General features: G+C 52.3%; 3 protein-coding genes across 25 annotated transcripts; 2 read left to right on the top strand and 1 right to left on the bottom strand.

Moving 5' to 3' along the window:
• The first annotated feature begins 54849 nt into the window (after positions 1–54849).
• CKS2 (CDC28 protein kinase regulatory subunit 2) lies at positions 54850–59995 on the top strand. The gene is made up of 3 exons (XM_023627568.2): positions 54850–55705; positions 58291–58418; positions 59667–59995. Exons 1-3 carry the CDS (start codon positions 55500–55502, stop codon positions 59717–59719), a joined length of 387 nt encoding a protein of 128 aa, XP_023483336.2. The 5' UTR covers positions 54850–55499; the 3' UTR covers positions 59720–59995.
• Positions 59996–61578: 1583 nt separating this feature from the next.
• SECISBP2 (SECIS binding protein 2) lies at positions 61579–101157 on the top strand. 3 transcript variants are annotated; one of them, XR_011431226.1, is made up of 17 exons: positions 61579–61766; positions 62740–62885; positions 68395–68644; positions 68869–68992; positions 70178–70407; positions 72917–72995; positions 74938–75143; positions 76575–76697; positions 77972–78061; positions 79399–79531; positions 89485–89648; positions 90350–90488; positions 91967–92120; positions 92802–93022; positions 98904–99331; positions 99676–99868; positions 100290–101157. XR_011431226.1 is itself a non-coding variant. In XM_023627565.2 (17 exons), exons 1-17 carry the CDS (start codon positions 61731–61733, stop codon positions 100391–100393), a joined length of 2547 nt encoding a protein of 848 aa, XP_023483333.2. In that variant the 5' UTR covers positions 61579–61730; the 3' UTR covers positions 100394–101157. The 3 variants fall into 3 exon arrangements, 2 of the variants coding, with proteins under 2 accessions (XP_023483333.2, XP_023483334.2); XM_023627565.2 differs by having other exon boundaries at positions 99177–99331; XM_023627566.2 differs by lacking the exon at positions 77972–78061 and having other exon boundaries at positions 99177–99331.
• Positions 101158–102202: 1045 nt separating this feature from the next.
• Positions 102203–213808, bottom strand: SEMA4D (semaphorin 4D). Of its 21 annotated transcripts, none has more exons than XM_070248348.1 (19): positions 213608–213800; positions 183886–183958; positions 138944–139302; positions 137331–137476; positions 134773–134835; positions 133050–133148; positions 129644–129737; positions 128887–129000; positions 127968–128119; positions 126762–126937; positions 126525–126681; positions 125013–125235; positions 124100–124215; positions 119567–119739; positions 119420–119463; positions 115886–116095; positions 107526–107735; positions 104431–104525; positions 102203–103730 (listed from the first exon to the last, which is right to left on the bottom strand). In XM_070248348.1, the coding sequence occupies exons 3-19, from the start codon at positions 139041–139043 to the stop codon at positions 103704–103706; spliced, it is 2199 nt and encodes a 732-aa protein (XP_070104449.1). In that variant the 5' UTR covers positions 139044–139302; positions 183886–183958; positions 213608–213800; the 3' UTR covers positions 102203–103703. The 21 variants fall into 21 exon arrangements, with proteins under 21 accessions (XP_070104449.1, XP_070104453.1, XP_005605149.2 ...); XM_070248352.1 differs by having other exon boundaries at positions 183735–183958; positions 213608–213793; XM_005605092.4 differs by lacking the exon at positions 213608–213800 and adding an exon at positions 208212–208438.
• Positions 213809–286041: the final 72233 nt, after the last annotated feature.

The raw sequence follows: 286041 nt of genomic DNA, 5'->3' as shown, positions 1-286041 counted from the left end.
ATCACACTTTGTTTCCAGATTGTTGATGGATTTAAGAATATTTTATATTAATAGTCATTATTTTTAGCTTTTTTCCCTGATGTTCCTCTTCTGTTCCAGGATCCCATCCAGGCTCCCATATTAAGTTTAGTTGTCATGTCTCCTTGGGCTCCTCTTGGCTGTAACAGGATGGTTTTCACATTTTTAAATGGTTGGGGAAAAAAATCAAAAGAATACCATTTAATGACCTGTGAAAATTACATGAAATCCAAATTTCATTGTCCACAAATAAAGTTTCTCTGGAACACAGCCATGCCCGTTTGTTGACGTGTTGCCTTCAACTGCTTTCCTAGTACAGGACAAAGCCAATAGCTGCGATGCAGAAAAATCTACTATTTTTTTAAAGTTCTTTTGTCTCAAAAAAAACCCAACTCCTTAAATGATTAAAAAAGAATGGGACAAGTATTACTGAAACTAATAATCCAGGTTTTTTTTTTTTTTTTTTGAGGAAGATTAGCCCTGAGCTCACTTCTGTCTCCAATCCTCCTCTTTTTGCTGAGGAAGACTGGCCCTGAGCTAACATCTGTGCCCATCTTCCTCTACTTTATATGTAGGACGCCTGCCACAGCATGGCTTGACTAGTGAAGCAGCGAACCCTGGGCCGCCGAAGTGGAACGTGCGAACTTAACTGCTGCACCACCAGGCCAGCCCCCTAATAATCCAGGTTTTGATAATGTCAGTTGCAGACTTCTGGTTTAGGAAGAAGATGGCACAGACTCATACAACTAAAAACCCTGGAAATAATTGAACAGCTAATGATAAAAGGACTCTGAAGGCAGGAACGAAGACAGCAACTGACTATTTGGACTTGAGGACGTGAGGAAGGACAAACTGGTGAGTTCCACGGGTTTTCTTTCTATGGCCTGCAAGCTGGACCAACAGTCACAGACTAAAGCAAAAACAGGGAAAGCCTGCTCTCTCTGGCCAAAGGACCAGGAAAGGAGAAGCCCAACAGAGACCTGGTGGAGAGCCCCGGCAGGGAGCCCTGTGGCATTGCTGGCTGATCTATACGGAGTGGCAGCCTTGGGGTCCCAGCAGGTGATCCAAACCCTGTTCCACAACCAGGCACAGGCAGCCAGGCCATTCCAGCTGCAGGGCCAGCAGCAATGGAGCCTGGCGTCTCCCAACCCTCCACCCATGGGCACAAGGAGACCCAGGCCCAGTGGAGTCCACCCGTGACCCACAAAGTGGCCCGGCCACCCCAGGAGCTCGTGGAAGAGACTTCTTCCCCAACAGGCGACAACAGCTGCATGTGGGAGCTCCAGCAGCACCACAAGGCAGACCAGAAGGCCATCGCGAGGGCTCTGAAAACTGAAGAGCCCCTGCAGCCACAGCCGCCAAGGTGGGCAAGAGCCAACTCATGAGCCTGAAGGGGGAACCACCAGCTAAACAGGAATCTCAGACCCGCCTGACAGAGTAGCCAAAAGGTTCCCACACCATCAACCTTCACTTATCACACAAGAATAAGGAATCACAGTTACAAACTATCTCAATACAAGTTTAAAAAGTAGAAAATCTCAGCAAAGAAATAGAAGTTATGAAAAAAAGTCAAATGGAAATTATACAACTGAAAAATACAATAATTGAAATTTTTAAAAATCTCACTGGATGGGCTCAATTACTGGAGATGACAGGATAGAATCAATGGACAATGAGGACAAATGAGTAAATTTACTCAATCAGAACAGCAAGATAAAACAGACTGAAAAACAAATGCAGAGAGTTCTGGGATCTGCCGGCAGCAACGAGAGTTCCAGCGTTCATGAATCAGAGTCTCAGAAGGCGGGAGAGAGAGTGTGAGGCTCAGTCAAAGGCATAATGGTGAACAACTTCCCAAATCTGGCAAAAAAGTATACCTCCAAATTCAAGAAGCTGAGGACACCCCAACTGGGTAAATCCAAACAAGTCCACACTGAAACACATGCTGATCAAACTTCTGAAAACTAAACACAAAGAAGAATTTCCTAAAAATAGCCAGAGAGAAATGGCTCATTTCCTGTAAAGAAAGACCAGTGCAAATGATGGAAGCTTTCTCACATGGAAGCATGGAGGCCCGAAGGAAGTGGACACATTTTTCTTTTTCTTTTCTTCTTCTTTTTTTTTTTTTTTGGTGAGGAAGAGTGGCCCTGAGCTAACATCTGTTGCCAATCTTCCTCTTTTTGCTTGAGGAAGACTGTCACAGAGCTAACATCTACACCAATTTTCCTATTTTGTATGTGGGATGTCAGCACAGCACAGCTTGATAAGCAGTGTGTAGGTCCACGCCTGGGATCCGAATGCACGAGCTCCAGGCCGCTGAAGTGCAGCACACAATGGGGCCAGTCCCAACATTTTTCAAATTTTAAAAGAAAAGAACTGTCAACTATGAATCAAACATCTGGCAAAATTATCCTTCAGGAATGAAGGGAAAATAAAGACATTCTCAGATGAAGGAAAACTAAGATAATTTGTTGCCAGCAAAGTTATCCTTTAAAAATAGGTCGGAAAGCTCTCCAAAAAGAAAGGAAATGACAACAGAAGCAGGCTGGGACCTTCCGAAACAAACAAACGAGCAACAGAAGAGCTGGAAAGAGAGGTAAGCATCACAGACTGTCCTTTGCCTCATGAGTTTCTGTGATTTTATGTTTTGTGGCTGAAGCGAAAGTTCCACACCGTCTGAAGTGGGACTCGACGTGTGTGGAGGAAACCCTCAAGACAATCACACTCGGAAATTGAGGAGGGTGAGCTATGGCCCGCTGGTGCCCTGGCAGCAGCCCCTGTGCTTCAATCCTGTCTTGAACACTTCTGCTGCGTCTCCCTTCCTCCCTTGGGCGGGGTGGGGACGCGCAGAATGAGGAGCCTGAGGCTGACGGCCAGCCGTGAACAGAGCTGTGGACAGGAAGCTCCTGAGGGAAGCTGCGGCTGCAGCCAGTGCCACACTTCCACTACCAGACGCAGGACCAGGACCCCTCCAGGATGCCACCGTGCTCTCTTCCCCACCCCAGAGTCCCTCCTCTCTTGAGTCTTAGTTGGCCCACTCTAGTTTAGTACCTTGGCTGATTCCTCCTTCCACATGACCTGTGATTAGGGAGGGAGGCATTAGCACCCTGGGCCAGGGCCACTTATAATGAATGACTCTCTGGGTGGCCAGGGCCCAAGGCCCGACAGACAGAGTGCTGGCTGAATTTCAATCCCCACCTCTCTTTCAGCCAGGTGCTCTTGTGCAGTGAACAACCCACCCAACAGAGCGTGGTGGCTCTGTCCAGAGGAAGACCCAGGCTCCCATGGGTCACTCTATGGTCACTCTATGTCCAGAGAAATCACAGCTAAAGATTGCATCCTGAGGTGAGGACCACCTCTGCTACCTGCCTTCTCACCTTCTCTTCTCCAGAAGATAGCCTTGCAGGGCCTTCTGCCTTCTACCTGCAGGCCACGTTCAATTCCTGTGCCTAGCAGCTCTCTTGAGACCCTGTCAACTACTGCATTCAGGACCTGCCACTCTATGAAATTTCAAGGAAGGAAAAGCCCTTCGGCCCACTGGAGTCCCCAGTACGGAATCCGCCTCCTCTTCATGTAATCTATGGTAGGTAATGGAACCCTTCGTTGGCCTTTCAGCACTGCTCAGCACCTAAAACGTGTTAGCTTGCACCTATCACGTGAGTGTTCCCCCAAGTTGTTTTTAGTATCAGCCTTCCGCATTTCTACAGACCACAGCGTACGCAGCTCCGCGTGAAACGTCGCTGGAAGGAGCACAGACAAGGCAAAGGGGAAGCCCAGCCTCAGGAACCTCGTGGACCAGACGCTCACATGCCGTCGCTCATAGAGTGACTGTGTGGTCCTGTTTTCTCAGCCGTCCTGATCATCTGCCAGTTATGTCCCCCCACCTGCCTTACACCGCATGTGAGCACCTTCTCGGGGAGCGGGAATCACGCATTTGCTCTGAGGTAGGATCCACTCTCTGCAGACGACAGGACATCGGACCCCCCCTCACCCCCGCCACCGCAGGACTGGAAACACCTCCACATTTCCATAAGGTAGCGCAGGTTTCTAAAGGCCCTGTAATTAAAGTGGAAACCAAACCCAGAAAGGCAAGTGTTGGATTTCAAGAATTCTTGTTTATTTTCTAATAAACACTTTTTAAAACCTGTGCTGTGCCTCTGTGTTTAAGGATGCGCTGATGATGTGTAAGAGAAGGTTTCTGCACACACGAGGCGGACGGCAAAGACGCGGGGCAGCTGGGGGAGGCCAGGCCAGGGAAGTCCTAGAAAATCGGTTAGCTAAAATTTAACTTTTCTCATATTATACTTAAAGACATTTTAAAAAATGTTTTTATCCACACTTTAGAAGACGATCTATTGTCTTATTTGAAAGATTTTTGTGAGATGAAGAATTTTAAAATCCTCTGACATTGTAAAATGAGCCCAAAAAAGAGACTCATAGAAATTAAGAGGAAAAAATGAAAATTTCCATTCAATAGAGATTGGTTCTAAACACAGATTGAGGGACCAGGTTAGGGCAGCCACGTGGTTTTCAGATTCTACCCAGACATTGAATTTCATGTGAATTTTGCTTATTTTAATATATCACTTATTTTCTTCCAAACCAACAAACTAACCTCAAGATTATAATGAAAATATTTTTCAAAATTACAAATAACTCAAAAACCTATTTGTTGCAATATATTCTAACACTGTTGCATTGAGCATACTTTCTGAAATACATGCACAAAACAACAATTTGTCTTATATTTTTAAATCCTTGTTGAATATGGGTTTACTAACCTTCTCATTAGGAATAAAAAACCCAAGCCTGCAAAATAGTTCAGCTTTGAGGCTGGCCCGGTGGCATAGTGGTTAAGTTCACATGCTCCACTTTAGTGGGGGCGGTTCGCAGGTTTGGATTCCAGGTGCAGACCTACACACTGCTCATCAAGCCATGCTGCAGTGGTGTCCCACATACAAAACAGAGGAAGCTTGGCATACATTTTAGCTCAGCAACAATCTTCCTTAAGCAAAAAAGAGGAGAATTGGCCACAGATGTTAGTTCAGGGCCAATCTTCCTCACCAAAAAAAAGTTTAATTACTCGCAGGAAATTTGAACTGTTTCATCCTGCTCTTAGCAGCCTTATACCGTATGTATACGTAAATGTACGTTGATTTTAGTATATTAATTACATTTTGGAAGAAGACAGGAATGAAAAATAAGCCAATTTCTAGATCTACGCTGCTTTTTCTAATCGATGCTCGTACACACCATCCCTGGTAGCCAATTAAGGCCATATTTCATTGAGGAGATTCGACTGAGTTTTTTTTTCTCATTACTGCACCATTATCTTCTCAAAATGTCACTGCTCGTGTCATTGTGCAAAGCAGGCGAGGAAATGTTTCAGCATTTATTGTTTCCAAGTTCACGTTAGTAGAGGATTAAATCAATTTCCTCATTCTATATTTAAACGATTCCAATTCGGCCCTGGGTGGTTGTCACTTTAACGGCGAACATGTGTCACTTGCACACACACCCGCCTCTCCAGGTATGCTTTGATTTGGGTTGTTATGGAATGGAGCCCACCGGGTAGGGTTGACCTGCTGAGTGGCGAGAACTGCTTGGAACACAGGGAGGAGGCTGGGCATACATGGTGGCTGTGGGCTCAGGGTGGCACCCAGGGCTCACAGGGAGCATGTGGGACTCAGGCACACCTGAGCCCAAAACCCCAGCACTGGTTACAGAAAGCCTTGAAATCCTAAGAAGTACTCTAACCGAAAGGCACAGAGGAACAGTTTCATCGTCCTCCGCAGGGAAAGTAAATGTTACGGATGCAACATGGCCAGAACTGTGACACAGCGGAATCTGTCCCGTCATCTCCTTAGTACGTGTCCAAAGAGTAAGGTCATCGGTCAAGACTCACTCCTCCATCCAGGAGCCAGGCAAGGGCCCCGGAGGCAGGAATCAAAATCTGCCTTTTCTGTTTTTAAGGAGGAAAGGGAGAGGAGCAACCCTTGGGTGTGAGCCAGCGGAGAGGCAGAAATAGACCTCTGAAGTTGTAAGTGGGATTCCATTCTCAATGTTCCTCCTGGGAAAGATGGCGCCATGTTCCACGCTGGCTTTTCCACTTCACGTCCCCTTCTAACAGCTCTGATATGGTGTGGTTCATTTTTTCAAATATTGTGTTGCAGGTACTTCAAATCTAAAATAAAAGTCCCCCAATCTTAATAGTTCACACCTAGAGACGGCACCTAGACGGAGAGGGCGTTCTACCCGGTAAGGCAGAATCTTCAGTGTAGAGTGAACACGAGGTGGAAGGCTGCTTCCCGCCAAGTTTGGGGAGATCCATCTCAGACCTTTATCGTCATACTTGGCTTCGTCCCCATGGATTGCCCACAGGGCAAGAGACAAAAAATGCAAATTCCTCCATCAGAGTTTTCCGCCCGTGGAGACATGAGTTTTGCATCCTCATTTATCAGTGACGTTATTTGAAACACTTGAATGTTGTTACAACAATCTCAGGAATCCCCAGTACCATGAGTTCTGTTAATTCTAAGCACCGTAAGGATTTGATATGCAAACATTCAATGCTTGAGGAAATGGCAATGCAGAGCAATACTGCATCACAAAGCTAAGTGTGTGGACACTAAGGCAAATCGTTTTTCCCACCAGGATTTTGAACCCCAAAGGTGGGAAATGGGGGTGGGGGGAAGAGAGACAAGCCAGGATGCAGCCTCGGGGAGGGAAGAGAGGGCAGGGCTGCATTTGTTGCTGAACCAGGTTCATTTTGCCCATTGTCCAGAAAGGCGATCACCGAGATGACGAGATTGCAGCAGAGAAAGCATTTAATCACAAGGTGGCCAAGCAAGGAGGCGGAAAAACAAGTCTCGAGTCCGCCTCCTTGAAAACGGGGGCTCAGGGACATTTATGGGGTAGGGGCAAGCTGGTCTGAAACGTGGAGAGAGGTGGTTGCAGGTGGACAGGTGAGGGAATTGATGGTCTGCGCAAGCGTAGTCAGACTCCACGCCTCTTCACAGGACCCACGTTCACAAAATGGTGGCGTGGGCCGGATCTGAAGGCGGATTTTTTACCCTCTTGACGTCAAAAGTTCACTTATTGGGCATCTGCACAGGCCCAGTTGGCGGGTTAGTGGTCTCAACTGCCTGAAGTGGACAAGGAGTGCTAATTCCTGGAAAACAGCTCACACACCCATTACCACGGTGACCCAGGCTCCAGGGAGATGTTGTCTATAGGAGCCTAGTGGGAGTCAGACAGCATATTGCCCAAGCAGCCAGTTAGCAATGGGCAGGGAACAACTAAGACGCTGCAATCAGTAATTGCAAAACAGAAGAAACAAATCCTTGGTTACTAGCTACCTAGTCATCAACGGCTGTTTACCAGTTTCACGTTGACAACGCCATCCCCACTGTCCGACGTTTCGCCTCTTGGAGTTTTCCTTGGATTCCCGGTCCCCACCATTGCCTTGTCAACTTAATTCTCACGAGACAGAAGTAGGCTTTCCCAGGAGGGCTGTCTTAGGGAGCAGGAAATACAGCAGCTGAGTGCAGCTCTGGAAACAGCTCCACAGCGGGCCAGCCCGGCTCACCAGCCTCAAACACAGTTCCTCGCTCTGGGCCCCTGGAGTCACCTTGCCCAGAGCATATTGACACCGCATAGCTTAAGCTGTGCCAGTCAGGGTTGCCTGGACCCGGTGTTTTGGGTTCATGCTCTCAGGGAGGATGCCGTCTTCCTCGGAGCTCACCTGGGCAGTTCTTCTCCCTGTCTCCCTTCTCCTTCCTCAGAGGCCTCCTCAAATCACCTGTCCACCTCTGAGGACATCTTCTCCTGGTTCTAGTGGCTGTGAAAGGTGACAGGAGTGGAGCCATATTGAAATAGGGCCGGAGCAGCCATTTCAGAGGAACTGCCTCGCACGTCTGTGTTCTTTATCTTCCAAACTGGACCAAACCGCCAACATTCCAAGAGTCAGTGAGGACAAGAACATCCTGGCTGTAAGGACTGAAGGCGCTGGACTTTGATGACTGGATTGCTGACCAATCCGTGAAGCATAAACCTAGCCTGACGTCATCCAGCCCCAGTGACCTTTCCTCAACACAACTCACATCCTCTGCCTCCCTTTTTCCAGTACAAACCCTAAGCCCCTCCTGTGATCGGGAGACTGTTTGGGTTTCTGCCTGAATCTGTGCTCCCCCAGCTGCAACGCTTCGAACCCAGATAAACGCTCTGCCTCTCCAACTGGTTTCTGTTTTTGTAGGTTGACATGACCCACTGACATCCCCGCCCTCCTCCCCCTGATAATGGGAAACAGACCCAGCATCGTCCCTACAGAGATGCCCTATCATCTGACAGTCAAAGCCGTCTGCACACGAACAGTGGGGGTGGAGAATCGTCAGAGGAAGATATTCTCAGCCAGTCGCTCCTGTGCCTTCCTGTGCAGCCCTGGGTGGACAGGAAGTGCCTTCCAATAGTCCTTTGTGTGTGGAACACTAGGGACCCTTGGAAAACACATGTGTTGTGCATGTGCATAAAATATACCCAACAAGCACAACAGGTCTGATGTAACACAAATGCAACTTTATCTTGCTTTCTTGTGGCCTCTTTAAAAATCTGCTCAGTGGAGGATGTTCGTCAACATTACCCCTGCTCAGGTAGGCCTAAAATTTGCCCAAGTTAAAAAAAAAAGAACTCTTAGGTCATTTTCAGTGACCGACACAGTCTCATTTGGTGGCTCCCTCGTCCACCTCTCCCTGAGCTGGGCTCCGAGCTGGGCGGCAGGGAGCGAGAACCCGTCCTGATTCCTCTTTCTTGCCTGTCCCCCCCCGCCTTGCAGACTAGCTGCTCTTTGTGGTCTCTGGGCTCAGGGGAGAAAGGACCTGGGGACACAGAGCCCTTGCCTGACAGAAACTCCCGCCTGCTCTGGCTCCCGGGACGGCAGCTGACACAGGCCAGCTCTTCTCCCCTTGGCACTTTCACGGCGGGGAGGCAGTCCCCTGGCCAGGTCCCTTCAACAGTGACTTCCAAGGGTGGGGTGTGGGCAATGCGTCCCCTCCCCAGGCTGCTGCCCCCCCTCGGCGCCTGGTTTCTGGTGCTTCCCCCTCACAGCCTCACCCAGGGGAAGGCCATTGCCTCCCTGAGGTGGGTCGAGGGCTCCAGGCGCCCACACTCTCTCGACAGCAGCCTAATGTATCGCCCTGCACCCCCTCCCTGGCGAGCTGTCATGGCTGCTGTTGCTGCATAAGAAAATATGCCAAGGCTTAGCGGTACAAAACAACATCATTTTATCCTTTATTATGATCATGATTTTGTAGTTAGAAAGAAACATCCTACAGAAAATGCGCAAAAGATTAGAACAGATCCTTTACCCAAGAAACATAAAAGTGGCAGATAAGCACATAGGAAAATGCTCAACATTATTGATCATCAGGGAAACGCAAATTAAAACTACAAGATGTCACTACACACCTATTCGAATGTCTCAACTTAAAAAGGCTGGCCTCGCCGAGTGCTGGTGAGGAAGTGGAGAAACTGGAGCCTCACATGCTGCTGCTGGCAGGGTGTAAAATGGGACGCCCCTCCTGAAAACACTTTGGCATTTGATTAAAAAGTTCAACGTGCATGTGCCATGTGACCCAGCAACTCTCCCTAGGGATTCACAGAGAGAAATGGAAGCAGACGTCCCCAGAGCACACACGCAGCACAATGTCACCTCGTGGCCAGGGGCTGTGGTGTTCCTGACATTGACCCCACGGCGCTGGTCGAGTCCTTTCCTGTGGGCTGGCATGTGCTCAGTTTTCATAATTCTTCTTCATGTGCTGAAAATGGCAGTTACAATAGAGTTTAGCACAGGAGCTGGTCACCTACAGGCCAGGTGCAGTCAGCTGCCTGTTTTTTGTAAACAAAGGTCTGCTGGAACACAGTCCTGCCCCTCACTGACGTATGGTCTGTTTCCACTACGACTGCAGAGTTCAATAGTTGGGACGGAGACCATGTGGCCCACACAACCCAAAATAGTTACTCTCTGGCCCCCTTGGGTGAAAGTTTGCCAACCTCTGGTCAGCAGAGAAGAGCTCGCGTTCCGGTATCAGGTAAGCGCAGAGCCAGTTCTGCTTCTTTCTAGCAGAGTAATCCTGGCCAATGAGCCACCTCCTCTCTGCCTCAGTTTCCCCCTGTTCTGAGTTAGCAGGAGTTGGTCACCTAAAGCGCTCCAAGCACTGCCTGGCACACGGTAAGCACGTCACACGTGTTAGCAGTTATTGCTATTCGTCTGGCACAGGGTCCTAAGAATGTGCTTTATTCTCAGCTGTTAGTTCTGTTCTTCAAATATTTCCTATCTTTACTAAATATTTGTCTGAGTGATCTGTTCATTTCTGGAAGAGACGTGTTCTGCCACTATCCTGTAGATTTTTGTTCTATACGTGTTGAAGGAGGGTTGTTAGGGCATACGTACAGCTTTGAGATTATTCTATCTTCCTGGTAGTTATCCCCTTATCATCAAGCAGTGACCCTTTTTAATTCTTAAACATTCTCTTCAAAGAACCTAATTTCTCTGAAACGTGTGCAGCTGCGCCATCTTTCTTTTGGTTGCTCTACCACATCACTGTCGACATTTCTTGGTTACAATGTTTTAGGTGTCCCTCTTATAAATTACAGAATTCTATTTTTTTCTTACTCCTAAGGAAAATTTCTCTCTTTTCCTGGATGTGTTCAGTCCATTTTCGTTTATTATTGTTACAGATATATTCGGTTATTTCTTCCACCTGATTTAGTTTTCTATTTACCCTACTTTCTATTAAGTTGATAATATTTTCTTCATGCTGTTTTTCCTCTGTATTGGTTTAGAAGTGATATTCTGCTTTTGCTGAGACAGAGATAGAAGAGAGAGAGAGATGTTTTTTTTTAAAGATTTTATTTTTTCCCAAAGCCCCCCGCCGTTACATAGCTGTGTATTCTTTGTTGTGGGTCCACCTAGTTGTGGCATGTGGGATGCTGCCTCAGCGTGGTTTGATGAGCAGTGCCATGTCCGCGCCCAGGATTCGAACCAACGAAACACTGGGTCGCCTGCAGCGGAGAGCGCGAACTTAACCACCCTGCCATGGGGCCAGCCCTGAGAGAGAGATTTTTTTAAATAGGTAACACACCACAGGGATTGAAAAATTCCACCTTGAATTACGAGTCCCGTCCCCCAGCCCCCTCCCGAGGGCCACCAGCTCTTACCATATAGTTCCCTGTGGTTCCTTCAGGGACGGACTGGGCTCCAGACAGCGATCTGAATCCTGGCCCACGTTCCTTTTCAGTCTACCCTCTGTCTCTCCCCTTATTATATTCCTCCTTCTCCCTTGCTCCTTCCCTCCTCCCACCAATCTCAGCAGGAGGAAGCCAGCAAGCAGAGACAGGAACGGGAGAACAGAATTTGGAAGTGGGGGAAGGAGGAGAGAAAAGTTATCAGAGAATCTTAAAGCTCAAAAAAAAACTTTAAAATGACTAGTCCAACCAGAGTTCCTGTGGTATAATAAAAATATATATTTGGTCTTTGTCCCCTGTCCCCAGCTCCTGGCAGAGCTCCAAAAACGCCCTTCGTGGTCTACCACCAAGTCGACCTGGTGGTAGAGCTACGGGGAAGAGCCCAGAGTCGTCATGGGTGCCCTCCCAACGCTGTCCCCCTTTGTCCTGAGCACCCTACCGCACACAGATCCCCAGGCAGGGAAGACATTGGTGAAGTGCAAGTGTCTCTCCTGTTTCTTGGTCAGGATTATCATTCGGAAAAACATTTTTTACTAGAATTTGAAAATCCGATAAACTAAAGTTTTGTTGACTTGGTTATAAGATTGTCAAGGGGAATAGCTTTAAATTATGCAAATACATTTGCTAAATAGGACATGTGTTCCATATTTAAGAAAAAAGTTAAAACACATTTTATTTTCCTTTTGCCTGGTAAATTTAAATGACCAATAAAATATAGCATGCATACATTCATAGATATACACATATTTTTAAGCTACTCACATTGCTAAACCTGTTATAACCAAAGAGAGTAAATTTGTCAGGAATTTTTCTGCTGCAAGTGACAGAAACAGAATTCAAAACTGACTTAAAACCCAGAGAAGATCTAAATAAATGGAGGGGATGGCGCGTTCAAGGCGGGAAGACTCCACACGGGAAAGAGGTGAATTCTCCCTGAATTGATCTTCAGATGTAATGCAACCCTGTCAAAATGCCAGCAAGGGCTTTTGTCTACATAGACAAGCTTATTCTAAAATTTATATGGAAAGGGGAAGACTCTAGAATAATGAAAACAATTTGAAAATGAGGAATAAAGTGAGAAGACCACCCTTCCTGATTCTCATGGGCTGAGCTGTGTCCTCCAAAATTCACCCCAGGAAGCCATGACCCCCAGCACCCGAGAATGTGGCTGTATTTGGAGACACGGTCTTCAAAGAGGGGATTAAGTTAAAACGAGGCAGATGGATCATGAACTGAAATGTAAAACATAAAACTATACAACTTTTAAGAAAAAACGTAGGAGAAAATCTTTGGGATCCAAGACTAGACAAAGAGTCCTTAGACTTGACACCAAACACACAGTCCATCGAAGGAAACTGATAAACTGGATGTCATCTCAATCAAAAATTTTTGACCTATTAAAGACCCTGTGGAGGATGAAATAATTAGCTACAGACGAGGAGAAAATATTTGCAAACCACATATCCAACCAAGAACTAGTATGTAGAATATATAACCCAACTCGAAAATCAACAATAAAATAATTTCATTAGAAAATGGGCAAAAGACATGAAGAGACATCTCACAGAAGAAGACACAAAGATAGCAGATAAGCACACGAAAAGATGCTCTATTTCATGAGTCATCAGGTAAATGCAAATTAAAACCACCATGAGATATCGCTACACATCTATCAAAATAAAAATTAGTGACAATAACGAATGCTGGTGAAGAGGCAGAGAAGCTGGGTCACTCATCCTTTGCTGGTAGGAATATAAAATGGTACAGCCACTCTGGAAAATAGTTTGGCAGTTTCTTAGAAAACTAAACTTGCAATTGATGGGGGCTCAGCGAGCCGAGGAGTTGAAAGAAAGATTTCTTGAACTCTCAAGTTCTGGTAATAGTACTCCTTTAGTCACAGAATAGCATGGGGACAAGACCCATGGGCAGTCAGAGCTGCCGCATGGGGACAGGACCCGTGGGCAGTAAGAGCTGAAACATGGGGACAAGACCCGTGGGCAATAAGAGCTGCAGCATGGGGACAGGACCCATGGGTAGTAAGAGCTGCACACGGGGGACAGGACCCACGGGCAGCGAAGAACTGTGAAAATGGGTTGAGGGTAGGGCTAAATTTATAAAGTATAGGTATGTGAGTTATCTCTTTGCAAGACAAAGGAAAGATTATGTAAAAAAGTCATTAGAATGGTATCAGTGTAGGTGGGGTCTGGTTATCTGGTGGTCCTATAACTTTAGATAAGAATGAGATCGGATCAGGTCAGGACGTCCTATGCTTCCTGGAGGGTGATATAGATCAGTACGTAGGGCAGGAAGCCTTGGGCTTCTCCCTGGGGCAGCCTTGGTCCTCATCGTAATTACCACATGACCCACAACCTTGTATTCTTGGACACTTTTCAGAGAAATGAAAACTTGTGTTCACATCAAAACCAGCACACAAATGTTTAAAACAGCTTTGCTACTAACAGCCAGGATCTGGAAACAACCCAAGTATCCTTAAGACATGGCATTTGTGGTATACCATAGAACATTACCCAGTAATTTTTAAAAAATGAATTATTGATGCAAGCAACAACCAGGATGAATCTCCAGAGAATTATGCTAAATGAAAAAGCCAATCCTAAAAGGCTACCTATTGTATGATTCCATTTATATAACATTTTTGAAATGACAGGATTACAGAAATGAAGAACAGATTAGTGGTTGTCGTGCATCAAGGACAGCTGGCGGGGGGAGGCGGCCAGAGGGAAGAGAGTGTGACGAGACAATAGGAAGTGTCCCTGTGGTGATGGAACTGTTCTGTCCCGTGACTGTGATGTGGATACACAAATCTACACATGTGAAAAAACTGCCTAGAACTAAAACTAACCACACACACACATACACTCACAAATGAGTGCATGTCAAACAGGAAATCTGAATAAGTTCAGTGGATTATATCAATGTCAACATCCGGGCTGTGATATTGTACTACAGTTTGCAAGACGTTACCACTGAGAGAAACTGGGTAAAGGGTATGTGGGATCACTTTGTATTAGTCTCTCAATTGAATGAGAATCTACAATTATCTTAAAATAAAAAGTTTAGTAATAACACCCATATGCACAGCAACATTGAAACAACCCAAGCACCCATTGACAGATGAATGGATAAACAAAATGTGGTAAATACATACAATGGAACATTATTCAGCCTTAACAAGGAAGGAAATTCTGACACCTGCTACAAAATGGATGAACCTTGAAGACATTACGCTCAGTGAAATAAGCCAGACACAAAAGGACAAATAGTATATGATTCCATTTATATGAGGGCCCAGGAAGTCAAATTCACAGAGACAGAAAGTAGGACGGTGGGTCCCAGGGGCTGGGGAATGTGACTGGGGAATTAGTGTTTAATGGCCACAGAGTTTTAGTTGGGGAGGATGAGAAAGTTCTGGACGTGGATGGTGGTGATGGCTGCACAACACTGTGAATGTACTTAATGCCACTGAATTGCACACTTAAAAATGATAAATTTTATGTTATTTGTATTTTTATCACAATTAAAATTTTTACTAAAAAAATGAAAAAGACAACCAGCTCAAGTAAAGGAAAACCAGAAGTGATTCACTGGCTCAGGTAGCTGAGAACTCAAGGCTCGGGTCTGGGTCCGACCGTAGTCGGTCCCAGGGCTTCAGACGGGGCATCAGGACCGTCTGCTCCATCGCTGGGTCAGTGCCCTCTCTGTCACATCTGTCTCAGGCCAGCTGTCTTCACTTGAGAGCAAAGATGGCTGACGGCAAGTCTAGGCTGATACTGCTTACAATTAATGACATCCAGAGAGAAGAGTGGAACCCTGTCTCTCCCAACAGCCACGTCGATTTCTGAAAAGGACTTGGCTTGGCCGGCCCAGGCCTCAGGCGCCCCAGGGGCGGGAAAGGAAGGGCCCGTGATTGACGTTCCCTGCCCAGTGTCACCTGGAATGCATCGGGGGTCCGTTTCCAGAAGGACCATCTGCAGGCGCACTCACCACAGTGAGGACACAAAATTTGTGACATTGAAATTGTACCTCAATGTGATGGCATCTTAGTCTCAAGAGACTTCTCCCAGAGTACAAAAATCCTGGAGTGTCTAGACACAAAAATGGCAAAAGGGGACAAATTTATAGAAACAATTCTCTGATGATAACTAAACCACTAGGATTATGCAGTATTAAGATTTTATATTGTGAAGAACATGAGAACTTATAATCAGTGGAGATAAGGAAAGCGGCTTAGAATTAGCAACAGAAGTTTTCTGAGCTATAATAGTGCATATATCTGCTGTGTTTGGCAGGAAGCTTCGTTTCTATTAAGATTCTCCTTTCAGTTTTTCTAGAAGGCCTCCTTGAAGCTATCTGCAGGGATTGCTGGGCTAGGACTCAGGGGACACACAATGTGACACCGTCTTTATTCGACTTTCTGAGTGCAACTTCAGCACTTCTTTTCCAAGAAAGGACTCGAGTTGAGCAGGCATTTGCAGGGCTTGTGTGTTGAGTGTAGAGACGAAGGCAGAACCAGGGACGGTGATGGTGGCTTTGGCTGACTCTGAGACAGGCGGAGGAGCCCAGGCGGCTGGTGCAGTGGCTCGGCTCCCTTGCAGCTCCCCTGCCCTTGCATCCTGCCCTCCCGTCCAGGGTGTGGAGTGAGCGCGGTGCAGGGTGCGTGTCCCAGAAGGCGAGCGGGCAGTTCACGTCTGCGCCTGGTACCCTGGGCTCATTCTGTAGCTGCCCTTGTCCTTGCCGTGCGGCAGCAGTCACGGCCTGCCCTGCCTCCGCGAACTCTACCTAATACCCTGAATTTACACTCACTCGAGTGGCTCCCCTGTCTGCAAGAGGCAACAGACCCTCGAGGGTCCGGATTCACGGCCTGGTTGCGGAAGGCAGCATCAGGAGGGGGCCCTGGGGCAAAACATTACTGAAGTTACCCTTAGACATACAGTCCGAAGCATCTACATGTAGAATGACCGTTTTCTGGAATCTGCTTTTAAAACAGTCTACCCAAAAAAAAAAAAAAAAGAAGGGAATGTTAAAACAGTAGAATGTTGGTAACTGTGCAGCTGGCGATGGAGATGGGCGGGCTTACTATGCTCTTGTCTCTGCATTTGCGTGTGTTTGAAAAGCTCCACAATCACCACAAATTGAAACGTTGTGATCACCTTAGGCCACCTGGAGCGAGGTCCCTAGCAGGTGTTGGCAGGCCGAGTGGGGCCCCGGGTCAGCCGGCAGGAGAATGGCATGCTGGTGACCAGACATGGCAACACTTCCAGGCCACTCTCCAGAGCCCGCCAGTTCCCTCCCTGCCACCTGAACGCCCCCCGACCCTCCACAGAGACCCCAGAGCTCTCTGGGTCCAGCAGGTGAAGGAGGGACTCAGGGGGGCTCCACTCAGCTCTCTGTCTGACTTTCTGAACGGCCGTTGCCGTTGCCATAGAGTTACTAACATTTCCGTGTGGCCCCTGAGGATTATCAACAAACTGGAGAAGGAAGGTGGGGGCAGCGAGGGATGAGCCACTGTCTCTTCCCCGGGCGAGGGTTTCTAGTCCACGAGGGGTCCTTGTGCCAGGCTGAGCAGGAGCGTGCTGCTGCCAGGTTCACACACTGGGAGGTGCGGTTGAGGGGGCTGAAGGTGGGCATCGAGGGGCGCTGCAGGCGGGTCACTCAACGCCAGCTTCCTTCCAGCAGGTTCTCCGGCACTGCCACGACTGGACAGCTAAACCTGCGTGTCCCAGACAGCCCTGACACCAAGACTCTGCGTTCGTCCAGGCAGAAGGGAGACATGAGTGGGGACAAGTGGCATGGGGAGAATGAACTGCTGGAACAGCTGCCGCGGAGGCTCTAGAAGCAGGCAGGTGAGCGGTGACACTGGCATGGGACTCCCGTTATAACAGTCCTAAACGCTTCCGGTTCCCCTCAGTTCCTCCAGGAATTTCTTGAAGGCAACTAACATCCTTCTTGCTTAAGAATGAATCTCTTTTTGCTTAAACCCACTCAAGTGGCTTCTGTGCCCACCTCGAATAACAGTACAATGCTGGAAGGCCCACAGTTTTCTTAAGAACTGGGGGGAGAGAGCGCTGTTCTCAAAGGGTAAGAGATAAAGAGCTCCATGGAATGAAAGACCCAGGCTCCAGAATGCACACCTCGCCTTGAAGACGTGGAACAGGAGCAGGAACTGACATCCGATGAAGTCCCAACTCCCCACGGGGCACTCAGGGCCCTTCACTGGTGGGGTACCCTCGCCTCTTTAAGAGTCCAAAGAACCCCCAAGAGGAAGCTGGAGAAAATGTCAATCTGCTCTTAACACACCTGTGTTCACTTCTCTCCTATTCCATCCTGTCAGAAAACTTTTTTTTTTTTGAGGAGGATTAGCCCTGAGCTAACTTCTGTTGCCAATCCTCCTCTTTTTGCTGAGGAAGACTGGCCCTGAGCTAACATCTGTGCCCATCTTCCTCTACTTTATGTGTGGGGACGCCTGCCACAGCATGGCTTGACAAGAGGTGCCATGTCCACTCCCAGGATCCGAACCGGTGAACCCAGGGCCGCTGAAGCAGAACGTGCTCAATTTACCGCTGTGCCACCAGGCCGGCCCCTCAGAAAACTTTTTAAGAAATTAAAATTAAAAACACTAAAATTAAGAAACTATAATTAAGAACAGTAAAATGCTAAATATCAATAGTAAAGCCTAAATACTAAATTTAATACTAAAGTTATCTCCATAGACCGACAGTCCTAGTGTTCTACCCACTTGCAGGAATAGACACTCCTGCCGCTGGACCCTCGGGTGGCTAAAACAAAGCATGAAGTACCCACAGTGATCACCTTCTCCCGGGAGGAAGCGATCTGCCCGCCTGAGCTGTCAGCCGGCGGCTCTGGAGGACAGGGTCCTAACTTGTGTGAGCTCACAGCATCCTGACTCACTGCTCGTCTTTAACAACATGCATGTTTTCACAGACCCACATAATTTATGAGGCTATGTTATGGCGTAGCTGAAGAGACCATTCATGGTGTCAGCACAGGGCGATGGCCAGAGAAGACGACAGCCATTCCTCCCGCCCATCGAGGGGACGGGAAGGTGCAGCTGGTCAACGGCCTCGCAGGGTCAGTGTCCTGCAGCCGTGCTCCCCGCCCCCGGGGATTTGGGGTGCCCGGGTTCATGAGAAGATGAGCAGGTGTGCTCCCATGTGCCCGACTGTGCGGCTCGGTGACACACGCCAGCAGCGGGCACCTGCTTTCCCAGCCCGGACACGCCCCTTCCTGATGCTGGGTGAACGGACGCCTCAGGGCCTCCTCCTCTGCGATGCAGGAGCATCAGGGGCAGCCTGTGGCACTCCCGCTAGGGCTGGACCTTAGGGGCAGTGGCGGGACCCAAGGCAGGGCCTCCCATCAGCCCCCAGCCCCAACGGAAACTGCGAGTCGTGGCCCATTTTTGAAGCCACTGTTGTCTCCTTCGCTCCCATCGGAGGCTTCACCACCCGACACTGGTGTCTCCAGGGGAGGGCTGCATGCGCTCCACAAGGCACCCACACCCCAGCATTCCCCCAAATATTCCCAACACCACAAGGTCCCTCTCGGCAGGCGGTCTAAAGACATCGGATCGCTTCCTTACAACGCAGAGACAAAAAGCTGGAAGAACAATCTCGTTCTGACAGATTCCGTCAGGAAAAGCTCTCACGTTCGCTTTCTCTTTCTGTGAATAGTTACCTCTTTTAAGTGTTTTAAATTTTCCTCATTTGGAAGCTAATTCACATGATTCGTGCATGTTAATTACGCTCCTTGTTCTTCTCCTAGCTGAGACCCTTTCTAAATTTGCTCCTGTTTCCAGCAGGCGGAGGAAGGGTGTCTGCAGAACAATTCAGTGATGTTCTGGTGGGAGTCTGCACCCCGGGCGCCTGCATGGAGGAAACCCGTTTTCCCGGGAGAGAAAACATGAGGGGCAGGGGCTGTGTCCCAGCTCCTGCGTCCTTTCCCCAAAATCCCCTGGGGGTGGCGTGCTGAGGCTCTGAGGTAGGGGCTCCCTGGGCTCAGGCTGAGCCCTGGTCAGGGCCCAGCCTGGAGGTGCATCCCGTCAAGCCCTCTGAGAGAGGCCCATGGTCTCATACACCATGCCTTCCAGAAACGTCTGCATCTTCACAGGGTGGCCATCAAGGCCTAGAGCTGCACGTCCTCAGCGAGCTGAGCCAGCTGTGGAACAAGTGGAACGCGCTCGCTCACATGCACTTCTGACAAGCCCACTGTGACCTCAGGCAGCTCTCTCCTTCACTTGAACACGTGGTCATCTGGGCTAGGCCTCTGGTGAGTAACGGGTCCCATGTGCCTGGGATTGTCCCTATTGTAAAACCAAAAGTCCCATGTCCCTGGTATCCCCTCAGTCCCAGAATCCAGGACAGGTGGTCACCCTGCTTAAGTTCGGGGGGCATCCGGCTGAAGCCAGGTCTGAGACCCTCAGAAGGTGTGCACAAAATTCCTAACAGGCGAAAACAATCGATGCTGTTAGAAGGTCAGGGACGCTGATGAAGCACGAAAGATGCCTGGGGTCTCCAGGGGGCTGGTCAAGTTCTAGTTCTTTCTTCTTTTTGGTGAGGAAGATTGGCCCTGAGCTAACATCTGTTGCCAATCTTCCTCTTTTTTTTTTCCTCCCCAAATCCCCAGTACATAGTTGTATATCCTAGTTGTAGGTCATTCTAGTTCTTCTACGTGGAATGCCACCTCAGCAAGGCTTGATGAGCGGTGTGTAGGTCTGTGCCCAGGATCTGAACCAGCAAACCCCAGGCTGGCGAAGTGGAGTGCACAAACTTAACCACTCGGCTGTGGGCCGGCCCCAAATTCTAGTTCTTTACCTGGTGCTCATGGCATGAATTTCCATTTGTGAAGATGCTGTGAGCTGCTCCGTGTGACATGTGTACTTCTCTGTACGTGTAACACACTTCAATACAGAAAGAGACAGAGATGGAAAGATGGAAAGACAGATGGGGGGAGGGAAAGAGAGAGAGAGGCGGAGAAAGACAGAAAGATAGAAAGACAGATAGATAGATAGATAGATAGATAGATAGATAGATAGAATTTATAGCCTCATTCTTTCAATCGTTCCATTGATTCACAAATACCTGATGCATATCTGATGTGGGGCCAGCACCATGCAGATGCCAGAAATCTAGGGAAAGTAAAGGGGGCCTGCTCTTCAGAGGCACTTGGTCTGGTGGGGGGCATCCTTCACCAGTCCAGCAAATAAGTTGCATCTCCAATAGCGCCACTGAGGTTAGTAAGTGCAGGGACATCTGTGCTACCAAAATGGGGTGGGAAAGTATCTTCAAAGGCGCTTTCAACAATAATTCCCGTTTCCAATGGCTCCTCCCAATATTTACCTGTAGTAAAATTCTGATATTAAATGGAGCTTTTTATTATAAGCTGCAGATATATACCCACTGGATATACCAAATTGTATTTTCACAGTTTACCAGCTTGGTACAGTTTGGGCCTGACATGGCATCGTCTAGCTCCCTGACACTGCAAATACGGAGGGCAATGATGATTTTAGTGATTGGTGTCATTCCACATTTCTCAGACAAACATCTCTCTGAGCACTAAGTGCCTGGCTCTGTGCTATGTACCAGGAATAAAATGAGCAAAGACTGACACAGCCCCTCCCCGAAAGCAAATGAGCATTGGGACCGCACCTCATCTGCAGGGATGGACGAGGCTCCCTGAGGGAGCCATGTGGGCATTGAGACCTGAAAGACATGAAAGTGGGGAGGCAGGCTCCTGGAAGAGGGAGCAGCATGTGCAAAGGCCCTGCAGCAGGGGGTGCCAGGAGCACAGAGAGAACTGAAAGAGGCCAGTGTGGCTGGAGAGGAGAGAGGAGGGGGAGAGAAGGGCCAACAGATCCCAGAGGCCAGTAGATAAGCCACACAAGTCCTTCTTGGACATGGGAGGATTTGGGCCTTGGTCCTCCATGGAAACCTCTGGAAGCATTTGAGCAAGGAGTGACATGGTCACCTTGCACTATGTGGAGACAGATAGAGATGGACAAGAGAGGATGCGAGGAGCCTGGCAGGAGGCCAGTGCCCTAGACCAGGCAGGTTTCTGGTGCCTCTGACCAGGGTGTGACGCGGAAATGGAGAGAAGGGGTTGGGTTCAGAGGGTAGTCGTGGCGCGGAATGGGAGGACTTGTGACTGAGAGTGGCACCTGGATTTCTGGCTTGCCTCCCCAGATGAATGGCCGTGGCTGCATCAGAGAGGCAGCTCTGGAGAGGACCAGGTGGAAGATGATGCTTGGGTTCGGGATGCGTTAAGCCTGGCTGCAGCACTGCAGTGAAACAAGGATTCTGCGATGACAGAGTAAGGCGGGTGTCGATGGAGTCCGTCGAATGCAGAAGATTCCTTTTCTAAATGGATCCACTATGACACAGATGCATCTTGATCATGGTCCTGACCCCAAACACAACCACATGAAACATGAGCTGGTGGCCTCCTCCAGGCTCTTGGTGCCACACTCTGTAGCCCCACAGTGGTATCGTGAGATGGCGGGAGAATAGGATACAGTGCCAACTAGGCGTCTTGAGTGTCACGTTGACACTTAGGGCCACAATAGGAAATGTTCTCTTCCGTGAGAACTTGTCAAGTACGCCAGCTGCTCCTTCAAAATCTCAAACCTACTGAGTTTATGAAAGAACTTGCAATAGTGAGAATTAGGCACCTCTGCGAGCGACAGACTGCAGAATGTTCCCACTTGCCCTAAGTAGAAGGTGATTTCTCTCACACACGGATAAACCAAGCCTGGACGCTTTGGCAGCATCCGTATTCCAGAAAGCAAGGAGGAGAAACAAAGAAAGTGGAGGGTCCTGGTTGCTGAATCTTAAGGAAGGCTCCAGGAGACCAAGACAGTCTTAGCCGTGTTGAGACACAGTCATGTGACCACGTGCAGCTGCAAGGGATGCTGGGAAGTGAAATCTTTATTCTGAGCAGCCGTGATCTCATCTAAACTTATACTGCCATGTGGAGGACAGATTGTGAGCAAAACAAACCCCTGACTTTATATCGCGCCTCGTAATTTCCCAATGTTTAAAATACTCCACAAAGATAACATAATTTAAATTCTGGTGATGATTTAGATGATCTCCGTTGTTTCACTTCAACATTTTCAAAATGTTTCAATAGTTTATAATTATCCACAGTGAATTCTAAATAAGTTCCTGTATTTCATCTACCTCTATCCAACATTCTCCGAGTTTAAAAATATTATTGATAAAATAAAGAATATTGTAAACTAAACGTTGGTACTGAATTTGCTAATTTTCACGATATATATATCAATTAAGAATGTTTAACACAACAATTAATACACCACCATACCATTGGCAGTAATTCATGATGATTCTAGATGGTAGGACTTTTGGAAACGTGTTTATTTTAGCCTCAATTCTGCTCCAAGTTTCTACACCAATAAGACAGTTTCCTCTCAGTAGCTCCATCTGCTAATTGAAATTTTGTTTTAAGAAACCATGGTAACACATGTTTTGCCATAACACAGAGTGAAGGAATTAATTCCAGGTCCTTGGGCAAAATCAAGCTTCCTGCAAAACACAAAGGCAACAAAATTGCTGGGAGAGATATGTCTTAAGAGCTCCATTCAGAGATTTTGTGCACCACCACAGAACAGCAGCAAGCAGCTACTGCACCTTTATAAACGCACTTTTAACCTCGGGGAAAGCAGCAGAGTTCATCACATTCATTTGTAGAATACAATTAGCATCATCCTGTGCAAGAAGCTTCTCTTGTTTTGTTCTGCTCTCCCTTCAGAGCCCCTCGCCTCTCCATTTCTTCCTGCCTTCCCCAGCATCGCACCCTCTTGAGGTGGTGTGTATCAGGCTTCGAAGAGCTGGCCCCGTTGGAGTGTTGTTTTGTGTGTGTGCGTGTCATAGGTCACACAAATGGTTCTGCACTTTCTCCCTCTCGTTTTCTCCCTTCAACACCATGGGTTTTTAGCTCTATCCATGCATCTCTGAGCATGCACCCGTCTCCTTTTAATTATGCATTCTCCCCCAGATCAGCATGTTGGCCGCCCCCACTCCCTGCCACACCCCACCACCATGAGTATTGTGGTGTACGTTCCTGTCAGCCTGCATGGGGATTCCCAGGGACACACAACTCGAGGTGGGTCTCAGAGACAAAGCCGGCTACATCCTCATTTCATTAGTATCCATCAGAGTCCCAGCAGGAAGCAGACGAAAAGTTATCCACTAGGGTAATTGGAGGAGGGTTTAATAAAGAGATTCTGTGAAAATATGGCACAGGGGATCACACGGGCTAGTGACAGTGGAGCTGTGACCACCCCTCTGGCCTGTGGTTCCAGGGGAAGGAGTCCTGCGGAGAAGGCCATCTTAACAGGAGCATGACCACCAGCAGAGGGACCCAGGCAGCCTGATGCCCCTCACCTGCCTCCTACCCCTCAGAGCTCCCCACTGGAACCCCCCACAGGGCAGAGGGCAGGAGTTAGAGGGCAGGACCCCCGCAGGCAGCTGTGTAGCCCCCATATGCAAAGGTAGGGACCCATAGGGGAGCCAATGGAAGAGGGTGGCACAGCCGTGTCCTACCTGTAGTAAATCCTATCATGACAAATTCACTTCACCAAAATGTATAATACACACACACAACCAAGTGGGCTCCTGGGAGGCCACTGCCACTGAAGACAAATTTTTATAAGTTGTAGGGTCACCATTTAACATTTACAGCTCCACAGCCAGAAGATACTTCCCTGTCAATCCGATTCTGAAAAACGTTTGTAAACGATGTAAAATGTTGCTTGTCGTAGGGGTGTGCCATGAATCCGTGTTCATGGTTTTGAAGGGTTTTTTGTTTTTCATCTGTGTTTAGTCTAAAAACTTAATCATACTGAGGCTCCACTCCAGACCAATGAAATTAGAATCTCTGGGGCTGAGGCCTGGCATGGTTGCGTGTGAGTGTGTGATATGTGTGTGAGCCTGTGTGCACATGAATGTGTTTGCATGTGTGCACATGTGTATGCACACATGCATGTGTGTACATGTATGGGTTCATCTTTAAATCTCAAAGGAAAAAATATGCAATTTCTAGAAGTGTTCAGTGGCACTGAATTACCATCACAGGCCACCTGGAGAAGAATGAGGACAGAAGGAAGGGAGACCGTGGCAGCCGCAGCACCTGGCGCTTAACAACCCCTCTCATTTCGGCTCTTCTCCCACATCAAATCAGCTGCAGATGAGAGAATCCAGCTCCAGAGTGAAGAGAGGAGAGATGTGGCCATGTGGCCAATGTGTGGCCTGAAACCCCAGGCACCCTCGGCTGGCGAGCCATTGCTGCCCCTACAGAGAAGCCTCCGGGACTCGCCCAGTGGGGAGCGGAGACGTTATCAATTACTGTTCATCAAGGTGTCCAATTAGGAATGTGGCGCAGCGCCAAACCTCCACATGGCTCCTACCTCCAGGAGCACTTGTCCCCCGTGGAGGCAACAGACTGGATCCAAAACTGAAATTCATTACCTTAAACAGTTTTAATGAGTTTTCTAAAGTGAGATTATTCACTGGAACTTTTTGAACTCTGCATTTCAGCTAAATCAAATTATTCTTAAAACAAAGATGCTTTTAAAAAGCCTAAATCAAGATTCTCCTCTACCAGCTGCACAGGTCCATGTTCACCAGAATACCTCAGATCCGTGTGGCGTTCACGGGTCTCCGTGCTCTGGCCTGTGTCACTGCATGCAGTCTGGGGGAGCATTCATGGAGCACGCAACCTGGGCCGTGCACAGGCCACAGGCCTTCTCAGACTCGCTCTTTCTAATTCTCCCAACCTCACTGAGATGCAGCCACTGTTAGCATCTTACGACTGAGGAAAGCACGAAGAGTGACTTCAATGCCTTGGCCTGAGGTCCCATCTCATGCCAAGGCTGTACCGGAGTCCAGAACGTCCCAGGCCAAGCCATGTGCTTCCCAACGCCTCAAAGATGTCCACCCCCTGATGCCCAGAACCGGGGCCTTCTGGCCTCCATGGCAAGTATGATCAGGGCATGGGCCGTGAGACAGGGAGAGCAGTCTGCCTTCTCCAGTGGGGCCCGTCTCGCCACATGGGTCCTTCAAAGAGAACATTTCTGGCTGAGAGAGAGGGATGCGAGGATGGAAGAGCGTGGGGCAGATGCGACATGAGAAGGACCTGCCTTCGCTGGCTTTGAAGGTGGAGGAAGGAGGTCGGCGCCAAAGAATGGGGGTGCCTCTAGAAGCCGGAAGATGAGGAAACGAACGTGCCCAAGAGCTCCCAGAAAGGATTGCAGCCCTCCCCCGCAGCACCCCCCCGCCCCGTTCCAGCCTGTGGGACCCATGTGGAATCCTGACCTGCACGACCATAAGGGAAAGAAAGCGTTTGTATTTGTTAAGCCAACAAGCCTGGGTGACTTGTGACAGCCGCCATAGGAACAATGCACAGGCAGAAGCTGCCACGGAGTTAACCAGCTTAACCTCAGAAGCCAGTTCACCCTTGCATGGTCTTTCCCATGAACAGGCGCTAAAGACAGTTCTCGTCCCCGGAACCAAGTGCTGGCAATGACGGAGAGCATGATGGGCAGACAGAGGAGCGTGGGCGCTCAGGACCCACGTTAGGAATTCTTTCCACGCACCGGCTTCAACCACGGCAGCCAGCAGCTGGCGCCACTGAGCTCCGTCCCTGTTTGGCTCCTGCCTCAGGGCTCCCACCATTTATCTCACGACCACCTTAATGGGACACACATTGTTATCATTCCCCCATCTTACAGACTGGGAAACTGAGGCTCAGAGGCAGTTAAGTAACTTGCTGAGGGTCCCCCGGCCAAGCAGTCCTGGAGGGGGGACTGGGTGCCAGCACCAGTTCAAGCCCCACCCTGGTTCTCCTGATGGGGTGGGCAGGAGGTTCCAGTTCCGGCCCTGAGGAGCAGCCTTTGTGAACAGGGCACTGCGTGCCTGTGGACGCTGAGAAGTCAGATGGCCTGGAGCTCCTCAGGTCCAGAGTCTAACTTCAGGCCCATGTGGGGCCCTCCCCAGGAGACCCTTATGGCCCCACCATCAGCAGCCCCAGCTCTCTTCCTGGGTCACCCGCAGAGCACCACGACAAAGAGCCCAGCTATCACTTCAGGCATCAGTCATTGGGAAGGGTAAAAAATTAAGTCGTTAAATTAAACAAAATAAAAACAAACAAAATTTAAAAACAAACAAGATCCATTCCTCTTACTTCCTTCTTCACCCGTAGGGTATTTTCTTGTCTACCTAGCAGCCCCCATGGCTTGTCTTCATCTCTTGTTTCCTCAAAGGATGGAGGCAATCTGCTGGGTGGAGTTTGAAAACTCCAGCAGTAGAATTTCACTGCTTTAGAAAGTTCCCTACCATAAATACCGGTTTCTTTATTTTGAAATTTCAGGCCACACCAAGGAGGGCACAAGATTTTCATATCTGACACACGGATGCACGGGTTGATGGTTGAGAAATTTGCCTCAGGTTTGGATCTGCTCTTTGAGAGTCTAAAAGGTGAGATGCAAAGTGATGAAGAGTCACATGAGCTCACACCTGGGGGCACCCTAGGAGTCATCGAGAAAGTCAGGTGAAAGTCTTACCACTGGTGGGATCCGCAGCTCTGTCTCAGGAGGACTCACAAGGAGCCCGTGGCTGCGGCCACCTCTGGGGACAAGACTGCGATGGGGAGTGGGGCGGGGCAGGGTACCAGAGGGGGCTCGTTCTTCATTCTATACGCTTTTGGACCTTCCAGAACACTGAGCAAGCACAACTCAGGGTGCAACAAGAATACAACGTTATTTCCTGTGATTTTGCCTCTCATCACAATTTCTTCCACCTGGGCAATCCGCCTCTGCCTCAAAAGCGCCTGGCTCCTCCACTCATCCTTCACTGCTGGGCATTTCCTGCTGTCACTCGAGGCGGCAGACATGATCTCGATTTGGAAGTTGAACGTCCACTCCAAGAACACAGACTTGCCCCGTGCTGACCTCCCTCGCTCAACTTCAGGCCTGCTGTGCCCACAGCGGGAAAGCATCCTGGCTAGCTGCCTTGCGCTCTCCTCCTCCCGGCCCCAGCCCCACCTTTCAGCTCATTTTCAGGCCCTGGGGATGGAGAAGGGGAGGGCAAGATGGGTGGTGGGAGGTGAGGGGGGTGGACCCATGCTGTTGATGGTGGAAGCGGGCTCCCTGGCCTGGCTGTGACTGGAACTGCCATCTTTTCTCAAGGACCTGGAGGCCTCCTGGGTGACCCCACCACTGGGGACCTCTCTCCTAACATTGCACTGATCTGGGCAGATGAATTTCTAATCTTGTGATTCCTTTCTACCTCTTCCTGGGGCTGGAGAAATCCAGCACTCACCTCCAGCTTCTAGGAGAGAGCTCCCCTCTACCTCCAGGTGGGTAAAGCCCAAGATGACCCCACACTGGCTCTTACCTGGGGGACCCTCTCTGGCTCTGATAAACCCTGAGAGTGAGGACCCATCCCACCAGCCCCTCTATCCTGCTCCCACAGCCTCCTGAGAGTTCCCAGGGAAGCCCCAGGCCCGTGTCTCCCAACCTCAGGAAGCATGTGGTGAGGTGTCCCTCCCACTCCAGTTTGTAGGAGTGGAAGGGGGTGACTCACAGTTAACATCAGCACTCATCAAAGGGTTTTCTTCACAAACTCTCCTGTCCTCCTCCCTCTTCTGCCTTTTATATCTTTGACAGGCTGAGGGGTCCAAGAGTTAGTTCTTACATCCATGTGCTTGGCCAATTCTGGACACGGCTCTGTCGTCTATTGGGTCTAGCTGTCTTGATCAGAAGTCTGTTTTAACTTCCTGGTAGATGTGTTGCCTGGGAAAAATATATAAAAACAACCTCACTTTAAAATAACTCATAATCCCGTAGCAGAAGCTACATGGCCTTCACAGAAGGCTCTGATTTGAGCCAGTTCAATGTACCCTTCTTGCACCCAGTCCTGCAATTCCCATCATCGCCCTGGACGCAATTCACGATGCTGCCTCTAAAATGGCATCTTTTACCTTGGAGCTGGTGAGTCATTTGGGGCTCAGCCATATTTCAAGCTGCCCTTCCTAAGCCCCCACACCTAATCTCCACTCCCCTGCTTGCTACATGGTTTTATTGGGAAATGGGAAAATCAGTGATACAATGAAGTGAGAAAAACTAATGAGCAGAAAGGGTAAGATCAACAAGAGGAGGATGTCTGCTCTTGTCATGCCTATTTAACATTGTACGGTAGGTTCTAGCCAGAGCAATAAGGCAAGAAAAATAAATAAAAAGGCAACCAAATTGGAAAAGAAGAGGCAAAACTATCTCTATTCCCAGATGACATGATTTTGTATATAGAAAATGCTAAGCATCCACAAAAAAGTTATTAAAGTTCAGCAAGGTTGCAGGATACAAGATCAATATATAAAACTCAGTTATATTCTATACACTTGCAATGAAACAGCCAAAAATAAAATTAAGAAAACCATAACATTTATAACAGCATCAAAAGAATAAAATACTTAGGAATAAATTTAACAAGAGAGTATAAGACTTGTACACTGAAAACTACAAAACACCACTGAAAAAAAATAAAGAAGACCTGAAAAAACAGGGAGCTATCTTATGTTCATGGATTGAAAGACTTAATATTGAGGCTGGTCCTGTGGCCGAGGGGTTAAGTTTGGTGCTCTCTCCTTCAGCAGCCTGGGTTCGGTTCCTAGGCACGAACCTACACCACCTGTTGGTGGCCATGTTGTGGCAGCAACTCACATACAAAATAAAGGAAGATTGGCATAGATGTTAGCTCAGGGTGAATCTTCTTCAGCAAAAAAAAAACCCCAGGAAGACTTAATATTGTGAAGATAGTAATACTTCCCAAATAGGTCCACAGATTCAACACAATCCCTATCAAAATTCCAGCTTATTTTTTTTTTTTTCAGAAATTGAGAAGCTAATCCTAGAATTCATATGAAAATGAAAAGTACTCAAAATAGCCAAAATAATCTTGAAAAAGAAGAAAGTTGGAGGACTCACACTCTCAATTTCAAAATTTACTATAAATCTACAGTAATCAAGACTGTGTGATACTGGAATAAAGATAGATATATAGATCAATGGAATACAATTGAGAGTCCAGAAATAAACCCACATGTTTATGGTCAATTAATTTTCAGCAGGGGTACCAAGACAATTCAATGAGGGATAGAATAGTCTTTTCAACAAATGTGCTGGGACAACTGGATTGCCACATGTAAAAGAATAAAGTTGGACTCGTGCTCACACTATACACAAAAATTTATTTAAAATGGATCAAAGACCTAAATGTAAGAGCTAAACTATGAAACTCTTAGAGGAAAACACGGGTGCAAATCTTTGTGATCTTGGATTAGGAGATAGCTTCTTCAATGTGACACCAAAAGCAAAAGCAACCAAAGAAAAAAATAAACAAAATTGACGTTTGCCAAAATTAAAAATTTCCATGCTTCAAAGACACCATCAACAAAGTGAAAAGACAACTCACAGAAGGGAAGCAAATATTTTCAGTTCATGTATCTGATGAGGGTCTGGTATCCAGAAGATATTGCAAGAACTCTTATAACTCAACAATAAAAAGACCAAAAACGCAATTTAACAAATGGGGAAAAGATCTGAAGAGATAATTCTCCCAAAGATGACATAGTCATTAAGAAAACGCAAATCAAAACACAAATGAGATGCTACTTTACACACACTAGGACAACTAGCATCAAAAGTCAGATAAGTGTTGACTAGGAGGTGGGAGTGTAAAATGGTACTGCTGCTTTGGGAAATTGTTTGAAAGTTCCTAAAAAATTGAACATAAAGTCAATATGTGACCCAGTAATTCTACTCCTAGTTATATATCCAAGAGAACTGAAACATACGTTCACACAGAAACTTATACATAAATGTTCACAGTAGAATTATTCATAATAACCAGAAAATGGGAACAAACCAGATATCTACCAACTGATGAATGGATAAACAAAATGTGGTATATCTTCACAATGGAATAGTATTCAGCCATAAAAAGGAATAAAGTACTGACTCCTGTTGCAATATGGACAAACCTTGAAAAAATTACATTGAGTAAAAGAAGCCAGACAGAAAAGGCCACATATTTTACAATTCCGTTTATGTGAAGTGTTTGGGATAGGCAAATCCACAGAGACAGAAAGCAGATCAGTGATTGCCAAGGGCTGGGGGAAGAGGATGCAGAATGACTGCTAATGGGCCTGGGGTTTCTTTTTTGGGTGATGAAAATGTTTTGGAATCACACAGTGGGAATGGTTGCACAACCTGTGAAAATACTAAAAAGCACTGAATTGTACATTTCAAAAGGATGAATTTTATAGGATGTGAATCATATTTGAATTTTTTTTAATGGAAAAATGGAAAAGATAACATTGTGCTAGCCCTCCAGGACAGCACATCAAGTACTTGACTTCAAAACTGACAAATACTTGATGACAGGATAACAGGGTTCATGCCATTGCAGGTAAAATGGGAACATCCTCCCTTTGAGCCCCAGCCCCGTAGCCCTTGGCTCTAACACACATGATAGTTGACAGCGAGGGCGCACTTTTCCTCCTGACAGCTCGGGCCCCCCCAACACCTTGCACAAAGGCTGCAGAAGCAGGGAGGCCCGGAAGCTGGTGCTGAAAGCCCAGGCACAGAGACAAGAGCAGAGGGCTGGCGAGAGCAGGGAGCCACAGGCAAGGAGGCAGTTATACTCTAAGGGCCCCACCTGCCAGCTGAGTCACAGGGTGAGGAGGCGGCAGCCATGTTCAAAGAACAGGGGCACAAAGGACAAGAGCAGGACTAGGTCAAGAACCCCAACAGTCCTCCTGTGAGATCTAAGGCCTTCTTTGATAAGGCCTATGTACACACTGCAGTTTCTTCCCAGCCTGGGCACCTGCACAGTAGCTGAGTGCCCCAGATGTCTATTCAGGATGGCTCCCCGTGTCCTCAACACCCCATAGAGGGCTGTTCTTGTTCAAGGGCCACAATCCTACGACTACTTTAGCAGAACCATTCTTTGCCTCCTGAGCAGAGCCTGTTTCTCCTAGACTCACTCACGCCAGGCTGACTTCCAGGAGTCACCCATCGGGCACCTCCCCCACCATGGTCCTTTCCTCCCATCCTCCAGGGGCCCACTCCTCTGTAAGACACCAAGCACCCCGCTATATCAAATATGATTGTGCACCCAGGGTCAGGGGCGTAGGAAAGCCACAGAGGAAGGATGGCCTGGTGGGGGGTGGGGTCAGGGAGAGAGACAAACGTCCTCTTGCTCCGGACACTTGCTCTTGGAATCCAGCCACCATGATACAGGGAATCCCAAACAGCACCGTGGAGGCCCAACTGGGGAGGAGCCAAGCCCCCAGTAAGTGCCATATGAGCTACCAGCCAACAGCCAGCACCACAGTGCCAACCACTGAGTGTACGCAGTCACCCGGCTCTAGCCGACATTGCCGGAACAGAGATGGCAAAGTCTTGCCCAATTTCTGATCTGGGAGCAAAATAAATGATTGGTATTTTTAAAGGAAAAATGAAACACCTCCCTGGAACTTTAGAAGATTGATTCTAATATCCATTTCTCCGACAAAGAAACTAAGACTCAGAAACACTAAATAACTTACCTACGGTCACATATGGTGGTGGAACTAAAATTCCCACCCAGTCTTACTGCAGCCCGTGTGCTGAGTGTGTGATACCACACTATCTGACATGTCACTGTCCCCCCACACACCGTGCTCAGGAGAGCACCAGCTCTTCAGGGAAAGGGTGTGCTTCGGGTTCCTACTGAGCCATCCTGCAGGTCCTTCAACGATGTCCAGACAAGTGTGTGCAACTGCACTGGGCGAAGACACACATGCCCCAAACTCACCATCCACCTCCAAGTCGCCAGCCCTCCCTCTGCCCAGGGTGTTCTCAGGCAGGAGTGTCTCCCGCTCCTCCTTGCCCTTCAGAGCCCCACAGATCACCCAGAGTCCTACTGAAATGCCCTTATTTTTGTGACTTTTCTCCAGCCAAAATCGATTTGTCTCAAAATTAATTGTTCTGTGGTACCCAATCATTTTGCCTGTACCTTTACTAAAACTTATCTCATCCTGCCTCATAAAGGTTGTTCTTCTCATTTAGAAGTAGTGTTTATGATATTTGATAATTAAAATATAATCTGGAGGGGCCGGCCCCGTGGCTGAGTGGTTAAGTTTGTGCGCTCTGCTTCAGCGGCCCAGGGTTTCGGCGGTTCGGATCCTGGGCGCGGACATGGCACCACTCATGAGGCCACGTTGAGGTGGCATCCCACATGCGACAACTAGAAGGACCCACAACTAAGATATACAAGTATGTACTGGGGGGATTTGGGGAGAAAAAGCAAAAAAAAAAAAAAAAGATGGCAACAGTTGTTAGCTCAGGTGCTAATCTTTAAAAAAAAAAAAATCTGGATTAATTTGTCTGTCAAATAAATGCTCTTTTTAAAAGAAGTTCATCATTAGAATATGACAGCTCCTACCAAAGGTCTTGGTGTATATACGAGCGGCATGTTGTTTAGTATAGCTGGTTGTTTACCTGTTGGAGTGAACACCTGTGGGACTGTCTTTCCAACCCCTACTCTAGGAATCTACCCTTTCTTCTCCATTCTCATGACTTTTAGAATGAAAGTTCTCTAAGGACAGGGACATCGCTTTGCCCACTGCTGTATCTCTGTGCCTAGAACCGTACTAGGTTCCTGGGAAATGCTTTGGAAACATTTGTTGAATTAATGATTTTAGCAGCGAGCCCTCAGTAGTCAAGTGATCTCAATCCTCTGGCTATTCAGTCAATAAGTGGTCCATTAAGGTGTCAATATTTGGGACTGGAACAAGAAAGAATGGTTGTCCCTGTCCTATTGACTAGACCCGTAATATGTACCCTCAGGAGCCCTCTTTTCTGTCATGTGGACCCAAGATGCAGAGGAAGCTTGTCTTCAAAGAAGACAAATATCACAGGAAAAGGACAGTCTTTTCAATGAATGGTGCTGGGAAAACTGCATATCCATGTGCAAAAACAACCAAGGTGGACCCTCACCTTATACCACACACAAAAATTAACTCAACCTGGATCAAAGATTGAAATGCAGGAGTTAAAACTATAAAACTCATAGAAGAAAACATACAGTAAAATTCATGACACTGGACTTGACAATGTTTCTTGAATACAACACCAAAAGCACAAGCAACAAAAGAAAAAAATTGATAAATTTGACTTCATCAAAATTAAAACCTTTTGTAAAAAAAGGACACTATCAACAGAATGAAAGGTAACCTACAGAATGGGAGAACATATTTCCCAAACATATATCTAATAAGGGATAAATATCCAGAATATACAGAGAACTCGTACCACCCACCAACAAGAAAACTAACAACTCAGTGGAAAAACGGGCAAAGGACTTGACTAGACATCTCCAAAGAAGGTATGCAAGTGGCAAATTAAAACCACACGAGATATCACTTCATACCCATTAGAACGACTATTATAAAAAAAAAAAACAGGAAGTAACAAAATGTTGGCAAGAACATGGAAAAAACAGAACCCCCTGGGGCTGGCCCCGTGGCTGAGCGGTTAAGTTCGCGCGCTCCGCTGCAGGCGTCCCAGTGTTTCATTGGTTCGAATCCTGGGCGTGGACATGGCACTGCTCATCGGGCCACGCTGAGGCAGCATCCCACATGCCACAACTAGAAGAACCCACAACGAGAAATATACAACTATGTACTGGGGGGCTTTGGGGAGAAAAAGGAAAAAATAAAATCTTTAAAAAAAAAAAAAAAAACCAGAACACCTGTGCACTGCTTGTGGGAATGTAAAATAGTGCAGGTGCTATGGAAAACAGTATGATGATTTCTCAAAATAATTAAACATAGAATTACCCTATGATCCAGCAATTCCACTTCAGGGTATATGCACAAAAGAACTGAAAGCAGGGACTCAAATAGATATTTGTACACCCATGTTCATGGAGGCATAATTCACAATAGCCAAAAGGTGGAAGCAACCCAAGTGTCCATCAGTGGAAGAACTGGATAAACAAAAGGTGGTCTATCCATCCAAAAGAATAGTATTCAGCCTGAAAAAGGAAGGACATTCTGATACCTGCTACAATGTGGATGAACCCGAGGACATTATGTTCAGTGAGATAACCCAGTCACAAACAGACAAATATTGTCCACTTACAGGAAGTTGCTAGAGTGGTGAAATTCATAGAGACAGAAAGTAGAATAGTGGTTGAAGGGGCTGGGGGGAGGGGAACGGGGAGTTGGCATGTACTGGATACAGCATTTCAGTCTGGCATGATGAAAAAAGTCTGGAGACGGATGGTGGTGATGGTTGCGTAACAACCTGAATGTACTTAACGCTACGCAACGGCATACTTAAGTTGGTTAAAATGGTAAATTTTATGTCATGTACATTTTTCTATAACAACCAAAACAAGGAGTTACAGGAAACAACAAAGAGAAGATGAAGTTCTGAAGCATTCAAATCCTTGGTTCCAGCTGCATCCTGACCCCCAGGTTGCACACTGGTTTCGCTAGTTGGTTTCTGTTGCTTGAAACCAAAGTAATTCTAAGACCCACTCTGAGATGATAAGGACTTGGAGAACGTGGTCCTACCTCACTACTGAAATGAGAAGACTACTGATGAAAACTAATAAATATATAGACAGAGAGGGAAGAAAGATCATCATTGTTCGAAGTCCTCTGTGTCGCTCGCCTTTGTCTGCCCCACTGCAGCTCCAGCAGCACCTTTGTGCATGGTGAGTTGGTTGAATCAAGGATGCGAAATAGGAGATAACAAGCTCTCCAAATTCATCTAGGATGGAAAAAAATGCTTTCCCTGAAAACTAGTTACTGTAATGCTGTACTAACTGAGAGACCGAGCCAGGGAAAGCGTGCCAGATCCTCTGCCAGTTGGCACTACCTGGACCCCCTCAGTAACCATGGTAACTACTGATACATGGGCAAAAATGAAACAAAAAGGCATTAACTTTTAATGCCCCTATAGCTAGTTTAATTAGTCTTTGCCTGAGCACCAGATATTTTTACCAAAAAAAAAGGAAAGAAGGACTGAATCATAAAATTTTAATGAGGATATTATGAATTACAACAAAAATTGGAAGCTGTGGATAATTAAAACTAATATGTTTCAACCTTGAAACTCGTCAATAATGTAGACTCTGAAGTTTACAAAAACAAAAAATTTTTAAAGAACTGACTCACACAGAACATTAATGAGGATACTAGAAATGAGAACACAAATTAGAAGTTATGCATTAAATTAGTTTCATCCTTGAAACGGTTTGTCTAACTAATACCACGGACACTGAAGTAATAAAAAAAAAAGAAATGACATTAAAAAACTAGTACCTTATTGCCCAGTGCCCTCTATCTCAAAAACCAATTGCTTCGAGATGCATCTGGAAGTTTTAAGTATAAGTAATGTTCTAATTCCTAAATTGAGTGTTGATTTTATTATTCTTATTTTAATTTTACATACACTAAATATCATCTTTTGCATCTAAAATTTATTTGATAATGAAATTTTATATAAAAAAATAGGTAGGAGAAGAAGCCCCCCTTTCAAATCATCAGGCCTGTGTCTCAGGCCAATCTAGAGGAGAGGAGAATAAAAGTTGCAGCTCAAAGGAAAAAAAACCCTGTGAGATTCCATGGCTCTCAGACTCACCAGAGACCTTGTTAAAACACTGGGTGCTGGGCCCACCCCAGAGTTCCTGACCCAGCAGGTCTGGGTGGGCCTCAGAATCTGCATTTCTGACAAGTGCTGCAGCTGGCTGCTGCTCTGGGCCACTCGGGAACCTGAGCTCCGGCCGAACCATTCATTCTGACGACATTCTGCCCCACTGCCTGCACGTGTTGCACTCTGTCGTTACGCAGGTCACACTGTCAGGGGCCACAGAGGTTGACTTCTACTTTCTAAAGCAGTACGCTGTTTTGTGAACTATGAAATTAATAACTTGATTTTCCTTTTGTTCCAATATTCTTCCCTTTATTTTCGTTTTCATTTTTAAGTTTCACAGGCACCTACTTAACAGGGTCAAATCACTGAAAAATCAAAGAATTAAGAGATTTTCCTTTTCTCCCAGCAAACTGAAGATCTTTTATTCATCCTGCAATAAAAAATATATGTAACATACCAAAATTAGACATTCATTCTCTGTAGTTCTTCCATGGATTCAGCTACGTATTGAACTACTAACACAAAGACTGAAATAAGCCTAATTATGACAAGTTAAAACAGTGTTGTATCTCATCAGAAGTCAGTGTTAGGTGCCCACGATGCAGGCTGTCAGTAGTGCTTGCTCCCAGGAAGGACACATCATTTCCCGGTAAGTGTTTTTCATACTGCGTTCAGGAAAGGCGTTCTCTTATTTTCTTCTTTCCTGCTTCCTGTTACCTATCTTTTTTCTATTTTATTTTCTAGTTTAAAAGGTAGTAATGAGAAAAGCCCATCTTTCAGGAAACCCCTTTCCAGCGACCTGCTCCTCGTCCTGCCTCTCTCCCTGAGTGGCCAGTCCCCCACCCCAGCTGCTCGCTGCACCCTACAGCGGCCACGTGCTGGAGCTGGCCCCGTGCTTGGTTATTAGGAATTCTGTGAACCCGTTGCTAAGCAGTTGGAGCTTGAACTCTGGCACCGGGGGAGTATTTACACGGAGGAAATGGGCAGACGCTGCTAGAGCTTCCTCTACTCCAGAGCCGGTTGTTGACATTTACCTAACACTGCTGCCTACAAACCTACAACAGCAAACCAGGAGTCGGGTCTCCAAAACGACCGCTTCTAACAACAGAAGCAGCAGGCCCTCTCGTGGCTGCGGCCAGAATTGCAGAGGATGACCGGAGGTGGTAACAAGATCAAGACTCCATGCCAAACCTTTGGCAAGGGGCTCTAGGAGAGTGTTGATTGCTTAGTTCGAGGGCTTCTGCCTCGGAGCACACTTTCCTCAAACCACCCGAGGACGCCACGCAAATATCTCTTTCTCAAGAGTCGAAAATACCTTCTTAGGAAGAGCAGGCTTTTCTTTGCGTTAGTACAGAAGGACTACATTCTTTCTTTTCCAGAACATGCGTTTTCCATGGGCTACTGTGGGCCTGTCTCAGGGAAGGGGGTGTGCCTTGAAGCTGTCTGAGTCCCTTAGCCATCCAATGAATCCACGTGAGGAATGCAAACCAGTCAACACTGCCTCTAAAACACAAACCCCACTGGGCCACCTCCCTCCTTAACGCCCCCCACTGGCTTCCTATTGTATCTACAATAAAACCTCAATTCCTCACAAAGTCCCACAGCTGGCCTGGCCCGGGGGCCACCTCGGTCCCACAGTTTCCCCAGCTCTGCTTCCACCGTCCCTCTCCCCCAGCTGCCCCTTTCTGTTATGCAGGTGTCAGCTCAAAGGCCACTCCTCAGTGGGGCTTTTTCTGGGGGCCTGCTGTGAACCAACGCCCACCCAGCTGTCCATCGGTTACCTCACCAGGTTGGTTTTCCTCTGACCACCTGTCTCTACTCAGAACCATCCTGACTGTTTCTGTGTTTACCATCTGGCCACCCAGTAGGATGGAAGCGGGAGCTCAGTGTGAATAAGGCCTTTGTCTGTCTTACTCACAACGTTTCCCCCGTGGCAGGCCCCTGGTGTGAATCCTTGGGAAGATGACAGATGTCCATAGACAAAGTACTGAGAGCTCAGCACCCACCAGCCTCCCACTTGGGTGTAGGGTGATGGACTTGGCCCTGTTTGCCGGGGGCTGTCCCTGTTTTGGCACCGAAAGCCCTCATCCTGGGAAACCCCGTAGCCCTGATCAGCCTATCACCGGGGTTATATATGTTACCTAGAATCACCTTCTGGAATGATTGTGAAGAATAAATGCCCCTAAAATATTTCTGTATATATAAAAGCTTCCTCTGAATTAAACTTGCACATTATCCCTAACACTCTGAAAAGTAAGTAGCATTAGGAGAATTAACCTCTCTGAGCATATCCATTTGTATTTGCCTTACACTTAAAATATATAAGCAACACATTGTTAAAAAAATAGGATCCTATTGCATTTCGCAGGTAGTGTTTTTAATTTTAAATGTCACTGCAGAAACAATGTGTTACAAACTGCATGCATGACTCATTGGTGGTGGGGTTCGAGACTTCCCACTTGAAGTCACTTTGATTCCTAAAATAAGTTTATTATGTGTTTCTTTTACATTACATCTTCCTGAAGAGAATTCAAAATATTGAGTTTTTCACGTTTTAGTTTCAAAAGGAATATTCTTCGGCATTTCTATTTCTCCCTGACATTGGAGGAAAGACCACTGTTAGACGTAATTATGCTGCTGACATGGGCTAAGCCATCTAAGTCATCGAAGCTGGGAAGGGATTGGCTGGCCTCCTGTTTACCTGTACCAGAATGGCACCAAACACTTCCAAGCTAAATTTTAAATCTCTATTCTCTGAATTAAAATGCATCCACGTGCAACCTGAAACCACCCACAGTGTACAGAAGAGCTTCTGATCTCTAACATGTTGCTGAAAACGTGTTAGAGGCCAGCAATATATTTCTGACTGCTGTTTGTATTATTCTGTTGTTGAGAAGACGGCTGGCAGAGAGAGAGCGGAGGCCAGGGGCCGTGGGGACATGGGGCAGTGACGGGGATAAACATCACCCTCCCCCTTTCCAATCCTCGCTCCCGCCCTTATCAGGACTCACCTGCCCTCTGAAATCAGGAAGAGCCAGCAGAGGGGAGAAGGTGTCGAGGTGGCACATGAGCTCTGCCAGTCTACACTGCCTGCTGACCTTGCAGAAGGGGTTGTGGCTCTCCACTCCCTTCCCCACCTACTGTCGATCGTACTCCAAGGCCAACAAGAGGTTCGGTGGACAAAAGTCCTGAGTACAAATCTGTTAGGTCTCTCCCTTCGGTCACACCCACAGCATTTCTCACCGTGTGATCCAGTGAACACATGCTCCAAAATCACAGGGGGTGCTCCTTAAGAACGCAGGTTCCTGGGCTCTGCTGAATCAGAAGCCCTGGGGTGGGCCCAGGAACCTGCATTTGCAGCAAATCCTCCAGGGGTTCTGGTGCACACCAGGGCTGAGTCTTGGTGACTCTTGGTCTTCAGGTCATTCCTCCCCAAAAGACATCTCTCGAGGCAAACTGCCATCCTGGTCGTGCCCATGGGGAGGCCCGTTCCCAACACCCTTCTCTATGGAAAATATCCCTGGGTCCTGAGGACTTGGAATTCAGCACACACAGAAGTGCCCCCTGGCCTCATCTCCTGAAAAGCAAAGAACGGCCCTTCTCCTGAGAAAAGTCCCGTGTACAAGAGCACGCTCAGTCCTCCTCGTACAACTTGGGTGTCAGGCGGACCCTAGAGGCCAAACTCACACTCGCCTGTCTTTGAGCCGCGTTTTGTCGGGCAGGCAGACAGTGAGCCACCCGGCAGGTGTGGGATCTGAGTCTCCCCACAAACTCCCCTCCAGGCGACGAGCCAGACTTGGAGCTGCCCACGGGCGCCTCGCTCTCCTGCCCTTGCTGCCGTCTTCGCCTCGCCACGCTCCGGGAGGCGTTTTTAGAAGTAAAGTTTCACTGGCTATTCAAAAAGAGCAAACCATTAGAGCAGAACTAAGTTAGCAATAACTAAGCTAGTCTGCGTAACTGTGGCACAGAATAATGCCTCATGTGTTGGAATATTATATAGCAGTGGACTTGAAAACACAAATACAAATTCAGATAAAAACACTGCCTAAGTGCAAATACATTTCTAAATATATGTAATTTAAAATACTATATATGTATCACTAACGATGAAGTAGCAGAGAAAGAAATTAAGAATACAATACCATTTACAATTACATCAAAAAGAGTAAAGTATCTAGAAAGAAAAATAAAATACTATATAATAATTACAAATAGGAATAAGGTATTTCTTTATAAACAGTTTCTACTTTCTCTTTTTCCTGGTTACCAGAATCACGTTTTGGTTCAGCCCGTTTTGGACTACTCTAAATGCCACTGCTTCTACCTGAAAAGCGCTACCAACTTTAACTGTAAGGCAAGCATCACTGCCCGGGGTAGAAATCAGCCCCAGGCTGAAATCGGAGGCTGCCCACCTGGAATTGATTTCCCATTGACACCACCTGGGAAAAGTCGTTGATCTTCCAGGGTCACTCCAAGGAGAGGGCCGTCCTGCCCACATGGCACCTCTCCCACCAGCTGCTCAGTACCCAAACCAGCTCCCCCAGCTCTAGATCAGCCCTAACAATATTCCATCCTCCCAGAAGGTTCTAGTCTTGCAAATCCGAATTAACCAGCATGCTGGTAGAAATTCAGAGCAAAAGGTATCTGGCCAGTGAAAATAAAAACCACAAAATTCTTGTACTTAATCTCCTAAGAGTCCCTCAAAACCTTCCTCGGAGCACACTCACTGGTCGCCTGGTCTTCTGTGGCCCTTGCCCATCACAAGCACCAGTAGAAGGAAAGGCAGCGATGGGAACAGAGGCAACCACTGAAGTAACAGACAAGTGAATTTGCCAACGATCAGACAAAAAAACCAGCTAGGAACTACTCAGGACCTGCTACAAACCAGGCATGGTGTTGGCCCTGAAGAAACAAAAATGAGTAAGACTCTGATCTTCCCTCATGTTATACACAATCTGTGTGTTGAGACTAATACGTAAAGGTTTAACTTTAATATAATGAAAACAAAGTATCAATTACAGTTATTTGGTACAGGTATCAGACTAGTCCTAACTTCAGTGAAAATGGCATTTGCTGGAATGGTGTTGGGTGACTCATGAAACTCTTGGTCAATCTGGACAATCAAGTCTCAAGAGGGACAGAAACCAAAGCAACCCCAAAGATCTCAGCGACAAAATTCCTACACTGTCACCTAAGGTTGCTGTCATTCCAACTGCCTGCCATCTCTGGGCATCTCTGCTCAAGAATCACTTTCCTGCGAGAAAAGATGTCTTTGTTCTAACTTGTGTTATCAAGCCCTGTGGTCAGGGGGACAAAGTCCCATGGGTTGCAGCCCAGAAATCACATCCATACTGACATGCCCAAGAAGCCTCTGACATTTTGCAAATACCACCAACACATTCACCTGTTCTCCAACGGAATCCAACCAAGACGACATCTAGCAGCTGCAAACAGCAGCAAGATACGGTGCCGAGTTGGAACTACACATTGGATTATGCTGCTGGCAAACCGGATACGTGGTTGTGGAGGGTGGTTGATGAATATGTATCCTGGGTGTGTTTAATGTACGTTCTTTGTTCTAAAAAAGGTAAAAAGTGTACTGAAAACCACGCTTCTCCAGAACACTTTCTTTCTTTGTGGAGAATGCCTTCCCCAATTATAGTCCTCAGCCTGGCTCGAGTAAAACTCATCTTCTCTCATCTATAGAATGGTTATTGTTTATTTTACATCAATAATACAAAAATAGAATAAGGTTTATATCTTTTAAACAAAAACAGCAAAAATACTAATTACATACAAACTAAATTAACTTCAGTTTAAATACAAATAGACTTAAATTTAATGTGATGGATAATGTTTTGCTGAAACCAATCATGACTGTCAACATAAATGGTAGAGAAGCCAGCTTAAAGATGGGCTTTTTGATACTTCAATTTGTGATATTATGATTTATAATAAGAGATATATTTGATCTTAGTGCCTGTTTCTGGCACAGAGCTCCAAAGACCCTCGGAATTTCCTAAGTTTAAGAATGACAAAGGCGTCTCTTGTGTTAATGAGGTGACTTTTGGAAATCCCCTGGGTCACCTAAGGAGGGGCTGGTTGCCAGGGGAACCAACCATGTGATTAGAGGGTTGGAAGTTTCAGTCCCACCCCTTGACCTCTGGGGAGGGGAGAGGGGCTGGAGGTTGACTCAGTTGCTAGTGGCCAATGGCTTAATCAATCATGCCTATGTAATGAATTCTCCATGAAAACCCAAAAATGGACAGAGTTCAGAGAGCTTCCAGGTTGGTGAACACATGGAGATTTGGAGAGTAGTGTACTAGGAGAGAGCACGGATGCTCATGACCTTCCTCACACCTTGCCCTATGCATCTCTTCCATGTGGCTGTTCTTGAGTTATATCCTTTGTAATAAACAGGTAATCTAGTAAGCAAAATCTTTCTCTGAGTTTTGTGAGCCGCTCTAGCAAATTAATTGAGCTGGAGGAGGGGGTTGTGGGAACCTCTGATCTATAGCTAGATTTGGTTAGAAGTATAGGTAACAACCTGGATTTTTGATTGGCATCCCAAGTTGGAGGCGGTCATTGGAACCCCCAATTTGCTTCCAGTGGGTCAGAAGCACAGGCAGCAACCTGAGCTTTTGATTGCTTGGGGCAGGGGGCCATCCTGCAGGACTGAACCCTTAACTTTGGGCTCTGATGCTATCTCCCAGTAAATAATGTCAGAATTGAGTTGAATTGTAGGACACCCAGCTGGTGTTCTGAGAACTGCTTGGATGTCGGGGGATACTCCCCTCCCCAAATGCACACACGCTGGAATTGGTGATTAGGGGCGAAAGACAAATCCTTTACTACTTTATTCTAACGACTGCAAACCTTCCTATGGTGCACCTTTTGTTTTCATTTGACATATTAAGTCTAACCCTGTTTGTTTCTCATTGGCCCACAACAATTAAAGGAGGACCAATAGGAACAAAAAAAAAGATTGGGACCTGCAATTAAGAACTCATACAGATGACGCAGAATTAATTTGTTCATGGACTTAAAACACAAAATTTAAACCATCTGGCGGTGAACTTGAGGACTCTTCAGATCTGTGGAACCTAATCTGAGGAACACTGCTCTTATAAGCTATTTTCTTTCACAGCTGCTTCTCTTCTTCCATTCACATCTTTTGGTAACTGTTCTAAGGAAGATTCCATAGTCAGATAAGGAATCGTCAACGAAAATAATCCATAACCAATCTATAAATGAAAATTTGGGTGAGTTTACTCTGAGCTGAAATCTGAGGACCATGGCCCGGGGCCTTTCTTCCCAAAGGAAGAAAGGGCACCAAAGAAGTGAGGTGTACAGAGTGGTTATATACCCCTGTCGATGAAAATAATCCATAGCCAATCTATAAATGAAAATTTGGGTGAGTTTATTCTGAGCTTAAATCTTAGGGTTATAACCTGGGAGAGTCTTTCCACAAAGGAACAGAGCACTCCAAAGAAGTGGGGGTATAAGGGTGGTTATATACCCTCAAAGAGGGTGTTTCACATATGATTGAAATGTCCCTCCCACAATAGTCACAAGATTGCCCTGTCGGCACAGCACTTGATGGACACAGCAGGTAGTGGGTCTGCTATCTCGGTGGGCGTAGCAGGAGGCAAGTCTATTGTCTCGAGCTGGGCGGTCACAGGTGCGCGCAGCAATCAGCTTCTAGCCTAAGGAAAGATACTTAATCCTTAAGGAGACGCCAACGTTGGGAGGGGGAGGGAAGTTGCACCTTTATCTCAAGGGCCTTTGCTCTTGCCATAGGGAATATCTAAAGCAGATATACAATGCATGCTCAACAGCCAAGGTCAGGCCCTTTTGGAAAGACAAGGTCAGGCCGAATTAGGTTTATACCAAATGGCTTCCTCATATTCTCCAATATATCCTATTGCTTGCCATTTTTATTTGTCATAATTAATAAAAATCTTTAGCAGAATCCAATTTCATACCTATGAAAAATTAGCAGAAAATGTTTCAATAAGAATCGTAACAATCTGCTCAAGTAAATTCAGAATGTTATATAGTCAGACCTTCCGTTTATGGGGAAAAAAAATTTGTATGGACCAGACGGGTAGAGAATTGAGTTAACCACACTTCTCAGTTCATGGAACAGTGTTATCATTGGCCCAGGTAAATCCCCTTCATTGTATTTGTTCTCTGTCATCCACTGTCTCTATTCCCACTGCATCCTTCATATAGTACCAATGGTCATGTTTGATATAGATCCTGGGGATATGAATGTACATCACATTTTAAAAATATATAGTTATTTTCCATATACTTCCTGTATGGAAATTCTGCTTGTTTCATTTATGTAAATGATATTGAGTTATGAATTTAACTCTACTTTTTAACTTTTTTGCTTAACAGTTTCTAGATCTAATCATGTCGACAGAGATAACATGGACATAAATAGAGATATATGACTATTTATATATGAACCTTATGAATCTGTGTGAGCTATTTTGGGGGACATAGAACCACTGGTGGGGTTGCTGTGTCGTAGGGCACACACATAGTCATCCCTTGGTATCCTTGAGGGATTGGTTTCAGGACCCCGCAGACATCAAAATCCAAGGATGCTCAGTATTTGCATATAATAATGGCACAGTATTTGCATATAACCCATGCACATCCTCCTGTATAGTTTAAATCATCTTTAGATTACTTATAATACCTAATGCTATGTAAATAGTTGTTATACTGTATTATTTAGGGAATAACGACAAGAAAAAACATTTGTACATGTTCAGTACAGACATAACCATTGTTGGCCTTTCAATCCAAGGTTGGCTGAATCCTCAGATGTGAAGCCAGAAGATATGAAGGGTGCATGGTACTTAATTTCAATTATTAAGTACGTACTGCCAGATTGCTTCCAGAGGGATGTATCAGCCTATATGGACTCCACCAACAGACCATGAGGGTTCCCACCCCTAATGTCCTCACTAACACTTGATAATATCTGACTTACTAATTTTTCCCAAGCTGATGGGTGTAAAAAAGCAGCTCGTAGTTGTTTTGATTTGTATTTCTCTGATTACCAATGAATTTGGTCATCTCTTCATATACTGTTGGCCTTTCACATTTTTACCTTCTGTGAACTGCACTATATCTTTTGCCAAATTCCTGTTGGATTTCTGGTTTTCTTAAGATTTTCTAGAAGTTCTCAGTAAAATCTTGATATTAATTCTGTGTTGGAATTATATTGCAAATATCTTGGATCAGGCACCTGATAATGTTGACTGCAAATATATTTTGTCTTCCAACTGATATAGTCTACTCTATGGTGGTCCCTGTTGAACAGAAATATTTGCATTTCTTGTAGTCAAATCCATCAATTGCTTGCCTAATGGTTACTGTCATGTATAGATTCTGCCTCTTATGATCCCAAGGTCACAAAGATATTCTCCAACATTTTTATCAGCCTCATAGTTTAATTTTTTCACATTTCCTCCATATATTGGAGAAAATTTTCTCAACTATATACTTTCTCCACTGATGGATGGTGCCATGCTTATTAGATGTCTGTTCCCCACATATACATCCATCTACTTCTACATTCCTCATTCTGTTCCATTGTTCTGTTTGTTTTCCCCACGTTCCCTCATCATTTCCAAAATTGATGTAGCTATTTGTGGATCTTTTTTTTTTATTTTTTATTTTTTATTTTTTTTTTCGAGGAAGATTAGCCCTGAGCTAACTACTGCCAGGCCTCCTCTTTTTTTGCTGAGGAAGCCTGGCCCTGAGCTAACATCTGTGCCCATCTTCCTCTACTTTATATGTGGGATGCCTACCACAGCATGGTGTGCCAAGCTGTGCCATGTCCGCACCCGGGATCCGGACCGGCGGACCCCAGGCCGCTGAGAAGCAGAACGTATGCACTTAACCGCTGCGCCACCGGGCCGGTCCCTATTTGTGGATCTTTATTCCTCCATATAAATTTTAGAATAAGTTTTTCAACTTCAAAAGGTCCCTGGAGTTTTTATTGAGATTGCAGTGAAGTTGTAATTTTATTTGGGGAGTACTAACACCTCACAACATTACATTGGCAGTACCATAAATGTGTCCTATCTTTCCATTTGTATAGACCTTCTTTTGTGGCCTTCAGAAAGATCCCGTGCATTCACTGTGAGGTCGTCTTAGATACTTCATAGCAGTGCCTGCACTCTTGTTCAAATCTTGGTACACATAGGAAAAGACTTTGCACATGCTGACTGCAGGCATCTTTGTACTCTTTCCAATCTTACAGAGCCATGATGTGTTAAAGCTTCTCTTCAATACGTTTTTGCTTTAGGATTTTGGTATGCAGCCTCTATCAAGGAAGAAAATTCTCCTCTAGTCTGATCATGTTTATTATAGACCATAGTTCAACTTTATGAGATGCTTTTTCTGCATGTATTGACATGGTATTTCTTTTTCCTTTTGTCCATTACGCTTGAATTACATTGATAGACAGGCTCACTTAGCTAAATTCACATCTGCATTTAAAATGGAAATGACTCTAATTTTGCTTTTCTTTTTCTCTTATTCCCCTTCTCTCATTCTGGTGTAAAAGTTGTTAGTCTCATGAAATGAGTTAGACTGTTTTTCCTCCTTTTCTAGTATCTAGACCAACTTGCTTAAAGATCTCTCTTACGTAGGTTTTCAAATTAGTATATAGATCAAAATTGTGTCTCGTTCATGATCGATTCCAAAGCCCTTCCACTGCAACAGAGGCTGGAAAACTGAAAGCATTTCATGGATTTCATTGCAGCTATGATTCTGAATGTGATTAAGTTTTCCCCAATCAGATATACTTCTCTGAGACTTGAATTTAGATCAAAAATAAAAGAGGGGTGTATCAGTTGTCTATTGCTGCATGGTAAACTACCCCCTCCCCAAATTAGTGACTCAGAACAACCATTTATCCTTTCTCATGACTCTGAGGGCTGGCTGGGCAGTTCTTTTCCTCATATTTCTTGGTCTCACTTCAGCACCTTAGCACTTTAGCACATGTTTGGTGCTAACTGATGGCTAGGGAACTTAGCTCTCCCCTCCATGGCCTCTCTACCTTGTGACCACGTTCCAGGGAAGCATTCCTAGAGGGAGAAAGCAGAAACTGCAATTGTGTAGTGTCACTTCAGTATATTTTGTCTGTCAAAGCAAGTCACAAGACCAGACCAAGGGTGGAGAAACAGACTTCATCTATTGATGGAAGGACTTGTGACTTCACTTTGCAAAGGGCACACATAGGAGGATGGGAGGTATTTGTGACAAGTTAAAACTTACCCCAAGGAGGGATGTGGTACTTGAAGCGTTTTATTTTGCTACTGCAGATAGTAGCAAGAACAAAGTGATTGTAGCCGACAGTTCTGGTGATGGATCCCTAACCTCTCAACTTCCTAAACTTATCAACAGCTGCAAAGATAAGTACCTCAGCGTGCACTCCATTCCCTCTGATCCTCCCTATTCTAGTCATGTTTGTTCTAAATTGTTAACAATAAACACTTGTTTAAATCCTCGCTTTTCTAGAGAACAATAAATGTTCAAAGTCACTTTGCTTTATATCCAATATGTTGTGAATCATTGTTTTCAATCTATTTGTATTCTTTCATTCAACATTTTGTGAACACTAACTCATTTTCTACTTGAATCCAGTGCTGCTTTTCAGATTGCCATTGTCAATCTATTCTTGTTGCTTTGTAGGGGTGATCTGCAATTTCTCCCCGGAAGCTTTTAGAACTTTCCTTTGTTTTTCATGTTGTTGAATTGCACTATAATCTCTCTATGGTGAGATTTTTCTTACCTATACTATTCAGCACTCTACAAGCCCCTTCCATCTGAAATCTTTTACTTGTTTTAAAACTGGGGACTTCAGAGCCATTACTTGTACAAGTATGTCCTTTCTTTACTTTTTCTCTCCCTTTGGGAATCTTTTGCAACAACAGTTATCACTTCTCTTTCTAGTCTCATGTCTTCTTACTTCACATTTTCCATCTCTTTCTCCCTTCCTGATGCTTTCTGGAACTGTTAATCATACCATCTAGCTCACTAATTTGTTCTTCATTTCATTCAGAATGCTTTCAGTTTACATTTCAACTGTTTAGTTCTCAAGACTATTGCCATTTGACTCATCCTTAAGACTGCAGTTACTAACGTATTCTCATCTCATTTACAACTTATATTCATAATCCTAAAAAATTAAATATAAGAAATAAAAACTTTTAAAGTATTTGATGAAATACAATTTCTACTTATGATAAAAATTTAGCAAACTAGGAGTAGAGTACATCCTCCAAATGATAAAGGGTATGTACAAGAACAAAGCTGCAGGGGCCGGGGCGGATCTCATGGCCAAGTGGTTAAGTTTGCGCGCCTGGCTGCGGCAGCCCAGGGTTTCGCCTGTTTGAGTCCTGAGAGTGGACATGGCATCGCTCATCAAGCCACGCTGAGGCGGTGTCCCACATGCTACAACTAGAAGGACCCACAACTAAGAACATACAACTACGTACTGGGGGGCTTTGGGGAGAAAAAGGAAAGAAAATAAAATCTTTAAAAAAAAAAAAAAAAAGAACAAAGCTGCAGTGAACATTATATCAGTCTGGCTATTACATCCCAAAGTCAGGTTGTCTATCTAGTACCACGTTATCTTGATTTTTACAAGCCACTGCTGCACTGTCTTAAATACCATAGCTTCTTAGTAAATCATGATCTATTAGAGTCCACTGAAGTGTCTTTGGTGTTCTTGGCCCCTTCCTCATGCATACATATTTTAGAAACAAGTAAGTTCCTTGAATATGCTATCTTATTGGAATTAGACTGACTCTATGGTCAATTTGGAGATAATTTATGTCTTTACCATACTGAGTCTTCCTAAGCATGAACACAGTATCTCTGTTTATTCAAGTCTTCTTTTCTCTTGAAGTTTCATAATTTTGCTTATCAGGGCTTTATGTATCTTTTGTTAGGCTTATTCCTAAGTACCTCACATATGATGCTAATGCAATATTTCTTTTTATGTTTTCCAGTTGTTTATGGTGTATAGGGATACAACTGACTTTTGTATATTGATCTTATACTCAGATATATAGATAATTATATCAGTTGCAAATGAGTTTTATTTCTCCCTTTCCAACTTTTATGCCTTAAATTTCTTAATTGTGTTGCATGTGGCTTCCAGTACATTGTTCAATAGAATCGGAGATAATACAAGATTTTAAAGAGAATGTTTCTAACGTTTCCCCATAAGAATTCTATTAACTACATTTTTTAATAGATCCTTTAGAGGTTAACAAAGTTTCCTCCTACTCCTAATTACTAAGAGTGGTATCACCAGTGAGTGGTTGGTTTACTAAGAGTTTGTATTACAAGAGTGGGGAAGTTTATAAAAATTTTTTTCTGCATCTGTTGAGAGGATCAATTTTTCTCCTTTATACTGTTAGTGTGGTGAATTACATTAACAGATGTTCTAATATTAAACTATCTTTGCATTTGTAAGGTAGTATATTATCCTTTTTAAAAGCACAATGGGATTCAGGTGACCAAGTTTTATTTAGGATTTTTTTTCTTTTTGGCCAGGAAAGATTTGCTTTGAGCTAACATCTGTTGCCAATCTTCCACTCTTTTCTTTCCCCTCCCCCAAACCCCAGTACATAGTTGTTTATTCTAGTTGTGAGTCCTTCTAGTTCTCCTATGTGAGCCGCTGCCACAGCATGGCTACTGACAGACGGGTGGTGTGGTTCTACTCCTGGGAACTGAGCCCAGGCTGCCAAAGCAGAGCACACTGGACTTTAACCACCAGGCCATCAGGGCTGGCTCTTTAGGATGTTCACAAGTATCTGTATGAGTGAAAGGATGTGTACCTTCTTTTCTCATATTGCCCTTACTTGGTTTCTGAATCAACATTATTCTTCTCTTAGAATAAACTCCTCTGCTTTGGAAGAGTTTATCTAAGAAATAAACTCTTGGTAAAACTTGAAAGGTTGGTAACTCTTCTGTAAAGCCATTGGGTCTAGTGGTGTCTTTAGGAGAAGACTTCTAATTACTGTTTCAATTTAATAGTTATAGGACTCTCCAGACTTTCTCTGGCTTCTTGAACTGGCACAGGAATACAGGCAAGGGGAAGCAGATGAAGGACAAACAGAAAGACCAAGGAGAAAACAGATAATAAAATGGCAGACTTAAATCCTGACATCAATAATTACATTAAATGGTCTAAAGAAAGCCGGAGTGATTATATTAATATTAGACAGAGTAGACTTCGAAGCAAATAAAATAACCAGGACAAAGAGGGACATTACATAATGATAAAATGGTCTATTCACCAAAAAGACATAGCAATCCTTCATGCACCAAATAACAGAGCTGTAACATTCATGAAGCAAAAACTGAGAGAAGTAAGAGGAGAAGCAGTCTGAGGACCAAACCCCATGGTATTACCACATTTAGAAGAATCAACAAGAGACCCAAGAAGGGCCCATTAACCACATCAGGGGACAATCTTGAATATCCTTTCAACAAAACACTAAACACCTCAATGAGATGTAGAAAATGATCATTCACGTCATGGGAGTACCAGGAGGAAAGAGAAAAAAGCGAGCTGTAGAATATTTTAGAAAGTAAGAATATACGTGTGAACCCCTAGTTCTGATAGTGATCCCTCAGTATCAAGTACAGGAAAACGTCTATGTGGATAACGCACCACAGTGTTATCAATGGTTAAATCTGCGATATGGGGTTGTTGGGAAAGGAGCGACCAGACGTCTTACTTCTAAAGTTGTACCTTTCTTTTAAATTATTAAGAGTAATTTTTATTGAACTTTGTAATTTTCAAACATAAATTGAATTAAACATACTAGCAAGTGTGCTGTGAGTTTGGGGAGGCCGAACTAGGTCATTAGGCTAAAACCAAAGTGTTGGCAGAGCTGTGTTCCTTCTGGGGACTCCAGGGACGCATCCATTCCTACCTTCTCCAGCTTCTAGAGGCTGCCTGCATTCCTCGGCTTATGATCATGCCGTTCCCACTTCCGCTGCTGTCACAGCACCTTCTCTGACCCTCCTGTTTCGCTCTTATACAAACCTTTGTAATACCAGGGGGCCCAGCCTCACAATCTAGGATAACCTCCCTATCTCAAGGTCATTAATTACATTTGCAAAGTTCCTTTCACTACATAAGGTAACCTATTTGTGGTTCCAGAGATTAGGACATGGACATCTTCGGGGACATTTTTCTGTATACCACATCAACCTTCCTCGAGTCACTTCCCATAACTTTCCTTTCCAGGATCTCCACTCTAAACCAAACCCATTCAGCGTCCTTTGCACATACCACGTGTCCTCACACCTTTGCAGACACCAATCCCTCTACTGGAAAAGAGAGTATACACTAGCAGTTCAGAGGTCTGATTCTGGAGTCAGACTGCTTGGGCTCAAACCTGTCTTCCTTGCTATACGGATTTGGACCATTTTTATTTCTTTATTTATGTATTTATTTGAGGAAGATTAGCTGTGAGCTAACATCTGCCACCAATCCTCCTCTTTTTGCTGAGGAAGACTGGCCCTGAGTTAACATCCGTGCCCATCTTCCTCTACTTTATATGTGGGATGCCTGCCACAGCATGGCCCCCTGAGGGGTGCCATGTCCACACTCGGGACCTGAACCGGTGAACCCCGGGCTGCCGAAGCAGAATGTGCGAACTTAACCACTGCACCAGGAGGCCGGCCCCTGTGAGGCGGGGTCGGTGAGCCGAGGAGTCGAAAGAAAGATTTCTTGGACTCTCAAGATCTGACAGTAGTGCTCTTTTATTTAGAGAATAGTGTAGCATGGGCACAGGACCCATGGGCAGTCAGAGCTTCTGCTGCCCCAAGTTGAGGGTTAGAGCTAAATTTAAGGCATAGGTATGTGAGTTATCTCTTTACAAGACAAAGGAAAGAATATGAAAAAAGTTAAAATGGTATCAGTGCCGGTGGGGTCTGGTCATTGGGTGATCCCATGACTTTTAGACAAGAATCAAATCGGATTAAGCAAAGGTTAGAAAGGTCAGAAGCCACCACCCTAAATCAGTTACATGAGATTGCCAGACAGCAACCAACTTAAGTTCTTGCCTTCCCCATTAAGAGTTTCTAGGGACAAGGTCATCTCTCTTCTTCTTCTTCCTGGTACAGAGAGGGAGGCACCTTTTACAGATAGAGATTTACCTTACAAATGTAAATGTGTCCCAACAAGGGCAAGTTCCATTCCCCAGAGCCTCCTTCCCTGTCCCAGTTTATCAAAAGCTATCAGCCCAAAACAATCCCGATGCCAAAGAGTCATATCTTGGGGTGGCCAATTTCAGGTCCCTACAAGGTCATCCCCCTTTCCTTCACAAATGCAAATATCTCTCAAAAGGGCAAGCAAAATTCCAGTCCTCGGAGCCTGCTTCTCATCTGCAGTTTTAAAAGTAACCAGCCTAAAATCCTCATCACCTGGACAACTTTTTTTATAAACCTAGATCTAAATAATCAGATTACAGGAAAAACAAATTAAATTACACAAGCAAATAAATACCCAAATCCAGACTGTGAAATGTGGTTTCTCTAATAAACCCATATTTTAAAAGGTGGCATGGGATGGGGGTCGTTTAAAGACTAAAAGAGGCAACAACCAAATTACACGTGTAGGCCTAAGTTTGGGTGTGGATTCAAAGCAACCAAGCATAGAAAGGTGCCTGTGAGACAAGCGGGGAAATCCGAGTCTAAACTAGCTACCAGGGAAAGATGAGGAACCACAAGTCTAACAACCACACGGTGCTCAGTATTTTAAAACGTTTCTTGAGAAGTACACCATGCGTACAGACTGACACACAAGTATTATTTCAGAGCGACACGACACACTTGGGACTCTTTAAAGACACTGTGGGAGGAAAAGGAAGAGGGGAACAGATGAAACACGATGGGCCCCCCACACGATCCGCTGAAGCTGACCGGTACACGGGCGTTCATGACTGATGAGGATTTTAGGCTGGTTATTTTTAAAACTACAGATGAGAAGCAGGCTCCGAGGACTGGAATTTTGCTTGCCCTTTTGAGACATTTGCGTTTGTGAAGGAAGGGGGGATGACCTTGTAGGGACCTGAAATTGGCCACCCCAAGATATGACTCTTTGGCATCGGGATTGTTTTGGGCTGATAGCTTTTGATAAACTGGGACAGGGAAGGAGGCTCTGGGGAATGGAACTTGCCCTTGTTGGGACACATTTACATTTGTAAAGTAAATCTCTATCTGTAAAAGGTGCCTCCCTCTCTGTACCAGGAAGAAGAAGAAGAGAGATGACCTTGTCCCTAGAAACTCTTAATGGGGAAGGCAAGAACTTAAGTTGGTTGCTGTCTGGCAATCTCATGTAACTGATTTAGGGTGGTGGCTTCTGACCTTTCTAACCTTTGCTTAATCCGATTTGATTCTTGTCTAAAAGTCATGGGATCACCCAATGACCAGACCCCATTTTAACTTTTTTTCATGTTCTTTCCTTTGTCTTGTAAAGAAATGATTCACATACCCATGCCTTATAAAATTAGCCCTAACCCTCAACTTGGGGCAGCAGCAGCGGCTCTGCCTGCCCATGGGTCCTGTCCCCATGCCAGCGGGGGCAGCAGTGGCAGCAGCAGGAGCTCTGACTGCCCGTGGGTCCTGTCCCCACGCACCAGCTCTGCCTGCCCATGGGTCCTGTCCCCATGCCAGTGGGGGCAGCAGCAGCGGCTCTGCCTGCCCGTGGGTCCTGTCCCCATGCCAGCGGGGGCAGCAGAAGCGGCAGCAGCAGCTCTGACTTCCCGTGGGTCCTGTCCCCATGCTATTCTATTCTCTAAATGAAAGAGCACTACTGCCAGATCTTGAGAGTCTAAGAAATCTTTCTTTCGACTCCTCGGCTCACCGACCCCGCATCAATGACGCTGCTCTACTTTTCTGTTTGAAACCTTCCACAAAACGCCTTTGAAAATACGTCTCCTGGGAAGCTTTTCTTTCCCAGTTTTGCCAGAAAAGTGATGAGGGATTCCTTTCCCAGCTCCCTAACTGCCCGTTCACGTCTTCAGCTCGCAGCACATCATCATGGCTTACCATTCCGGCCGGCCGTCTGCCCGCGCGCCCAGCGGGGGGACGGGCCAGGAGCGGGGCGGGTGCAGACCGGACAAGACCGGGGCGGGAGGCGGGGGACGGGCCAGGAGCGGGGCGTGGGGGGTGGGGCGTGGGGTGGGGGGACGGGAGAGGAGCTGGGCGGGCGGCGGGACCGGACAGGAGCGGGGCGGGCGGCGGGGGAGGCGCACAGGTGGCCGGGACTCGGGGACAGGGGTGTCCCGGCGGCCGGGCGCTGCGTGCCGGGCAGGAGGGGCTGTCCCTGGTAGAGCCGCCTTCCCAGACGGCAGCTCACGCAGAAGGGCCCCGCGTCCCCCGCAGAGGGACGTTCTCGGAGGCAAGCTAAGATCCAGGATGCGGAGCCCCGGGTGGTTCCTGCTCCTAAGGACACATGGCTGTCCGAGGGCACTGGGGAGCGCCCCTACAGACACACTACAACCGATCACTTAAAAACTGTCACCGAGCGCTCATCCTGTGTAGCGCCCGCGCTGCCGCTGACGGGCTAGGGCGCGGAGGGCAGACAGCGAGCCGTCCGGGGGCAGCCTGGGCGCAGCGCCGGCGTACGCGCTAAGAGGCGGGCTCGTCGGGGAACGCGGCACCGCCAAAAGTCACCTTCAGCGGTCACCGCGGCCACCCCGGCCCGGCCCGCGCGCCCGCCCGCACCGCGCCTGCGCGCACGTGCTCTCGGCCCGGGTCACTGCGGCAACACCGAGCGCGCAGGGCCGTCTGGGAGCCCCTCTGCCCGTCACCGCGCCCGCACACACCAGAGCCCCTCGCCTCCGCGCTGGGCCGCAACTGGGAGCAGACGCACGGGGGACACCCACTACGGGGGTCCCGGGCACGACCTTCGGGCCCGCCTTCTGGAAGCTTCCCTGCGGCCGGCCCTCACACTCGCCTCACCCACTTTCCCCGGTTTGGGGCGGCAGGCCAGCTTCCCTCAAGCTCCACAGACCCTGGGCCGGGGAAGCTGCGCCTGCGCAAAGGCGACTGTTCGGCAAGGGGCCAGACCCCGCGATACCTCGCCCCTCCCGCAGGTCTACCGCCCCAACGGCTCCGCCGAACTGGAAAGTTCTAAAGCCCCGCGCACGCTCCCTGAGGCCCTCAGGATCCTGGCTCCGCTCCTCCCTCCGCTCCTCCCTGGCCACGCCCCTTCCCCTCAGGAGGCTCCCCGCCTCCACGCCGTGCCAATCATCCATTTCTTCCCTCGGGCAACCTCGCAACAGGCCTCTGATTGGCTGACCTTGGGAGCGAACGCCGGGGAGGGGCGGCGACGATAGGCTGGAAGCCGGCCCCGGCCGCCCCGCAGTGTGCGCGGAAGGTGATTGGTCGGCGCCGCCGTCCAATCAGCGGCGGGATGTCGGATTCAAACGGCACTCGTTGGGCCTGCGGTCGGTTTGTCGCAGTCGAGCCGTTGCCTTGGCCGGACGTCGACGTGCGGCCTGCTGCCCCGCTTTTCGCGCCCCGTGTCCCGCGCCGCGCCGCGCCGCGCCCCGCCCGCAGGATGGCCCACAAACAGATCTACTACTCGGACAAGTACTTCGACGAACACTACGAGTACCGGTGAGCGGCCGGCCGGCGCCTGGGGCCGAGGGCTCGGCGCGCTGGGCCGGGGTCACAGGCCGGGGGTCGGGGAGCGCCGGCCGCCGCCGCCGCCGCCGCCCTTTGTCTCGGGGGACGGGGACAGGGCGGCCGGGGCCGGGTCCTCGGCGGGCGGGGCGGGAGCGCTCCCGTGCTGCGGCGGCCGTCGGGGGAGCTGGGGTGCCGGAGGGCCCGACGGGCGGGGTGGTGTGGCGCGGTGTCCGGTGAGGCGGGTCGCGGCCCGGGTCCTTCCCCGCCGGGGTGTGTTGGCCGCGGACCCCTGGCATGGGGTCGGGGGGGTGGTCTGGGTGCCGACGTCACGTGACGCCGAGCGGCGGGGCGAGCCGAGGCCGCTGAGCTGGGGAGCGCGGGGGCGGCGGGGGCGTGGCGTCCGGGGGGGGCGGCCGCGGCGCCGGTTTGCTGCCCGGCCCTGGGGTCCGGCCTCCAGGAGGCTGGTGGGGCGAGGACGTGACGGCGGGCGGCCTGCCCGGTTTGCTTTCGTCCCCTGGTACCTTGAAGGCCCACGTTCGCAGGAGAAAAAGTAAAGATTAGTAGTAAGTTAGTGTTATCTGCCTGGTTGTCATGTTCCTGGCCGGAGAAGCGCCGTGCTTTTCTGGCTGTGGGTAGACGTGCAGTCCATCTTCTTGTGTGTGGTCACTGCGCACTGCACGGTCCTAGGCCGGTCACATCGGGGTGATGTGCAGTCATGTGGTTTCGACCCCGAGCCCGGCTGGGGGCACCGCGTATCGGACGCAGTGGACGTCACGGCTCTCCAGACTGGAGGGCCGCTCGGAAGCGCGTCTGGCTCCAGGCGGACTGAGACGCCCTGACGGCGTCGTTGATAAGCCCTGGCCGTGCCGCCTGCGCCGTGGGAGCTGCAGCCTGCGGGACTGGGTGGCTTGAGTGTGGCGGTGTGTGGACGGGAATCCCGTCATGTCTGAAGTCGCATGTTGGAATCCAGTCTTGGGTAGAGCTGGTCTTTCCTGCCCAAGCCCCCCGCCGTCAAGCAGGACAGCGGTTGATGTCCAGAGGCGCTCTTAGAGGGAGACTACAGCGACAGACCCCGCCGGCGGTGACTCTAGGGTGGTTCGTATATAGTGGTGCGGCGTGCACTGTAAATGGCAAAAATTAGTATTTGTTTTTGCCAGTAGGCATTATCTACATCTTTGATTTCTCTTTTGTAGAAACTTAATTTCCTATTCCTTTTGCTTATGCTGAGGTTCCTTCGTGAATGGACTTCAAGAATTGGTTCAAATGATTTTTGCCAGCTATGATAGTAAGCATAATTTGACGTGGTGGCCTCCTGGCAATCTAGTGACATAGTAAATGTTGTTCTAAGGGTCACTTTTGTCCTGCGAATTAGTACTTAACTAACCAGCCACTGACTAGAACCTAAGTTGATGACAGCTTAGTGCTTACAATGAGTTATGGGTGCAGTTTTCCTGTGTGCCAGGAAGTGTGAGCAGATTACACCATTCTCCCCCACTCCCCGGAGAGACTCAGAGGTCGATACTATACTGGTCACAAAATTCAGTTGCTGGTTATGGAGGACTCTGCGTAAACTATTACTGCTACTGATAACGATGAAAATGGGGCTGGGAATTGTGATTTTATAAAGATGATTTTTTTTAAGAAGCGGAGGGTGCAGATTTCAGGAATTTCACAAACCTGCAATTGTACATATTTTTGATGGTTTGACATTGAAGAATATTGCATGCCTTCCTAAAAATCTGGATAAAGTGTTAGAGATAGGTCAGTAACTTACTGGAAAGCTGAAAGTCTGTGTGTAAGGTTGCAGGTACATGTATATGTGCAATTAGTGTTTGCTTTTATTTTTAAACAAAGTATAAAGCAACTTCTGGAGTACACAAGGACTTGTATCTACTACAAATGTATGTTGAGTAATAGGAAGCCCAAATTAATTGTAACAGATTGGGTTTTTGCCCCCTCCTGAAAAAGGCTACATGGGCTTGGGATGACAGCTCTACAGTCAGAGCCCATCTGAATTTAATAATTGTGTCTGTGGTCTTAGATGGCTTCTCTGTCTCCCTGATCACGTTAGTCTGCCTCGTAACCAACAGAAAGGAGAAAAAAAGAAGAGTTGGGCGTGTTCTTTTGAGTATACTTTCTTTAAGTTGCATATTTTTGTTTATGTCCTATTGGTCAGGATTTAGTCCTGTGACCAGAGGGAGCTGCAGGGGAGGCTGTGATTTAGATTCCATGTGCCCCAATTCATTTTTGGGGTTCTATTCCTGAAGAAGATTGAGACAAATAGCAAGGAGCCTCTGCTAGGGGAAAAAAGTTAATCCTAAGTAAAAGGCCTTCTGCTTTTGGACTTCATATTCTTCTCTAATTTGAACATAGGCCATCAAAAATCAGAAGTAAAGGTATAGAGGATAGTCTTCAAGACTGACACCAATGGTAATGTAACGGAGTTGCTTTAAAGAACTTTGTTTTGAGGACAAAAACTGTCAATTTTAAGTATCCTAAAGATGCATATGTAAAGTGATTATAATTTTAGGAAAGGCATATTTACATAGAGCACTAATATTTCACTCTTTTAACAGGCATGTCATGTTACCCAGAGAACTTTCCAAACAAGTACCCAAAACCCATCTGATGTCTGAAGAGGAGTGGAGGAGACTTGGTGTCCAACAGAGTCTAGGCTGGGTTCATTACATGATTCATGAGCCAGGTACGGTCAACTGAATTCAATAGTAGTGGTTGTGGTTGTTGAAGAGTTTTAGTAGTACTGACATTGAATAAAATCTCAAAGTAACTGATAAGGTTGACTATCTTTGAATGTCTGATTCCTTTCTTTAGAGAGGGTTCGGTTCCAATTTTATAGTAAATAAAATACCAAAACTGAAAATAGTGCATTATTCTACCTGCAAAAATAGCAAGTCAAAATATAGGCTATTTTGTTGAAGTTTAAAATGTATCATTGTTCATAGTATCTTAAGTATTTTACCATAAGTATATTTAGAATTCTGGTGTCCCCTCTTTGAAAACTATAAATTTATTTTAAGACAACTTAAGTGTTCTTAAGTTCTATGTGTAGAAATTGATGCAATTTGAAGTGGTTTGTCTTTTCCTTTGGCTTTCTATTGAAGGATAATTGGTATCTACCACGTTAAGTTTAAATGAGATGACATGTGAGTGAACTCAAATGTGCTACTGTTATGCTTTATGAGTGCTTATGCTGTTAGGTGGTATTTACCAGAGAGTTTTACCAGGTACTAAATAGTAAACTAGACTAAACTTTGTGGGCTTAAATTCTACTTCTGGGTTATCATTACATCTAACTTAGAGGATTTATAATGCTTAGAACAAAATGAGAACTGTAGAAGCCAAACTAGGTGGAACTAAAGCTATTTTGCTTTCTGCTCTTGTTGAAAAAAGTAGCAGCAGCAGAAAACTCCTAACTTCCTTGGGATTGGGTCAGTAATTGTATTAGAGTTCAAGAGGTCTTTCTCTAGATAACACAAAAGCAACTTGAGGAACTTAACTGTAGGTTCCTGGCCCCAACCTGCTGAAACAGAAACTATGGGGGTGGACCTCTGGGACCTGCATTTTTATAAGCTGGTGGTTTTGGAATGAGATGTTAGGTGTCTTTTCTCCACAGTTACCCTTCTCTTTGCTTTTCACTGGAATTGAGGTTCTAAAGGTAGAAACCATTCTCCCCAAAGTAGCCTCTCTACTTAGCATCTCTTTTCTCCAGGTGAATAAAACTTAAAGCACTGGGGGCATAGTTTCATCCTTAGGTTGCTTTCTTTTGTTCACTGTTGACAGTGACTTTGAAGCAATATTCATTTCAAACACCTCAATAAGTAACATTGACCATAGATTTATTTTATTTTATTTTGGTCCAATTGAGAAATCTTTGTTGAATGAATGAAAATTAACATACTTTAAAATGATATAAAATATTTTCTTTCCACAGAACCACATATTCTTCTCTTTAGACGACCTCTTCCAAAAGATCAACAAAAATGAAGTATATCTGGGCATTGTCAATTAAATCTTTTTCAAATTTAATGTATATGTGTATATAAGGTAGTATTCAGTGAATACTTGAAAAATGTACAAATTGTTCATCCATACCTGTGCATGAGCTGTATTCTTCACAGCAACAGAGCTCAGTTAAATGCAACTGCAAGTAGGTTACTGTAAGGTGTTTAAATTTCTTCTGGTCGGTGTTTCTCTTAATGTAAGTGCCTGTTTGACTTTACCTGTTACTTCTGTTTAAATAAAGTTTGTATGTTGCATTTATCCCTGTTTGAAGTTATTGAGGTTTATTAAGGATAATTTGTGACTGCTGAGGTTGTTGGTTGGTTTCAGTTTTACAGTTTTACTCAGAAGGAAACTTACGGTAAAGAAATGTTATTAATTGGGTTTAAAATAGCTTGGTGTGATGAGGGTACCATTTAAATTCACTTATGAAGAAACTAAGAACCAGGGATAAGTTTAATAGAACCAAAGTTGATTTTATAGCTCTGTTGTTAGTCTAGTTCCTAGAGAATTGTCTAGAATCTCCACTTGAATGAAAGCTGAACTTAATACTCTCTGGGCTGCTTCCACTTATCTAAAAACTGCCACATCTAGGGCCTTGGAAGAAACCACTTAACCCTGTTTCTCCTTTTCTCCATGAACCAAGTGGGGATAATGTTTCTTATAAAACATCACAGCATTTTTAGAAGTCCAAAAGCACTGTAAAGCACCCTTCATGCCATGTATATTTTGTCTGTTAAATAGCCTTTTTAGCTGCTGGGGAAATATTTTAGAGTTAATGCAAACACAGGCAATTTATCCTCATTGCTATGCTGGAGAAACCTTTTAAATGAGCTGCCAGTAAACATAAGCACCCGCCAGCGCCTCGGTCTGGTGGTCCTTTGTATGCCCCTCTCTTTAGAAAGGGATGCCTTTACACATACTGAGCACGATAAATACTTAAGGGGATAAATACTTAAGGGGATGAGCAGCGGCCTAGAACTTATCCCTGCCCCGGGGACCCATCAGCTAGAGGTCTAGGGTTAGCAAGCCCACAGAAAGGTGCCTGAATTGTTAAGTAAACGTCATCCTTTAGGGTACACCGGAGAGTGTTGAGAGGGAGGGGTGACGTCCCCCCTCAATCTTCAGCATTGATTACTGCCAGACTCCAGGCCTCTCCCCACCCTGGAGGTGGGTGCTTCGAGGTGTGTTTAATCGACCTGTGCGACCCGCACAGAAGGAAACTTGGATAACTGGAGCTGCCTGCATTCCGTTTGAAATACCTGGTAGTCACTCTAACCAAGTCTCCCGGCAAGAGACCGAGGAAACCTACAATTAGCCCCGTGGGTCAAACAGCCTACACTGCCCGCACCTTCCCGCAGACCCACCAGCCAGAGGATCGTCGCCGCCGCCCCTCCCCTACTCAGAGTGCTCGCGTCCCTGTGCCTTCTCACCCTGCCGTTACCACGCCTCCTGCCCTGTGCGCTGCTTCCCTGCAGCGCGAAGCCCCACCACTGTCCATCTCCCTTTCCCGGCACATGCTGTCCAGCTGTCCGCTGAGAGGACCGCGCAGCGCTGAAGGTTTCCTGGGCTTCGCGTTCCCGCAAGCTGAGCACTCCCTGTCTGGCTGGCTTGCCAGGTCGCAGGACCAGAGGGTACGCAGTCCTCCACGTCGCCAAGCCGCCCCAGCCCCGCCCCGGCTCCAGGTGCCCGCCACCGTGCGCACGGGCTTTCGTCCAGGCCAGCGTGCCGCCCTTCCCGACAGTCCCGGAGAACCCGCGCTCAGCACACCGGCGCCCCCACCCCCCGCCCACGTGGGCCCAGAGCGGCCGCTGCGCGCACTTCCGGCCGGAAGCGGGGCGGGCCGGGGCGCGGGTGTGTGACGCACTTCCTGGCGTCCGCTCCGAAGGCGGAAAACCCGGGGGGAAGGTGCGGGGAGGCGGCGCTCCGCGCGTCTGCGCCGCCAGCCGACCGGGGCTGCTGGCCTCCCGGGCTGGGCTTCGTCCGAGCCGCTGCCATGGCCTCGGAGGGGCCGCGGGAGCCGGCGGGCGAGGTGAGGACCGGAGCCCGGAGTGGTGGGGGGCGGCACGGGGCGCGGGCGCAGGCGGGGGCGGGCGGCGCGGACTGGCCCCGGCGCGCCCACCCCCCGCGGTTAAACGGGCGGCGGAGGCCGCGGTCGAGGGGGCCGCTCCGGTCCCCAGGCTGCGGGGGGCTCTCCGCCGGGCCGGTCGCCGCTGTCACGGGACGGGAGGCTTGTCTGAAGTCGCTCGTTGCGGTGCTGTGAGGCGGCGGGTCCGCCGGACGGGCTCGGTCCCCCGCGGAGGAGCCCTGGCGAGCGCGTAAACGGGCGTCCACGTGAATTAACTGCCGCGCGTGTGAGACGGCCAGTGGGAGCAAATCTCTTAGCACGGATCTAAAGGAAACAGGAACACAAAAACACAATTTTAAGTTAAAGTTCCAAGAGCTCCTGGCGATAGAATTATTTTCCGGCAAAGCTAGCTTTTGCTTTCAACAAGATTCTTAGTGGGTCAGTGAGTGAAAAGCAAACGTTCTGTAAGTTTTTCGAGAAATCGAGTGGAAACAGACTTCCGCAGTGTGCGGTGAGCGCCCCCGCTGAGCCTTGCGCGGGTGTCTCTGTGTATTGACTTCCGGCAGCTCCGCGGGTCCCAGTTATCCCGAACCGCTGCCCGAGAGGTGACATGCCCGTGTTCCGAGTCAACGCAAGGGAGCGCTCTCCGCTGTGCTCCCGACTGTCTTCTGGCTGGGAATTTACTTCCACTGTAACTAGTCCTCCTTATTTCTCACTTCCAAAATTTGGTAGACCGCTTTTCCTAGTAAAACAAAATTCACTGGGGGAGAGACTGTCAGCAAACAGGTTCTTGTCTTTATGAGGCGAAGCGTTTGAACAACAGCACCGTGATTAGCCTTTCTGAAGCTGCTAGAAGGGAGCGACTCTAGGTTTTTTGTTTGTTTACATTTGGTCAATCTCAGAATGTGTGTATCCACAACCCGCTTTTTTCCCTCAGGGCATCAAGTTGTCCGCAGATGTCAAACCGTTTGTCCCCAAATTTGCTGGGCTCAGCGTGGCATGGTCAGAGTCTTCAGAAGCACGCGTGTTCCCCAGCTGTGCAGCCACGTACTATCCGTGCGTTCAGGAGCTACCAGTGCCTGAGTATGTATCCGTCCACGTGTCCCGCCCTACCTGGGGACTTTGTTTCTTGGCTTCAGTGGTGATTAGACTTTGAAATGTGCTGCAGCCAGCACATTAAAGTTCTCAGAGCGATTAGAGAAGATGCTCCTCAGTCAAGAAGAGTCTGAGCCAGTAGCACAACTTAACTGTGTCATGGACCAAAACTGGAGCTTCAGCTCTCCTTTTCTTTCTCCGAAACCTTTTCTTTCTCCGAAATCTTGCAGTTATTTTGGGCAAGGAAAGTACGGAGACTGCGTTGAGTTTATTAGTAGGAAATACAGTTTCCGGGTTCATTTGTGGATACGGTTTAAAACTATGTAGGATCTAACAGGAGCTGGAATGGTAAGAAGGGTGTGGGGAGGAAGTGGGGCAAAGGACAGCCCAATAAGCAAACATGCCCTTGGGTCTTAGGGTGTGGCATGTACAGTCTTGCTCCGGGAAGGAGTGGGGCTGGCGGCCACAGCTGCCACTGTGTGTGGATAATAATTTGGAAATGGCTGGGTTTGCTTTCACCCTATTTCCTGTGGAGATGGATTCTACAAGTTTTGATTATAAATTTTTCTGAATTTGAGTTGAAAGAAGGTTTTTGTTGTCCTTTAAATTTTTTTTTTCTCAAAATTCATTCTCTAGGTAATTGCAAAATGGTTTCCATTATTAGTTGAATTTAGAAAAATAAATGTTAAACCTTTTACACAGTTGTGTAGATTACTTGTGGATTTATTTTTAAGGCATGAATCACCTTTACGCTGTGTAAGAATTCTTGTCATTATTGATGTTTCTTTGATGTGGGTCAAACTTGTTTCATTTTTCTTATGCCTGTGTGGTGTGATTGAAAATAGTTTATACTTCATATAAAGCCTAGAACTGTATTCAAAAGAATGAAAATTGGAAAGAATAAGAAAATCATTGAGTTGTCTGGTGTATTTAGAGATTATTGAAAGTTGTATTTTTTGACAGAAGTTGAAGTCTTGCCTGTATATGCTGGAGGTCTTTGGTAAGCATACCCAAGTCTCCCACTGTAATTTCATCTTTTGTAACAGGGAGCTTGGCATGGGTCTCATTTAGGTGGTTCCCAACCTTGGGTGGTTCACGTAATAAAACACAGAATACACCTCACTCAGTGACAAGGACTCTGAGCTGTCTACTGGGTGGGATTCCAGTTACCCAAAGTAAAGGTGGAACACGTTGCTATAGCTAAAGCAGTATTCTGGCAGTAATATGGATGGAGACTACTAAGCAGAGCCTCAAGGATGTGACTGTAAAAATTACGTTTCTTAACTCTTGATCCTTTTTTAGCTTTGATTTTTTAAAACTGTTTATAAACAAGGAAAAGATTGGCGACAGTATTCCTGTCTGACAAGAAAACAATTAAGGATAAAGGAGGCATGAAACAGAGGGGCAAGGTTAGAAGGGACAAGAGCCTTAGAAGTAGGGATGAAATGGTGCGACTTTACACCGTTGAGAACCTATCGGCTAGTGAGTCCTAATGTAAGTTAAGAATTGCATTGCTGTAGTCAGATTTTGTTGAAATGGAGCCCTCTTGCCGCCATGAAAAATAGGAGTAGCATTTTCCATAACAAATGTAGCTCCTCTTCCCTGCTCCTTCCACTCTAGCTCCCTCCTTCTGTGTGTCCCCTTCCCTCCTCTTCCCCTAAAGGAGGAGGCAGCCTTTTCCAGCCTCTGTGGACCTGCAGTACCTCCAACAGTGCACGCCAGAGGACTTCATTTATTCACCTGCAGTTGATCATTGAAAGGCTACTATATGGAAAGCACTAGATGCTAAGGGGGATTGAAAGGCTATTCTCACGAGCTGTGTTCCTCTTTTTGTCAGTTGTATATAGGCTTGAACTGATGGAGATAGAAGAAAATGTACCAGTCTCCTCCAAATTCATCTTTTAGACAAGTATTAATAGAAGTATTCTGACATAGAGAATTGGCCGTGTTTTGAAAGTGTATTTACTGGTGTAATGAACAAATAGAAGCTATGCCAACAAAATAAGTTCTCTGTTCCCAGTGATGTCCCTGGACAATGACTTTGTTGATTGTCATAGTACATGCTTTGTGACAAATCCTTTGCAACACATGCATGAGGATGTGTTCATTTTGTTTGAGTATTATTGTATACGTTCATTTCTTTCATGCCACAGTCCATTAGGTTGGCAGGGAGGTGTAATGTTATTTTTACACATGAGGAACTGAGGCTGGAAATGTTTGTTCAAAGTCACTCAGATAGGTGGTGCAGAACCAGAATTAGCATTCATTTCTTCTGACCTGAGTTCAGTCTTATTCCCCAAAGCAACTATTGCCGTTGGCAAGAGTTTGCTGAGTATTTTCAGCATCTTGCAATATATTGTGAAATGTCACAGTGCACCAATGGATGCTGTTAAAACCTCTCAGCTGTGAGAACTAGCAGTCCTAACACAATGTGGCGCAGGTCTGTGTGGGTGGAGGAGTGGCTGGATCCCCGACAGGGCTTGGCCTGATGGAAGGGAGACAGTAGAGGAGTAAGGAAGGTGCACTTGCTGGAGGGAAGCTGTTAGCCTATTGAAAGCCTATTGGTACAGCTGAAAAGTTAGGTTTGCTGGGTAGGAAATGGGAGCTTTTGGTGGTGTTTTGAGTGGGGTCATGATCATCACGCTAGTGACGCTGGTTCACCTTTAAGGGAGAGGGGCTTGAAGGCTTTGACTGGCTTCCTGGCCTTCGAAATAGAGAACAAAATATGTGGAGACCAGCTGCAGGAAGGCTCCTTGGTTGTCCGTATGGGTCTCAGTGGGAAAGATGCTATCGTGGTGTCCAGCTGAATACCTGGGAAGAATTGTGGCATCATTCATGAGAACACAGGTGGGAAGTGGGGCTGGTTTGGGGGCCAGATGTTCCATTTTGGACTTATGTGTGCCAGATGGGGGAAAAGCGAACTATTAAGTGGAGATAGAGGCCTGGAGGTGGTGAAAGTGCTCGATTGCAAGTGCATATGTGAAGTCTTGAGGAGGACAACGAGAGGTTTGCACTCAGAACGAGTCTGACAGGTGAGATAGGGAGAGTGCAGAGGAGGCCGTGGCCTGGAGGAGCCTTTGGAAGGTGGTGAGAGCAGGGAGAGGGCAGGGGTTGCATATGCAGGCCAGCGGAGCTTTCCAAGTGATGTGACAGAAGGGGCGAACTCTGCAGACGCCATGCAGAAGAGGTGGCTGATCTGGGCAGGAAGGAGGTCCCCATAGACTCAGGGGCCTTTGGTAGGGATGGGGCAAGGGGAGGTGGAGCAGCGAGAGCAGTGGATACGGCACAGGTACCCCAGGGAGGTTAGCTTTAGGAGGTGAGCTGCTGATATCACAGGGAGGGGCAGGACGAGGTGCTGGGCACGAAGGAGGTGTGTTACTGTGCTTGAGAGCTATCTGCTGTTCATGGCAACTGGAACTTTACAGACAAGCCATTTGAATCCCCTATAGATGCTGTGGGGCGTCCCTGTGACATTTTGTGTTGTGTGTTGTTCTCTGCGTATAATTATATTCGCCTTGGATGGAGAGGAAACTCTCCAGAGGAAGTTCTTCCAGAGGAAGAAGGACCGAGATGACTTGTCCAAAGTGGACAACTAGATTGTGATAGAGCCGCGACCCAAACCAAGGTCTCTGGACTCACGGAGGAAAGTTTTCTGGACGATAACAGCCTCCAAAATCACCACTCGGTCCTGCCCCCTTTTCTCTTTACTTGGATTTCATTGGTCTGTTCATTTATCCATATTTTGGACTTGGGATAATCTTTTTTTACTGCTTTTTGCTGTCAACCCATCTTCCTTGCCCATCTTCTCTTGTGAGGAACAGGTTCTTCACCATCATCTGCCCCCCATTGAGTTTTCTGAGTATCACACAGTAAAGCAGGGATTCACAGGGAATGGACGAAGCTTTGAAGCTTCCTTTTCTCTACAAAGAGCAGCACTAGGGCAGGTGTTCTGAGGGGCAGAAAAAGGTTGATAAAGGGGGTTTTGTTTGCCTTTTCATTAGGAATATGTCATTGTTATTCCTAATTGCCTAAAAGTAAAAGCTCTTACCAGATCTAAACTTACATAAACATAATTTATAAATGTAAAATGTTACAAATTAACAGACAGTGATGGCAGGCAGTCTAGGATTATATGCGGCCTCGAAGCGAGAGCAGCGAGCAGCGAGCATGCCCATGAGTGTTAGCAGTCAGGCCTGTAGACGGCTCCCTGTCTCCTTCGGCGCAGGCTCCTACCTGCAGCAGAGGAGAAGTATGACTTCTAGTCAGTGGGGCCTCTGCCTGGATCTCCCGACAGCTGAACGGTTGGTAGATCATATAGGAGGTCTCGTCATTGGCTTTGGATTTCCCTGTCTTTCAGTGGACCAGCTCACTTTGGGATTTCATTGATTTGCTACAAGAAAATTTTCCGCACTGGAAATGCGCAGAAACATCTGCTGGTGCTTATTTGTGGGCATGAAAAGATTGTATTTTATGTACACAAATGAAAGATTTGTGTTTTAACTCCGCTGCTTAGCATTTGTCATTGTATCAGCTTTCATCGTAAAATGGTTGAAACCTCTGGCCATATACTAAATTTGCTAAAAAAGTCATTGTTAAATTATATTTTGGTTTAGCCTAGCAGCTTGAGCAAATGGAGGCAATAGCAGTGTTAACATATGGTGTTCCTCTTGTCAGCAGCGTGTGCAGTTCCTGGGCCACCATTTGCACAGCATCCCTGTTGCAGCTCTGGCCCTGTGAGTCAGCAGAGCACAGGATGTGGCAGTGGGCTTGGAGCAAGGAAAGGGCTGGGTAGGCCGTCTGCAGGTCCCAGAGGCCCTGGGACGGCGGCCCTGCAGATTGTTGGGGTGGAGGTTGGATTTGGGCTTTTACAGAGCCCCCTCTGCAGAAGGAATGGTCTGCATGGCCCTTTTGACCAGGGTGGCTGAGAGAGGCTTCCCCACGTATTGGACAGCGTGAGAGTGGAAAGCTGCTGGGGCATCTTCAGGTTCGCCTGATGCTCACTGTGATCCAGTCCTATTGTGGATGTTCTGGCTTAGTAATGAAAAAGTAGAACTAGGTCAGCATCTTTCTTTGCAGGTTGAGAGAGAAATACTCAGAGGTTTTATTGGCTTTTTTTTTTCTTGAGGAAGATCGGCCCTGAGCTAACTGCTGCCAGTCCTCCTCTTTTCGCTGAGGAAGACTGGCCCTGAGCTCACATCCATGCCCATCTTCCTCTACTTTATATGTGGGACGCCTACCACAGCATGGCTTGCCAAGTTGTGCCATGTCTGCACCCGGGATCTGAACCGGCGAACCCCAGGCTGCCCAGAAGGGGAACGTGAGAACTTAACTGCTGTGCCACCGGACCGACCCCTATTGGCTTTTAATTAGAGATATTTCAATGTGAAAATGAATGAACTCAAAAATAATAAAAAGCTTTAATTTATTTATTACAAAATATTAAGCTCCTTGGTATGTGGTATGAAATCTGTGACTAAAATTTACACTTTTTATTTAGGCAGAAATTCTATACTGAAGATATGGCCTTTGGAGCATCAACTTTTGCCCCTCAGTATTTATCTTCCGAGATGGCTCTTCACCCGTATTCCTATCCTCCTTACACCCTGGAGTCTGCACGGAGTGTCTGCCCAGTGCCTGGCTCCCAGTATGATTACCACCAGCCCGGTTGTTACCAAGGTTTTCAGACCATGAGGCCACGGAAGGAGCACGTGTGCCCTCTTCCACAAGACACAAAAGCTCCGCTTAAGGTTAGCAAATGCTGTGGTTTGGTTGGTCGCTTTAGTGTTTAGAATGCACAGGACTGGTCAGTTCTTGCATGATGTATAAGCACTGCTTATCTTTTTTGTGTTCATTGATTTGGTCTAACCTTTTTAAAATGGTCAAATTGTGAATACTAATGAATTTTCAATTTTAAATCTTTTTTATAGTGGTAGTTTTCTCAATATGTATTACTTTTTTATCTTTCCTGCAGAAAAAATCGTATGATGAGCAAAAGTTTGACCGTAAGAAGGTGGAGGGAACTATGTCATCTGATATAAAATCAGTTAAAGGTCCACATCAGGTGTCCACTCATGCTGCCACCGCTTTGAAATCAGGTAAAGATAACAGACTCTGTAGTGTTGTGTCAGTCTGCCCTGTCCACCCCAGAAGTGTCACCGCTCTGTACAGTTGTCTCTGTGGGCTCGTTCATCATGCAGAGCTGACACTGTCAGCCTTCCCGTGGGATCCTGGAGGCCTTTCCTCCCGGAAGGGACCTGCTGCCTGTGGGCTCTGTGATGGGCCCTCAACGCGTTGCTAACTTGTTTTACACAAGAACTTGTGTAAGGTCCCTGGTACTGTAGTTGACCATGTTCATTCCTGAAGTTGCTTCTGTGATATTCTGTTGGGATACTTCTTAGAGGTGAGGTTGTCTGACTGTGGCGTGAATCTCGCCCTAAACAAGACCAAAGCTGGGGCAGATAGTTACTCAGAAGACGTGTCTGCTCTGGGCTTGGAAACTCATTCAGTCTGTGGTTGACAGTTAGTGAGTCTGCCTGGTGGTGTCGTTTTTGAAATAATTTATTTACTAGCACGGTTTGATCACAGACATCACCTATTTATGTAATGACTTAAAACCTTGTAATAGTGTACTTACTGAGAGTGGTCTCTAAATTCACTAACATGGATAATTTATGTTACTTGGTCTATAAAGTTTCCTCTTTGCATTGACTTCACCCATAAACCATCTGGTACATAGAAATGTGAAAGGAAGGTCGAACAGCTAACTGTAATAACTCTGGACTTAGACTCAAATGCAGAGGCTTTATGGCGTTGTAACCTACTTCTTATTCGTTTGCATTTGAAGGAGAAAGATGGGAAAGAGTCTATAAGTTTAATTCTACTTGATTTCCTCCAAAATTCTTCTAAAATATGGAAAATTTATTACTTAAAGGAAATTTGTTGGAGTACCTTTAAATTTACAAAACTCTAAAATATATATTAAGATACCCAGCTACACAATCAGGTTAAGGTAACTATTTTATCAGCTTTAGAATTACTCATAAAATTTGCATGTGCTTTGGTTTTTCTGCTTGATGGCCCAACCAGGGCAATTGGTACTTGTGGTCATTTATGTTTTCCACTGTTACGCAGCAGGTTGACAACACTAGCAAAGCTGGGCTGTTTGGACAATAGCGTGTTGTTGCATCAATAGCAGTGGACTTTCTGCTCTGCAATTTAAGTGTGAGTACAGGTCAGCACACTCTAAATTTTCACCCCTACTTTTAATTCTGTAAATACAGACGGGTGTCATAAACAGACAGACAGGAAATCCAGAATCGTTGAAGACAGTGGATCTGCCTCCAAAGCTGAGTTTGAATTTACCAGGTTGGATTTTCCTGAACTGCCGAGTCCAGAGAACCGTGAGATGTCGCAGACACAAAAGCAGCCCACTTGGGGGCCTTTGCGCTCCGCCTCAGCCAGTGTTTCTCTGCTAAGAGAAGGGGGGAAGCCCACTCCAGTGGTATCAGAGGTGAGTGCAGCTTCCTCCTCTCCGTGTCCTTTCTCTTCTTCCTTCCTCGTCGGCATATGCCCTTTCACGGGCATCGCTTTAGGCATGACACCTGATGTCTTGGTGCGGGAGAGTCCTCTCTGCACTTACAGGACCTCCTGTGTTGTCTGAACTGTTCACAGCGAGGCTGCAGCACCTAGTACAGCTAGTGTCCTAAAGGATCATCTTTTTATCCAGTAACTAGAAGGTACTATAGTGCCTTGGGGAGAAGATTCTGTCTGAGTCCAGCTGCTTAGCCCGTTGTGAACATCTCACATCTAGCATTGCGTTCTGACAACACTTTTTCCAATACAGAGAAAATACTATTTTTATCAAATAGTAATATTTAAAACTGCATAGTGTAACTTCCTGTTTTTTCAGGCTTTTTATCTGCACCTCTCACTTGTTAATGATATAGCAAATTCAGCAAAAAGTAATTGCAGTAAATACATCGTTTGCTGTTTAATAATTTTAAAATTATGCTATATTCAGTATTTGGTCAAAGTTTAGTCCATCAGATTTAGGCATTTTCCTCTCAGGTTGATTTGAGCTTTTCAGGAAAAAATGTAATCAGATTAGTAGTCCCTAAAATGGCTTCTGACAAATTTCTGCTAAAGTGAGGATGGGAAGGCAAGGAGAAGGAGCCAGTGAAGAGAACAGAGCTCACCATCTGCCTGCCTCTTGAAGGATTTCCGTTTTCTGTCCTAGCACTTTTGGGTGCCTGGACGCTGTGGCCGGAAGGCCCAGTGGCAGGGCTCCTCGTGCAGGTACGCCATCCCCGTGCATGGACCCTTCTACAGTTCCGCCACAGTGTTTTCCTGTTCCATGGCTGTGACGAGTGAGGCTGACTGATCCGGAAGAATCACGGTTTCATTTGGCAGATGTGTGACCCTTCTGGTCCCCGGCTGGGCTCCATGTCTTCATCACAGGTGGTCACTGGATAATTCCCAGCCCCTGAGTGCTGCACCGAAGTGGGAGCCAGGGCAGGTTGGGGTGTGACTGACACACTTGATGTGGCCCCCTGTTAAACTGTGTCGTCGTATGTGGACACGAAGTCAGGCCTGTTGTGCCGTGGCGGGAGACTTACATACATGTTGCCTTAATGTACGTTCACACTCTTGAATTGTGTGGAGTTTCTTTTTTTAAATTTTCTGTCTAAAAGAAACCTTTTTTCCTAATTATATCAGTAGTGTCTTGAAACATCCGAAAAATATTAAGGAAAGAAAAGAAAACGTAGTTGTCTGAAATTGTACAACAAAGAGAAAACCATGCTTATTAGCAATCTTTTTTTGTTTTTTTGAGGAAGGTTAGCCCTGAACTAACGTCTGTGCCCATCTCCCTCCAGTTTTTTCATATATGGGGCGCCTGCCACAGCATGGCTTGGTAAGTGGTGGTGTAGGTCCGCTCTCCGGCTCCAAACCACTGAGCCCTGTGCTGCCGGATCGGAGCGCGTGAACTCAGCCACTGCGCCACCGGGCCGGCCCCTGGTTAATCTTTTTTTGTATTGATACATTGTTGGAATTGAGGGGGATTTCCCTCAGTTTGGAATTATGCATATCTAAGGGCTTGTGTTTAAGTTTTTAAAAGCTTTTTTGGCATTTTTTCCATGTCATTAAATATTTTTTGAAAACGTAACTGTTACATTGAATCTTTGCCATTGGTATCTATCATTGACTTAACTGTTCCTGAATAGTAAGCCATTTCTAATGTTTCATTGGCCTTGGTGAGCATGGGTATATTTACAAAAAGAATGGGCTGTGTTTAAATAGTTTTATTTTTTATTACTGGGCTCAAATGAAATGGCAAAGTGAGTAAATTTAAGAAGCAAATGAGCTTTAGAGTTTATGTTAAATCCATTCAAATTAGAAGTTTTCAGTTTTCTTTTACCGTGGGTGCTGCTGGTCACTTTGAGGTCTCTCCTGATGTCCCCACGGCCCCCAGTGCTGTTCCATGCCTTGTGCTCCATGCATCTGGCACCTTTCTGTGCCTTTGAAAGGGCACACACCTTACGATGCTGATGTTTATTACCTTTGTGGACCTTTGGATGGATTTTTTGGAACTGTGGTGTGTGGGCATGGTGAACAAGGGCTTTCACACTCACTCAGGAGGCAGTGCAGCTGTAAGAATGGTGTAGGCACACCTGTGCTGACACGAATGTTGCCTGATAGATTGATCTTTTACAAGTTGCATGCTATGTGTGGCGTGATTGCATTATTGGAATCTGTATGAGACCGATCCACAGATGTTTGTCTTGTAGGCAAAGAAGTGGGGGGATGCTTGCCAAGCTATAGACAGTGGGTGGTTTTTCCTCTAGAGAGTGAGATTGGGCAGAAGGGAGTAAGGTAACTTCTCATGTTATGTACTTACACATTTGGAAGTTTGATTAGTATATGTTTTGCAGGTTTTAAGGATGGCAAGGGAAACTATATTTAAAAATTAAATGATTACTGTCAATTTGAAGTAGTAAGAACATAACTGGTTTGCTTTTTAGGGTGAAATAGTGGTGACGAATACTAATCTGACTAAGTCTGTAATTGATGCTGCCGCCAGTCCATCTTCATGTACAAGAGGTAAGCGTGGCTACCAAATCTTAGTTTAAAAATCAGTCATCTATTTCCCATGTTCATTTTCTGTCCAGTGCAACTGAAATGTTTCTGTCTTGAAGCCTGCCTTAAGACAGCTGATGGGTTGTTGATACACTAACCATAAACGCCATCCCACCTGTGAGCACGGGGTGTAAGAGAGGAGCAGAGGGGCTAAATGAGATGGCCTGTCCGACTAAGCAAGAGCTTTGATGGACTGCCTTCAGTAGTGCCTGTACCAGAAGTCCTCAGAGGTTTTGGTGTCAGGACCCCAGTACTCTTTAAAAAGCCCCAGAGATTGGGGCTGGCCTGGTGGCACAGTGGTTAAGTTTACACACTCCACTTCGGTGGTCCAGGGTTTGCAGGTTTGGATCCCTGGCACGCACCTAGACACCGCTCATCAAGCCATGCTGTGGCTGTGTCCCACATATAAAATAGAGGAAGATTACCGTAGATGTTAGCTCAGGGACATTCTTCCTCACCAAAAGAAACAAGCCCCAAAGAGCTGTTTATTTGCATTATAGCTATCAATATTTGAAATTAAAACTAAGAAATTTGAAAAATACTAATTTGCTTAAAAGTAACAATAATAGGGGCTGGCCCTGTGGCCGAGTGGTTAAGTTCGCACGCTCCGCTGCAGGCGGCCCAGTGTTTCGTTGGTTCGAATCCTGGGCGTGGACATGGCACTGCTCATCAAACCACACTGAGGCAGTGTCCCACATGCCACAACTAGAAGGACCCACAACGAAGAGTATACAACTATGTACCGAGGGGCTTTCGGGAGGAAAAGGAAAAAAATCTTTTTAAAAAAAAAAAGTGACAATAATAAATCCATTACATGTTAACATAGCATATTTTCATGAAAAATAACTATTTTCCAAAATTAAAAATCTATAGCAAGGGGGGCAGTCTTGTTTCACTTTTTTGCAACTCTTAAAGGTTTGCCTCAGCATTTGGCTGTTTCACTGTCCTGCGTCACACAGCCTCTGGAAAACCCCACTGTACGCTCAGGAGCCTGAGAGTGGGCAAGGCAGATGGCGCGTTCCTTCTATCAGGAGCACAGTTTTGACCCTGAGGACCCCAGAAACGGTCCTGGGAGCCTCATAGCCCACTTTGAGAACTGCTGATGTGTCTTGGCCTGGCCCAGAAGTAATATATTCAGAGAGAGTTCAGTAGATTCTGCTTTTGAAATTTTTATAAGTAGCTTGTCCTAACGAAAGACATTTTTACAAAATTATTCCAAATACATTCAGAGTGTGTTTTCTCGTGTGTTCCCATGTTTGGCCTATACGTGGCTCAGTAAAGATCGTCAGTGTAGAGACGGCGCTAAGGATGTGCAGCTCTGGTGACAAGGACGGTGCACCTGACCCTGTGGGATAGCTCCAGGCTGCTGACATGACCTGCCCGGGTCCTGGCAGACGTCCTTTCCTTTTGTCTGTACATAGAGTTTCTCGGGCATCTAAGGAGTAGTGCTGCTGTGCTTAAGGCTGTGTTCTGAAAAGAATGCTTTACCAGTTATGTGGTAGCTGCAGTCTATTGACCTCTGACTTCTCATGTCAAAGGGACACATCAAGGTCAGTAGGGCTAAAATTTGATCTTGAGCTCATTAATTCTGTGTGTATGCCACGGATGTAATTGTGGATTGTTGTTTTTCAACTAAAACTATTGTTTGTCTGCCCACCTGCACCCCAAAGTTAAAAGACTAGTTTTCTGGAAAATCAATTACCCTTAGAAGTTAATTCAGCATGCATGTCCTAAGAAGAAAAGCAGATTTAGTGAATATTGTAGTTTCCAAGAGAATGTTTTGAACAATAGCCTAAATTTAATTATGCTCTAAGTAATTACCTCATGTGATGCATGTTTGGAATTTTTTGAGGAATTTCTATTTAACTGTTGAGATTGTTCAACACTTTTGGTTGTCTTTGAGCAGAGTTATCTTGGACACCGATGGGTTATGTTGTTCGGCAGACATTATCTACAGAACCATCACCAGCCCCTAAGAATGTTACTTCCATGATAAATCTAAAGATGGTTGCTTCGTCAGCGGACCCTAAAAATCTTAGTGGGTCATCTTCTGAAGTTTTACCTTCGGATCCTTCCTACAAAGAGAAACACGTTGTCCATCATACCAGAAAGGTACTCATCACACTTTATGTTGATCTTCTCTACCACCATATAACCTTTTTATTTTTTCTGAAATCCTAACTGAAAGTGTTTCATTCTGTACTGTAGTCACTAATCTGAGTTGGTTGTACTTGCACCTTGAAAAAAGAACAGGACCTCAGAACACAAGGAGCGGCTTTCATACGTGAATGAGGACATACATTGTAGCCCTGTGGTCTTAAGACTTCTGTGGGCCACTTGGAGTTCTTTAAAGGAGAGATGCTGGGAAAGCTTATGCTCTGCTGTGTAAAGTGCTGCATTTCCCCCCCCCCGTCTTTTTTTTTTCATGTCTTTTTTTTAATTGAGATAACATTGGTTTATAACATTATTTAAATCACCCCTCCCCCCCGTCTTTTACCTGTTGAATTTACGTTGCTCTTACCTACAAGGGTACGTTTAGCGAAATACTGAATTCCACATTTTGTGATCATCTTGCATATGTTACTGATTCTTGGTTAATTGCAATTTACTTATTATAAGATAGCATTTCAAAATCCATTTTTGTCTTTCAGTTCAAATTATTTAAGCTGTCATTCTTATCGATCCCTAGATTTGTTTCTTGAAGAACCTTTTTTTGTCTTTGATTTGCATTGTGTACTGATAGGTTATTTTAGGTTGAAATATGGTCGTATTTGTCTACTGCAGTTGTTGCCTATCTTTTTGAGTGTGAGGATCCTTTTTGATATCCATAGTGTCATAGTCCATTCCACACAAATGGGAGCTGTGTCTTTACTCTGCATTGATTGAGGGAGAGTGTGCTGGTGACAATTACAGTGAAGTCAGGCCTGCGTTCCTGTTTCCCACAGCTTTATGCATGCATTTGAGGAACACAGGAGGTGGTAGTGAGACCCCTTTCGAGTCATGTGGAGACCGCCAGCTCTGAGACCCTGCCAGCATCTGGGCGCTGGCTGCACAGCAAGCTGCTGGCTGGTTCTGTGCTGTGGCTGCTAAGTTGCCATCGGAACCAGTTTTTCTAATGTGCGTTTAACACTCTGAGTTAATAGATTTTGCTTTATTTTCTCAGAATCCTTTTAAAAATTATTTTTAAGGGGCTGGCCCTGTGGCCGAGTGGTTAAGTTCGCGCGCTCCGCTGCAGGCGGCCCAGTGTTTCGTTAGTTCGAATCCTGGGCGCGGACATGGCACTGCTCATCAGACCACGCTGAGGCAGCGTCCCACATGCCACAACTAGAAGAACCCACAACGAAGAATACACAACTATGTACCGGGGGGCTTTGGGGAGAAAAAGGAAAAAATAAAATCTTTAAAAAAAAAAAAAAAAAAATTATTTTTAAATTACAGGTATAAGAAAAGTTTATTGTAGAAAATGGAATTAAACATCCATGGAATTAAACACTCTATTCAGTGTCCTAAAAATCCATGATTTTTGCTTTGTTTTTTTCCTAGTCCAAAGCATCACAAGGTGGCAATCCTGAACAAAATGAAGCCTCAAGAAAGAATAAGAAAAAAAAAGAAAAGTCTAAATCGAAATATGAAGTCCTGACTGTGCAAGAGCCACCAAGGATTGAAGTACATTTACATTCATTACTCCCCTTCTGTGACATCATAAATGGGGCTGTCTGAATAGAAATTTGGGTTCGCACTGGTTTCCTAAGTGAGCACCTCAAAAACAGTTTAATAACTATTTCCCAAGGTTAGAGAAAATAGCTGTCACCCGTTTTCTTCATCTCTTCTTCATTTTGGGTCCCAGCACAGTGCCTGTCTCCTAGCGGGCACATGGTGGACATGTGAGTGAATGAATGGTCTACAGACAAAACCACTTGTCCTGCCATCTAATCATTTGTGTGCCCTGGTACTAATAGTTACCCCTCAGCATCGTCATCACCTGTTTCTTCCTTGCTTTGGCATGCTGGCTTGTGCACGGCCTCCTTTTCTATCCAGAAATCTTACTGTAATGAGCTTCAATAGAGAGGGAAATTTAGAGCACTGTAGATACATCGTGGGCCCTGGCCAAGGGACTGTCATGAACTCTGAGAGGGCTCTTTAGATTGTTGTCCCATGGGACTCCAGGAACGTTCCCTGTCCTTCAAGGAGCCGTCCTGGGTTCTGACAACGTTTCTCCTGGGTCTGCAGTGCCAGACTCAGCAGACTGGCTCCTAGTGCCCGTAGAAGAGTTCTTAGGGCTGCTTCCTGGGCCCAGCTTAGGGTCAACCTCAGGGCATTCCTGCAAACCTGGGGCCTTCCGAGGCTCTTGGAACATTGCCTTGAGAATAGCGGGATTGTGTGTTTGAAGATGAACAACTGTGGCAGAGTGTTACGGTTGGGACAGTGCACATAATTGATATTTCTGCCCCTGTTTCCCACACAACTTCTGTAAGGCACCTAAAATGTTGACAGAGGCATTTTTAAGTGATTTTAACATTGTTGTGTAGAACCTGCTGCCCTTGCCCTTCTTCAGCCTGGGGTTAGCATACATGACAGGATGCTTCCATTTTCTGAGTCTAGGTTGACAGTTTCCCTAAGTCAACACAGTTGCTGAAGGATGTGTGCTTGAGCACTCGTGCCAGGGTGCTCGGGGCAGTTCTGTGGACTGCTTGGTGTGCCCACACCCTGGGGCCCCTGCTGGCTCTCGGGGGCAGGGGGATTAGCACTGTCGTCTTTAAATTTGTTCTAAGAGTAAAATAAAGCCGAAGACCAGTGTTACAGGTGTTTGGGCTATCGTACATCACCTTGAGAACTTTTATGGGACTTAGTACAGAAAGAAAATATGAGTGAGGAAAAGGCGCCTTTGGGCGTATTTGCTTCTCTGATTCACAGAGCTAAAGGGTGTGTGGTTTACTTAGGATGCCGAGGAGTTTCCCAATCTGGCAGTTGCATCTGAAAGAAGAGACAGAGTAGAGTCTCCGAAATTTCAGTCTAAACCGCAGCCACAGGTAATTTTTAGATTGGAAACACAATTGCTTTGGGCTTAACTTTTCTTGCTGAACTAAACTCTTGAGAAAAACTGCTTTCCAGCCCTGTTTGTGTACCGAGACACGTGGTTTTGTTTTGATTCATTCCTTCACTGGAGAACACGTCCAGTCTGCTGAAACAGAATTGCTCTTAAGCTAAAATGTTTCGTCACTTTTCTAATAAGACTGTTGGTAACTGCCACTGCTGTATCAGAAAGGAGGGGGACACAAACTGCCTCTGGAACTTTGATTTAAAGAAAAAACGTTGAGTTAGTTTATTCAGGAAACAGAAGAATTCCTTTGTGAGGCAGTTATATCTGACAGAAGGAAAATAAGAGTCACCAAAATTTCACTCTGTAAGTGGTCAAACAGGGTGAAGAGGGGATTCTCCTTGTGCTCCAGCCCCACTGTGGGTTCAGGAATGACTTGTGGTTCATGTCTAGATGGAGAACCCACATACTTCTGGCTGTTTCCTCTCGAGCATGTGGATTGTCATGTTCCCTTTCAAAGTGGGGTAATTATTTTCACATTGGTGGAAAGTAAAATTCCAAACCCTTGGGCGAATTAACTTTGTGTTCGCATGTTATAATTTAGTCGTCCTCCATCCCTGCAGAGGTCTCTGTTGTCCGCCTTGCTGCACGTAGGCTCGGCCTTGACGTGAGCTCTCAGCCAGTGGGGCTTTGGTGTCAGGGAAGAGAGCAGGGGGAGGAGAGCAGGATTGGAGGTGCTGAAGAGCTGAGACAGCGTGCCCGTACGACCCTCTGTACCGTCTCAAAACCCAAGTCACAGCTCTTACAGGAATAATGTTTAGAGCACATCAGACTTCGTACCTAAATTTAGTACTCATCTGCTGGGTGTGCTTTGGACCTGTGTAAATTTTTGGCCACCTCCGCATGATTTCCTGGTAGGCTGCTGTCTCACTTGGCAGTTGGAGAGTGAATGGTGCTAAGGAGGCAATAATACCAACCACTTAGCCTCACACACAGACTTTTATAGCCAAAGACTTGATATAACCTTGGTTTCTTGTCTGTAGTGTACACTGTTATTCACATTGGAGGTGTAGACAGACTCGTAGGTGGTTTAATATAAACGTAGACTTACGAAAGGAGGAGGAAGAAATAACCATGGTGGTAATATTGGCAGATAATACAGGATTGATTGGGTTTTTTCTTTAATTACTTTAATTTTTTTTATTTTAAGATTTTTATAGTCTCTAAGTTTGTTTCATTTTATCTTTAGTAATGACTTTTTGTCATAAAGTGAAAGGCACAGTTTGTAAAATACAGTATTGTAAATAAACTAATTTTTGAACTTTTTAGAATAATTTTAAAAATAGTGGAAAGAAGAGCCAAACTCCAGTGCAGTTGGATTTGGGGGGAATGCTGACAGCACTGGAAAAGAAGCAGCACTCCCAGAATGCAAAGCAGTCCTCCAAGCCAGTGGTGTTCTCAGGTAAGAGTCCTTTCTTCTCGGACAAGTGGTTGCAAGTTCTTTTCAGATACACTATTTTCTCTTGTCATCAAAAGTCATTTACATGTAATCAAAACAGTCTGGTACTGGCATAAAGATAGATATAGACCAAAGGAATAGAAGTAAGAATCCAGAAATAAACTCACATGTCTATGGCCAGTGGACTTTTGACAAGGGTGCTAAGTTCATTAAAAGAACAAAGAACAACCTCTTCAAAAGTGGTGCAGGGACAACTGTATTTCACGTGCTAAAGAATGAAGCTGGACCCCTGCCTCACACCATATGCAAAAAGTAACTCAAAATGCATCAATGGTCTAAACATAAGAGCTAAAACCATAAAACTCTTAGGAGAAAACAGGGGTAAATCTTCATTACTTGGGATTAGACAGTGAACTTTTAGGTAGGATGCTGAAAGCACAATAATTTTGCAAAATATTGCAAATCATATATCTGCTAAAGGTTTAATATCCAAATATATAATAACATCTGCAACTCAACAACAAAGACAAACCCCCCCCATTACAAAATGGGCAAAGGACTTGAAAATACATTTCTCCAAAGAAGGTACCCAATAACACGTGTTAAATCCTCAACGTTAGTCATTAGAGAAATGCAGGTCGGAACCACAGTGAGACACTACTTCACATCTGCTATGATGACTATGATCAAAAACAAAACAGCAAGCATTGGCAAGCATGTGGAGAAGTTGGAACCCTTGTACTGTGTAGTGGAAATGTACAATGGGGCAGCCACTTTGGAAAGCAGTCTGGCAGTTCCTCAGCATACTATGTACAGAGTTATCATATGGCCCAGCAGTTCCACTCCTCTGTCTTTACCCTAAAGAATTAAAACCAGACTCAGATTCTCGTATGCCAGTGTTTATAGCAGCATCTTCACAATAGCCAGAAGGTGGAAACACCTCAAGTGTCCATCAACACATGTATAAATAAACAGAATGTGGTATATGCATACAATGGGATATTATTCAGCCTTAAAAAGGAGGGAAATTCTGACACATGTTACAACATGGATGAACCTTGAAAACATTGTGCTTAGTGAAATTAGCCAGTCATAAAAGGAAAAATACTGTATGATTCCACTTACATGAAGTATCTAGAATAGGTGAATTTGTAGATAGAGAATAGCTTAGAGGTTACAGGGGCTAAGGGGAGGGGAAATGGGGAGTTACTCTTTAATGGGGACAGATGTTCAGTTTGGAGCATGAGAAAGTTTTGGAAATGGATAGTGGCAGTGGTTGCACAACATTGTGAATGTAATTAATCGCACCGAATTGTGCACTTAAGAACAGAATAGTACATTTGATGTTAGGAATATTTTGCCACAAATGTTTGTGGGTTTTTTTTTCCTTAAAGATTGGCACCTGAGCTAACAACTGTTGCCAATCTTCTTTTTTTTTTTTTTCCTGCTTTTTCTCCCCGAATCCCCCCAGTACATAGTTGTATGTTTTAGTTGTAGGTCCTTTTAGTTGTGGTATGTGGGATGCTGCCTCAACGTGGCCTGATGAGCCCTGCCATGTCTTTACCCAGGATCCGAACCAGCAAAACCCTGGGCCGCTGCTGCGGAGTGCGCGAACTTAACCACTCAGCCACGGGGCTGGCCCCTACCACAAATGTTTTAAAAGTTATTTAAATATGATGACTTTAAGAAATAGATCTTATTAAAAGATGAGTTCCTCATTTATATGATGACATTGTGTACCTAAAAATCTTAGGGTATATAAGTGTCCTGTATAGTTTAGGAAGCTGCATCTCATAGAAACGAATGACCTCCTTGTGCACGGGGACGCAGCTCATTGCGTAGGCTCAATGCTGATGCCATCATCCTCTCTTCTGAAACAGCTTGCCTTAGAGCCAAGACAGGTGAAATTGGCAGTGTGTCATAGAAAGAAACATGCACATTCGCCAGTATAGTCTTTTAAGTATGTTTCCTCCTTCTGAGGCAGTTTATTTATTTATTTGAAATATAACTGCATTTTTTTAAAAAAAATACAAGTACCCAGGGAAATGGTAAAGAAGCTTACTTTATTCTTTTTCTGAAGCATTTTAAAGCAACTTGTAGGCGTCCTATCATTTCGCCTGTAAGTAGCTAAGTCTGCCTCCCTAACTGGTGGTGTTTACTATGGCTTTAGTCTCAGGACTGCTGAGCGTGATCTGTCTCTTCAGGGGAGGTGGGATCTTTTTTCTCTCGAAAGTTTTCAAACATCCAGAAAAGCCGAGTAAATGTATAGTGAACTCTGTACTCACCACCTACGCTGTACGATTGCTAGCTGTTTCTTTCTGTCACATAAGCATCCCAGGGGTCAGCAAACTATGGCCCACTGGCCACCTCTTGTAAATAGAAGTTTTATTAGAACACAGCCGGTACCTCTTCATCTGATTATCTGTGGCTGTTTGGGAGCGGTAACGGCAGTCAAGTATTGCAGCACGCATGTGTTTATAAGCCTAAGATAGGTACTGTCTGGCCCTTTAAGGAAAAGTAGGCTGACTGTGATCTAGCCATCCATCAGTATGTTTCAGTTCTCGTTTCAAAGTAAGTTGCACACTTCAGTATATTTTATATCCTGTGTGTTGCAGCATGCATTAACTAGAGTTCAATATTTATCTATGGTTCTCTTATCTTTTCCCTCAGAGGTAAAATATGCAAATGATGAAATGCATGGATCTTAAGTGCACCATTTGAAGAGTTTTGGCAAACAGATAACTCTGTGTAACCCGAGCTCCCAGCCACGTAGAGCCCATCAGTGCCCTTGACAGTTTCCTCAGGCCTTTTCTAGCCCATCCCGGCTGCTGCCCTAAGCACCCTTGGCTCTGATTTTTTTCTGCCATAGGTTAGTTTTTCCTGTTCTAGAAGCTCATAGAAATGGAATCTTACAGTGTACGCCCCTTGGTGTAAGGCTTCTTTGACTCAGCACAGTATTTTTGAGATTTGCTCCTGCTGTGTATGTGTGTCAGTAGTTGCTTTTTGTTTTTTATTAGGTGAAATTCATATAACATAAAATTAACTATTTTTAAAGTATACAATTCAGTGGCATTTAACACATCACCACCACCTCTGTCTAGTTCCAAAACATGTTCATCACCCCAAAAGGAAACCCTGTACCCATTAAGCTCCCATTTTCCCCATCCTATCAGCCCCTGGTAACAACTGGTCTGTGTTTTCCCTGTGGATTTGCCTGTGACATTTTGTATGAATGGAATCATACAACATGTGACCTTTCATGTCGATCTTTCACTTAGCATGTCTTAGATTCTCGTCCGTCTTCATGTATAGTGTTTCCCTAGTTTTTATGGCTGAGTCATAGTCCATTGACCACAATTTGTTTGTCCATTCATTGGTGGATGGACATTTGGGTTGTTTCCACCTTTGGGCTGTTTTGAATAATAATGCTATGGATATTCGTGTACACGTGTGTGTTTGAGTAGCTGTTTTCAATTCTCTTGGGAGTGGAATTGCTCGGCCACGTGGTAGGTATATATCTAGTTTATAAATTTGCCAGATCTTCTTGCAAACTGCTTGTGTACTGTTTTACACTCACTAATAATGTATGGGAAGTTCTGGTGGTTCCACATCCTCACCAATGTTTGGTATAACTGTTGGTCTTCTTAATTTTAGCTATTGTGGTGGGGGTGGAGGTGGGATATTTTTGAAGCTGAAGATTCTAAATGCTGTTTCTCCCTTGGATCATTTTATATGGGTTGCTGAATGATATAGTGAGCAATTTCCTAAATAGCCTTAAGGGGCTACAGCAGAAGCAAGTTTTATGTGACACTGTCATAGTGATCTTTATTAAAAGCCTGGAGTACAATCTTAAAATGTCTGGATGTAGTTAATGTCAGCTGGAGTGCGGTGGCTGAGGCACCAGTGGACAGTGTATTCCTGAACCCAGTGTTGTGTTGTCGCGCTGTCTTCCCAGGACCGCCTGCAATGGCCTTACCTGTGAGCAGGCTGAAAATGCAGGTTTTGGGCACGCCTCAGATGCGGTATGTTAGACGCGCCAGGCACAGGATCTGGGAATGGGAGTTTTTCTTTTCTTTTGTCTTTGTTTTTTACTTCTTATTATGGAAAATTTAAAACATCATTAAAAGTGGAGAGAATATGATGAACTCTGCCACCATGTGCACCTTCCCCAGCTCCAACGATTATCAGCATTTTGCCAGTCTTGTTGCATCTGTAACCCTACTTTTTTTCCCCTGAAGTATTTTAAAGAAACTTGTAGGTCATTTCATCTATAAGCACCTCACTCAGCATCTCTAACTGATGGTGAGTTTATCTTTAACTGAATTACCCTGCCATCCTCCCATCTAATAATATTAATGATTATTTCTTGTCATCATCTTGTTTCCAGTCTCTATTTAAAATTTTTTATTGTCTCAACAATTTTGGTCATTTTATATCAGGATCCAGTTTCACATCACGTGTCTGAGTAATTCTTAGATGCACCAGAGCTTGAGACCACTGCCCCCTTAGATAGCGTTCCCTCCGACTTGGTTTTCTCAACTTGTCTTGTCTTGGCAAAAGCCTGGAGTGCTCTTGCTGTGTATCACTGTTTTCAGACCAATCCAGGTGCTTTGGTGGAAGTTGATAATTTATGGATTGTCTATGGGCCAACTCAGCTTGTCCTCAACAGTTAGCATTGGGCTTATTTTGTACTTTTTGGTGAGATGGTCAGGTGTAGTCATGAGAGGACATGGGAGGGACTCAAGAAAAAAGAAAAAGCTTATTTTACCCCTGGGTTTAGGCCAGGGCCTTTTTTGGGGTTTCCACTGGAAAGGTGAGGCAGGGCAGGGCAAATGGTTTGGGATTGGCCAGTTTGAATAATCTTGGTGAGTTCTAGGTTTCAGGGTGGTCCCCAGTTGTCTGGTACCTGGCGCTGGGGTGATTAAGACAGAGGGTACTGCCTCCTGGGCACTGGTCATGTAGCGGAGGTCTGGCTCTGGCTTGTTTGGTTTGCATGTCACAGGCGTGCTGTTGCTGTCTCTCAGAGTGGCTGCCTCATTCGGGGCAGACTGTCCCTAGCTAGAAAGGTTTTAGGATGTCAGAATGTCATAATGTGTAGAAAATAAGTATATACACACACACACACACACATACATATCCATGCACACTGCAGGGCTTCACTCATTTCCCAGCAGACATTAGCATAGCCTGGACGTGTTTCAGAGCAAGTGTTTCGTGTGTACCCTGTATCACCCCCAGAGGAATCTGCACAGTGCCCTGCCCAGCCTCTGATTCTGGAGTATAGCAACCCGGGGAGCCTGCCGGGAAGTCTTTTGTTGCATGAGGGTCTCTCCATACTTCATAGAAGTATGTGGTGTTGACTAGTTGGAAATTGAGGAGGGGCGGCCACACTCAGTGGCGATAGTTCTGTCATTGTTGGTGTTGAATCGTAACTGGAGGAGGAGAGGGCAGTGCCAGCAGTCAGCGGTTTGAGGTCCCCTGTTGTGATAGGACTTCATCGCGAATGCATGTGAGAACAGGAAAGGGTGCTAAAGCGGAGCCTGGTCTCACACCATTCAGCTTACGTCTTGTCCCATATCCATTCTTGTGTGCTCTCTTGAGTGTTGCAGTGTACCAGTATTGCACTACAGTGTGCACAGTTCAGCACACCCCTCTTCAGAGCCCAGCAGGTCAGCTCGCAGGGACTGCAGTGGTGGATGGAGGCAACCAGGTGGTCGTGTCAGGCAGAGGGATCCATGAAGTCTGTAACAGTATGAAGTGGAATAACTATGTCTGACACCTGTTTATTCCACATGTAAACTATGGACTGAATGTTCCAGACCTCCAGTCAAAGGTGAAAGCAGGAAAAGGGGAGGAACTGCCTCTGAGGGGGTAGGAGGTGGCTCTTTTGCAACTAGGTTCAAGTTGGACATTTTGGGTGAAATCATGTATGAAGTAAACAGTTTAGTGAAGCGTGGGCGAGGAGTTCCCTCACATCATATTTTTAAGTAGTTTGAGGCAGCTGGATTGTGAGGCTGGGATCTTGACAGTATTGAAATGATATTTTGACCAGAGATTCCAGGAATGCCCAAATCCTATTACCTTCCCTTTTGACATCACTAGTGGAACCGTCAGAAGTAAAAATTAACCAAATGGAATTCAAAATTCCTCTTTATTTTTAGCTGACAATGCCAAATACCCCTCTGCAGGCTTTGTGGCTAGAACACAATTAACTCACAGGTCTTTGGGGTCTCACGTATGTTCTGGAGCCTGGATCAGGTCTTCCAAGCTGGCTGGCTGGGTTGAGGAGGGGGAGAGGCACACGTTTACCAGCAGTGTGGGGAAGAGTAGCCCTGGCCACTTAGCTGACATTGTCATTAAACCTGAGATATGCTTCTTGTAGACAGCAAAGGGTCATATCTTTCCTTTATGCAGTCTGGCAGTCTCTGCCTTTTGAGTGGGGTGTTTTGTCCATTCACATTTAATGTAATTGTTACTGTGGTTGGATTTATTATGCTTTTGCTATTTTATTCCGATTCTGTCTTATTTGTTCCTCTGTTGCTCCTTAACTGCCTTCTTTTATGTTGAATAAATATTTTTAGAGTATCATTTTGATTCCTTTGTTGATTTTTTTCTTTAGTTTTAAAAATTATTTTCTTTGTTTCTCTAGGAATTACATTGTAAGTCTTAGTTGATGTGTTGGAGAGCCTTTACTCCAGTATGACTGTTTCCTTCCTCCTCCTTTGGGCTGCTGTTGTCATAGGTTGCAGCAAACATACAGCGTTGTAATTAGTGCTTTATGCAGTCATATCTTTTAAAGAAGTTGAGAGAAGAAATGAGGAGAAAGCTCACATTTACCAGTTTTATATTTGTGATTTTAGTGTTTTTGTTCCTGTGGATTCAGTTGCCATCTGGTGTCACTTCTTCCGGTCCTTCTTCTGAAGCATTTCCTTTCGTATTGTCTGGAAGCTCTCTAAGAAGCAGACTCTCTGTCTTTGTTTATTTAGGAACATCTTTATTTTGCTTCCATTTTTTGAAGGCTAGTTTTGCTGAGTATAGAATTCCTCATTGACAGTTTTCTCCAAGACTGAATGTCATTCCACTGCCCTCTGGTTTCCACTGTTTGCAGTGAGAAGTCAAGTATGACTTGAATTGTTCCCCTTTCTGTGACACGTTGTTCAGTCTCTTCCTGCTTTTCCATAGTTTCTCTTTGTTTTGACCATCTGCAGTTTGACTGTGATGTGTCCAGGTGTGGAGCTCTGTATTTATCCTACTTTTGATTGGTTGTAGTTTTTGGCTCTGTAGATAAATGTTTTAATCAAATTTGGGAAGTTTAGGGCCATTATTTCTTCAAAGAATTTTTGTTGTTCCCTCTCTCCTCTCCTGATACTCCCATTCTATGTACAGTCACGTGCCGCATAATGATGTTTTAGTCAGTGATGGACCGCATGTATGATGGTGGTCCTATGAGATGATTGCTGTGTGGCTGTTAGGTGTGTAGTGGGCTCTACCGTCTGGGTTTGTGTAATTACACTCTGATGTTCACACGGTGAAGGTGCCTAATGATGCATTCTCAGAGGGCGTTCCCGTCGTTAAGTGATGCATGATTGTGTATTGACAGCCTGATGCTGCCCCACAGGTCTCTGAGGCTCTGCTCATTGTTTTCAGTCTTTTTAAGTCTTTCTTTAAATGGAATATTTTCTATTGATTTATCTTTGAGTTCCCTGATTTTTCTACCATCTCAAATCTGTTCAGCCACCATGCTTTATAATTTCTATTTATTGAAATCCTTTGTTTAAATCTGTTCTTGTAGTTGCCTTGAAGTCTTGGTCTGCTGCATCCTGCAGCTGGGGACACTCAACGACAGTTTCTGTTAAGTTCTTTTTTCCTTACTATGGATCACAATTTCTTGTTTCTTTGAAAGTCTCAAAATTTTTTGTTTAATACTGAATGTTTTGATTAATATAGCAACTCTGGATTATGATTTTTTCTTTCTGAGAGTAGTGATGGTGATGGTTTTCTTCCTTTTAAGTAACTGCCCTGATCTGAATCTGCAGGCTGTCTTCCCCGTGGTATGTGGTTGATGATGTCTCTGCTTATGTTTTCTTGTTTTTGTTTTGTTTTTGGCTTGCCTTGCCAGGCATCACCCCTGTGTCTACAGAGCACAGATGGGTCAGAGGTTGTGCTCAAACATCTTGAGTCTACACAACCTCCACTGTGTGTTCACAGGTCTGAGTGGGCTCAGAGCTCGTTCGGCCCTCACGCCATGGTCAGGTCTGCCTGGCGCAGTTTCTGCTGGGCCTCGTGTCTCCTATACATGCACGTGGGCTCTGACATTGCCTAGGAGTGTGTGGGTGGCCTGGCTCTTGCCTTGCTGCACACGCACAGAGCCAGCCCAGATGTATGGGGTGTGCATCTCCCTGAGGCTGCTCTCCTCCTGGGAATCCTGGAAGGCTCCAGCTGGTCTGCGGCTCTGTGCTTGCCCACAGAGGATGGCACCCCAGGCTGGCTGAGCTGCTGCGCCCTCCCTGTTTGCCAAGATACCTCTCTGAGTGACCACACTCTAAATCCAGCAAGCCCCTTCTAAAGGCAGAAACAGTGGAGCTGCTGGTTTTCCCCGCCTTTCTGCCTGGGTCGAATTAGCAGAGCAGGGATAGGATGAGAGCAGCCCAGGCCAGACCCCTGACCAGGCTCTCCTCACCTGGAGTTAGTGGACGCTCCTCAGTTTGTGGTGGGCCTTTGGTCACTTTCTGGAGGGCCGACATGATTGTTTTGGCAGTTTTGTCCAGCTTGGTGGCTGCTTTTGGGGGAAGATTGGTTGACTCCTCACTCTGCCTTGGGAAGGGACTCCCCAAGACCCACTGTTAACGCTCTGTGAAGAGTTGCCTGGCAGTGGGGTGCAGATAGGAGGGACCAGGGCTGGAGGGCCTGGGCGGCAGGTGTTGCAGGAGGCCAGTTGAGGTTCTGATCTTGGAGGTGGCATTGGAGTTGGGGTGAGTGAGCAGATGTACAGGGCTGCCTGTCAAGCAGAGCTGATGAGAAGAACAGAGACAGTCACCTGTACTTTTCAAGCATAGCATGGGAGCAAGGCTCCAAAGATGAGCTCCTGTGCCATGGCCACCGCTAGAAGCAGCCTGGAGCAGGGTGTAGAGGGCCTGCGTGCTCTGAAGCAGGGAACTGGGCAGGTGAGACTTACTGGACATAGGCAACTGACAGAACACCAGCAACTTAAACGGGCTATGCCAGAATTAGGGAATGCAGGCTAAAGAATGTTAGGAAAAATATTGATGGTTGTTCAAGGTGGACAGTAGGTACGTGGGGTTTGTTGTTGTACTGTTGTATTTTCTTTGGTGTGTGCTTGGAAGTTTTCCTGAAGAGTGGGAAACACATGCACAAGTGAACTGTTTCCTTGGAGCAGGAACAAGGTGGGAAGTGGAGCAGATCCGGAAGGTGCAGTGGAAGTCTCGGGTAGTAGTGGTGACGCTGTGTCGACTGTGTGCGGGGATTGCCACCTGCTGCATGTGAGGGGATTTGGAAAGTATGTTTATGTCTGGAAAACTCAAGAGAATCAACCAGAAGTAGTATGAGAGTCTTGTAAGGGCTAAATTTATAAGGTAGCTAGATAGAAGATAAACATGCGAAACTAGTGGCCGACTTCGGCAAAGGCACTGTCGCTGAAGGTGGTGGCGGAGACTTACTCAGGAGAGCTGGCCTAAATACGAACTACCTGAAAATATCCTTGTCCAAAAGTGAGATCCACACCTCAGCAGACTACTGGGAACCAGGAGATTCGACTACAGTTAAGCAATAAATGTTTTAGATCTCTACCAAAAGGTACTAGATTTTATTGAGAACCATTGCCAATTGGAAGAAGGTCTAGGGACAGTTTGGTGAGGATGAGGAAGGTGGGCGGCATGGGGCCCTGAGGCGGGCGGCCCACAGGCGCGGCCTGAGGCCTGTGTCCTGCTGTGTTGCAGTCGGAGCGGTGCCGGTCCTCTCCAAAGACGCCATGTCCCAGAAGGGCCACCGCTTCAGCCAGGTGAAGACCCCGCACAACCCCCTGGACTCCAGCGCCCCCCTGATGAAGAAGGGGAAGCAGAGAGAGGTCCCCAAAGCCAAGAAGCCCACCTCGTTGAAGAAGGTGTGTGGCGTTCATTGAAACGGGGCGCTGGGAGGCCGGCTCACTCTCCCTGGCCCTGGCCTCCTTTCAGCTCTTAGGCTGTTCGAGTTTAACGTTCGCCGTATTTGAATGTGCCGCGTCAAGATGCGTGCACGCCTCTCTGCAGAATGGTGCCTCGCTCTCCCCACGTGATGTGGTGGAGTGTGTGAAGCAGGGTGGCCTCGGCTGCTGGACAGGGAAACCCTTCTGTCCTGTGCTCTGCAGTGACATGGACAGGAAACCAGAAATAGGAGTCTGGTTTTCCTCATTCACACTGTCCACCCTCACGCTCCCTCAGTGATCTGTAGTTTAGATTGGGCGAATAGTGGGCGCTTCTGGTGGGCCTTCTGTTAGGATGGTCACACACATCCTTCATTCACTTCTCAGCAGCCTGGGGGTGTGGTTGGTCTCAGCTGGGGAATGAGTGTCTTGCCTGGGGCCAAGTGGCTGCCGAGCTGCACACTTGCATCAGTGCCCAGGTCTTGGGTGCCCTGCTCTGTGCACCAGGGGGACTTTCTGCTCCTGGGTGGCAGGTAAGAGGGCTGGACCAGCCCCCGGGGGATTAGGGAGTAAGGGCACAAACAGGCACACTGCTGACAAGCTGAACTTGGGTGGCTTATTTTGCAGAAAAGCTTATAAAGTACAAGGATTTAAGTGTTTTAATCGTTTATTTAATTTTAAAGATTATTTTGAAAGAACGTCAGGAGAGAAAGCAGCAGCGTCTCCGGGAAAATGCTGTGAGCCCAGCTTTCGGCAGTGATGGCACTCAGGATGCAGAGAGCGGCGGTGATGACCGTGCCCTTGAGCAGGCAGACCCCTCAGGTACCCGTTGAGGGTTGCTTCTTAAAGAATTCTTCATTGGGGGCAGCCGTACGTGCAGCAGCCTGCCTGGAGCTTTGCCAGCCCCTGGCTCCTGTGTGGGGAAAGCACGCGGCGTCGAGGCTCAGGAATGCAGAAGTGTTCAGGCTCCCAGCTTGACAGTGAGAGGAGTCCCCGTGGGTGGGCGGAGCTGCTGGTGCCTCTGCTTGTGGGAGTCTGAGGGACAGGAGTGAGGCTCCAGAGATAGATCTGTGTGTCATTGGATGGTCCTCGAAACTTGAAGCAGCTGTGAGATTTAACACCATTGGCTGCAGAGCTGCGTTCCCACGAGTGTGCGAGACACGGTGTCATAGAAAAGTACCTGTTTACCTTGAAGTAAGCTTTTTATTTAAGAATACGTTCGGGACAATCCACAAATCACAGGTCGCAAGGGTACAGTTTGAGGACTTTTACAAAGTGAGTTCTGCGCCCAGTTGAGGAGCAGAACGGCTCCACGGTCCCCGCACCCCCGGCCTGAGGCCTGGCCCCGACCGCAGCCCCACCAACGAGCCTTTGGGTGTTGTTCCAGTGGAATCTGGCAGCGTGTGCCCCTCTGGCCAGGAGTATGTCTTTGGCCTGTAGGGGTAGTTCCAGATCGTCATTGCTGCAGAGCATGCCAAGTGGTGGGGGGCGTTCGGGGAGCTTCCATGGGGGCCTTTGGAAGCAGGATGTGGGATGTGAGCACCCTCTCCTGCCTGGCATTTCCCAGGCACACTGAGGGCCTGGTCCGCTGCCGTCCAGCCTTGGCGGCTCCTGCCACACAGCCTTCCAGGGGTTGTACAGCTCCGCCCGGGGTGGAGGCTGGCCCACGGGCTGTTGTCTTTGTGCTGTTGGCCATCCTGGCGGGTGAATTCCTTCTCCTGGAGGTCTCTTACCTCACTTGCACTTGGAAGTCTCTGGAAGTAACCGTTTGTAACTGTAGGCTATTACCAAGTCCCGTCTGGTGTGTAAACAGGTTGAGGCACCCCTGTAGTTCAGGGGTTTGAGTTCAGCTCTTACTTGCTACAGGAACGGTCTCAAGCGTTTCAGTGCAGAAATTCAGAACTAACAACCTGATTTTAAAACTTCCTGATAGGAACTTGTTCTGGTTAAATTTCAAAATTGGAAAGTAAATTTTGCTACTGAACTGCATACTAAAAAATTGTTAAAATGGTCAATTTTATAGATATTTTGCCACAGTAAAAGTAACTAAATTGGGGTTGGGGAGGCATCTCCAGGCAGAGCAGGAAGTTGCTGGGTTCTTCTGTTTTTCCCAAGCCATTCCTGTCATTCTGCTGCCGGCTGTGACACTCAGCAGCGATGTCTGACTGTGACGGGTGTGTGCCCAGGCTGGCTGCTCCCATGACACCACCCTGGGAGGCGCCACCAGGCAACCCCGCCGTGGACCCCTCCCCATCTGCGCTGAGCCCACAGCTGCTGTGTCATGACCTCTTTCTCTGAAGCTCCAGCGGGGATGGAAGAGTCGGGGTCCTCCGCTCCTGTGCTGGAGAGCAAGTCAGAAGAGCCGCTGGGAGCTGGGCTCCAGGAGGTGGAGGCCTGCCACCTGGCCCCCGACAGCACTGCCTGCCCCAAGATCCACAGCCGGAGGTTCAGGGAGTGAGTGAGCCGTGGCGCTGAGCCTGCTGCGCGACTGGGGGCGGGCTGTGCTCCTGCTGGTGTTGAGCACTGGGTTCTCCCGCCTGGACGTGCTTGCTCCCAGAAAGCTGAGAGGCTGGGCCCCCGGGTTTTCATCCTCTTGGTGGGAGACTCCGGGTCCCTAGTGATAGTACATGTCAGGGTTGCCTGATCTGCTGCTGTGAGGGCTCTGTCTTCCTGACGGGAGTCAGAGGTGCCCTTAAATCCAGGTTTGTGGTTGGGGAAATGGGTGGTCAGGTGACGGTGCATGACATCTGTGTTCCCTCTCGTGGTTTAATTTCTCTGTAATTTTTTGGGGAGCTCTGCGTCCTCCCCTCCCCTCCTGTGTTCTCCCTCTTTCTCCCAGGGTAGACTCTCTGGATGTTTGTGTTCATGAGGAGAGGCACACAGCAGATGGCCAAGAGGGGGACGCGTGGCAAGCCGTGGTGGAGGGCGGGTGTGGAGGTGTTTGTCCCTTGTAGCTGGGAGCGGGGGAGGGTACCCCCATCCTTACCTGCCGTAAAATCCAGTCAGGCAGGAATCCCGCCTTTTTGACCAGTGGGGGTGTTGAGGTGCGCGCTCTTGAGAGGGGCCGTGCTGTCCACCCTCCCGTCTGCAGCATCACAGCCAATGGGAGCTGACGATGTCTGGTGTTCCTTTCAGTTACTGTAGCCAGATTCTCAGTAAAGAAGTTGACGCCTGTGTCACGGAGCTGCTGAAAGAGCTGGTCCGTTTCCAAGACCGCATGTACCAGAAGGATCCAGTCAAGGCCAAGACGAAGCGCCGGCTCGTGTTGGGGCTGAGGGAGGTCCTCAAGCACCTGAAGCTCAGGAAGCTGAAGTGCATCATCATCTCTCCCAACTGCGAGAAGATCCAGTCGAAAGGTAAGGTGCCCGGGGTCCCGCAGCGCGCGCCCTCCAGCTGTCAGGGCGCCCCCGGGGCCCCAGCAGGCGGCTTGTTTTGTTCTCTGTTGAGTATCTTGTTTCCAGAGTTGATCTGATCACCAAGTGCCTCACTGAGGCAGCCAGGCCCCGTGGTCTCCACGACGTGGTTCCAGCCGGCGGTGCGGGCCTCGGCAGCAGGACAGGGTGTGTTCTGTAACGCTGTGTGCTGGGCGCAGAGCCAGTTTGCTCAGAGCTGGGGCGGGTCACTGGTCACTCACGCCACAGGGTCTTTGTGACTGGCAGCCAGGTAGTCCCTGCATTGGGCTCTTGTCCATTTCAGATTTCCTTGTTCAGTCTGTGTCCACTAAGTAAAGCCGTGGGTTTGTCCGAGCGCTAGGCCGTCTTCCTGATGCTGGAAGGTTGGTTATTTTGTGGGATGTGATAGGTTGGATGGGGGATCGACAGTGAACTCCCTTCTGTAATGTCTCCCAGGGGCCCTCAGCTTGCCCATTCGATGTCGGCCTGGGCTGTGCAGTCGGGGGACTGGTGGTCAGGTGGTCAGGGGCCAGCACTCAGACACCGGCCCTCCTCTTCATCCAAACACTCTGAGTCCTCTCGGGCCATGTCAATCAACTCGGCTGGACTTGCACCTTCAGTGAACCAGTCCAGATCCTGCACTGAGCTTTTCCAGCTGCCATTTTACATCTGAAGACTTGAGGGGTCCTGACTCATCTGTGGCACCCAGGGGCCAAGCAGCTGGACCTGCTCATTGCCAGCCCAGCTGGCTCATCCCCGTCATCCTCACTCAGGGCAGGTCCAGTCCCTGCTGATTGGATAGGATAGAAAGGAGTTTCAGGGGACCTGCCTGTTTGGTTGTGTGCTGGCAGCATCCCCCACCATGATCGATGCTGGGCTTAATGTGAGTCACCCCTCAAGCTCATGGCCAGCCACCGGAACCTCCTGTCGGCAGTTGGTGCATCAGGCACTGTGCAGCTTTGCCCTCTGTGCTGGTTCTGGGCTCCCTGTGCCTCCTGTGCAGCTGTCGTCCTGGGGGTGCCCTCCCTCAGCTCCCGTGGGGCGTGCTGTTGGCTCCCGCTCGATCCCTCATCTTGGGGTGCACACGTTCTTCAGTGGCTGAGACAAAACAGGGCTGTGGGGGCCCGTTTGGGAGATGGTGCTAGAAATCCAGTCTTTCTGACTTTCCGCCTTGTTCCCTTTGTTTCCTCCTCCCTGGAAGCTGTGGGAGCTTCCTTGTGCCCAGGGTTCCAGGAGGGGGCACTTTGTGTCCGATGCTCTCAGGCCTGTCCCCAGTTGCTGGGTCTGTGCGTTGAGCCCCTGCAGTCGCCCTCCGTCAGCCTCCAGGCCCCTGTGCTCGCTGCTGGGCCTCCTGTGCCGTGGCCTCTCGTTCCTTGTCTTCTTCTCACCTCTTTCTTTTGGTTCTGTTTCCTGTACGGATTTCCCAGCCATGTCTTGTAAACTTCTTAGAGAATTTTTCCTCCCTGCGCCTGTTGTTAGATTCTGGGCACTGTCTTTGTTGTTCTGAAGATTGCGCGCTTGCCGCAGCTGCTGTTGCCGCGTGGAGGGAGCGGGCTCTGAGCACAGGCTTGACGAGCAGCTTCCTGCTCCCCGTGGAGCCCGAGGCCTCCGCCTCGTCTCGTGCTCTGGGCTGTCTGCTGACCTCAGCAGCTCCTGAGAAGCTGACTTGGAGCCTGGACGTGTGGCTGCCGTTTAGGCCGGAGCTTCATTGTACAGGAGGGGTGCTCACACTGCAGCGAGTGTCAGGCTGCCCAGAAGGCTGCTGAAGACAGATGCCAGAGTTTCTGCTGGATAGGTCCAGTGCGCCCCAGACCTTGCATTTCCAGCGAGTTCTTGGGGATGCTGCTGCTCCTGGGACCCCAGTCTAAGCGCCTCTGCTGGAGCCTGGCTGGTTGGGCTGCTGCCACTTTGGAGAGCACCCCGAGGGCCATGTCTCTGACTCCCCTTGGGCTGGTCACGTTCCCAGGGGAGGACTCTGCCCCGTCCTGTGGGATGGGAGAAGGGCGGGGCCTTGACCTCCACCCTGGGAGCATGTGGGGACCGGTGTCCTGCAGTGAGCTGCGCCTGCCTCTTTGGGGTCCAGTGCCCTGCGTCACTGGGTGAAGTGGGTCTGGATGCCGACTTAATGTCACCTCATCAGCACCTCACCCCATTTCCGAAGGTGCCCAGTGCGGCCGGTTGCTGAGCTTTGGGGAATCGATCCTAGGGTGCAGATGGCTGGTTCTAGCCTTCTCCCCACTGTTGCCTTAGGTCGGCTAGGTCACTTGTCTGTTTGCATTTTAGCTTCCAGAAATGTTTTTGCTCTCATCTCGCATTTTCCTGTGGATTTGTATCTTTAGAAAACAAACAAATGGGCATGCGTGTATTCAGGTGACGGTCCAGCTTCCTCTTCCCTGGCTGTGCCAGAGAATGGAGCTGCGATTTAACCACAGGCGTCTGCAGGATTTCTTGTGTTTAAATACGTTGTTTAATCAACGCTTCCTACAGGTTTTTACTTTAAGGCATCAGGAACTTGATTACATGTCTTAGAAATGTTTCTTCCTCAGCAGAGATAGCCTGTGGCTTACTGTCACCTTAAAGGTGAGCTTCAGATCACGGTCTTGGGTTGTGTTACAGTACTCCACTTGCTCCACGTGGCGTTTGACCTGCTCCTTCTGAGGGTCAGCTTTCAGTGGGAGTTGATCGGGTGGAGCCTTCTGCCCGTTGCAGGTTGTCTCATCGTGGCATGTTGAGAAGTTGGCACTTGGAGGTGCTTTCAGCTCTCACCAGTGACACTGGCTAGGCGGTCAGTTAGCAAAGCAGTTGGACTTTGCTGCTGTGTCGGGGTGCCCAAGCCCCCGCCCGGTTCAGAAGTGCCCTGGGAGTATTCCAGGACTCCAGGAGAGCCCTCACAGCTGTGACTTATTGCAGTGGAAAGAGATGGAGCAGGATCCGCCAGGGGGAAGGAATGTGGGGTGGAGTGGGGGGATCCAGGCACACATGTCGAGTCCTCTCCTGGCAGAGTCACACAGGACACACTGTGACAGCACTTGTGGACTGTCGTCTGCCAGGCAAATGCGTTAGAGGGCATCGCCCAGGGATTTTATTGGGGGCTGATCACGTGGGCAGCCTTGGCCCAGCATGCACCACAGTTGCAGACTCCTGGCAGGCAAGCCGGTCTCAGTGCAGGCCTCACCACTAGTAGGGTAGGCACCGTGGCCACTCTTCACAGGTGGGGCAGCAGGCGCCCCCCCATGAACCCATGTTCCAGCATGAGGCCTTTCTGAGGACAGGGCTGGGCCAACCACGTTTGCTCTTTCCTGCACGCTGCTTTCCTAGCGTTGTGGTCAGCTCTGGGGTTGGGGTGGACATGAGGCTGAGAGACCCCTTAGTGAGAGGCGATGCAGCCAGTGTTTGGGGCACTTGGTCAGTCTCCTGTGACAGGTGAAAATATATCTCAGGAACACACCCTTCGCCCCACTGCTGCCCCATCCCCCCTTTTCCCAGACTACCCCCACAGCTGGTGTTTTTCTTTGAAGTTTGTTTATGTCCCCAGAAGTGGCCTCCTTACCACTTTCCATATTTTTCAGGTAGATCTGTGGCAGGGGTGGGCAGAATTAAGGGATGTGGGTCTTAAACCTTAATCCCCAATCAGACTGGCTGCAGAACAAATTCCCAGTTTCCACAGAGTGGGAGGATGTGCATTTGAGAAGTTCTTTTCCTGGAAGAAAATGAGACAATCCTACATAGTCAGGTTCCAGCTGATGGAGATGCTGGAAGCTCTTGTCTTCCCGTGCAGATGTTGTGTGTTCTGTATGGAGTTGGTCTGTATGCAGGGGGCCCGGGTGGGTCCTGGGCAGGGCCCCGCTGTGGCCTCATTGCACATGCCAGGTTAAAGCAGTGCACCACGCTGGGGGCAGGCTCCCCAGATTCCTCCGGCCACCCACAGGCAACCACTGTTGCCAGATTGATGCGTCCTCGATAGTCCGTGTGTGACCTGTGGCATCCGGGGCCCCATTTGTGGCTGTGTCTTTAGCTTCACAGTCTACCTCAGGACCTTCCATCGCGCTGCACCTAGACTTGTGTTGCTCCTGAAGGGCCGCACAGTCGGTACTGATGGATGTGTCAGATGTTCCCAGGTTCCACAACTGTCAACAGGCCGCACCTCACACACTGTTGTTTCCTACTCTTGTGAACACCTCTGTAGGTTCTGGACCTACAATTGAAAGGGCGTGTCTGTGTGTGAGGTTGTGTGTGAGAGCAGAGGGTGCCGCCGCTCCTGGCCCCCCGCCCTCTCGGGCAGGTCTCATTCAAGCTTTCCTTGTGAGGGAGCTTGAGCCTCTTTCCGCTTGTCCAGAGCGTGATGTTTTCTCTGAACTCTGGGCTCATCTTCTTTGCCCGTCTGTCTCCTGGGTGTGGATCTTTATATTAAGGTGCATGTTTTTTATAAGAAAGTTACTAGCCCTTTGGGTAAGAATTGTAAATATTTTTCTGGTTCGTCATTAGCCTATTTTTTTAACCTTTTTTGGGCCATGCAGAGACTTTAGGTGTTGTATATATTGTTTTTTTTTTTTTTAAGATTTTTTTTCCTTTTTCTCCCCAAAGCCACCTGGTACATAGTTGCATATTCTTAGTTGTGGGTCCTTCTAGTTGTGGCATGTGGGACGCCGCCTCAGCGTGGTTTGATGAGCAGTGCCATGTCCGCACCCAGGATTCGAACCGACGAAACACTGGGCCGCCTGCAGTGGAGTGCGCGAACTTAACCACTCAGCCATGGGGCCAGCCCCCAATATATATATTGGTGTTTTTTATTTTTTTTTATTGCATCTATATTTTATGTTATTCCTCAGCCTTCCCACGCCAAGGTTATTAAAGTTTTTTTTAATTGGTCTTTTCTGGTTCTTCTGTGTTTCCACTTTTGTTTGGGTAGACTGTATTTCAGTCTAAGATGGATCTTTCCAGAGGCTGACACGGTTGTCCCTTTTCCACCTCTCCTCCAGCTTCCAAATTTTGCTCTTCCTGACTTGCTCGGGTTCCACACATTCAGATCATTTCTGGAGCCTCCACCTGTCACTTTGCGTCCCCTTATTTATGTTCTCGTAGCTTGATAGCAAGACTTAATGCCTGGTGATGCCAGCCAGATGTTATTTTCCTTTTTCAAAAGACTGGTCTCACTTTTTTTTTTTGTTTCTCAAAATATCCCGTTTGCAGTAAGTTACAGTATTTCAGAGTTTTAGTGAACGTGGAATTGATGTTTTGCGACATTGGATCCTTCTGTCTGGGAGCATAGATGCCTTTTGTTGGGATTTTCTGTTGTGTTTTAGTAGCATGTGGACGTTGCGCTGTAAGTCTGCCATGCTTCTTGATAAATTCATTCCTCCCGGCTGTAACCCTCAGTGGTGGTGTTCGTGGGTCATCTCTCCCATTACACATTCTAGCCGGCTGCTGCTTGGACGTCTGAAGAGTGCTGATTTCTGCATCACTCGTGCACAGACACCAGTACGTAGTTCTCTCTGTTGGTAGGAATTCTTCAGTGCTGCTGGCTTCTGGTCTGGCGGCACAGCACGCCACACACAGCTGCCCCTTTTCCCTCTGCTCTTCCTGAGTACCGGCCTGGCTGGCACCTCTCTGGGAGGCACTGGAGGGCAGTGGGTCTGTGGCAAGGTCGTGTCATTAGGGCCGGAGACATGGAGAGGGATGCTCAGTGACCCTGTGCTCCAGATTGCCATCTGTAAGTGGGCTGCAGCCTCCCCCTCAGGGTCTTCTGTGAGGCTGCAGGAGCTTACGCACACGAAGCAAGTAGACCGGGGGGCCTCGCACATAGTGTCTTCAGTAAAAGTTCACCTAAGACTTCATTTCCCATTAGGCACTGATGCCACTTCTGGCTCTGCGTAGACATGTTTCGTTACGCTAAGGAAGGTCTCTTGGAGAGCTGAGTCCTGCCCTGTGGCTGAGGGCAACAGGAGCTTGCACTGCAGTGACTGACTTCTCTCTCGTGGTAGAACCTGGCTTGGGCCACCTACTTGACTGAAGAAAGGAGCTGGGGAGCCTTCTGCCTGTAGAAAGCAGCCCTTTGCGACCAGTGTCACATCCACGCTCCCGTGATGTGGTCCCTGTTGTTTTCTTGTCCTTTGACCAGGTGGCCTGGATGACACCCTACACACCATCATTGATTACGCCTGTGAGCAGAACATTCCCTGTGTGTTTGCACTCAACCGCAAAGCTCTGGGGCGCAGTCTGAACAAGGCCGTTCCCGTCAGCGTGGTGGGCATCTTCAGCTACGACGGAGCCCAGGTGAGACCATGGTGAGAGGCTCCAGCCTGTCCAGCGTGCTCGTGGGAGGGAACTGGAGAGCTGCTGGTTGTCTGCGGTCCCTGGCAGAGCAGCCCCGAGCCTCAAGGCTGGCGCCATTCAAGGCAGAATCCTTGCGGAACGGTGGCCTTGGTTTCCTACGGCTGCCACAGAGCAGCTGCCGCAGACAGGCCCACAGCCAGGAGCCTGTTCTTCCCCTGGGTGGAATCCCAGCACCCAGGTGGAGGTGACTCTTGTTCCCTGTGGAGGGCGCTGTCACTGGTTTGCAGGGGACCCATGTCCTTTGTGGTCAGGGGGTGTTATCTGTGCTCTCACTTCTGCCCAAGGACCAGTTCCACAAGATGGTTGAGCTGACGAAGGCGGCCCGACAGGCGTACAAGGCCATGCTGGAGAACGTGCACCAGGAGCTAGCGGGGGAGCCTGGGCCCCAGGCACCTGCCAGCCCGCCCGCGCAGGGCCCCAGCTGCTCCACAGAAGGTGCCCCCCCGGCACCCACTGGAAAAGAAGAGCCGCACTACAGTGAGTGCTGGGGAGGGTCTGGGGTCGGGCCGAGTGCCCTCGGTGTCTTCACGGACTGATTTAAGGGTCAGGGTGGGCAGGAGAGCAGGCCGCTTGGGGCAGGCCCGGCTGCATCCTGGCCATTGTCTGAGAGGTGACCTCAGACTTGGGGACTTGGAAGGGCTTGTCAGTGAGTGTCTCAGACGGCACCTGGACAGAGGGTGGCCTTGAGGACAATGGTGTCCCCGGCGGGAGTGTGTCAAGGCCAGTGTGTGCTGAGGTGTAATGATGCTGTTCACAAAGGGGCGTTGCAGTTGGGGACGGCAGGGTTCAGTCCTGGCCAGGCCCTGTGCAGGAAACGAGCTGCTGGGCCGCATGCTTTCCTGTTGGTACTGTGCCGGCTGTCCCTGCCTGCTCATCAGCTGTGCTTTCTCGTTTCCAGTTGAAATCTGGAGAAGACACCTGGAAGCGTACAGTCGATGTGCGCTGGAGCTGGAAGAGTCGCTGGAGGCCTCAACCTCTCAGATGAGGGACTTGAATTTATAAGGAGCGTGCCTTCACGTGTGTTTGCGTGTGGGAGTCAGGAGGGAGGTGTGAAGAAGACTCTGGGACCTTTTCTTCTCTCATTTCTTCTGTGTCTGACTGGCTGTTTCGTTGGGAGAGGCATCATGCAGGCACGTGGCAGCCTTCGTAGGCATCCCGGGCTGCAGGTCCCCTGAGCGGGCACTCGGCTGTGCTGGCGGAAACCTTCCCTAAGCCTTGAAGGTACAGTTTTGCCTCTCTGAGCAGACCGAGAGTCTGGAAAATACTGGAAACATACTACTCAGAGTACTCTGCTGCTAAGGGTACTTCCTCTGTCCTGCAGGAAGCTGAGCCAGGTCTGTTAGCGGAAGGCGCCCAGGGTGTGTGTCGGGGGTGTCCTCTCCGTGGGTGAGCCAGCCCAGCCCTGCACAGCCATGGTGGAGCAGGAGTGGGCCCCTTCTCAGGACATGGCCTTTGGGCCAAAGATTGGGGGGTATTTGGAGCATTTGCTAAAATGAGCCTCAGAATGAAAATCGGTTCTCTAACCTGTGACCTCTTTCATGAATTATTCCTCTCCATCTCTCTTTTTCAAAGAAACTATGTATGTTGAAGTTCCCAACTTTGAGTTTTGATAATGTAGAAATCTTTTCTTTCTTTTGTAAATGAACATGTTCTGAATGTGGTTTCTGTCTCCAAGGTCAGGAGGATAGAAGTCTACTTTCGTACTTTCCTGTAAGTAAGAGGCCTTATTTATTTTGAATAAAGAGTGATGATTTAATTTCACTGGAGACCCTGGTCACCTGAGGCTTCTTGGGTCTCCATCTCAGTGGTTGTCCCACGTCCTGCTCAGTGCCTTTCAGCACTCTGCTCTGAACTGAAGGGGCTGAGCAGGGAGAGGCTTGCTGTGCCTGGACCTGCTAGAGTCTCAGTCCAAGAGACACTGTCATGGGGCCCTCCTCAGTGCCGCCGCCCGCGCGCTCGTCGCAGAGGACGTGGCGGGAGCGGAGTTGCGCTGCTCTCTGCTCAGCAGGCGGTGGGTATTGTGTTGGCTGTGAACATAACGTTAGTTGAGTTCAGTCGGGCCAAACATCTTTCGTGCCTCTGAGACATAGGTGGCCTGTGGTGAGCGAGTGAAAGTGGAATAACGAGTCGGGAACAACCACTGTGTGCACAGGGCTGGCAGTGTGGCCAGAGGTGTGTGAGGCACCTGTCTGTCCTGCTGTCTGTGACACTGGTTAGTCCTGGTGTGCGCCCTGCTTCTCCGTACACTTTCTGGGTGTTTACATAGGGGACATACCGTCTGGTCACCCAGGTCCTAGTCCCTAACCCTGGGTCCTGTTCGCGGGCTCCTCCCTCTGGCCACCAGGAGGAACAGAGGCCTTTCCTGCCCTCTTGTCAACAGGTAGCAAGTTGAATGTATAGGTTTGAAAATAGGAGATTATTTGAGAATAGATTCCAAAATTAAATTTTGGGGGTAAAACTAAATAGCTTGTCAGCTGTAGTCAGCAGCCTAGAAGTATAAAACTGATAAACCAAAGAACCATCTAAAAACCTCTGCTGGAGGTCCAGGTCCTCTCCCCGGGCGCGGGTCTCTGGGTCTGGGCCGTGCTCAGCTAAGCGTGCGAGAAGAGAAGCTGAAGCAGAGCAGGTGACCAGCTACCCAGAGAGCTTGCTTCTCATGTGACTTAACCCTGGGCTGCCCTAGTCTCACTGTCACTTTCCTGGTGAGGCCACCCCTGCAAGTGACACAGTGACCTATGCTGTGCAGACGGTGCTAGAGGAAGCCGACAGCGCTGGGACCTCCCAGTACAGACTCACCTCACTGAGCAAACGTGGAACTCTTTGCCTTTATTTTTTTCAACAGTGCAAAGAATCAGAACTCATCCTCATAAGCACATTTTCCAACAGAACACCACTGTGGGAACCGGAAGTGTCTGCATGTTCTGTTGAGCGTGAACGTGCTCTGACTGTATCCAGACTGCAGTGGGGCTTTATAGACGGAAAACAGCACCAAGGGGAAGGCCCCAACCGTCGAGCAGTTCACTCAGCAGCTGCTAGTACCGCACGGGAGCTGAGCCACGTTTTACAGAAAACTGCATCACAGTGCGGATGGCCTGTGAGCCAGAGCCGGTCCTTTGGCAAGATGGGCAGGCACCCTGGCGGATGACGAGGGCAACTTCAACCCTGAGGTCAGCGTCCTCGGGGAGCCTCGTTCTCGGTGGGTGCTGGAAGTGACTGGCGGGAAACACGTGCTGCTCTCACAGGCAGGCACCCAGCTTCAGAATGCGGGCTCCGGGCACAGGCTGCGGTCACGAGGCTGGGCGCGCATGTGTTATCTGCGAGGGGCACGAGAGAAGCACGGCTTTATTTGTAACAGAGGTTTTGGTTTTACGACGGACTGGCATTCCATCAAAAACTCTCCTTCCTCAATCAAGAAGAAACGCCTGTCAGGCTCCGGGCCGAGCAGTGGTGGGCCTGGGCCGTCACATGCACGCACACAGCGGAGTCTAGAAGGTACAGCTTGGAAACCGAGAGACTCAGGAGCAGGTGTAACAGAGCCCTCCTCAGATGCGCACCGTCGGGGGAATATCAGACGTGGCACCAGGAGTGCACGACGGACTTTTCTGCCTCAGACAACCTCAGGGTCCAGAGCGAAGCTGCAAGCAGACAGGCACACACTCAGAGCTTTGTGAGCAGTCCGATACTCGGAGATGAGTGAGGAGTGACACAAAGATACTCCGGATCCACATCAGCTCCCAGTTAGGGCTTCATCATCATTCGAGGTTCGGGCAGATGCTCTTCGTTGGGAGCCTCGCTTCCCTCTCCCTGTGGTGTGCCTCGGTTAAGTGGCTAAGGTCGAAGGTGGGGACAGGCAGCAGGTGTGGGTCACAGCCCGTTGACACCAGCAGTCAGGAGGGGCCGTGTTCACACTGTGTGCTGTGCTGGGGGTGGCCCACTCGTATAGCGTGACATACTCAGATCATGTGAGAGCCATCGGTGGAGCGTGACAGCAGTGCTTCTGGAGAAGGCTCCGTCACACACACTGCTGTCTTAGCACAGCCACCTTTTCTGTGCAGCCTCTTAACCGTCTTGGTTTCCCGCTTCTGCCAAGACAGACCCTACGTTCCATGTAAGCACCTAATCAAAGAAAAAGTTCCAGGCGCAGTCACAGGTCCAGTGGGGCTCTGCATTCTCCAGTGCCTACCCTGTGGAGGGGCCAGTTAGGCACAGGCCAATGGCCACCTCCAGGCAGGCAAGGTGACAGCTCACTGTCCTGGGGCCAGTGCAGGAGTGCATGGCAGGTGGCAGTGGGGTTGGCACTGCCTCCTGGTGGCTAAAAGTTGTCCTGGTTACAGCTTTCCTGAAAGAAGAGTGAGGTCTCAATTCCTGGCAGAGCACACGACCCGTCCCTGTCTCCACCTCGCTTCTCCCATGCACTGTCTTAGACGTGGTTGGAGGCCTCAAGTCTCCCGTCTCATGTGCCCTCCCCTGGGGGGTCCTGGAGGGCCTGCGGGAGGCAGCCTGCGCAGCTAAGCCTGGAAGGGAGCAGTCACAAAGGCTCCGCCTGTGTGGCAACAAGGAGGGGCCTTGGGCAGCCAGTGGACACAGGACGCGTTAAGGCCCCGGATGGGAGCTGTTGCGGCCCCTCCTCAGTGCGGCAGCACATACTGTGGAAAGTTTCTGGCCTTGCTTTGTGCTGGCCACTGAGAAGCCTGTACCAGTGACTCGGGAGCCCGGGGATGCCTCTGCCTATGTGGGAATGCCTGTCCTGCCACCCCAGTGCTGGGACACGGTGCGCTGGTGGCCCACATGCCCACCACTCCTGGTCTGCTCCCCAAGCAGCACCCAGCCGAGACTAAGCCACCTCCAGGTTTGAATCCCACCCCATAGGGATTCAGCCTGGGCTGGAGAGCTGCAGACTTGAGAGAGTGGAAGTGTTTTGTGGGCAAGAGGAAGCTTGTGGAGCCCACTGGCAGAATGGACCCCACAAGATGCCCCTGGAAGTAGTGGCCGCCCTGCCGGCCCCTTGCCCACCCGCAGGCCCACCTTTGGCCACGTACCCATGCCTTCCTCCAGCTCTGCATCATTCGGTCGTGCTCCCCGGCCACAGCCCTCCAGGCGGTGAGCTCTCGGGTCCACTTCTGGTGGGTCGCCTCTGCAAGACAAGCGGGGCTCCAGGTCTCAGCTTCACAGGCCTTCATGGTACCTTGGGTACCCACAGCCTCCCCTTCCTGGCCCAGGGGGCCTCCACAGCCAGCATCCCTACCCGCCCTTCCCCAGACCACCAGCTCCCGTGGCAGCTACTTCCCAGGGCCACAGGGTCCAGGCAGGAGAGGGCTAAGCCAACACCTCATGGGACGATGCAGAGACCCTGGGGCTCCTCCTGCTCCTCTCCCCTTGAGGGAGCCTGGAGCCGAGGCTCAGAACCCAGCCCAGCCAACCAGGGCTGGCATCCCATGATGTCATTTGCTACCTGTTCTGCGTGGCCTGCCGTGTGTGTGTGTGTGTGATCCTGCATTTTGGACACGAGTTACATGCAGGGCTGTCAAATGGCATGAGCTTTACTGCCGTGGTCTTCCTTTGGAGACACAGAAAGGAACTATGTCGTTGCTTTGGATGACAGCTCTTGTCACTCGTTTCAGAAATGGGTTCCAAGAACCCGAGCCCCCGCGAGAGGAAGCACACCTCACACCCCGAGCAGAACCGAGCAGCCCGGTCTCGGGCGCAGCCATGTCTTCCCTGGCCTTCTGTCTTTTGTGTCTACTGCCTGTAGTGACTCAGGGCTAAAACTGGCCGCCATCAAAGTCAGGTCCTGCTCACTGCTCGGTGAGTTGTGTGTCTGTCGTCATCTGTGCACTGGGGATGACAGCAGTCCCCACCCCCTAAGACCCCTGAATCAGACGAGGTCACACATCGCGGGCTTCAAAGTGCCCGCTGCTTCTCCGGTCGCTGCCTAGCCCTGTGCCCACAGCACTGCCCACCTGGCCTCTGGATGGGACGTAATGTGCACATGACGATTCACTGTCCTGACAGTACAGGCAGTTTACAAAAATGAAAAGAAAGGAGGTTCTGGGTGGGAGCGTCTATTTCCAATTATTTTTTTTCTCCCAAATCTCTATTAAGATGACAAAAAAAGCTTTTTTAAAAAATACATACATATATATATAAACTCTTGAAAATGAGCAGAGAATAGGAGAGGAAACAACAAAAACCTGGAAGTTGAGAAGCAAGGGGGCGAGTGGAAGCACAGACCCAGAAGAGCTGAGACGCGGGCCGGCAGCACGGACGTGGAGCCGCCTCACAGGCAGGAGTGCGGCTCTGCGCCAGGCCGCCACGAGGCGGGTCACGTCAGAGGCTGAAGCCTGGCCCCAGGCCCTTCCCTGCTCTACCCTCCATCGCTGCAGGAGAGACTGGTCATCTCAGAGGGCACAGGCCGGGCTTGGGGCCTGGGTACCACCGAGGGCAGACGGCACTGACAGCAGACAGGAGCAGAGGGCATGCACACACTAAATGGTGAGATCCCATCCTCTGGCCCACCGTCAACCTGGAGGGCTGGCTGCTCCCAGTGTGGACCACGGGGGACCCACTGAGTCCATCTGCAGCTTAGCAGGCCCCCCGGGACTGCAGCCCACAGGGAAGCGGAGAGGTGCCAGGCAGCCCAGTTCCTCTGGTGTTAGCCCACGAGGTCCCCCCAAGACTTCTGATCCAGTAGCTCAGGCAGGGCCTGACTGCGTTTCTGACGAGCCCCAGGTAACTCAAATGCTGTCAGTGCAGAGACGGCACCCTGGGGAGAAGGGGCCCCGACAGGAGGGCTCTTTGTGCCCCTGTCCTAAATGTAAGGGGATACTGCAGGCTGCCGAGAGTTCTGAGGGAAACAGAAGGATGACACAGACAGAAAAGGCCAGCGGGAGGGGGAAGAGGGCTCAGAACACCCTTGCAGTCACCCCGCTCAGTGAAGGGGACAGTGCAGCCTCGTGACAAGAACAGAAGCTGCAAGCAGTAAAAACGTGCGAGTGAGATGAACTGTAGTATCGTGTGCGAGGGGCTGAGGAGAGCTCACGGAGCGGGCAAGGGAGGAGGCAGAGGGAAGAGCTCACGGAGCGGGCAAGGGAGGAGGCAGAGAGGGAAGAGCTCACGGAGCGGGCAAGGGAGGAGGCAGAGAGGGAAGAGCTCACGGAGCGGGCAAGGGAGGAGGCAGAGAGGGAAGAGCTCACGGAACGGGCAAGGGAGGAGGCAGAGAGGGAAGAGCTCACGGAGCGGGCAAGGGAGGAGGCAGAGAGGGAAGAGCTCACGGAGCGGGCAAGGGAGGAGGCAGAGAGGGAAGAGCTCACGGAGCGGGCAAGGGAGGAGGCAGAGGGAAGAGCAGAAGGCGAGCTGAGGGCCAGGCCAGGCAGCCCAGCGTCTCGGGAAACAGTTCTGGAAGCACAGGAAACCGAGTGGAGAAGAGCGAATAAACGTTCGAGGCAAGTTCCCAGAGGTGGAGGGCCGGGCGTCCACAGTGACCAGCCCAGCAGGCAGGAGAAGACCGTGTGCTTGCACAGAGCTCAGCCAGCAGTCACGTGCGGCCACGGGCGGTGGGGAGCCAGAGGACGGGGGCACGCCTCCACACGGGGAGTGGTGTCAGGCTGGGGTTGTGCAACCTGTGGGCTCTTGTCCAAGGATGAAGAGAGAGGAAGGACAGGTGCTTACGACACTGCCTGCCCCGATGCCCCACTAGGAGGGCCGAGGTGAGAATCTGGAAGGAGTGCCCAGGTGATGGGAGCTGCGGCCAGCATGAGGGGAGTGGCTTCTGCGGCCTCCAGGTAGGTGCAGGGCAGCCCCGAGCAGGGCGACACTGTGCACCGTGCAGAGGGTGTGGGGAGGCTGCCGGTCAGGGTGACAGACGGCTGCAGGGGCTGCTGCAGGGTTAACGACAGCCAAGAAGAGTTACCCGCATGGGAGCCGGGCCTCAGCACCCTCCGTCACACGTGCCCCCGGCATGGGGGCTGGCAGCCAGGGTTTGGTGTATGATGTCTGTGTGTGCATGTGTGGGCACGTGCACGTGCTCACTCATGGTTCTTGGTGAGGGCCAGTGGCACTCCTGGGCTGCTGCAGCCTGCTGTGAGATGGGAGGGGCAGGCCAGGCCTCTGGTCGCAGGGCCACTCACTCACTCACCGGGTCTCAGCACGGAGACGCGCACTCCGGAGGTGCTGTTCCCCGCTGAGGAGAGTGCGGAGCAGCGGTAGTCGGCACTCTCGCTGATGGCATCCCGCAGCCAGCTGAGCACGTGGGTCCTGCCGTTGGGTAGCGCGTGGGTCTGTACAGGGACACACATCTCCAGTTCACGCCCGTTCTTCTCCCAGACGAAGCGAATGTCCGCAGGACCTGGAGGCACACAGACCGTCTCCACCCCTGTCCCCTAAAGCCCACTAGGACCCACAGGAACTGCCCCGGCACAGGGACGGGGGCTACCCAGATTAGGGGTTCTCTTGTCCCTGGTGGACCTGAGGTGACAGAGCAGCCTTCAGCTCAGTCCTTGCCCCTCCCCTGGAGGAGGCCTCCATGTGGTTCTTGCTGTGGTCCCCAGTGACCCCTGGGAGAAAGGGGGTACAAACACTGACCCATGGGCTTCCTGATCCTTGCCCTTGCTCAGTCGCCTTTTCCAAAGCATGCATGCACAGCTGTGTCCCCAGGACACACACTGAGGCTGTTGGGGTGGGGATTGCCACCGGGAGCTCCTGGGTGGGCAGGGGCACTGAGAAGTGCTGAGGGCCTGTCCTATTGCAATAAGGACTTGGAGGAGAGTGGACACTGCAGACTGGAGAACGGGGTACCTTTCTCCTGCTCTAGGCACTGGGCCCTGGCTGGGGTCTGAGCTCTGAGGAGCCAGGTTTGAGCCAGGTTTGGGCCAGGAGCACAGCACACACCTGGGCTTCCTGCCTCTCACACAGGACGTGGGACCAGTTTCCAGCCCAACACTAACGGGAAAGGGCGGTGGGCCGTCAAGACCAGTGTGCGGGGAGCCAGGAGCAAGATCTGGGCTCTGGTCCAGCATGAGAAGCAGCCGGTTGGGGCCGCCTTCCCCATCTGTAGGATGCTGCTGGATGAGCTTGTGGGTTTCAGACTTCACCCTGGGGCCTGGGGGCCGTGCTGAGTCAGGCCCACCTCCTATCCCCTACTCAGGAACAAACAAGCCAGGGCAGCCCCACTTGGATCTGCTCTCATGCTGGCTTCATTCGAGTCAGTGGAAGGAAGGACTGAGGTCAGGTTGAAACTGCCCAGCTGAGCACCTGGGCTCCTGTCCCCGTGTGTGCAGACTGCCAGCTGAGCTGGGACAGCAGCAAAGGCTGGGCAAGGCGCTAGATGGCGTCTGCCCTGGAGCCCTGGCCCCTGAGAGCTGGGCAGGAGAGGTGACACAGGCCCTCCTCCTGCAGGCCCTGGGGGACACACAAACCCTGTGTCGGCCCCTCTGCCCCTGCTGCTCCCAGCCATGGCGGTGGGGGCTGGGGCCAGGCCCCGCTAGCCCATGCTGCCCCCTCTCACCTCTGCCTGTGCCAGGCGGGCACCCTAACAGCATGGACGACAAAGTGCCTTCCAGCCTCCTTGCTTAGGGACCTGACTCCCTGACAGATGTCTGCTATTCTGCGTGGACCACACCAACGCTCAAGGGGCGTGCTGTGAGGCCAACCTAGAACACAGCAGCCCCTACCTGATCACAACACCACCCAAGACTCGGTTTTTAAAAGCTGGATTCTCCCTAATGCCCCCCAGCTGGGGAATGGGAAATAAAAAGTGGTTTCGTGGAGGATGGTCAGCAGTGGAAGGACTATGTCTGTCTGCCTGTGGCTGGGTTCACTGAGGAGGCCCAACAAGTGACAGGGCCAAGGAGGTTAAAAACCAGCACCCAAGCAATGGGCATGTGGCTGTGCGAGCACGTGGGGCATGTGCACAGCCAGACGCAGGTGGGGAAAGGGGGGCGAGGTGTTGGGCAGAGTTCTCTGTCACGAGCTGGGTGTCTCAGAAGGAGCAGAGATTTCTAATTCAAGTAAGGTTACTTTCAATACATTCCCAGCACAATCACGTCCCCATGTGACCAACTTGGCACCTCTTCACCCCATCTGGTCCCTTCATCAGGGATCCACTACATTCAGGATCCTCAGAGAACCTTCCTCCCAAGAGAAAGTCAGACTCTTGAGCTGGACAATCTTAGGAATGACTCCAAGCCAATGGTGGGAACATGGAGGAGTCACTGAAGCCAGGTCCGTCAGTGAGAAGTCGGGGAGTGTGGCAGCCACCTGTGTTGTCCATCCTTCGTTAGGAATCATGTTTAAGAAGAATAACACAGAAAAATACTAATGTTATGTTAAACAGAAAAACAAGTGCATGTGTGTAAACATTTGTGTACACACATACATGTGTATGTGGACACATTCATGTACACACATAGAGATAAGGCCGACAAATGGCCACAGTACTGGTGGCAGCTGCCTTCAGGGGGTTAATTTAGATCATTTAAATTTTGCTCTTTATACCTTCCTGGAGTTTCCAAATCCACTACAAGAAACAAATATTGCTTTCATTATAAAAATAAAATGCTGTGCTGAAAGAAAGAAATGCGCCATAGACTCTGAAGGAAATTCTGAAAGATATTCAAAAGTAGTTGGCCCAGCAGCTCGCTGGCCACCCTGGCCTGGTGGACAAGACCTCCCAGGTCTGTTTACTGTTTGCTCTGCAGGATTTTTGTTTTTGATTCCCTATAATTTGTTTTTCCCACTAAAGTGTTTTATACTTTACCCCTAGGCAACTCTCTCTATATGTATATACACACATACACATACATACGCACACAAGCACATCTAAATCCACGCACTTACCTATATTTGCACGTCCATACGTGCACGTATACACATGTCCACATCCGTACACAGCTACCCAGGTGCCCATCGATTGGAACACAGAATGGAGCACTTTCACTGCTGAGCGCACCATGTGACCACATCCCGTTAGCCATTCCTGGCTGATGGGCATCCTGGTGGAATCTAACTTTAGGAAAACTGATCCTCACGAGGCATTATGATCGAGAGCATGAACTTTTCTTTGAACGGACGCTGAAGTCAGCTCTAAAAAGGCCCAGCCTCCTCCCTCATGCCTAGCACTGCCCAGCGGTGACCCTTGGTGCACCGAGGCCCCTCCTGAACTAGAGTCACCAAGATGGGACCCAGGAGCTTTTTGGAAGGTTCTCATGGCCAGGCCTGGGACAAAGAATTTGGGTGGCCTGAGCTGGGGCCAAATTGTCACCCCGAACAACAGGGGCCAAGACCTTTCAGGAGCGAAATTCCGCGAACACCCAGAGCTCCTGCAGCACGGACAGTACGGAAAACACTTACCGTGCACCTCCATCATGAGGGCATTCTTAAGCACCACTAAATATTCTTTAAATGTGTATTTAACTGTACCAAAACATGAAAAATGTTAAAGAATTACTTACGTTCCATTAATTCTTTTTTAAAACTATCCGACTCATTCCGAAGGCAGAGGAGATTAAAAAGAGAGGGAAAGTTAAAACCGGTCGGCGGGGTCACCTCACTGCGACACCCGTGGGGACCTAGGGCAGCAGGCCAAACCCACCCACCCGACAGGGCCTGCTTGGGAACATCAGAATGCCAGGCAACCCTCCCAGCCGCCTCTGTGGGGCGCTGGCAGGAGTCTCGTGCATCCCTAGCGCAGCTGAGCCATCGCCAACCTGGAAGGTGCATCCGCTCCTCTGGGCCCTGGGAAGGCTCCTACAGCCTCAGGTTCCAGCACCCAGCTTGCGGGTGACGCTCTGTAGGGGCTGTTGGCTCTGTCCTGCCCCAACCTGCCCCAGGCTGTCTAAGGGATCCGCTGGTGCACAGCTGATTCTACTTTGCAACAAAACCAGAGCCCCTTGGAGCAACAGCCTCTCATCAAGGGAGACCGACCCATCCTAGAGGTGGGGCCTGAGAGCCCCAAGCTGGAGGGGGATGTGATGGGGTCCAACCCAAGTGCTCTGACCACATCCCAGACCGGTGCCCCCACTGCTGTCTGTGCAGCTCCACGCAGGCAAGCCTTTCTCCAGGCATCCTGGTGCCTGTGGTCTACTCTGACCCTGGGGCCAGTTACCATGGGGCTGGCCCACCTCCCATGCTCACGCCCAGGGTCCTCCTGCCAGCTACCGGCTGCCTGGGCACATCCCCTGGGGAGCCGTTTTCTGAGCACCCAGAGGCTGCACGCACCAAGGATGCTCACACCGGATCCCCAGGACAGGGCGTTCCCCTGCACGGCCCAGAAATCAGGAGGACCTGGTTGGGAGGGAAAGGGGTTCTCCTGGGTCTCTGCCACCCCAGCTTTATCGGCTTTCCTCCTCGGGGTGTCCCAAGCCCGTCACAAAGCTGCCAGACTCTGTGGTCGGCTGAAGCGTGACCCCTAAAATACCCAGGTCCTAAACTCTGGAAGCTTATGCGGCAAGAAGGCGCTTTAGAGACCACGCGGTGGGAGGCGCAGGAGGGACTGGCACGGTGCCCAGCTTCATGGGGGCGCTAGAGGGATGCCCTCTGTGGATGACACTCCTGCCCACAAGGAGTCCTCCAGAAACCAAGGAACAGGACCGCTCCGTTGTAAAGGCATGTGGATTATCACGAGTAGAATGAGAGACACAGCTTCTGACAAAACTAGGTCGTCAGACACACTCAGGATCGAGACTCTGGCACAGTGCGGGATCCATGGGTCCCCTGCCCCCAGGCTCGGCCTCGGCCTTTCAGGAGCCCGGACACGAGCTCCTCACACCAACGGTCACTGCAGGAGCTCGGAGACGGGGACCCTCTGAGCCCCAGGCCGCCTTTCTGCTGCCCATTCTGCTGCCTCCTCTCACCCCAGTGGCTTAAAGGGCTCTGATTTCTAATGTTGCAGTTAAAACATAAAAGGCCCCCCAAAACCTGAACATCCCAATGTTACCTAAAATAGAGAGGCTCCCCAGTTTTAAAAATGACATGGCTCTAACTTTGACATAGAAAGACAGTCACATGAGGGCTAGAGGCAGAGCCCACAGGGTAGAGAAAGACTCCACTTTGGGTAAAAGACTAGACAGATCTATTTCTGTGTGTGTGTACGCCTGCATGTGCAAATGCATGATTTGTATGTGCTTGTGTACGGACACGACGTTGTCGGTGGCCCTTGTCTGCATCCGTACTCATACACGCCAACACAGAGCGAGTGTGCCTACGTGCGGCAGGGTGTGACTTCTTTCCTCATCTATACTATGCTAATTTTGCCATGAGGAGCGTGGACTCACTATTTCAGAAAAGTGAAACACAACCACGTGCCTCATTGACTTGTCCAGCTCAGGACCTCTCCTGTACATGTCAGCATTTTCCTAACTCTCCAGAAGCCACGTGCACCCCTTTTGCCCGGAAGCTGGCCAGCAGTTTGGAGAACCATGCCAGGGCAGGCATTCCGCCTCTGGCACTCCGATCCTGGAAGGAGGTCCTGGAAGGAGGTGCGGCCACAGATCCCAGCATGCAGTGTGCTTTGGACCCAAAGAAACAGGCACACACATACACGTGTGAATGCACACACAGGTGCACACACTCCACTGGGCAGATGAGGAGACGGAGAGAGGACGGGGGCTAGGGCGCCCCTCTGAGTCCCTGAGCTCCGAGGCTGCGCTCGCAGTAAGAGGCCGGTTGGCCTTGGTCTGGCCTGAGCCGGAGCCACTGCGACACGGCTGCACAGCCAGCTCTGCGGGGACCCCTGGCCCGAGCCCACGGGGACGACACTGGAGTACCCTGGAAAGGGAGGCACCCTCAGCCACAGCGGCAGGAACCAACACTTCCACAGAGCCCAGGCTTGAAAAGAAACTCGGCCTTTGGTTCCAGCACCTTCTGGGACTCGGGGCAGGGGACGGCCAGAGATGCTGCACTTGAACCGCCATTCACCGGCACGGAGAGCCACATGGGCTCGCGGCTCAGTCTGGGGGAAGGACACCATACGCCTAGATTCGCATGTGTCATTGGGGTCCCTGACGTCAGCCTGCGAGCTGTGCCAGGACGGGCCCTCGGAGAGAAGGGACAGGCTTGAGCCGCTAGGCCACCACAGCAGGCTGCCTCTAGGACCAGCAGGCTTCCTGGGGGCAGACGTAATACCACGTGGCTGAGAGGGTCTTTGAAGGGCCATCATTGGGTCCCTGAGGACCACCTCCTGCTTTCCTGGCTGAGAGGGTGGCGTGGGAGCGGGCCTTCAGGGAGACAGGAGGCTCCTTGGCCCCTGGGCTCTGCCCCCCAGCTGTCTCCAGGGCGCCCACCTGTCACCCCGCTGCCTGCTGTCTCCCTCAAGGGGCCCAGCACACCACACCCGCCTCCAGGATGCAGGAGGCCCCCCTGGGGCGAGTGAGTGTGGTGTGTGACCATGTGGTGTGTGACTGTGTGGTGCATGTGTGTGGTGTGGTTTGTGGAGTGTGTATATGGGCATGTGTATGTGGCATATGGTATGTGGTACGTGTGATGTGTGTGTGAGGCGTTCTGTCTGTAGCCCTGGAGACAGGGCCCTCTGGGTGGCCCTCTGGTTGGCCCTCAGGGTGGCCTCGCTGACATTGCCTTGGGCGGCCCCCCTCCTGGTGGCACAGGCCACGTCAGGCTACCTGGAGAGGCCGGTCCTGCCTGGGGGTGCCTCCGAGCCTCGGGCTGTGGCCTCAGTGGAACGGTCCCGGATGGGCAGCCGACTCAGAGAGAACACAGCGCACACGAGGAGGGTGGGGTGGCCGGGCCTCAGTTTCCCTCCGTTTGCGCAGCCTGAGCCCCATGAGACGCTGCTCCCCCTGCTCTCCAGGCTCTGCTACGCGGGCTCCTATGATCCCAGCTCCTCGGGCCCCGTCCCCTCTCCGGCCAGGTTGCCAGACCACAGGAGATGGCCGTCGGCAGGAAGAAAGGTCTCGGCTTCTTGAAGCCCCTCAGCAGCCCCGACGGCAGCACTGGCAGCGGGGCTGCGCTGGTGGCCAGGGTGGCTCTAAGTAGCACCCTGCTTCTCCTGCCCCGAGTCCGGCACTGGCTTCTGTGGTCACTATGTCTCGGGGCCTTACCTGACCTTGTCCCCACCCGCTGTCATCTCTGGAACTTAACCCTGCACTGCATTCCCCGTGTCTGAAACACCTGGAGTGGTGCTGCCCCGATCCAGCCTGTGGGTGCTGTCCCAGTCCCAGGGGCCGCGTGCACAAATGCGTGTGGATGCACACCCACCCAGCTAATGGGCCACACACCCCTGAGCAGCCCACATTTAAGGGCATATAGATCCTGACCACATGCACGCCTGGCCACAAGGCCTGCCTGGACCCCCAGCAAGGGCCCTGAGCCGTGGGGTGGTCGTGTGACCAGCACTGGGCGTCCCCACTTTCCCAGTGACCAGGAGGCTCCAAGTGTGCCTGGGAGGCCACCGCCACCAGCACAGGAGGGCTTAGGGGGCAGACGCAGGTTCTAGATGCCTGTCCCCAGGAAGACAGGCCAGCTGAGGAGCAGCACCCGGAGGCCCAACACCGGCCCGGCCCCCGGCATGGAGCAGCGACCGGGGCCACACGGACCCCCTTGAAGGTCTGGCTGCACAGCGCCCTGTTCTCAGGCAACTTCCCTGCCCCCCACCCATGGCCCACCACCTGCGGCCCACCAGGCCCACGGCAGAGCCACCGCGGTCACATGGGCTGGTTCCCAGCAACCCAGGCCAATCCCAGGACCATGAGCTGACTCGACAGAGGGATGGGCAACAGCTTAGCCCTCTGAGCAGCTTCTCAGTCTGTCTAAAATCTCAAAAAAAGAAGAGCACAGAAGGTGCTCGTCCTCCTCCTCAACTCCACTCCTCTGCTCCGGGCAGAGGATGCAGCCGGGGCACCAACCGGCACCTGGTTTCTCTTTGTTAACTACCGATCAGCCACACACCGCCCACACCCGGGGGGACCCAGGCCACTGGGGCGCTGCCTGCAGCCCGTGTGCTCTGGAAACGTGTGTTTGGCTGACTCCTGATCCAGTACGATGTGACATGGGGCCAACGCCCCCCAAGTCCCAGCTAGGGTTGCCCTAGACTCTCAATCTTTTTTGGGTTTAAACATCACAAAGCAAGAGACTGGCTCCCATTCTGGAGGCTTGAAGTTAATTTTTCCAATCTCCAAATGCCACGTCAACCCCAAACTGTTCGCAGACACAGAGGTAACCCTACACACCAGAACTGGTGAGCCGCCGCTGCGCCCAGCTGGCCGCCTGGGGTGTGGGAATCAAGGGTGACTGGCGCCTGGCCAGGCCCACGCGTGGCTGGCTTCCAGGCTCTGAAGGCAGAGCCGAGGACTTGCGACAGAGGCCACCCTGTGGCTCACAAAGCCTGACACCGCTAACGTCTGGCCCTCTGAGGAACAGCTGGTTAGCCCGCAGTCTGTAGGAAGTGAAAGGAAACTTCTGAGGGATGCAGCCAGGAAGGCGGTGCTTGAGGAGGAGGTCCGCCCCCAGCCCCCCCCAACCCCGGACGGACGGTGCCCTGCTCACCTGTGGCCTGGCAGAAGAGGTGGAAGGTCCCCAGGGCATGCACGTGCTGGGCCTGGTCGCTGAGGAAGGGCGGCAGCAAGGTGACCCGCGGGTGGCTGTCAGGCCCTGAGCCCACGGCTGGCCAGGGGCTTCGGGGAGAGGAAGATGAGTCGGGGCCCAGACAGGACAGGGAGGAGGACCCCGGAGAAGGGAGGGGCAGAGGAGATGAGGCTGCGAGACAGAGGACAGAAAAGAAAGAGGCACTGAGGCAGGAGTCGTCAGAACACGCTGCATGCAGAGAGCGGAGACCAAGCACGGGGGGAGAGAGGGGCCCAGCGCCGCCCGGGACGTGCGTGGGGTGTGGGGGACCCGGCCTGCCTGTCAGCCCCGCTCGGAGAGAGGGAGGCCATGTGGCCTCAGCAAAGCACATGCCCACATCAAGGATATAAGCTTCTCATTTATTTGATTACTTTCCAAATGTATACAATTCAAAGTAGAAAAATAAAAACAAAGTAAATCTTATAAAACACAAATGTTTACACCAAAGCATTTGAATCTGATCATGCTGGAAGACGAGACCGTCCACATAGGCACACAAAAATCCAGAGTTTATTGCTCCTTGCCACGGAAAAAAGTCTCCTCTTGTGGGTTTCCAGAAAGGGGAGGTGGAGTGTGAAGTCCGTGATGGTGGACCTCACCGCCTGTGCGCACCTCGAGGACAGCGTCAGGCCCAGCAGGTCTGCGATGGTGGCGTCCGTGGGGGTGTGGTGGTCACAGGCCCATCTGTCCACCGCTGCCCAGTTCTCTTCCAGTTGTGGACGGCTGTTAGGCCAGGCAGAACATCTGGGCAGCACTGGGTGCAAGATGGAAGCAAAGAGAAGGAGACCTTCGGATGACCAGAGAGTCTTGGCGAGCGCTCCATCTGTCTGGACAGGAGGTTTCCACCAGGGCTGTGGGCATCAGATGGTACGACGCTTGTGCCCCCGGCTCTGGGCCAGCCTGCGCACTGTCTCTCACTCAGCCCTGCCCCGCGTCGTGGGCCAGTCCTCCACTGCCCTCGCTTCTTTGAAAAAGTTAAAACAAGAGAAAAAAAGTACAGAAAGAAACTCTCTCTGAAAATGATGCTTCCCTCAAGGAATAAAATTAAAAAAAAAAAAAGCAAGTGTGCTCAAGAGATGCTTTTGTCTACGTTTCTAAAAGCAGAAAGAATGTATTCAGCAAAAGTAAGTTTATCCCTGAGAATCTTAAGCAACATAAGCCATATCTTACCCTAATATACAACAAAACCTAGAAGATGTACATCTTCTAAATATTAAAACATCTGCTTTAGTAATTCAAACAAATGGCCTAACGCACCGACACAATTAAAGCAAAATCCTAAAAAATAACGTTGCAGAAGGAAAGGTCTGTGCCAATCTGGACGACAGGCGATAAGTTACCAATCTGATAAACTAAAACATCATTTCCAATCTGGAATTAAATTATCTTTCAGTGGCTGCTGGGAGAGGGGCACTCAAGAACAACTCCTCCTGGGCCAGGACCGTCTGCCAACTGCCCCACGGCCACCTGCAGGGATGGCCCGAGCTGCTCCGACCCACCGAGGGACGCCGCGGCACGACGCTCGCCGTTTTCCGAAAGGACAAAGAGAACCAAGTCACAAGCTCGACCCGAGAGAAAAGACACAGAAGACTGAGGTTGGCTGACGACGGGCTGCCTACGCACAGGACAGGCATTGGACGAGGCTACTGCACGGCGACACACGGACCTCCCCGAGCGGGCCTCAGTCCCCGTCCGCGTCTGAGTCGGCGAACTTCAGCTCACACTTGACGTCAAACGGCCTGTCCCTGACCGGCAGGTCGTCGATCCTCTGCGAGTCCTCCCTGTCGGTGGGCAACCTGCTGGCCATGGTGTCCTGCTCGGTCTCATAGCCAGTGTCCAGGGCCGGCTTGGGCTGCCCCCCGTTCTGCTGCGAGAAGCTGCCCTGCTCCACCAGCGTCTCCTTCGCGCTCGGCTCGCAGTCGGACAGGTCGGACACCGGCTGCTTCTTGGCGAGCAGCACGGCCGAGCGGAACTTGAGGCACTGTCCGGGCAGGTAGCCCTTGTAGCAGTTATAGGCGAAGAGGCAGAGACAGAGGACGAAGAAGAAGACGAAGAGCGACATGAGGAGGCGGTTGTCGCCAGACTTGAGATACACCGTCTTCTCTGAGTGGACCTCGGACACCACGCTGCTGACCGTCTTTGGTTTGCGGGACAGGCTGGTGGGCACAGCGCTGGAGGACGGGATGATGGCACGGGGTGTAGTGGCCCGCACAGCTGGGGTCTGGGGAGAGGAGCCTTGGGTGGGCCCCGCTGACACTTTGGGGGTGATCCTACCACCCTCGGTCCGGACGGCCGGTGAGGTGAAGGGCACTGGGGTCCGAGGGACCACCTTGACCTCCAGCACGTGCTTGGCCATCACCTGCAAGACGGTCTTGTCCCTGACTCGCTCCTCCGACAGGCACCGGTACACCCCGCTGTCTCCCTCCGACAGGTTGAAGATGAGCAAGTTCTTCCTGCCCACCAGGCCATACTTCGGGCTCTCGGCCTTGAGCCCACTGTTCTGGAACTTCCACACCACCCGGGCCAGGTTGGACTTTTGGGAGCATTTGAGTTCTGCTGTGTCGCCGTGCTTGAAAAAATGCTGCCGGTAACTTTCTTTAATTTTATCTGGAACATCAAAATAAACGTGCACAGTGTCAACAACCCTGCTCGCTACGTAACTTCCTTTAAAAATAGATTAATAGGCACAAGAGGACACAAGAGTTTCACCCACTGGAGCAACATGGAATCTTCCAGAACAACTAAGGAAATAAAGACATGCGTGACCGAAAAGCAAAGATGAGCCCCGGATGGCAGCCCACGGGACAAAGAAATCGGAGGCAACTCTGAGCGGCAGAAATCCCATTTTGCACCCTGGTTTCCCGGGAGAAAACCCGCCAGGCCAGGGCGGTTGAGCAGCCAGCCACCCACTGCGCACTCCGGGGCGGCACCAAGTCAGACGCTGCACACTTCTGCTGGCCGCGACCGGGCACGCCAGCCTTTGGGTGGCCCTCGGCACCGTCCTCCTCAACTGTCTTAACTGATGACAGCTGTGGGGTCAGGACGGGAGGGCAGGAGCCCAGGGCACGTCCACCTTCAGCTGGGATGTGCCTGACCTCCCGGCGGGCGTGGGGTCACCCAAGGGGAAGGGGGACTGATCCCTCCCATTCACAGAGGTCTGGGTTTGTCTAAGGAGCCCAAGCTAAGCAGACGAGACCAGTGTCCCAAGAGCGGACGTCACAGCTTGGGAGGGACAGTGCTTTCCAGGAAACAAACACACTCTGTGTGGCTTCCAACATCCTTTTCTGCAACAAAAGGGACAGAGAAACATCACGGGGTCTGCCACGAGATACCTGACCTCTGCTCCGAGGAGAGAAAGAAAGAAAATGTGCACAATGCCACAACACCAAAGCACCGTGAAATGGTTACAAGACCCGGCCGTTCCTGAAGGGGGTGCAGCGAGAGGGAGCAACTCACCGGGGCAGACGGACGTGTCTCCACTCATCTCCTGAACGAGATCCCTGCAAGACAATGGAGCATGGATCACGCACATGCACACGCTTTCACTGCAGGGTGGGCGGGGGCCCCCGAGAGCGGCGCCTCCCCCCAACCCCAGGCCAGTACCTCCTGGGGCTGTCAGTCTCAGGTAGGGCCACACAGGCCGCAGTGGCTGGGCTCCAGGCGCAGTAAGGGTCCCGGGCAAGCACGCAGTCCACGCAGGTGTGAAGCTCTCCGCAAAACGCCAGGGGGGCCTGCACCACGCCCGAGCTGGAACCCGCATAGACAAACCTCCTGCCCTGTGGGTGTGAGACAGAGAACGGTGGGGATGGGCCCCAGGGGCTGCTTCTCCACTCACAGAGAGCGGGGACGAGCATCTTCCCCTGCGCCCTGGAGGGGGACAAGCCTCCCTCGCTCAGGACTGGAGCGAGGCCGGGTCAGACCCAAGCCAAGTCTGCACCACAGCACAGTCACAACACAGGCAGGGCACCGTCTCCACACAGAACCCGCACGCCAACTCTGAGCAGCCCTGGGCCTCTGTCTGTCACTTGCCCCATCCGCGTCCAGCATGTGTCTCTGCGCCTTCTTTGGGGGTGGAGCTATTTAGCCCAATTCCATGTGGAGAGAGACCACTACCCTGACACTCCCAGCTGTCCTCCCGGCCAGGGGCCAAAGGGCACAGCCTCCGACCCCAACCCTGTGCCCACCAGACGTGAGCTCTAGGATGTACATAGCCTGTGTCACTGTCTGAATCCAGCTTGGGCCCAGAGGGAAGAGCGTGGAGAGGGAACAGAATACCGGTAGACAGAGTCAGAGAGGTGAGGAGCATTCGCTTATCACCCGTGCACATCTACAAGGGAGGAAGATACACCGGGAAACGGAGCCATGCTCAGCAGCAAAGAGCAAAGCAGCCTCCTCCTAGGGTCCCGGAAGGCTGGGGCGGGCGCCCCTCCCTCCACTGGCTCCCTTGGCAGAGAGCTGGTGCCTGGTGGTCAGCGCTGGGCGACTTCTTCACTGATAGCTGCAACGAGCTCTCCCGCAGACGTCCCCAGAAGTGCTGAGGCAGAGGGGGTCGCGGGCAATCCGGGCACTGGGCGTTCACCCTCTCTGCCTGGGAGCCCCTGGCCCACCTTGACGTCCTAGAAAGACCTTTCTGCTAAATCCGACGCTTCCCAAGTTTACCCAGAAGTCAGTGTTTTAGACTCAGAGGACACAGCCTTCATCCGCAGAGGACACATCCGGGATTAACTTCAGAGTCTGGCTGGGGCTCAAAGTCCCCGGGGTCAGTGCAGATCTCCTGGCCAGGGACGCATCGAAGGCCAGAGGTCGCAGACACACCGTATGCGAGCACAGCCAAGAGAAAGGGAAGTCCCCCTCTGCAGTGGATTGAAACTGTGACAACAAGTGGCAGAGAGAACCAGGCGCAGGGGTGGCCTGTCCACGTCGGCGGAGACCTGAGCGGATGAGGCCACGTGCCCGCCGCATCCGTAAGGAGGGAGGGGGATGCTGTCCCAGATCACAGCCGAGCATCACGTGGCTCACAGAGGTGAGGAACAATTTCCGGGGGCGAAAGGCCAAGTGGGCCACTTCGAAGGGCCAGCAGGGCCACAGAAGGTCCCTAGTGAGGGTGCCGACACTCACGCAGAGCAGAACAGGCAGCCGGCGCTGCCGAGGGAGCCCTGCCTGACACCTCGCCAAGGAGGGCGGGCCCGGCCCACTGGCCCCCGTCCCTGTCCCTCAGGCCACGCAGCCCCCAGCCCTCGCTCCCCTAAGGGCTGGGCTGAGCGCACGTGAAGCAGAAGTGACGGTGTCTTGCCGATTCCAATGAACAAATGTGGCAGGGAGGGGACAGAACAGCACACCGAAACAGGCTCAGGGATGGCTGCAGACAGGGCCGCTGGTGGACTCATTAGTCAGTGGGCAAGCGGGCCCCGGGTGACTGTGTGTCTCCAGACCCCCCACACACAAGCGTCAGCCACTGCGGGGTGGAACATACACACCCAAACTTGTCGACACTCCTCCTTCCAGGAGTGGGCTTAACCCACACACACAGCCCCCCGTTGGGGGCCAGACCACTGACCCCAGGGCGTGGGGACAGCGTGGATAAAGAAGTCAAGTAACTCAGAAGACACGTTGATTCCATGTCCCCGAGACATGCCCCCCAAGGTCGTCTCCCAAAAACCCTGAACCCTGATCTAAACACGAGAAAACATCAGACACGCCCAAACCGAGGAGCATTCCCCAAAACCCCGACCAGTCTTCTCCAAAAGTGTCACGGCCACCAAGATGAGGACAGACAGGGGGCCATCCAAACCATAGGAGACCGAAGAGACCAGACGCCCGAGGCCTCATGGGGCCCTGAAGCCAAAAAGGACGTTGTGAGAACGTGAGCATCCGACGTCAGAGGTTGGTGAGGGCGTGGGCCAGCGGAAGCCCTCGGCTTAGACGGGCACTGGGGCAGGACCCACAAGGACTCCGTGCACTGTCACCCCGACTCTCCCAGGAGCCTAACACTATTTCAAAATAAAATATTTTAAAGAAGAAAAAAGCCCCACCTGACCAGGTGCCACCCAGCACTCGTGAGATTTGTTGAGAAGCGTGTGCCTGGGCCCTCGCTGGTCCCCACCCCCCGGGTGACTGCGCCCTCTGCTGCGGCACTGGGCTCACGCTGTCGTGTCTTGGTCTCTGTGCACACAGGCCGTGTCCAGCCCGCGGCAGGTGATTGGCAGACGTGGCCAGAGTTGAAGGAGCTGCTGAAGCCCATGTTCACCCTCCCGTGCCAGGCAGGCTGGTCTCACCATTAAAGAGGGTCCCCGTGAAAACCAGACGGCCTGCTCCATGCGCTCAAAGACGACCACACAAAGCACGTCTGCCATGTACTCCCCAAAGGACTGAAAGCAGGACGCAAAGAGATATTTGCACACCCACGTGCCTGGCAGCACTATTCACAGTAGCCTAGGGGAAGAAGCAACCCAAGTGTCCACTGATGGCTGAATGGATAAACCAAATGCGGTATATACATGCAATGGAATACTATTCAGCCCTGAAGGAACTCTGACACAGTATCACAACACGAATGAACCTTGAGGACATTATGCTAAATGAAACAAGCCCATCAAAAAAGGACAAATACTGTGTGATTCCTCTTATATGAGGTCCCTAGAGGGGTCAAATTCATGGAGACAGAAAGCAGAAGGGTGGGAGGGAGGTGACCGTGTAACACGAGCCTGGAGACCAGATCCAGCTCCCTAAGCCTAGGAGAAGCGGGAAGGAGGGACGCACGTGGGCGACGGCTGCGAACACGCCGGACCCGGAGGCCTGTTCCCTCCTGCCCGGCTCTCGGGCTCAGTGACATCCGATGGGGGACCCTTCCTGCTGCCCACTGCTCGGGCCTGGGCCCTACAAGCTGGCCAGAGACCCCACCAGAACCAGCACAGGAAGGGGCCTCAGACTACCATGGGTCACACCAGAAACCCTGAGCAACAGAGTGATGCCCTCCTGCGCAGGGGCGCCGGGCCTGGGCCCTGAGCAGGGCTGCACAAACGGGGCGCAGGTGGAGGGGCCAAGTGGTGGGCCTGCAGCGAGGGGACCGCGACCCACGGCCACGCTTCCATTTCTGGCACTACGCCCGGCACGGCCAAGGCCCCAGAGCCTGTCAGCTCAGGGGTCACAGTGGGGGGACACCCACAAGGCCCCACTGGGGGACGCTACAAGGAGAAGTGAGGTCCTTACCACAGCCACAGGACTGGGCCGGGACCCTCCTCAGTCCATCATCCCCCAGGGTACAGATGGGGAAACTGAGGCACGACTGGCCTGTCCAGTCTTGTGCCATGGACCCAGGACTTGGATGAGGTGGCCTGGTGTCCAGCCTGCGCTCTGCTCTTCACTGCTTCACCTCAGCTGTCAATAGGGCGGCATATTCCCCACGGCCACCATGGACGTACGGCCAGAGACGGGCTGCAGCCCACGGCCCGGCTGTTTGTACACAGCCCAACTAACAACGGGATTCATGTTTTTTAATGTCTGAGGAAAAACCAAAGAATAATATTTTGTGACATATGAAATTACACGAACTGCAAAGCTCAGTGTCCATCAACAAGGCTCTGCTGGGACACAGCCAGGCTCACTCCTTTACGCACGTCCACGGTCGCGCTCACACTGCAATGGCAGAGATGGAGACGGGACAGCCCTCAGAGCCTCGGACTCACCCGTGGCCCTTTCTGGGGTGAGCCTGCCTACCCTGGTGCAGGAGGAAGCCCTGTCGAAGGGGAGGGGGCTTGGCAGATACAACGCATCATTTCTCAGAGTAGGAGTTGAGTGTGCTGACCGGTGAGCTGCGTCGCCAGCACACGGACCCGCTGATGGGGTCTCAGCCTCACCAGGTCAGGGTACAGGAATATTTTCACGGTCCAGGGCGCACCCCACAGCATCAGAAGTCGGCCCAGCAACTCAGTGAGGTTCTGCCGACTCTTAGGGGACAGTTCCGTCTCCCCAGCTCACCATCCCTCTGCCCCAAATCGCACGGCTCACAGAAGGCCTTTCTCTAAGAGCCCGAAGGTTGGCTTGGCTGGGCCAGAAGGACGACGGGGCTGCCTGGCCCAGCCCCGGCCCCAGCCCGGGGATCCTGAGGCACGAGGTCCCCTGCCCAGGTGACTCTACCTTCTTGGAAGACAGCAGCAGAGTCTGGACCGGCTTGAGGTCTGGGAAGAGCTGCGTCTCCTCGATGATGTGGACGCCGCTCTTGAGGCTGACAGCTTTGTGCAGGGCGCCCCGGTCTGGAAGGTCAAAGCAGAGGTCAGCGATGTGCCCAGAGGGGATGATGCTGGACTGTCAGACACAGCGGCCAGCAGTCACTCTCCTTCCTCTCAACTTGTTCCCTCAACAAGAGACTTAGAAACGGATGTTTTTGCATTAAAAATGAAAAAGGAAAACCCACTGGCAAAATTAATTATCATAAACAAGAGATGTGGGTTATTCTCATTTTTCTATGAAAAATGAACTAGCGTTCCACCATGGACTCTAAGTAAGATCCTTTATCAGCACAGGGGACATGGTGCCATCAGATCAAACGAGAGACGGTTCCTGGGCTCTGCTGGCCTCTGGGGGTGCTGTCCCACCAGGGGTCCCAGGCAGGTGAGGGCAGAGCCTTCCACTTGCTCACAGGCACGGCTGGAAATCACCCGGGGCTGACCACAGGGCCCTGCCAGCTGCTGCTGTGCCTGGCCACGGTCCCCATGCCAGAAGCGCCTGCTTCAGAGTCCACAGCAGGTCAGGACAGGTCTTGAACCTGGCTGCTGGCGCAGGGAGGCGGGACGTGCTGTTTGTGGCTCTCGCCCAGCCTGCAGGGCACCATGAGGGCTCCCTCTGCACCAGGCCAGACCCGCCAGACCTGAATTTCCAGATCTGAGCCAGGACCTGCATTTCTAACCAATGCCCCGGTGCTCTGATGGTCACAGAGATCTGTAGCCACACAGGCGTGGGGACTTCTCAGAAATCCGTCCATGCTCTAACAAACCACTGGGGTCAGCGGGGAGATGCTGGCTCCACGCAGACTCTTGATGCTCCTACCCACCTGTGCCGATAAACATGACGTCGTAGACGGCCCCATCCAGGGCCTGCGTCCTGTCCACCACGATTTGCGTGTAGTTCACGTCGCTTATGACCAGCTTGGGCCTGTTGTCTATCGGGGTCACGGAGTCGTCCATCAGAGGGTGGTCCTTGACAAACTGCAGGGTCTTGTCAGGCAGGTTGAGGGAGCTGGAGAAGTTGGCCGCCCGTGCTTCCCGGTTGATGCACTGAGGGAGCAGACCATCCCATTAAGGCACGCGGACAGCCCAGCCCATGCTTCGAACGGGAATGTGGGCTCCCGCGAGGTGCAAAACTTGGGGACTAACAGTGGATTTTTGAAAAAGGGGAAAAACCGAGGCGACCTTCCCCGGGAATCTGAAGACACAGTTATAAAGCATGTAGGAAATGCAACTGTCTTTGTTTTGGTCAGGGAGGAAGACTGGCCCTGAGCTAATATCTGTTGCCAATCCTCCTCTTTTTGCTGGAGGAAGATTGTGGCTGAGCTAACATCTGTGCCCATCTTCCTCCACTTTACGTGGGATGCCACCACAGCATGGCTTGACAAGCGGTGCTAGGTCCAAGCCCAGGATCTGAACCTGCAAATCCCAGGCCTCCAAAGCCAAGTGCGCCAACCCAACCACTACGCCACCAGGCTAGCCCTGCAACTGTCATTTTACCCACAAGATATAATTGTGTTTCATGACACAGTCAGTGACATAATTGATCTGTTTATAAGCGAAAAGAAGTATCAAGCTTTGGAAATTAAAACATAAACACTTACATCCAAAAGCTCTCCCAGGAGAAGACTGGTAAAATCGCTAAGCACAGTCCAGTTCTAAACAGCATAAAGGGCAAGAGCCTGAAGGGTTCTTTTTCCTGTCCCAGCTCCTAACGTGTGTCACCCAAAATTTGTGACCCCCAAATGAACACATTTTACTTAATGACATGCACAGAAGGAGCGACGGCCAGTGTCAGCGAAGGAGGTGTGCCCCAGGAGGGGAGACAGGCCTGGGGTGAGTTCCAGAAAGCAGTCCACTCTCCCAGGTCACAGCCCCACCCATGGGTCATGCACACACCCCAGGACCCCAGCCACATAATGAACGGATGCAGCCAAATCAGCCTAGAAACCCACACTAATTTCCACATAAGTCACTATCTTTAGGAGAAAAAATGTGACTCCTATTAATGAGTGGAGAGCAGAATTCCTCTCTTTGCCAAGAAATCATTTCTCTACAGGAAACAGAAAATGAAACAGACCGTATTCTATTATGCAATGTTACTTCCACAAAATGCCTGTGCCAGCCACTCCAGCCTCTGGTTGGGGAAGTATGTTGCAAGAGCTGTTACACAACATGCCAGTGAGAACACAGGACAAGGAGTGTGCCCATTGCCCTTCCCAGTCCCGGGGGACGCCCGCTCCCCGGGAAGACAACCCCAGGTCTGGAGCGGCACGTGGCCCTCACCAAAGCCGCCGGTCTGGCGCCCCAGGCCCTCCCACAGCCCGGGCCCCACTCACCGCCCCGGGCCTCGGCGTGGGCACGGCCCCGTTGTAGCTCAGCCACTTGGTGTGGGACTGCTCCACCGTGGCACTCTGCATGTACTTCCCACGGGAAAAGACCGCCTCGGCCGTGGACAGGTTGTAGGCGCACACGGCCGACAGCCCCATGTTGTTCCTGGGAGGAGGGGACAATGTGACTGCCATGCGGAGGAAACACAGCCCCCACCTGCCTGCCCGCCCTCCCCGGGCACTCACAGCTGCGGGGTGAAGACCCCGTAGAACACAGGCTCCTTCAGGTCTGGGGACCTGAGGACGAAGATGTCCTGCAGCACGTTGAAGATGAGGTTGCTCTCAGGTCTGGAGCAGATCAGCCTGGCCTTCAGGAAGGATGTCCACTTCTTCTGCAAGGTCCTGAGGCCGCCCAGGTCCCCCTGAAACCCCAAAGACGTGTGTGGTAGGAGGGGACGCTCCCTTGTGAGCAGGTGGTAAATGAGGTACCAGGCCCAGAACGGCTCTGCCTGAAAGGAACCAGGCCAAGGCTGCAAGGAAAGCAGGCTGCACACCAGCCCGCGGCCGCGGCCCCCCTTCCACGCCAGACCAGACCGAGGATCCAAACGCCAACCAACCAACATGCCTCCTCGATGGAGCCGCCCACCTGCAGCCAGACCCACCACTGGATTCTGCATACACGCATCTCACGGCAGCAGATGCCCCTTGTGCACTTTCCTGCTTCGGCCCTTGGCCGAGTGCATCTCCAAACTCAGGACCGTCTGTGAGGGACCCTGGAGGCAGGGGCTAGACGCCTTGGCTCCCCATCTCTCCCAGGCGATGCGTGTGGGTCTGGTCTCCCCTAAGACCTTCCTCCTGGGAGATGAGGTCTTCACTTCCTTCCCAACCCCCAGTCACCTGCTCAGTGCTTAGGACCTGCCAGGTTCTCCATAAACACGGCTTAGTGAGACAACCACCAAGAGATACATAAAACACACCCCGTACGACCTGCTCTGGGGAGAAACACGGAAACTCGGACATCTGGTGCAGAGGAACATAAAATGGAAGCGACCTTATTCATTCTGGACACAATGAAAATGCCCCCTTCCCTTCTTTACGTTGGGATGGTGGAACCCCAATTCCAACTGGATTTGGTTAACACAGTAACCAAAAACGAACTTCCTATAACCGGGGGTCGGGGGGGTTGGACGGAGGCGTGTCTAAAGCAGACCACCTGAGGACAGGAAGCCCATCACTCATCACACACGGGCGCCAACGCTCCCTCGGCCCCCAGGGAGACCTCCAGGCCACCGTGCACCGCCGACCCCCTCCGCACCAACGCCTGCGGCACAGGAGAAGATAGCAGTAGGTAAACTGACATTTCCAAGAAGCACGGAGCCTGGGCGAAGTGACCGACCCTCCAGACGTGCTATCGCCACCGCCGGGACCAAAGAACCTGGGGGAACGGCTCACCTTGCACACCCTCGCCACCCGGGGGATCATCAACTTGAAGATGAACTCGTACTCCACAGACACCTCCGTGAAGAAGAAGTAGACCCTGTCATCCTCGCCCTCGGCGCCGTCTGTGCTCTCCCGGATCACGTCAGAAAAGACGAAGCTGGGCTCTGCAGAAGACCCCCGGTTACCCTCGCACACACAGAGGGGCCCAGGCACCTCCGCGCAAGGACGAGGGAGGGTGTGTATGCCATGCCCCGAAATCCAGGGTCCAGGGGTGATGACAGTGCCCACATCGCCCTCCTTGGGCTACAGAGGTGCCCATGATGGGGGTTCTGAAGAATACCCTCCTGGTCCACCCCGAGAACCCAGGGCTGGGTCTCCCGACAGGCAAGCAGCCTGGGGATCCCAGGGAGCCACATCCCAGCACCTGGAGACTCCCAGAAGATGCGCATTTGTAGTCTCCCAGATCAGCCCCTCCGAGAGTCTAGGGCCCGCTGGCCAGCGCCCACAAGAAAAGCCTGGTGTGAGCAGCTATGAGCCACCCACAGCGCAAGTCCAACACGGATGCTCAACGTCCAGAGGTAACAATATGACATCACACACCGATCTGACCAGCCTGAATTCACGGCTGGCCATCAGATTCTCATTGCGTGTGAGCCTCCCAGATCCACTTTCAGGAAGGGGCCAGAGCACCCTTAAAACAGGCTCTCTCAGCGGAGAAGAAAGTAGGCCGCCCCCAGATGCTGCCGTGCAGCTCCGGGCCGTTCTGCAGGCGCCCCACGCCCCCCCCCCCCCCCCCGCATGGGGCTGACAGCAGCTGCAGACGCCGCCCAGGAGGCTCAGCCGGAGCCAGCAAGAGGAGAAATCTAGCGGGGCTCCCCTGCCAGGAGGCAACCCAAGGGGGAACCCCCACCGTGACCCACCTGCTTCTTACCATTAAGCCAAGGGATGGCGTACTCTGTCCTCAGAGGGCTGTGCGAAGAATTCCGGGAGATGATTGGTTCGCTTCCCAGGAAGTTATAGGATGTCCCGGAGTAGAGCTCTCCATCTGCAGTGGACCAGGAGGAAAGAGGAAAAGGGAGTCAACGCCAGGGACAGGTGCCCACCACCACGCTCTCCTTTACCACCTAATGCACACCCCTCCTGGCAGGTGGAGCAGCCACTGCCCAGCTCCTGCGCCTGTTTCCGGAGTCTTCCCTTTCGTTTCTCTGACAGGGGTAATTTTATGCTCCGGGGTCAGCTGTCTTTTGTGAGAGTTAAGGGCAAAAACTAACACCAGCGGGTAATTCCCACATCCCAGAAAATAAATGTGACAGTGGGTAAACACGGGGCATGTGGCCCCCTCGCCTCGGCGTGCAAGACTGTTACGAGGCAGCCGGTGGCTTGGTCACAAACCCCCCCAACAGGAACAACGACCCCACAGAACTGAATAACCCAGATGATTTGTACCAACGACGGATATAAAATGATCTATCTGTGGACCAGGGGAGTGCCTGGGTATCCCTGTGAACAATGAACTCAGCCCATATTGGGGGCTCTGGATAGGCTCCCCCACCTTTTGTGAGGACGAACAAATATGGGAACGGGGCAGAGGGGGACTACGGAGCGGAGGAGGAACCAGGCGCCCTGTGCTGTGGCCTCAGCATGACAGCAGAGCTACCCCAGCGAGGAGGTCCAAGGACTGGACTCACCGACCATGACCGACGTGTAGCTTTGTGCCGGGTCAAAGGGACACCTTCCTTTGCCATCTTCATTTCTCCCCAGAAATTGAAAGGATGTTAAGTCCTACAATTGAACGGGAAGAAAGCGTATCATCCACTGTCTGCGTTTCGGCAGACAGTACACACATTGCCACCGCACCATTCGCTCTCACACACTCACTATCCGGGGGGACGGCGGGAGCGGTGCCTGTGTGGCCAGCCCCCAAGTCCCGGGTCTGGATACGGGCGCCGTGGACCCTTGCTTTGATGCCCCCTGAGGACCACTCAAGATCTTGAGCCTCAGTTTGCTCAGCTGTAAGAGAGAGATGGCAGTGCTGACGGGTCTCGGGGCATCAAGCCGCCAGAGCAGACCAAACACAGGATGCACCTGGGAAGCGACCAGAAGGCCATGTGCGCAATTTTTTTTTTTTGAGGAAGATTAGCCCTGAGCTAACATCTGCTGCCAATCTTCTCTTTTTGCTGAGGAAGACTGGCTCTGAGCTAACATCCATGCCCACCTTCCTCCACTTTACAGGCGGGATGCTGCCACAGGATGGCTTGATAAGCAGTGTGCAGGTCTGCGCCCAGGATCCGAACCACCAAACCCTGGGCCACCCCAAAGAGGGATGTGCAAACTTAACTGCTGTGCCACCGGGCCAGCCCCTACTTGCAGAATTTTAACATCAACAGAGATGGCGTTCACAGCAGTGGAGACCAGACTATCCAGTAAACAGATGATGGGAAGAGCAGCAGAATCTCTTCTCATTCCCCCCAGCAGACCCAGTCCAGGCGGCTCAGTGGTGTGGATGTTGGAAATGGGACGATGCTGCATTAACTCAAAGTACGGGCAGCGACTTCCGTCTCGGGACAGTCTCTCTCCCGCTGACGAGATGGCCCCAACCCAGTCGGGACAACGCGGACAGAGCCACCATTCAAAGAACTGGAAAGCTCTTGTCCACAGAAAACAGGAGACAGAGTTCAATGAGAAGGGACAAACGGGGAAAATGCCTGCAAAATGACCAACGCAGTGCTGCGTCCCTGCGCATATGAGAAGCATCGGTAGAAGAAGGGGTGAGGGAGCATCCCAGGAGGAAGATGAAAACGGTCCCAAACAGCAAGTTAGAGAAGGAGAAACCCATCGGGGCAGCGGACGCGAGAAAGGATTCGTGGGTTGCGGAACCCAGGAAGCACGGCAATCAAGGTGGGAACCGTTCCCCCGGGCCAGCTGGGCGCCCCGGTGGGCCGGCGGACGAGATGGGAACCCCGTCACAAACACAGGAGCAGAGAGGGCTCCCGGGATGTGAACAGCGCCGGCTACATTTCTAACAGGCTGGGTAACACGATACGCGACTTCACCTCTTAGGTTAGGATTATGAATGGGGCGGCAGTGCACCCCGCCTGATGGGATTCCTGGATCCCATCTCCAGAGTCCGTCTGGGGGCCAGCGGGAAATCTGAGGGGCTGGAGATAGCACCAGGGAATTACTGTAAATCTTCTGAGATAAAATGACAAACTTGGCGTTTTACAGGAAAATGTCATCATTCTTAGGCTCATGATGGCGTTTACAGGTCACGGTTCAGCACGTCCACACGTGTGCACATACACACACGTGTGCACAGAGACGTTCCCCATTGTGCCGTCTAGGAGGTCAGGATACACGCGTCTGACCAACTTTTCTGGCAGCTTGAAAACTTTTACTCAAAGTACTGGGAAAAATCATAGGTCAGATTTAAACAAAACAGACAATTCCTTTATCTCAACAACTGACATGTGCGTGGAATTAAAGTTTAAATTTCAGTGCTTTAAGCTTCTGATTAACTAGAGTTTAGCCAGGAAATCCTTTGATGTGCAAAATGTTTCTAATAGGCCTTTGGATGCTTTTTTTCCCTTAAGCACAAAGAAACGAAGTCTGGCTTTGAGGACTGAGGATCTCAGCACCTGGGGGCACTCCCACCCCCATACTAACCTCTGTCACCTGCATCTGTGGGTACAGACAGCCCGGGAGACCCACGCTGCGTGTGGACCCCACCCGGGGGTCTGTGTGTGGATACAAGGACTCCTAAGCAAGCCCTTAATCCGCTCGTGCTCCGTCCTATCATCGATCTCTGACTCGAGGCTGGGAAAGGTTCTTTTAAGTCTCAGTTACTTTTGGCTTCTAGCAAACTAAGCTTCCCACTCCGGCACACCTGACACCCGACCGGCACACTGAACCAGGGGCAGTCACTAGAAAACGTGCCTCATTCTCAATCCTCACGTGCATTCAAACGGCCTTCTCCCTGTCTCTGTGGTTGTTATCAAACGCTCTCAGGTATTGGGGAAAAAGGAGTTCCTCTCCAAGAAACACTGCCGTCTTCCCTCTCTCCTTCCAGGTACGTGTCAGCGAGGGAATGGGGAGTGCCGGAGGGCGGTGTAGACCGGGGTCCCACTCCAAAGGACCCCAACGTGGTGAGATGCAACTGACATGGCTCAGGGAGAGTCCAGGCTGTGACGCAGGGGAGGGAGAGAGATGGGCCTGCTTCTAAAAGAGCTCAGCACACTCGTGTCGTGTTGTCGCCACTCAGAAGGGCAGGTCACAGAACTGTGGATCAGGGGGCAACACGCACCCAACAGCAGACAGCGGATGGAGACGCCCCAAGACCAGAGCAGCAGACACCCGTGCTAGCGAGCTCGGGCTGCCACACAGCACCCCGACGGGCAGCTTCGAGCACACACGTTCACTCCTCATGCTCTGCGGGTGAAGTCTGAGACCAGGGTACCGGCACGGTCAGTCCAGGTGAGGAACCCCCTCCTGGCTTCCAGATGGCCGTCACCTTCTTGCTGTGTCCTCACATGGGGGAGAGAGAGCTCTGCTGTCTCCTCCTCTCCTTGTAAGGCCATCATCCCATCAGATCAGGACCCCAGCCTCATGACCTCAGGTAACCTTAATTACCGCCTCACAGGCCCCAGCTCCAAATATCGTCGCTCAGGAGGATAAGGGCTTCAACACATGGACTTTGGGGGGACACAAACATTCAGTCCATAACATGCGTGAACCAAGAACACGCAATCGAGGAGCAGAAGTCCTGACTTTTCCACTTGACAGGACCTGTGTCACAGCCAGGCCACCCTCCCTTGTGACAGGAGAGGCCAGATGCTGGATCACAGCACAGCGGGGCTCCTGTCTGTCAACAATACACTTCTCAGAAGGTCCTCCCACTGCCAGCTCCAAACCGCGGCCACACCCTCGGTCACAGTGCTTTACAGATCGGACACCAGGGCTCCAAGAAGCCATGAGCTGCCCCATCCCCACGCAGCTGGCAATCAGAAAATCCTACGTTTAGCCGAGTGGACACCACTGCATGCCACCTGGAGCCCCACTGTGCTCTAGCCACTGACCAGGGAGGTGCCACGGCCTTACCAGGTGGTCACAGGTCGGCTGGAACGCGTTGGTCCCGCACACGTAGAGGGCGGTGGCGCTGAGCGGCTGCAGCACCCGGATGTAGTTGAGACATTCTGTCTACAGGAGAGAAAGGCACGGTCAGCACCATCCAGCTCCCAGCAGATGCCCCCCACGGTGTGAACCGTGCACCCCACTCCCTCAGAGCAGAGACCAGCAGAGCACAAGCCGACACCAGCTCGTCACAGCTCAGGACGCCAGCCCCGGCTGCATTCGCTGCCAGCCTCCCGTCTCCAGGCTCTGCAGCTCCGGGGGCTCTGCCCTGCCCAGGACGGCGGGAGCAGCGGCCGAGACCCAGCTCCGTCCGGACAAACTCAAATCTGCAGTGGGCCCGAGAACCTTCACCCCTGCAGCGTCCACAGGCCAGCTGGCAGGTGCCAAACAGATGTCACTTCAGTCACTAATTTATACTCTGAAAAGACGTGCTGACCAAAACCTCAAATCGGACTGGGACACAGAAAAAACGTGTTTACTTCACTGAACACATAGATGGTTCGCGGCACTGCCACAGGTGTACACTGGGCAAAAGCCCTCTGCCCGCCTCTTCTCTGGGGTCCCCCTCCACGTTCCAATGCACAGACCTGGGGACAGTGTTTCTCGGGGGGGGGGGCATCTGGCCCGCCCCACTCAGGGGAGAGGCTGAACTAATGAGGGGCTCCGGCTTGGCTCCACGTCAGAAAGCCCCACAGGAAAACCAGATGCCACTTAAGAAGCCGCTCACTATTTCAGGCTGAAATGTACTGGATTATATGTGCTATTGTCTGAAGTCATCTCTGCTCAGGGGAGCTTTTTTGCTATGACTGTTCTTAAACTGGCTGGAAGTAACTCATCCTCCCCCGCGAGAACTGGGAGGGACCCCGTCCACTCCATGCCCTCCCCGGGGCCAGGCCAGCGCTCGCTCTAATTCGCTCTGAGCCAGCTCCCCCAGTGACGCCATCACAACACCTGCGCTTTCTCTCATCTCCTGCAGCAACTTCAGATCTAGTGACTTCAGTGACAGTGTTTAGCATTTTACTAAAAAAGTTTGGCAAAAAACGTTTTTTTAGGATTTTAAATTGTTTTGAAATAGCCAACCACCGCTGAAATTTCCCGTCACTCAGCTGTCTTGACCCACCGTCAGGAAAGACGGGGCTCTTATGCTCAGAGACCCCGATATCGGCCCGGCACCAGTTAGGGGTAGGGCAGCCCGGGGGTGGGGGCGACCCAGCGCTCCCAAGGTGGGTGGACACTTGGCCCAGTGCTCCCCGGATGGCCACCACGCTGAGGTGACCAATACCTCCTAGAGAAGGAGCAGGTTCTCAAGGGATGGGTGTTTCCAAAAATCCAGAGTTCCCAGAGCAACCCCTCCAGGCCGCGGTGCAGGGAGACAGCAACCCTGCATTTGACCCCATTAGCCAGCACGCACAGACACTGTCCTCTGTGGTCCGAGTTTTAGGCCATCTGAATAAATTCAATTCAGTTAAACCTTAAGAAGCATTTCTCTGTCTGGCACTTGCTCTGAGAGCCAATCTCAGCGTTTGGGAACAGAAGGAGCTGAAGAGGGGTCGTGGTAACAGAGCCACGCCCGCAGGGACCTGGGGCCTGGCCCCGCGCTGGCACATCCAGGAGCTGCAGGGGCTTCCACAGGAGATTCAACCACCTGGAAACGAGCATGGCATGGTCTGTAGCTGGCAGAAGAAATTACCTGCTTTGACTTCCCCTTTTCCGCACATTTTGCTTTTTTATCTTCGGAAGCCCTCCAGTATGCCTGTTGGGGAAGGGGAGTCGTTTCAGTGCACAGAGAGCTGGGTACAGACATATAGCTTACAAAGCACACGCGGGCGTTCAGAGCACAGACGTCCCCCGGGACGGCGAAACCAGAGACCGCAAAGCGAGGCTGAGGCGACAACGCTGAGGCCCACGAGCAACGGGCTTCGCGAAGCCGCCGTCCTCCTGCGCCGTCCTCCTCCAGAAGCCGCAGGGCCAGGAAGCCATGCCAGGTCCCTGCTACTCGCTGCAAAACAGCAGCAAAACTACGCCACGGACAGTGGGGCGGATTCAATTATCCATCAGAAAGCTAAATGTAGGTATTCGCAAACACCAAAGTGGGGCTTTTCATTCGTTCAAAAGGGACTCCAGAGGCTAGTGAAAAAAAGCCCTGACATTTTGACATTGACTCTGAGTACCAGTGGGATGGCTGGATGGCAATGCTTTCAATTTTTTCTAAGAGCAGCTGCTGAAAGTGATGGACTGGCACGGCCCCTCAGGTCCAGCACCTTCCTATAGAGATCTGAGCCCCTGCTCCTTTCACGGCAGGTGCACAGGCCACCAGAACCCGTCAGGCCAGCAGGTGCCTGGCCCCTGGCCCTCCAGAGGATAGAAAACACCCAGCCTGCATAATGGAAGGCCCCCATACTCCTGCCTCCCCTCCCCCAGATTCCCCACACTTCCTTGACATCCTGTGACTGATGCAAACTCAGGTATATATCTTTTTACACCCAGAGAATCAAAGCCAGCTGCTGGGCACTGGGAGCTCAGAACTCAGGAGGCACAGGGAGCTTCCTGATGGCAGTGGGCCGAAGCCCTGGGTGTGTCCTTCTACACTAGCTTGGCTTCCCGCAAAGGCCCCAACAGCAGACACGCTGACGAGAACGCTTTCAGAGAACTGGAAGTCCTAACCAGGCCACATGAATGCAGAACCAAGGCCCATTTCACAGAGCAACTTCTTCAGAAGTTAAATGCAGACGATGTCATCACCGTCCACATGGAATGCACCAGCACAAGGACCACGAACTCTGCCAGGCCCTCCATCACGGTCACGGGCTTTTCACTGAAGCTCAGCCGTGGTCCTTTCACTTTTTCTTCTCTTTTACATACACGAGGCCATTAACAGAGCAATGGCCACTCTGACTGAGCGCCCACAGGGCTGGCACACGCACTTTATTTTCAAAGGGTAGTGACGAGAATCTCATTTATGTGTGAAACAGAAATTAAGTACTAGGCTAGACTCTGGAGATTAAGACAAAACAAATCCAAAAAAAATAAGAGGTCTGGGGCAGAAAATGCACACGATGAGCCTGGACCATCTTGGCTCGAGAGAACAAGGAACTATGCCAACCACCAGGGTCTGTCTGAGGACTCAGGAGGCATGGGGAGGCTGCCACGGGCCAGGGAAGGGACAACCGGAGCATCAAGGGAGGAAGTGGCTGGAGCGGATCAAGGCACTTCAGACATCTTTAAATGCGCGAGTCCATGGCCATACGGAAAACTAAACAGTCAAAAACTCACTGTCTCCCTCTGCAGAGAAGTCACACTATTTTGAAAACTGGTGAATAAAGGCAGAGATTTCATGTGCTGATCCTGCCGTTTCCAAAGGAACTGGCCTCGGGGAACGAGAATTTCCCCTTTAGAGACAATTTCTGGCTTCCAAATGGAGAAGGGAAGGTGGAGCCGGCTGTCCCATCGTGCCATCTGCACACGTGGCTCCAGGCTGCGATGGTCAAGGGCCCGGAGAGGGAACGCCCGGCCAGGGGGATGATCCTGCCTCTCAGGGAGGATGGGGGGGACCCCCAGCGGACAGAGTGCCTGGCCACACAGACGGCCTGATTTCAACCCGATTCAAACTGAACAAACATCATTTATGAGAGAGCCTGTGGAATTTGAACATTCACTATGTGACGACATTAAATTTTTGGATGCGATAAAGGTATTTCGGTTAGTTTGAAAAAAAGGAGTCCTCTCCTTTAGGAGATGCCCAGGAAAACATTTACAGATGAAGGATGAAGAACGTGTGTCTGGATTTGCTCCCCAGCCTCCTGGAGGGAGCAGAGGACGTGGCCATGGGAGGGAGGCAGGAGGGAGCACGGGGTGGAGCCCCTGGCCTGCAGGAGCCACCGTGGCCAAGCGGCTCTAACATCACTCCCTCTGCTCCTGTTATGCTTGAGATTCTCTGTAATAAAAAGTTCAAAATCCAAGATGAAAGGAGTGTGGGTGAGCCGCCAGCCCAGCGAGGACAGGCTGCCAGGGGGCATCCTGGGATGAGGCTGAACGGACACAGGGGGCAAAGGAAGCTTCGGGATGACAGGGCCCTTGGTCTGCTGAGGGTGGGAGGCTGCTCGCTAGAGGCACAGGACATGCACGGTGAGCAGGCCACACGGCCAGGAAAGGGCCTGACGCCCCGGGTACAGCCCAGTGTGCAGATTCCAGAACACACCGGGCAGGTCTGCGGCCCAGACAGCAGGGGAGTGGGAGCCCACGCCATACCTCGTGCTGCTTCTGGGAGATGTTGAGCGCATTCAGTGCAAACACGGCTTCCCGGGCGCCCACGTACAGGGTGTCCTTGTCCTCACTCAGCAGCAAGGCCGAGTAGTTGAAGATGCCTGGCTGGTGAAACTGCATCAGCTGCACCTCTAGGGGAGAAAAGGGCGGTGGGGGGCGGGCAACACAGGTGCATCAGGCATTGCTGAGCCTGGACACACCCCAGTGTCTGACCTCCCTTTAGTGCACCGACATGTCCCAAGGGCCAGGCAGGGATTTGCTTCCACAGTGGCCAGCCCCCAGCAGAGGCTAGAACTCAGGCACCTCTGGGTGGAGCAGACTCAGCAAGGCCGCCACCAAGTACGTGGGACCCTGTGAGGCCCCAGAGCACTGGGCTCAACCAGTGCTGGGGCCCGATTTCCCTTCCTGCTCCCTCCATCCAGCACTTCCAAACCCTGCACTCAGTGTGGCCTCCTGGCAGCGTGATCTCCCAGAGCATGACCTCCTAGCATGTGACCTCCTGGCAGTATGGCCTCTCAGGAGCATGACCTCTTAGCAACATGACCTCCTAGCAGTGTGACATCCCAGCAGTGTGACCTTTCTGGAGCACGAGCTCCTGGCAGTCTGACCTTGTGACCTCCCACTAGACCGCAGGCCAGACCCCTCAAGCCGCTGACTGCTGTGGCTCCCTCTGCCTCTCATCAAACTCTTGTCTATGTGCTTAATTATCCACAGATTAGGTGTATCAAAAATATAACTATTTAGGATTTTCTCATTTAGGAAAAAAATGACTGACTTTAAAACTTTGAAAGAAAATCTATTTCAGTAAATCTATCCCTTAACCCAAGCATTTTTCCACTGCTCTGTTAATTGCATCAATAGCTATTCAGGAACATGAGGAATTTAAGGACGAGGTGTTTAGGCATGTTGGCTTTCTGTCTTGAGGGGCTGTTCCTCTTTCCGACCACCCAGCATCCAAGACTCAGAGCGTCGTGAGTGTTCTGCGCTTGGCTTTCCAAGCATCACCAAGCTCTGGTTTTGTTCCAGGATTTGTGCTCACACTTTCGCTCCAATTTCCCAGTTAGGAGAGATGCACACAGGACGAAGGCTCTCCCGGCACGTCTGCCGAGACAGCGCAGCCCTGCCAGCGCACCTCCATGGGGACCAGCGCTCGAGCTCTCCGCCCACCGAGCCTGGAGGAGAGGGGGTCCCAAGACACAGTTCCCAAGAGAGGGAGCAACGAAACAACTTATGAACAGCAAATGAAAACAACTGGCCCCAAGCTCAGCTTCACGTCATTAAACGTCCTCAAAACATACCCCTCGGTGTGGTCCGTGCCTGGGCAGCGAGCACCAGTGTGGTCAGGCACAAGGGAGACAAGCTTCCCTTCAGGGGTCCCCTCGCCCTGATTTAGAAACCAGCAGCCCCGAGCAGGCCCTGCCGTGCTCCTAGCACCGCAGCCTCACCAGCAGCCTCCGCGGCAGCAGCGGTGCAGGCCATGTGCTCACACCTGGGCCAGCAGCACGGCCCCAGCAGAGCAAAGGACGCATGTGCATCTGCGCATCACAAGCAGGGAGACGCCCTCAGGGGCCCCAGGCCTGACTCAGCACTGCCCTCACCTCGGTGCTCCCAGGTGATCCTAGGGCTGGGTGCGAACGCCACTGCTGTTCCAACCACCACGGCGAGGGTGGCCAGCAGCCCCCCGACGGGCAGGCACATCCTCCTCAGCAGGCGCCGCAGCGGGGGCGTCTGCAGCAAGCGCTCGTCGGCAGCGGAGGCCGCGGGGGGTGTCAGGGTGGACGCTGTTCAGAGCCTCGGGGCCCTGACCCGCAGCACAGCCTGGAGGGAGGGCGACGTGTGTCCGAGGACCAGCATTTCCCAGCACGCTGGGCAAGGTCCGGCCACTCCGGCCACCGCAAACGCCCAAGGCCACCTGGTTCTTAAACGGTGTGCTTCTCTACGGCCTTCCGAAGAAACTCTGGAAGAAAGTGAGAAGGAGGGGTTTACCATCAGGACCTGTGGCAACAACACCCCCCAACCCCCCTCTCACCACATCCCCACCGCACTCCATCTGCTGGGGGCAAGAGGGACAGCCCCACACAGACACCACACCCCGGAGCCCGGGAGCGAAGCCGGGCTACAGGAGTCAGTGCGTCTCGCCCCTCAGGCTGGCCAGGAATGCAGGACAGACATCGGACCCAGACTGGGGACGGACGCCCGCCTGGCTGCCCAGCGTCCCCCCGTCCAATGGGTAACGTGATGGAGAGGAAGAGAGGGAAACCAGGCTTTCAGTTTCCCTTGGAGACCCCGGCTTCCCCATGCCTGCACTGCTCATCAGGGAAAACGGCCAGAGCAGAAGACCAAAGAGGGCCACACAGGGGCTGACACACACACACATGTGCAAGCTCACACGTATGTGCACACACGCATGACCTGTCCATGCAGGAGTGGCTGGGCTGCAGGGGACAGGGCCACCCCTGTGGCCCCCTACTCCAGCCTTGCCTGAAGAAGCCAGCATGCCACGGGAACAGTGGTCACCGGCTGTGACTCGTCACCGAGGAGAAGCCCCTCACTGCAGAACAGGCCTGTGCTGAGCAGACATCGAGGGCCAGGGTGCACAGGGCTCTGGCACCCACACTCGGCCCGGTTTCAGGGAGGCCTGGCCCCGTACCTGCTCAGCCCCACACGCCGTCGGGAAGGTTCCCTGCCGGAAGCTGCGGGATGACCCTGCTCCAGACCAGTGAATCGGGGCCATCAAGGGCCAGGGTTTGGCCCCAGCCCGAGGGCCCGGCCAGGATCCCAGCGAGACTGTGAGGCAGTCTTCTTCTCAGGAAGGAGCTTAAACGGAAACACCGGCCAGGCAGAGGCAGGACTCTCGCTGACCACACTTGGGGAGCACAGCGAAGTCACAGCAGAACCTGCACCTCACGGACGTGCCGTCCCGGGAGCCCCACCTCACCCTGACTTTCCTCTTCTGCAAGGTGGCGGCCTCCCTCCACACCCCTGCCCCTCCCTCCATGCCCCTTCGCCCCTGCTCCCCAGGAGGCCCTGGGAGTCAGCCATCCTCACCTCCTTCCCTTCCTTCTGCCCCACCAGCCAACCTGCCTCCAGGTCTGTGAGTCCAACTGACACGCCAAGGCCCTCTCCAGAACGTTCTCCTCACCCTGTCATCGCCCTCAGCCTCCTGACTTCACCGTCTCAGGGACGTCTGAGGGGCAGCCTCACTCCCTCCCCGACAGTCCTCTCCCGGCTCCGCCTCCCTGGGCCCACAACCTGCCACACACCCGTGTGTGTCCAGCCACCTGCCCTGCGGCTCCCCAACACCTCAGGCCACACCGAACCCCCCAAGAGGGTTCTGGGAGAAGTTCTGGCTTCCTGTTTGCTGGTCAAGTTGTTGCCTCCAAGAAGCCCTCCTGGCTCCCTTCTTCATCCCACCTGGGAAGTTGCCTCTCACACCCTGGTGTCGAGGGTCAGCAAGGCCTTCTTTCTTTTTCTTGGATTTATTTTTTATGTGGGCATGGGGCACTGCCACCGCCCTGCTCCACCCCGTAAGGAAAGACTCCCAGGGGCCTCTCCCTGAGAGCACTTGCCCACTGGGGCCGCCGGGTGAAGGCCGGACACCAGGCATGGCCAGGCCTCATCTGCTCGCCCGCCCTCCTCGCTCGGGCAGCCCCTCCTCGGTTCCTCTTCCCAGCCTGAACGCGTGCCCAGCCAGGCTCCCATCCTCCCAGTGTCCATCCTCCATCCTGAAGTCAGGGAACATCTGAGCCCCCCGTTTTCCCCGGGGGCGGCGCATCCCGGGCGCAGGCCGGCTCTCCTCTTCTGCAGAGGCCGACGGGCATCCAGCTCTGCAGGCCCTGCAGCCTCTGTCCCAGCCACTCGAGTCCGTGGGAGCTCGAAAGCAGCCACAGGTGCCGCGTCAGTGGACGAGCCTGGCCGCGCACTAACACAACTACTTACAGAAACAGGCGCCAATCTGCAAGCTGAACCCCACGCTGCAGACCCAGAGGGACGGCCGGCCCCGACGCCCCGCGGCAAGGGCGACCCCCACTCTAAGTGCAGTAGCAGATGGGCCAGGAAGCCAGGACGCAGGCCGGGAGGGGAGGAAGAGAGGGCCGCGAGCGCTCACTCTCCTCAGAGCAGACGCACGACGCCCTCACCCCGGGCCCGGGGGCAGGGGGGAGACTCTGCTCTCCTGCCCTCACTGGGGGAATGAGGCACGAGGCGGCTCCAGATGCCAGGCGAGGCCTCAAACTGTGCCACGTGCCCACCGTGCTCCACCCATGAGGCAACCCCACGGAGCATCCAGCGAAGGCCGAGCGCTCCTGCAGAAGCCTGCAGCACAGGATGAGGCCGCGGGAAGAGCTGTCTGTGCAGATGATGCCCCACTCGGGGAGGAGTGCCGGGAGCCTGCCCAGCACGTCCGCAGGTCCATCTCGGGGAGGTCCATCTCTACCACCACCACTCGGCATGGCACAGATCCCTGTGTTTCTGCCCCAGAATCCACATCCCTTCACTGTCACTAACAGCATCTTGATTTTACCTGGGACGGCAGTGTGGCCGGTTAACCACATCTCCCAGCTTCCCTGGTGGCAGTTCTGGCCAAAGAACTGTGAAGAGAAGTTATTAGGTAGGAATTTCAGGAGAGCTCTTTAAAGGAGGCTGACTCAGCTAGTGTTCGCATTATTGCCTTCAGCCTTTCCTCCTTTTGCTGCCTGGAACTCAAGTTTGATGGCCAGAGCTCTGGCAGCCACCTTGTGAACATGAAAGATAAAGGTCTCATTCTAAGAACAACCAGGTAGACATCCACAAGAACCAGGCAGACATGCTGGAGACGTTACACCTGCTTTCTTCTGCCTACTTCTAGACTTGCTAATAAACTATTAAAGAGATTACTGTTGTTCAGATTTTTGTTACCAGCAGTCAAATACAATTCCAAACAGATTCAACCTCCCTATAGCACATTTACCAAAGAGTAGCAGCAGCCAGAATTATGTTTTTAATGTAAATCCGAGCATATTTCCCCAGGTGAAATGTTTCTCACTCAGATTAAACCCGAGTGGACGACCCTGGTCCACCTTCTATCCAGCCTCTCCCGTCTCACGTCCCTCCACGTTTCCGCCCGGGCCGTATCTGGACACACAGAGCTCAGCCCGTCTGCAAGGCTGTGCGTGTGCTGCCTGTCAGCACCATTCAGAACCTGTCCAAGCACGTCTGTGTAAATGCCACTTCACAGTCTCCTTGGTTTACCCGAGAAGATGGTTTCTCCAAGTGACTGAGAGTAACTGGCAGTGGCTCCCGCGCTCTGAGCTCCCTGACAGCTAAGGGTTTCCAGAAAGCTCCACGTCAGGGCAGTGAGAAGGGCAGTGGCTGCCGGGGTCAGAGGGGAGGGAGGGATGAACAGGTGGAGCTCAGAGGGTGCCCCCTCCCTCCCCGCCACGGGCCCACCACCCCCACCAGCTCTGCAGTGGGATCATGACACAGGGGAGGCTGCGCACATTAGGGGATGAGGTAAAAGGGAACTCCACGTGATTTCTACTCAATTTCACCGTGAATCTGAAACTGCTCTTGAAAATAAAGTTTATTTAAAAAACACTCGGGCTCAGAGAAGTCCCTACCAGGCACAGAAGGAGCGTGCCTGGGGTCTGGTGCCATGTGCCCCTGGCTGCGGGCAGGGACAGGAGGCCCACAGGAGGTCTCTCTTGCTCTCCAACAGCAGTGGGGGCCGTGTCTCTGCTGGGGGGAAAGGTCTGAAGGGCCCACGACAAGACCGAGCCCCTACTCGGCACAGAGGCCACTCCTCTGGGGCAGCCACGCGTCCACCGCAGCCAGGCTCAGAACCCAGGCGCAGGAGACACCAGAGTCCCTCCTTGGAATCCGTCACCCAGGACAGAGATTTATCTCAACTCTCTCCTCCAACTGGCTAAGTGACAGTCTAAAAGGACAAAAGGATGAACCAGGGTGAGGACGTGAACAAGCCCTGGAAGCTAGACAGACAGCAGACGAGCTGACCCGGGCCGTGCTGGCGAACCCTAACACCTGGCTCTCCTGGGGCGGGGGTCGGGGTGGGGCGCCCTTCTCTGCAGCATACGCTGATTTCTAGGGTGTAAATGCTGCTTTCAAGCTCCCAATGTGATGCTGTGAACGAGGGACGGATAAGCTGCACGGCAGCGCACCAGTGATGGTTTTTCCACCACACGGACACAAGGGGCATGTGGCCCCGAGAGCAGGTGACAGTGAGATGCTCAGGAAGTGGTGAGTTCTGAGTACGTGTATCTGCACCTCTGCTCTTAACATGGTTTATTGAAGTCTACGTGATTCGGTTTCTGACAATGGCTGTGTCACCACCAGCGCTGGTGTGCCACCAATGATGGTAACTAACCGACTCTGAGGACAGATAGAGTGAAACCAGAGCCCGGGAGGGGAGAAGTCACAGGGAAACACAAGCTGGGAAAGTGGGAGCAAGTGCAGAGACTGACACGGTGATTAAAGAAATACAATGCTCAGTCGAGGATGGAAGATGAAACTGAGGAGGTTCCGTAAAAGTTGGACAATGTGACAGAGGAAGAAAGGGAGAGAAAAGACAGGAAAGCCGGGGGATCGATTCAGGGGCCCACACCTAACCGACGGGAGTTCCAGGTGAGAGCAAAAAATGAAGAATTATCAGAGAAACAATACAAAGAAAATTCCAGAACAGAAGGACCCACATTCACAGAATGAGGTGCCCAGCAGCGCAAGGAATGCAAAGACGGCCACACCAGGCCCCGGGTGGTGAGATCTGAAGGCCTAGGACCAGGGGAGTACTGACAGCTTCCAGAAAACAGGCCCCACCATCACCCCTCAGAAACCAGGCCACCCGCCAGCTAGGAGGCAGCAAAATGCCTTTAAAATCCCAAAGCAGGACGATTTCTCACCTATAATCCTACCCAGAGCCAAATTATCAAACACACGAGGGAAAAACAGAAACAGGTTTCAAACATCAGTGCTCAGAGCTCACACCTCCCTTACATCCTTTCTCAGAAAGCTACTGAAGGATTCGCTCCACCAAAACAAGGGAGCCGGTTCCCAGGTCTTCCTGAGAAGGAAGGACGGCCGGGAACAGGAGCCCCGTGTTGCGACAGGAGGAGGGGCAGAGGGAGCGAGAGAGAGAGGCCAGAGGGAGCGGGAGATGGCTCAGAGCTGCCGGAGGTCTGTGCGCTGAAACGCGAGGTTAGGGGTCTGGCAGACTGTGAGGATGACTTAGGAACACACACACGGACAAAAGAGGGGCACACACTCAAAACAAAGCCGTTTCCAACCCCAGGGAAAGCGAGGACGGGGACCTGCAGGAACGGCTGCTGTCCACGCAGGCTGCTCTGAATGGTTCAGGTGAGAAGAGAAAACATTTCTCTTAACCGCCTTGAGCCTGGACCAACCCAGACACCACCATTCAGGAGCTGGGCGGGTGTGGACCCAGCCAGGCGGCCCCTCACTCCCGGCTGTTCCCCACCACGCTGCCGAGGCGATTGGAGGACGAGACCCAGTTCTGTCTGCAGACGCACGTGCAGGCTTTCAGCACGGGCCTCATCCGGCTCCATGCCTTGTTCACTTCATCGGCACACGCCAGATTCCCGGTCACCTCCACTAGACCCTACCTCTCGTTCCCAAATGGTCTTCAAAATAATCCACATGAGGGACCGGCCTGGTGGTGCAGTGGTTAAGTTCACACGTTCCACCTTGGCGGCCCGGGGTTCACTAGTTCGGATCCTGGGTGTGGACATACGCACTGCTTGGCAAGCCATGCTGTGGCAGGAGTCCCATATAAAATAGAGGAAGATGGCCCAGATGTTAGCTCAGGGCCAGTCTTCCTCAGCAAAACAAAAAGAAAAAGAGAAGGACTGGTGGCAGATGTTAGCTCAGGGCTAAACTTCCTCAAAACAAAACAATCCACATGAATAGCAAAGGTCAGCAGCATTCGCTGCTTTCTTTTTTGACAAGTACTCATTGTTTTGTATAATTTAAACACTGCTAAGCAGAGCGCACATCACACCACCGAGGCTGCCACGATGCTCCTCCAGAAACACTGCTGCGCCATCGCCGAGGAATGCACATTGGAAACACCCAAGGAAAATGCTATTCTTCTCCGCATTTCTGACAAGTGGAGGGAGGGAGCCGGGTGTCAGGAGCCCACCTCCCTGTGCAAAGGGCTGCCTGTCACAGAGACAGGACCCATTAGGAAGACAGGGTCCCACAACGTCGCCCCCTCTATCCTCACATAATTGCACTGGTTCACGAGGAGGGCACGATCCCACTTTACATGTCAGGAGAATGGAACCCACAGGGGGCTCTGAGCCCGTCACTCAGCGGCCTGTCAGTGCCTGTCACACACAGCTTTCCACCCGAGTAGCCTTGAATCAAGTCAGGTGGAAAAAACAGGCGTGCCCAGCAACTGGCAAGATAATGGCTGTTTCATGAAGTTGTGCCATGTGTTGCATACGTGCATGCATATACCCACATGCGTCGGTGCACACATGTACATGCACGCACAGATGTGTGTATGTGTGCATCCACGTATGGATGTGCATCCACATATGTGAAGCCGCGTGTCATGTGGATCCCTGTGTACACACGTGTGCTGTGTGCACAGCACATCTATGCATGTGTGCACCGTGCATGTTCACGTGCATGTGTGTGCACGCATACGCATGGGTGTGCGGTGTGTGCTCTCTGTTGCAGCACAAAGCCCCTCTCTAGTGTTGTAATCCCAGATGTGATCAGTCACTGCGGCTGGGGGCCTGAACGGCAGGACCATGGACCGGGGGCGGGGGGGGGAGTGCTGTCTGGGGTCTGCCACATGCACCTGAGGCGTTGGCTCCCTCCTGGAACTGGATGGCTGTGAGCGGGGACAGGTCACAGAGGGGACACCACTCGCCACCACACATGAGGCGGCAGTGCTCCCACGGGCAACAGGATGCTCAACCAACGCTGACGTGCCCTCACCGGTGTCCGGGGCAGGGATCCAGGTGACGGCTGAGAGGCTGCTGCGGAGCCTGTCTGGCTTCTGTCTACGGGGTTTGCCCAGACAGCGCGGCTGAGCCCGCTCCCCACTAAGGCCCTACAGCCAGGACAGCGGAGGACACGCACTGCCCACACTTTCCCCTCCCAGCTGGGAGCAGAGACGCGACAGCCACCCCGAGACCATGCCCTGCTGGTGTCACCCCAGGCTGTCCCCCACCCCAGGCCTCCCCCCTGGCTGTGGTGCTGTCACGACCTCGCAAAAAAGGCCTTGTCCCCCCAGGAATCAGGGATAGGTTTCAGGAGCTCTCTGTGTCACACAGCAGTTTGTTTCTACTTCAGTTTCCCCAGATCTTAGGATGCATCCTCGGAGCCACACTCCAGCTGCACAGGACATGCTCAGCCCTGGAGTTGGGTCCGGCTGGACCCGCCCAGCGGAAAAGCCCGCAGGACACCATCCCTGGGCGCCCGCTTCCTGCTCCAGCCACACCTCCAGGGGCAAACGAGGCTGTGAGGACATCCTGACACTGCTTGACCCTCATTCCTGCACCCAGACCGGGCACGCGTGTGCCACAAGTGTGCTGGCGGGAGCCGGAAAGGGGACAGAGAATGGCGCGGTGACAGACACACACACCAACCAACCCATCCTCCATAACAGCAACGACGAGCAGGCGCTGGGAGGGCAGAAGCTGGTGGGTGCAGGGGCCGGAGGAGGAGGGGGCCACCACCTGTGAGACCTCACCAGCCCTGCACACATGGAAACACACAACACTGACTTGTTCTGGAGGGAGTGTGGACCTGTGTGTGGTGTGTGCATGTGTCCCTGGGCCCGGACAGCTCAGCAGCAGGGAAATAAAATAACCTTCCTCCACTGGCCTGACTTCCTGTTGACCCCTCCAGGGTGGCCATTGGACTCTCCAGGCTGGACGCTGGCTCCCGGGGACAATGTGGCTGTACCAGGAAATGGCTGGCCCACCCCTGGGGGGAATGTGTGTCTTTCAACCATGACTTGACCAGGGGCTGCGGGTGCCATGGGGAGCTCAACCCCCAGATGTTTCCAGAGGCCCAGAGGACACCGTTGACACCAGGGGACACTGAAATGCCACTAAAACTGGTGCTTCCGTCCAGGTCAGGGTGACCTGTACAGAGGGCAAATTTAGGTAAAATACCCTGCTCAAAAGTTTTGCTTTAACTGAATTTATTTGCATTTTTAATTTCCCCACCACCTCATAAACTTTCCTGCCTTCAAAAACAGCTCCAAGGTGCTTAACTCCAGTAATAAAGAAACGTCAATGAAAAAGTACCTAATTAACGGAAATTCAGAAGATTGCTGCCACCGGTGCTGGTGGAGCAGGAAGAGGATTTCTGAGGGTGAGTCTGAATCTCAAGCGGAGCGCATGCGATCCCTGGGCAGCAATCCATGGACAAGGCCAGTGTGCAGAACCACGTGGGTGAGCACGGCCCTCGGACACAAGTGCACCGAGAGTGACGGCCTGCACTGAGGGCTGGTGGTCAGACACGTGCAGGAGGGTGAGGCAGCGCGGCTGGACGGCCCTGAGCTCACTGCACCCGCGACCCACACAAAGGCAGAGGGCAGCAGGCTGATGACCCCCATCGTGTCCAGGGAGCAGTGCCAGTCTCCACACACAGGGACACACACACAGAGACACACACACACACATACACAGACATGCATATACACATGGTCGCACATGAACAGACATACGGACATGCATATACACGTGGACGTAAATGAACATACAGGGACACAGACACACAGGCATGCATATACACGTGGACACACATGAACACACATGGACACAGACACACAGGCATGCATATACACGTGGACACACATGGACACAGACATGCATTTACACACTGACACATATGAACACATATGGACAGACAAATATACACGGGCACATACATGGATTCACACATGGACACATATACACAGGACACACACAGGGACACATATCCAACTGTTAACAGTCGTCACCTTTGGAGAGAGGGGAGAGTGACCAGGGAACTCACCTTCTACGTGTTTTTTAAACAGTGAATTACACTTCATATTTCTCTGTGAAAACATTCATACACTAGAACCTCACGCCCCCATGCTGCCCTCAAGTCAGGGAACGACGTCACATCCGCACAGAGGTGTGGTGCGCCGTGTGGGCTCAGATGTGGGCCCGGGTCAGTGTGCCCTCTTGCACGTCCCTGCCCTTTCTGTGTTTACTTACGAGGAGAGGCGGTCTCTCTCACACTTCCTGTGACCACACGGCAGGAACAGCGGGGCGCCTCCCTCCCGGCCTCCCCCCAGGGACCCTCTAATCCCACACAGCCCAGCACTGATGCAGGACTGAACAGAGACGCTGCCCTTGCCTGCAACCCCCTCACACCACAGATGCCAAAAGAGGTCTTTGTAGTAACAGGCTCAACAAAATAAACTAGGAAAAATACTTGTGACACAAATGCCTGGACCTGGAATTCCTAATAAACGCAGAGACCTAACCAACCTGGGCCCCAAGCCCAACACACCAGGGAATTAGAATTACATACGTACATAACCAGCCAATAAACTCAGAGAGTGCTGCGTACCCTGGAAGTAGAGCTGTGTTCATTAAAAGTGCCCCACCGACCGGGCGAAGCAGGTCCTCGAGATGGGGCCACACATGCCGACACCACAGACCACGCCGAGAGACTGCTGAGAAGCGATGATCCTGCAGGCCGCCCGCGGTACAGGAGGTGCAGGAGAGATGGGGGCTTGCCTTCTTGTTCGTACAAGTTAAACTGGCATTTCTCTTTCCTCTAAAACTGGAAATACATGGCTGACCGTGTACTGAGCAAAATTGAGAGCCCTCTCTTTACATCAGACCTCATGATGAGGCCCCTACAGCCCACAAGAGAAGATGGAGCATGTTGGTGCCTAGAGCAGGGCTGTCAGCCCAGAGAGCAGGGGAGGAAGCACAGGCGGGTGGGCGGGAGAGGCGGAGGGAAGAAGAAAACCAGGTGATGCGTGGGCCTCCAGGCACCCAGCACCCACTCCCCGAGGGCTCCTCCTCAAGCCAGCCCCAAGGGACGGCAGCCAAGTCCAGATCTTCGCCTCCAAGAGCACACAGGGACAAGGACCCGCCTTCTGCTGGATCCCGCTGAGGCCTCGACAAAGCCTCCACTTTGCTAAGATGGGATACAGACGGAGACAGAAGGTGCTTCTGCCTCTCGATACTTCCTGATCGTTTCTGGGAAGGAGTCTTCAGAAACCTCTGCTCTGAAAATACCGGGAAACAAGAACATTTAAACACTTCAACTGTGTTCGCAGAATCTTGGCATCACTTCTGGGAAGGCGCTGGAAAGAAGCTCCTGCTGAGGCGCTTAACTTCTGGGCCGGGCAGCCGAACCCCTGACCCAGGATCTGCCGGGCCTTCATGCGCTTGTGCAACAGCGGGAGAGAGTGAGTGTGCAATCGCTCACCCCTGAATGGAGGAAGTGCAACCCACCAGTCACCAGGTGCAAGAGCTGGTCCCCAACCCCTGACTGTTGCCACTTCCCTGAAAACACACCCTTCAAATGCGAGCCAGGGTCACAGCGAGCGAGAGGCCACTGATCAGAAAAGGATCACCCACCCGTCCACTAACTGCGCTGAAGTCCACAGGTGGGAGGCGACGAAGGAAAAGGCAGAGATACACACAACACGTCCAAGAAAATGAGTTCCTGATGAACCCATTTAGATTCACGTTTTTCTTTGTCTTTGATTGTTTTTACGCCAAACAGAATTCCCACAGAGGAGCAGCGAGTTGCTGTAGTGTGTCTGTTATTCTGTTGCAGTAAACTTTCAGACAAAGGGAATCAGAGCTGCACACCCAGAGGTCACAGACGCAGGGTCAAGGAGGGCACCAGGGCTGGTGAACCCACGCTGACCCTTCTGTGACTGTGAACAACCCAATGTATTTTTTAAACCTTAGAATCAAACTCTAGCATCTTTCGTGGTTGAGGTATTTTTGTTTTTCTTTTACTTAAAGAGCTTACATAGTTTTCGCCATTTTCTGAAGACTGCTGAGAGGCAGGAGGGGCTCCACGGAAATTCTGTTGACACCCCATCCCTCCCACGCAGCCCCCCAGGAGTGGGGCCAGTCACGCCCGCAGCACAGCGAATAGTTTGCACCCGGTCTGCATGTCTACCCACGGGACACGATTTCCAGTCACTGGGGCCCCTCAGTGCCCACCACGTCCCCTGAATCCTGAGCAAACAGCTGAGTTAGACGAGACTCCATACTAGCAGGCAGAAGTGGCCAGGATTCAACGGGTCCCACCACGGCGGGGCCCTGACGCTGATGCTGGGGCCTTCCCACGGCAGCGGCTGCTTCTGACAGCCAACTTGTATCAAAAACATCTCACACACGAGCAGGCAGACATGTCCTGGACAAGGCCACGTCCACCCAGGACACGGACCCCACGTCTCCTGTTTAAACACGGGGGGAGGAGTGGCACCAGCCATGGGCAGGGGACGGCAACCCCAGGAACCGTGCACACGGGGCTGTCCTCTCCCAGGCAGGTGGCCCAGCGACACCTGGAGACTGCAAAACAGAAGGGAGAGAGAAAGTGCTTCACGCCTGCGTGAGAGTGTTACACACACAACGCGAAGGCCAAGGATTTTAAAACCGAAAAACTTCTTTGCTCTGGAAATGCAAGAAGGCTTTGTCACTTTAACAAGTAAAAGCCCAGAGCTGCTTGTTCTGAGGCTGGACGGGCGCGTATCCCATTCCCCCTAATTCCACGGTGTTGACCAACAGGGACAGCAGCTCAGGGCATCCGCATGACGTCTATTCTCAACAACTTGCACGACGCGCTGGCACGGTGGCATCCTCGCCTCCTGCCTTCATATCTGCCTTCCGCCACCCAGCTTCAAGCTCGAGGTCCCTGGGTATAAATACACACTTCCGCCCTCTGTCACCGCGAGGCCCCGGCCACGGCCGGCCGTCTGCACCCTTCACCGCGGCAATTTCTCCATTCTCGACAGAAAAACCCACGAGCTATAATTAGTTGTCGTCATACTGAAGGAGACAGAAGACCTGCTCCTGGAGTCATCGCCCATCCTCTGCTCTCAGGAGGCACGCAGGGAGAAAGACACAGTGGTCCATTTGCAAAATAAAGGAATGACATCCATCAGCTCTCCCACTCACCAGAAACCCGGCCTTCCCCCACCCCCCGCCCAATCACACAGGAGTGTGTGGGAGCCCCCACCAGGCCCTGAGGGCAGCTGTCTCAGGGCCTCTGAGGACAACAGCACAGAGCCAAGGGAAGTGGGCCTTCATCTTGCCTACGTTCTGCAAATGTGACCCCACCTTCCAAAGGTCCCTCGCCCCGGGTGGGATGGGGCTAGGCACAGGGTTCTGTGGTCAGAACGACCTGGTCCCAGGCCTGGCTTCTCCACCTGCCAGCTGTGTCTTGGGGAAGTCACTGGGCCTCAGTTTCCTCATCCAGAAAGTGGGCATCCTAAGAGGAGCACCGATCTCATCTGGTTGCCGTGAGGAACCCATGTGAAGAGCTTAGAACAGTGCCTGGCACCCAGGACACACTGCACAAGTATGGGCCACGACTCTCCCCACCTGTGAAGCAGAGCCAATTATACCCACGCTTGCTAATTACCTGCCTTGCTAACGACATCCTACCTTGCGGGGTATAAAGCAGGGTTCCACTGCGTGTCCCAGCCCGCCCCTAAAACTGACCGGGGCCCCACCAGCCTCCTCCTGCCCAGGGCAGCTCCAGGCTGCGGCCACATCCACACTCTCCTGGGAGCCGCGGTTGTGGACAGGGAGGGGGCCTCCAGCCCCTCCTGCTCAACCTCCTCACCTTGGCCCAGAATCCCCCCGAGGCATCCACGGCAGAGTGAAATGAGGACCCTCAACGGCAAACAGCCCTCCAACCCGTGCGCCCTGTCTGGGGTGGGTTTGCACATTAAAGCAAGAATGCCATTTCCCACCTGAGAGGGCAGCCATGAGACAGGCAGGCTGTTGGGGCAGCGAGGGAGCCCGGCGGCAGTCACATGCCCTGGGCAACCTCTTGGGGCCACGGGGTGACACCTGCCAAGAACTTACAACCCAGTAGGTCTCTGCCGGGAGTTCAGCTGGATACAGTAAAAATTAAGGTTCCCAACAGCATGGACAGTACATTCCCATGTGTGGGCACAGGCATGTGGCCACTTGTGTGTAGAAAATTCAATGAAAAAAGGCTATCTGGGGGCTGGCCCAGTGGCGCAGCACTTAAGTTCGCACGTTCCACTTCAGCGGCCCAGGGTTCGGTGGTTTGGATCCCGGGCGCGGATATGGCACCACTTGGCAAAAGCCATGCTGTGGTAGGCGTCCCACATATAAAGCAGAGGAAGATGGGCACGGATGTTAGCTCAGGGCCAGTCTTCCTCAGCAAAAAGAGGGGGATTGGCAGCAGATGTTAGCTCAGGGCTAATCTTCCTCAAAAAAAAAGAAAAAAATCAGGATTTAAGCAAGGACCCGCGGGCAGTAAGCGACCAGAGAGTGGCATTGGTCCGGGGTAGGAGTGTACTTCACTGTTTACTATTTGTATTCTTTAGCACTATTCAAACTCTTACCTTAAGCATGTGGTTTCCTAATTAAAATATTTTCTAACCTGACATTTAAAGTAAGATATTAAATTAAAAACTTGGAAAACAGAAAAAGGCCAGAGAAGAAAATATTTCAGACAATTTCAAAAAACAGGTTCTAATAACTGTTAAAACATGATCCCCTTTTTGAAGTCGGCTGAGTGGATTTCATCAAAACAGAAGTTTTCAGGACAGCAGACAGACCACCTCATTTCCAGTCATCCCAACATCTCGTTGGCCGCCTTCTTCTAAGAAACCCTGACAAAGAGGACAGCCTTCCGGGGCAGGTGCAGGTGAGCGTCACAGACCCTCAGCCCACTCGGGGCAGGGGAGGGCCGGCCGCCAGGACCCACAGCGCCCCAGTGGGGGGGGGTTGTGGGGGGGGAGGCAGCCTTGCAGCCACAGTGCTGCAGCAGGAACAGAAACCTGCAAGTGCCAGAAAGAGGGAAGAACCCGTCGCCTGTGGGCTGGCCGGAGGGCAGGAGGACTGGGTTTCCCAGGAGTCTGTGCACGTGACTTCATCTGCCTGCAGCCCATGGCCTAAGCGTCGTTTCAGGGCTCTGCGATGTTCCATAACTAAACACAGTAACATTGGCCATTCAGAACATTGCCAACTTCCCACTTAAAATTCACTTTCAAAGACTGATTTTAACCACCAGCAAAACCTGACCAAGAACTCTTCTATCTAGAACGCACAGCCTCCTTGCAGAGGTCTGGGTGCCAAAAAAGGGCACCGTGAGACGGTCACAGGCTCTGTCCTTCCCTCTCTGGGGGCAGGAAACAGGCTCAGGACACTGACTTGTCACACTGACAGGCGCACTTCCCTCTACTGGGAAATACCGTACATCATTTCCATGATTTACTTTCATTCAACTCTCCTCTGAGTTTTTCCAGTTAGTTGAGCTGTGCTTTAAAAGGCATACGTTCCCTGCTATTAAACACTGTCAAGTCATCTAGCACATTTTTATACTTCTTTCAAGCCAAGGAGACGTCTTAATTTCGCTGGTATTTATTCTCCTCCTAACAGTGGAGGCAGCAGGGTGTGATAGCCTGAGTGCAGGCTCCAAGGCCAGCCTGCGGGGTTCAGATCCAGTGCTGCCACTTCCCAGCTGTGACCTAGAACAGGTCACTGCCCCTCCACCTCCTGGCTAACTCCTCCAGTCCCTCCACCTCCCTCAGCTCCTCCCTCAGCTCATCCACTTCCCTCAGCTACTCCCGCAGACCCTCCACCTGCCTCAGCCACTCTCTCAGTACCTCCACCTCCCTCAGCCCCTCTACCTCCTTCAGCTACTCCTCAGACCCTCCACCTCCTTCAGCTACTCCTCAGACCCTCCACCTCCTTCAGCTACTCCCTCAGCACCTCTGCCTCCCTCAGCTCCTCCAGCTCCCTCAGTTACTCCCTCAGCCCCTCCACCTCCCTCAGCATCTCCATCTCTTTCAACTACTCCCTCAGTACCTCCAACTCTCTCAGCCCCTCCATCTCCCTCAGCTGCTCCCTCAGTACCTCCACCTCCCTCAGCTAATCCACTTCTGTCAGCCACTCCCTTGGGACAGAATAAGATGCTGCCTCACCTCTGGGAATGAAGCTGCATGGATGAGGACTTGTAAAGCACATATGTGTGCTACCAAAGTGAACTTAAATAAAATGTCAACACAGTAACACAAAATAGCCCTTTGCCCTATTGGTGCAGCTAGGACACACCCCAGCACAGGGAAGGGTCCAGCCAGACTCTCACGGCCACACTGGCCACATCCCAACAGAAACAAGTACGGGGAGAGAAGCAGGTTTTCTCAGGCCCACATCAGCCCCCATGCTGGCTCTCCCTCTGACTAACGCCTAGATTCCAAGCCCCTCTCTCTAAACCCATGACCACGACCATCAGCTTCTACTACCACCCCCTGGTCCATGAGCCTGAAACGGCTTGGACTGGGGTGTGTCCTCTGACCCCAAACTCGCTCAAACCCATTCGTTCAGAGCCCGGACTCGGCCGCCTCAGAGCAACCTCAGCCCTCTCTTCCCAAAGTGTGTGGTGGGCAGGGCTGCCCCTCGGCTCCCCCAGTCTGCAGCCCTCTCCCACCCCTGCTACCTGCCCTCCCTGTGGAGCTTTGAGCTCATGGCTGCCCAGACCTCCTGGGCAGAGCTCCCCATGCACCCTGAGTCTGTGTGATGTCGGGGCCCCACAGCTGGGCAGCCAGGACTGAGAACCAGCAGACGCCCCATGAGACTGCTCACCTGTCTCAGGGTCACCCTGCCTTCCTGCTCCACACAGCCTGGCTGTGCTTCCACCAGGACATCCTCGTCACCCACCCACCGAAATCTGGTCATCACTGCCCTCAGCTCGCAGGCCAGGGCAGCCTCGAAACCGCCCGCAGAGCCCGGGGCCTGGAGTCGGCCAGCTCCACGTGCTGGGTCTCGTGAAAAACTCAGGCAAGAAGAATACCGACTGTGCCACCACAGACGAGGGCGAGAAGGTGACCACTCGCTAGAGCAAAGAGGCGGTCCTCCTGGATGCTGCCCGCCTCGCTCACGACCCGGCTTCCTGCCAGGCTGTGCTGCACTCGGCCCGCACAGCCAGTGACCCAGGGCGTCACGGCCGCAAGACGGGAGGTTGCTCATGTCACACACGTCCCACTCCCCGGGCCACAGGGCGTGCCTGTAAATGCCGGGTATCTGAAAGAATCCCTCGTGGGGCAAGAGCCTCAGCCACCAGGGGCTCAGCCCTGCTGCCCCGACAACGGGGGTACCAGCCGTGGGCTCCCTTGCTGCCTCCAGGAGCAGCAGTGAAAACACCCCCGCCCCCCGCCCCCAGCGCACGCCCAGTGAGACAGGTTTTCTGCACCACTGTTGCAGAGGAGAAGCAGACCACAAAACGCAACAACCATCCCGAGCCAAGACCAGAGCTGGCTCTCCCTCCCTCCAGGGTCGTGCACTGCCCACAGGCCTTGTCGGCCCACCCTGGGCTCCGGAACTGCCCACCGCACTGGGGTGGGGCTAGAAATGGCTCTCTGCAGAAGCATTCTGTCTCCAGGTCTGAAGTGATGTCCCTTCTGCCACCGACCTTCAGCCCCTAGCCCAGGAACTCAGCAGAGACGAGGGCATCTCGGCCCCACTGGAGGAGCTTCAGAAACAGGGGTTTCCCCTTTTTGCCTTTTGCCTGGTGGAGAAGAATCTGACCAGAACCAGCTGGGATCTGGGGCTGGCTCAGGACTCTGCTCCGAGCTGCCTGGGGCAGGGTCCTGCACCCCCATATGCCCACAGCCCCCTCCAAGTGTCTGCAGGGAGTATGTGCGGTTTCACCAGGGGCCCAGCCTTCTCCTGCCCCGGCCGTGGCCCCCAGACCCAGCCAGCTGCAGGAGTCGAGGAAGCCTCTCCCCTCAGCAGCTGCCAGAGGGATGACCTAGGAGCCTCGACAAGCCCAGGCCAGAGCGGGGATGTCTTTTTTAAGTCTCAAAACCACAAAATGCCACTCTCTCTGCCTTCATTTTTAGTGACTCCTTAAAATATACAGCAGAATTACAAAGTTAGGCCAGCTTGACCACAGGCCGCCATCCAGCTCGCGTCGACAAGGGCCGAAGCCAACACGAGGCCCAGCCCCTGCAATCAGCCCTCCTGGGATGCGGCCTTCGCTCCGGCTTGGGCAAGGCAAGGCCCACTGGAGAATCCATATGCTCCGGGAAAAGCACTGCAAGTCCACAGATCACCTCGCTCCCGGCAGGACACATGGAATTTTCACCATTCCATCACCTCGGGCCGCCAATCCCCACGGCGGGAATGACTCTAGACCTCTGCTCACTCTCTTGTGCACACAACCACACACACAAACCTTTTGTTCTGATTCCCCAGCTTCCACACCCCTCCCAGGGCACCTCCAGGAGTGCCAACTCAGCCCCCGGGATTGGCTGAGCACTTTGCAGCAAACCTGTTATTTCTAGACTCTGCTGCCTCCAAGCCACGTTCAACCCACGCCCGGTCAACAGAGGACCAAGCGGCCACTGGGCGGGTGGACCGGCCTCCCAGGAGCACTCAGAAGGGGACGAAGGACAACCACACGCCTGGTGTGAGGAAGAGGAGAAGCAGAGCCGAGGGCTGCACGTATGCCGGGAAGGTCCCAGCCTCCCCCTGGCCTGGGGGCTCCAGGACTTCCTCTGCTGCTGACACGGTCCTGCCATCCACATGCGGGTTCACGGCCAGAATTCCTATCATCTCTACTTTCCAAACAGCCAGCAGAGGTGCGACCCAACATGAGACCACCACCAAGTGACTCTGACTGGAATGCCGTGAACCCAGTGCTGGACCGGAGCAGCCTCCCCTGCGGTTCTTCTCCAGCCTTCCAGATGCTTCCAGGCGAAGCTGCTGTGCTCCCCCACTCCCCTCCAGAGTGACGGGAGAGGGCAGGACCTAAAACGAGGCAGTGTCGGCACCGAGGGGCCTCGAGTCCCAGACCTCCAGGTGCGGCCAAAGCTGCCAAGGTCAGACGGAAAGCACGCCATCTCAGGAGGGCACGTAATCCAGGCGGTACTGAAAACCAAGTGCCAGCGCCCCTCCAGACGGCGGGAAGGTACCTGGAGGAACCCTTGCTGCCCTCCCCAGGCGAAGTGAAGCCGGAGTCGCAGGGACCCTCAGAAGTAACACAGCGCACCCCCAGTTCCAGGGACTCACTCTGCAGTCTCCACACGGGGAGGAGATCTTCTGCCTTCACAAGCCACTGCTAGTGGGACCTGATCCTGTCAACCTAGGACCTGCTCCTGGAGCCTGGCCCAGGGGGCCTAGGGCCCGAGAAGGCCTGTCCTTCCAGCGGGGCAGACAGTCCCACGGGGATGGGCTTACCCGCTCCAAGCCCTGAGTCACCTTTTAGATGATTCAGGATGCGTGGGACACGGAACGGAGGCAGCTGGCGTGTCACCATCACGCAGCATCTCCCAAGTGGGAGGGCTCTACAGAGGGGTGAGCCGCCACCCCCTCTGTCTCCTGCTGCCCCTGAGAGGCGTGTCCTCACGGGACCACCAGGAAGGCACAGATGCAGAACGGAGCATGAATGAGGCAGAGGGAGCGGGCTCTTCAGTGCCTGCCTGGAGGTCGACCCTCACAGTTCACGGGAACCAAAATCAACTGAAACATGTAAGAGGTTCTAGAACATTCTCACACCATGACAAGCTGGGCTGCCCTCTCCGTCCCACTAGGGCCCTGCCACCCTGTCCCTGTGGAGGATGTATCATGGCCCAGAACGACTCGGCTTGGCTCGCAATGGCAGAGGAAGGCGCGTTCCTCCACTGGGTCATGGTGGTGCCAGGGAAAGGCCTTGGGCTCGGCACACATTCACCGCCTTGTGCACATTGGCGCCCTCACCCAACAGCAGGAGACGTTGGGGAAAGGACGCAGAGACAGAACAGAGGGGAGCCCAAACATGGGTCCTGGAACTGTGCCAGCCAGAGGAAAGCGCTCAGTGTTCCCACATTTTAGGACCCTTCTCACAGGACATGGGCATTTCCAAGACCGAGGAAATGGGAGTAATGGTGTGTCGCTAATCTCTTTTCTGGAATTGCTCAGCCAACAGAAAAACGGATATGTGTGGACACAGATCAAACAGCCCCACTGGGGCCTCGTTTCCTGCAGAACTGGACCTGGCGCATAGCCAGGTGGTCATGCCACCCCACCAGGCAGGACCCACCACCGGCTCCCGGGCACCCTCTCCCTGTAGCTGGAGTGCCATGGGCGTGTTCCAGCCGCAGAAACATAACTGACCCTCCCGTCTAGGCACTCCCTTCTAACACCAGCCATGGCCCCAAGGAGGCTGGGCCTCCCCGAGCTCACGGTCCACTGGCAATGCAGGTCAGGCCTCTGGCATCCCACAGGTCCCTAATGACCACCGCCCCCAAGGAGAGCACTGGGGCGTCTCCATCCCAACTCCTGCCTTTCCTCATGCTGGGGACTTGAAGCAAGAACCCTTAGGGGCAAATGAGCACCTGTGGAGGGTCAGCTGGCCGATCCATCAGGTCTCGTGGGGTGGGTGCTGCCCTGTGGGGCCAGGGAGTGCCGCGGGCTGATCTCAGACAAATGCGGCCTCGGCTCTGAGCTCCGGTCCTGGGAATGGGCCCCTCCCCTGCCTGCAAAGCCCACCGCCGGCCAGGCCTCCCACGAGCACTTCTGCTTTCCCTGTGACCACACAGAGGGATGCAGTCTAGACAGCCACCCAGGGTGGCACGGACACCATTTCCTGCGAAGTTGTTCCCTACCCTCTGGGCACCCCAGGTTCAGGATAGTGTCACCCTGCTTTCCTCTGGGCCCCACACCCCGTGTGGCCCAGTACCACCCGTCATGTCCCTGCCAGGGACACTTGAGCCACTGCGTGCCAGACGCAGCGAGGGACACGGGCTAGGCCTGTGGCCGCCCAGGTGGGCAGGGGGCAGCTGAGGAGAGGGTAGGTGTCCTGAGCCATGGGTGGCTCTCAGTGCTGCACAGACCACACCTCGGAGAATCCTCAGCACCCCTTCACTTCAGACTGCAGGAAAGTGAGGCACAGATGGCTCCCAGCCCCTGCCTGGCCCTCCCCCACACCGGGCCCTGATCCCGACAAGGCTCCCGCAGCCCTACCTCCAGGCGTGGGGCGGTGGGCACCCCGGAGAGGAAGTGCCTCTCAGAAGAGCAGAAAATGAGGTCGCCCCGGGGTGGCCACAGGTACCAGTAAAAGCAGAAGGCACATCCTCCTTCTCTCAGACCTTGTGGGCAGCCCACGTGTCGTCCCTCAGTGCTGCCTGGGCCCCGCCCCGCCTACCTCCTCTCCACATCCCCTTCAGCCTCCGGGGACCCTCCAGTCACCCACTCTGGTCCGGAAGCTGATGCACGCCCGAGAGAGGGGCGGGGAGGGGAAGTGCAGGGCCCCTGTGGGGAAGTCGCCCATCTCAGGCCCAGGAAGCACCATGTCCCAGAGCACTGACAGCGAGGGCGGCCGGCTCCTTCCCCCAGGACATTCACCCACCAGACACTGACCACCAGACACCCCTCTGGAGGCAGGCAGCCCCCTGCGGGCAGGCTCCCCATCCTCCCTCCTTGCCAGCAGCCACCCCCTTACCATCTGGCTGCCTCGTCTTAGCCTTGCTCCTCACCTGTGGGAGGCCAAGGACACACACCTGGGGGCATCGACTTCCCCATCATCCCAGCAAGAGCCTTCACAGCTGGGAAGGAGTGAGCCAAGCCACCCAAAGACACCACGGCTGTGTTGACCTCTCACGGGAACCTTCCAGTACCAGGATGTGCCAGGAGCTGCCACCGCCACCGCCACCATCACTGCCACCACCACCATTGCCGCCATCATCACCACCATCACCACCATCATCATCATCATCATCCCTGTTCTGCAGAGAACACCCAGGCTTGGAAGCTGCCAGAAGCCACGCCAGTATAGAGCAGTGGGGTCAGCAACTGATGCCAGCCTGCCCCCACCACCACCTGGAGGCTCCTCAGGGCCAGAAAGCTAAATTTCCCCTCCGATGGAGGAGACCCTGACCCAGGTGGACCCCATCAAGTCAGTAAACACAGCTGGGCATAACGGCACTCCTCACGTCTAGTGTCTTATCAAAATCACAAACTTGCTCCAAGTTAGAGTCCAGCGGCCCTTTGCAAAGGACAGGTTCTGACCAACAGCGGCCGCCTTGGAATCTCTAGGCTGTCAGATGTGTCTCGGCCTCCGGGAGACGCTGCTCTCAGGGAGGTCTGGGGCGATGCCTTCCAGAGAGATGCACGCTGCTACCCAGGGCAGTCAAGAGTGCTCCACTCACTCTGGCTAGCTTTAAAAGTGAGACGAAATCACTCACGCAAACTGAAGTCCAGGGGTGAATGAAGAGAGACCAGTTTCATGCTCAGAAGAATGTGGCTGCCAGGTTTCTGTTCAATGTCAAGCTGTCTTAGACGGGGCATCTGAAAACTCAGATGACGGTAAAACCTCATTAAAAACTACAAAACTCGTATCGCAGTTTCCAAAGCTGCAGCTTCACCCCGGCCTGTGGTCACAGGGGGGCACGGGGCGGCGGCTTTGCAGGCGGAGATGATCACCAGCCTGGCTGCTCAGGACAGGCTCCAGGCCTGGGATGCCAATCACACCCAAAGCATCCTCAGGCGACAGAAGGTTCTAGAAACATTTCAGCCATGGGGAGGGAAGATTACTCAGAGGCGAGAACACACATCACAAAATTTTAGAACTGGAAGGACTTTTTCATGATCCTCTCCCAACTTGCAGCTGGAAACTCAGAGTGCCTGCCCCAGCTCACCCAGGCTGCCCCAGCCCCGTGCCCCCCACCCCACAAGATCCCTGGGGCCACCTCTCTTCTAGGCTGGAACGGCTGAGGCACGCCATACCAAGCAGCCCCCTCACACACATACCTGCGTGGACCCCACAGTCCGCAGGTGAGAGGCCCCTCAATCGTCAGCAGAAACAATTCACTGCCTCTCTGGGGGTACCTGCCCCCCCGGCAGTAAAGCTCCCACCTGGGACAAGAGCCGGCACTTGGCGGGCGGCAGGGCCCAGGATGGAGAAGAGGACCTGCAAAGGTGATTGCTCCCTGGGGAGGGCGAAGAAACGCCTGGCTTTGTGAAGGAGCCTGACCAGCTCTGCCACACTCACTTCCGCAGCCTCCGAAATCCCCCAAGTTCAAAAGGATGCCAGCCCAGGAATGTTTACCTTCTCGTCACTTTAACAACAGAGATTTACGATCTCGGTGTGCACCCGTCAGGAACCGGCTAAATAAACAACAACATGAGAGCACGCTATGCAGGCAGCACATCCATCCAGGCAGTGCTCACTGATGAGCACAGAGGAACACAGCGTATTATTAAATGCAAAGAGGAGCCCATAAAACAGCACTTAAATGGACGCTTATTCGTGTAAAAGAACAGCCAGGGGAGCTCACGCCCAGAAGGGCCGTGGGCAGCACACCCTCGGAGTCCCAGGCCCTCGCCTGCGCTGACTCCGGGATCTGGATCCTGGCAGGGCGGCACTACCTGCTTCCGCGGGCGAGCGCGTCGGGCTGGGCGCACCTGCTCTCAGAGCCCGAGCCCCAGGCAGGCTGGCGGGACCACCTGTCACAGGCGGAGGAGGGGCGCCAGGTGTGAGCAGTGCTCGCTTCTGGGCGGGGGACTTCAGGGGCATCCGTAAATATCTTCTTTGGACTCCACTGTGTCTTCTAAATTTCTTTATGTTAGAAAATCTATTTTTCAGTATTTTTCTCACAAAACCCTGTTGTCTCCAAACAAGAGCGGTTTCCCCAGATTCTCTCTTTCAGCCCCTTCCCCGGCCACCCTATATGAAGGGGAAGGTGGCCCTGAATTCTCCCAGGACCCATTCCTGCCACCCTCAGGGACACATTCCAGTCCTTCCATCCCTCAGCTGGACCAGGGCCACACTCTGGCGTCCCCAGCAGGACTTGGCTTCCTCACGCCTTCATCTCCCTGGTGTCGCACCTCCTTCACCTCCACATCTGTGCTCCCTGCCCGTCGAGGTCTGACTCGTCTGTTGATCCCCCAAGAGACACCAGAGCCTGGCTGCCTGGGTTCGAGCTCTGGGCCCCTCGCCAGCATGTGACCAGGGCCAGCAACCGAACCCCCTGCCCTGGGATTCTGAGCTGTAAGACGGAGCTGGCCTCAAAAAGTGCGCAGGCTATTTATAACACCACTTGGCACAACAGACCGTAACTTCTAATGACATTACTGACATCTCCCACGGAACGGCCAGGGCCGTCTGCTAAGCCTTTAAGGCGATCATCCAACTGCAGCTGCATCTAACTGGATAACAACAGCGGCCGTAAAAAACCAACTGTGCCAAGTTTCACATTTTGCTCTTTCTACAATGACTCTTCCCCAGAGACACTGGTCATAGAGAGGAAGAGCTTGTCCTTGGTGCCCAAGGACACCCACCTCATCTACGCACCTCCAGGCGGCTCCAGTCTCAGCCTCTGACTCTCACAGCCTGTCCTAAAAGACGTCACCTGCAGAGCGGCACCTGCTCAACCGGAGGGCAGCCGAGCACAGGTGTTGCTGACGTGGATACTGACTCATGCAGCGACCTGACACTCAGATTCCAAAGCAGAACGTGTAAGAAGATCCACCGGGGGGTGGGGGAGGGAGAAGAGGAAGGGCTCATGCAGAGCAGCCTGTGAGAGCCAGGCCGGGCGGGGCGTCCCCTGCCAGCACACTGGGCACGAACTGCGCTGCCTTCCAAGCGCCGGCACCACGGCTGGGCCACCCTGTGTCCCCATCCCCACTCATCGTCTCTGGCGCCCAGGGAGTGAGGCCCATGGCAGGGATAGCGGGGGTCATGCCCATGGGTGCCAGCCTCCCTGGACACCCGCATTTGCTCGGTGATCCCTTTATTGGTTTAACTCTCTAAAATGTTTAGTAACTGGGATGACTCAGCTGTGGCTGTCAACGAGACAGCTGTCTCTCGGAGAAAAGAAATCAAACGGCCCTCCCCAATTTGGGTGTGGCCGCACTGGCCCACCTGTAAGCGGGAGGAGGACAAGCCTCTCTCCAAAGAGATGGAGAGCCACACCAGGCCAGGAAGTGAGAGCAGCTGGCACAGAGCCTGGAAGTGCAGACTGTGGAATGCACGCCCCGCACCTCACCAGGCCCACCCCAGGACCACAGCCTGGGGGCTTCCTCTCCACAGGACCTGTCCCCATGCTGGTGCTCGAGGCACAATGAGAGCCGGGCCAGGCTCTGCCCTTCGCCTTGCGCCCCCAAATCCGCACACAGCCTGGCGGCCGCCTCACCCCCACATTCCCTGCCTGGTGAATTCTCCAGAGGCCTGGGGCTCAGGGGTTGCCATGGTTCACAGCTTGACCTCACCTCTGCAGTCCTTCGGGCTCCCAAGGACCGTGCCCTCCCACGATGAGTTCCGGTCCGGGGTTCAGTCGATGAGTTTGATCCCTGCTCAGATGAGTGGAGGAAGGACCTCAGGAAATGAGGGGTGCAGTTCCGTCCACACCAGATCTCCCCAAGCTTCCAGGGCCCGTTTCCCTTCCCGGGGAGCCCTGAGCTGCCTCGAGGACGAGAGCCTGAGAACCCTCCACAGAGATCACTCGGAACCTGCCTGCTCATCCAAGGGGAGTGTAAGGCTCGGGCTGACGGGGCAGGGACAAAAGGATCTCACATACACGTGCACACGAACACATCACACACACATGCACACATATATCACGTGCACATGCATCGTGCTCACACACCTGCACCAACCATACATGCTTGAACACACACACATGGAGACCAAGGAAGTGCAGAAGAGTGCAGGCGGAGGCGGAGTCCCTCATGGGTCCCACACACCTGCCTCTCACAGAGACTGCGGAAGGTGACACAGGGGCAACAAGAGCTGAGGTCCCCGGAGGGAGAGAGAGAGGGAACCCTGAAATGTGGGCCGGCCTGATTCCTTCTCAACCCAGAAGGTCCCTGGAGGGTCCACACAGTGTCCCTTGCACTGCATCCTGGAGCAGTGTCCACGGCAGCCGGCGGCCGGTTCTGACCCAGCGCAGGGTAAGATGCCCACTCGGGACTTGCAGATCCCGAAAAACAGACACGATTTGGTGCTGCAGATGATGCTTGAGAAGCGGGAGAAAGCAAAGGAGTTTCCACCTGAGGCTTTCCTCAAACACAGAAGCAACACCTCGTACTCTGCAGGACGGCCGCCACCAGACAGCAGAGAGCAACACGCGCCAGGACGATGCAGAGAAGCTGGAGCCCGGCGCGCTGGGGTGGGAGCGTGAGCTGGTGCTGGTGCAGCCGCCGTGGGAAACGGAGCGGAGCTCCCTCACTAGCTGAGACCTAGAACCACGGGCAGGATCTTGAACAGATATCTGCACACTCATGTTCAGGGCAGCATCATCCACAACGGCCCAAAGGTGGAAGTATCCCAAATGCCCATGGACGGATGAGTGGATAAAAACCGTGCTCCATCCACACAACAGGGTGTTACTCCATTCCCTGGTGGGGAAGAGGGCATTCAGTCACTCTGCAGACACCTCTGCCCTCCGCCCCTCCAAGGTGGCCGGCCAGCTTCACCATCGCCACCCGGCACTGTGCCTGGCACCTGAGGGCACCAGGAGCCCACAGGGCAGTCACTGCAAGGAGCGCAGACTGCCACTAACGAGGACCAGCGCGTGGGGACACTTGGCCCTTGACCTTTCCACGGGTCGTCTCTATGTGACACAGGAGTGACAGAAGTGGCACAGCTCCCCTGCACATGGCGAGAGGTGGAGGGTGGGCAGCATCTGGGAGCATCAGAAAGTGCTGGAGTGCCAGTAGCTCACTCCCTTTCTAGAATCTTCTGCCTCTGCTGACTTGGCCCTTCTGCCAGGGCCAATGCCCCAGGGTGGACCCCTGCAAGTGGAGGATACATGCAGTACTTCACATGGGAGCGGAGCTGACAACCGTCTCCAGGCGTCTAAGTGTCAAGATGGGCCAGAACTTGGCCAAGAGATGCAATAATGCTTCTGGAAGGTGGACTGGGATCCCCCCCATGCCACCCAGGCCCAGGACACACCCATCGTGGCTGCCCCACCCCCACCGCATGTCTGGGGAAGCCGGGGGGGGGGGGGGGGGGCTGTCAGGAGTCACGGTCCTGGTGTGAGCCAGGCTCCAGGAAACTTCTAGAAGACAGGATGTCAGCAGGAGGGTGCTGGCTGTCTTCTAGGCTGAGGCTCGGTCTCCCCACCACGATCTCCTGGACACACACTCCAGGCTGACATCCAGAAGAGACCTGAGGTTGGCGAGAATACAGGGGGTGTGTCTCTGTGTGCGCTGTGTGGGGTCATGTGGTGTGACAAACAAATGGCAAGCAGTAGGATATACTGGAGTCTACGAGGAAGCCATTTGGTGTAAACCTAATTCAGCCCGACCTTGTTTCTCCAAAAGGGCCTGAGCATGCATTGCACGTCTGCTTTAAGTATTTGCTGTGTCCCAAAGACAACAACAAATGGCCTTAAGGTAAAGATACAATTTCCCCCCACATTGGCATTCCCCTAAGGATAAACGTCACTCCCTAGGTTAGGAACTGACTGCTGTGCTCATCTGTGACCACCCAGCTAGAGACAACAGACCCGCCACCCTGCTGTGTCCACCGAGACAGTACACCTACCTGCCGTGTCCATCAATCGCTGTGCTGACAGGGCAATCTTGTGACTATTGTAAAAGGGATATTTCAATCACATGTAAAACATGTTCTTTGAGGGTATATAACCACTCTGTACACCCCACTTCTTTGGGGCCCTTCCTTCCTTGGGGAAGAAGGCCCCAGGGTAAGCTAGCCTGCAGATGTGGCTTAGAATAAACTCACCCTGATTTTGATTTATAGATTGGTTATGGATTATTTTCGCTGGCAGGTGCGTGTGTGTTCATGTGTGTGGTGTGTGCCTTTGCGCGTGCATGCATTCGTCTGGGGTGTGTGCATTTGCGCGTGCGTGTTCTGACATAAAATAAGAGCTGATGGAGAACTATGGCGAGACCAGGTGAGCGCCGAGTGACACACGCACGCTGTCGGTCAGAGGAGGAGGCTGACCAGCCGCGGTCCCTACGGCTTGTTGGGAGAGAGACTCTTCCTCCACGCAGGACCTAGGACAGTTTCTGATGTGCTCTCGCCCTGAGAGGCTCATACGGGGACACCACCAGCAGCACCTCTGGCCGAAAATGTGACGATTTCCAAAAGCTTGTTCCTACATTAACCTGCCTCTCCCCCCGACACGCATGTACCCACACACACACCCCCCCAGCTGAGGCACCGTGTCGGCTCCCACCACAGACACGGCACTTCCACCACAAACCACGTCATGTCCCCAGAGTTTGGGGACCGGCATCCTGCAGACCCCCAATAAGCACGGGGCGGGGGGGTGGTGCAGGCAGGGGCTGGCGCAGCCCTCGGGCCACCTAACTTTCAGGACATGACACAGAACAAGCCAGAAACATCCGTAAAGGAAGTAAACCCGCTGCCTCAATGCCACAAAGCTAATCTACAGCTTACAGACGCTTCTGGAACCCACAGCACCACCAAAGGGCAAGGACGACGACCCACGACACGGACACCGGAAAAGATGTGCCCAAGGCCTCCGCCCTGGCGAGGGGAGGCTTTGAGGCTGAGGGCTCCCGGGTGGGGGGCTGAATTCAAAGGTCGGTCGGCCAACGCGGAAGCTCACCTGTGTCACGGGCGAGGACACATGCACAGGCCCCATCCAACAGAGGCAAGGCCGGGCCGGACATGGGGCAGCACAGCGCCCAGGGTGGGGCTGCGGGCCGCTCAGAGCCACCCGCTGTCGCTCCTGCCTCCCAGCCCGCCCAGCGAAGGCACTCCCTGAGCCCCGCTCACACCGCCCTGGCCACCGTGCATGCCCGGGGCCTGCGGTCACTCAAGCGGCCTTGAGAGTGCAGATGCCCGTGCATGGCGCATGCCCAGTCAGGTCCCCGGGCCAGGAGGGATGCTGGACGAGGAAGAAGTGTGGCCGGCTAGGCCCAGCCACCGCTGGCTGCTCCTGCCCTTGCAGGGCGCCGTGCGGTGAAGCTGGGCCAGGGCAGACCCGGCACCCTCCTGCTCCCACCTTATGCATCCCGAGACACACACCCGCCTCCTCCCTCCTGTTGTTAAATCCCACCTGTCCTTTGGGGCCAGCGGGACTCCAGCTCCTCCACAGATGCTCTCTGCCTTAAATCCCCATGGCCACCGCACCCGCGAAGCTCTGGCCCCCCCCCCCCGCCCCCGACCAGCAGCAGGAGCAGCTGGCTGTCCTGCCCGCGGGCACACTCAGTCTGTGCAAGCCCTCTGGGTGATTATTACACACGCAGAAGCTTGACCACCACCGGCCAGGATGACGCAGTGTCACACTGGATCCGGCACGTTCCTCGCTGCTGGGTAAGGGTTCACTGAGCTTGTCTCTACAAGTGGCTGTGAAGTCCCCCGGACACAAGAACACGTCTTAAGGGACCTGTCCTGGCTTCCTACGGCAGCTGTCAAAAACCACCACGAACTCAGTGGCTTAAAACAACATAAATTTACTATCTCAACAGTTCTGGAGGTCAGAAGTCAGACACGGGACTCACTGAGCTGAAACCCAGGGGGTGGCTGTGCCTTCTGCAAGCTGTAGGGAGAGCCCGTTCCTTTGTCTTTTCCAGCTTCCAGGGGCCTCCTGCATTCCTTGGCACACGGCCCCTCCCTCCTTCTTCAAAGCCAGTGAAGGGGATCAGAACACACCACCCCCAGATAGACCACTGTTACTGGACACAGGGCACCACCAGCTTCCCACGAGACAAAAACCAATTGTCAGCAGGCAAGATGGTGGCAGAGAAGGGGCATTTTATCAAGCAATAAACCAGCAAATTGGAAGATGGGGGGAGTGGTGTCCTAAAGAACCATCTTAAGGGGGCACAGAATCCTGCAGCAGTTATACAGGCCAGTGGGCAGTAGGGGAAGGGGTTAGGAATGTTGACCCTCTGGTGCTACAGACTGGGAGTTGCCACACCAGATCTTTCAGTTGTCATTGATGATGGCTATCAGCATAGACAGTGTCCGGGAGGTCATCACATTCCTGAGAAACTCAAAAGAACAAACTTACCATCTTATCATAGCTGGGAGGTACATACACAAGCAGGGGTCATAAAATCCACAGAGCAGGTGGATCTCCTGGAGGGTGCAGATCCAGCTGGGTTAGTCAGAGGTCATTCAAAGTTACAGTATGGTTTCTTTTCTACAATATGGCTTCCCTCACGTCAACCTTGTCTTGAGCCGGTATCAATACTTTGGCCTAAGGATTATTTTGAGTTGAAAGCAGTTGAGAAACAGGAAGAGCTTCCCATCCTCCCCATCGTGCTAAAAGCAGGACAAAAATTTCCCCTTGTAACATCTACCAGAGACAATACCAAGATGGGTCTGCATAACAAACCTTACTGAGCATCCCGTATCTACCATACATTTCCTAGTCATCTCCCCACAGTTTACTGCCCCTAGGAGCCCAAAGTCCCTTTCCTTTGTCTCGTCACTTCACAGTTTATCAGCCTTTGTTAAAGTGACATATAAGCCCCAAGTCTATCTGCTTCTTTACGTTTTCTTCTTTCCTGTGAAGCCCTGTGCACGTAACAATACTAAAATGCGTATGCCTTTTCTCCTGTTAATCTGTCATTTGTCCATTTAATTCGCAGGCCCCACTGACCAAACCTAAGAGAACAGAGGGACGGTTTTTCCTCCCCTACACCAGTAGCACAGCATCTTCGCTCCTCCCTGCCCTCCTCACGCTCTCTCATTAGGAATCTTGTGATTACATTTAGGGTCCACCCAGATAATCCAGGATCATCTCCTCATCTCAAAACCCGTAACTCAGTCACACCTGCAAATTTCCTTTACCAGCTAAAGTAATATCTTCCCAGGGTCCAGGGATTGGCATGTGGATGTCTTTAGAGGCCAGTATTCTGCCGCCTGCAGACCCTATCTGACCTCTGCTGCCATTTGGTAATGAGACCCAGGATAAGCACAACTTCTGATTTCTTTTTTTCTAGAAAAAAACTATGTTTTTAGGGATCTCCCAATTTCTTGATGCTGCGAAGTAATTAATATATACTCCGTAATTCTGCAAAGTCCAAACAGAACCTGTCTGCCTCCTGAGGGCTGAGCCAGCAGCCTGAGAGCCCAGAGCCCTCCTGGGTGCCATGCAGGATGGGGGGCAGCTGGGGGCGTCTTCCCACCTTGAGGACAGGGTGGGAGGTGTCGAGGCAGAAATCCAGGCTAGGAAAAGTCAGGATAAAGGCACCGGTCAGGCAGCATGGATTTTAAGAATGCTGGTTGAATAAAAATGCAAATGACTATTAAGAGAAACTGGAAAATAACAAGGAAACCAGCACATTCCACAGCAATCTGGACTTGAGGAGTCATTCAGATGCAAATTTTACCCCAATTTTGGAAGGATTACAAGTGCCCCCATTCAGAGCCCATTCCTATGTAAATACCAACCGCAGCCTCTCCCTGCACAGCCCCCAGCCCCGCACTTGCTGCCACTGTTTCTTTTCATGGGCCCTCTAAACACGGGCGGCCTTTTCAAGCAGGCACTGCCCGAGTTTCTGGTGTGGTTGTCACCCCCTCCAGGGCTCGACCCCCACCCCCCCCCCCGGGACGACACTCTCCCCAGATCTCAGACTTCCACACGCTTGGGGCTGCTGGACATGGTGGCATGCATGGCTCACTGTACAGACCACGTTTCAAGGAAGACCTGGACGGCAGCCACACCTGGTCCTTCGTGTAGAGCCGCCAGGGCCTGGAGGGGTCCCGGGGACCACTGTGTCCCGCCCAGCCCACCACCAGCCCCTGGATGGCCCCACTTGGGCATCTGCCAGGGCCACACCCACAGGTGGCAGGTCAGTTGGTGCCCACAGCCTCCACCCGCTTCCTTACAGAGTGCAGGTGAAATGGAGAAACCAAGAGACGGAGGCGATCCTAACGATAAAGGAAGGTGGAGAACACTCCAGCCCGGTGCCCAGAACCAGCCTCCAAGAAGAGGAACCAGGAGCATCCCCAGGCCAGCAGAGCACCCAGCCGACCACAGCCTCAGCCCCGGATGCTCGTTGACCAGCTGGACGGACAGAAGGACTCCTCTGGTCCTCAAAAGGGTGGCCAGTCATCCGGGCCCCGGTCACTCAGGCTGGGGACAGAAGGACACCTGCTTGCTTGCTCAGCTCCCTTCCACTCAACCGAGCTGTGAGCCTTGGGAAAACGAAAGCATGTCTACACAGATAAGAAATGCAGGATGTGCTCGGCGCTTGGCCCCTCTGTGCACAACCTCCGTGTCCACAAAGTGGGCATGGCCGGACGTCCCCCCATTATGAGGGGGATTCAGCATGCTCACACACGGCAAGCACTCAGAGAAAAACTCGAACTCTGATTTCTACACACTCCTGTGCCCAGTAGTTTGCAGGTCCTTGGAGTTTTCCTAAGAGAAAATACACCATCTGTAAAGAAAGAGGGAAACCCCAAGCCCCTGGCAGCAAACCCTAAAGAGCCAAGCCCTGCGGCCCGCCCGGTGGCCTCACCTCTCCCGGGGCTGGGCTCGCAGACAGCTCCCTGACCCTGTGCCGGCCACGGGCAGGACGGCGCTCAGGACACAGGCTGGCCGGCCGCCCCATCCTCACAGGGTCCTCTGCTGCCCAGGGTGTCTGTCCCGACGCCATGGGGTCCAGGGGCACAGGTGGGGAGGGGCCACGGGGCCGGCCACAAGGCACCCTTCAGCAGGGGACAAGGCCCCAGTGAGCTTCCCTCGGGCGTGGAACACGCTCGCCCCATTCTCTCCCTTTGAATGGCGGGCTGTGCGCGATGTGGGCCCGATTGTTCCCCTCTGTGGGCTCATTCAGGGCCCTGGCAGAGGAAGAAGGAAGGCGCTCTTGTCCCTGGGAGAAAGGCCCTTCGGTACCCTGGGGGAGGGAGAAGGGGTCTCGCCAAGGGCCAGCCCCTCAGTGCTTGAGGACCACGCAGGCCTGGCCATGGCAGTCCCCGAGCGCCTCCGGCTCCAGGGCAAGGACAAGCGAGCCACCCCTCTCCCGGGCTCCCCTGTAGAGCCTGGGCAAGTGCTCAGCACCCCCACTTCCCCCCGAGGTCAGAGTCCAGCCGTGAAAGCGGGGAGTCGAGGTGCCTGGTGGGGTGGTGAGAGTGAATGAGGGTGTGATGTGTGCAAGGCGTTCCCGACCCCTAGCCACGGCACAGCTGGGTGGAGTGACACCAACCCAGGACAAGTGCTGGCAGAGAAGCACCCACTGTCCCGGGCTGCAGGCCTGGCCGCCTCCTGACCACAGCCCATCAGCACCTCTCCAGGGACTGTCGCATGGTGTCTGAGGGGTGGGTGGGGCCGGGCCGTCCCATTACCCTGCAGGGCCTGGAAGGAGGCACACTGTGAGGCAGCAGGCAGGCCCAGCCTCCCAGACCACGGCCTCCAGCCCCGCACCCAGCACTGACCCCCCAGCACACCCCTGCCCACAGGCTGAGCCTCTGCAGTCACTGCTGCCACCAGCAACCCCATCCTCCTTGAGGGGAGGACACTGTCCTGGGACATGGCGGCCCTTGGTGATGGTGGGCACCAACCCACGTCTGCCGCCCGAAATGGGCACAGGCTCCAGGTGCTCATGGCTGTCACCAGGACAGAGGTCTGGCTGACGTGTCTAGGGCGGAAGAAAGCAGGAAGGTGACCTGGGTGGGGGGACACAGGTAACTGCCACACACTGAGTGTTTGAGCCTCGGTCATAAGCGAGACGGGGACTGGCCGTACCTGTCTGATGGACGGACGCTGTAGAAGAGGTCCACGCCCCGCCCCGGCAGGACGGAAACCCGCTTGGTCCCAGACCCCAAGTCTAAAATCCCTTCAGCCCAGCAACCAAGGTGCGAGTCCATCCCACCTGCGGCAACAGCGCCCAGGTGGCTGCCAGCACGACGGGCCTTGTCCCTTCCAAGTGGACAGTTTCTCATAATCCACAGAGGCCGTGGGAGCGGGTGAATCTACTCGAGGTGCGGTAAGACTGTGACAAGGAGGAGTGACAGATGCACACCCTGCGGAGGACGGACCCATGGACTCCAGGCACCTGGCCCAGTGACCTCTTGTACCTCCTTCCCCTGCAAGGAGCCTTTGGTGACAACGCCTTGAGCGTCAGCTCAGAGACAAGAGGCAGGAGAGGCAGGACGGATGCGGCTGGTGCTCAGGGGGCTCGGTAGGAATGTCACGCCCCAGCCTGGCTGGGGGACGACCTTCAGAGGCTCCCAGGGCCTCGTGATGCTCATCGGAAGCCCAAGAAGGCACACTCAAGGACATCTGCCGAGGAAGCCGCATGACTGCGCCCCTCACCAGTGTCAGAGCTGGGTCACCAAATTAGAGAAAATATTAATCCATCCATCGTGAGTGTAAAGCTGCTCCCGTCAAACCAGCATGAAGAAAAGGCTTATTCTGGCCGTTGTGAGAGACTAACATTTCTGGCTTTAAAGGTATTCTCGTGCAATGAGCTCAAGAATTCCTTATATCCTTCAAATACAATTATAAATAATTTATGAAGTTTAAGACTTTTACCAAGTCTGCAATATGGTTGAGAATTTTAGGATATTCTCATGGATTTATAATACACAGGTCATCTGTTTTAAAAAATCGGATTTTTTGAATCCTCTTTCTCTTTAAGATCTAGCTGCTGAGGGTGGAAACCACTCTGGTCTGCCCCTCTGAGGACAACTAGCTCTGAAGGCAATTCTCGTAAAGCAGCTGTGATATTAAAAGAAACACTTGCACCTGGGTAACATATTTCTTCAGTGATTAAAGATTTCACAAAAAAGTTAAGGTGCCAAAGAGAAGCTATGGGTTTCCAAGAACAGCCTCACCATCCACAAATAATGAGATGCGAAGTTTGGTTCCACTTCCATTTCAAAGTGTTCCTCCCTCAGCACTGGCTCAGCCCGAGAGACAGACCTCAAGAGAGACAGACCTCAAGAGAGAGAGACATCAAGATCATCGCAGCCCACAGACCCCAGGCCCCAAGGTGCATCGATGGGTCAACTTGACTTACAGTAAAAAGCAAGAGAAGTGTCTATTTTTAAAAACCTATTTACAGGTCCCGTATTTTCCATTTACAAAAAAGTTAGCAGTGAACGCAACGCACCAATTTTGGCCAAATGAACACCAACCAACCCATGTTCAAGATCACCAAACCTTAGTATCAATTTTAAGCATTAACGCAATCCTTGTTAGCCCAAGAACACACTACAGAGTAATTCTGCCCTGAGTGACGGCCTTGGTCACAGCCACAAAGCACACGCACCAGCTAGGGCGAGGAGAAGCACCAGCGACACGGACCAGCCAGCCTGCAGCTTACCAGGAACGGTCCAGACAGACGACGGAGGCCCAGGGGTTCATCAGCTCCCTCTCAACATGACCCTTGTCGGGCGGGCAACCAGGATACAGGCTTCTCTCCCGCAGACTCCTCACCTGCACACGTACTAGGCACTGATGTTCCCAGCCACACTGACCCCACTGGCCCTGCCCTCTGCTCAGGCACCCAGGGGGGCCTCCACAGCCTTCAAATGCAGCCCAGGCCCTTCTGGGAAAAGTGCCCTTCATCTCCCAGAAAAATGAGCCTCTCAGGGGTGTGCGTGGTGGACAGGCGATCGTGGGGCTCTCTGGGGTCTGCTTGGTAGATGGGCCATCGTCTGGCTGGAGGAATTGTGCATTTCCCAGGCAGACAACCCCAAGGCCCTGAGGCAAGACAGTGCAGCACATTAAGACACATCCAGAGGAGTGATGTGGCAGTTGTGCTGATACAGAGGGTGACCCTGGGCTCTGGCCACAGCACCTGGGCCATGCTGTGTTAGGCTGCCCTGGCCACAAGAAAGGGGCACAGGGAGCCAGAGGTAGGAAGACAGATCCACCAACCCCCTCAGCCCTGGGGTCTCCTCCGGGGGCTGTAGGGTCCCAAGCGCCCGGTGCCCTCTGTCCACATGGCTGTGGCTGCTTCCTGTCCACACGGACCCTGGTTCCTCCCTCCATTTCAGCCCCTACACCAGGCCTACAATTTCTGCTTCCAGCTTTCCCACCCAAGCAGGCACTAAAACCCTGTCAAACTTCGGCCTCTGCTCAGCAGCGCCACCCCAGGCTCCACTGCGAGGACAGAGGGCTGCAGCTGGCCCAAGGCGCAGGCTGCGACCCCCTCACGCAGGGGTCACCACCCAGAGGGCAGGGAGGAGGCGGATGCCAGGGGATTGACAGCGCCTCCCGGGGCACCACTCCACGGCTGTGTTTACACGTCTCTCTTCCCCCTGGATGTGCGGCTCTGTGTGCACATGCCCAAATCATGTAGGTGATGGACGCACAGACCCTCACATGTGAGGCTGGCGAGACCCTCCCCAGCCAGGGCACCAGGAGCATGCCACGTGGCCTCCCTCCCCTGCTGGCCGTGGCCTCTGGCCCCCGACTCGGTTCACTTCCCCCACGTGGCCCAGGTCACATCAGCACGAGTGCAATGGGACAGGCTCCGCTGGACACAAGCCTCGGGGACGAAGGGGGCAGGGGAGGGGCTGCCCAGCGCTCATCGCTGGGGCTGGGCAGCAGAGAGGAATGATAAGGGAGCCGGGCGCCCACAGGACCCCAGAGGAGAGGAACCGGGCGCCCGCAGGATCTCAGAGGAGGGTGGTGCTCACAATCTGAAAGATCAGAACAAACTGCCTGTCTGCCCGGGGTCACCGTCCTCCACTGACTAGAAACAGAGTCCACGGGGAAATCTGGAAACAGATGAGGTTCATTTCCACAGCCACCCAACAGCTGGCGAAGAATCGGGACCCCCGCCCCTGTGAGCTCTCCTGTTAGGAGCCCAACAGCCCAGGGGGTTACGATGCATGCAGCCCTGCAGGAGATTCACACCAGACAGCCCTCCTTGCACCCGCCCAGTGAGGGAACAGACCAGACCACCGGGCACAAACGGCACAGCGCTGGGCCGGGTTCACATGCCCCAGGCAAACCCCCAGTCGGGGGTGCCAGGTACTGTCTGCAAACTCCCGAGGACAGTGCATCACACAGGCCACTCCCCCAGGCCACTCCCCCGTGTGCATAAGCCCAGAGCCCCAGGAGCACTTCTCACAGCGGGGTGTCGCCTCCCACCCAGCGTCAGCTGCTCTCCGTCCTCCCCACGGGAATGGCTCCTCCTCCTCCCCCCCATGGGGCCTGTTCTCCATTCTCCCCACCCCACCCTCCCCCCCAGCCACGAGGCCGGCTCATCGTCCTCCGCCCACAGGAAGGCTCCCAGTTCACCTTCCTCTGACCTCGGCCCAGACGGGCTGCACTCTGGTCTGGTTATTCCTGCACAGCCTCCAGTCACACAGGTGTCTAGGACAAAGGAGCCCGCCCCGTGAAACGCATCTGGACCCCACCTGCCATGACTGCCACCTGTAGATCAGGCTGGGCCACCAGCAGCTGCCAAGGAGAACCTGCTGGGGTACAGAGTGTGGACAGTCCCAGCCCGCAGCACCGACGCCCACTCACCCCATCCTACCCACGCCCACCTCTGCTGAGGCGACCTCCTCAGGCGAGTCTGCTAGTTGTCACTCCTGTGTGGGGTCAGGTGTGGGAAGCTCAAGGCACATCTCTACCTGCAGAGTGGGTGGGACCAGGGCCACCAGAGGCACTGGCCCTGGCCTCAAGGGCCCAGGTGGGTGTGGCCGGCCCAGCTGGGGCAGCACAACCGGAGCTGGGCACCAAGGGCATCTGAGGGACACAGAGAGTGTCTGGGGGACAGAGAGGATGCCCAGGGGACACAGACAGCATTTGGGGACAGAGAGGGCATCTGGGGCGCTGCCTCCAATAGGGCCTGAGTCAGTGCCCAGGTGTGAGCTACTGAGGGCAGCCAAGGTCAGACATGGGGAACCTGGATACAGCAGCACACACACACGCCAAGGGCACATGCACGGGCCAGTCACGTGTTATCTTGCCACCCCCTCGGCAGACTCGCTCTCCCTTTAGCGCCTTATCCCTTGGACATGGTGATGTCACTTGCTGAACAACCTTTTGAAATTCTGCATGCACACAGGGGCACTGGCACACAGCTCGACGGCCTTGTGTCCTTTCTCACCCGGCCCTCCCTCGCACCTCCACCACCCTCCCGCCCGCTGCCCCGGGCAGCACAGCCCCCAAGCGTCCACCCAGTCTTCCTCTGCCCGGGGGCCACGAGAAACGCGTAACACACACACACACACACAGCCACAGGGGCGCATACGGGAGCGCTCCTGCTGCATGTCATCGTGCACAAGAACAGGCCAGCAGGCCCAACAGGAGACTCCCCGAAGGAAAGCAGTTTACACGAGACCAAAGTACCACAAGGTGAAGTCCAACCCGTCAGTCAAAGGACAGACTATTGAATAACCAGCGCTGGTGCACTGGGAGGAAAGAAAGCTGGACGCCCCCCTCAAACTTCTCATTCCACGTGATGCACGCGCGTTCCCAACACGCTGAGGAGCTGAGCTCCAGAACACAAGCAATAAAACCCTGCCAGGAAATCGGGAGACAGCCCTTTATCTTCCCGACAGACACGGCTGCCCAAAGTCGCGCGCGAGAGACACGGTCGATGCAACCTGATTTCATCTCAACAGCAAGTGACACCGTAGCAGAAGCAGCTAGCAAGCCACAGAACTGGGAATGCACGTTCTCAAGGAGCACAGGAGACGGTCACCGATGTCGGGAACAAATGAACAGCCCCTACCAACGGGCAAGGAGAGGGAAACATCTCAGAGAAACATGAGCAACGAGCACCAACAGGCGGTTCACGGACGGAGAGATGCAACCACAAGGGCTCTGTGAGCGAAGACCCACAGTCACGGGGACCCAGGGGGACCCGCGTCCCATAACAGCACGTAGCTGTGCCCTCCCAGACCCACACAGTTGGGAGGACCCCTCACGCCCTCAACTGAAAGCATGCTGGGACCAGGTACGTACTCTTCCTCACCGGGCAAGACAAACTGTTAGACCTTTGTGGAGACTGATCTGGCAAGATGTATAAAACAGAGAGAGACATGCCCTGACCCAGCGGGGCGGCTCCCTGAAATCCATGCACCCACTTACAGCCCCGTGCGCGTGGCCGGCCGTGTACGCAGCGCTGTTTATACTGGCTGCACTCTTTTCCTGCGGCAGCTCTAACAAACGACCACACGACGGGTGGCTGAGAACAACAGAAATCTGCTCTCTTGCAGTGCTGGAGGCCAGGTCTGAAGCCAGTTTCATGGCACTGAAATCACGGTGGCAGCAGGGCTGTGATCCTCAGAGGCTCTGGGAGAGCTTCCTTGCCTCTTCCGGCTCCTGGTGGCTGCTGGCATCCCCGGGTTTGTGGCCACTGTATTAGTCAGGGTCCCCAGAGAACCAGAATCAATAGCATGTGTAGAGAGAGAAAGAGATTTATGACAGTGAATCAGATCACACGAGCACGGAGGCTGAGGAGCCCCAGGTCTGCAGTCAGCAGGCTGGAGACCCAAGGGAGCTGACGGCGCAAGATCCAGTCCAGGTCCAAGTCTGAAGGCAGGAGAAGACCGACGTCCCAGCTCAAAGACAGCCACGCCAAGAGAGGGAATTCTCCCTTCGTCTGCCTTTCTGCTCCTTTCAGGCCCTCAACTGATCGGTTGAGGCCCACCCACATGGGGGAGGGCCAGCTGCTTACTCAGTCTGCAGATTCAAATGCTAATCTCACCTAGAAACACCCTCCGACGCACACCCAGAATCAGGTTTGACCAAGCATCTTGGCACCGGTGGCCCAGTCAAGCTGGCACATAAAATTAGCGTCATGCCCACAGCACTCAAATCGCGGCTTCCATCTTCCTGTCACCTTCTCCTCTTGTCTTTCAAATCCCTGCTGCCTCTCTCACGCAATGACACTTGTGATGGCGTTCAGGGCCCACCAGACAACCCAGGTCACCTCCCCATCTCAAGAGCCTTAACTGAACCCACCTGCAGAGTCGCTGCTTCTAGAGAAGGTAACACTCAGCGGTCCCAGGGATTAGAAGCTGACCTCGCTGGGGCCGTTCTTCGGCCTATTACAAGGGACCGGAAGACCAACCCTGGAGCCTGAGTGAGTGGCTCCGGGTGGGCTTGGTCCAAGTTCATAATGGAACATGAGCCGGTCAGTAACCAACGCCCCCAACAGGGCAAGAAGACGAGATGCACAATCTCATCTCCATAATGAACTCGACCGGGCCTCGCTCGGGGTCTAGAGAGGACAGCGGGCAACTCCGCTACCCACGGAGTTTTCCTGCAAAAGCGAGTGCCCCTTTGACCCACAGGTGTGGGCCGTCCACGCCCTGGGCTCACGCCTTCCAACAGGGCGGCGAAAGGTGCTGATGAAGGTGTGGAGAGAGTCCCTCCGAGGCTCACCCGGAGGAGGGCGGTGCCTCCTTCTTCAACCCACCCCCCACACACACCGCCCTGAGACGCAAGGCACAGTCCAGGCCAGGGAGCGGGCTCTGCCTTGCCCACACTCCCAAGCCCCGCCTCCAGACGCCTTAGTGCCCAGCCCCTGGGAGCACCACACAGGGCTCAGCTGGGGTGTACCCCCAGACTCGCATCCCCAGATGCTGCCCACAGCCTCTCCCTTCCCACGCAGCCACTCGGCCAGGTCTCCCATCTGTCAAGGGCCACCTCACCCCCACGGGCCCATCCTCATGGCCCGCACGGGCCTGCCTCATCTGACGGACGCATGAATGAGGGAGGTTCCCCGGCAAGGAGGCCCAACCCCCGGGAGGACTCAGCGCTCTGTCTCCAGCCAGGACCCAGCCCTCGGGGCTGTCCTCAGGCCCTCCCTGACTCCAGGCATGGCTCCCAGGGCCTCCTCCCCTCCAAATTTCACGTCCCCAAACCATGCTCCCTGCCTCCCAAGGTTGGGATGCCTCCCAGTGGAGCTGACCCCTAAGTCGACCCTCCATCCTTCCAGTTGCTTAGCCAAAACCTGGGTGCGTCCTCGGCCCCCACCCCACTCCAGATGCAGCCAGGCAGCAAGTCCCCTCGGCCCCACCTCCAAATACATGCCCATCAGGCCATCCTCCCACCCCCACTGCTGCACCCTAGCCCAAGCCACCACCTCTCTCCTGGATCACCTCACAGACTCCTAGTGGGATGCCCTGTCCTGTCCTCCATGATCAATTCTCCTCAGAAACCAGCAGTCCTGTCTGAACCCTCAGCTTTCAGGGCTCCCATCTCGGTGTCCCCGAGCACCAAGAAGCTCACCATCTACCTTATCTGCTCTCACCTCCCCCCAACAATGGAGGCATACTCCTGACACAGGGCCTTTGCATATGCTGTTCCCTGTGCTTAGAACCATCCTCCCCAAACCCAGGCACAGCTCCTGTCTTTTCAACCAACTGTCCTTCTCGGCAAGGCCTCCTGGGGCCCCTTCTCCACTTGATTTCTGTTCTCTGCAGCCATCACCACCTCACCCCCTTACATCTAACTTACTGATCCCATTTGCAGACCATCTTCCAGGGCACCAGAATACTTCTTCCCCATGGAGGCCCTGGTGCCTAGAATGTGTCAGGCCCAGCTTGGGAGTTCAGTACACTGTGGAGTGATGGGCCCCAGAGGGACCTGCCCTCCCCTGGAGGTTGTGGTAGAGCCAGGGCTTGCTGACCTGGGCCCAGCCATCCCGTCGCCAGGAGCACAGCCACCAGGGGCCATGGCTCTGCACGCGCTCCCTGTGTGCGTTTGCACAGCAGAGCAGGGCAGATGCAAAACCCCAAGGCCCGTGCATGGGCATGGAAAAGTGTGGGACGCACCAGCAAGTCATCTAATGAAAGGCTCGTTTCACTGGTGTCACCCAGCAGCGTGACAGCATTGCCACGTGCCCACTCTTCTCAGAGAAAAACGGGCCTCTGTGGGATATAAATAGCCTGGCCAGATGTGGGGGCCCTGTGGGTCTCCCTGCGGACTTGGGCCATGTGCCCTGCAGCTGCTCAAACGGCAGCCCCATCCAGCAGCGTGTCAGCGGGACTCCCAGGAGCAAGAGAGGGTTAAACGGGGATCCCTCCGCCCACCGGAACACGCAGCGGTTCATTGAAGCCGGCGCTGGCGTGCGGCCCCACTCACAACCAACATGGGCAGGATCCAGTCCTAAGAGGAAAATCAGGCTGCAGACGCATGCACGCTTTCTTATGCACAGCAACAGGGAGGCAGAAGCCCAGACAACTGGGAGCCTGGACAACAGGGAGTCCAGACAACGGGGAGACTAGATACTGGGGAGCCTGGAGAATGGGGAGCCCAGAGAACACGCAGCCTGGATAATGGAGAGCCCAGATAACAGGGAGCATGGAAGACAGGGAGCCTGGACAATGAGGAGCCTGGATAACGGGGAGCCTGGGCAGTGGGACGCCTGGCTGGCCTTTGAGGGCAGCACGTGCTCCCCACAGGAGAGCTCTGGGTTTCTGTTTGGGAGAAACGCGATCTGAGCAGGAAACCCATTTCTTCCACAGGGCCCAGCAGCCCATTGGTAAACTGTCCACAGAAATGCAAAAACACTAGCACGTCAAGCTGGTTTCAAGGTACTATTACTCATCAGTGCCTCCCAACCCCACGGGCTGGGCCTTGCCGGGGGTGGGGGACCTCAAATGCAGAGGGCACCAAAGAACAGCCTAGAGCTGTGCTTCCCACAGAACAGCGGGCACGCGCCCAGGTGAGCCACACGTGAGATTTCAGATGTGCCCAGAAGCCACGGTGAGTTGGGAAAACAAACAGGAGAAGTCAGTTTAATAGTATGTTCTATTTACCCCGATACACATCCAAAGTACGATCGATCATGTCCCCTCGTAAATAACACAGAGCCATGAACGGATGCTCTGCCTCCCTCTGCGTCCAGCTCGTCTCGTGTATTTATGCTCCCAGCTCACTGGGCTCCAACCAGCCACACGAGGAGCGCCCAGCACTCTGCACGGTGTCGGCCACAGCGCTGGACAGCACGGGTCCAGAGCAGGAAGGAGCAGCATCGCCCACGTGGGGCTCTGCTGTAGGAGCCAGGGCGGGGCCAGGTGTGGAAGCTTCTGGTCAGTATAAATGGGCCCGACAAGGGCAGTGCTGAGTGACTATTATGGACGGAGGTCCCGGACAGCAGCCCTCCGCTCGCCTCAGGCCTGGCTCCTTGGAGACCCGTTCCCAGGACAGATAAGGCAGCAGCGCCCGCGGGTGGTCTCTCTCTCGAGACGGCTCCCAGGGCTGGCCCGAGCTGGCGTGAGGCGGCCGGACGGCGCTCGGCTCTCTGTCCTCTTGGACTCACTGCTCCACACGTGCCTTGTCAGTAGCCTGCTGTCCTATAACACAGTCTATACTGCAGGCCTTGAGATGATCCATTTGGGCCAACACCGCGTACAGACCGGCGTTAGGGTAAGGCTACCATGTGCAGTTTCCACATTAACGAGTCGTGAACTTTAAGGCCCTCTGCCTGTTTTCAGAGGCTAGAAGCCCAGACCGCTCACAACTAGTTGGAGGAGCGCCCATGAGACCCTAATGCACTGGGGGGACAGTCCTGGGCCATCGTCACAGAGGACCCAGGAGACCCTCCAAGGCCTTCCAACACATGCGGAAGGAATTAAGTCCATTTCAGTGTCGCTTAATTACATCTACCGAGGTCCACTGCCAGCCCTGCCAGACACTGACAGCCACGTGCTAGAGATAAAGCACCCCTCCTGCGGACAGGCCTCCCCTCTCGCCCCTGCCTCTGGGGGCCACCCTGGCACCCGGGCAGCCTGCTGGCACACACGGCACGCTTGGTAAGCCCACGGGGTTGTTAAAGGCCAAGCAGCCCCAAACACTTGCACGCAGAGTAACTCAGTCTCTGCACTCAGGTCTCGGCACAGGCGCGTCCAGGCCTCAGGAGCCCACAGGTGAGACATAAAATCATTCCCTGTTGTTCTCCAGCTCCCGAGACGGATGTGCACACCATCCAGCCTGGGAGGCTGCAGAGCCCCTTGCGGCCCCCCGTGCTGTGTTTCGGGAAAGCAGACAGGCAGGCGATGGCCTCGTGATGGGCATCCCCTGCACCCCTGACCATCCTGCACCTCAGAGCCGGGCCTCCCAGGCCGCTGGCCCCTCTCTCAGTGGGGGACACACGACCTCCGCAGTCAGCTCCTCGCAGAGGCCAACCTTGGTTCACGGCACGTCCCCGGGACCCATCACAGAGACCACGGGCTCACAGCAGCATCAGAGGGACAGACTGCTTGGTCCTCGCATGAAGAGCCCAGCAACGCAGAGCTTCCGTCGGAACCACTGCATGAAAGTTCATCACTTCACACTGGGGTGTTTTTCCACTTCAACACAAATTCTAGAATATTGTTTAATCTTCTTAAGCATTTCCTTTTAAACTGTCTTTTGTAAGAGGACTATTTACACGTGGAAGGTAGAGCCAACGGGGATTCCTAACACGGGGGTAGGGAGAGGGACGGATGCTCCCAGGGCACAGCATCAGGGATGAACTCCGAGCGCTCACTCCCTGAGAACAACTTGGCCAGCAGGACGGCGTTGCGGAGAGGACGCGGTACTCAAATACCCCACACGCTGAAAACAAAGTCGCTCCTGGAAACGCCCTCCAACCAGGCACGTCTGCTCAGACCTCTAACCCAGGTCTCGGGACAAGCCGCAGGTGCTGTGGGTCGGAAGTGGCCGCTTTCCCTCCCTACTCGGGGTGTGACTGACGGACCCCACCTCACGTTTCCACCAGCCTCCTCCATCCCCACATCCAGAGGTGCCAGGAATGGGTCCTGGTCACTTTCCTGGCTCTTCTGGAAGTTTATTCTTAGGCTGTCGGCCCCCAACCCAAACAAACAGAATGGCTTCCTCTCACCCCTCTTCTCACTCAGAGAAAGCAAAGGCACCCAAGCCACAAGAAGCGTCCAAGACCATTCTGCAGCCCCGGGGCTGCCATCCCACACAGGACCATCCTGACCCCCAGGGGTGAACGAGTGAGACTGAAGAGAAGGGAGGACCATGCGCTCTGCCACCCCAACTGCAACAACAGACCACCTCCAAGGACCTGATATGCAAGTGCTGCATGCCAAGCCGGCCCCCAGGGGACGTGGGGAGGTCCAGGCAGGGGTGGGCCTCACAGGCACCTCCTCGGCCCCCGGCACTCTCCCTGCTACCCACGGAAGCTGGTGCTGACCACTTGGCGCCCACCCTCAGGCCCACACCCCCAGCACAGCCTCGCAGGGCCCTTCTCCTGCCCATGTCACACGAGGCACTGATGTCCTCTGTCGCCAAAGCCCCTGGATGGACTGTGACCTTGGGCAGAATGACCTGAGCTTCCTGAGACCCACCTTCCCTCTCGGCTCCCAAGTCACGGCTGCCACCAGGAGGCAACAGACAGATGCAGCTGCTGACTGACAGGCGTTGGACGCCCACGCCAAGACCTGCTCAGGAGCCACTTCTAGAAAGAACCAGACTTTGCAGGTGGCTTTCATCCCATACCTGATGATCGGTGTCATCAAACATTCCAGCAGCCGGGATGCGGCTTCCTCCCACTGTCTGGTGATGGCAGAGTCTGGGACAGAGAGACAAAGGCGACATGTTGGCAGGGAGCCATGAGCAGAATCCCTTACCCCCTACATGTTCACGCAGACTCAACATCGTGGCCACTCCACAGGCCCCTGGCTCAGCCACGGGGCACGGCTCACCCGGCCAGGAGACCAGATGCAGCCTCACGGTGTGAACTGGGAGCAGAGGGTGTCTCTGCACCCTAGTTCAGGTGACAAGCGACACTGAGCGTGAGCTCCTGGGGGCACAGAGGGGGTCAGCGGGCGAGGCCTCGCCAGCAGGGGTGGGAGTGACGACCAAGTCTGAATGAAGAAGGATGTGTTTGCACCAAGCTCCCCTACCCTCCGTCCCTGACTCAGAAGCAGGTAGTAAGAAAATGCAGGTGGTCGAGCTTAGCATTTCAACGTTTCAGTTTTAAAACGAATTATGGGCTTAGAAACCAAAATGAGAGGAAGAGGAAGCGGGGGAGGAGGAGGAGGGTCAAAGACAAAAAAAAAAAGGAAGAAACCAGAAACGTATCCGGATGTCTGAGGGTTTCCAACAACCCTGAGAGCAGGGCAGGCTGACCACGTCTCGCACAGGACTCAGAGCCGCAGAGGGGACGCGAGCAACAAGCCGGGGAGCCTTCCTCCAGGCGCTCCTTCCAGCTCCTGCAGGGCCCTGGGCCCCCCACCCCCTACCAGGCCCACCGTGCAGCTCACGTGCACAGCCTGCAATGGCCAGAGCCCCCTGCCGGCCCTGCTGGCCCCAGAGCCACCCCTGCGTGTAGCACGTCCTTCCCACCCACCACAGCCCAGCGCACAGGCCCCCTCCCCAGAAGCAGGTCCCCTGGGAGAGGCCTGGGTGGGCGGCCTGGGGGAAGCTCAGGGCCGAGGGGGCTGGAGCACAAGGCCCACTCAGGGCAGTGATGCGCCAACCACAGACAGACCCACGGGGCTTGCGCTCCACTCCCCGTAGCATGCAGCTAGACGGCCTTTCTCGCACCTGGCCCTGTGATCGGGGTCCAACACCCTCGTCCCTTGTGTTCCAGAACGCGCTCACTGCACACGACGTGGATGAGACTCGCAGAGCCCCTGTCCACCAGGGCAAGGCCAGGCCTAGATCCCCGAACCCACCCTGCACCTCCTCAGTGACAGGCTGAACAGCTCGTCCCCGCGGATCAATCGGAACAAACTGCTTGTTACCCAAACTCTGCTTTGCCTTCTCTCCTGGCCCCAGGCCTCTGGACCTGAGAACAGGCTGAGCCTCGGGGCGACTCCCCCCCCCCCAAAACAGGCCGGCCTCCAGGCACACCTTCTGATCCATCACCCCCGCGCTCCACTCTTCCTCCCCTGCCCCACATCCGGGTCCTGCAGCCTGCCTACACCTCCCTACAAGGAAAACTCAGTCTGCTGAGCCCAGACACGCTTGCTTATCTCACCATCACGCCCCCTACTCCGACACCCCTCCCCTGGCGACAACCCCTTCCAATAGGGCCTCTTCCCACTAAGTCCTGGTTCGCTCCTCATTTGACAACTGATGACAAATGACTTGAAGCCCCAAAACATGTGGGCCCGCTGGACAGAGGAGACCTTTGGGTTCCAGCTGCCTGACAACGCACAGGCTCCAGGAGGTCCCAGGAGCGGAGGGTCACGGCACATTCGGGCTGGTTGGAGAGCTGGCTCAGGGCCTGTCCGAGAGCCACCTCACAGCTGGCCGGCGGGCAACAGAAAAGGGGCGACGTCAGAAGAAAACAGTGCTCAACACGCCCGGCGCCCCACACACCGTGGAAGACCCACCCTCGGAGCATCAGACACAGCACACGGGCCGTTCTGCCTAGGCGGACTCTCGCTCCAGGAGGTGGGCTCCGCGGGGCCGTCCAGCGAGCGACACAGGTGCGTACAGGGCCCAGCACCCTGCTCCCCACGCCCCTCCCTGCAGGGAGAGAAGTCCCCAAGACACCACCCCACCCAGGAGGGCTCCCCGCACATGCCCGAGGGGCACGGCTGGCCTGGCCACTGCTCTCCTGACCGCCGAAGATTGTCCCTTCTAAAAGTACTGTGATCGAGCGTGTGGAATGAAATGTTCATGTCACTGGTCACCAGAAAGATCAAATTAAAACAAGACGCCATTCTCTCCCTACAGAACTAACATGGAAAAAATGACACAGCTCAATGATGGTGAGGAGGTGTGAGCCCGTCCCCACTGTCAATGGGAAGACTTTTCTAGAAGCAAAATGGCAGGGGTTATGCAGAACCTTACAAAGGTCAGTGCTCCTACAGGTAATGATGGAAATGGGGCAGGCGTTCACACACGAAGGTTCTCATCCAGCAGACCCAACAGTATAAGACAAAACTCCCCGAAGAGAGAACCACACAGACGAGGGCACATGGGGACCAGACGGGTGCCAAGTGGTGGGTAAGCGTCTCTCCAGATACTGACCTGGAGCCAACTGCCATGGCTCTGAGTCACACCCACCTCCACAAACTCAGGAGGCAGTCTCCTCTCGGGGTGAGGAAAACGTTCTGGAACTGGATAAGTAACGGCTGCACAACACTGTAAATGTACTGAGTGCCCCTGAATTGTTCACTGTCATGTGGTTAATTTTATGTTATGTGAACTTCAGCTCAATAAGGAATAAAGGAATACTGAAATGAATTTCCAACAAACACAAAACTGGCTTTTTCCGTGAGGGGAAGTCAACTTGCCCCACTGCTGGACAGAATCCAGGTGCCTGTCTCAGACGAGGACCATTTGCACGGCTATGGATTACATGCAACTTTCAGAGCCGCAGGAAGACAGACAAGCTCCAGAGGCTCCAGGGTTCCAGTCAAACGCTGCTCAGTCCAAAGTCCAAGGGGGACAGAGGGGAGGGGCGGAGCCACGAGATTCAGGAGGAAAGGGGGCCCAGGACCAGGTGATGGTAGAATGAGAGGAAGAGTGACAGGCGTCAAGAAGGGCTCCTGTTTCTAGAGGGAAGTGGGGATGGTGGGAGAGCTGGGGAGCTGGGAGGACATTTGCCCCGGACAGAGAATAAAGAACTGAGGTCTCGCAGCATCACTGTCTAGAGAGTGGCCCGGGGTGTCTCAGCAGCCCCTCCCTGGCTGGGGGACGTCCCCAGCATGTGCTGTAGCTGCCTGGGGCATGCACCAAGGGACCCCCCCACACAAAACGCTCAATAATGTAGGTGAAAGAAAGATTCCCCATTACTCAAACAGAAAACCATGGTAATTGCTCAGATCTGTGCTCACACAGCCTTGAAAATAAGGAACGGTGAGGCCAGTTCACTTTCAGAAAGTCCTTTTCTTTTTGACAGTCTAGAATTCTTTCCAGGGCTCCTTGAACATCTCTAGGAACTCCTAATGTCAAAGGAGGGGCTGCCTCGGGCCTCCTCCTTCTTTGAGACAAACTACTGCCCTGGGAGGCTGTTTTCGGGGGAAGCCAAGGGAGGCGACTGCCAGGTCACAAGGATTCCTTGCTGGGTTCCCCTGATGACAGACGTGAACTGACGTTACCGTAACCTTCTGCCAGGATGCCGGCTCCATTTCCATGGCCCTCTCACCCTCTTGTTACTATGTAACTCCTGGGTTCTAAGCCATAAGCTCCAGAGCCAAGGTTCCAAGATTTTGTTACTCTTTCACCAGCAGTCAGAACAGAAACGAAAATGTTACTAACCTCCTGGAAAGAAACTGAATGAGAAATCTGCAGAGTCACATGAGAATTACTAGGGTTCTCCCCCTTGGGGGTTGCGGCTGAAAACTCTCCGCCAAAAGAAGTGTGTGTTCCTTTCCCAGCGTGCCCCCCACCCCTGCCCACATGCACGCCTGCCTCCCCGGGGGTGGCCATGTGAGGACAAGGGCACAGGAGCCTCTCCTGGGAGCACGTGCCTCGCGCTTCACACCCTCACGGCCGGCTGCCCAGCTGCCGAGACCTCACAACCGGATGGTCTCGTGACCCCACGTGGGACACCCCTTGAGGCACCACTCAGCCACCAAACTCTCTCAGTGGAGGGGCTAGTTCTGCTCTCCCCCCTTTCTGTACTTCCTACAGTCTACCTGCTACTTTTATAATAAGGGGGAAATCACACCTAGACAGGTTACAAGTCTTACCAATTGTCGCAAGGCTACAACCGCAGGGAGCGCATCCCATATCCCACCTTTGGAAACAGCCCTCCGATCGCCTGGTGTCAGAGCCACGGCTCCTCAACTGGACTTTCCTGACCAGCCTCGTTGCACACACAGCCTGCAGCAGACCAGCAGCACGACACACTGAGTTGCCAAAGGACAGAGACACAGACAGTAGCCAAACTGAGCGACCCAGGTCATCCCAGTTCTGGGACTGGTCATCCACCCTACTCGTCATCATTGAGGAAACTCCATGCCCTACAACTACGCCAGGGTCCCCACAGGACGCCACTTCGCTCCACCTGTGACAGGTACCTCCAAGCCCTCTGCATTTGCAAAAACCTATTTTCCTTCTATTGCTCATAAATCCCTCTCCTATTCTTAAGCCCTGAGTGACACAGATTTTTTAATTAAATGAAGCAAAATTCATCATGCTTGAAGAATTACTAAACAACTGTGACCTTTTCTCACACAGGGAGAGACTGCAATATCAGCATCAGGAAGTGCTACTCCCGGAAGGTTTGGGTCCTCCAAAATTCACCTTGAAACCTAACCCCCAAGGCGATGGTGTCAGGAGGTGGGGCCTTTGGGAGGTGAGCAGGTCATGAGGATGAAGCCTCGTGAATGGGACTGGTGTCCTTATAAAAGAGACCCCAGGCAGCTCCCCCCCCTCCCCGCCCCACGTGAGGACACAGGGACAAGTCGGCAACCCGGAAGAGGGCCCTCACCTGACCATGCTCACACCCTGATCTCAGATTTCCAGCCCCCGGAACCTTGAGAAATGAATGTCTGATGTTCATAAGCCACCCAGACTGTGCTGTTCTGTCACAGCAGCGTGAACCCACTGGGACAGGAACCCAAATCCATGCTTTTGTCCTTCTAAAAACGTCTACTTTAGGATTCATGATGAATAGAGACAACGTACCATATGAAGGACATACTGCCTCCTATCCTCCATCCCCAGCCACCTTTGGCCTCGCCAGATAAACCACCACCTGTCTCTTCTGACCCTCTGGCTAAACCATCTGCCCCGCTTGGCCTTAGTTCCCGGGGTTTTAAGAGTAAGCCAAGCTGTGGCCTTGACTGGAAACAGACAGAACATAAAGCAATCAGCACTACAGACACACCACTTGGAACAGCCCGTTAAACGTCACGGACAAGGGGAGGAATCTCGTCCGCTCTTTAGGGAGACTCTCCCCGTGTGAAACTGCTCCCCGATGGCAGCCTGATGCTTCTGGAAAACACAGGAAGACATGCAGGTCACTGGAGTGCACGTATTAAGTTTCCACCCTGGGCACCTAATGCTGCCCCAGTGGATTAAAACCCTAATGTTCCTCCTGACACATCGCATTTGCTGCTCCCTGGGGACACCCTGTGAACCCGGGAGCCCAGCTGAGGGAGATGGGGCAACGCCTTCAGCTAAAATGATTCCTCCGCTCCCAAGGCTGCATTTCAAACACTAGGTCTAAGACAGTCCCATTCCCAATACGAGGCAAGAGAGGTGCTACCTCTGCAGCCCCACAGATGCTAGCAGACAGTAAGGGACCACTGGGAACACGTGTGTGCACACAACAGTCAACAACTTAGAGGGGACCATCTGATGCCTCAAAGACCCACACTACCACGACCCACCCATGACGAGAGAAAGAGAACCTGAACAATGCTACATCTAACGAGGACAGTGAATCTGTAGATAAAAACCTGCTGAAAAAGACATCTCCACGTCCAGACGGTTTTACCAGCAAATTCTAGCAAACAGTTAAGAAATAACAGCAATTCTATACAATCTCTTTCAGAAAACAGAAGAGGGAAAAATGTTTCCCAACTTACATGAGGCCAGCATTACCCTGATAGCAAAAACAGACAGAAACAGCACAGGAAGATTGCAGACCAACATCCCTCAGGAGCTCAGATGCAAAAATCCTCAACAAAATATTTGCAAATTGAATCTAGCAATAGACATAAACGGTACACCACAATCAATGGAATTTATCCCAGAATGCAAGGCTGGGTCAATATGCAAAAATCAATATGTGTGTAATCCATCCTATGGTACCGTGGTCTAGGGAGAAAAAATAAACAAATCTATCAAATTATGTAGAAAAAGCATTTGAAAAAATTCAGCATCCACTCACGATAAAAACCACAGCACATGAGGGACAGAAGGGCACTCCCACATCTGATAAAGGACGTCTGCGAAGAAACCCACAGCCAACACGATCCTCAGTGTTGGTAAACTCAGTGCTGCCCTAAGACCAGGGACAAGGCAGGAGGTCCCCGTCCACCACTTCTATTCAACACTGCGCTGGAGGCCTGGCTAGTGCACAAGGCAGAAGATATAAAATGCATACAGCCTAGCAAGGAAGAAATAAACTGGTCTTTTCAAAGACAGCATGATTACCTATGTCGAAAATTCCAAGGAATCTACAAAAAAAGCTCTCAGAACTAACAAGTGAGTTTAGCGGTCCCAGAATACAAGATCAGTAACATAACACGTGTCATTTCTCCATGTTCTTCTCCATCAATGCTTGGTCAATTGATAAACTGAACTTCGTCACTTAAAATGTTTTGCTCTGTGAAGGATCCTGTGAAGAGAATTAAAAAACAAGCTACAGACAGGGCGAAAATATTTGCAAATCCCGTATCTGAAAAGGTATTTGTGTTCAGAATGTATGAAAAACCCTCAGAACTCAACAGGAAGAAAATAAACAACCCAATCCTATGAGTAAGACCTGAACAGGCACTTTATCAAGTGCGAAGCAGACAAGCTCATGAGAAGATGATAAATAAACAAAGTCTATAAGCACCTGAAGATGTTCAATGTCATTAGCCACCAGGAAATGCAAATTAAAACCACAATGTGCACACCGTACACATATTAGAATGGCTATAAACACAATTAATGATACCGAGTGTGGAGCAACTGGAACTTTCACAGATTGTTGGTGAGAAAGGAGAACAGGTCAGCCGCTCCAGAAAACACCCAGGTGTTTTCTAATAAAGTTAAACACACACCCACCATAGGACCCAGCAATCCCACTCCTGGTATTTATCCTAAGGAAATAAAACTGCATGTTCCCAGAAAAGCCTGCACACAAATGCTTACAGCAGCTGTGTTCAAACATACAAAGGAATACCACTCAGCAGTCAAAAAGAACCGGCTGTTGACACATGTGACAACCGGAAGGAGCCTCAAAGGCCTGACGCTGCGGGAAAGAAGCCCATATCTAAAGGCCACCTCCTGTGTGGCTTCACGCACAGGACATTCCTGGAACGGAAGCCCCAGGGACAGAGCAGGCCAGGAGGCACAGCCGTTAGGGGCATGGGGAGGGTGTGAACATAAAGGACAGTACAGGGGAGATTTTGGGGGTGAAACTGTTCTGTCTCCTGACTGTGGAGGAGGTTACACAAATCTGTATAAGTAATAAAATTGACAGGACTCATAGCAAAAAATATCATCATTTTTACTGTATATTAATTTAAAATACAAAAAAAAGAGTAGAAGGACTACATCAATTTGGTTGAAATGTTTTTTAAAGCACTTTTATTTTTAGCCAGACACAAAAGGACAAGTGCTGTATGATTCCATGTATTTGAGATCCCCAGAGTCGTCAGATTCACAGAGACAGAGAGTAGCACAGGGGGTGCCAGGAGCTGGGCAGGTGTCGGTGTTGAATGGGGACAGAGCTTCAGTTTTGCAAGACGGAAGGAGAGCTGGGGACGGATGGCGGCAATGGCTGCACAGCAGTGTGAAGGTACTCAATGCCACTGGACGTCACCTTTTTTTTTTTTTTTTCAAAGATTGGCACCTAACAACTGTTGCCAATGTTTTTTTTTCCTGCCTTATCTCCCCAAATCCCCCCCAATACATAGTTGTATGTCTTAGTTGCAGGTCCTTCTAGTTGTGGCATGTGGGATGCCGCCTCAATGTGGCCTGACGAGCAGTGCCATGTCCGCGCCCAGGATCTGAACCAGCGAAACCCTGAGCCGCCACAGTGGAGCGTGTGAACTTAACCACTCAGCCACGGGGCCGGCCCCCTGAACCTCACTCTTAAAATGGTTGAAATCCTAAGTTTTATGTTAGGTATATTTTACCACAATTTTAAAAAACACCTTTATTTTTCATTAGAAAAGTAGATTTACAAATTGATTTGTACGGAAAAAAAGTAGATTTGCAAATTGTATTTGTCTAAGAGTAAAGCAATGAAAGGGAATTCTAGAAGCAAGACGCTCAAGACTTTAACCGCAGACACCCTGCAGATGCATCACTGACCCGCTCGGCAAGTGTCACTCCATCTCTCCCCACACCTATGGTCCACAACGGCTTCGTTAATTAGACGGGGGCTAGCGTCTGTGCATGCTGTGATCGAGAACAAAACAGAGACCAAGAGTCAATTTGTCCAACCCTTTGGACTCTCAAAGAATCATGCGTTCACTTCCCAAAATAAGTACAATACACCCAAAGGCTGAAGGAGCAGCTTGCATTTTCCGTCACACGTGACCAGAACCTTAAACAGCCACATGTTGACAGCAGGCTACAGAGACTCCAGGCCAATCAGCCAGCGACACTTCGACTCATCTCCTCGAGGTCACCGGGGAAGGGGGCAGAGAAAGAATCACACCCCCCAGCAGGATTTCTGGATCCCTGGTGGCTGCAGTGCATGGTCCATGCTCCCCATTCGGAAAAGTTCCAGCCACTTTGCAGACACGTGGGCACCAGCTTCTGGGCACAAGGCCTCTCGCCCCCACCACTGGTTGCCAAGACACTTAACCCCAATGATGTCCAAATGCAAATTGCAGCTCTAGACACCTGGCACCAATAAACACCAAAAATAAACACAATCTGATGCATCTACCCAGCTCTGTGCATCCTAAGATCTGAACGGTAATTAACCTTCGTGTAAACTCCGTGTTGGTGGCTGAGTCAAGAAATCACTGGCGTTTGGATCCAAATAAGAACAGCACAAAGATTATGCTGGACAAATAAAACATCAACTGATCTGACATCTCCAGGCTCTTGATTTCCAGCAATACTCCATTGTATACACAGATGAAGGAGCCGCGTAAACAATCCCTAAATTGTTTAAATTAGCTTCTCTTTCCTTCTCCGTGGTCAGCCCTCTAACTGTTCGTCTTCCCTGCAGGATCTGAGCTTCAGCACACATGGACCGTTTTTATAAAACTACCATGCTTCACTCTCTCTTCCACGTTTTGTGATTCCACGACATCCCGGCCGAGGACAGGGATGAAAACATGGGAAGTCATCCAGCTGCTGTTTCTGAGGCCTCTTCCTGATGCACGTGTCCCTCCCGGAAGAGAAGAGAGTCAAGGAACCCTTACTCCGCTCTCATGTTCCTCCTGGCCACATCCTTCCGCAGCAAGAGGCCAGGCTCAGGTCAAGAGCGCAGATTCTGGTTTCAGGTCTGTCACCGGGGAGCCCCACAGGGGTCCTGGCAGTGGAGGCCCCGGATGCTCCCCCGGGGCCACCTTGGAAGTTCCGGATGGCACCTGCAGGGGAGCAGCTGGTGCTTTAGAAGCTGGGGGGTGAGCCTGGAGCTGCCACACTGCTCTGGCACTTGCTGTCACCCGGCTCCATCCTTCCCAGTGTCAGGCCACTCCCCGAAGCTGCTCTCCAGGGCATTCCAACTGGCCCTCCCCAGTGGGAGAAGGTCAGGCTTAGGGTGCCCACAAAGGCCCCGCCAGCCCTGCAGGAGGCCCCAGGGCCGGACAGACAGCCATGACCACCACAGCAGCAGCACACTCAGGCCTGGCCCTGGTGCCAGGAAAGGCCTTGCTCTTCCAAGAAGAGCGAGACCAGAGGCTGTGTAGGAAACCTCGGAGCCTGGGGCCAGGCAGCATCTGCACTGTGCCCTGGCACACCCAGGAGCCAGCAGAGGCCTGCTTGCCTTTGCCTAGTGCCACCTCCCTGAGCCTCGGCCAGCGGGGGTCCACGACACATGCCAGTGCCAGATCCAGAGGCTGACCTGCGTTCCTGACCCCAGACGCCCGCCCACCACACTGCCAGCCATGCTGCACTCCCCCAAGCTCTGGGACCAGCCCACTGGCCCATGCATGCATTCATTCATTTGCTCATTCACTCACCTGGAACACCACACCTGACGGGAAAAAAGAGAACCACCACCTTCCTTTAACCTTTTGGGACCCTGCTCCTCTCTGCCTCCACCCACCTCTCCACCAAGCAGATCGGATCCAAACCTACACAGACATTAGGCCAAGCTCGCCCGGCACACCACGTGGCTTTTCTTCTGCTTCGTCATAACTATTTATCGTCAAATAACAGGATGGTCAAGAGGCCGACTAAGAGCGTGCCAGGCAGACAGGAGGCCAACTTCAGCGGCTCAGAGGGCAGGGACAGGATGGCAGACCGCGGCTGGAGAAGGGTTTCTCGCACAAGAAAACACCAGGGAGGTGGGCCATCAGGGCCCCCTGGTAATAAACTCCTCCACGCGTCATTCTGGAGTTGAAGACTTCTCCAGAGGGCAGAGGACAACCATCTTCCCCAGAGGCCCCGGGGAGTCGCTAGGCCTAAGCTCGGGGCCAGAGGCGACAGGAACAAAGCCCTAGCCCAGTGAGGACACGAGCTGGACGGCATGGGGCTCAGCCTGCACGAGGCTGGAGCCGCTCCCAGCACCGTCCTCCACGCCGATGCCCACCCTGTGGCCTCTGGGGAAGAGTCAGGAGCCCTGCCTGCTCGGGGCGCAGGTCACCCTCATCCTCATACACCTGGAGCAAGCACACGCACATACCCACGGCCCGCCACAGGGGCTCCAGGGACTCAGGGGCACTCGTCAGTGCTGTGGTTAATTTTACCTGCCCACCTGGCCACTCGGTCAGACATTATTCCAGAGTCTTCAGTGCCCCCTCGGTCAGACATTATTCCAGAGGCTTCAGTGCCCACTCGGTCAGACATTATTCCAGAGGCTTCAGTGCCCACTCGGTCAGACATTATTCCAGAGGCTTCAGCAAAGGTACTTTCTGAATGACATTCACATTTCAGTCCATGGACTCTGAGTAAAGCAGATGACCCTCCAGGGCGCCTGTGGCCTGCCCTGCAGATTTCAGACCTGCCAGCTCCACAATCATGAGCCGAGTCCTTAAAATAAACCTCCCTCCCTCCCTCTCTTCTCTAACATACACACATGCACACACACACCCCGTCACTTCTGTTGCTCTGGAGAACCCTGAGTGATACAATCAGGCACACAGCATCCAAGATGCCAGCTGGCCTGGTGCTTGGGACCAGAACCTCTCTGTGGAGAGAGGCCCCCGTGAGCCCACGGTGCCCCATAGAGGGTCCCAACGTGTGTGAATGATCTGGAACACAACGCCCAGCATCTGGCTGGGATGCAGAGCTGACTCCCCAGAAAAAAGGCCACATTACTTGTGGCCTCCAGTGGATTGTCACCCGCGCATTATCACTCAAGACAAACGAGCGGTGAGGAGGGGGCGTTGTGGGGTGGGTGAGTTTTACCATTCGGCTGAAATTACGATTAAGACTTGAGGAAAATAAGTTCTATTAGCTTCCTACTGGGCAGAGACGCCTCAGTCCACGAAGCTTCTGTAATGCAGACCTCGTGCTCTGCCGCAGCCTGCTTCTCAGGAGTGTGCACGCATGTGCACACACACACATGCATGGGCACATGTACACGTATACTCACACATACACACACACACACGGCTTACTACAAACACTGTTAATTCCTTTTCTCGGGCCCCACCATTCACAGGGGCCACTGCATGTCCTGCAGGTAGGCGCCAGGGTGGCACAGCCAAAGCTGACCAATGCCTGTCTGAGAGCAACGGACATAAAAGGGCCTGGCCCCTCAGGGTACCTCCACCCCAGACAAGCCACAGGGAGCCGGCAATGGCCCCACAGGACCCCAGTCTGAGTCCACTCACATCTACTGACAAACTTACAGACGAAACATTTCAAATAGGCTTTTCTTTTCCAGAATACTCTAAAATGAACAAAACTCTTCAAAACAATACAACTAATAAAAGAACAACCCAATTTCTATTAAAAAGGGTGAAGCCCACCAACAGGTGTTTCGGGAGATAATATAAACAACCAACAAACCACCACCGAGCGATAAGGATGGAGATCATGACCTCCCCTTTCCTGATCGTCCGGTGAGGACTAAGCCCACCAGCAACGCTCTGCGGGCGCAAGGGGTGGGAGAGACCCTCGTGAGCTGGGGGCACAGAGCTGTCCTGCATCAGCTCAGCGACTCTGGTCAAAATTGAATACGATGTGCCTTTGACTCAAATATTCCCATTCTAAGACTCTTTCCTATAAAAACACTCACTGAGGTTCACCAAGAAACATGGCCGAGGATGTGGCAGATAGGGGAGATGCCCAAACTCCCGCCACAGGCTGCGGGACACAGGGCACATGGCCCACGGGCTGGGAGACCCGGGGCACATGCCAGTGGGGGTGCAGGGCCCTCACAGAGCACACATGTCTCTGCCTCGGAGCTGAGGGAGGAAAGCAAGCTGCCGACCCCCAAGGGGGTGACCACCCTTTGGGGAGAGCGCCGTCTATATGAATGTCCTGTGTGAGTGTCCACACACACGCACATGCGTCTGGGTGTGTGAAAGGGAATGGACAAGCCCTGAGAAACACAGCATGGATGGTAGGCCCCCAGGGCTCAAGGCGGCAGCTTCGGCCTCTCTGCTTTCTGCCTTCGTTTTCAAAACAATAAAAACGCCGTTAAAATAAAGGAAAAGTTAGTCAGCATATCTGACTTCCTGTTCACACTAGAGATTCAACCAGTACTTTTGCAGAAACATAACTTAAAAGGACAGGCCCCACCGGCAGAGATAAAAACTCACCTAAACAGATAGAAGGGCTTCCTGTTTCCCCTCCGAGTCAAAGCACAGTTATTTCAGAAAGTGCGAGTTTCCACCACGCGCTTGCTCGCTTCTATCGCTTCCCACAGAGGAAAGAGCAGCCGCGGTTTCCATTTTCCTGCTGATAAAGCGCTGCTGAAGCACATCCTGGAGAAAGCAAACGCCTGCCAGACCCCGCCCGCCCCACCCGGCCGCCCGCTCCTGCCACCCCACAGAGTATTTCTGTCGCCTTCTCCTGGGCTGCAGCAGGTCGCAGAGAACGTCCCCCGGGAGCCTGTGGATGTCACCGTATTTGGAAATGGGGTCTTTGCAGGTGAAATTCAGTTAAGATCATTAAGTTAAGACGAGATCATCTGGGATCATCCAGGTGGACCCTAACTCCAATGACAAGTGTGCTTATAAGAGACACATGGAGGAGAGACACAAGGGAGAAGGCCACGTGGTGACAGAGCAGAGGTGGGAGCGATGTGGCCACAAGCCACGTGTGCCTGGAGCCCCCAAAAGCTGGAAGAGGCAGGAAGGGTCCTCCCCTGGAGCCTTCGGAGGGAGCATGGCCCTAGGACACCTTGATCTTGGACTTGTGGCCCCCATAACTGAGGGAGAAGGAACTCCTGAGGTTTAAGCCCCCGGTGGGTGGAGCTCTGTACGCAGCCCAGGAAACAGGCGTGCGTGCACGTGTTCTACGAGGCTGGAGCACACCTGCTTCACCGTCAGTTTATCGAGAAGGCGGGAAGGCCTCCTGCCGCGCCCACCACGAAAACGCTCAGGATGAAACTCAGGTGGTCATTTTTACCGCCCCAGTGAGGGTGCGCACTCCGCCCTCCCACCCAGCACCGTGTCCCGGGCTGCCCACACCCCACCCAAGGCCCTGCCCACTCCCTGGGGAGCCATCACTTCCATTACAGTCAATCCTGCTCTTTACAACAAACCACCCTGGACTCAGTGGCCTACATAGCCCGCTGTGCTCAGGTCCTGTGGTCCTCGACCAGGCCCCAGCAGGGACACTGCTCTCTGTTCTGACGTCTGAGGCCTGGGCCAGGGGACCCAATGGTGAGGGCTGCAGCCATGTGAGGGCTGGAACCTCACACATCGGGCCCTGGCTCAGAGGGTGCGGAGGCCAAGACTGCCCACTGCCGTGGCCTCCAGAGGCTCAGACCTCCTCACAGCATGGTGGCCGCAGGGTGTCAACCCTTCCTTGGCATCTCAGGGATCCAAGACCCACGCTGTCCCGAGGCCACCCTGGCCCACGCATCTCAGTGACAGCAATGCCAACAGATTGCAGCCATGTTTTTAACCTGCCACAGCTGTCCTCCCCACCCAGCTTCCAGATCTTTCCCAATTATTCTCGAGTTCCGACTCAGCGTTCCTGACCTCAAGAACTTGAGCCCATCCTTATTGGTCAATGCCCACCCTCAAGGTTCCCTCCCCGGTGGCACGTGACCCCCATCAGCAGGCTACACACTGTCGTCCAGCTGGAAGCACTGTGTCCTGTCTGCTCTCCCTCTGCCCACAACTGCCGGATCTCGACCCCCCATGGCAAACACAGAGCCTGGGACACACCGGGCATGTCACGTGGAGTGAAGCACGGCACAGGTGAATGAGAGGGGTCGATGCAGTGAGAGACAGAACCGCAGACCAGGGAAGGACCCACGTTATAGTGACCATGGGGGCTTCCACCCAGCCTTCCTGGGCCCGCCAGGTGGGGAGATGCAGAAGGTGGAAGGAGCCAGGTGCAGCTGGAGAGACCTCGAGGGCCCACCGGCAGCAGAGGTGGAGGAGGAGCAGGCCCAGGGCCCTCCCCAGAGGGCAGCTCCTGGTGGAGGGAGAGGGTTCAAGCCGGGCAGGAGACAGGGTGCCAGCGAGCAGGCCAAGACCTGAACTCAGGGGGCCCCGTCTCAGACAGAGGTGAGCTGTCTGCCCAGGGAAGTGGAGCCCAAAACCGAGGACCCCCAGCGTCCTGAATGGAGAACAAAGGGACGAGGATGCTCAGAGCCCATGCATAACAGCCCACGCCAGAAACCCTGCTGGCAGCACAGAGGTTCAGGGAGGCACCAGAACCGCGGTGCACACACGCGACGGGACAGCAGTGAGCGGCACAGTGCCACACACAGGAGCAGAGTGACACCCATGGATGCAAGCTGCAGAATCCAGCATACACAGCAAAGCCGGCCAGGATGCACCTCTGCAGCAACGAGGCGGGAAGCGGACCCTCGGGGAGCAGCGCCACACGGCCCAGGGCTGCGGGGCCAGCAGCATCCTAGGTGCCACAAGCTTGGGCTCCACTTGTGAGCAAAGCAAGCTGTGTACCGAGGCTGTGTGCACATCACACGTCTCACCAAGGAAGGAAGAGAGAAATGGGAAGACAGAACAGAGAGACAAGAGGGCAGGCTAGGCGGAGGCACTGTCATTTTGTTGTTAGTGACCTTCCCTCGAATTTCAAGATGGGGAAGGAAGCTGAGAGGCACGGCCGAGCGGGGCGAGGGGACCGCAGGAGGAGGGTGGCTGCGGGATGTGACTCCCCCAGCTCAGGCGGCCACGGCACTGGAAGGGTGCACTTCCCTGTCCCTCGGCTGCTTCTGCCTCCTGCTGCTCTCCTGGAACGCATCTGCAGAGAGGGCGCCCCAGGACAGCAGGCCCAGCCAGAGGCCACACATGGGTCACTGTGCTGGGCGGAAGACGACCACGACACCACAGCCCCAAGACCACACTTCCTTCCAGGAGACTCGGCCCCTCTGTCTCTGAGCAGACAGGCATCCACCCTGTCAAAGCACAAAGACAAGCCCAGGCCACGCTGCATCCTAGGAGAAGCACCCAGCCCTCCCAGCCGGCGGCTGATGGGCACTGCCAGGCTTCCAGAAGGTGGTCCATAGGAAACGGCTTCTGCGCACAGGAGCCACGCCACTGCTCCTCTGCCCCCCGCCCGGCCGTCCACGGAGGCTGACCCCCGACGTGGTTAACGAACGGGGCTCTGTGCTGGTGGAGCCGCAGAGCGAGCGGTCACTGAAGATGGACAGGATCTGTGTCTCCCCAAAGGCCTGAGCTCCAGGCCCTCAGCGTCTCCCGGCTTCGCTGGTGAAAACCAAGCCCTGCCCCGCGAGGTCTGGTTCATGCAGTGCAAGGCCGTGGGCCCCACACGGAGAGGCTGCATCTTTACAAAACGGCCACTGCTTCCAGGGAGGCCCAGGGAACCCGAGGGGCCTCACAGGATCCCACCACTGAAACCCAAGGCATGCCCTAGGATTTCAAAGACATGCCAGCGATGCACTTCTGCCTGCCAGGGACTCTGCGTTGACCCAGTTTCCACGCCCCGTGGCTCCTCAGCACACAGTGCTGCAGCAGCCCCTGTGCTCCAGGCTCCGACCTGTGCTCAGCCTGCGACATGGAGAAACCAAGGACAAGGGACCCACAGGGACAAGTCCGCTGATGTGGGAAATAAATGAAAATATGTAATGTGCACATATTGACAGAAGGCCAAAATTAAAAATGTCCGCACAGTCACACAGAGGACCAGATGTCAAATGGGGATATTTTTCAACCTGGGGGGTAGAAACAGAGTTTTAAATAAAATGCAATTGAACAAAATATCAGAGAGCATCATATGTAGTTAAGGGTGAGTGCTCTGTTGAGGAAAACTGGTTTTAGTGGTGTGTGTGGGGACCGTATGTGTGTATTACGTGTGCACATGTGCGCACGTGTGCACTGCCTCACAGTGTACAATGCATGCCTCACTGTGAGTCATCCTCAGGGTCTGAAAGCAGCCGGGCTCCCTGAGTGCCGTGAAGTTTTAATAGTCTAATAAAGAATGTTTTTGGCAATGTTATACATGCACTGAAATCTCTCGGAAGCTTGGTTTTAAACATAACACTGAATTCCACAGGCATCCTGGTTCAAAGTTTGCCAAAAAGGGATATTTCACATGTCATCTCATTTCATAATCTCGCAGGCCCCCAGGAACCACTGCTGCTGACTGTGCTCACAAGGAGGGGCAGGACTTACTGAGTCCATGCACCCTCCCCCCCCCCACGGGGTGACAGGCCTAGGCAGGCCCCGGGCCAGCCCCACGCCACTGTCATAGCAGCTCTCACAGCGCCACGTGCAGGAAGGGAGGGCGTGTGGGCCCACCTCCCGTGCTGGCACAGAGCAACCCCACCCTCCCCTCTGTGGCTGGCGCTGCCCCCGCTGGTGTGGGGGAGGCCAACACGCAGCCCTGCTTCCCACACAATGTTTTCCACTTAAAAGGACAACAAACAGCAGAACTCCCAGTGCCTTTTAAGCCGGGCAGGCATAACAAGTCTAAAGAAAGCGTGTCGGGCTCTCAGAACACACGGGCTGTGTGAGTGTGTGTGTGTGTGTGTGTGTGTGATAGAGAGTCGTGTTTTCCATTTTTTTTCCTCGTATTCTCCCTTTATGATCTCCACTTTACAATCTCCATAACAAATATTACTACAGAAAATCAGAGACACGCAGACCAGCACCAAAGAGAAAACAAGAGGGACGTCACCAACTACTCACACGACCAGCACTCTGGACACGGTCTCGAGTGCTCTCTGGGCGAACTGGGTCCTTGCTGTACGCACCACGGTAGGGACGGGTTTGGCATTTATGTGTTATGTTGGTCTTCCACTGCATTAGTCACGTTTCACACTATTATTTTCAGAGACTCCTCATCTGACCGTCTGTCAGTGGCTTTCAGCTTCTATCTGGGTTTTCTGTTATAAACACTGGGAGACACCTTTTCCAATGAACGCTTGTTTACATCCATGATTCCTCAGGGTAAAGTTCTAGATGCTGAACCGCAATGGCCGAGGGCACGCGCCCTTAAAACGCCTGACCCATGGCCGTCCCTTGGAGCGCGTCAGATTCTCTATAGGGATAGCGCGCCTCCCTGTGGTTGCCAGTCTCAGCTCCTGGGCCCACTCCACACTTCGCCACTTCCTGGATGAGCGACCCCGTGAGTAAGTGTCCTATCTTCTCTGTTCTCTACATCCTCACCTGCAGAAGAGGGAAGAATGGTCCCCATGCGACAGGACTGTGTCAGGATTCCACGAGACGGCACAGAGGCATTTGGCATGTCACTTACCATGAGGTCACTGTGAGTCTCGCCATGTCACGCTTCCCATCAGGGCCTCCCCGTCTCCACCCCTGCCTCTCCCACTCATTGATCAGAGGTGCCAGTCACCCCCAAACGTGCGTCTGACCGCATCAGCTACTGCTCAAACTCTTGCACAATGAGGCTGAGTGAAAGAAACCGAACGCAAGGCTGCAAACCGTATGACTCCACTTGCACAACATTCTGGAATGGTCTCTAAGGATGGGAAACAGATTCTGCTGGGGGCGGGGGAAGGACCTACTCAAGGGGCAGAAGGGAATTTATAGAGTTACGAAATTTTCCACATCTTGATTTGGCGGTGGTCACATGACTAGGTATCAAACTCATGGAACAGGACACTAAAAAGAGAGAATTCTGCTGTATGCAAATTACACCTCCGTAAATCTGCCTTAAAAACAAACACAACCTGCAGAGAAGGAGTCTAAACCATGTGGTCTGGTGTTTCAGGCCTCGTCACCTGGCCCGGTGCCCTCCTTCCGATCTCTCCCTCACGCCAGGGTCGGCATTTACTGAAGACCCCCTCACCCACAGGCCCGACCACGGCCAAGGCTGCCTGGACCACCAGTACGTAAAGATTATCCCTCCTGCCTCTACCTCGAAGGTGCTCAACCCTGGCTGCACGTCAGAATTACCTGAGCAGGTGTCAAAACCAGCAGTCCGTGCCTTCCTTCCCACCCGAACAGATTCTGACGTAACTAGGGGTGGGGCCAGACACTGGGGTTTTGCTTTGCTTTGATTTGTTTTTTTCAAGGACCCCAGGCCCAGAAATGAAAGAGGGAACATCATACAGATCCTACTGGCATGAAAAGGATAATAAAGGAATGTTATGAACAACATTATGCCAACAAGTTTGATAACTTAGATGAAATGGACAGATTCCTAGAAACACACTAATCACCAGGACCAACTCAAGAAGAAACAGAAAATCTTAACAGCCCTACATCAAGAAGCTGAACTCATAATCAAAAGTTCCCCATAAAGAAAACCCCAGATGGCTTCACTAGTAAATTCTCCAAATATTTAAGGAAGAAACAACACCAATCTTACACAAACTCATAAAAATAATAAACGAAGAGCGAACGCTTCCCAAATCATTGTGTGGGGCCAGTATTACCCTGATACTGAAACCAGACAGGTGTTACAAGAAAAGAATACAATATCCCTCATGAATACAGTTACAAATATCCTTAACCAAACTGTAGCAAACTGTACGCAGAAATGTATAAAAACAGGACCAACTGGGGTTTGTGCCAAGAATGCAAGGACGTTTAATATTCTTAAATTAATCAATGTAACTCACCATATTTACAAAAAAAAACCCATACGGTCATCTCAATACATACAGAAAAAGCATTTGACGAAATTCAACATTCATTCACGATAAAACTTCTCTACAAACCAGAAAACGTCCTCAGCCTCCTAGAAGCCACGTGTGTGACACCTTCACCTAACATCACAGTCCAGGAAAAACACTCAGTTCTTTCTTCCTAAGATCGAGAACAGGCAAGAATGTCCACTTTCACCACTTCTGTTAAACATTGTACTGAACATCCTAGACAATAGAAGAAAAGAAGAAAAGAAATAAAAAGCCTTCCAATTGGAAAGACAGCAGTACAATGGTCCTACTCATAACAGTCAGATTATCTATACACAAAATCTTAAGGGACTACAAAAAAAGCTAAACAATTCAGAAAGGTCACAGGACAAACAATATTTAAAAAATCAATTGTATTTCTATACATTAGCAATAAACAATTGCAAAATAAAATTTTTAAAAATCCCTCTATAATAAACATTCAAAATACTTATGAATGGATTTGATACACTACACAGAAGACCTGTACACCGAGCACAAGTCACTGCTAAGAGACATGAGGCGGACGAACAGATGGAGCGCGTCCACACTCGCTGGCTGAGAGATTCAGTACTGTTAAGACACCAATTTTCTCCACATTGACCAATGGATCAATTGACTGGATCTAAAGCAATCCCAGTGAAAATCCAAGCAGGCTTTTTTGGTGGAAATTGACAAGCTGATTTTAAATTTATATAGAAATGCGTAAGATCCAGAACAGACAACACGAGGCACAGCTGGAAGGCTCACGTTACCCGATTCTAAGAGTTATGTAATGTGACAGTGAGGAAGACAGCGTGGTGTGGGGGCTGAGGAATAAGACCCGACAGACCAGAACCAAGTCCAGACACACAGCCACACAGAGGCACTCAGTTCCTTTCCAAACCTGACGCCAACATAACTCAATGGAGAAAGGATAGTTTCTTTAACAAATGGTGCTGGAACGACTGGATAGCCATATGCAAACAATAGACCTCAATCTTTAGCTCTTTCCAGTTAACATGTAATTCAAGATGGATAATAGATCTAAACTGAAAAGCTAAAACTATAACGTTTTTGCAAGAAAACACAGAAGAAAATCTTTATGATTATGGGTTAGGCAAAGATTTCTTAAGTAGGACACAAAAAGCACAAACTACTCAACACGATTGATAAAACTGGACTTAGAACTAAAAGCATCTGCCCTTTGAAAGACATCATTAATAAAATAAAAAGGTAAGCCAGACTGAGGGAAAATACTTGCAGTTCAAATATCTGACAGAGGATTTGAATCCAGAACATGGAAAGGACTCTTAGAACTCAAATATATGAAGACAAAGAGACCAATTAAAAAGCTGGCAGAAGATCTGAACACTTCAAAGAATATATACGAATAGCTAATAAGCACACGAAAAGATACTGAACTAAAACCTTAATAATGCAGGACCACAACATACCGAGTAGAGTAGCTAAAATTAAAAAGACTGACGACAGCAAGTTTTGGCAAGGATGTGGAACAACTGTACTCTCACACATTAGCATCGGAGATGTAAAATGATACAACCACGTGGAAAACAGTTTGCCAGTTTCTTACAAAGTTAAATATACACTTACTACACAACCCTACAATTCCAGTCCTAGGTAGTTACCAGAGAGAAATGAAAACACACATCCACACTAAGATCTGCATACGAATGCACAGAGCATTTTTTACAGCATGTCTTATGGTGGTAAAATACACATAACATAAAATTTATTATTTTAACCATTTTAAAGTGTACAATTCAGCAACATTGAGTACATTCACAATGTTATGCACCCATCACCACTATCTAGTTCCAGAACATTTTCATCACCTCCAAAGGAAACCCCATACATATTAGGCACTCACTCCCCTCCCCCAGTCCCTGGCGACCACTAATCTGTTTTCTGTCTCTGTGGATTTGCTTGTTCTGGACATTTCTTATAAATGGAATCATACAATTTGTGCCTTTGTATATCTGACTATTTTCACTTAGCATAACGTTTTCAAGAGTCATCCATGTTGTAACATGTGCCAGTGCTTCACTCTTTTTTATGGCTGAGTAATATTCCACTGTCTGGATGGACCACATTTGTTTATCCATTCATCCACTGATGGCCATTTGGGTTGTTTCCATCTTTTAGCTACCGTGAACAGTGCTGCTATGAACACTCATGTACAAGTTTTTGTTTGAATATCTGTTTTAAACTCTTCTGGGTAGATATCTAGGAGCTGAATTGCTAGGTCATATGGTAATTCCATGTTTAGTTTTTTCGAGGAATCTCTAAACTGTTTTCCAAAATTGCTGCACCATTTTACGTTCCCACCAGCAATGTGTGAGGGTTCCAATTCTCCACCTGATCCCCAACACTTACTATTGTCCATTTTTTTCCTAAAAGCCATGCTGGCGGGTGGGAAGTGGTCTCTCACTGTGGTTTTGCTCTGTGCTTGCCAGTGACTAACGAGCTGAGCATCTTCTCATGTGCTCATCTGTCATTTGTATATCTTCTCTAGGGAAATGTTTGCTCATATTTAACTGGCTGCCTGTCCTCTTGTGTTCAGTTGTAGCTCACAGCCCTGATACTCACAACAACCCAGAACAGGAGGAATCCAAACATTCACCAGCAGGTGAAAGAATCAACAAACCACAGTACACCCACGCAATGAAACAGGATTCAGAGATAAAAGGATACGAAGGACCAGTATGCACAGCGAAGCAAGAATCTCAAAAACACCACGGTGAGAGCAGACGCTGGACCCGAGAGTCTGTAACATACGTCTCTGTTTTGAAACTCTTAAAGAAACAAATCACCTATAATAATCTAATCTCAGCAGATCAGGGATGACCTGGGCGTGGGGCTGAGGACAAAGGGACAACAATTTGGGGAGTGCTCACGGGCCAATGGTCTCTGTTGCAACTGCTCAACACGGTTGCACCAGCGCAAAGGGAGCCACAGACGACCCCAGGTGAATGGATGGATGGGCGTGGTGCATCTGACCTGCAGGCCAGGTTTACCCACCCCTGGCCTGTATCGTTATTACCGTGGCAGCTGCATAACTATGCATTTATCCAAGCTCACTGAGGAACACCTAAAACAAGTACCTTTTATTGAATGCAATTTAAACCTCAATAAAATTGACTTAGGAGACACTGTTTGGAGGGGTAAGGACCCTGAGTCTAATGTGCCTCCAGAGTGAGGACCGGGGCCCTGCCCTGCCATCCTGGCCCCCGCAGGGTGCACCCACCCACGGAGGGCTGTGTCTTAGTACAGCGGCTCTTAAGCCACACAGTAAGTCAGCATCCACCGGGCAGCCTGTTCTAACCGAGCTTCTGACTCAGGGGCGCAGGGTGGAGTGGAGATCCTGCACTTCCGACAGCGATGCGATGCCACTGGCATGGACCACACCTTGGGAAGTGCTCTCTCGTTCATCTAGCGTTCGGCAGGTGTAGAATGAAGTCAGTGTTACAGATAAAACCCAGGCCCTCGCTAAGGTGGGGCCCGGGTGTAGGAAATGCCAGGCTAACATCAGGAGGGAAGCGCTCACGGTCTGGCTGGCAACAAGACAAACCAGAGGATGAGGCCCTACTTTCAGCCTTGGTTTCTGGCCAGACCGGTCACGCCCTGAGTGCCCACCCCTGCCCATCCCACCCCCCCGTGCCCTTCTCCATCCCACACAGCTGTCCTCCCCATCCACCTCTGCCCAGGAGCCTAGCCAACCCTGCTCTCCAGGCCTCCTGCAGCCCACCCCCATGAGCACTCCATCACCCGTGAGCACTCCATCACCCCTGAGTGCTCCATCACCCCTGAGCGCCCCACCTCTGTGCCCAGAGGCTCGGCTTCCAGGAGCATCCACGCCCATTCTCTGTGCCCTGGCCCCCATCCTCTGTCTGTGGACCCCAGGGCCAAGCAGATGCCCAGTGGCCACTAGAGGTCAACAAAAGCTTGCGCGGGGACAGCTGGCCTGACATGGGAACCCCTCCTGTCTGCCCCATCTCCCTCATCCCAGGGGAGGACTCTGGCAAGTGTCCCCCCACTTTCTTCATTCCCCCCCACCCCCATCCTCCCCTTCAGGACAGAAACCTGAAACAGAAGCCTTCTCTCAACCTCACGTGCCCCTCAGCTCCTCCTGTACTTCTCAGCTCTACTCACAGCAAAACTGTCGAAAAAGTTACGGACTCCTGCTGTCTCAAACTCCCTTCTGCCCCTGGTAGACTCTTGGCCACTCAGACTTCTTGTCCAGTCACCAGTGACCTCCATGCTGCTAAGGTCATTCTCCAAAGTCAGTTCTCAGTCCTCGCCTCCCTGGACCCCTCAGCCGGGCAGTCCCCCGACACCATGCGTGTTCTGCAGTGGCTCCAGACGCCCCAAGACACTCCTGGCTTTCTCCTGCCTCGCTGGCCACTCCTCCTCTCATCCCTAGACTCAGCTTTTGGACCACTCCTCTCCTCCATCCATCCCACCCACTTGCTGCCTCGTGCTGACTCCCATCAGCTCTGTGCCGGCAGTGGCCAGGGTCACTGCCCCAGCCCAGGCCACTCCTCCAAACTCTAGTCTTGTTTGTCTGACAGGCAGGCCCCTCGCCGCCTCCACCTGGACGGTGATGGAGCTCACAGGTTCCATCTGGAGAGCCAGCACTCCTCCCGAATTCCCCACAGCTCCTCTGCCACAGCCGTCCCATCCCAGGATGATGTTGACTCCATCCTTCCAGGTGCCTGAACCAAGAATCTTGGGGTCATCTTGGACTCCTCTATTGCTCCAACTGTCCTGCTGGCTCCATCCTCACAACAAACCCACAATCCAGCCAGACGCCCCAACCTACCGGGGGTTGCTCCTGTCCCTGCCGACAGCCACTCTGCTCTGGCCTTGTTCACATGTGCCTGGATGTCCCCAGGTCACTCCTCACCTCCTCCACACCACCAGCTCCAGGAGGCCCCCAGCCCTTGCTCCCGGGAGCACGTGGCCCCCGCCGTCTTTCTCCCAGCACCATGGCCCCACCTGGGACGGAAGCTGGTCTACTTCCTCTTCTGCTTGCTTTCTGGCTCCCTCTGCTCAACCATGAGGTCCAAGTGGGCGGGGCCTCTGTCTCGGTTTCTGGCTGTAACTGGAGCTCAGTAAACACTTGCTGGGGACACGGTCAGACTCTGTGAAGTGGACGAATCTGCGAGGTGAAGGGTCTGAGAGGTAGCTAACTTCTTCACCCCAACAAAGATGGGCTGCGTGCTGGGACGTCACCCACAAAGGACACAGAGCTCCTGAGCTCCCTGAATGGCCAGCACAGCCCGACTGCGGTGGGACCCCCAAAGCCTCCCAGAGGACGGGAATGCAGGCATGCACCCGAGCCGAGTAGAGCAGGGGGTTGTGTGCCACACGCGTTCCCACACAGGTGACTTTCGGCCACACAGAAACCACCCCGGCTCAGGGCAGCACCCAGCTGAGCCCTCCCACAGCCACGGAAAACACAGGTCAGCATCAGCACCCAATGCCAGACCAGGGCAGGTGCTCTGCCCGCTGTTACAGCAACTCCAATTTCTTGCCATAGGACAGGAAAATAGGGAAAAATCCTAGAATTCCAGTCAACTTGTACTTTTCACTTCATGGCTTACCATTTTCACGCTTTTTTGTTAGCGTGGATTAAGGGTACTTAGCATACCCTCGACTACATGAAAGAGAAAACAAAGCAAATCTCAGAAATGAGTGGAACAGCCCCTGAGGCAGGGTACCCCCCGGCAGTAGAAACCCACCTGCCAAGGCTCCAGACCATCTTTGCTCTTGTTTCTGGGCCAAGTTCCCCGGACATGCTGCTCCACCTGAACCAGGCCCAGGGGGGTCTGAGCTGAGAGCCGCCCACCCCACGGCCCAGGCCTAGGCTGGCGCATACGGCCTCAGCTCACGGGCCACTTGCGGGAGGACAGGCTGCTGTTAACTGTCAGGGTCTGGGCCCTGTGCCCCCTGATGCCAAGGGCAGGGTATCATCTCCATCCTTTCACGGCCCACGGAGCAGACACAGAGCAACACTGACCATCGACCCACTGAGAGCTTCAGTTTAGCCATTTCACCCATTATTAAGTTGTGGAGGAAAATGAATTTCTACAAATCAAACTCCATTTGAAGTAAACGTAAATTTAGATTTAGAAACTTAGCACATTTAAAATAGGATGCTGTATTACCTAACGGAGACCGCTTTCTTGAAGGTTAATTTCCGAATTACAGAAGGAATTCCGTTGTAACAGAACAAACTGCACAAAAGTACGTATGGCGGAAAAAGAGCACACGCTCCTACCTCTTCCTCTCCCCCACCGCCCCTCCCACCACTCACTCACACTCACAGCCTGCCCAGCACTCACACGTACTCACACACATCTCAACTCACACACTCAGACACTCTCACTCTCACACACCTCCTCCAACACACACAGGCACACACTTACACACACACACACACACACACACACACGCCCGCCCTTCCCTCTCGCCCATCACTAACTGCACAGCCACTTTTGCTCGGGGCTGCGTCCCTGGAGCCTGCAGCACCGCCTGCCCCGCTCGTCCCCAGTGGGCTCTCCAGCACCGTCCAGTCAATGAACGGTGTGCATCCTTCCAGACCGTGTCCACAGGAAGCACCGACACATGCACGTGAATGGACCGCTCTACCCACTCCACGCTGAGTGGCGATGTTTTTACTTAATATGTTGGCATTGCTTTCAAAGGCAACCTCTGACTGTTTCATGAAGTGAAGGATCCTAGGGGATGTTTTGGGGAGGAATGGGGTTCTTAGATGATAATCAACGTTTTATTATGAAGAACTTCAAAAATACACAGAATGGACAGAAGAGAATAATGCACCCGCAGACCCCCTCACCCAGAGCCGACAACCACCCCGCACGGACAGTCCTGCCCTCCACAGCCCACCGCCTCCTCCCCACGCTGATCCAAATGGATCCCAAACACTGCATTGTTCCTTCCAGGGGCACTCCAGGACCTGTCACTCAAAGGCAAAGATGGTTTTAACACAACCACAGTGCTGCTATTAAGCACTACAAGCATCCTTTGCAATCATCGCTCACTCAACAAATGGCCAACTGTCTCGTAAAGACCGTAAGTTTTGAAAGGAGTGATTCTCGCGTCAGAGGCTGGTCTGACTGCATCCTGTGCAAAGCCTGCACCCCCAGGATGCTGTGCAGAAGTGCCCCGGGAGGGGGTCAGTCTCTGCTTTCACGAGCAGCATCGGAGACTTTTACACCGAATGCCCCCATGGACCTTGGAGGCTCACATGGGGTGGGGGTGGAGGGGGCTCTCGGAGGATAGCACCCGGCTTGCTGTGATCTCCAGGAGCAGCAGCAAGGAGCCGGCCCGGCGTGGCTGCCAGGTACATGTCTGCGCAGGGGGAGGGTCAGGCAGGCAGTAAAGCGAGCCACTCCACGGAAGACGGATGAGCCAATTCGCTCATCCCCAGGATCACCTTAATGGGCATAGCGAATAACACCACCCAGCTCCAGGCGAGGCCCACTCGCCGGGCCATCTCCACTTGCCTGAATCAGCAGATATTTCCTCCTAATAAATCTCTGCTTTCCCGAGTGGCCTCCAGACGGCAGGCGAGCCGTGAGCTGTGCCAAGCCTCCAGCACAGAGGAGCCTGCTAAACCAGCCCCGCTCTCGGGTGACACCCAGAGATGTCCCCAGACGGCCATGGGCCCCAGCGATGTGACTGAGCTGTGGGAGCTATACCTGCCAAGCCCAGGGGGAGGGGGGGAAGACCTCCCACCACGCCTCTGTCACCTTCGCTGCCATCTCCTTCCTACCTCTCCCCTCCCTTCTGCAACAGGAAAGGTCAAGAGAGAAACAGCAGCCCCCAGGTGGGACCTGCAAGCACCACAGCCGTTCTCCCAGGGACCACCCTCGACAGTCAGCCAATGACAGATTCATCTGTACATCTCTACACGGCCAGCCTCACCCCCACAGCCACCCCTATAGCTGGACAGTCAACAGACGAGCTTGATGGCTGGAGACTGGGGGCACAGGCGCACTGCTGGCCACCTCACCTTCCCAGTTCTTTCAACCAAGCAAATTCTTAGCACAACAGGAAAGCTGCTGTAAATGATGAAACAATCAGGAGGCGAATTCACTTCTACAGCATCAGGGGCCCAAGCCAGGACACTGGGACACCTGGGGGGACACGGGTCACAGCTGCCCCCCTAGGTGCTCTGGCCGGAGGCTCACCACACAGGACAAGAGGGCAGAGGAGGCTCTGCAGCCACCCTTCCAGCCCCTCCATCCCCCCCCGAAAAAGGAACCCAAAGGGAGACTGTGGGAGATGCAGGCTCCTTCTAGAAGCACAGAAGACCGACGAGACAACCATTGATCTTTGCAAAGAATTATTGATTTTGCTGTGTGCTGGCAGCAGCGGCGGGTCCTCCCCCACTCAGAGCCGGCCATTAGCACACATCCCTACCCGCACCCCCCCCAGCACTGCCCTCCACATCCCTGCCTGGTGCGGAGACGGGACCGAGATGGAATCAGCCTCGGCTAACGCACACAGACAGGGTCACAAGTGATGATGTCATCAGGTCATCTCCCCAGCCCCAGATCCACGGGACAGCTGTGCGGCATGGCCTTGCACCACAGCTCAGCCCGGGTAGGCGCGCCGCCTGCCAGGCCCCGAGCAAGGCCACCAGAGTTCCCCAGTCACAAAGGAGAGGTCTCTGCAAGGCTGCATTTTCTACCAGAGGCGTGTGCTGGTCAGGAGGGCGGGCAGAGGAACTCATCGGCACCATTTCAGAGGGCAGACAGATGGACAGATGGCGAAGCCCATCACGGGAAGCCAGTCCCCCCCTACACCAGCTCCAGGTCCTGCAACAGCATGCCAGGGAGGGACCCGGCACAGTGGCCTCTCCGTGCCAGGGCTGAGTTCTTATTTCTTGATCTGATGTACCTGCTGGGTGTGCTAAAGACACTTTCAGTCTGAAGCTCTGGCTCCCGGGTGTGAAACGTCCCACTGAGACCCTCACAGTCCCCTTGTTCCTGAAGGTTCCGTCCCTGGTAGGACGCGGTGCCAGGGGTTCCTCAGAGCAGCGCTCTTTATTCTTCTTTATTCTTGCAGACGATGTGCACAGACACCAACCGTTTCAGTGACAATAGGGGGCATTATCTTCTAGAATCCTGGCCCCAGCGCTGGCCGAGGCAGCCTGTTTCTGGGACACAGTAAACATTCCCAAATAACGGCGCCCAGGCAGCCAGCAGGCAGGCCCTAGGCCTGGGGTAGATATGAGGTGACAGGCCACCAGTGTCACCTCACTCCCTGGAAAGGAAACTTCCGCTCGGTGGCGCCTAGTGGATTTGAATAGACTCAGAACAGGAGGGCTGGCCCCTTGGCCACAGGCCCCAGGTCTGGCCTGGCCTGCGGGCACCTGGCCACCCACGGCCTGGATGTGCTCAGCAAAAGGGGAGGTTTTCAAAACAAAAGCAGAGCAACTTCGCGCGGCACATGCTCCAGAGGCCGGGCCCAGCCCTTGACAACAGGCCTCCTCCTCAGTGAACTGCCCACCTAGAGACTCCCACGCACCCCCACCCCCAATAGGAAACTAAAGAAACGAAGAGGAGGACCCAACTCTCCCTTCCATGTTTACACGGGCAAAACCCCAGTGGACACAGCCCCCTGCAGCTCACGAGCCGCCTGCAACAGGTGCAGCCCGAGCCCAAGCTGGTGATTCTCCGTGGCTCTTTCTAGAACCAGGCAGCCAAACCCTAAAGGAAGCCGGGGCCTGCAGCACTGTGCCGCGGCGCGACCTGCCCCACCTGTCTGAGTGCGCGGCTCCGGTCCTGCGCGCGGGGCCCCGGCCTCCGCGACAGAAATAGAAGCCGCGGGGCCCCGCCAGGCCGGAGGGGCTGGAGCGGGGCCGGGCAACAGGAGCGCGGCGGGCCTGGCCCAGCGCGCCGCCCCCTCCCGGCCCGCCTCTGCCGAGCGCCCCGCGCCCCCGCGCCCCCCGCGCCGCAGCGAGCCACCTGCGCGCCGGGGCCGGGAGGGGGCCGGGAGGGAGCCGGTAGGGGAGGGGACCTGGAGGTCCGGGGATCCGGGGAAGGGGCTCTGGGAGGGTCCAGGAGTCCGGGGAGGAGGCTCCGGAGCGGGGGCTCCGGAGCGGGGGCTCCAGGAGGGGTCTGCGGAGGGTCCCGCGCCCCCGCGCACCTGCCCGGCCCGCTCTCCCTCCCCGCCGGCCCTTACCTGGCGCGGCGCGTCCTGGCGGCGGAGAGCCGGCGGGGCCCGGCCGGGAGCGCGGGCGCAGGAATGGCGGCGGCGGCGGCGGCAGCGGAGGCCCGGCTCGGAGGGCGGCGGAGGCCCGGCTCGGCCCGCGGCGCGGGGATGCTGCGGCGCGCGAGGGCGCGGGGCCGGCGGGCAGGCCCCTCCTCCACGCCCCTCCTCCCCTTCCCGCCTCCTCCCTCCTCCCTCTCCGGCCCCTCCCTCCGCCTCCTCCCGGCCCAGCTCCCCGCCCTCCTCCTCTCCCCACCCTCTCCTTCCCTCCCGTTTCTTCACCTTCCTCCATTCCTCCTCCACCCCGCCCTCCTCCCCCTACCCACCTCTGCCGCCTCCCACCTCCCTCCTTCCCTCCCCGCACTAGGCCCCCAGAGGCTGTCCCCGCGCCATGGCCCGGCCTCTGCTGGGTCCAGCACCCATTCTGATGAAACACCCAGTTACCCCCTCCTCACCACCTCCTAATGGACCAGCCTGCCCCTTCCGCAGCCTGGCCTGACCCGGCTCTTCCCAGGCCCTTTCCAGATCTTCAAGTTTCCTGCACCCCCTCGTGCAGCTCTGCTGGGCGCCTGACCTGCACAAACATGTGGGCAAAGCCCGTGGGTGCCCGGGACACTTCGCTCCTCTGCTTCTAAGCAAATCTGACTTTGAGCAAGAACATTTCCAAGCAGGCCCCTGCCATCTCCCAGGGTGAGGCCGGCAGTTACCTCCTTCAGTCTAGGTTTTTCTGTGGTCCTCTGTGCCCCTATGTCAACTGTTTGCTAAGTGGCCACCATTTTCTGCACCAGAGGCAAAGGGCCCCAGTGTGGCCCCAGGTGACGTGTCTGTGCTAATAATGCACGGGTGTGGGGACCTGGGTGCTCTCAATAGACTGCTCCGGCAGCCTCCCTTCTGCCCTGGAGGCAGAATGGACGGGCCTGGGACAGCTACTGGCCCGGCCAGCAGGCCTGCTGAAGGACACGATCCAAGAAAGGGCACAGGTCCTGATGAACCAGCTGGGCTTTCCGCACATGAGGAGTCGAGGTCTCCCTCTCCAGGCCTGGCCATAGCTCTCTGGGCTGCAGCTCCCTCCCGGGCAGCCGAGGCCACTTCCTACTGACCCTGACCGTGCCTGCTGAGAGCCGGAGCAAAAGTTTAGAAATGATGAGTGGGGCCCAGGAGCCCCAGCTGCCTGCAGGGGCCTCCTGCCCTTCTGTGCTGGGGCCCCGAGAGCCGGGCCTCAGGGCCAGTGACGGGAGCCGGGCAAGCCAAGGCCGGGGAGACGGCGAAGCCAGGCTGCGGGTGCAGGCAGGGGTGGGTGGGAGCTCACCCCATCCCCCTGTGAGGGGGTCATGACCTGGATTCTGATAGACTCCAGTTTGAGTCTCGTCTCCGAGGCTTCCAAGGTGACCTTGGGAGCCCTGTCCTGTCCTCCCCAGGGTGAGGACAGAGCCACCACCTGGAAGGTTGCCTGAGCACAGGGGAGAGAATTGTGGGAAAAGCTCGCAGGCCCTGGTGCTCCAAGTTCAATGCTGACGACTGTACAGGAAAGTGGGGAGATGTCCCTTCCAAGCTCCCTTCTACTTGGGGGCGTCACTGAATCTATGTTCCAGGTCCCATGCGGACTGACACCTGACAGGAAGGGGTTAGGGCATGGCTGTTTTAACAGCATCCTACACCCTCGGAGGGACCCACTCAGGATCCATAGAGGTGAGCTTTGCAGAGATGGAGGGCTCACCTGTACTCTCCCTAATTGGACGTGTCTAGAACACAGTGCCCTTGTGGTGCCCAAGGACAGCCACCAACAGGCCGCGGGAGGGTAACTGACAGACTAGGAACCTTCAGCCTGGAAGATCGATGTGTGGAGAACAGGACGGCGGCATCAAATATTTGTAAAGCTGTCGGGGAAGAAGGATTACCCCGTGGGGTTAGGAAAGGCAAAATGAGGACAGATGGGTGGAAATTAGATTAGAGAGTAGATTTCCGCTCCCTGTGAGCGCTTTCTGGCAGACCTGCCTGCCAGAGGAGCCAGCCGCCCCCAGGAGCACGTCCTTCAGGTCCAGCGTCTAGACAGGTTCTGGGGCAGCAGCGGGAGGCTGCTGGAGGGGGCGGAGGGGGCCGAGCGGGGGATGCGCTGGAGCCCCTCCCAGCTGCTAGACGGGCCGTCCTCTCTAACCTGGTAAAGGGCGGCCCACGGCCACACGGGCCGCTCTCCATCCCACAGCGTGTGCAGAGTGAAGGGCGCCTGGCAACAGACTCAGCGCGCCCCACCTGGAGCCCACGCTCGGCCTCAGGACGGGCGACAGCCGTACACCTTTCTGAGCCTGTCTGCTCACTGCTAGGCGAGATCAGAGAGGACTCCATGAGACGACCGCAGTCCCCAACCCCTGGCATCTGGGAGGGCCTCCAGAAACGTGGCCTTCCCTGGAGCACGACCTCCAATGTCACACAAGTGACCCTGTTTGTCTTTTCCTTCTTGTTGTCGCTGTTTCACCTTCTATTAGTGACATTTTATACATGTACGTAAGAATAGTCGAACAAATCCCCCCATCCACCCCGCACAGTGGCGATCTGGTGTCACCTCTGACCCACTCCCGCTGCCCTCCAACACGAATTTGAATGTATCCGAGACAGCACATCCACCAATTTGCCTCCGAGCCTCCCCAGAAATGCCAAAGGGCTGGATACTCAGGCCACGTTCAAGGTTGGCGCCGTCTGTATGCAGCTGATCCAGGAGATCCTGAAACCCGGAGGAAGAAACACGTGGTACCGCAGCTCCCACCGCACGGGCTCCACGCTGCTTCCGCCACGGCCCACGCGGACGCGGGAGAAGCACCATTTTTCGACCTCTGTTCCGGGTGTGCGGCGGCACACGTGTGGGGTTGGCTGGGAGAGGTTTTAAGATGGTCCACGTGGGGAGTGTCTGAGCAAGGCGGGGAGTGTTCCAGGAGAGCTGGTGTGTTGGGTTTCCCCGGACCTGCGGATATGGCCCAGCGCCCAGGCCTGTGAGCACGTGGCTGGAAGGCGGAGGGAAGGGGCGACCCCTGGAGAAGCAGACCCTGGTGGAGCCCGAGTCCTGTGTTGGGAGCCTCTGTCTGCTTCCAGGGCCGGGGAAATGTCCTTTGAACGTGACCATGAAGGGCTCTGTGGCTGCGGGGAACCGGGCCTCTGCCGTCAGTGCTGCTGCGGCTGCTGATGGCGTGACTGTGCCCCGCCCCTCACTGTCCCTCCCCGACCTCAGAAAAGCGTCCCTAAGATAAAGGGTCCCCGCAGGCCTCCACCGGCCACCTCTTTGTCAGAGCGCCCTCTTCAGCTGGAGAGAGAGGAGTCCAGCTGACCCCAGCGCCCTCCTGGGCCACTGCCCTGCCGGGCCCCTCGCTGGACCAAGGGCTCTTTTCTTGAAAGCTGCGTTCAGGCCACGGCTCCCTGAAGGCCTTGCGAGGCCGTCATTGTGCTGGGCGTCTCGCACAGCGTTTTAGCTGCCAGACCACTCTCTGGCTCTGCTTAAGGGGTGTGAGCTCGCTGTCCCGCACACTCTGTCCACCCCGGCTTCCATACTCAGACTCGTGGAGAGTAAATATGCCAGAGAGCGGGGCTGGCGAAAGCGGCTGCACACTGCCCCAGTTGGAACCAGGGGACAGTGAGAATCGGGGACGCCGGAACAGGCTGCTGGCGTGCTGCCCTGGCTGACCATCAGGTTGACCAGAGCTGGCGTCCTCACTTGACCTGCACCAGCGACACGTTCTTGACCCCCAAAGGCCACCAATATGGCCCGCTGCTAGTGCTCTGCCCTGTGCCGCTGCCTCTGGCAAAGGACCATCAGGCCTTACCCTGCCACTCAGCCCAGCGCCATTTCTCCAACCGCAGCCACGGCCCGGGCAGGGCAGGGCTGGGCTCCCCCTGCCACGGTGATGTCACCCCACATCTCCCAATTACAGCTGCACCAGGGTCCACTACATTGTTGCTTGGTCTGTTTCTTTTGAGTCTGGTCTTCATTTTGAGCTTCTGGAGCTTGGGGAAAGCTACTGGCCTCTTTTCAGAGTAACCTTTTAAATGCACAAAATAAGGTACAGGATGAGAAAGGAAACCAATTATACTGAAATCCGGCTGTCAAAATATTTGAAAACGTGATCCCTTTGCTTCATTATTTACACTTTGGGTAACACACTCAAGCGGCAGGTCTGAGAACTAATAATTTGGAAGTGGTGATAAGCTGCCCAGTATTTGAGAAGTGATGGGAAAACATCTGAGGTTTCTACTGTGGCCAGGTTGCACATTCTGCTGACATGACTGTGTTCTCTTGCCTGCATCGATACTGCAAGGAAATGCTTTATTTCAGTTAGAGGTTAGTGGGGAAAATGTAACTCTTTTTTTTCCCATCCATTCCATCTGGATGGATCCTCCAAAGTCTGTCCCGATTAAGAATTCGTATTTTAAAAAGAAAGGACTTCAGATTCCCGGCACCTAGCACAAGGCTTGTATAAAATCACCCTCAAACATGTTTATCAATGAAGGAGATGGGACTCTTGGTTGTAAGTGACAGTAGTTCAGCTCAAACTCTTGGCTCCCTTACATCTAAAAGGGCTGCAGGTACAGCTAGATCCACGGGCTGAGATGCCATTGTTGGTTTTTCTCCAGCTCACTCCTCTCCTTCTTTCTCTCTGATTGGCTCTGGTTCTGCTTGGGTGTTGGCCGCCTCAATCCGAAATGATGACAAAGACTCTTTCTCGCCATGGTTTCGTGGAGGGACTTTGGTTGACTTGGTTGGGTCTCATGCCCATCCCATGAACTTGTAACCCCAACCAGGGATGAAGAACCACAACCAGTCAGACCTGGGCCACATGCCTACGCCTGAGGCCGGGTGTGGTCGATAAGCTCTCAGAACCATGGGGCTGGGTGAGGAGCACTTCCCCAGTGGACAGAGGTGCTGAGCAGACAAGAAACAACCCGGTCCAGCTGTGTGAGAGCCAGCGGGTAAGTGAGTCATTACAGTGCGTTCTTTTAGAGGCTGGGTTTCCTGCTGTAATGAAGAGCCCAAAAATACAGTGATTTAAGCAAGATAGGAGTTTATTTACTTCTTGTATAACACTGCCAGAGCTCGACAGGCGGGCCAGCACCGTCAGCAGCTTTGCCCTCCTCCATCTTGATGGCACCACCCCTCCAAGGCGGGACGAAGGGCACCCCCACACGTGCACACATCACCCCTGTCCCATAACATTGACCAGAACCTAGACATGGGGTGCATGTCGCTTCCAGGGGCTTGGACATGGGGTTGAGTGACTGTGTGCCCAGCTAAAAGTCTGTTACACTGAGGAAGGGGAGAATAGATATGGTGGACAATTAGGACCTGCCACCCCTGTAGTGTAATTAGTGCTGTAATAAATGTAAGTGGAACACCACTCGCCCACCAGAGTGTCTAAAATGGAAACTACCCTGTGTTGGCAAGGAGATGGAGCAACCAGAACTCTCGGCCTCGTCTGCTGGGAGTGCAAACTGGTGCGGCCGCTTGGGAAGAATGTTTAGCAGCACCGCTAAAGCTGGGCAGACAGATGCTGTATAACCTAGCACTTCCTCTTCTGGGTATCTATCCAACAAAATGAAGTGGGTTTGCTCACCAAAAGACATGTACCAGAACGCTCATAGCAGCTTTATTGTGATCACCCCAAATTAGGAACCACCCAAGTGGACAGCAACAGGAGAGAGATCAGAGAATCCTGGGGTAGTCATGCGGTGGGATACTGCTCAGCAGTGACAAGGGGGGAGCTCCATGCGAGGAAATGGATGAGTGTCTCGGACGTGGTTCTCGGTGAAAGATGGCAGGCACCAAGAGGCCCACATCGTATGTTCTGTTGACTTGAAGTTCTAGAACGGCAGATATAGTCGATAGTGACGGACATCAGAATTGCCATCCCTTTGGCGCAGGTTCTGAGGGGAGAAGGCACTGTTGGGGGTGGAAAGGTTCGCCGTCTGGACCTGGGTGGTGGTCAGCCCAGTGTATACAGCTGCCAAAATTCCCTGAGGTCTGCCCTGAGGGTTTCTGCACTTGCATGCTTGTAAGTTATACCTCAACTGAAAAACACAGAAATGCAAAAAAAGGAAAGTGTTATGTAGTTAACAACGATGGTGCGCTCGACTTCCCTTGAGGTGGAGCCCCCGCCCCGGCCGCACCCTTCCTGATGCAGGCGGGGTCGGGTCCCTGACAGCCAGGGCCTGTGCCTCCCAGCACAAACACGCAGGCAGGGCGCCCCGGCCTCACCTTCCTGGCAGGAGCCAGAGGCGGTCGGCTCCGTGTGCTCTGCACTGGGGTGCCCCTCCGAGGCAGGGTGTGGACCTGGAATTGGGACTTCCCGGTGGTGCCCACCATACTAGACACGTCAGAAGGTCTTGTGAGACGTGGGCAACAATGGGACCACGAGGTGGGTAAGCCACCTGCCCCGGGTCCCACAGACCGCCCCTCCACCTCACGCCTGCCTGGGCTGCCCGTTTACTTGGTGCCTGGACCTGGGACAGGGACCTGAGTGACCCAGGCTGATTAATTAGGGATTTGGAGGGTCGGAAGAAGTGGATTTTTCAAAGAGAAAAGTCGAGGGCCCCAGCACCATCGTGTCACCCCATGATTTTCTCTTCTCTCTGTCCTCAACGTCACTCACGCGGGCCTTCCGGCCATCGACAGCCTGCCTCTCCCAGCATCGCTGAGCTTCACTTGTCATCTGTTGGAGGGCATCCCTGCACCTGCCTCTTCCAGTCACTCAAGATCCTCCGTCGGCATTTGATGGCACTGACCAGACGCTGAGTATACTGTGTTGTTATTTCCCAGCGGGATAGAGGAAACAGTCAGCTTTGAATGAACACATCACGTGCCCACAGATGACAATAACCTACCTGCTGTGACCCGGTTTTGAAAGAAGACTTTATGAAAAAACCTACCTGGAAGAATCTGGAATCGCCAGCAGAAACAAGTAGTCTCTAATCAGGCCTTTGTCTAAGCATAATGAGGCCATCAAACCTGCCACCTTCTCGGCCCGCCAGTGGGCTGTCCCCACACTCCATGGGGGTTGGGACGCCCCCTCAGTGCCCACCCTTCCTGCTGCTCCAGAGAGCCCGGCTGGCGTTTTGTGCAACAGAACCAGAAGCATTCTGAAAGAGAGGATGTTTGTCAAAATTGGGTTTTAATCAAGATTAAGGTGAAATTTTCTATTCTTGAGGCAAAATACAAGAGTGAATAAGACATTTAAAAGGACATGCGAGCGAAAAACGTCAGTTTCAACAGGAAGCGCTCTAGGATGCAGAACTGTGTCTATTTATGCTTTAAAACGATTACGCGAACACGTCAGAAGGAGCCAAATGAAACAGAAGAAAACAAAATAAGAAGTGACCACGCTCCTCCCTCCCCAACATGCTAGGACGATGGATCCCGTGCTCTGGGCCTCTTTCTCCCGGGCCTGCCCCCCTCTAGCACACATGTCAGTCCGCACGTGCTCTGTGAAAAGGTCTGGGATCAATTTCTCCCTCTCTCTGTTAGTTACTTCAAAGTGGGACTCGCGGTTTAAATTTCCTTCCGCACGTCCCCCGTGGACACCCTTCGGTGTGCACACCACAGCTCTCCTTCATTCTTCTTCAAATCCTTGTAAATCACCATCTGAGTAACATGTGCACAAGGTCAAAACAATTCTATCCAATGACACTGAAGTATATTAAAAGAAATTTCTCACCCTGCCTCCTATTCTAAGCCCCAGAGAAACCGCTTTTAGATTCTGGTAATTGCCTCCGTGGTCTCACAGAAGGTGCTATGTCCCTAGTCCCTGGTTTATCAGCATCAGACAGGAGCTGGCGGCTTCTTGGGATGAAAGAGGACTCAGCACCCACCTGCCCCCCGTTTCCCCTAAATTTAAAAATACGTGTACTGTTGTGAGTTCTCCCATCGGCTGCTAGTGTGTCAGACACTGGGCTCGAGTGTTTACTTTCTCATTTGCGTGGGCGGTGTCATCTGAGTGGGAGGAGAGACAAGGCCCTGAGCATCCCGCCCCTTTCCTCCCACTCTTCTTCCTCTGCTCCTATGCACTTGTCACGGCTCATTTCTTACATTTCGAGTTTCTGGATTGGAATCCATACAAGTGGGTTTAAGAAACAGAACAACCAGAATGACCACATGGTGATTTCAAGTCTGTAGCTGTCGTTCACAGAATGAGTGACGGACGGAGCCACCCTGGGGAGGGCAATGTTGTCCTGGGGCCACCAACTGGGCCTCAGAGGAGAATGCCCCCAAGGCCAGGACAAGCAGACTCTGTCCTTGTCCTTTCCCCATTCCTCCAAGTGATGGCACTGCTCAGTTTGCTGTTTTCCCGGCATTTCTGATGCCCTTTCTTTCTGAGCACGTGGCTCCACCATTGCGGAGGTTTGCTGTCCCATCCGTGTGATGCTGCTCAACACCTGTGACCCATTCCTTCCTGGAGACCTGCTTCTCAGAGCTGGCGCCTTCTGCCCCACTCCTGGCACGAGGCGGGTCCTGGGCCTCTTGTTCCCTGTCCCAGCCGGAATTGCCTCTCTCCCGGGCTGGACCCCTGTCCAGTAGGCCTGCATCTTGCTTTTCTTAGCTGGCTGCCTGGTTTTGATGGCGCAACCCCCGCCCAGTGGGCCCTGGCGAGACTCATGGTCAGAGCAGAATTCTAGGCTGAACGTCTGGAAGGCCTTTGCTTCCTTCTCTAGCAGCTCCTGGCATCCCCGATGATGACCATCCTGATTCTCAGGCCTTGGTCCATGGCCTGTCTCTACCCGGAACTGGTTGGAATCTTCTCTTTGTCCCCATGTGAAATAATAGAAAATAGATATTGGTTAGTACCCCTGTTCCCGGCACAGAGCTCCTGAAACCCTTGTAAATTCCCAGGTGATAAGAGCACTAGGAGCATCTTTTGTTCTAAAGAGCGACTCTGGGTGGGCTCCTGGATGGGGGCTGGTCACCAGAAAGACCAACTCACGATTAGAAGCTTGGGATTTTTCTGCCCCTCCCCCCCTTCTCTAGAGAGGGGAGAGGGGCTAGAAATGGAGGTGATAATCGATCACACCTATGTGAGGAAGCCTCCAGAAAATCCCAATAGCATAGGGTCTGGAGAGCTTCCAGGCTGGTGAATACATCCACATGCCGCAGGGCAATGCACCCCAACTCCATGGGGACAGAAGCTCCTGCCCTCAGGACGGTCCCAGCCCGAGCCCTGTGCACTTCTTCATCTGGCTGTTCATCTGTATCCTTTATCATCTCCTTTAAGGAACGGGCAAGTGAACTTGTTTTCTTGAGTTCTGTGAGCCACTCTAGCAAGTTAATCCAACCCAAGGAGGGGGATGTGGGGACCTCTGCTCTATAGCTTGTGGGTCAGAAGCACAGGTGACAATCTGGACTTGGGACTGGCATCCACAGTGGCGGGTGGGGCACAGTCCTGTGGGACTGAGCCCTTAACCTGTGGGATCTGACGCTCCCTCTAGGTGGACGGTGTCAGAATTGAGCTGAATTGCAGGACACCTGGCTGGAGTCGCAGAGAAGTGCTTGGTGGGGAAAACCCCCACGCCTGGTGACCAGAGTGTGGAAGGGAGTGTTCTGGGTGAGGCGATAGGAGACCACAGGAGGAGGGCTGACTGAGTGTGCTCCCTACGTGGGAGGGGCAGACGGGGTCTCCACTGCGCCCCGACTCTCTGCGGTTTCATGATATGCCTCGGTGGGGGTGGTTCTCATCGCTGTTTTCTCACTCCGAGGGAAACTTCATGGATTCCTTTTTAACAGCGATTTCCTTTCCTCTGATTCTTCTTCCCGTAACCCTGTTGTTCAGACGCTGGTCTCGGTGACCGCTTCTCCAGTTCTCTCAGCTTTCCCCCGGTGACCCAGCCTCTGCCGTCTGTCCGTCTTGTCCCTTCCCTCCACCTTGTCTCTGAACCTTCCATCACTTTCCTTATTTTAACCATCTGAATTAATTTCCAAGAGCTCTTTCTTGCCCTCAAAGTTTGCTTTATTAGAGTATCTTGTTTTTGTTTCATGGATACCCTATTATCTCTTTTCTCCGAGGATCTTGATTTTAGTTTTCTGGGGAATTTTTGAATTCTACGTGATTTTCTCTATTTCCTCCAGGTTCCTTTCCATGGACGGGTTGATTTCTTTCTTTCTTTCATCTGCAAGGATTCCCCTGGTGACGCTGGGCTGCACACTCAGAACCATGCCTGAGCCACTGAATTCCTGAGCAGTCATTGGAGCCTCACTGTGGAGTGCTTGCGCAGGGACTAGAGGCTTCTCTGGCCCCGACTTTCTGTATCAATGAGTCTTTCTCTCTGGCTGCCCACTCCTCTGAGAGCCCCCTGACCTCCTGCCTGGGTAGGGGTGGGCATATGCCCGCTGCCCGTTCTCAGGCTGAATCGAGGAAGAGCTGGAGGCTTTGCTTGTCCACCACAGTGGATTTTCGCTTCTGTGCCCCCGCCCTCTCCGGCCCCTGCATCTCTGAGGACAGAAAGTAACAGAATAGGTAGTGGACGTGCGAGTCTCATTGTTTCTTAGATTTTCACCCAATTCTCCAGTTATTTGTCTCACCTCATCACCATGTTCAGAAGTCTCCAGTTCTTGGGTTCTGTGGCAAAACTCTTGGTTCTTGACCTCTGCTCTCTTGGTCTGCTAAGTTGGTGCCGCTCGCCCATCTGTTTTCCAGCTTCCAGAATGTTGTTGACGTCTTTCAGCTCTTGGTTTCCGTATGTTCTTTATTGGACATAGTATGCATGGTCTCCGCCTGTTGTGTTTGCAGTTAATAAGTTAAATGCACTGATACTCCTTAATGACTCCAGGTATTTGCCTGCCAGGTGAAACTGGGCCTTTGTTTACTTAGTTGCAACCCTCCATCAGCCTTTAAACATACGAGTCTCAGGCTCCAGGCTCACGTCAGGAGAAGCATTACGTCTCGCCCCGCCCCGCGCGCCATCACAGGCCGCACTGGGCGCATCTCAGCTCACCCCCTCCCCCGGTTCCTCCGGATCTGGAGCCACAAGCACCCAGACAAAGGGTTTTCCTGAGAGTCTGTGAGAGGTGAGGGCTCCATCCATTCATTTACCAGGACAGTCGCCTAAAGGTAGAAGCCCACAGACCCCTAATGACTGTTTGTTTCAGCCAAGCACCTGTGTGGGCCACGCGCTGGGATAACTCCAGCTACAAGTGTTTGAATTTTACTGTGAGTATTTAAAGCATACAGAAGGTACTGAGAAAGAACACGGCAAATCCCAACCTGAGGACAAGAAGCTGCCCACACGGTGAAGCCCCTGCTGCAGCCCCTCCCAGCCTGCCTCCTGGCCCTCCCCACGATGACCACAGCACAGGCTTGGGTGCTGGCCGTCTCCTGGTTGCTGTCACAGCAGCTGAGGGTGTGCACCCTGAGACACTGGTGAATTCCTTTGCAGGTTTAAAACTTCTTAGAAACGGTGAATATGCCTAGCTCAGAGACTCTATGGGAACCTAGAAGAGACCAGGACGTGAAAGGTCGCAAACCGGCACGCAATCTCCTAGAAAGACAGCAAGCTTTGGGGACAGCTCCTTTCTCTGTTTCAGAATTCACTTCCATCCCTTTCACAGGCTTTCCGCCATTCTGGGTTTGATCCTCTGCTGACCCACATTGAACCTCGCTGTGTGGACGTGGCCTTCTCTGGCTGTATGTGGTTTCTCTAATTATTGTTCATCGAACTCTCTCTCTCTACGTCATGTCAAGATCAGATGGTGATTTTCTCCATCTGTTGCCACAATCTGTTCAAACTCTTTCATTCGGAGAGCTCTCGGGAAGTGGTACAGCCCAGAAAGGGAGATGACCGTGCTCCCCCACACTTACTATGGACAGGGTTTGGTGTAGAATCCTGGACTGAGATTCTCGGCATATAATGTCAAGTTCAGAAAAATTGCTATTTTCTCCGATGCCTGTAGTGAGCAGCCCGAAAGCAGTCGGTGAGGCACAAGCAGGATTACGTTCTGAAACAGTCCCAGGATCTCCCCTCTGATGTAATAATGTTTACTAAGGGACCTCCCATGCACAGCCCTCACTTCTTCAACCGCAAATATTCTCAGCTCAGAGAGAAAACTGAAGTCCTTACTCTACCTTTCATAGGCTGTAAATGCCATGCACCCGAATTTGAAGGAAAAAAATCCTGTTCCCAAAAGCATTCTGTGGGACATGGGCAGAGGGTGGGCTCATTCGGGCTGGAGCTGCTCCCCTTGTATGTGTTGAGGGCTATTTCCTTCCTCATTAGCACGGTGATTTGCAAAGCCACCCTGTGGACGTGCTAATGGTGTTAGGGCCAAGGGGCATCGCTGGCCGCATGGGGCCTGGCCGCCCTGGGAGGGCAGCCGAGCGGGGAGAGGCCACGGCGGGGCCCATGGGCGGTTTTTATTATGGACGCAGCAGCATCTGCAGTCACTGCAGAGAACAGACTGCAGCAGAATGTTGCTGTGGAACAGATCCAGTTTAGAGGGGAGGGCAGAAGCGATCAGTCTAAGTGTATTTTCCAGAGAGACGAAGGGTGGCTACCTTGTGGCTCAGGTCCTTGCCCCAGCCCCGGGATGCCCATTCTGCGTAGGAGAATTCTGCATAGGTCCCTGTCAGCCCCCTGCCCCGTGAGTCCTGGAAGCCATGGTGCAACCGCGTGCAGTGTTGCCCCCTTGTAAGTGTCCTTGTGTGGTGGCGCACCGCTTCTGCTTTCAGAGCAGAAAGTATATCCATCCCGTGGTCTGCAGAGGGCGCTCTTTCTGGGCTCACTTATTCAGAGGGTTTGCATGTTCATTTTCACTGTGCAATTACCAACTCTTGCTTTCATTTAATTGTGTGAAACGGCAGCCAGCCCAAGTTGGAATTCTGCCTCACCCCATTGCATATCCAAAGGCTCGCGCTGTTGGTGAAATGGGGGAAGGAATGACGGCCCCACCAGGTGACCGAGGGCGCGGCTGCCTCTCCGAGGCTCTGCCGCTGACGCGGCTTGACTTACTCTTTCTGGTTTCGTGAGGCAAGATCCCCCTGTCTGGAACATTCCTCTTCGTCCTCTTTCCCTCAGTGCTGAGATGGCTGGGAGACCTTGGTCAGACTGTGGAGCAGCCCTCCTCTCCCTGGGGATCCACGTCCCGGGGCCCAAGACCCAGGTCGTTAGCAGCTCTCGTGCGTCTCAGGGCGTCTGTCCTAGAACCTTACGCCTCTCTCTTTGCAAGCAGGGTGGGCCAGGTCTGAGAAGGCTCTGGGATGACGGGTTTTAGAAACCAGGAGAAGGGAGAGGGCTGGACAGAGGGATGTGGGGACCGCCCCTCAGTGAACTGTGCATTTGCGGCGTCTCTCCTGTCCCACAGCCCTGTGGAGTCAGGGCCTGGAGCTTTGCAGCAGGCTGGCTCTGCAGGCCACTTGTCTCGACCAGGAGTTCTTCGCAGCCCCTAGGCTCCCCGCTTCCTTCTGCTTCCTTCTCTGGACCCAGTGCCCTAAGTGGCTTTGACCTTCCAGGGATGGAAACGAGAGCAGGGAAGGCAGCGAGGGTGGTGCTGCTGTAGAGGGAGAAAGACCAACAGGACCCCTGGGCTGCTGTGCCGGAGGGCAGGACCCACCCAGAACTGTCCTCCAGCAGCCCTGGGTCTGGGAAGCCCAGCCACAGAGGCACAGCCAGGTCAGGAATTGTGCCTCCCAGGAGGTCCCCACTGAAACGCAAGCTTGTTTCTGGGGCCTATTTTTCAGCCAGTCTTGTCTACACATAGTGTTCGTGTATCCCAACCTGTAAACCAGCAAAGGCAGCACAGCTATGTGAGCTGATGGGGACGGGGGTCTGGGGCTCCCTCTGCCCTGTGGCATCACTGGGAACGGCCCTGTGGTGCTCAGCCTTGAAGACATTGATTCGTCTTTGCTCAGCATCCTACATGCACGTTTTTAGACACTCGGAGAACTTTTCCCGTCTACCTGGTGGATTGGGTGTTTCCAGGTCTTGGCTCTTACATGTAAAGCTGCTCTGAGAATCCTTATATGAGTCTTCGGGGGGTGGACACACAGATTTTCACTTATTCTGGTTGAATGCCAGGGGGCTGGATTGCCACGTCATGGCGAGGTGAGCTCTTCCTCCTGTAAGAACATGCCAGGTGCTCTCCAGAGCGGCCAGACTACTGACACTCCCATCAACACACACGGGTTTCATCTGCCCAGTCCTGGCCAAGAATCTGCTGTCAGCCACCCCAACTTCTTCCATTCTGGGCGGTGAAGCCCAATGGGATGCTCCCGGTGTTTCCCAAACATATCAGGCCAAAGGAGATTTCATTATTCCAATGGAGGGACCATGCCAGCAAGGGAGACCTGGCTGAAGGGTGGAGCCGAATCCGAGATGCTCTGGCACAGGGTTCGGATGAAGACTTGCCAGAAGTCCCGTGTGCAGGTTGCTCTCCGGTTTGGGCCAGCTCCTGGAGAGGGACGGCCTCCCAGGAGAAGGGGCAGGGGCACCTGCACACAGGTGCTGCCACCTCCTGGGGCTGCTTTCTGTCAGTCCCGGTGCATGGGCCACAGGCGCACTGCTGTGGTCACAGCCCATCCTCTGCTGTCTGCAGGTGCCTAGGAGGAAGAGATACAGAGACACCAAGAGACATGTAGAGAGAGAGAGACAGACAGACACAGAGACATGTAGAGAGAGATAGAGACAGAGACAGAGAGACACAGAGACACAAAGAGAGATAAAGATGGAGAGACACAGAGACAAAGAGAGAGAGCCACACACACAGAGACAGAGAGAGTATGATCGGAGGCTGTCCACTCCCCTGTCCAGTGTCCAGTCCAGCCAGGGCCTGACACATGAGTGAGAGGCCATCGAGACGTCCCGCTCCAGCCATCCAGCCTTGGTCTTGGCCGCCCTGCACGAGAGACTAGAACGTGATCTGAGTGACAGTGACGACCTTCTGGCTTGGTGGCAGTTTGGGAGGTCTGCTGTGTGCACCAGATAACACAAGGGAAGAGGCCAGTCCCAGCCAGCATTCTCAGGCCACCAGGCTCCCTGGGTGTCGTGTCTCAGAGCGATGGCAGGTCGCAGGGGTGAAGCAGGGGGCTCACTGAGGCTGCTGCGTGGCAGAGAAGACATCACAGGCTGTCCGGGGCCTGACGGAGCTGAGAGAACAGACCCATGGCTGGACGCCAGGGCACCCGGCCCCTCCTCCCACAGCCCGCCCTTCCAGCTTCTAGAAGCTGCTTTGAAGAGCACAGTGCTGGCAAAGAAAATTGAAGAGATCTGTACGTTCACAGCCAGCTGAGCCTGAATCTCCTAATTGGACTTCATTTTAGTTATCCATCACTGTGTCACTGGCAAACCTAAATGCCTGGATGTAGACACAGCCATTTATAATTCTTCTCGATTCTGTGTGTGATTTTCACCTGGGTCCAGCCACATGCTGGGTGGGGGTCCCGGGGACTCCTCCATCTGTCAAGAAGCTGGGGATGGCTTTGCTCCACTGGGTTCTCAATCCTGAGCTTCCCCACAGAGTGTCACCTTGGCCCCCTCCTATCAGTGGAGGTGTGTCGCGAGGCCATTGCAAGTTGGGGGTGGGGACGTGGCCCCCCTCTTGAGGCGAACTGTGTGGCCACACTTGGTGCCTCACAGGCAGGATCTCTGGGATGGATCGAGTTGAGTGGTCCCTTTCCTTCCTGCCACTGCCCCCCTCCAGCCCAGTGGGGCCAAGGCTGGGGCAGGGTGGATCCGTCCCGGGAGACGAAGAACCTGCCTCTGTTTACCCACATCCTCCTGGCTACCTGGAGTCACCACGGGCAGACAGTAGCATGGATGTAGGGGGTTAGTATCCAGGATATCTTAGGTCTACAGGTGTGCACGGTGACACTCTCACGGGCCCTATGTGGGGACTTTCCCCCTGTGCCCCCGAAATCTCCACCCGAGCCACTGTCATTTTATTCTATTTTAAAATTAAAAATTTTTTAAAACACTGTATGTATTTAAGGTGTACAACACCGTGACTTGATGTACATATAGTGAAACGATCACTGCAAGCAAGCTGATGAGCACGCTCCTCACATAGTCGCTGTTTTGGAGTGTGATGCGAGCACCCGCATCGACTCTCTCTGCCCATTTCCAGTACACGGTGAGTATGATTAACCGCAGTCACCGAGCTGCGCACCGAGCTCTGAATCACTCGTCCTGCATAACTGCCAGTTTGTGCCTTTACCAGCATCTCCCCATTTCCCCACCTCCCCAGCCCGGTAACCACGGTTCTACTCTCTGCCTCTCTGTGTTCAACTTTCTTAGATTCCGCACAGGAGCGATCATGCAGCTTTTTTTTTCCATTTCTGTGTCTGGCTTATTTCACTTAGCATATTGTCCTCCAGGTTCATCCATGTTGTAAATGACAGGGTCTCCTTTTTTACAGCTGAATAATGTTCCATTGTGTAGAGATCCCATGTTTCATGACGCTTGAGTCGTTTCCATGTCTCAGCCACTGAGAATAATGCCGCAATGAACATGGGGCTGCAGATATCTCTTCCAGATAGGGATTTCAATTCCTTCAGAGAAATACCCAAAGTGGAATTGCTGGATCATATGGTGGTTCTATTGTTAATTTTCTGAGGAACCACCATACTGTTTTCCATAGTGGCTGCACCAATTTACATTCCCACCAACAATGCACCAGGGTTCCCTTTTCTCCACATCGATGCCGACACTTGTTATTTTAAAGATTTTATTTTACTTTTTCCTTTTTCTCCCCAAAGCCTCCCAGCACATAGTTGTATATTCTTCGTTGTGGGTCCTTCTAGTTGTGGCATATGGGACGCTGCCTCACTGTGGTTTGATGAGCGGTGCCATGTCCGCGCCCAGGATTCAAACTAACGAAACACTGGGCCGCCTGCTGCGGAGCGCGCGAACTTAACCACTCAGCCACGGGGCCAGCCCCAACGCTTGTTGTTTTAAAGGAGTGAAGATTTAAACAGTCCCCTCAAGTCAGCGAAAGTACAGAGTGAATTCAGGGATCTAGATAATCTTTTTCCCTGGGGCGAAAAGCCTGAATCTCCCTTGACATGCCTCTGGGGGCCATCCACTTTATCTCGGCCTGGAGGGCTGGTGTGAGTTTTGCTGTTGTAGGAACACTTAAAAGAAGGTTAAGTTCAGAGGGCAGGAGAGGGAGAGAGAGGAATGACAGACACGGAGAAGCACTGTAGTGTTGTGATGGGAGGAGAAACGCTGCGGGTGCCAGACTGAGCCGGTGAGGTTTGGCAGGCCTCTCTCCTGGGGGCGCCTGCTTGGTTCGTCCTCTTTGCAGCCTGGTGCTCCCTGAAGGTCTCCTTCCAGAGCACGGCGGGCTGGGGGGCGTTTTTGCCTCTGTCTTGACTGGGCGGCACCTTCCCAGCTGGTGTGTGAACGTTGATGAAAAGTGGGCCAGTAAGCACGTTGGCTGGTTTCGGAGGACCCAGGTCCCGGCCCCAAAATTCCAGACACTGTGATTATTATCAACGACTCACGCCAACAGCCTGTTTAGTCTTATGTGGGGTGTTTCCTTGACCAACATGTGCACATTCATGATTTATTATGTGTCGTTTCTGAGGAGGCTGAAGACAGAAGTGGAAGTGATCGGTTTCAAAGGTTTAAGCATTTCTTCCATTTCTCAGCTTTCATTACTTCACAAATGGTAAAAAAAAGGGGAGAGGAGGTGGAGATGGAGCAGCAACAGCAGCTTAGAGCCGGAGGGTCGGCAGGGGTGGGAGACAGCCCGCCAGCACAGGCTGGAAACTGCCTCCAGCTGCTTACTGCCCCCACCCGGGACGGGAGCAGAGCAGTCGGTCATGCTTCTGAGTCCATCAGTCTGTCTTGAGTTTTGAAGTCTCAGAGGAGAACCACCCACGTGGATGGTACTGTGCTGAGAAATACGCTTTCGTCTTGTCTAGCTGTGCAGATTCAGGATGTACTAAAGACAGCAGCTTGTGTTACCTTAAATAACACACATGGTGCAGTATTATCCCATTTAAAAATAGCTCTGTATGCATGCATGTGGGTATGCATGTACGTGAGAAAGTGAGCTTTTCCTTCTCTTAGTCGGGTGGGTGGACTCCTTCCGCTGTCTATTGCTGCATAACAACCTACTCCAAGGCTTAGAATTCTAAAACAGTAAATGCTCACCATCTCTCCTGTTTCCTGGGGGTCAGGAATGTGGGAGCAGTTTGCTGGGTGGTTTGGGCTGTGGTCTCATCTGAAGACATGACTGGGGCTGGAGGACCCAGTTCCAGAGCAATGCCAGCTGTCGGCCGGAGGCGTCACTTCCCCGCTGTGTGGGCCTCTCCATGGGCCTGTTTGAGCATCCTCATGGTGTGGTGGCTGGCTTCCCTCAGAGTGAGCAGTCCCAAAGACAGCCAGGCAGGAGACTTGATGTCTTTGTGGCTCAGCCTCAGAGGTCACGCACGGCCACATCTGCAATGTCCTGTGGGTGACCCAGGTCAGCACCACTCGGTGTGGGAGGGGGCTGCACGGAGGGTGGGGACCATGGGTGAGGACGGTGAGAGCCGTCTTCAAGGCTGGCTTCCTCAGGAGGAGACCACACAAAAATTGCTTGATGAGATGCTTGGGGAAGGGCAGGCAGGCCTGAGGAGTTTAAGCAAGATGAACAAGCCAGCAGCGGCCCAGGGAGAGGAGAGTGATGGGAGGGGCAGCACCATGCTGTGTGTGCAGAGGTTCCACACACACTCGAGGTGGTGAGCTTGGGGCCGCTCAGGGAAGACCCGAGCTGGCTTTGCAGAGCAGAGGCCCGGGCACAGACCACCAAGCAGACCTCAGGCCACTGAGCGTCTTGGGAACTGACACTCCCCTCACCTCGTCGGAGCTGGGGCTGGAGTCAGGGCGTGTTTGTGGGGGAGTCCTGGGGAGCTCGCTGCCAAGCGCTCCCATGAGATGACAAAGAAGCCACAACAGACTCCCACTCTGCACTCACCTGCCTCCGTCTGCCAGGACCAGGGGACTCGGGAGTGGCTGCCACCTGCTGTGTCCGCGGTCTCCAAAGTGGAGGGTTCATGTGGAAAAAGTCAGCATTGCCAAATCCATTTTTTATCTGAAGAATAAAAGCCTTGCCCGGTGCGCACACTGGGAGTGCGTGCCCACTCTTGGGCGGGTACCTGGTTAGGTAGGATGAGGGGCTGCATCATCTTGTCCAACTACACCCGCCCCCACCGAGGGAGAGATGGCCCAAAACCACGGAATGAAGACTATCCCCTCACTTCTTGGGGAACGAGAAGACAGCCGATAGCGTTGAAACATCCGCTGTCTGTGAGATCTCACGGAGGCCTCCCCCAGATTGCAGCAGCAAGAACGAGCTGAGAGGGGCACTCACAACCAGTGTCGGTACTGAGAACCTCACCCATGGTGTGTTGCCCACTGGGTACTAGGCAGTGGTTAAGGCTGGCATTTTTAGCAGAACATTGAAAAATACTCATTCGGCTTCGCCTCGTCCTTTAAAAGTCCATGTGTGTGTTTTGTAATGTACGTAACATGTAAATCCAACAGTTACATGTGATAACGCACACGTGTGCTATCATCTTTTCACTGATAGTGGCGCATGTTCAGAAAATGTTGGGGACTATTCTTCCCATCTCCCCCACCAACTGCCCCCTATAAACAGGAGGCCTCAAGCGAGGGAGCTCTCTTACGCCTCCCTGTACCCCCAAATCCAAAGCTGTGCCCTGTCTCTGGTCTGCAGGTCCTCACCAGAGATGCCCTGTGGGGGTTGTTATTCCATCTCCGCATGATAGGTTGGATGACCAGGCGGATCACTGTCCAGTTTCTCTCCAGCCCCCGAGGCAAACACCCTCCGTGGTCTCCAGAACACAGGTGGAGGGCGGCCGGGCTCTGAGGGGGATGACACTCGGCCAACAAGGCGGCTCCCGGGCACTGGGACCTGCCAGCCAGCTCTGGCTTTCTGCTCTCCATCAGTTGTCCCCGGAGAGTCTGGCTTTTTTCTGCTCATCTCTGATCAGGAGTTTCTATGGGAATGGGGGTGACCAGGGTCATCCTAGACTGTGTTCCCTGCCGACAGGAAGTTTCTCCTGCGAGGAGCAAATGGAGCCAGGAATCCAGGCACAAGAAAGCCTCTCTCGGAGCCCCAGTCTCTCTGCAGGTCTCAGTTCCTGGACAGGAGCCATTCTTGCCCCACATATCCTGACTTCCACTGTCAAGGTTTGAAAGACAAGAATGGATTCCAGGGGTTAGTCCAGCTCGTCTCTGGGGGCCGTGTTGTCTGTTGGACGTGGCAGGCTTAGGTGTCTGGACATGCCTGGACCAACTCTAGTCAGAGGAATCATCCTCCAATTAACTCTTGGGGGCGGCACCCTCCCCTGGTGTTGGACGTCAGCCTGCATCACTCTCAGTCCGGGGGTGTCCACAGCCATCATGAACTGGAGCATCCATACCTGGTGCCCAGGAAGGTAGTCATGCTCGGGGCCGGCTCACAGCCCTTCCTGGAGCCTCAGCCAGTCCTCCACGGTGATGCAGACGGCCTGGAGCCACCAGCCTGTGGGACCTCTGATCTCCATGGCTCGGCCCAGCCGGCAACCAGCACAGACACCCCAGCCCATGAGCAACCACCTGCTTTCAACATGGTGGGGGCAACATCAATTACAACAGGGTGCCAGACAGGGCAGATTAAAACATTGTCCCATGTGATATTTGGAATATACTTAGGCTAAAGTTTACTTGTTTACCTGAAATTTGAATTAACCTGGGAGATCTGTATGTAATCCAACCACCCTAGTTACAAAGGCCCTGAATCTGGGTTCTGCTGTCTAACGGTCTGAGGGCTGTCAAATGTAAATGGCACCCGCCTCTCTGAGCTGTAACGATGTTAACATGGGGGATACGTGAGAAACCTTCTAGTTGAGTGCCGGGGCTCCTTGCCCAGCTGTCTGCTGTCCTGGGTTGGGGAACAAAACTGCCCATCTCCATGGGCCAGGAGAAGACCTGAGGGGGCACAGGGTGGCCTGTAATAATGCTGGTAACAAAGGTGGCTGTTTCAAGTTGGAATGCGTGACCAGGGTTTCCTGTTCCCAACACAACGGGCCTCTGCAAGTGCTGGGCGTGTTCACACCATTGTCATCACCGTCGGCCATCTGGCATGAAAGGGCCTAGCAGTGCCAGTTAATCAAAAGTTATTGTCACATCAGAGCTGCTTCATCACACTGGAGGTGGCTCCGTCCCTCAGTGCACTGCCTGAGGGTGGCAGGAGGGGCATCGTCAAGTTGCGCACATGATGCTCCATGCCCAGCAGTCCAGGACAGTGCTGCTGTCGCCTACCTCGAGCCAGCCACATCTGGACACTTTCCTTGCTCACGACATAAGTGACACTGTCTGATTTTGGTCACCAGGAGGCCAGGCCAGGCCAGGGAACTCGCCCATGGCCCCACTGCCGGCCGGTGGCTCCCTGAATCCTGCACGTCTTGGCCTGCCTGGTCAGCGCGGGCCCCTCTGCTGCTTAGAAGGCTGAGCGTTTATCCCTGGAGGCACATCAAGGCTGGCCTTCCTAGAGCTTTCCAGGTGCCGCGGTGACCGGGAAAATAGCGGTGAGATGTCAGACGATTGACAAGACACGCTGCCCTATGCCATCGCTGGGCACAGCGTGCTCAAGGCTGGTGTCCTAATGTGGTGAGTGTCTGGCTTGGCACCTGGAAGGGTCGAGGTGGCAAGGAGTCCCAGGGCCCAGCACAGCTCCACCTCTGACAGTGGTACCGCCGGACGGCAGGTGGATGCTGTTAGGACACACGACAGGTCAGCCGTGAACGGCAAATCCACACAGCTGGCAACGGAGAGGAGGCTGAAGCACCGGCTCAGAGGACAGAGCAGGGCCTTTGAGACGGGTCAGTCCAGTGGCTCCTCACAGCTGCCTCCAGCTCTCTGTGCTTCACGCTCCGGGAGCTATTTATGAGAAATGCTTTCTACCAGTTAACAGGGTCTCTTTTTCCCATATTTTTGGCGCCATAGCTATCCTGGTTTTCGTTTTTAGCTCTGTTCTTTAATGGCTTCTAGAACTCAATCTTCTTTTCTTGACCTGCTCTTTAGGAGATGGTTTGGTGATTAACAAAGTGATGTTTATCCATTGTGGTTCTATTATTTAAAAAGTAACATTTATCAATTAGAAAATAAGACATTTGTAAGGAAATGACCCCACTCACCTGTAGTCTCCATGCAGGCGTCGATGCCAGACCCCAGACCCCACCACCACCTCCTGTGGTGAGAAGAGCTGAGCTTCCTGCTCACAGGAAGGGGGTCCACGCCCAGAGCCTCGTGGGCTCTCCTAGGGGCTGGCAAGGGCAGAATCTGCTGAGAATCAGACGTCTGATTTCAGGTGGCCCTGGTTAGGTCTGGGTAATGCTCAGGGCTCCAGGGAACAGCAAGGTGAGGGGTTCCCGGAACCTCAGTGTGCAAACTGTCTGCGGGGGTTCCCACTGAAGAGCTGGTGGGTCTTTCGGGCAGTTCCTGTCATACCTGACTGAGCTATTTCCTGGGACTGAGCCTCCTGGAGGAGCGGAGGGACGCTGGTGAAGGCGGGGGGAGCAGAGCCCTGCTCATGGAGACCGTAAGCGCTGTGTGCATGTGGATGTGTGCACGGTGTGCGCATGTGTGCATGCGTGAGTGTGTGTATGGTTCCAGTTATCTCAGGACAGACGTGAACATATGGTAACATCATGATTTTGCACATGCTCGCTCAGATTATGATTTATGGCAGTTGAAATGGACTACCTAAAAGACAATGCTGGAGACTGAAACACAGTCTTCTTTAGGGCACGCTCCTGCTCCAGCATTTCTGGGGCTGTGTTTCCATTGGGACCTCAGTCTCCAGGGGGTCCTTAGGCTCCTGGGGTCCCAGCCCATGCTCCTCTGTCACCTCTGTGGGCTCCTCTATGGGCTCCTCTGTGCCTCTCGGTGCCCATGTGTCCTCCTCTCTCGGTGGCACGTGGTGACTCACCCCCACCCCAGGGCCAGCCCCATCCCCTCCTCCGGGAAGCCTCCAGCTCCCTTGCCCTGAGTCGTTGCAGGAGCATGTCAGTGATGCTGGCCCCAGAGCCCATTTCTTGAGCGTCTGGCGGCTCCTGAGATTGTGCTGTCTATACACGGTTGCTCACATCTCGTGAGGCGCATTCCCACGGGACCTGGGAATGAGTACGATGAGTGTGTAGGGCTGTGTGTGTGAGTCTGAGTGTACCTGTGGGGCTGTGTGTGTGCGTTTGTATGTAGGACCTTATGTGTGTCTGAGTTTTACGGGGTTGGGAGGACAATTAAGTGCAGAATACTTAAACAAGAGAGTGAAAGTTTTAATTTTCTTTTTAGAAGAAAAATTGCAAGTGTCACACTCTTGGACAAATAGAACTGTGATGGATTTCATGATATATGTAGAACTTTGACACATTGTTGACAGATGCTACATTTCTAACAGGCCCATTTCTGTTCCTGGGGGATGGTGTTGGCGTCCCCATCATGCCCACCTTGCGCTTGGGGGAGGCCCGGGGACACTCTCAGGGCCCCATGGCAGCCAGGAGCTCCTGCCACAGGCTGCAGCCTCTGAGCCCCCAGTGACCCCACGTTCTCCCTCTGCTGAACACAGCCCCAAGGACCCCCACGCCCACCAGCCCAGGGAGCCCCAAATGGCCAATGTCATGAGGACACTAGCTGTCCCTCAGCGCCCCTGGAGGGAAGTCCTGACACACAAAGTGTTCGACTTCAAAGAACCGTGGGCAAGCACAGGTTTCTGAGGAGGAGACCAGAGGAGGGGAGGGTTTGGGGTGGAGAGAGGACCAGGCTGAAGCCGAGAGGGGAGAAGAGGGCTGGGGAAGGGAAGAGGGGCGGGCGGGCAGGATTCTGAGAGATGCACGGAGGGCCCACTAAGAAGCAGCCCCCATGAGGGCACAGCAGGAGAAGCGCGGGGCCACGCAACAGTCTATGCAGGAGTTCGTAGGTGATCATTGGTCTAATTTGATGTTATAACGTCAGAAGAACCAGCACAAAATCATGGCAAATCACTCTGGGTAAAGGCGGGGGGGTGGGAGGGCCGAGGGTGACTTTGTCACATAGAAGATGGTTGTAAAATGTGGTTTCGGAGAGTGAATGGGGAGCGAAGAGAGGATTCCAGAACTGAGGCTCAGTTAACTAAATATGACACACCCGTATCGAGTGGGGTTATGTGGGCGTTAACACTACATCAGAGAAGATAACGTAATGGCATTGAAAGATGTCCGTGGCCTGATGTTATCTGAAAATGTAGATGGTAAACACACACACACACACACACACACACACACACACACACACACACGCACCCCTCACATGTGTAGCTGCATCTGCAGGAGAGAAAGCCGGGCCGGGAGCGGATGAAATTCCCTGAAGTGGTGCAGTATGGAGGCGAGAACACAGCAGGTTATCTTTTCTTTTTCTCTCCTCTCTCTCTCTTTTCGTTCTTTATTTCTGCTTATCTGTATTTGATTTTAGCTTTTTTTGCAATGATCACATGTACGTATGGAACACACACATGTTTACGTTTAATGAATAAAACAACCTGAGAGAGGCTCAGGCTTCTCTCCATCCAGGCAGGATGGGAGCCCCTGCAGCTGGCTGACTGGCCAGGCGCAGTCCCAGGCTGTCTCCGTTTGCTCCTGTCACAATTCCTGCACTATTTGTAACTCTTCTCTTGGCGGGGTGGTGGTGCAGACTCAGAAGCAGGTGGTCCCAGGGCAGCAGACTCCTAGGGGCCCCTCCTGCCTGGGGCTCTCGCCCCATGGCCTCACAGCGGGGACAGCTCCTAGCAGTTGCCTGGACGTTTCTGGGCTCTGACAGGCCACAGGAGCTGGCCGTTCTGGAAGCCGAGCGCCCTGCAGGCTGGGTCTGCCCACGCCGGCCTCAGGAAGGCTGTGGAGCCTCTGCAGAGACCATCGGCCAGCCCTTGATGCAGGGGGAGCTGAGGTCGCCAGGTTGCCGGGCACAGGGCTCGGCCTTGGCCCCAGGACGCCTCTGGTGCTCTGCGTTGGCATGGCGTGCTCGTCAAGAGTGTTTGGTGACTGTCAGTAGCGGGTACTAAACCAGGAAAAGCCCTTGAAGAGACCCCACTTGGCAGATGGCAGACAGATCTCCGCGGGGCGTCGAGCTGCAATCCAGATGTTCCTCCTGCTTCCTGTCTTCAGAGCAGAAGAAAGGCCCCCGATCCCTTGGATGTAAACAGACATCACCGTGACCAGGACGGAAGAAGGGCCGCCATGTCGGGTTATGCGCACCGACTGGATCCCCGCGGCTGCTCTCCCGCCCGCTCCCGTCTTTGAGGGCATCCATCATGTTGAGGGAAAAATGCAATCCCTGCTCTTCTAAAAGCCTGTTTCTCCGCCCTAATGTCATTTATGATCCACGAGAGGAAGGACACTGCGACGCACATCTGTACTAGAGCAAGAGCGGGTCGTGTCCGAGCCCAGAGCTGCCTGCTAGCCCGCGGGCTGTGGGATTCCACGGCTGTCACTCCCCTGAACCGTGGCCTCCACCGTCAGCAGCAACGGCTCAGAGCCCCTTGAAGGGCGGTCAGTGGAAGGGGGCAGGCCGTTGGGAACAAGATGGGCCTTTCTCCTTAAATTCAGCAGAAAGTGCGCGTGGACACGCACTGGGTCTTGTGCAGTAGCTGCAAGGACCCCGACAGCAGGGACCCCCTCTTCTGCAGCTGCCTGCACGCTCTGGGCCTTTGGTCCTGGGGCTTCCAGTGTCGTCCTGCCCTTCCGAGCCTGCTTTCTGTCTCCTTCCAGCCTCCAGGCTCCACGGAAGCAGGAGTCCCACGTCCTCCTGTCTCACCCACAGGACCCAGTGCTTTCCGGGATGTGGTGGTGCACAGACACAGCCTTCGCCTGTCGACGCCCCTCAGCTTTCTTTCTTTTTTTTTTTTTTGAGGGAGTTAGCCCTGAGCTAACATCTGCTGCCAATCCTCTTTTTGCTGAGGAAGGCTGGCCCTGAACTACCATCCATTCCCATCTTCCTCTACTTTATACGTGGGACGCCTGCCACAGCATGGCTTGCCAAGCGGTACCATGTCTGCACCCGGGATCCGAACCGGCGAACCCTGGGCTGCCGAAGCGGAACGTGTGCACTTAACCACTGCGCCACCGGGCCAGGCCCCAATGTCCCTCAGCTTTCTGTGCACCGTCTCCATGCTTCTCTTTTAAAACCATCCCTGTCCATGGTGACGTGCATGCAGTTTGCTGGGCCCAGGCTGCAGGGGTCAGGTCCCTCCCGGCTTAATGTGGTTACGAAACAGGTGTGTTACACTGACGTGGCGGGGAGAGGTTCACCTGTAAAATGAGGCAAAATTGTGTCCCTCACTATAAGCCCAGCCAAGAGCCCCGGTCCCTGTCACAGCCTGCTGTACCCCTTCCCCATCCTTTGGGGCTAATGGTGGGCTTTGCAGGCTGAGCTGGGCACTGCTCTCCTTTTCAGTCTCTTGGCAAGTTGCTGAATCTTGGGTACTTCTGATTCCTGCATCCTTCGATGGTGCTAATGCTGCATTTGATGCAAGAGGCCAGGATGGACAGTGAGGTCCCTTCTGAGAGGGACAGCTGGCTGGCCACTGGGTTGGTGGTGCAGATGCTCCTTCAACATTCCCCAGGGGCAGAGCTGAGCCCCAGGAGGGGCAGGGGGTCCTCAGGTAATTGAGATGCACGTGGAGACCTGTGGTCTGGAGACGGCTGCGTGGCCGGGCAAGGATTCAGCTTCAGTTCCACTATCTGGGGATGCTCACAGGCATGCCTGTGGGACAACCTGAACCTGGATGTCTGGAGGGGGATGCTGGGTGTTGGAGGGTGAGGGCAGGGCTGTGTGCGAGAGCCGAGAAGCTGTAGGGACCACCTGGTGTCTGCAGGTCATCAGCAGAGGGAGGGGCTGGGTGGTGAAAGGTGTCCTCCTGGGCAGGCCCAGCCTTGTGATGCCCAGGGAAGTGGTGTGTGAGGGAGGAGTGTGAGGTAGGAGGGCTCTCACCTGGGGGTGGAAAGTCAGATGGACGGGCAACATCTGGAGGCTGCTGGCCCTCATCCCTCCCCCTCCCCTGAGACTTCGATGGCTCCCTACTCCCCTTTTGGCCTCTCCTTGCACTGTGGGCTGCAGGTGTGGGCATTGGCCCTGTGGAACTCGTGTACTGGGGCTGAGGCCAAGCAGATAGCGTGTGGGGAGAACAAGGAGGAAAACGCCAGACTGGTCCCTCGCCCTTCAGAGCTGTCGGGCCTGAGCAAGTCACTTTCAGGGGCCTCCAATGCCCCCTCAGTGAACTGGGAAGAACACTGTCTTTGAAGGAAGGTCAGTGCCACAGGTCATGCCACCCAACATGGGTCCTGGGTCTACTAGGAGCCCCTGCTCCTAGCTCTGCCACTTGTCACTGCCACTTCTTGCCACCATGATGCCTGTTAGAGCACATGCATGATGCAGCTGGAGTGTGTGTCCTCGTGTGTGTGTGCATTCACCTGTGTGTATGTGTGTCTCCATAGGTGTGTGTTACCTGTGTGCATATACATGCGTGCATGTGCCTGCCTGTGTAGATACATGCATACCTTTGTGTACATGTATGTGTATGAGTGTGTCCATGTGTGCCTGTGTGTATATGTGTGTGCCATGTGCATGTATAGGTACACACATGCATGTGTGAACATGTGTCTCTGTGTACAAATATGTGCTCATGTGTACAAATGTGCATGAGTGTGCATGTATGTGTAGGCATTGTCCATGAGTGCGTGTACATGTGCACACATACGTGTATGCATGCATGCATGTGTGGATGTGCACATGTGTGTTGGGTGAGCTGACTGCTCCTCCTTCTCTTGGGTGAACACACACCTCGTGTCCTCACACCCCAGCGTGTCACCTCTGTTGACATGTGTGTCTCTCCGTAGGTCTTGTTTGGACACTCTCACGGGTCTTTGAAGGCAGTTTGAGTGGACAGGTGGAAACCCTTCCCACACGTGGCTGTGGGAAGAGCATCTCAGCCACGGCTCCTCGCCGCGTCCTGCCCCAGCGCTGCCCTCCCTCGGCCTCCGTGGCGGGCCATCTATCCTGACATCCTGCATTCCATATTGACTCCCTGAGCTGATTTGTTCAGGGTTTTTTTTTTTTTTTAATGTTTATTTTTGCCAAGGTATTAGATGCACGGAGTCATAAAAGCCACAGGACTTGGAAAGAGAACCAGCAGAGCCTGCCCGTTCCTCCAGTGTCGTTTCTCCTTGAATGTGCCTCACGTCACCCTTGGGTGAAAGAGTGTGGTCACAGAGCTTAGTGTGGATCTTCAGGCTTTCTGGGGACTCTGACTACTGTCCCCACAACCACTGTGTGTCCCCGGGTCGGTATCCTCTGACTCAACATCATGCGCGATTCACCCAGGTGGTTACGTGAACAGTTGGGTTTATTCATTCTTATTGCTGCACAGCATTCTACTGTGTGGATATGCCACATGCATAACATAGATATCACTCACATACATAAATAATATAGGTACAATAATATATGTATGTATTATATAATTACACATAACGATACAGCTATGTAATAAACAATATATATTCTATGTGATATATAATTTATATAATGCATTTATTGTGCATAATTTTTACATATAGTTTGTAGATAATTATGACATATAATTCGTGTACTATATTATAATACTTAGTTATGTATATTTCCTCCATCCTGCTGTTGACGGACTCTTGAATTGCTCCAGTTTCTAGCTATTGTGAATAACGTTGCTCTGGACATCCTTGCGTGCGTCTTGTGGTGGATGCGATGCGTTTCTGTGAGTACACTCCTGCGAGTGGAACGCATGGTCATAAAGTGCGTGCATGTTCAGCTTTGGCAGAAACGGCCAAGCGGTTTGGACCGGTTTCCATCTCATCAGGAACGTAGACGCTCCTGGTTGCTCTCAATCCTCACTGTCCCTCGGCCTCGTCAGCGTTTTGCATTTTAGCTGTGGGCAGGTGAGTAGTGTGTTGTGCTTTTATTTTGCATTTCCCTAATTATTGGTGACAATGAGCGCATTTTCTTGCTTACTGGTCATTGAGTTTTCCTGTTCTGTGGGTGCCTGGCCTACATTTGCCCCATTTTCCGCTGTGCTGTCTGCTCTTCCTACTGGCTTGTCGGGTTCTTTGCATATTTGGACACAAGTCCTTTTTTGGGCATCTGTAGGTTTCTATCTTTCTGACCTTTACATCATTTTAGGGGTGTCCAGGGAGGTAGCCGAGCGTGATCCCACCACATCGAATTTAAAAGTCTGACCGTACCCTCCAGGACCATGAATCCACCCCTCACGCCTCCCGACCTTGAGCTTTGACCTTCACCCCTCACACCTCCCGGCCTTGACCCTTGACCTCTGCCCCTCACACCTCCTGGTCTTGAGCCTTGACCTCCACCCCTCATGCCTCCCAACCTTGAGCCTTGACCTCTGCCCCTCACACCTCCTGGCCTTGATCCTTGACCTCCACCCCTCATGTCCCCCGACCTTGAGCTAGAGGAAGGAAGAGGCCTTGGCATCTTCGTTGGTTGTCTTTCTTGCCTTCTGGAGGTCATCTTCTCCACCGTGCTTGGCAGAGGCTTGCCGTCTCCTTTGCTAGGGAAATTTGTGTCCCCAGAAAGCCTGAAGACCGACCCCCTGCTTTACAGCAGACTCTGCTGGAGGCAAGCCTTGCCTGCTTCCTAGATGGTAGATCAGCGTGAGTGGGTGGCTCTGGAGCACGCTACTGTGGAAGGAGACAGGACTCGGGTCAGCGATTTACATCTTGAGCAGCTTGTTTCAAAGGATCACTGCCTTGCCGCCTCGTTTGTCTTTATATAACCCGGTCCTGATGCTGCTGGTACCTCATCCCGGGTCCCCATGACCCACCTGGGCTCGGCAGCTGCAGCAGGCAGGCAGCATCCATCTCTAGCTCCTGCAGCTCTCTTCTTCGCATGAGAGCATTTCCAGCATCCGGGGGTCGTCCCCTGCAGGCGAGACATGGAAGTGCGGGGACGTTAGCAACGGGGGCCAGCCTGCCACATCCCTCACGGAGGACAGTTCTGGGTGTTCTCCATGCAGCTTCTCAGAGGGTCCCAGTGGGACTGAGCCCATCTCCCACGACGGTGACCTGCCCACGAATGTGCCTTTGGTGGCTGATTCCCCTTCCCAGCCTCATTCCCCACACTGGGCTTCCTGGAATCACCCATCAAACAAACTGCGTGCGTCAAAGCCTGGATCTCGGGGTCTGCTTTCCAAGGAACCCAGGCGAGGACACCTGGCTCTTCCCAGGCAGGGTTTAGGCAGTTCACAGATACGCATACTGTATAAGTTGTCAGGAGGCGATATGGAGAAATCCCCGGACTTGTATTTGGTTTCCTTTTTCCAAATTACAGCTACTCATGGCCACTGCTTCCCCAGAGTCTGTAAAAACATGTGGATGCAGCTGTGTGCCTGTGTCCAACAACAACAACACCAATGACAATAACAATGTAGTCAAGATGGGATGGAGGACCTGACTGGCCTGCTCTGAGGTGTGTGTCCCCAGCTGATGTGTGACGGGGAGAGAAATGAGCAGAGCCCACCCTAAGTGAGATGACAGTTCCTGGTGTTGTGAGCTTCAGGACCCCAATAGCGAGGCTGAGCCTGACCATACTCCCCGACCCGTGTGCTTTCTTTGTGGCCATTGCATTTACTAAATGGTCCGAGCAAAAGAGGACACCTTCCCAGTGTAGTCGGTGTCTTCCCCTGCACGTCCTGGAGGAAAGAACCTGGGCAGGAGGTGCAGGGACTTCTCTCGGGGCCAGAGAACTCTGCCTCTCCCTCCCCCGGACTGTGCGTCCCCCAGGGGTTCTGTTCTCCATTGTACATGGACAGATGTCTGCACCCCAGTGCATACGGCAGTGTCCTCCATCCCCAGAGCCCGCTGGGGCCACTCGCTCGTGTGAGCACCTCAGCTTTTTTGCACAGACGTCCAGGAGCGGACAGGGGTCCATCCCACGCTGCACACGACCAGCTCTCTACATGGAAGTGCCCGTCCAGCTCGCAGTTTCTCCCTTCTGCGCTTCTCATGGCCATCTCTATCTCCTTCCCCTGTCCCTAGCTCCTGGATCCCCAGGCCCCCAAATCCTTCCCCTTTCCTTCTACATGTGACAGCAACCTCCACTTCAGCTCATCTGAGAGCCCGCAGGAACCGTGAAGAGCTGACTCACTCCTGCCAGAGGAAGCCCCGAAGGAGGTGGTTCCAGGCCCGGCACTGGGCTCAGGGTACTTCAGGGACCCCGCCCCTTCCAGCCCATCACCTTCAACCACACGTCACGTCTCCCTGTGTGTTGCAGCATCAAACCCCACCTGGATGGAAACGGGGATGGTGAAAGCATCCTTGAGGCTGCCCCCTTTGTCATGGAGGCACGCATTCCATCTCATGGGCCAGAAACGGGCCTGAGTCCCTGCACCTTTTCAGGGTTTGTGGGGCGATGGCACTGTCCCATGGCCTCAACCAATCAGGCTTCATCTTCCCTGGCTGGCACATCCTAGAAATAAAATTTGTGCTCTCTAGGTGGGCAAAAAGTAAAGGGAAGTATCTATTGATTTGGCAGCTGAGAGTTTTCGTCAGCCAGTTAATGGACCAGTGAGTAAGACTGGCTTTGCCTTACGGAAATGGGCATCCATCAGCTACGCAGAGCATTTACAAATCAGTAAAGGCTAAAACACCAATCAGTAAAGGGCAGAGGATGTGAGCAGCAATTAATGAAAAAAAAAAATCCCAGTGGTCAATAAACATGTGATAAAAGATGCACAGCCTCGCTAGGGCCAGGAAGAGCAGACCAGGACCACGTGCTCTCGGGTTTAACCATCGAATCAGCAGAAGTTGAAATGTTGTTAATAGCCAGAGATGGTGAAGCTGTGCGGACCTGGGAATGCTCATACTCTGCTGGAGACGACGACCCGGGTGCAGCTCGTAGGAGCAAAACGTGATGGTGCCAAGTATCTATTGATATTCAAAATGCACGTGCATGGCAATCTGGTCATTTTATCTCTAGAATAACTTTCATAGGAAATGCCAGCACATTTGCCAATAATGTACACACAGCACGCATTGTTTACAAAGCAAAAAAAATGGCAGAGTAACTAACTGCCACCAACAGGGGGCTGGTTAGAGGACTAGTTAAATAAGCTGTGAAAGGGCCACTGCTGAAAGCAGGCTTTGTTGCTCATGTGGAGACACCTCTATGCTTTGATCTTATGGGATACAAATCAGCTTACAGAATAGCATGTGTAGTTGATGACAGGTATGCACACGTGCGACAGCTTCCGAAAGCATGTATCTCAAATTGCAAGCAGCCTTTAGCCGTAGAAGTGGGTTTTGGTGGAGGCAGCTGTGAGTTTGGTCCATTTTCGCTTTTGCTGTGTGCGCTTGGTGTGGTCTGAAAACTTTTTCCATAAAGAAGGCAGCTTCTCCTCTGAGAGTGGTGGACAGTGACTTAGGTCATCTGTCCTACAAGGACGACTAGCAAAGCGGACAAAATGCAAAAGGCTTTGCTCAGGAGCCGAAGGCCCACAAGCTGGTGGAGACCTGGAAGCAGCTGGGGACCCAGGAAGCCGCACGCAGCAGTGGCCCTGTGTTTCCACCAGGCCGTGTGGCTCCTGGAGTCGGCGTGTCCAGGGTGGGCGAAGGTGGGTGGGGTGGCATGGCCTGTAGTTCAGGTTGGGATCTGGAAGAGCTGTACCCTGGGAAGTCAAGTGCCCCTCCGTGCCCACAGCCCAGCTCCCAGCACATCCCAGTAAGTCCCAGAACATCCCAGTACACCCCAGAACATACCAGTGCACCCCGGTACGTCCCAGAACACTGTGATCCCTGAAGCTGAGTTGAGGCCAGGAGAAGCACAGACACCCTCTCCTGGCTTCTCACAGGACGGTGGTGCCTCCTTGCCTCCAGGTGTGTCGGCACACAGGCAAGGCTGGGGGCCGGGATCGGAGACGCCGTGGAACGGGCAGTGGAGAAGGAGGCAGCCGGTGCTACAGTGCTGGGAGATGAGAGCTGTGCGCCCGCTGAAGCTGGCTGGTTCACGGGACGACACGCTCCAAGCTGGGCTGTGAGGGGTGGGGGCCCATCCAGGGGGGTCAGCTGGCCTGGAACCCCCCGAGGACTGGGAGCCCTCCTTCTCGGCTCCTGGCCAATCCCGTGCCCTTTGCTTTTCACCTTTGTTAGAAGATAGATTTTAACAGACAATTATCACTTTAAACAGCATCTCACGGTTTGCATGCTCCTTCTCGCACTTGCACTTGACGAGCACACGGTGAGATAGGTGTTACCATCTTTCTTTTACAGATGAGATAATTGAGAGCTGTAATATGAAGGGACGTGCTCAGGGCTCCCAGCTGCTCGGTGGTGGAGCGGGATGGGAGCTGCATCTCTTTACGGTTAAGGAGGAAGAAACGCTTCAGGGAATCAGACTGGTGCCCCCGGAGCAAGTATTTGCAAAAATGTCTAGATACTTGTCTGTACTCTGCAAAGAAGACTCTTAGAATATGACATTGTAAAGTAGACTTATTGTCATGTTCTTCCGTGATGACAATCAGTTTTGAAAGGGTAAATGTTCAATTGCCTGGGTGGGGAGAACTGACTTGTGGAGTATGTGGATTTCTGTGGTATAAATATTCCCACTGTGGCTGATTTCGAGCTACCAACGTGACGTCATTGAGGTGGAGCTGGGAGGAGGTGGGAGTAACTCCTTACGTACTATTTCTATCACACAGACGCAATAGACGTAAACGTCCTCAAGAGCATAGATAACAGTGAAATAATTAGGAAGCGATGAGTTTTGAGTAATTATTATCTTTGTTTTAATACAATGGATTAAATTCTAAGTTTATGTAATTCAAGTTTTCGTGATGGCTGTGTCTAACAACCAGCTCACGGGATTCCTGAAAACTCAAACGTTGGCTCTTGTGCCCAGTACGAGCTGGCTCCAGCACACAGCTGCACGAGACGCTCCGAATCAGCAGGTACAGGAGCAAGGACTAGGTCACAGAAATCCACCTCCAGTCCCGTTGGTGGGGGTTTGTAATTTGGATAGCTGCTGCTCTAGCACACTGACCGTAACTGCACGAGGGGGCGTGTCCAGCTGGCCAACGGCTCAGGGAGACTTGCCCGGGGAGGACGACTCAAGGCCTGTGTCCCTCGTCCTGAGTTACTGAGGTTTGGGCGACAATCACCTTCTGCTGGCTTCAGGCTCTGAGCCTGCAGCCCCTCTCTCCAGTGAGGGGAGTCAAACTGTATCCCTGGGAGGAAATGAGGGTAGAAATAATAGGAATAGGATCAGAACCAGAATAGAGATCATGAAAAAGCCAGCTGCGACCCACGGAATCTCACTTCTGTAAATGTTTACATTACGTGTCCTGATTACATTTGTAATCATCACAGTGTGTGTGGAAGTGTTTCACCTACTGTTTATCTAAAACACTCAAGAGCCACTGACGCAGTCGCCTCGTGGTTTTATTTAAGTGTTTAGGACAGTTTGGGTTTGCAATCAATGTTTCAAATCTTAGGGACATCTGCGTTTTCTTTGAAGGTCTTTGATTTACTGGCTGGGAGAGTGGCGTGTATTGGAGTCGGGGCTCTCAAAGTCTGCTCTCCAGACCCGGCAGCTGCAGCCTCACCCTGGAACCCTTAGAAATGCAGATTCTCAGGGGCCACCCCAGAGCTGCTGGATCAGAAAGTGGTGGGGTGGTTGGCCCAGCAGACGTGTCTTAGTGTGCCTCCTAGACTTCCGACGCACGCTCCCGTGTGAGACCTTGCTCCATGGGGGACGGGTAACCGGCGAGGGAAAGCAGAGTGGATGTTCCACAGAGGACAAGAGCAGCTGACACTTCTCCCCGGCACGGAGGCTCTCGGACATGGAGTCCTGGTGCTCGAATGGAGATTTCCCGCCAAACCCTTGGTTCTCCGCCAGCCCCCACAACATTTCTTTCCTTTCGTAGCAAAGTGCAGGATGGAGTAACCAAACGCCACAGCTGCTTCCTCTCCCTCTTTGGGAGATGGGCCCTGTGACTGAAATGGGCCGCGGAGAGCAGGCGGGCCAGGGCTCGGAGCATACACCGGATGGTGCTCTGTCTTCCTCCCTCCCCGGCCCCGTGCCCCGTCCTCAGCAAAGCAGCACGTCCGCACGTGGCCCTGTCCTCTTTTGCAAGGGGGAAACCAGGTGCTGTCCAAGCAGTGGTTAGTACGTGTGTGTGTGTGTGTGCGCGTGTGCATGGTATGTGTGATGTATGAGGGTGTGTGTGTATGTGTGGTACACGTGTGTGTGGTGTGTGTGTGCGTGTGTGATGTGTGAGTGTTAAATCCTGTTCATTGAAGAGGTGGTGCTGGGTGGACTGATGGGGAGAGGGGGCTCCCAGGAGAGGAGACCGTGCGCAGAGGGTTTGGGGGCCATGATTTAGTGGAGACCGTGCCCACGTCCTGACAGAGCCTGCAGAGTGACCAGGCCTCCCAGGGGAATGGCTCGGTGCCCAGGCAGACGTGGCCTCCATCCTCGAGGACCAAAGGGCCGGGCTGGGTGTGGGAAGGGGCGTCCATCTGTGGCCTGACAGTCCCCGGGACCTCAACACACCCTGAGTGGAGCGGAGGGAGGTTGAATTAATTCCAGCCTGTGGAATGACAGTGGAGAGGCGGATTCAAGTGGACCCGGACACAGAGATGCCAAGCGGGCTTCCTTGCGCGTCTGTGGGCGTGCTGCAGGCCTTCCATTCGTGCCAGCCTCACAGCTTTCTCAGGCTTCCCACCCTCCTTGTCAGCCACGCATCCCCAACCCGCTTCTCTACCCAGATGTGTCATCCTGGGTGAATGCCCAGCACACTGACTCTCCTTTCCTGCTCTCTCGCTTTCCTTAGACGGAATATGAAAAATTCAAGCTGAAGTGAGACACCCACAGCCGCCTGAAACCCTGCCCCCCCAGGGAGGTGCCTCTTCGTCACACGTGCTTCCAGTGTGTCGGTGGGACAGAGCCCCGAGTTCCCGGGATGGGGGGTGTCAGGGAGAGCACGGGCATCATGGCCAGCTGGCACTGAGCTCGGTGACCCAGGCCGCCCCGTGATTCCCACCCCCAGCGTCTGGTGTGGTCAGGCTGGAGTGACTAGGATCTTTGCACTCTCGTGAGGCTGGTTTTGAACAAATGTTTGTACAGGAATCGCGTGGACAAACGAGCCGAGGAGGACATGGCAGGACAGCAGTGCCAGGCCAAGGAAGCGTGGGCGCTCGGGCAATCTCTTCTCCCAATGGTCATTGTGAGCCTTTCTTACTGATTCCTGTATCGAAACTTAGGGATATGAACCCTGCCATGTTTGCAGCAAAAATACGTTTTTTTGTTTGTCCTTTGTCTTCTGACTTTATTTGATATATTTTTGTCTACATATATTGTGAACCTTTTCCACAGTCAAATACAGTGCATCTTTTCCTTCATGGATTTTTCCATTGCTTTTGTACTTAGAGAGTCTTTGCCCGCACTGAAATTAGTTACCTATTAACAGCTTTTCTCATCTAATAGTTTTTATGGTTTGGCTAATATAAAACTAGGTTTATTTTGGGGTGTGAAATTCAAATCAGAATTTAAGTGTATTTCTTTCCCTTAATAACTTGGCCAGTATTCCCATTATTTGAGTGATCCATTCTTTAGTCATTGGTTTACTCTGCTCCGTTTTCTAAGAAGCATTATTGAGGCATAGTTTGCACAAAATAAAATTTACCCATTTTAAGTGTAGGATTTAATAAATGTCAGTAAATTTATAGCGTGGTGCAGCCATCACCACAATCCGGTTTTAGAACATTTCCATGACCCCCAAAACTTCCCTCGTGTCCATTGCAGTCCATCCTCATGGCCGCCCGCACCCCTCGGCAACACTGGTCTGCTTTCTGGGTCCCTGGGTCTGCCTTTTCTGGGCATTTGCCATCCGGGCAATCGCACAATATGCCATCCTCTGCACCTGGCGTCTTTCATGCTGCATCACGTTGTTTTCGGGTCGTCCGAGCTGTAGCATGTATCAGCGGTTTGTTCTCTTTGATGGTGGAATAATATTCCGTTGTACGGATAGACCAGATTTTATTTATCTGTTCGTTCATCAGTTGACAGACCTTGGGGTTGTTTCCACCTTCTGGCTTTTACGAGTAAAGCTGCTGTGAACATTCACGTACAAATCTTTGCATGGATGAACATCGTTCTATCTCCGGGGAGCATCTTATCATGTGAAAAGGTCATGCTTAACTTTTTAAGGAAACTGCCAAACTGCTTTCCGGAGGGTGTGCGCCATTTTGCAGCCCTCAGCGGTGTGTGGGGCTGCAGGCGCCCCTCCCCTCCCGGGCGCTTGCTGCCCTGTGGCTTTTCAACCAGCCGCGCCTGCTTCTCTCTTCCATCTTAAACTGCCGTAGGTGCCGTCTTCGTCAGGTTATGCTTCAAGAGGAACTGTGTTTTCAATTCCTTACGTAGCAAGAGAAACGCAAACCGCTGCTCCCTACTTAATGCGTCCTAGCTCAGGTCCTAGGAACTCCCACAAAAGTTTATTTCCCCTCAAACATAAAGAAAAATCAAATATTTCTCATCCCCTGCCCAACACCTAAAAACGTAATTTGAACTTGGAGCCAAGTCAGTTTTGAGTTTTGACTTTGAGCTGACTTCCTTGGGCTTTGGAGATGTTGAAAACAGCATGAAAGTCACCAAGGCTTGAGAGCCCCTAGTCTCAAGTCACAAAGTTCTTTGGACACGGAGGCCTGGCCAAGGCTTTTCTCCTTGTTAATCATTCAGGGGCTTCTTCGAGTACTTTGCTCTGTGACCTTTACCCCAGCTTGGAGCTGCCTCCAAGGATATGTGGCTGTCCCAGGGAGGACCTGGAAGGCTTGTGTCGAGGCCGAGATGCAGGGCGCCCCGCCTGCCCGCTGACCTGGCCGCACCCGGCTCACAGCCAGCTCTCTGCATCTGCTGGGCCTGCCCTGCCTGTGCTCGGTCTCTGTGTCCTTGAAAACACGGGGTTTCTCCAGTGCAGAACGGAACTTTTCATTCCGCATTGTTCCTCCCCCACAGACTATGTGCCACCTGACTGGAAGAATCAGACAGCAGGGTGAAGAATCTGTGCTCGGATGGCTGGCCCTTGGTCGCTGTTTCTTGCAGAGAGCTGTCTTTAGGATACTTCTGCACCTCACCTTGGCCTTGCAGAGTGCAGGGGGCGGCCAGCACGAGCAGCACGCTTAACTTCTTAAGTTGATCTCTATTTCTGCATGGTCCTTGTGAGGCCAGGCAGACGGACATAACTGGGGCAAGCGGTGTTTAGCGATGGGTGCTCAGTCAGAGTTGCCCTGTGCCCAGCACCGCCTGAGCCGGAAGCCTTGGAGGATCACACAAGTGACAGCGCCTTCTCTTTCCAGAGCTCTCTGCGGGGGGGCTGGCATATGTTTAGGGAAAATTATATAGACCATGAAGAGCCTTTCCTTCTTTTAAAAATAGAGCTCACATATCATCACTACCTCTTTCAAAAAACGAACCACTTTATCCATCCTAGCGGAATTTAAAAAATACTGAAGTATTGTATCTGTATTCTCACATCTTTCTATTGTGGCATGTGATGCACAGTCAGAAAAGCTAGAACACAGACGAGTCACGGCTTCATTAATTCTTAGAAATCAAAACCAAACCCCCATTTAAACACCTCCAGTTGCGGAAACTGCCCGTGGCCTGCCTCCGGGCCCCCCTCCGGTGCTCCCTGACGTCACCATGTCCTCGTCGCCCTGCAGCCCACTCAGACATCCGAGGTCGTGACCTCTTAGTACCGCGGCCCTCCAGCACTATCTCCAAACACTCTTATCCGGTGTCGCCTGTTTTTGCTTTCTTAATGGTCTCTTTTGATGAGCAGAACTTCTTAATTTCAATGTAGTCACGATTTCTCAGTGTTTTCTTTGGTGGTCAGTGAGTGTATGTCCAGCTGAAGAAGTCCTTGCCAATGTGAGGTCTTGGCCATGGCCTGTGTTACCTTCTGAAAGCGCCATGGCTTGGGCCTCATATCGCTTGCCAGTCCCCTGGAACCATGTGACCAGAGACGGGGCTCACGTGCCATCCCACAGTCTCCGTGTCACTCATCGAAACACCCCAGTGCTCTGCAGAACCACCTTCCTGGAAGGCAAGGCTCACATTTGTGGGATGTCATTCCGAGCTTTCCAGTCTGTTCCACCGGTGTGTTTTCTTTTAATCCTTGTGCTAACATCACACTGGCTCACTTCCCGCCCTTGGTAATAAATCTTGGTGCCCAGCAGAACAAGTCCTTCCACCTGAAAGAGGGCCTGGCTCTTCCGTTTCCACGAGTTTTAGAATCAGCTTGTCGAGTTTCACACACATGCAAATGTTGGAAGTTTTGTTGGAATCACACTGAATTTATAGATCAATTTTTAGAGAACTGACATCTTTACAATGTTGAAAATTTCAATCCATAAACATGGTATATCCCTCCATTTACTTAGGTCTCCTTGAAATTTCTTGATGCTATGTTTTGTTTTACTATGTGCATTCTTGCACCTTGGGTGCGCCCACAACCATCCCCTTGGGGGCTGAGCACTGGCCCCGGGGCCACGCCCTGTTACCAGGCAGCACTGTCTCTTCAATTTCCTTCTCCCCTTTCCCTCCTGACTTTGGTTTGAATCCTGACTAAACAGTTGGAGGATGGGGGAAAATTCCTGTCCTTTCCAGGCCTCAGTTTCCCCACCTGTAAGAAAAGGGTCCTTATGCCTGTGTGGCAGGTGTGGGAAGATTAAATGAGAAAATGCTCTTGGTTTAGAGTCTGGTACACAAGAGGCACTCAGTCAATATTAGTGAAAACAAAATGAAACCCAACCAAGGAAACAGGCACCTGCAGGACGGACATGAGCTGTCGGCCGTGAACATGAGCTACATGGAGCCGGCCCCCCATCCCATTCCTGGAAGAGGTGGTCCTGGAAGGACAGTGGATTTTCCTATGGGCCAAAGGGGACTGCAGCCCAGGGCCGGAGGCTCCCAGCCTGCACCCCCAGCCCGAGGAAAGTTGAGGGTGTCGCCTGGGGCTGGGAAGGGGTGGCTGGCTTGGTGCTGTGCATTCTGACCTCATCGCCCCAGCTCAGCCACGTGTCGAGGTCACTGTGTGCCACCACAGCTCCCACCCAGCCCCTCGTCCTCTGGGAGGGTACGCTGGGCTCCACCCAGGGTTGCAGAAGCGACAGGTGGAGTCACAGACTGTTCTGGACGTTCGCAGCAGGTCCTAGGTGACGTCCACATCTAACTGCAGAGAAGGCCCCAGAAACTCTGGCCTGGGCTCACGCCACGCTCCAACATGCCAGGGAACTGTACAATCCACACCTTAAAATCATAGTGGTCATGATGTTTCTGAAATGGCAGAGGGTATTTTAAAGCAGGAAAAATAGTAACAAGCATGTAGGTGGGAGTTGAACTTGACGACCCTGGAGCTGGAGTTATGAGTCCTGTTGGTTTCTGTGACACTGTGACCAGGAGTTGAACCCCAGGTGGGTGGTCCCCTGCCTCCCAGAGGGAGTAGCAGGCCCCGAGAACAGAGGCCCTTCCTACGGCAAGTATTACCTGTGCTCTCGCTGGCCCGCTGCTCCCGGGGAGCCGTGTCCTTCACTGTCACTGTCCTAGCTGTCTTCCTAGCTGGTTTCCTGCACAGAACGTTCTAGTTCTTCTCAGGGCTCCCTGGGTCCAGGCGTTCCACAGTGTCTGGATGTGGTTGAGGAATCTCTTCCCCAGAACCGGAGTCTCTCAGTGTGGGTCAGACACGAGGGTTCTCTGGGGCAGTCGCTTTGTTCTCTAGATGAGGAGATCAAGACTTGGGGACAGTGCGACTGCATGAAATGGCACAGCCACTTGTGTCGACGCTGGCAACAGAAACTTCCGTTCTGAGGGATGCAAGTCGTAGGAAAAGGGGCTTCCCACACAGGCCGAGGCGAGGGAGGCTGAGTCTAATCTCTTCTGCATGGGTCGGGCTGACTCAGAACACGGACGCTGAGGAGTTTAGGGGGAACCGTGCAAGTGTGACAGCTGGCCTCGGCGGTCACCCATGCGACATGCTGTTGGGCAGTTGGCCGGCACCTCCTGGGCCAGACGGTCTTCTGAAGGCAGGGGTGCAGCCCCGAGTCCACCAGGCGGGTGGCTGCCCTGTACATCCAGCTTCTCACAGCGGCGGGCACGAGACACAGAAGAGAGGAGGGAGTTAGAGAAGGTGGTAGAACAAGGCCAGGGGAGAAGGAGCAGCAGGAAGGGGCGCAGTCTGGGGAGCTGCTGTTTCATACATCCTGAGGAGGGACAAGGAGTGGCAGGTACACACCCTTGAAAGCAGAGACCCATGGTTTTCTGGAAGAACCTGGCCTTGGGCATTTCTCACAGGAGAGGGATCAGCTTCCAGCTGCACCCGGCGTCTGCGAGGAGCTTAGAGAGAGGGGGGCAGGGACCCCAAACACCCATGGACTCTGCCTGGTGGGGGTCAATGCACCATGGGGAAACAATTCTGTCTTTCGACACATTTACTAAATGAAACACCATTTGCTCAGCAGATGCCCACATCCTGGAGATGGTGTTGGAGGAGCCAGAGAAGCAACTTCCTTCTGAAACGTCCGGACTCAGGTCTGACCTTCGGAGCCAGGGAACAACATCACACAGCTGCTCAGGTCAGTGGATGCTGAGGGACCACGGAATCCAGAAAGGATGGCACCGGTGTCCCGCTGGGGTTCTGGGAACTCTGTGCCTCCTGCAGCCCCGTCCTTCTCACTCGGGGATTCTCAGAGCCCCAGGGTCCTCTGGCTGCTCTGTGACAAAGACTGTCCTTGAGCAAACTTGAGACAGGCTCCTCCAGGCCCTCTTTCTATCTAGGCCTCCACCTTGCCTGCCCTGTCATTAGCCCATCTAGCCGGAAATTTTACCAAGTCAGTTCAGGGAGTCAGTTTAGGGAGAGCCCCCATCTCTGGGATCTGCTCACACTCCTTGTTCCGGACCCGGGATGTCAGATGGCCACCACTGCCCCCAGCCTGGATTTCTCCTTAGTGGTTTTCCACCCACCCGCCGACTCCTCCCTCTGCACGTTGCTGTAACCCCCACTGTCCCCTGGCCGTCTGTGCTGCATCGGGAGTGGGCCCATCTCCCGCCCGTGTTGCCACCGTCCTGAAGGAAGTCTTCCTTACTGTCTCCTCCTCCAGCTGGGTTTGCCTGAGGCTGTGTGAGGGCTAAGCTGCACCCCGGGATGGAGGCCAGGCTCAGGGCTCCCCTCCCCAGACCCCCTCCCTGCCTGGAGGACCCCGAGGACCCTGGTTCTCCAGGGCATCAGTGCACACAGTCAGCTTCCGATAAATTAGGTGTTAAAGGTTTAAGATGCGAGCTCTTTTTAGGGATGCTAACACTTAACACAGGATTCTGGAAGACTCCCAAAACTTCAAGACTCAAAATTTGTAAATGCTTCCTACTGGAAAATTTTAAACACATGCAAAAACAGACCATAGGGTAAAACTAACCCTCATTCTATTCAACCACAGTCAACTCAAGGCCCATCTTGTTTCATCTACACCCTCACTGCTTCTCCTGTTCCAGAAACCTCTCTCTCCATCATCTTCATCTCCATCTCTATCATCTCTGTCTCCGTCTAGCTATATCTATATGGATAGATAGATTTCTATATAGATAGATTAGATATAATATATAGATCTGTATCTACATATAGATGGGTAGAGATACAAATATGCATATATAGAGACAGATGGAGATACGTCTGGAACAGAAGTGGTGAGGGTGTCAATGAAACAAGATGGGCCATGAGATGTATGTCTCTCCTGAATATCTACGTATATCCATAGATCGATAGATATCGATATAGATATGAGTGAAATTCATATCCTGTGAAACTTATAGTCTCAAATGTGCCCTCTGGTGAATTGCACAAATGCAGACACCTGTGTAAGCCAACCCCTGTCGAGATGTGGACAATCACCACCACCCCAAAAACTTCCTTCACGCCCCTCCCCGGTCAGGCCCCTTCCCCAGCCCCTCGGAAGGAATCACGGTTATGGTTCTTTCCATTGCACATTAGTTTTGCCTGTTCTAGAGTTTCATACAAATAGAATCATACACTCTGTATTCTTTTGTGAAAGGGTTCTTTAACTCAGTACGTTGATTTTGCAATTCATGCCTGTTTGTTCTGTTGGGTTACTGAGTGGTATTGCATTTTGGGGATATACCACAATTAGTTTATCATTTACCGGTTGAGGGCACCTGGGCTGCTTCCAGATTTGGACTACTGTGAATGAAGCTGCTATGAACTCTGTGTGAGTGTGCACGTGTGCGCGCACACACACGCGTGTGTACATGTGTGCTTTCACTTCTCTTACGTAAATACCTAGAATTGGAATTGCTCAATCAGAGGATAGGTAACGTTTAGTTGTGTAAGAAACTGCCAGAACCTCTTCAAAGAGAAATGTGCCATTTCACTTTCTTGCTAACAGCGCGTGAGAATTCTCGTTACTCAGATGTTTGCAGCTGTCACTCTTTCACACTGTGGCTCTGCAACTGGGTGTGTGCTGGTGCCTCAATGTGGCTTAAATTTGCATTTTTCCGATGGCTAATGAAGCTGAGCAATTTTTCATGTGCTTATTGGCCATGTGTGTACGTTCCTTTGTGAAGAGTCTGTTCAAATCCTTTGCCCACTTAAAGAAATTTGGTGGTTTGCCTTTTTACGACTGAGCTGCAGAAGTTCTCTGCGTGCTCTTGCTTCCAGTCCTTTGACAGGTATCGTTGATCCTCGTCTTTCCTGGATTCCTTATTTAAAAATTCATCTGCTGCTACAATGTATTTGTCAGTCGATTCCCACGGCATTTTCATGGACGTGCACAGAGCCGGGGAGGTCTGAGTCACCGACTCGCATGTCCCTAGCTGAGCTGGAACAAGCTGGCCTCTGCCTTCTTCTTTCAGCTCATACTGAAAACAAGTGTCCTTTTCATGGTCTATTTAGTGCCAGGTTTTTTGCATTTTTGTACTTTTTGTGGGTGATTTTGCTGTTTAAAATGCCGTCGGTGATGGTGCTGAATGCTGTCTCTGTTCCTGAGGGCGAGAAGGCTGTGATGGCTCATGGAGAGAACACGTGTGTTAGATGGGCTTTGTCCAGGGTGAGTCAAGCACTGTTGGCCGTGAACTCAGCGTGCGTGAGTCAACAATGCACGTTAAATAAGGTGTCTGTGAACAGAAACACACATGAAACAAGGTCATGCGTGGATCGGCTGATGAAAATGCTGTGACCAGGGGCTCGTGGGGACCTAACCGTGTATTCTGTTGGGAGCGGTGGTTCTGTCTTTGCGAACTCAGTGTTCACGGTGACTTTACAGAACACGACCACTGCTAATACCGAGACCCCACTGTGCACGTTTTGCACGTCTCCTCCCAGTCTGTGGCTCCCTCTTCCTTTTCTTACTGACGTCTCCTGACGAACGCTAGTCTCACATTTTGAGGGAGGTTAACTCACCAACGTTTTCCTTGGTGGTTTGCTTTGTGTGCCCTAAGAAGCCTTTGTCTACACCCGCATCGTGAAGACATTCTACGTTCTCTCCCCAGAAGCCTTCCAGTGTTACTTTTTTGGTGTCTACAATCTCTCCCACACTTATCACTGCACGTGTGAGGCAGGGGTCAGAGTTCCTTTTTTCCTGTGGATTTCCATTCACGTTGAAGCAGATCCTGGCTGTCCTATCTTCCCCCCTGATCACACTTCAGTGTGCGCCTCTAACATATGAGGACGTGAGACTCAGGTGAATGCAGCGCCGATTTACAGGCCCCTGTGATGGCGGCCTGCCCTCGGCTCCGGGCTCTAGTGTCAACAGTCACGTCCGTTCCCCGTGCAGGCATTGGCAAGGATTGGACCAAGTCCTTCGAACCACGGGCAGCTCAGCTGGTTTTCTCTACGTGAGTCTGCCATCCCTGGCCCCTCCCTGTCCTTGGAGTAAATGCCACATGAAGGGACACTGGACAGTCAAACATTTAACCCGCTTACTCTGAGCTGGAATTGAGGAACATCCTGTTTGCCAGTTGTTAACACTTCCGATGCTTCCCCATGTTTGAGTCCGGAGGTAAACGCATTCATTTACTCCATAAATACTCATCTATCTCCCACTGTGAGCCAGGGTTCTGGGTGTTGTCCAAGACAGGTTAAACACTCGTCGTGTGGCCGTCCCGGGGCTTCCATCCTTGTGGGGCAAGGAAACACTAGGCAATGGGTGACACAATTCGCTAAGTTACGGTGGCGACGAGCACTTTGAAGGAGAAGTCCAGGAGATGTGGGATTGCCCTGTGAAGGGGCTTCGACCTCCTCTGGGGAGACAGGCGCATCTCTGAGGCAGGGATACCACCGCCAAATTCTAACAGGAGAAGAGGAATTAGCTAGAGGGGACGGGGAGAGCACAGCATGTGCAAAGGCCCTGAGGTGGGAAGGGACTCAGGACATAAGGATTGGAAGGGCGGTGAGTATAGAGATCACTGAGGGAGGTGAGACTGGGGAGGCTGGAGGGGTCTTGAGGGTCAGTTAAAGGTTTTGCTTTATCTTTGGATGCAGAACCATCCAGCAGAACTTTCTGTAAAGCTCTAAACCTGTAGTGTCCCATATGGTAGCCATCAGCCACGGGTAGCTATTGAGCCCTTGGTATGTGGCTAGTGTGACTGAGGAGCTGAGTTTTTAATTTTAATTAAGTAAAATTTAAGTAGCGCATATGACTTTGGCTGCCAAACTGGGCCATGTGCCTTTTGAGCAATGGCAAGCCGTCAAGAATTCAAGGGAGGCAGATGACACAAGCAGATCTGCGTCTGTGATTTGTCCTTTGTCGCTCTGGCTTCCGTGTGAGCAGTGTAAGGGCCACAAGGATGGAAGTTGCCCCACAAGACGAGTGTTTAACCAGCGAGAACGTCCCCACCGTCGTCCAGGGGACGGGGAATGGTGCCCTGGCCTCAGGGGTGCAGCACGCTGGAGAGAAACGGACAGATTCCATAACGTCTGGGGATGGAGTGGACACAGACCGCTAGCTAAGTGGCGGGGGAGGGCTGGCTTGGCTCCCGGCCAGGCTGCCGACCACGGGGAGGACCAGGCAGGGAATCGCCGCCCCCTGCAGAGTGGGCCCTCGGGGTTGGTCCAGGCGTGCAGCGTGGGGTCCACGGGAATGCTGGCTGCCGGAGTCTCTAAGGAAGCTGAGCGGAGGCTCCAGTGTGCTGTATCAGTGTACGTACGTCACGAGCACTAAGAAAAGGCCCCATAAAATGCAAACTTTCTTCTCTCCCCGGACTCCTGCACGCGCTGCCAATGTGCTCACGCCCGTCACCCTCGCTCATAGCTGTCACCAGGGGTGCGAGTCCCATTTGATGCTCTTAAAAAACAAAACAAAATAACACTGACCAGCTAACGGGCACATTTCACCTGTTGAGAGAGTCCGAGCCGGCGTCCTGTTAGCAGTTTCCCAGTGCTCTGGGTGTGGCTCTGTCAGACTTTGTCTGGCTCCCTCTCCACTGGGGGGCCCTTGACTCTCTTCCAACTTCACATTCTCACACTTGGCCGGGGCACGGTTGGCAGGGCCGCTCGCAAGCCTGTTATCTAGAACCGTGGAAATCATTCACAGTTTTTGACCCAGTAATGTGGTGCCTGGGAAATTATCCCAAGGAAACAACTGAAAGAAAAAATAAGGGCAGGAAGACTCTTATTGTGGCGTTATCTACAATAGGGGAAAATTCCAAATGGCCGGCAAGGTCACCAATGGGGGCCAGCCCAAGTACACTGGAGAAGAGGGCAAAGAGGGTAGTTTTGAAGGTGATGCAATGACGTGGCAGACGCCCTCCCATTTCACGTGAAATAACAAGCACACTGCGACTGTGAGTCCGAGAACGGACCAGGAAAACACCTGTGGTGCCCAGATGGGAATATGAGCACTTTAATCTTTTCTTTGAAAAGCTTGATTTTAACGACATTTAGCTGGCTCTTGCAATACGTAGAATTCATGAAAATGATCGTAAACAGCATTTTGCAAATTGTTTAACGTGCGGGCAGTTATTTCTCTTGGGTCCATTTGTGCTGACCACAGTTTTCACACCAAAATTAGTTTGAAGCATTTTCTGTTGAGTTTTGTGTGTGCGTGATTGTATTTGTATTAAACTCTTACAAATATATCAAAACTGGTATATGTAACTCATCATCATTTTTGGGAGGAATAAAATTAAATGAGAAACAACATCTAGCAAAAAAAAAAAGAGAAAAGTGCATGGAGCCATTATTGCACACATCCCACTATTTCACGTCAGATGCACGGCTGACCCGGAACATCCCCGGTGTGGAGACAAGGCTGGCGGTTTATTGTTCTTGTGTGTTTTGTGTGAGTCAGGCCCATTTGGCTGCAGGTGTCAGAGCCCCAAGGCATGAGTGTTTGGGGTTGCTGTCCCCATAAACAAACACTGGGAGGAAAGGGCACCAGAGCGGGCAGGGGCCAACTCCCAGGCTGGCACCGTCTGCCCACCGGCAGCTTTCTGCCGCATCTCGTGGTCTCTATTTCCTCCCTTCTGCGTCAGAGGAGGTTTCCCCAGGTGTGGGAGCCCTGGCCTTCAGGAGCTCTGGGGAAAGACCCCACCTTGTTCCAGGCTGAAGTCCCCAAGGGAAAGGGCAGAGGACAGGAGGCTGTCCTGGATCTAGAGCCACCTGGGGAGTGGGGAGGAGCAGATCTCAGCTGGGGACAGCTGGGGTCCAATCCCGCTGGGACCCTCTGAGAGCCTGCGGACCACGCCTCCAGATGTCTGTCCTCTAACTCCTGGCTGCCACTGAGGAAGGCGGCTCCAGGGGGCACTGCTAGCGCCCCTGGGGATGGTCTTTCCAGGCCGGAGAGAGCTCCAGGAGGGAGGGCGTCCGGGGCAGGCCCGGGGTGCAGGCGTGGCCCCAAGACCCTCTAATCAGGGGCAGATTAACACGCAAGCCCCTCAGTGTGTGCAGGTGGCTCTTCAGGAAGACGCCAGGCAGCAGTGGATCTCACAGTTTCATTCATTCATTCCATCATTCATTCATTCACTTATTTACACCCAGGCAATGTTTGTTGCTTAAAAAATGGTAACATTATTAAGGCATAACATTCACACAGCAAACTGCATGTATTTAAAATGTTCCTCTGGGTGAGTTCTGACAGACGTGTACATGTGAAACTGGTAGACGGACAATTGGGTTGTTTCCATGCTTTTGATGTTTGTAAATAAATGCTTCTAAAAGTGGACAGTATAATTTTATAAATAACAGACGTTTATTGTTTTCTGGTGAAAGTAAATTACACATGTTGTAGTATACAGGAAAAACAGAGAAAAGTATAAAAAGCAAAAAATTCTTTATAGTCTCACAACTCAATTTCAACCACCAGAATTTTTTGCTGAATTTCTTCCCAAACTGTTCAATGCACGTGTATGTAGGTATTTATGTCTATGAAATTGTCAAAACCAGTGTCATCTTACAAGTGTGATTTGATTCCTGCCTTGCGTGATGAACATGAGTGTGCTAGTCTGGGTTTCCCAGAGAAGTGCAGCATACAAATACGGTTTAATTTAAGGAACTGGCTCACTTGGTCCTGGAGGCTGAGAAGTCCTGCGGTCTGCTCTTTGCAGGCTGGAGACCCAGGAGTGCAGCTGGCCCAAGTCCCAGTCCGAGTCCAAAGGGAGGAGAAGGCCGACGTCCCAGCTCGAAGACAGTCGGGCACAGAGCGAATTCTCCCTCCTCAGCCCTTCGGTTCCATTCAGGCCTCAGTGGGTCTGAAGATGCCCACCGACACTGGGGAGGGCTTTACTCCGTCTGCAAGGCCAAATGCTAATCTCACCCAGAAACACCCTCATGGACATACCCAGGATCTTGTTTAGCTGAATCTCTGGGCGCCCCTGGCCAGAGATGGACACATAAATTTGTGTCACGCCCGGAGTCTTCCCAGCGATTGGACTTTTGAGGAAAAGTTTCCAGCAGTCACGTTTTTCACCGTGCTGTTGCTCTTGACGGCCCAAAGGACTCTTCAGTGCCTGGGACCCTCACGGTTTCAAAAACGTTATTCAGAAATATTCTAATTTTGTGCCGTATGAGGTGCTTCCAAATCTGTAACTAACTAATCAAGCTCCGTCACTCAGGGGACATTTTTTGCGCCTTGCCCTCTCTGATCGGGGTTGGGCTGGATGCAGGGACGCATGGTTGGGGTCGGAGATTCAGGGATTCAAGGCCCATCTCCAGTGGCCAGGCCTGGACTGGCCCCGTCCAGAGTTGCTCCTTCCCCGCTCCGCCCAGTTAACTCTTCTCCGTAGGCGTGCCGCCTGCTCCTGTCCCTGGGTCCTCTGGCCTCCTCCCTTCCTGATGCAATTCCTGATGCACCCGGGGCCTCCGAGGCCCTTCCGTCCATCAGCGTCCCATGCTGACCTGCCGTGACAGCTCTCCTCCTTCCAACATTGCGGACTCTGGAGAATTAGCGAGCAACCTGTAAAGAGCTCCGAGGGCCGGATTTGGGCTGGACTTGGGGGCCGTGCTTAGGAAATTCCTCAAGGTGACAGTTATCAATTTCGTAAACTGTCTTTTCCGCTTCACTAAATTCTATTTTGCTCCCTTGAAAGGCGGCCGGGCTAAGGATTAACCACATTGTGGTTGGTTTGCAATATTTAAATTCCAGACTGACTGACTCACATGTTTCACAGCCTCCTCCAGGACGGTTTCTTTCCACTGTAGTCGCTCGTGCAGGTGATGGATGGCCCTTGAACTATTTAAAAAGAATCAAAGTATTAATTATAAATTTAAACAGAACAGTCAGAAAATCTCTCTGATCCAATCGTCTCATTTATTGCCTCCTGTTTTACATTATTCACAGGCTTGCTAGCCTTTTTTTTTTTTTTGGAGAGGAAGATTGTCGCTGAGCTAACATCTGTGCCGACCATCGTCTGTTTTATGTGGGATGCTGCCACAGCGTGGCTTGATGAGTGGTGCTGGGTCCACATCTGGGATCTGAACCTGTGACCCCTGGGCCACTGAAGTGGAGTGTGCGAACTTAACCACTATGCCACTGGGCCAGTCCCTTGCTTGCTTTTCTTGTAATGTATGTTATTAGATTCTTGTTTCTCCAAAAAAATGAATAATTGACTTATCAGCAGGATATGCATTTGTTGTCTGGTTTGTTTTCTTCTGATGCTCTTCGGTCCTGATTCAACATGTGTCAGTGACACCACATCTCGATGCAGAAAGCCACGTTAGGAGCAAGCACCGAAGACGAGAAAAGTGGCAGTCAGAGCATCAGTGTGACAGGGTGGCGAACCCGAAAGGCAGGACCACCACCACGCCCCCCAGCACACCGGTGCTCGCTCATTCTCTCCTTCATACACACGTGTGACCGTGCACATACATGCCTTGAATGGGCCGTTCTGGTGGTGTTGTCCCAAGGCCTGAGGACTGGAAAAGGGGCAGCCGTTCCACCGTGAATATCAGACTCAACACCAGGTCACTGTGTGCACCACCCAGGCTATAGGTCGTGCACTGAATGACATGCCCAGTGTCAGGGACCTGGGCTGTCACTTTCACCTTCTGAGTCCAGCACCTGAAACAGGCAGGGGACATGGGAGGGGCTCAAGAATAGTATTAGATGGGAGATTCCAATATCTGAAAAATAGGTCTTTTGTCCACAAAATCATTCATATGGTTCACCCTAAACTTTGTTGACCTGGGAGTAAAGGAACGAGCACATCATCAGTCTTTTATCTTAGTCCATGTAGGCACACTCTCAAAGTGCATCCTTCTGGGGTTTTGCGTCTCGGATGCTGAGGACCAGCCCCAGAACTGAGGAGAATGTCCCGGGAAAACGGCCAGCCCAGGAGAGGCTCCTGCAGAGTTGCCCAGGCTGCTTCAGGTGGCCCAGGCCCTGCCCTGTGTGCTGGCGGTCCCCACACGCTCTCATCCTTGCCAGGTGCTGGGACTCCGCCTCCCAGGCGTCTGCTGGGGGTTGATCACACAGGGAGGACCGGGGTCCTCTGTGAAACACTGCATCTCTGAGGCCGAGGGAAGAGAAAGAGGCGGTGGGCCGAATGCTGACAGCAGGGCCACTCACAGCAGACAAAGAAAGGACTTCTCATCTCTCCCTTTGGTGCTGGTGGCCAGAGGCAGCTCTCAGTGGTGGCAGGGGCAGCTGCCAGCCCTCCTCTGGTGGATGGTTGTTCTGAGCCCATCATGGCTGAGCGACACAGGTGAAACCATGAGACTCTTTCGGCCATGGCTTTCTGCTCCGTGGAGTTGCACCGGGCAATCAGCCTGGAGCCCGCTGTCCTTGCCGTGTTGGGGGCTGGGGCAGAGCTGTGCGCAGGAGGACACAGCATGTAGGGGTTGGATGAGAACGCTGGTGAAAATCGGAAACAAACCCTCCCATCGCTGAGACCAGAGCCCTGCAAAACAGCGCTAATTCCACCTCAGCCCACGGGAGGTTGGCAGGTGGACCACCTGGCTGGAGAACGGTGCCAGGCTGCTGGGGGTACCTGTTCCATCCTGCCCGTCTCCCTCCTCCCGAAGACCCAGGTCCTTCATTCTCCTGTGCGATGGTCCTGGACCCGCCTTCAGAGGCTCCTCTATGTCCCACTTGTCAAAGCTTCCCTTTAATGCTCCCTAGAAGAATTTTGAAAAATCAAGTACTTTTCTGCGTATTATAAAATTAACAACTAAAATTTTTCATCATAAGCTTAAACAGTTGTAAAGAATGTAGTTTCCAGTGTATACTAAATATTAACATCTTACAATTTGATTCTCATCATCCATTTAAAAAGCCATAAACTTAATAGTTAGAAATTTTACATCATTTAATATTTTTCAGATATTTCTATTCTGATTTCCTCACAAAATTGTCTCTTAATGAGTTTTTTTTAATGCTTGGAAGCTGTTTGGGTCCAATCGTGTTCCTCTAAAACAAGTCCTAACCCCTTGTCGCTGTGAATGTGACCTTATCTGGAAAGAGGGTCTTTGCAGAGACGATCAAGTTAAGGATCTTGAGATGCGATCATCCTGGACTAGGTGGCTCCCAAGTCCAGTTACTGGCATCCTTGGCAGAGAAATGAAGGGAGATTGGAGAAACACACGGTGCAGGCCGAGGGCCGACCGCCACGTGATGACGGAGGCGGAGGCCGGAGGGATTCGGCCACGAGCCACAGACGCCTGGAGCCCCCAGAAGCTGGAAGAGGCAGGAAGGACCCTCCCCTAGACGGGAGGGAGCACGGCCCTGCTGGCAGCTTGGTTGCAGACTTGTGGCCTCCAGGACTTTCATAAAGAAATGTCTGTTGTTTTGAGCCGCAAAGTTTGTGGTAATTTGTAAATGTGGCCCTAGGGAACTCATATAGGAGCATATTCTACAATTCAGTATAAATTCAAATAAAATCCGTTGTTATCACAAGCCTCCAAAGTTAAAAAAATATATATTTCTTCTGGATTGGGTTGGTAGTACAAATGTGAAAGCAAAACAGTAAAAGTCTGTTACAAATTTTGATAAATACTTTTAAACACAAAACGTAAAGTCTTATTGGAAATTCATTCCTTTGGAGATGGTTGGGGCTTTTTTTGTTCGATTAGTTCAGGTACCTGTGGAGGCAGTACTCGCTGGGTAGGGAGCCCTGCTTTGGATCTCTGTCTGTCTCTGTTTCCCTTGAGAAACCTTCCTTAGATTAATAAGGATATACGGATTGATAAATAAATGACAAGCAATAGGATATACTGGAGTGTATGAGGAAGCCATTTGGCGTAAATCTAATTCGGCCTGAGCTTGTTTTTCCAAAAGGGCCTGACGTGGCCATTGAGCATGCATTGTATACCTGCTTTAGGCATTTGCTGTGTCCCAAAGACGGGAACGATGCCCTTCAAGTTAAGTACGTAACTTCCCCAACGTGGTGTTCCTTAGGGATAAGCACCTCCCCCTAAACTAAGGAGGGATTGCTGGCCTGCAGCGCTCACCCTGGGACCACCCACCTGTGACCACAGACCTGCGGCCCGCTGGGTTCATCAGTTGCTGTGTGCATAGCTGTGCCGGCAAGGCAATCTTGTGACTGTTGTAACAGGGACGCTCCAATCAGATGTGACACCTGCTCTTTGATGGTAGATAACCACTCTGTCCACCCCACTTCTTTGGAGCGCTCCGTTCCTTTGTGGAAGGGCTCTCCGGGGCTACATGGTCCTCAGATCCAGCTCATAACAAACTCATCCCAATTTTGATTTATAGATTGGTTAGGGATTCTTTTCTTTGACAGGATGGAAGCAGCTTTTTTTAAGTCGTTGATTCACTAAGTTGTCAGGACTACTTCTGTGACACAGCAAATATCCGTATAGTAATCTATCATCAAAAAAGGATTTTTTTTGATGAGGAAGATTGGCCTTGAGCTGACATCTGTTGCCCATCTTCCTCCTTTTGCTTGGTGAAGATTGGCCCTGAGCTAACTTCTCTGCCCATCTTCCTCTATTTTGGATGTGGGATGCCGCCACAGCATGGCTTGATGAGTGGTGTGCAGGTCTGCACCCGGGATCTGAACCTGTGAACCCTGGGGCTGCCAAAGCAGAGCACGCAAACTTAACTGCTACACCACTGGGCTGGCCTCCAAAAAATAATTTTAATGATCTACCAACTGGTTACTTCTCAGGCCCACCTTCAAGTTTTCTGAAGTAAAGAATCAGGAAGTGGCTGAATGGCCAAAGAAGGTGCTACCAGACCTTTCTCGTTGCTGTCTTCATGGTACTGTGTTCCTTTCCCGGTTCCAACCCCTCCTCCATCTCTCTCCTCAGCCCCGCCTTGCACTCTGGGTCTAGTAACCCCAGGCCTGTGGTCCAGGGGCGGCCGGCCCTGCTTCGTGTTTCTGTGGACTTTTGACTGGAGCTCATCGGTGGCCTGTCCTGTGATTTTGGATTGTGAGCTCGTGTTTGGTGGGACTTTGCTCTGGGAACTCTCATGCTCCCAGTGCCACCAAGCCAGGGACACATTAGGTTCTTGGCTTGAGCATTCCTGGATCATATACACAGAATAGGTCCAAAGGATCTGTGGCCAGAGCTTACAAACTTTCAGGGAAGAAACTTTTCCTCCGCAGAGCTGGGGCCAAGAAAGACGTGTTTTCTTGCTGTCTCCCTTTGCCAGTGGTGGATTTTTCTAGGATCTCCTGTCATTGAGAACGCAGCCTTTCCAGGGTCCTGGGCTTTGTAAGGTGGTCCCAGTTCCAATTCTCCCACATCTGTGGGCCAAGCCTGTTCTGTTCCCATGGGGCCATTAACATTCCGGCTTCTCCTGGGCAGCCAGCTCTGCTATTCACATGTTTGTGACATTTTATCTGTCACGTCTAGGAGTCATAGAAATGACATCTCCTTCCTCCCTCCCCTTCTCCCCACCCCCAACTCCTGTATTCTTCCTTCTATAACTCTTCTTTTTCTAGATCCTTCCATGGTGCCATTCAGAATGCAAAACCCGTGGTAAACAAGCCCCCTTCCATTTCCCTCTCCTCACAGGAGGAAAGGCTCTCAACAGCCCAGCTCCTCCTGAAACTGGCTGTCCCCTGACGTTGCTGCCCTCCTGCAGCCCTGCCTTACTCTTGGGCACGCCACTGTCCCCTGTCCCCGAGGGCCACTGGGAAGGAACTCTCTCAGCCTCATGAAGAATATTGCTTCCAGGTGATTCGTTCCCCATTCATGGGCCCAAGTGCACACTTTTAAACCCTTGCCATCTTTCACAACCACTCTTTATCCCTACTCAGTGCCGCACACCGATTCCCCACGCCCCCTTCACGGGCTCAGTCTTCCTTGCCACCTCCGTGTGAAAATGCACGATGGGCCCATCAGTGTCGACGTGAATGGTCCAGCTCCAGGCCTTGACATTCCTTGGCTTCCGTAACTCTCCACGCCTTCCTTCACTCCTTCGCCCCACAATGCCTTGCGCAGCTCCACGCTGGACCACATCACCGACAGCTTGTCGTCTCTGAACCGTGAGTCCAGTGCACCAGGTCTCGTGTTACCCGTTCTTCCAGGGCTCTCATTTCCTTGCGTCCACAATGCTGCTACGTGACGGAGTTGAGCCCGCTGATCTTGTGGCCCTTCCGGTTTGTCACCCGTCCTCGGTGAGTTTCTTCCCTGCCGAGCTGATGAGTAACTTGAACCACAGTTTGCCAGCGCAGTAAAGAAGCGTGTTGCGTTGCCGTTCAACCACAGAAGCTCTGCAGTTCTCCCAAACTTGTATCAAATAACCCCACTTCTACTTCCAGAATTAAAATAGTGTGCATCGCTTGATGAAATCTCCAGCTTTAGGGTTTGGGGACCAGTTCATGCTCTTCACCACCATGTGTCCTCAACTCAGACCAGTCATCCATGCCAGTGGCCCTGGCCAGCTCTCCCCCCTGCTCCAGCCAGTCCTTTCTAAACCGTACCACTCTCCTGGAGGGGCCTCCTCTGTTTTTTTACACCTCTCTTGGCTGATGACCTTGCCTTGACTTCCTGTGGCAAATTAGTGCTGGTAAAATTGACTTTCTACTCCCATACTGACCAGCTGGTCTGCCTCTGCGTCTTCGTGTGCCCTCCAGGGCCGCGCTGCCTCCTCGCACTCTGGGCATCTTTTCAAACGCGGATTCTGAGTTGGCAGGTGTGGGGCGGACATACAGACTCTCCATTCTAACAAACTCCCAGGTGAGGAGGATGTTGCTGCTGGTTCTAGGACCTCAGCTGAGAGCCAGAGCGTTGTGAACACCTATTTGCTGTTTCCCTAGCATCTACTCACCACTCCCTCCTTGCATGTGATTCTGAGGACGTTGATTCCACCATTGTCTCCGGAAGTACACCTTCCTTCTTGGCAGGTGGAATGGTCAACAGTCCATCTCATGCCAGGGCCATGGTGACTGTTCACAGGGGCACATGGTCCCTGCTCCCCGGTGTGGAGCTCAGGGAGTTTGGGAAATTCTGTGCCACAGACCCGCTTCCTCTGGATGTTTGACGTGAGGTTGTGACTCCTGGAACCACGGCTGCCGTTCTTCGCTCCAGTGGGGCAGCATCCAGAGGAGGAAGGCAACACGTGGGCTGAGGCACAGCCATGGAGGCCACAGCCAGAGGGCAGAGTGCGAGCGGGCCCCCTCCCCCGGGCTCTGTGCCCTCCAGCAGGGTGTACGCCCACCTGCTTTGGGCCTTCTGTTGCGCGTGGCTGAGACATCAAGTGGCACAGGAGACATCGCGCGCCGGTGGTGAAAGAACAGGTTGTCAAATAATTCTGAGACAAGCCACCAATACAACACAGTCAGATCTCTGCCTCACGCTACAGAACATTTCTCAACGAGTCATAACTCGTTAATGATTGAAATCAAGGTCACTCTTCTTCATCTCCGTCAGCTCTCTCATGTTTTTCCAGCTCTCTTTTCTTCTGCTGTGTGGAATGAGGGTCAGGCTGTCTTCCCTGTTTTGGTTGGATTTTCTGCTGGGTCACCTCCGTTAGTCATCCCCAGCTGATGGGAAAGTCAGGCCTGCTGAGAGACGAGAACACAAGGGCTGTGGCCTGGGTGACACCACACTGGCCATCATGAGAAACAGCACTAACGCTCCCCTCTGGTTCTCTCATCAGCCCTGCGTGGCCGGCATTGCACGCGCAGAAATGGAATCTCAGAGACACTAAAGGACGTGCTGAGCTCTCTCGGCGGAAACGTGGCAGAGCCAGAATATCGATTCAGGAAGCGCCTCCAAATGCATCCCATTATGGCAGATGATTGATGGTCCCTTCCCCCTTTCTTTGGCAAGAGAAGTGCCCTGTTCCCAAGCAGAGGCAGATACGCTGACCACCCTAATCACAGGGTGAGCACAGGATCCAAGATAGCCCATCAGATTCTTCCTTGGAAATCCGTGTCTTGAGCTGAGAACCCCTGTGGGGAGAGGTTAGAGCTGAGCCATCCTGTAGAATCTTCCAAAGAGCTGCTCTATGCAGCCCTTCTGCTGACAATTCCACGCTTCTCGGGCCCGGCTGTCTGGCTTTTCCATGGCTGTGATCTGCCAATGGTCTTCCTGTATTTTTTGCTGGTTTTGAGTTCACCAGATTCAGTTTCTGTTGCTTGCAGCCGAAGTGTCATCCTGACATTCTCTTCCCGGTCAATAGCGTTTTCTCCCAGAGGGAGTATCCAGGAGGCCGCGGCTCGCCAGACGGGATTGAAGGATAAGGCATTAGCTGGGTACATGCCAGCGGGGAGGAGAATTCCAGTTAGCGAGAAAAGCACGCCCAGAAGCCCAGCTGCCTTCAGGGAACCGCAGGTGCTCTGGCCTGGCCGTCACATTGTTAGGAGAGTGACTTGCATTAGTCAGGAGTGCGAATCCACCGTGTGAGTTATGGGCCTGGGGTGCAAGACAGGAAACACCCTGACACAGTGGTGAGGGGGGAGGATGCACGTGGGCGGGCAAGGCGGGGCTTGCAGGGGATCCCACGGTGGGACCACGAGGGAGGGCCCTGCAGGAAGGCACAGAGCCGGGCCTCTGTGAGGCTTCTGCCACTATGGGTTTGCCGTGAAGCGCCTGGTGGTCAGCAGTGGCAGAGGGGAGCGAGGGCAAGCTGGAACTTTCCGGTACTGGCACGAATCTGCATCGCAGAGACCTGCAGGGAGTGTGGAAAATACTAGCCGGCAGCCACAGGGCAGCAGACCCTGGGGACGCCTTTCCCGGCCCGACCTGGTTGCCTGGAGAGCGATCCTGCATCCGCTCGACCAGACGAGCCTCGTGGCAGGTTGCTCAGATGCCAGGCTGAGTGCCACAGGGGTGGGGAGGCAGGGCGCCCGTGGCAATGATGCCCATTCCCGCAAAGTGAGGACGGGCAGCAGGGGAGGGTGCCGTGGTCTGAATGTCTGTCCCCCCACTGTCACCTGTTGAAACCTATCCCCCAGGGTGGTGGTGCCAGGAGCAGGGGCCTTTGGGAGGTGACTGGGTCATGAGGGCGGAGCCTCCATGCCAGGATTAGTGTCCTCATAAAGGAGGCACCAGGCAGCTCCCTCCTTCCATCACGTGAGGGCTGGTGGGAAGTCAGTTCTCTGCAGCCGGAAAGAGGGCTGTCCCAGGACCGCACCCCGCTGGCACCCTCATCCCGGACTTCTAGTCTCCAGAACGGCGAGAAATAAGTTTCTCCTCTTTCAGCCACTCAGTCTGTGATGGGGATTCTGTCAGAGCACCTGAGCTGACTCAGACAAAGGGACGGGAGAGAGGTGGCTGGAGACATGCACAGGACTTGGTGGTCAATTGGAGCTGGTCAGTGAGAAAGATGGGCACTTCTAGAACAATCCCCATGTCTCAGGCTTGGGATCTGGAGGGGTAGGAGAGGGCAGTCTCCCTGAGCTGGAAGGATGAAGGAGGCAGTCTTGGAGGTAGAAATGGCACCACCTCCAGGATTCCTGGATGGGATGGACGGAGCCTGTTCAGGAAGACCACGAGGAGGGAGAGGAGTCTCTGCACACCCAGCTCCACGCTGCCCGGGCTGTGGGCTGGTGGCACCACGACAGAGCAGCACATGAGGGACCTACAGACACTCTGGTTATAGGGCGAGTTCCCGGGGCTGGGTGGGTGACTCATCTGTAACCAGGACACGGACGAAGAGATGGGCAAATGTGCATGGAAACCAAGCAGACGGGCTCTGATAGAGGAGCACGGTGTCAAATGGGGGCTGTCCAGACCCGGGGTCAAGGAGGAGTCAGCAGAGGACAGGTTTCCAAATTGCTCCTGGAGATTCAATGGGAACCAGCAAAACCGAAGGTGGCTGAGAAGAAGCATGTGGACAGAGGGGTCAGCACTGCACGGGATGCAGGCCAGGGAGGCACGGGGTGTGCAGGAGAGGACAGCAGTCCAGGTGGCCGAACTGACTGCAAAGGGGGGCTGGCCGCAGGTGGGGCTGGAGAAGTCAGTCTGATTCATGCTGTCTGACCAGCGGCGTGGCAATATGAATCCATGTAGAAACTCTAAATCAAAAATATGTTCTCTTTTACTCTTTCAATAAACTGAATTCTCTATATATTGAGCAGTATATGCATTGCTTATCAATGATGAAATCAGCAGTGCAAATCATTTGACAAAACATTCTAACAATGTTGGAGGCATCTGACGAAGTTTTGAAATTGGTGGCGCCATCTCTGGTTTGCTGTGGCTGTCATCAACCGGGGCCCATGTCTGTGCCTTGGCGGAGTGGAGAAGGCTACACCAGGTCTTCTAGACTCCCGTGTACCCTGACAGTCACCTGGGGACCCACACGGAGGGTCACTCACGGAGAATCTCCTGACACCCACGGCATTGATCGCGGGAAAGAACCTGGCTCAGATTCCGCAGAACTAACCACGGTGACACTCCGCAAGGCTCAGCTCTTATAGAATTGTCCAGAGGTGACCAACTAGGTCAACAACAATGACCTTGGAGTGAAAGGTTTATTTGGTCGTCTTCATTCTATCAATTCTCCTTTACCTTCAATCCACGGTCGGTCGTTTGGCCAACTTTCGTGACTCAGTAGCTTGAAAGAACTTCCAGGTCAATGCATTTTTCATTTTTGTTATCACACAACACATTCCATATAACGGATTCAGACGGCCTAATAGTTGCCCTCCTGGAAATGAGATTTCATTCTGTTTTTTTTTTTTTTTTTCTTTTGAGGAAGATTAGCCCTGAGCTAACTACTGCCAATCCTCCTCTTTTTTTTTTTTTTTTTTAAAGATTTTATTTTTTCCTTTTTCTCCCCAAAGCCCCCCGGTACATAGTTGTGTATTCTTCGCTGTGGGTTCTTCTAGTTGTGGCATGTGGGACGCTGCCTCAGCGTGGTTTGATGAGCAGTGCCATGTCCACGCCCAGGATTCGAACCAACGAAACACTGGGCTGCCTGCAGCGGAGCGTGCGAACTTAACCACTCGGCCACGGGGCCAGCCCCCCAATCCTCCTCTTTTTGCTGAGGAAGCCTGGCCCTGAGCTAACATCCATGCCCATCTTCCTCTACTTTATACATGGGACACCTACCACAGCATAGCTTGCCAAGCAGTGCCATGTCCACACCCGGGATCTGACTCAGCGAACCCCAGGCCACTGAAGTGGAATGTGCGCACTTAACTGCTGTGCCACCGGGCTGGCCCCTATTCTGCTTTGTTTTGGTGGGAATGTCGTGGCCCCTCAGTGCTTGCTCGATCCTGCCTTGTCTTGATGAAGACATCTTATTTTATGTGCTCCTCACGCTGATCATTCCTCAGGTTAGTCCATTCGCTTTAACAGTTGGAATTTTCTCCCAGTAAAGTCAAGTTCCTAGAACAGTCTCCACGTTGAACGTTTGATGGCCGCCGCTTCCCAGTTTACTGGAGCGGATCCCCGGCGAGCCAGGAGCTGCCAGGCCGCCTTTGCACCTCGGCCCATGGGCCCAATATGCTTCTGCACTTTTCGTTATTTTAATTCCCTTTTCTACACACGTTGTTTCATCCTCTTTGAAGTTCACTTGGTATATGGTAGCAAATATAAAGTTTATTGAGGATAGATAAAGTGAGTTAGCTGATTTATAATTTTTATTACATTTTTCAGAGATAAATGAGCACAGCGTTGTGGCTGCTGCTGTGTTAAACCATCCTAATATTTCCCAACTCCTGGCCAGAACTCCTCATTTTCGCTGCCTTCTTACACGGCACCGCCTCGACAGAACCTGGTGAGGCACCAGTCTGAGTTCTCTGGCTGAGACCGCGTTTTATGAGCACTGACAGTAAAGCCTGATAAATTGTTTCAGATATCTTCGAGCACCTCAAAACCATGAATTTACCATGAAAAACTTGGATTTTTACATTTTAAGTAAATTATTAAAGTAATTTTTGTGTCAAAAGGTGGAAGCTTCATTGGTTAAGATCAAAATTTTATTGTCTTGATTTATATATTTTCCCCAAAATTGTTTTCTTATTTCAGTTAGATATATATTTTGCAACAAATTGATTCTATAAATTTCGATTGCAGTCATGTGTCCACATCAATATTATCTTTTAAGTTCTATTAAAAGTATCCTGTCTGAATATGCCAAATTATTTTTTAACTATACAGTCAAACTTTTAAATTGTGAGGGTGTTTTTAAAATGTCAATTAGATTTATTAATACAATTTGTGAGCTTTTCCCCACATGCTTTATTGTGTGTGACTTATTCGCAATGTTATTACATGTGTTCTCACTGCCAGTTACAAATTCTTTACGTGAGCTGGAACGTTCTCACTGCCAATTCTAATAAAACAAGTATTACCGCTTCTCACTTTGAACCATACGACTCTTGAGTAACATTTACATCCAACAACTGTATCACTAACAACGAAAGTAAGCCACTTGTTTTTTTGAAATTAGCAAGTTGTATCTTTTCATTTCAGGAAAAACAAATGATTTCATGGGCAATGTATTGCAAGTTATCCAAAGTATGAAAACAAAAGGATGGATTTACTTTTACTTTTGTTTTTTCCCCTAAGCGATGAAAGACTGTAAAGGGATGGACGGAAGGCATAACCCAGAAGGACAAAGAGAACAGGAGGGAAATGGCAGTAGGACATCTTGAGTGCTGGAGATAAGATGCACAAGGGGCAGCTGAAGTGCAGAGAAGCTGAAGTCTCACCCAGCGATACGGAGCTGAGAAGCAAGTCTACTCATACATCAGACAGCAGAAAGGACGAGGATGCAGAAAGGACAAGGATGCAGAAAAGATGAGGATGCAGAAAGGGGAGGATGCAGAAAAGACTAGGGATCATGGGCACCAGACGCCCCTGACGGTGAGGAGAGTAATGCAGCAGGAAGCAGGATTGTTGGAAAGTTTGTGTGGGGTGCCCTTGAAACCCTCAAGTCCCTCCCCCTGCCACACTGCTCCTTGACCACCCTTCCCGGCCCTGGAAACGTCTGGAAGTTTGCTGCCTGCAGAGGACCAGGTGAGCGAGTCTGCACCAGGGATGCAGGCATCACTGAGGGGAGTTGATACCGGAAGAGCAGCTGCCCTCTTTCTTCACATGCCTCTAAGAACACTGGTGGCGAGGGTCATCCTCTCCAGGTGGGAGACCCGATGGCCTTCTCCAGAGAAACTCGCCAGCCCGAGAGCAAAGACGGCTCTTGGTGAAACAGCTCAGGTAGCTGAAAATCCCCCTGCTGGGAAGCCCACCAGCCGAGCAGCTGTCCTGGCCTTCACACTTTGCAGTCAGCGTTTCATACCCTGTTCTAAGATCAGACAGCCACGATTCAGACATTCACAGGAAGCTTCCAATGAAAGAAACAGAAACCAAGGCAAATAGAAAAAACAAGAAATTGAGAGAAAAGAGATAATGTAAAAATAAAAGGAAAAGTTCCTAGAAACTATGGTTTGTAGTCTCAGAGAAATAAAGGAAGATATTGCATGTAAGAAATAAAGGCAGAGAGAAACAAAACAGGACTATTCATAGAATGAAGATGGGCCTCGGAAACTAAAAAAGTAAGAGCTCAGAAAAGTTTTAGTGGAGGTAATGGAAGGAGACTGGAGGGTGCCTCCAAGAAAAGAGACTTTGAAGGAAAATAGCAGAGAAGAGCAAAGAGCACGAGAGGAGCAATCTGGACTCCAGACGTGTGAACAAAGGATCCTGGTAGTAGAGATGAGAGAAGAGAGAAGAGGAGGAGATTATACAAGAAAACACTAAAGCATTTCTAGAACAGAAGGACTTGCGTTTCCAGTTGAAAGACCCTGAGTGCCCTGCAAAATGGAAGGAAAAAGACCGTCTCGTCCCCAACGCACAAAACTTGGAATGTAAAAACACTGAGATCAAGAACCACTTGACATCCCACCATGCGGAAAGAAGGGACCTAAGCTGAACAACGTGGGGGCTAACAGGAGGTGAAGGAACTGCTCCCCAAGACCACAGGGAGACCACGTCCACCGAGACCCAGAAGGGCAAGCAGTCAGGGGCAGGGCAGGAAACGGATGTCTCAGTCCTGTGAGTTCCTGAGGAGCTTACTCTGCAGATAGCCTTTCTCAGGAAGCTACTACAGGATATGCTCCAGCAAAATAAGGGAATAAATCAAGAAAGAGAACAACACGAGGGCCATGTAGTAACAGAGAGGTAAAAGAGTCTCCACGATGACCTGTCACCTGAGGTCCCTGATGTTCCCCTGGGCAGAGCCTGCAGCGCACCTGCCAGAGGGAACAGCTGGAGGAGGGTTCCAGAAGGACTCTCTCCAAGAAAAAAAATGCAGTTGACAGAATATGCAAAGTTTCTGAATGGACTGAGAGGAGAGTCAAAGTTCTGGTGAAGTGTTTTGGAATGAATTTATTTTTTAATTTTATTTTTTGTTTATTATTTTTTTTAGGAAGATTAGCCCTGAGCTAACATCTCTCCTCTTTTTGCTGAGGAAGACTGGCCCTGAGCTAACATCCGTGCCCATCTTCCTCTGCTTTATATGTAGGACGCCTGCCACAGCATGGCTTGCCAAGCAGTGCCATGTCCGCACCAGGGATCTGAACCAGTGAACCCTGGGCTGCAGAAGTGGAACGTGCGAACTTAACCGCTGCACCACCGGGCCAGCCCCTGGAAGGGATTTGTAATAGGGGCAAAAAAATTGATAACCTGCAATACCTTATAATGAAATATAATATCTTTTTCTGGTATGAAATAACTTGTAATTTCAGGAAAAATAAATGGCTTATTTTGTTCTTAGTGACAAATGTTGGATACAAACATTACTTGAAAGTTGTAAGTATCATCAAACACGTTTTGTCAGAATGGGGAATGATGTCCTGACAAGTTCATGGTTCACATAAAGAAAATTTGTACTCTTCAATGGGGGAATATAAAATAACGTTATGAACCAGTTACATATAACAAAGCATTTGACATATACTCTTGGCGACAAAACTTTGGGAAGGTGATTGATAATGAAATGAAAAAATTTAGTGAATACGATCAGAATCTGTAAGATTTTTTACTGCACAGTTAAAAATAATCGAACATTTTCAGATGATATACTTAATAGAACTTTAAAAACAATATTGATATGGGCATGCCACCACAATCTAAATTTATGGAATCCACTTGTTGCAAAATACCTATCTGACTGAAATGAGAAAATAATTTGGGGGAAAATTTATTAATTAAGGCAACAAAATTTTGGTCATTACCGACAAGACACATACATGGTTTCACAGCTGAGGTACATTGTATCAGCCTGCTCCTGCGGCCGCAGCAGACCACCACAGGCGGGCGGCTGGAAGAGCAGACGCGTGTTTCTCACCGGCCCGGGGGCCGGCGGCCGCCATCCAGGTGCCGGCAGCGTCAGGTCTGGCACGAGCCCCTCCTGGGCTGCGGACGTCCCGCTTCTCGCTGAGTCCTCACACGGATGAGAGAGAGCAAGCTGTCTCATGTCTCCTCCTCTAAGGGCGTTAATCCCATCGGGGCCCATGCTCATGCCCTGGTCTAACCCTACTGGCTTCCCAAAGGCCCGACCTCCAAACACCGTCCCACCGGGGTTCAGGGCTCCAACGTGAGAGTTTCGGAGGGACACGGTTCAGTCCACAGCACGCAATGAGCCTGTGGAAAGGAGGTGATTCCATGGCTGGAGCCGGGGCACCTTCTCTCTGGAGAGCAGCTCCTCACATCTGTGGGGCTGAACCAGCGCTCGCCCGTGTCCTGGCAAGTCTGCTCGCAGGTGTGTGCACGTGCGCACCAGGAGGCGTGAGAAGAGCGCCCAGCTGTGCTGTCTGTAATTGTAAAACCGTGGGCAACGAAAATGCCTCGTCCACAGGAGAAAGAACGAGCTGGGGAAATGCCACGTGCAATTACGTGAATGTATCTACAAACGGTAGCTTTCTGCATAAGAAGGCAAACTGCGAAAAGATGCATTCCGAATGACGCCAAGTATGCAGAGTAAAAAAAGAAAAAAGAAGCAGTATAATGTGGGCTGTTGTTACAGACATATGAAGTGTCTGGATTAACTTCAATCGCATGAACAAGTTCCGAAAACAATACTGTAATGATTCTGACTGAGGTTCTGTGAAACATAGAGATAAATTGAAGAGAAGGGACGTGTATATTCCATTAAGTTTCTCCAGCAAGAAATGGCATATGTTGGGGCCGGCCCAGTGGTGCAGCGGTTAAGTTCGCACATTCTGCTCCAGTGGCCCGGGGTTCACCAGTTCAGATCCTGGGTGCAGATCTACGCACCGCTTGCCCAGCCATGCTGTGGTAGGCGTCCCACATAGAAAGTAGAGGAAGATAGGCAAGGATGTTAGCTCGGGGCCAGGCTTCCTCAGCAAAAAGAGGAGGATTGGTGGGAGATGTTAGCTCAGGCCTAATCTTCCTCAAAACAGAAAAAAAAAGAAATAGCATATGTCTCACCATGTAAGTTTTTTTGTAGCCCATCAGTAGATTTTGGCAGTCTTCTTCCTTAGGTCTAGATTGCTTTTTAGGATTATCTACAGGCATTTTGTGTATTTTTGCTGCTGCTGCGTCTGCTTCTGTTAACGGAAGCTTTCTCCATTATAGCTTATGTTCTGTGATTGTTGTCTTGTAGAAAAGCTGTTCATTTTTTATGCTTTAATCTTATGGATGATCACTTGATGCATTATAAGAATTTTATGTTGATTCCCTTGAGTTTTAAGTACATTATTCTATTATCTTCCAACTGTGATCAGTTTATTTTGTACTTTTAAATAATTTACATCTTGCTCCTGCTTTATTTATTTTTTTAATGGTTTTCATTGACTGCAACTTCCAGAAAAATGTTAAATAATAGTGATAGCAGGCAATTTTGTTCCGTTTGTAATTAAAATGAGAATATCTCTGAAGTATGATTTTGGTTGTGGCTCAGAATTAGGTAATACTCTCTTCTTCTTAGGTCTCTCAACTTTTTATTACTAGTAGATATTAACTGTCAAAAATTTACTTTGGGTATTAAGGGAAACTTTTTTTTTTACTGCATCTTTTCACGTTAATATGTAACAGATTGAGTGCGATATTTTAAATGCACAATTGGGCCACTAGAGGGTGCTGTGCCCCCACTTTTTGACTCCCCTGCGTTAAATTGCAGATTCTTTTGTTTAAAGTTCAAACATTTTCAATTTAATATGGTCCTTAAACTATTGTCCTCCTTTCAACTTTCTCCAAAGTGGCCCTGAATTAAGAATATGCTTCATTAAAAATACTTCTTTTTTCCCTTTTATTTGGTCGGTTTTGTGGGGGTAAAATGTACACACAATAAAATTCACGATTTTAAGCGAACCACCCAGAGAATTCTAACAAATACATGCAGTCTTGTAATCACCCCAGTTGTGATAGAGAACATTTCCGTCACCCCGATAAGTGTCCCCATACCTTTTGTAGTCAGTCCTGTCTGAGCCCCGAAACCCCAGATCTCTGCTGTCTCTCTGTTTCCCTTTCCTGTCATTTCGCGTAGACGGGATCACGCGGTGCTGGTCTGCCGTGTCTGGCTTCCTCCTGTAGCTCATCCTTTCAGGTGGTCCAGTCACTCAGTACTTGCTCCTTTCTGTTGTGGAATAGCGTTCCATCACGTGGACACACGAACAACTGGTTTATCCATTCACCAGGAGATGGATGTTTAGGGTTGTCTTAGCTTTGGGATGTTATGAACTTTCACATACACATCTTTGTCCTGACACATATTCTCACCTTTCGAGTAAGTACATGACCGGGGTATTGCTGAGTGAGACGATTAGTATACGTTTAATTTTACGAGATGTCGCTTTCCTAAGGGCTTCCCCCAGGTGGCTGTTCCGTTCCCCATTCCCACCAGCAGTGCGAGAGCTCCAGTGTGTCTGCACGTCTCCGTCAGCACTGGGTATAATCAGTCTCGTAAATTCTGGTGAGTGTGTAGCTCTGTCTTACTGCTTTTCCTCTGCATTTCCCTGATGTCTGAGGACATTGAGCATCTTTTCCTGTGCTTATTGGCCTTCTGATATCTTCCTTAGGGAACTGTCCAAATCTTTCAAAAAATTATTGAGCTATGACAGCTCTTTATATATTCTGGATACAAGTCCTTTATATTTCTTGCAAATATTTTTTCACAGTCTATGGCTTGCCTTTTTATTTGGCTTAACAGTGTGTTTTGAAGAGCAAATGTTCTTAATTTTGAAGTCCAATTTACTAATTGTTTAAATGTATGGTTCGTGCCGTAGGTGTCCAACTTAAGAAATCTTTGCCTAATCCTAGGTGACCGGGATTTTCTCCTGAGTTTTCTTCTAAAAGTCTCATAGCTTTAGCTTTTACACGTTTCAATAAGTCTTTCTATATAATGTGAGGCAGTGGTTGAGTTTAAACGTTTTGTTTTGTTTTGTTGTTACACAGGGATAGCCAATTATTTCAGCCATTTGTTGAAAAGATTATCATTTCCCCCAGTGAACTGTCTTGGCATCTTTGTCAAAGATTCATTGACTGTGTGGGAGTGGGTCCATTTCTGAGCGCACTGTCTTTCTTCTATGGATCTATGTCTGCTCCCCTTGGATCCTGACCCATGCCTCCTCGAGGAAGCTCTTGGAATCACTGACGCGAGCCCTCAGACCTGCTCTTTCTTAAAACTGGGTTGGCCGTCCCAGGTCCTTTGCATTTCCACATAATTAGCTTCTCAATTTCTACAGAAAAGCCTCCTGAGGTTTTGTTGGGGATGATATCAAATCTCCCCATGAATCTGGGGAGAACTGGCGGCAATGACAACACCAGGTCACGAGTGTCCATTACTTGGGTCCTCTGTAGTTGTTCTCAGAAGCTTTTTATAGCCTTTGCATTTTTTGCTTAATTTGTATAATAAATGTATGTAAATTTATATAAACACCTATGAAATAAGTATTTTACATTCTTTGATATCGCTGTAACTGGAATTTTAAACAACTTTAATTTTCCAATTTTTCATTGTATTTATAACATATAAAAAATTTCCAACATATATTTTATTTTTGGTGTATGCAAATCCAGAGGACTTTTGTATACTGACCTTGTGTCCTACAACCTTGCTAAACTCACTTGTTAGTTTTAGCAGCTTTCTGTAGATTCCTTATATTTTCCTATGTAGGTTGTCACGTCTTTGTGAATAAAGCTGGTTTTATGTCTTCCTTTCTGTATGCCTTTTATTTATTTTTTTCACAAAGACCCTGTGGCAGGCAGAAGAATGGCCGTGAAGACACGCACATTCTCATCCTCAAGCCTGTGAATAAGTTAGTGACACCAAAGGGCAGGTGAGGCTGGGGTTGGAATGAGCGTGCTAATCTGCTAACTTCACGAGATTATTCTTGGCGGGATCCAGTGTAAACACAAGGGTCCTTATAAGTGGCAGAGGCTGGCGGGGAGGAGGTCAGAGTGATGGGGTGACTCGAGCACCATTGCTGCTTTGAAGACGGAGGAAGGGGCCATGAGCCAAGGAATGTGGGCAGCTTCTAGAACCTGGAAAAGGCAAAGAAAGGGATTCTCCCCAGGAGCCTCGGGAAGGAAGTGGCCCTGCCCACAGCCTGCTTCCAGCCCCAAGTGACCGGGTCCAGCCTCTGCTCTACAGAGCTGTGAGATGATGGGCACGAGCAGCCTTAAGGCACCGAGTTTGCGCTCATTTGTTACAGCAGCTCCAGGAAACCAACACAACCTCCAACGTTAGCAGAAGTAGTGAGTGTGGACGGAAGACGCTTGTTAAACGGAGCACGTTGATGTTTTCAAAAATAATGCTCTTTACAATGGTTGAAACGCTGCCACTCCCTAAACCCCCGCCGTGAATCTGGTCTGTGATAAGATGGACCTGCACCCGTTTATCATTAACCTCGGTGCTTTCTACTCTAGAACTGATGGGTGTTTTGATTGAAGCCTCCAGCTCGCAGTGGTGGGAAGTGTTGCCGTCCTTCCTTCTGCTTCCTCCTTTACACTGTCTTTGCGTGTGTGCGGCACTCACTTTGAGCACTAGGGATTTCATACCACTCTACCTGAAGATCAGGATCGTTTTTTGGGAAAAAGTCATGGGAAATGAATCTCACTTAAGAAGGGCTTAGCAAGGCCGAGACGCGTTGCTAAAATCCCCGGACGCCCTGGACTCCGGGTGGGATCGCATCCGTCTGGCCTCTCTCAGGGCACAGACCTGGGTCCACAGGATTTCTCCTGAAAGGGTTTCTGAGGTCCTGGGGAAATGGCTGCTCAGAGGTTTGGGGCTTGTTTTCCTGGAGAGTCTGTCTGCCTGTCTCTCGAGTTCTCTCTGGTGAGATGTCCCATTGTGACACTTAAGCGTATGAGAGACGCCTCCTGGGTCTTCCTCCTGCCCCTCCAGCAGGGCCTCCCCCATCCTCGGCACCGGGCTGCCTCCACCACTACCCACCGTCGCTCTTTGCTTCCTTTGCCTTGTTTTTCTTGTTGTGGTTTGGTCCCATCTTGCCGCATAGAATTGTGTGTTTATGGGTCAGACGCCATAAAGGATTCCGTGAGGCACGTAAAGAAGAGCACGCATTTCACCATTTACTCTCCATACTCAAACATCTGCAGGCCTGAGGGCTACAGCAGACCATCGAGGGACGCTCTGCTCCGCTGCAGGCCCGGCCATGGAGGAGCTGGCCACTGGGACGGCTGGGCTGCGGACCTCCCAGCACGATGTACTGTGCTTTGTGCTGTGGATGCCTGATCCTGCCGTGGGAGGAAGGACACAGCCCAGACCCGCCAGATGCAGGTCCTCGGGGAGGAGAGGCGCTCTGAGCTGCTCCTGGCCAGTCACGCCGTGACTAAACCAGCCTTTGGAGAGAACGATTCTCCCAGGGCCGGGGTGAACTGGGGCCCCACCCTCAAAACGTTACATTTAAATTGTCACTCTTCCGGGTCATTCTGCCAGGGCTGCTCATGGCAGCTGTGTGTGTGTGCATGCGTGTGAGAAGATGTACATGCATGTGTGTATGTATGAGTGGATGTCTGAGAGAGGACATGTGTGCATGTGTGTGAACATGTGTGTATGTGTATGTGAGTGGACATGTGTCCATGTGTGACAGGATATGTGTGCACGTGTGTGAACATGTATGTATGTGTGAGTGGACAGGTCTGTGAGAGGATGTGTGTGCAAGGGGAAGTGTGAGTGTGTGCACATGTGCACTGACCTTTGTGGGGGTTCCAATCTCTTGGCCCCTTGACCTGCTAACAGCTCCTCTGGGTCCCGTTTCCCCTTATCCAGCTTGTAGCTGGTGGTCCGTGGAGCCAACCTCCCTCCTTTGTCTCGTGGCCTCTGGCATGGAAAAGCTTCCACCAATGTCTGTCCCAGTGATGCGTCTGCTTCTCCGTCAATGTGGGCAGACGACGCTGTTGGCTAAAGAAGACCCCACGACCACGATGATCAGAGCTGCCAGAAATTCACTGTTACCAACCACGCACGGAGGTCCCAGCAGTGCCGGTCACCTCTGTCCCCTCAGGGGCTATTTCTTGGGTCTCAGAGATGATGGCGTTTCCGTCTCAGAGCAGAGTATCACAGCCCTCGCCCTGGCACACGGGACGACCGCCGTCTCCTGGAACGACAGAAGCCATGTCCCGTGCTAGGCCCGTCAACGCAGCCTTCCCAGGTCCTCCACACACTGTCATCTCCTCTCTCAATGGCGCCCAACAGCTCTCTGCCAGCTCCTTCCATCGAGGAGGCCAGCTGGCCTCTTTCTCCATCTCGGACGTCCCCGCAGTGGCCCTGGTCCCCTCGAGGTGGCCGCCCTTCCTTCTCTTTCACGAGCAGACATCTGCCCTTGCTCTTTCCACTTCCAAAGGTGACTGAAGACGAGTAGGCTGCCCCTGGAGGCGGGATGTGGGGTGGACGTGCCCCGTCTCCTGGCCCAGCCTGGCCTGTGTGTGACAGAGGCAGGGACATCGGTGGCTCCTTCTTACCCCTGCCTCCCTGTGAGAGCGGCGGCTGTCACTTATTGGGGCCGCCAGGACAGCTGTTCTGTCCTCAGATGCAGGTGGTTGGGTTTCTGCACAGCGGGTGCGGGTGCTGGCTGGTGGCCTTCCCACATCCCCGGGCTGGGCTTTCCTGCACGTCCTGTGATCCCCCCGTGTGCCTGTCACGACCGTAATCTGTGGAGTTTACTGTCCCTCCTCTCTGTGTCAGGTGTCGCCTGCCTCCATCCTCACGGCTGCATAACGAGCATCCCCGAGCCGAGGGCCGTGAAGCAGCAGCAACGATTCAGTCGTGGCCTCTGCAGTTCCCGGGCTGCTTGGCTGGTGGAGCGTGTCATCTCAGGGTTCCTCACGCGGTGGCGGTCACTGTGGCCGGGTCATCTCTGGCTTCTCTGCTCCCACATCTGGAGGCTGAAGCTGGCTTTCACTTGCTGGTGCTGCTGGTGGGGACACGTGGCCTCCCCATGTGCCTGGGCTTCCTCGGAGCACAGTGGCTGGGCCAGGGTGAGTCTCCTGAGAGAGCCAGGCTCTCCCCTCTATGGCCTGGCCTCGGAGACACGCATCCTCGCTTCCTCAGGTGCAGTCACGTGTTTGAGCCGAGGGGAATGAGGCTCCCTTCTGTTGGAAGTGGTGTCAAGGATTTTTGGACGTGTTTGAAACCAATGCAAAGTCCTTTAGGGACTGTCTGAGTTTGCTGGGGCGGCTTAAGTAACAGGAACCTATTCTCTCACCAGTCTGGAGGCCAGAGCCTGAAATCGACATATGGGCGCAGAAGCCGTTCCAGGCTCTGGCATTCCCGGCATCCTCGGGGTTCCTTGGCTTGTAGCTGTACCTGTCCGATCTCTCCTCCTTCTTCTCACGGCCTTCTCCTCTGTGCATCTGGGTCCAAATGTCCCTCTTCTCTCAAGGCCACCAGTCTCTGGATTTAGGCTGCCTCCCACCCCCTCACTCCAGTATGACCTCACCTCAACTTGATTACATCTGCAAAGACCCTATTTTCAAACAATGGCACATTCACAGGTTATGGGGGGACGTGACTTTTGGGAGCACTGTTGGCCCAGCACAAAGATGCTTTCCTGGTGCAAAGAGGTTGGTGCGATGAGGGAGGGGCATTCATGGAGCTGTAGGATTGGGGGAAACGGACAGAGGAGCCAGCACTGGGCAGCCCAGGAGTGACATCAACGAGCCCAGAGTTGCCGTCCCTCTGTGTGCGTCAGGACAGGCTGGTAACAAGCACCCCACATCCAGTGGTTCACACACACAGTCATACTTCTCTTTCACTCGAAGTTGCCTGCGGGTCAGGGCGAGGCTCCAGCCGGTTCTCCGCCACGTGCCGGCTCCGTGCTCCACGCGCTGGATCTCGCAGCACCTCCACCAGTGTGTGCCCGCGGCTGCAGGGAAGCAGAAAGCAGAGAGCATCACACGCTGGTGTTGCGTGTCTTCTGCTTTTCTTTCAAGAGCCCAAACAACTCCTGGCCACGTCTAACTTCGAGAGAGCCGGTAACTGAGATCTCCCTGTGCGGCTGGAGCGGAATCAGGACAGAAATGTCTCCGGCTGCACCCACCGGCAGCCCAT

The sequence above is a fragment of the Equus caballus genome, chromosome 23 (assembly GCF_041296265.1).
Source record: "Equus caballus isolate H_3958 breed thoroughbred chromosome 23, TB-T2T, whole genome shotgun sequence".
Taxonomy (NCBI): Eukaryota; Metazoa; Chordata; class Mammalia; order Perissodactyla; family Equidae; genus Equus; species Equus caballus.
The sequence above is the reverse complement of the archived record's forward strand: the minus strand, read 5'-3'. Positions and strand labels throughout refer to the sequence as shown.

Excerpts from the sequence above, each read along its gene's own strand:
- CKS2 (XM_023627568.2), top strand. The coding sequence starts at position 55,500 with ATGTCGGATTCAAACGGCACTCGTTGGGCCTGCGGTCGGTTTGTCGCA. Across the intron at positions 55,706-58,290 it reads GACGAACACTACGAGTACCG|GCATGTCATGTTACCCAGAG; the intron begins GTGAGCGGCCGG and ends CTCTTTTAACAG. Across the intron at positions 58,419-59,666 it reads TTACATGATTCATGAGCCAG|AACCACATATTCTTCTCTTT; the intron begins GTACGGTCAACT and ends TTCTTTCCACAG.
- SECISBP2 (XM_023627565.2), top strand. The coding sequence starts at position 61,731 with ATGGCCTCGGAGGGGCCGCGGGAGCCGGCGGGCGAG. Across the intron at positions 61,767-62,739 it reads CGCGGGAGCCGGCGGGCGAG|GGCATCAAGTTGTCCGCAGA; the intron begins GTGAGGACCGGA and ends TTTTTCCCTCAG. Across the intron at positions 78,062-79,398 it reads AGTCTAAACCGCAGCCACAG|AATAATTTTAAAAATAGTGG; the intron begins GTAATTTTTAGA and ends TGAACTTTTTAG.
- SEMA4D (XM_023627564.2), bottom strand. The coding sequence starts at position 139,043 with ATGTGCCTGCCCGTCGGGGGGCTGCTGGCCACCCTCGCCGTGGTGGTT. Across the intron at positions 134,836-137,330 it reads TCTCCCAGAAGCAGCACGAG|GCATACTGGAGGGCTTCCGA; the intron begins GTATGGCGTGGG and ends CTTCCCCAACAG. Across the intron at positions 128,120-128,886 it reads CGCCATCCCTTGGCTTAATG|AGCCCAGCTTCGTCTTTTCT; the intron begins GTAAGAAGCAGG and ends GGTCTTCTGCAG.